The sequence below is a fragment of the Oncorhynchus gorbuscha genome, linkage group LG06, assembly GCF_021184085.1.
Source record: "Oncorhynchus gorbuscha isolate QuinsamMale2020 ecotype Even-year linkage group LG06, OgorEven_v1.0, whole genome shotgun sequence".
NCBI lineage: Eukaryota > Metazoa > Chordata > Actinopteri > Salmoniformes > Salmonidae > Oncorhynchus > Oncorhynchus gorbuscha.
Genome location: NC_060178.1, coordinates 25,865,422 through 26,153,779, shown reverse-complemented (window position 1 = coordinate 26,153,779; position 288,358 = coordinate 25,865,422). Strand labels below are relative to the sequence as shown.

At 43.7% G+C, this 288,358-nt stretch overlaps 6 protein-coding genes and 2 long non-coding RNA genes across 14 annotated transcripts; 2 read left to right on the top strand and 6 right to left on the bottom strand.

The window, feature by feature from the left end:
• Nucleotides 1-14,732: 14,732 nt before the first annotated feature.
• dnttip2 (deoxynucleotidyltransferase, terminal, interacting protein 2) lies at nucleotides 14,733-23,150 on the bottom strand. Its single transcript, XM_046352784.1, has 7 exons — nucleotides 22,993-23,150; nucleotides 17,035-19,253; nucleotides 16,606-16,744; nucleotides 16,326-16,421; nucleotides 15,983-16,147; nucleotides 15,706-15,815; nucleotides 14,733-15,530 (listed from the first exon to the last, which is right to left on the bottom strand). The coding sequence occupies exons 1-7, from the start codon at nucleotides 23,065-23,067 to the stop codon at nucleotides 15,437-15,439; spliced, it is 2,898 nt and encodes a 965-aa protein (XP_046208740.1). The 5' UTR covers nucleotides 23,068-23,150; the 3' UTR covers nucleotides 14,733-15,436.
• A 2,859-nt stretch (nucleotides 23,151-26,009) lies between these two features.
• LOC124037761 (glutamate--cysteine ligase regulatory subunit-like) lies at nucleotides 26,010-40,677 on the bottom strand. The gene is made up of 7 exons (XM_046352782.1): nucleotides 40,409-40,677; nucleotides 39,465-39,533; nucleotides 28,856-28,940; nucleotides 28,087-28,143; nucleotides 27,412-27,614; nucleotides 27,205-27,319; nucleotides 26,010-27,083 (listed from the first exon to the last, which is right to left on the bottom strand). Exons 1-7 carry the CDS (start codon nucleotides 40,532-40,534, stop codon nucleotides 26,914-26,916), a joined length of 825 nt encoding a protein of 274 aa, XP_046208738.1. The 5' UTR covers nucleotides 40,535-40,677; the 3' UTR covers nucleotides 26,010-26,913.
• Nucleotides 40,678-42,294: 1,617 nt separating this feature from the next.
• Nucleotides 42,295-45,912, bottom strand: mrpl55 (mitochondrial ribosomal protein L55). The gene is made up of 3 exons (XM_046352783.1): nucleotides 45,730-45,912; nucleotides 42,846-43,047; nucleotides 42,295-42,711 (listed from the first exon to the last, which is right to left on the bottom strand). Exons 1-3 carry the CDS (start codon nucleotides 45,771-45,773, stop codon nucleotides 42,562-42,564), a joined length of 396 nt encoding a protein of 131 aa, XP_046208739.1. The 5' UTR covers nucleotides 45,774-45,912; the 3' UTR covers nucleotides 42,295-42,561.
• Nucleotides 45,913-64,504: 18,592 nt separating this feature from the next.
• LOC124037072 lies at nucleotides 64,505-106,415 on the top strand. The gene is made up of 3 exons (XR_006839107.1): nucleotides 64,505-64,881; nucleotides 88,327-88,468; nucleotides 106,301-106,415. It is a non-coding gene; the product is annotated as an uncharacterized LOC124037072 (long non-coding RNA).
• Nucleotides 106,416-122,420: 16,005 nt separating this feature from the next.
• Nucleotides 122,421-179,929, top strand: LOC124037759 (breast cancer anti-estrogen resistance protein 3-like). Its single transcript, XM_046352777.1, is given in 13 exon segments — nucleotides 122,421-122,552; nucleotides 133,135-133,492; nucleotides 146,400-146,442; nucleotides 169,122-169,250; nucleotides 174,204-174,649; nucleotides 175,284-175,384; nucleotides 175,866-176,035; nucleotides 176,037-176,630; nucleotides 177,877-177,992; nucleotides 178,107-178,278; nucleotides 178,823-178,934; nucleotides 179,019-179,225; nucleotides 179,460-179,929. Coding segments are annotated over 12 exon segments (2,616 nt in total). The 5' UTR covers nucleotides 122,421-122,552; nucleotides 133,135-133,142; the 3' UTR covers nucleotides 179,636-179,929.
• Nucleotides 179,930-180,969: 1,040 nt separating this feature from the next.
• Nucleotides 180,970-257,386, bottom strand: LOC124037760 (formin-binding protein 1-like). 4 transcript variants are annotated; one of them, XM_046352781.1, is made up of 16 exons: nucleotides 257,225-257,386; nucleotides 201,538-201,653; nucleotides 198,210-198,260; nucleotides 191,868-192,015; nucleotides 191,320-191,382; nucleotides 190,468-190,572; nucleotides 190,221-190,349; nucleotides 189,921-190,067; nucleotides 188,751-188,960; nucleotides 187,869-188,024; nucleotides 186,931-186,942; nucleotides 186,588-186,697; nucleotides 186,305-186,437; nucleotides 185,762-185,856; nucleotides 185,199-185,386; nucleotides 180,970-184,957 (listed from the first exon to the last, which is right to left on the bottom strand). In XM_046352781.1, the coding sequence occupies exons 1-16, from the start codon at nucleotides 257,246-257,248 to the stop codon at nucleotides 184,779-184,781; spliced, it is 1,866 nt and encodes a 621-aa protein (XP_046208737.1). In that variant the 5' UTR covers nucleotides 257,249-257,386; the 3' UTR covers nucleotides 180,970-184,778. The 4 variants fall into 4 exon arrangements, with proteins under 4 accessions (XP_046208737.1, XP_046208736.1, XP_046208734.1 ...); XM_046352780.1 differs by lacking the exons at nucleotides 186,931-186,942; nucleotides 187,869-188,024 and adding an exon at nucleotides 188,475-188,483 and having other exon boundaries at nucleotides 180,970-184,011; nucleotides 184,799-184,957; nucleotides 257,225-257,383; XM_046352778.1 differs by lacking the exons at nucleotides 186,931-186,942; nucleotides 187,869-188,024 and adding an exon at nucleotides 188,475-188,483 and having other exon boundaries at nucleotides 257,225-257,383.
• An 8,324-nt stretch (nucleotides 257,387-265,710) lies between these two features.
• Nucleotides 265,711-274,125, bottom strand: LOC124037071 (retinal Mueller cells isomerohydrolase). 4 transcript variants are annotated; one of them, XM_046351707.1, is made up of 14 exons: nucleotides 272,747-274,125; nucleotides 272,269-272,351; nucleotides 271,991-272,141; nucleotides 270,461-270,568; nucleotides 270,199-270,340; nucleotides 269,957-270,104; nucleotides 269,777-269,858; nucleotides 269,552-269,684; nucleotides 269,271-269,410; nucleotides 269,054-269,183; nucleotides 268,817-268,931; nucleotides 268,581-268,675; nucleotides 268,350-268,461; nucleotides 265,711-266,061 (listed from the first exon to the last, which is right to left on the bottom strand). In XM_046351707.1, exons 1-14 carry the CDS (start codon nucleotides 272,755-272,757, stop codon nucleotides 265,913-265,915), a joined length of 1,599 nt encoding a protein of 532 aa, XP_046207663.1. In that variant the 5' UTR covers nucleotides 272,758-274,125; the 3' UTR covers nucleotides 265,711-265,912. The 4 variants fall into 4 exon arrangements, with proteins under 4 accessions (XP_046207663.1, XP_046207664.1, XP_046207665.1 ...); XM_046351708.1 differs by having other exon boundaries at nucleotides 272,265-272,351; nucleotides 272,747-274,124; XM_046351709.1 differs by lacking the exon at nucleotides 271,991-272,141 and having other exon boundaries at nucleotides 272,747-274,124.
• Nucleotides 274,126-276,861: 2,736 nt separating this feature from the next.
• On the bottom strand, nucleotides 276,862-287,024 carry LOC124037070. Its single transcript, XR_006839106.1, has 6 exons — nucleotides 286,818-287,024; nucleotides 279,023-279,141; nucleotides 278,816-278,946; nucleotides 278,457-278,504; nucleotides 278,202-278,339; nucleotides 276,862-277,133 (listed from the first exon to the last, which is right to left on the bottom strand). It is a non-coding gene; the product is annotated as an uncharacterized LOC124037070 (long non-coding RNA).
• Between the last annotated feature and the right edge of the window lie 1,334 nt (nucleotides 287,025-288,358).

The window sequence follows — 288,358 nt, the reverse complement described above, 5'->3', positions numbered from 1 at the left end:
GGTCTCAAGTACTCTGAGGGCCTCCATGATTGAGACTCCATCTTCTCATCTCCCATCCACCAAAAGAAGCCTTCCCCACAGCAAGTCCACCAGCATTGCTGCAGACGGGAGATGAGATTATATGTAATAATATCTGTGTAGGTGGATTTAAACACGTTCTATTTTCTGAAATACTTGACTAACTTACAGGTTATCGCTTTTGCACTTTATGGTACAGTACTGTCATTCTTATTTTTCTCTCCATAGATTCCTCCATGTCATGATGATTTTTCAACTTGGATCTTTACTGTCATTCAATCAATTACAAGTAAGATATGGATTATCCAAGGCCGATTTCTTAAGTTCTTATAACTCAGAAATCATGTTCAATCACTTCAACAGAATCTGGATGAACCTAAGGCATTTAGCATAGACAAAATACTGAAAGAAGCTGCTTCGCCAAATAAGTTAATTGCCAAGTTATATAAAGGGTTGATTGAAACTCTACCTGATGGTTCAGAACCTATAAGGAAAAAATGGGGAACAGATCTAAAGGAAGAAATTGAAGAGAACCATTGGTCACAGATATGATCGTGGACTTCAGGAAACAGCAGAGGGAGCACCCCCAGATCCACATCGATGGGACACCAGTGGAGAAGGTGGAAAGTTTTAAGTTCCTCGGCATACATACTGTATCACCGACAAACTGAAATGGTCCACGCACACAAACAGTGTGGTGAAGAAGGTGCAACAGCACCTCTTTAACCTCTGGAGGCTGAAGAAATTCGTCTTGTCACCTAAAACCCACACAAACTTATATATATGCACAATTGAGAACATCCTGTCGGGCTCTATCACCGCCTGATACGGCAACTGCACCGCCCACAACCGCGGGTCTCTCCAGAGGGTGGAGTGGTCTGCACAACGCATCACTGGGGGCAAACTACCTGCCCTCCGTTACACCTACAGCACCCGATGTCACAGGAAGGCCAAAAAGATCATCAATGACAACAAACACCCGAGCCACTGCCTGTTCACACCGAGGTCAGTACAGGTGCATCAAAGCTGAGACAGAGAGACTGAAAAACAGCTTATACCTCAAGGCCATCACACTGTTAAATAGCCATCACTAGCACCGAGAGGATGCAGCCTACATACACAGACTTGAAATCATTGGCCACTTTAATAAATGGAACACTAGTCACTTTAATAATGTAACTTTAATAATGTTTACATATCGTGCATTACTCATCTCATATGTATATACTGTATTCTATACTAGCTACGGTATCTTAGTCTATGCCACTCTGACGTTGCTCGTCCATATACAGTGGGGAGAACAAGTATTTGATACACTGCAGATTTAGCCGCTTTTCTTACTTACAAAGCATGTAGAGGTCTGTTATTTTTATCATAGGTACACTTCAACTGTGAGAGACGGAATCTAAAACAAAAATCCAGAAAATCACATTGTATGATTTTTAAGTAATTTATTTGCATTTTATTGCATGACATAAGTATTTGATACATCAGAAAAGCAGAACTTTGTTTGCAATTACAGAGATTATACATTTCCTGTAGTTCTTGACCAGGTTTGCACACACTGCAGCAGGGATTTTGGCCCACTCCTCCATACAGACCTTCTCCAGATCCTTCAGGTTTCGGGGCTGTCGCTGGGCAATATGGACTTTCAGCTCCCTCCAAAGATTTTCTATTGGGTTCAGATCTGGAGACTGACTAGGCCACTCCAGGACCTTGAGATGCTTCTTACGGAGCCACTCCTTAGTTGCCCTGGCTGTGTGTTTCAGGTCGTTGTCATGCTGGAAGACCCAGCCACGTTCCATCTTCAATGCTCTTACTGAGGGAAGGAGATTGTTGGCCAAGATCTCGCGATACATGGCCCCATCCATCCTCCCCTCAATACAGTCGTCCTGTCCCCTTTGCAGAAAAGCATCCCCAAAGAATGATGTTTCCACCTCCATGCTTCACGGTTGGGATGGTGTCCTTGGGGTTGTACTCATCCTTCTTCTTCCTCCAAACACGGCGAGTGGAGTTTAGACCAAAAAGCTCTATTTTTGTCTCATCAGACCACATGACCTTCTCCCATTCCTCCTCTGGATCATCCAGATGATCATTGGCAAACTTCAGACCGGCCTGGACATGCGCTGGCTTGAGCAGGGGGACCTTGCATGCGCTGCAGGATTTTAATCCATGACGGCCTAGTGTGTTACTAATGGTTTTCTTTGAGACTGTGGTCCCAGCTCTCTTCAGGTCATTGACCAGGTCCTTCCGTGTAGTTCTGGGCTGATCCCTCACCTTCCTCATGATCATTGATGCCCCACGAGGTGAGATCTTGCATGGAGCACCAGACCGAGAGTGATTGACCGTCATCTTGAACTTCTTCCATTTTCTAATAATTGCGCCAACAGCTGTTGCCTTCTCACCAAGCTGCTTGCCTATTGTCCTGTAGCCCATCCCAGCCTTGTGCAGGTCTACAATTTTATCCCTGATGTCCTTACACAGCTCTCTGGTCTTGGCCATTGTGGAGAGGTTGGAGTATGTTTGATTGAGTGTGTGGACAGGTGTCTTTTATACAGGTAACGAGTTCAAACAGGTGCAGTTAATACAGGTAATGAGTGGAGAACAGGAGGGCTTCTTAAAGAAAAACTAACAGTTTTGTGAGAGCTGGAATTATTACTGGTTGGTAGGTGATCAAATACTTATGTCATGCAATAAAATGCAAATTAATTACATTAAAATCATACAATGTGATTTTCTGGATTTTTGTTTAAGATTCCATCTCTCACAGTGGAAGTGTACCTATGATGAAAATTACAGACCTCTACATGCTTTGTAAGTCGGAAAACCTGCAAAATCGGCAGTGTATCAAATACTTGTTCTCCCCACTGTATTTATATATTCTTAATTCCATTCCTTGACTTATATTTGTGTGTATTAGGTACAGTATTTGTTGTGAAATGGTTAGATATTTCTTGTTAGATATTGCTGCATTTACGGGAACTAGAAGCACAAGCATTTCACAACACCCGTACTAACATCTGCTAAACACGTGTATGTGACAAATACGATTTGATTTGATTGGATATGTGAAAATGTTCATACCTGCTCCTATAACTAAGTCATATAGTAAAAGATAATGTATGTGCTATCATTTCATTGTGTCTAGGAATTTATATCCATCTCCACGATTATGTCTGTTGGAAAATGTAAATATTGGTGATCAATATCAGAGAAGGTTTTGTAATCTATGTCTAATTGCTGCAAAAACATTCATAGCCATCAATTGGGAAGCCTCATATTCACCCTCAATAATAAACTGGAGGACTGAACTATCTAGCTACATACCGATTTTGTATATTATAAAATTAAACAAAACCGGAAGTGGAAACCGTGATCACCAGAAGTGGAAACCGTGATCACCAGAAGTGGAAACCGTGATCACCAGAAGTGGAAACCGTGATCACCAGAAGTGGAAACCGTGATCACCAGAAGTGGAAACCGTGATCACCAGAAGTGGAAACCGTGATCACCAGAAGTGGAAACCGTGATCACCAGAAGTGGAAACCATGATCACCAGAAGTGGAAACCAATGATCACCAGAAGTGGAAACCATGATCAGCTTGGGGAATGTGTTGTCTAGTTGGCGTTTTGCTTTTGTGTTGTTAGTTGGTTGTTGCGAAAAAGGGACAAAAAAGAAACATTCCTCCCTCCTTGGCACCTGCTACAGACCAAAGCCTGTTAAAGTAGTGTAGGTCCTTATATTGAAAATATGTAACACATGAAAAACAGCCCATTCATTATCTGTTGCTTGTAAAGAATGGAAAAACTACATTTATTAATGTGATTTAGATAACTAATGCAGTGCATTCAATAGTCCGGACCATAGGGCTTCTGGTCTCTCTCAAGGTAGGGACTGGCTGTCTGTCTGAAATCCCTAGGGAAGTCTTCTAGACAGGACTGTTCCAGAAACCTTGTCAGGGTGGCCTGGTCAACCCTGGCTGCCTAGTCCTCCGCCCCAGTATTTGGTCAGAGAAGTCTACTGCTCAGTCCCCTGCTCAGTCGCTCCTCCCTGAGAAAGGTAACAACACACACACCCGTACTGGAACACATTTCAAAATTCACATATTTTTCTGTCCTGGCCTCCTGTGGGTTTTCTGCTATGTTAGTTTCCCACACAGCCGTCCCCCTGAGATAAAGTCTGATAATAAGGAGCATAATTAAAGTCCCTGCTAATGACTTGGTGTTTTGGCCCTAAGCAGTTTGTGCAGATGTTCACCAATGACAAGATCTAAAGTTGTGTGTCATTAGTTAGTTTGAAAACTGTTTTTCTTCCAGTTGAGTAAAAAGGGGAATAAAAAAAGTTTGGGATATAATTTGCCTAGACTTTGTCATGCTCTGAGCTAAACCGTTTGTTTGCTCAAAAGCTGTTGAAAGGATTGCGGGCAAACCACCTCTCCCATATGAATTTCCAATGATGTGGTATTGACAGAATGTGGACCTCATGAGAGCTTGGTCAGATACAACAGGCTGTGTACGTCTAAGCTTTCTTTTGATCACACTCGACAGCCAAGATGAATATCCCCCTCTCTCAAATTACAGGATCTGATGTCTTGTCATGTTTGTTCATTACTTAAAAGAAAAAAAGGATCCCTGAGAAAATAAGGGAAAAGGGTATTGAGTGTGGTTCAACGAGACCGAATGCATTTGACCAGACGCACACTTTAATAAATTCTGAGAGACCCTGTCATTGATCTGGACAAGTGGAAACTAAACCAACAAATGTTTGTTTGTTTGTTCCCCCCACCTCCCTGCTTCAGTTCTTAAGTAAACATTAAAATCAATATACAATTTTAAACTGGAAAGTAAATTGTAGGAAATTAATGATACTTCTCTCAATTGAAAACGCGACAGAAGTCACAGAGCTGGAGATTAAGCTGGGCTTTGTAGATTCCAACAAAGGGAGAAGGAGCACGTCTTCTGGAAGTCTTTAATGGAAAAGCCAATGATAGATGCTCACATCAACTCTGCCATCCACCCTCAGTCTATTCATGTTCTAATGATTTATCCTTTATGAGTATCTATCTGAAGCAGTGACTACATTTAGCAACACCAAACGGCAAGACTAACCAATCAGATGTGGATAGGAAGTAATACAGGACTTAGAAGTATTTACTTTGTATGTCTTTGTAAGCTTCCTTTTATTCTATTCTATATGGCCATCCTGGCCATTAACGGACAGCAGAACTTTGATGTTGTACTTAAAAATAATAAAACAAGTCTGTGTCCCTAGACTAATACAGTATTTTCTATTGAAATTACACTGCTTAGGATCAGAACGGAGATCCAAATCACATTTCTAGAAGAGTTTAAACAGTCAAAGCCTCAATAATATAGAGCAGTTAGCTACATGCTACAGTGGGTACATTTTGTATTTTTTCATGTGGTATATCTTTTGTTGACATGTTTAATGCCTGTGTTATATCCGCTCATATTTGTATCCCAGGTCTTACCTTGGGATATAGCACAGTTTAGTGGAGAAAAGGAGTAATGTCAGAATACAAAATTATTGGCACCCATGATAAAGATGAGCAAAAAAGACTGTATAAAATAAATTATACAAATATTGGCCTATATTGTATGCTAAAATAAAGAACATTTGATTATTTTATACTAATACAGTTGCTCAGAGAAATATATTTTGTTTAACAAGTAATACTTTTTTTTCTAAGAAAGATAAGGGTCAAAATGATTGGCACCCCTGTAATTCATTAACTTTCAATAACTCACCTTGCGAGAATAACAGCACAGAGCCTTTTTCTAAAATGTTTTATGAGATTGGAGAACATATTGGGAGGGATCTCAGAGCATTCCTCCATACAGAATCTTTCCAGGTCCTTCATATCCGTTGTCTGCGCTCATGGACTGCCCTCTTCAACTCAAACCGCAGGTTTTTAATTGGGTTGAAAATAGAGCTCTTCGGCCACCCACACAAGTGGTGTGTTTTGCATCAAAAGAAATATGCAAATGCAGAAAATAACCCCATACCTACTGTAAAATATGGTGGTGGATCTACATTTTTTGGGCTATTTTGCTACCACTGGTCCTAGGGCCCTTGCTAAGATCAATGGCGTCATAAACTTTACCCAGTACCAGGATATTTTAGCATAGGTTCCTCTGCTAGGAGGCTGAAACTTGGCCGCAAGTGGATTTTCCAGCAAGACAATAACCTCAAGCACACATCACAATCAGCAAAGAAATGGTTAATTGACCGCAAAATCAACATTTTTCAATGTCCATCTCAGTCTCCGGACTTGACCAGCATTGAAAACCTGTGGTTTGAATTGAAGAGGGCAGTCCATGAGCATATACAAAGGATATCAAGGACCTGGAAAGATTCTGTATGGAGGAATGGTCTAAGATCGGTCCTAATATGTTCTCCAATCTCATAAAACATTTTAGAAAACTACTCCGTGCCAAATGTTGTATTACTTGTTAAACAAGATCTCTTTCTCTGAGCAATTGTATTAGTACAAAATAATATACATTTCACAAAAAAATACATACAATATAGCTGTTTTTGTATTCTTTATTTTATACCGTCTTTTTTGCTCATCTTTATCAAGGGTGCCAGTCATTTTGGACCTGACTGTACATAGAATAGTTTATTTTCTGAGTGAATAGATAGATTTGGATTGTTTTTCTCTTGTTTACAATCAATCAATCAATCAATCAATCAATCAAATATATTTATGAAGCCCTTCTTACATCAGCTGATGTTACAAAGTGCTGTACAGAAACCCAGCCTAAAACCCCAAAAAGCAAGCAATGCAGGTGTAGAAGCACAGTGGCTAGGAAAAACTCCCTAGAAAGGCCAGAACCTAGGAAGAAACATAGAGAGGAACCAGGCTATGAGGGGTGGCCTGTCCTCTTCTGTCTGTGCCGGGTGGAGATTATAACAGAACATAGCCAAGATGTTCATAGATGACCAGCATGGTCAAATAATAATAATCAAGGTGGATGTCGATGGTGCAACAGGTCAACACCTCAGAAGTAAATGTCAGTTGGCTTTTCATTCACAGTATCTCTACCGCTCCTGCTGTCTCTAGAGAGTTGAAAACAGCAGGTCTGGGACCTGGTTGGGCAGAACAGTTGAAACTGGAGCAGTAGCACGGCCAGGTGGACTGGGGACAGCAAGGAGTCATCAGGCCAGGTAGTGCTGAGGCATGGTCCTGGGGCTCTCAGGTCCTATGAGAGAGAGAAAGAAAGAAAGAAAGAAAGAAAGAAAGAAAGAAAGAAAGAAAGAAAGAGAATTAGAGAGAGCACACTTAAATTCAGACAGGACACCAGATAAGACAAGAGAAATACTCCATATATAACAGACTGACCCTAGCCCCCTGACACATAAACAATACCCCCGGACAGGGCGAAACAGGTAGGATATAACCCCACCCACTTTGCCAAGCACAGTTCCCACACCACTTGAGGGATATCTTCAACCACCAACTTACCATCCCGAGACAAGGCTGATTGTTGCCCACAAAGATCTCTGCCACGACACAACCCACAATAATGTTACATACTTTTTGTATGAAGCTAATGTGATGTGACTCACTGATGTCATTATTCTAGGTTCCATAGTAGTACGTTGAGTCCAGACAATTCTCGACACCCATGCTACTGACAGGAAACTACATTTTGTGAGTAACTTATGACCTTTTAGGATAGACAAAGCATAGGCCCCCACTGATATTGACTGATAATGATCAATGTATAAGACACATGTATAATATGGAGCTAGGCACTCTTCTTGGCTATGAAGCTTAATATGCATGTTCTGGGACATTAGTTCTGCACTACATCTTTTTCTAGTCACACTTTTATTTGACTTATTTAGTGAGCTGAACTTCCTCTCACCTCTGTGTTAATTTTGTTGCACATTTCATTTTCATTTTAAGCCCCGAAATACATGCTCGGATTGGTTTGCCTCAAATGGAAAAAGCTGTCAGGTTGGCAGGTGTGTTAAAAAAAACTTTTCACCTCCCACCTTTTGCTGTTTGAAATGTATTGATGGCAAAACCAAAGTGAAATATGTTTAATGTCTCTAAAGCGATCTGAAATCCGCTCTGAAATAAAAGGGAGACAGGGTTTTGTGGGGGGGAGATCTTCAGGCAGTAAGCTGCTGTTAAGGGCTCATCTTCCCCAGCATAAAAAGAGAGACGGTACCAAGGAGCCTCAACATGGAGCCAACAGCACCAAGACGAAGAATGGCTTAATCCACACATAATTAAAAGGAAAGACAGAGGGGGATTTGATTAAAGACAATTCAATCCAACAACTGAAAGAGCTTGATTTTAAAGCTGGAATCCTTAATGGTGAAACAGCCTCGTCCGTTTGCAATATTTTTGCTAGCGCTGTCTTTAAAAAAATTACAATAATAAAATGGTCCAATTAATTAATTTCCTAATATTCAATCCGTATCACAGAAATTCAGTGTTAGAGTGATTTAAATTTAAAGGCAATGTTCCTCTGTTAGCGGAGACTGAATTCCCTGTAAACACTGCAGATTTCATTTCAATAGGACAATTCGACGATACAGATTTAAATGTGCCTTTGGTGTGTATAATCTGTTCATCTTTTCAGTTATGCTCAATAATATAGTAACATTGAACAACATGTTTGCATGCTTTCAGGACGAGGATGGGTGTTTGTCCTAGTACATTTAAACACTTCGTCACTGACATCTTCATTTGATAACAACCAGAAAGACAATGGGCTCTATTCAATCAGATCCACTTCAGTCAAAATCATAGCAGTTGTTTTGGTGGTGTCAGAGGTGGAACTATATTAGAGTTATCAAATCCACAAGTGGCTTCTGACATTATACCTAAAGCAGACATTGCCATTGGTCGCATTAATAGAAATTCCACACAGCCTAGTATACAAGTTTGAACACTGGAATCAGAGATGTAATCTACACCTCAATTGAGATGCTAGAAATTATAATTTCATTTTTCAATTTGAAACCTCCTCCTTTCTCCTCCAAACATAACAATGGTCATTATGGCCAAAAAGTTATATTTTTGTTTCATCAGACCAGAGGACATTTCTCCAAAACGTATCATCTTTGTCCCCATGTGAAGTTGCAAACCAGTCTGGCTTTTTTATGGCAGTTTTGAGGCAGTGGCGTCTTCCTTGCTGAGCGGCCTTTCAGGTTATGTCAATATAAGACTCAATTTACTGTGGATATTGATACTTTTGTACCTGTTTCCTCCAGCATCTTCACAGGGTCCTTAGCTGTTGTTCTGTGATTGATTTGCACATTTCACACCAAAGTACATTCATCTCTAGGAGACAGAACGCGTCTCCTTCCTGAGCGGTATGACGGCTGTGTCGTCCCATGGTGTTTATACTTTCGTACTATTGTTTGTACAGATGAATGTGGTACCTTCAGGCGTTAGGAAATTGCTCCCAAGGTTGAACCAGACTTGTGGAGGTCTACACATTTTTTTCTGAGGTCTTGGCTCAGGCTAAGGCTGAGGCCTTGAAATACATCCACAGGTGCACCTCCTATTGACTCAAATGATGTCAATTAGCCTAACAGAAGCTTCTAATGCCATGATGTCATTTTCTGGAATTTTCCAAGCTGTTTAGATGCACAGTCAACTTAGTGGATGTAAACTTCTGACCCACAGGAATAGGGATATAGTGAATTATAAGTGAAAAGTGACTGTAAACAATTGTTGGAAAAATTACTTGTGTCATGGACAAAGTAGATGTCCTAACCGACTTGCCAAAACTATAGTTTGTTAACAAGAAATTTGTGGAATGGTTGAAAAACAAGTTTTAATGACTCCAACCTAAGTGTATGTGAACTTCCGACTTCAACTGTATATACACAGTATATATACACACAGTGTATATAAACTCAGCAAAAAAAGAAACATCCTCTCACTGTCAACTACATTTGTTTTCAGCAAACTTAAAGTGTAAATATTTGTATGAACATAACAAGATTGAACAACTGATACATAAACTGAACAAGTTCCACAGACATGTGACTAACAGAAATGGTGTAATGTGTCCCTGAACAAAGGCTTGGCCACCAGGTGCATGAAGTACTGCAGTGCATCTCCTAGTCATAGACCATCAGTATCTGGTGTGGCCACCAGCTGCATTAAGTACTGCAGTGCATCTCCTAGTCATAGACCGCACCAGATTTGCCAGTTCTTTCTGTAAGATATTACCCCACTCTTCCACACAGGCACCTGCAAGTTCCCAGATATTTCTGGAGGGAATGGCCCTAGCCCTCACCCTTCGATCCAAAAGGTCCCAGACGTGCTCAATGGGATTGAGATCCGGGCTCTTCGCTGGCCATGGCAGAACACTGACATTCCTGTCTTGCAGGAAATCACACAAAGAATGGCCAGTATGGCTGGTGGCATTGTCATGCTGGAGGGTCATGTCAAGACGAGCTTGCAGGAAGGGTACCACATGAGTGAGGAGGATGTCTTCCCTGTAACGCACAGTGTTGAGATGGTCTGCAATGACAACAAGCTCAGTCCGATGATGCTGTGACACACCGCCCCAGACCATGACGGACCCTCCACCTCCAAATCGATCCCGCTCCAGAGTACAGGCCTCGGTGTAATGCTCATTCCTTCGGCGATAAATGAGAATCTGACCATCACCCCTGGTGAGACAAAACCGCAATTTGTCAGTGAAGAGCACTTTTTTCCAGTCCTGTCTGGTCCAGCGACTGTGGGTTTGTGCCCATAGGCGGCGCTGTTGCCGGTGATGTCTGGTGAGGACCTACCTTACAACAGGCCTACAAGCCCTCAGTCCAGCCTCTCTCAGACAGTCTGAGCACTGATGGAGGGATTGTGCGTTCCTGGTGTAACTTGGGTAGTTGTTGTTGCCATCGTGTACCTGTCCCAGGTGTGATGTTCAGATGTGCCCATCCTGTGCAGGTGTTGTTACACGTGGTCTGCCACTGCGAGGCCGATCAGCTGTCCATCCTGTAGCACTGTCATAGGCATCTAACAGTACGGACATTGTAATTTATTGCCCTGGCCACATCTGCAATCCTCATGCCTCCTTGCAGCATGCCTAAGGCACGTTCACACAGATGAGCAGGGACCCCGGGCATCTTTCTTTTGGTGTTTTTCAGTCAGTAGAAAGGCCTCTTTAGTGTCCTAAGTTTTCATAACTGTGACCTTAATTGCCTACCGTCTGTAAGATGTTAGTGTCTTAATGACCGTTCCACAGGTGCATGTTCATTAATTGTTTATGGTTCATTGAACAAGCATGGCAAACAGTGTTGAAGCCCTTTACAATGAAGATCTGTAAAGTTATTTGGATTTTTACAAATTATCTTTGAAAGACAGGGTCGTGAAAAAGGAACGTTTATTTTTTTGCTGAGTTTATATAGATACACACACACACTCAACCGGTCACAAGTTTCTGAACACCTATTAATTCAAGGGGTTTTCATTATTTATACTATTTTATACATTGTAGAATAACAGTGACGACCAGCAGCATACCACCCTGCTTACTACTGCTGGCTTGCATTTCTGAAGCTAAGCAGGGTTGGTCCTGGTCAGTTCCTGGATGGGAGACCAGATGCTGCTGGAAGTGTTGTTGGAGGGCCAGTAGGAGGCACTCTTTCCTCTGGTCTAAAACTAAATGTATCCCAATGCCCCAGGACACTGCCCTGTGTAGGGTGCCGTCTTTCGGATGGAACGTTAAACGGGTGTCCTGATTCTCTGAGGTCATTAAAGATCCCATGGCACTTATTGTAAGTGTAGGGGTGTTAATCCTGGTGTCCTGGCTAAATTCCCAATCTAGCCATCACAGTCACCTAATAATCCCCAGTTTACAATTGGCTCATTCATCCCCCTCCTGTAATCAGTCCCCAGGTCATTGCTGGAACTGAGAATGTGTTCTCAAGTCAATTTACCTGGTAAAATCAAAATATGGAATCATGAGGTAACCACAAAAGTTTTTTAAAAAAATCAAAATATATTGGACTCTTCAAATAGCCACCCTTCGACTTGATGACAGCTTTGCACAATCTTTAACACTTTTTAAAATATATATATTTTTAAACATACCATAACCACACCACCACCCTGTTCATATTAGCAAACTGCTCGCCAACATGACGCCATCACGTGGTCTGCGGTTGTGAGGCAGGTTGGACGTTCTGCCAAATTCTCAAATATGACTTATGGTAGATAAATGAACGTTCAATTCTCTGGCACGAGCTCTGGTGGACATTCCTGCAGTAAGCATGCCAGCTACATGCTTGTCCCCAGCACAAGGTGCACCTGTGTAATTATCATGAGGTTTAATTAGCTTCTTGATATGCCACACCTGTCAAGTGGATGGATTATCTTGGCAAAGGAGAAATGCTCATGAGCAGGGATATAAAGCTTTCTGTGCAAATGGAACATCTCTGGGATCTTTTATTTCCATAACCCTAACACTTTATGTGTCTATATATACACACACAATCTGTGTGCCCAAACAATTACAGTATATAAAACAAACTAGACAGGCATTATGTATTACTCTGTAAACTGATAATAATAACTGTACTTTGAAGGACACTGATTAAATATTTGTCTTGTATTAGAACTGCCTTTCCGGTCTTATTTGTGGATTCGGTTAACCCCAGCTATCTTCAATTACTGATACCTTGTTGGATATATACTGCTAAAAAAATAAAGGGAACACTTAAACAACGCAATGTAACTCCAAGTCAATCATACTTCTGTGAAATTAAACTGTCCACTTAGGAAGCAACACTGATTAACAATAAATTTCACATGCTGTTGTGCAAATGGAATAGACAACAGGTTGAAATTATAGGCAATTAGCAAGACATCCCCAAAAAGGAGTGGTTTTGCAGGTGGGGACCAGAGACCACTTCTCAGTTCCTATGCTTCCTGGCTGATGTTTTGGTCACTTTTGAATGCTGGCGGTGCTTTCACTCTAGTGGTGGCATGAGACGGAGTCTACAACCCACACAAGTGGCTCAGGTAGTGCAGCTCATTCAGGATGGCAAGAAGCTGCGGCAAGAAGGTTTGCTGTGTCTGTCAGCGTAGTGTCCAGAGCATGGAGGCGCTACCAGGTGACAGGCCAGTACATCAGGAGATGTGGAGGAGGCCGTAGGAGGGCAACAACCCAGCAGCAGGACCGCTACCTCCGCCTTTGTGCAAGGAGGAGCACTGCCAGAGCCCTGCAAAATGACCTCCAGCAGGCCACAAATGTGCATGTGTCTGCTCAAACGGTCAGAAACAGACTCCATGAGGGTGGTATGAGGGCCCGACGTCCACAGGTGGGGGTTGTGCTTACAGCCCAACACCGTGCAGGACGTTTGGCATTTGCCAGAGAACACCAAGATTGGCAAATTCGCCACTGGCGCCCTGTGCTCTTCACAGATGAAAGCAGGTTCACCCTGAGCACGTGACAGTCTGGAGACACCGTGGAGAACGTTCTGCTGCCTGCAACATCCTCCAGCATGACCGGTTTGGCGGTGGGTCAGTCATGGTGTGGTATTTCTTTGGGGTCCGCACAGCCCTCCATGTGCTCGCCAGACTGCCATTAGGTACCGAGATGAGATCCTCAGACCCCTTGTGAGACCATATGCTGGTGCAGTTGGCCCTGGGTTCCCCCTAATGCAAGACAATGACCTCATGTGGCTGGAGTGTGTCAGCAGTTCCTGCAAGAGGAAGGCATTGATGCTATGGACTGGCCCGTCCGTTCCCCAGACCTGAATTCAATTGAGCACATCTGGGACATGTCTCGCTCCATCCACCAACGCCACGTTGCACCACAGACTGTCCAGGAGTTGGCGGATGCTTTAGTCCAGGAGGAGATCCCTCAGGAGACCATCCGCCACATTACATTACACTCATCAGGAGCATGCCCAGGCGTTGTAGGGAGGTCATACAGGCACGTGGAGGCCACACACACTACTGAGCCTCATTTTGACTTGTTTTAATGACATTACATCAAAGTTGGATCAGCCTGTGTGGTTTTCCACTTTAATTTTGAGTGGGACTCCAAATCCAGACCTCCATGCGTTGACAAATTTGATCTCCATTTATAATTTGTGTGATTTTGTTGTCAGCACATTCAACTATGTAAAGAAACAAGTATTTAATAAGAATATTTCATCCATTCAGATCTAGGATGTGTTAAGAGTTCCCTTTATTTTTTGAGCAGGTCTTGAAGTTCACCCTTATGTTACTGATGGCAGCAGCATGGTTCCTGACTGTTCTTTTGGGTAGTCTGTTGATGGGGATTCGCTCCAGTGAGTCCACCACCTGTGGTTTAGCCAGAGAATGGGCCACCTGGACAGAAGACTTGACAGTGCAGTTCTCAAGTGTCTTTATTTTTTTCTCTCCGTGATCCGTCAGGCGTCCAATAGCGCTCTGGAGCTGCTAGCCACAAACACACTGAGCCAACAGGAGGCTGGCAAGCAGGGGCATGATTTTTCTGGGTAGAAACTGGGTGAGCAGATGTTTATTCATTTGATCTCTTTGTATGTGGATTTGCATCGGCAGAGACAAGAAAATCTGTTTGATGCTCCAGCAAATATACAGATAATGGGAAGGGTTACAGACAACACAGCTATTGTAAAACAGTCCCTTTAGGCACAATGCAGCCAGTTCAGCCAACTCAATTGGCTTCTCAGGATAGCGCCAAAGAATGTCGACCAACGGTTCAAACTGGTTTTGATTTATTAAAACAATGAAAGTTGAGCTAGCAGACATGTTCTCAACAATATTAGTGCTTGGGCTGCCGAGTGGCGCGGCCGTCTAAGGCACTGCATCTCAGTGCAAGAGGCGTCACTACAGTCCCTGGTTTGATTCCAGGCTGTATCACATACAGCCGTGATTGGGATTCCCATAGGATGGTGCACAATTGGCCCAGCTTTTTCTGGGTTTGGCCACCATTGTAAATAATTTATTCTTAACTCACTCGCCTAGTTTAAAAAAAAGGTTACATTAACTTTTCTTTAAAAACAGACGTGTCCTGTTTATTTTATCCTGTAGTATTTTAGTAATTTGACTTCGTAAACAATAAATCTTAATCCATATCAGATATTTGTCAGGGAAAATAGGTTTGAAAAATGTATCTCGTCGGCTTAGCCAGTATAGCATAGGCTTATTGTGGCTATGCATACATACTGTATAAATCTAGATGTTTTTTATTAATAGCTACTAATGTGAACCTCTAAATTACAAAGTAAAAATATGTTGATACAGATTGTTCATGTTACGTGACAAATTTATAAAGAGCTTTAGCTCCATGCAGCCACTAAATTATATGTTTAATTAATAGGCTTTGATTAAGACATTAACATATTATGGGTCTCAATACAGTCATATGATTGCATTGTGTATTAAATCACTCAAAGTCACTGTTACTTTCTGAACTTATTACTCTTCCTATTCTTCTTGCCAGCACCAATGGCTGCTTTTTCTGTCATGATCTGTTGGTATTTCTTCTTGTTGTTGCTGTTGAAGTTAAAGGGAAAGTATTAGCGCTTGACAATTCAAGTAGTTCATATAAGGTATTTGATGTCAATTCAATTGTTCTGCATACCCATGAACTGTCTGCCAAAAGCATATTTTCAGGAACACACAAGCTATGAAATTCAATACCGTACATGACACAGAAACCGAAACTTACTGTCTGAACTCTGCATCAGCAAGCAACTCCTCCACCATGGTTCTCTTCCGGTCTTTCTTCGGGACACGGGAATGGTAGAAGTCCACAGGGCTATCTACTACTGTAGCAACCTGCGACAGAAAATTGGTTTTGGGAATTGGTTTTTATGGAATTTCTTGTGGGGAAATGGTGTCGCATCCCTCAAACAGTTCCAGACACTTGTAGAATCTAGCATTTACCTGAATAACATGAACCACTGAGAAAACCGAGCACAGTTGAGGGTTAGATGCTTACTGACCTGGAAGTACTTGGGGAATCCATCTCTATCATTCTTCTTATAAAAGCGCTTGGGGTCCATTGCTCCACGCATTTTCAGTGCTTTGAGGTCACCCTTTATTTCCTCTGTCATTTCAGGAGCCCTCATGTTAAACCAGCCGGCTCCAGTGGTCTTGTCCCTCTCCTCCTGAGCATGGCAAGACAAGGAAACACATCAGTAAGGATAGTCGATGAGTGAACAAACTGAACAAAAATAGCTCAAATGTAGTCAAACTATAACGACTACTTGTCCTTGCATCACACTGTTGGTGTTTGCTACTTTCTCCTCTAAATTAATAAACAAGGGTATATGGACTCGTACTCACTTTGCGCTTCAGTTTCGCAGCCTGTTTGGACTCCCTGTATGGAGGCACAGAATCTCTCTTCTCAAACTCTGGGCCAATAACACTCTTCTTCATCAACTGCCAACAGAGAAAATAAATCACAATGTAGGAGAATATTTAAAAAAAACACAGATCCATTAAAGTCGAAAGGTTTGAAATGAAATACTTCCTCATTGAATTACCCAGCCTTGCATAACTACATGATTTATTACCAATTATACATCATATATCACCTTCAAAACAAAATCAATTAGTCATTTACCTCATCTTGGCTCTTCTGTTCTTTCAGTTTTTTCAGGGAGTTAGAGACTGTCTTTGATTTGCTGCCATCGAAATTGATGTATAATCCCCCAAGCTCCTTCACTTTCAGGCCCGGGTCAATACGGCTGGACAACTCTTTCCTATAACAGATTGTAACAAATAATTACCCAGGAGGCACAGCATTGTCCATTCTCCAACTGGTTCAATCTTGATACGTTAATTAAAGAAAATGAATGTGAAAATTCTTTATACGTGCTTGGCATTGCAATTCAATAAAATAGCTCCACTGCATTAGATTAAAAAAACTAATCCTGCTTTCCATTCAGAATAAGATGGCATTGTGGTGCTGGAGCCACAACTGTCAAATGAAATTGACATTTTTAAAGCACAGATGACAACTGACATTTACATGACCAAAACAGATACTTACAATTGTGGATTTCTGCTTGTGAAGAGGACTTGTTCATCTTCGTCGTCATCATCTCCCTCTTCATCAACAAATTCTTCCTCATCTTGCGCTTCTTCAATGGCCTCAGTGTCTCCCTCTTCCTTCTCATCCACATAGTAATGTTCATCTGACTGAAGGCCAGGCCGGGTGTCTATGACAAACAGGCCATCAGCTGAAGACTGAGCAGCAGCTTGGGGTCTGGATGGGCCTGCCGCCTCTTCTATACAGACAGCTTCCTCGTCACCATCAGAACCCTGTCTTTCCCTCTCATCCCCTTCCCCAGAATGCCGACTGTTGCCGTCGTCATCCTCTTCATCGTCACTGCTCTCCAGCAGACTGATCATGCCAGATTTCTGTATGATGACACAGTCTCTGGACTCCTCTAGCTTGTCAGCATCAGATACACTGACCTTCAGGCTCAGGCTGGAGGTCACCTTAATGGGCTCTGTGGTGTGAGGGGCTTCATCTTGGTCAGCCGTTTTATTCTCAGTTACTAGTGTGCTGCTGACATCCATAGCCTCCTCACTAGGCACTGCCTTACATCCTTGGTTCTTTACCTCCAACGGAGGATCTGTGTGGGTGTTTACATCCACAGTCTTTTCCTCCGCTTCCTCAGACACCACTATAACAGGGGACATTAGATTTTCACACGCTGCTACTTTTACGGTTTGCTTAAGAGAGACTTGTGAATCAGCTGGCATCATCATCTCCTGTTCAATTATCACTGGGGCGTCCGCATCGGCTGCATCCTCAGTGGACAGCTCCCTCTGCTGGTCTTCGGCTTCCACTGCAGGCTCACAGACTGCCTCAGCCCTCTCACTGATGGTCACCTTCTCCTGTATGTTTTCCTGAACAGGGACATCCACCATAGAGGTATTCTTCTTTGGGTCTTCCCTGGCGGTTGTCTCAGCTGAATCCTGCTGTACACTAGTGACCTTTGGCATCTCTGCATCCTCAGAGACTGTTACACTCCCTGTATGCTCCCGAGCAGGTGCTGAATTTTGGATGGGCGCTGCTGGTTCACCAATCACTACATCCTCAACGGTTAGAGTCTTATCTTCTTCCCCCACTTCTCCTATCATGGAGCAGTCTGGATCAGCGTCAACGGTGTCCTCCAACACTACACTTTCTTCAGCAACCCCGGATGCTCTCACCTTATCTGACTGGCATAGGGCTTTCTCAAATAGTATATCCAGGGCCTTGGCTGTCAGCCGGGTAACTGGTGCTGCCCTGGAACTGCTGTTGGATCCAGTGCGACTACTGCAGGGAGTGCCCCTACCTCTGACCGACCTAGGGCTCCCCAGAGGGGTATACACATCAGTCAGGTCAGACTCAGAGTCTGAAACAGTGGTGCCTGTTTGTTTCAGCTCAGACAGCCTGCGAGTGGACCTCCTGGGAGTCATGCTTGGCCCAGACTCAAAGCTCTCTGAGTCCTGGGGACTCCGGGGGTCACAGGGACATTCTTTATACACACCTCTGCTTCTCCTGCGGGGTAGAGGAGAGTTGGAGCCATCGGTGGTCTCCTCCAAATGCATGGGGATAGCTTCAACAAACCTTCCTCTCCTGCTTCTGGTGACTCTGCGCACTGTGGAGGTCTGATCACCAGAGACACAGGACTCAGGATCAGAAAGCTCTGTGTCCTCGGTGTGACACTTTGAAGAAGCACGGCTGCTGGACATGGCAGTCCTCCTGGTCACTCTGGTCTGCGAGCCAGGCACCTTGGACTCAGACGCCACAGAGCTGCAGGACTCTGCCTCTGAAACATAATTGTCCTTCTTGGCAGAGTCCGTGAGAAGAGCCTTCCTCAGACTCCTGGTGACTCTGCGAGTGTTTGGTCTTCTGGAGACAGACAATGAACAAGAGTCTACCTCAGACACGTCCTCCTCCTTCGTAGAGTCAAGCTTGTCCCCACTTGCAGCTCTCCTTTGGCCCCTGCGAGCTGGCTGTGTGTCGGGGATAGCCTCCATATCTGATATAGCAGAACAGCAGGAATCTGACTCGGACACGTCAGCTTCATGGGTGGAGTCTACCTGGTTAGCAGAGACAGTTTCGCGTTTAGACACCCTGGTCTTCCTCTTCCCGGTGGTGCTCTGGGCTTTGGAGGGAACATCTTGCTGGGAGTCACTGGTCACCTCAGACTGGGATGCAGTCTCCCCTTTATCAGCTGTCCTCCTGGTTCTCCGAGTGGACGCTGGAGTGGCCTGTGGAGAAATATTATTTGTCAATACCGGTACTTCTGAACTTAAGGTGACAGATATATAGATATATAGATATATATATATATAATTAAATCAAATCAATCTCTGGTATGATGAATCAATTGAAAAGCGTTGGGTGTTTCGAATCGACAACCATCAAATACACAGGTTTGTTTGACAGCGGAGCAGCGCTAAAACAACGAATGAACTCACCAAGACATTGACCACGTTTACATGCACACAATATATCCTGCGTACGGTCTTATTCTGGGTAAGCTATATGCACCTTTGATATCCCGCTCACAAGGATCCCTGTATCCATAAATAAACAGAATATTCCTCATTGAAGTTCATATGGGTTAAATGGAATAGTAACAAATATGGATACTGACTGTAGACCTGTAACGTCTCACGTGCCAACTGCTCAGCATATGTGAGAACTCCTACAAGACTGTTGGAAAAGCATTCCAGGGGACCACCTCATGGAGCTGGTTGAGAGAATGCCAAGACTGTGCAAAGCTGTCATCAAAGCAAAGGGTGGCTACTTTGAAGAATTTCAAATATATTTTTTATTTGTTTAACACTTTTTTGGGTACTACATGATTCCATGTGTGTTATTTCATAGTTGATGTCTTCACTGTTATTGTACAATGTAAAAAATAGTCAAAATAAAGAAAAACACTGTAGTAGGTGTCCAAACCTTTAATCGGTACTGTAGGAATTTTTTTAACTGATCAAAATCAATCAATCCAAACTGTGCAGCAGCCATTTGATGAATGGAAAGAGACGCGTGACAAAACACCTAAAAGTTGAATGACCTTGGGAAATTGCCACGCCTTCGATACTGGGTAAGGCTACAAGGTAGGGAGGGAGTAGGAATGTCCCCAACTAAAACAAACCTTGGGCGACCAAGAGGTCTCTTCTTCCGACCAATCACATTTTTTTAACGTTTATTTTTCCATATATAAAAACACCCTGTATGTTTTCATAAAGTCAACTATATGCACACTGTTTGATGAAATGAGACACACAAATGACTCCAGAGGGAGCCCGACGGCAGTTGATTTGGGCCGGACTTGCCTCGCTGTGTTAAAAAAGACAGCTAGTGGCTGTGTGACAGGCGCACGCTGTCGCTTTTTCATCTCCCTGCTGCAGCAACCATACATAGAACAGTAAGTGTTCATCATGCTGTCGCTTTTTCATCTCCCTGCTGCAGCAACCATACATAGAACAGTAAGTGTTCATCATGCTGTCATAGAACAGTAAGTGTTCATCATGCTGTCGCTTTTTCATCTCCCTGCTGCAGCAACCATACATAGAACAGTAAGTGTTCATCATGCTGTCGCTTTTTCATCTCCCTGCTGCAGCAACCATACATAGAACAGTAAGTGTTCATCATGCTGTCGCTTTTTCATCTCCCTGCTGCAGCAACCATACATAGAACAGTAAGTGTTCATCATGCTGTCGGTGGGACTGAAGCTGCAACATAAGACATTTCTAGTTTCTTACTTGAAAAGTTGTTACCAAAATCCCTCTTTTGTTTAGGAAAAACATTCCCTATTCCCTCAACCCTTGCTCTCTTTACGTGACATGTACACATCACATGCACATAACCAATAGAGCCTGACCTATAGCACATCATAATGACATCAATAAATTGGTTATAACAAACTCCAACACAGCAGCATAATGGATGCAGAGGACGTGACAAACAAACTTGAAAAGGGGGTATGTTTACAGATTGCTCAGGAGGGAAAGTCCAATGTGTGGAAGACATTTGAGAGTTCTTTCAGCTCATCACTTACACCTAAATCGAATAGCAAGCTAACATTTATCAATGACCAAGTTTACATAAAATCACATTTTGTCACATGTGAGGAATACAACAGGTATTACACCTTACCGTAATCAAAAATTCAGTTAAGAAAATATTTACTAAATATACTAAAAATATATATATATTATTTCCCCCTTGCTTTTATTTATATTTACATATATATATAAAACATTTCCTTTCTTTTAGGGCCAATAATGTGATTCTTAAGAAAATGGGCGTGGCTTCACAATTTTAGATTAGAAGAAAATGGTGGGAATGTGCAGCCGAAGTCTGACGAGAGTGGATACAAATTCATAGCTTTAACAAATTATGACAAATTTAAGGAAATGTTGAGCAATGTAACAAAGTAATGCCTTTTCAACAAGTTCCGTTACACATTGTTGGCTAACAATTTGTTAGAATGAATGGTCAAGTCCCACCTACTCCCCCTGCTTTCTGTCTCCCATGTCCCAACCTGAAGAATCGCATATCATTACAGCAGTTGTGTGTACCAATATATTAGCTAGCTACATAATGTTACTTGACTGCTAATACATCGAACATGGCAGTATGTTAACTATATGCTGTCGAACTAACTACCCAACATGTATTGACTTGATTATTCAACTCATTCTTAGCTAAGTGCTATAGTTATTGTGCGTTCTCAGTGGACATTGTTAATGGAGTCGTACGATGTCTAGTTAGTAATTTTTTTATGCTACCTAGCAAGAAATTGTATAGCAACAGCATCAACTTCCAGTAGACAGGCAAAGCGCTTGTACGCTCAACTGAAAGGATACAGTTAATTTACAGTATAGTAAAATGAACTATTAGTATGTAGTGCGTGTATATACTCATTATGTGTAGTACATAGTATGTTAGTATGGGTATTTGAACACAGCTCAAGAAATGGCCTACATAAATTGTATATGATTGTATTATAAGAACAATGGTGCAACTAGGGTTGCAAAATTACTGGAACTTTAAATAAATTCAACCGGGATTATGGGAAAACCAGGGGATGTGTGCCAGAATCAGGATGGAATAAACAGGAAATCCAGATTCCTCCAACCACGAGTTATGGGTAAACTAGTGAATTAATTGAAAATTCCTGGAATTTTGCAACACTATTAAAAATAATATTATTTTGTGACAAATGGGCTTTCACCAGCATTGCTGTCTGCGGTTCTGAAACACAGCCTCATCTTCCGTGCGCAGTTGAATTGGTGCCTTCCCTGACGCGAACCCTGATGCAGTGAAAATAATTAAAAACATTAAGTACGCTTTATGTGGCTGCATTACACCTTTGTTAGCCTTGAACAACTAGCCTAAACAATAAATGAACTGCAACATGTCTGCAATTGCATTCATGAATGCAACTTTAGTCTTTGCAGTAAAAAGGCCTTTACACATTTGTTAGAAGAAACTCTTGTACACTTATTTCGTGTCGTTTGTAAACTTCCACACACAGTATGTTAGTATGGGTATATATTTATATATATATTTTTTAAATACGTTCGTGTATTTAGTAAATATTTTCTTAACTAAATGTTTGGTTGCGGTAAGGTATTCCGCACATGTGACAAAATGTGATTTGATGAAAACGTGGTAATTGACTAACGTTAGCCAACTGTTAACTCTAACTAGTTAACAGCAGCAAGTTCTCCAGGACTAATTTGAGTGTTTAACTTCAGTGTAAATGGCAATATTGTACTTTTTGTATACAACGGATTGCCTCCTAAAAACAATAGTGAACTAAATATTTGTATGCTAGCAAAACAAAAATGAGGGACTCAAGCTAGGCTAGCTAGCTTGTTGCCACGTGAATATGAACGACCAAGTATTACACACTGAAAACGACCTGTATGTACGAAATGCGCTGAACTGTATCTAAATCATACACATAACCACGCAATTAAAACCCACCGTAACTCCAGAAGATTCATCGGAGTTTGTTTTAGTTGGAGAGCATACGCGTACTCCTCTTCTGGTGGCCACCATCTTCCTCGCGCTGTTCTTTCTCACTTCTGCCACATGTGTTCCCAACGTCAGCCAGACTCCACCAATCTTCTTCGATGAAGTTTAACCGCGGTTGGCATCCAATAAATGTAGCATTACCGCCCCCTACTAGACTGGAGTACAACCCCCTCATACTTTGATTGAAAAATAAAATCAACACATATCACTACTTTCCCCCAACGCTACACATTCCTTTGTCTCGTGCCCTTCTGCATACGTCTTACATCTAGGAACCTCCCTCCTACACACTGTTGCCACATGTCCATAAGCTTGACACCTGTAACAAGGTAACATATTTGGCACAAAAGCTCACACAGGAAAACTTACAGTGCCTTGCGAAAGTATTCGGCCCCCTTGAACTTTGCAACCTTTTGCCACATTTCAGGCTTCAAACATAAAGATATAAAACTGTATTTTTTGTGAAGAATGAACAACAAGTGGGACACAATCGTGAAGTGGAACGACATTTATTGGATATTTAAAACTTTTTTAACAAATCAAAAACTGAAAAATTGGCCGTGCAAAATTATTCAGCCACTTTACTTTCAGTGCAGAAAACTCTCTCCAGAAGTTCAGTGAGGATCTCTGAATGATCCATTGTTGACCTAAATGACTAATGATGATAAATACAATCCACCTGTGTGTAATCAAGTGTCCGTATAAATGCACCTGCACTGGGATAGTCTCAGAGGTCCGTTAAAAGCGCAGAGAGCATCATGAAGAACAAGGAACACACCAGGCAGGTCCGAGATACTGTTGTGAAGAAGTTTAAAGCCGGATTTGGATACAAAAAGATTTCCCAAGCTTTAAACATCCCAAGGATCACTGTGCAAGCGATAATATTGAAATGGAAGGAGTATCAGACCACTGCAAATCTACCAAGACCTGGCCGTCCCTCTAAACTTTCAGCTCATACAAGAAGACTGATCAGAGATGCAGCCAAGAGGCCCATGATCACTCTGGATGAACTGCAGAGATCTACAGCTGAGGTGGGAGACTCTGTCCATAGGACAACAATCAGTCGTATATTGCACAAATCTGGCCTTTATGGAAGAGTGGCAAGAAGAAAGCCATTTCTTAAAGATATCCATAAAAAGTGTCATTTAAAGTTTGCCACAAGCCACCTGGGAGACACACCAAACTTTTTGGCAACAATGCAAAATGTTATGTTTGGCGTAAAAGCAACACAGCTAATCACCCTGAACACACCATCCCCCCCTGTCAAACATGGTGGTGACAGCATCATGGTTTGGGCCTGCTTTTCTTCAGCAGGGACAGGGAAGATGGTTAAAATTGATGGGAAGATGGATGGAGCCAAATACAGGACCATTCTGGAAGAAAACCTGATGGAGTCTGCAAAAGACCTGAGACTGGGACAGATATTTGTCTTCCAACAAGACAATGATCCAAAACATAAAGCAAAATCTACAATGGAATGGTTCAAAAATAAACATATCCAGGTGTTAGAATGGCCAAGTCAAAGTCCAGACCTGAATCCAATCGAGAATCTGTGGAAAGAACTGAAAACTGCTGTTCACAAATGCTCTCCATCCAACCTCACTGAGCTCGAGCTGTTTTGCAAGGAGGAATGGGAAAAAATGTCAGTCTCTCGATGTGCAAAACTGAGAGACATACCCCAAGCGACTTACAGCTGTAATCGCAGCAAAAGGTGGCGCTACAAAGTATTAATTTAAGGGGGCTGAATAATTTTGCACGCCCAATTTTTCAGTTTTTGATTTGTTAAAGTCGTTCCACTTCATGATTGTGTCCCACTTGTTGATTCTTCACAAAAAAAATAGTTTTATATCTTTTGTTTGAAGCCTGAAATGTGGCAAACGGTCGCAAAGTTCAAGGGGGCCGAATACTTTTGCAAGGTACTGTATATTCTCACATCACTTTGTCTGGAAAAGACTCAACATCAAGACTCAAAAGAACAGGCAAAGATTCTCATTTCACCACTCACGCCACCCTGACTGCGTGGCAACAAACAAGCATCATAAACACCAGGAATCTTCCCCTTCACTTGGTCAACTTTTACATGTACTGCTACCCAAGTAATCACTCCTTTCAATGGCACCCTTTTCTCATTGGCACCCCCCCCCCCATTTAATGCAGATTCTCCCTCTGACCAGCAGAAGCACACAATTATCACAAGACCACTTCTGGTTACCTTCACCGATTCAACAGCACCCAGCAGTTTTCACCACAAATGGATCAGCCAAAAGGTCCACTGTTTCCAAAAACTTCACTCCTGTCAGACTCATCTTTATCCTGACCCCCGGTGCTCTGAGACCTTCACCACACCTACCGCCTCCGATTCTTCGACCACATTCACTTCCAGCTTGCCTCCTGTCTTCAGCTCACTTTTCTTACACTTTCTACCATCTTTAAAAAAAAATTTTTTTAACCAACTCAATCTCATCCTCTCTCCCTGACCTCTGCCTCTTTTTTCCTCCATTCCTCCTCCCCTGTATTTCAAGTATTTTGCTCCTTATAATACTGCACTTCTCCTGACGTACATCTTATTGCCTTCTCAAGTGCCACCATTTAAGCGGCTATCAATCTCTGCACAACCAGCACAAACCCCTCGGGCTGTAGTGCTCAACAGTACATCCCACCTAGAAAGCAGCTACTTCATCTTGATGTTGATCTTTATCAAATGCTACCGCAAAGCGGTTCCATTTCATACAAGCAAGCTCTTCCAACCACCATCTAGCTTCTTCGATCAAAACCCGACCACTCGACTTGCGATGCATGCTAAGGAACAAACACATTTACAGTACTCCAATGAGACTATAGTCTAGTAAAGTTTATCATTCGAGGAGGATCTAGTTTATAGATACTACCCCTGTTTTTATGTGATCTGAAAGAAATGGATAGTGATCATGTGCACCCATCTCTTCCAATGAACACAAAACACTTAAAGTGTTTAATCATTTAATAAACCCAATAGAACAAGACAGAAAATGGTAACATTAAATATATTAATTATTACAGTACAATATAGAGAACTCAAACTTCTTAGGATTGTGCACCCTGCCTGGAAGAAATGCCATGATTAATAAATAAGACATCCACCCAGACACTTCAGAGCTTAGAATTAATTTCCCATGCCAATCTGGAATACTCCAGTACTATCACGTACACGATAAAGGTGTCAAGCCTACTATGAATGTAAACCTCATTTGCGGATATTTCTCATATTACCACTTAGATGGGGACACATTTTCTAATAAGTATGAGCAGTTAGGGGTATAGGACAAATCATATCCTGGTATACCCGGTCAGTAGCACTGGGCTTTAAAAAAAAAATATATATATACAAAGACAACACTAACATCCATAAAGTTTTGTTTGTTTTTTTATCATTCACTACCGTACACTAAATCAAGAGAAGTTCATGAACTAACCATACATTTTTCACTCATCAGAAATCTATTGGAATTAGGCTCTTGTCCCCACTATACAGGGTGCCAGTATTATACAGTAGAAAACAGAAGGAGCTGTTCATACACATCAGAGCGCACTAGGACTTTACATCTCTCGCTCTGTGGCTTTTACAACCGATCCAAAGTACTCACCTCTACAGAATGTAAAAATATCATGGGACATTTCCGTAGTGGGTTAGAGACTGTTTAACCTTTAAACTGCTTTGCAATCATTCTAACATTGTACTAAAACAAGGTGATCCATCTAAACAATTGAATTATTTCTGTGGTTCCAATTCAGTTTTGTAGCCGTGTTTGTTAAAGATTTAGCTACCCATGTACCCGTCTTAAATGCATTGGACATGAGTAACATCTGAATAACAGATATTCAGAGGACATGCTACAGGTTGTTTCTCTTTGAGTGAACAAGGTAGCCTTTTGCTTTGATGATCCCCCTGCTTTTGACAATGATGGAGTAGCGCAAAACCCACTCCAACCTCCAGTCTGCTACGGTCAGGTCCTGAGTGCTCTCCTGCACTGCCTCCTGGAAGCTGGCAGCAGTAATCAGTTCTACAGGAAAATACAATGTGTTAACTCAGTGCCCCTCAAGAGCACACACAGCCTTTCCTTAACATGTATCATCTGATTATACAGTGAAAAGATTACAAATTGAAATTATCACAATCTTCACCTTTTGGGTCATTATGAGTCAGTAGCTGAATGTCAAACTCCTTTGCAAAAGCAGTCAGGTCAGGGGGCATCACACAGCAGGAGGCCAGATTCACCTGGTTACTGCTGGGTTTCACCTAGACCAGGAGAAAATAAAACAATTCAAAACCCCAAATACACCAACGCCAACCTACAACAATCTGATGGTCTCGTCACCATCACCACTCACCTGGGCCCAGTTGTAGAGCTGCTCCAGGAGCTCCTTGTCCAGGTCGGAGGTTCCGATGGCAGCGATCTTGTGGCTCTGCACCAAGCCCTCCAGCTCCGTCCAGGCAGGCTGCAGGTTCTCCAGGGTCTGGCTCTCCCCCTCAGGCAGAACAGGGGGTGCAATGATCACAGAGTCCAGCTGGGACACAGCCAAGGCCTGACAAGCTGTCACAAACAGTCTTATGAGCATGAAACTAGTATACAGTCAGTGCGTACTTCTTAAAGCTGAAATCTGTAAAAGGGGAAACAGTGCCTTTGTTTTACTTAGATGAAACAGAGAAGAGGAGCGTGGTAAAAAAAAAAATACACAGCTCAGTACATATTCTGGTGTTCTACCGCACATTCAATAATGTCGGGGGGAAAAAAAAAGTTTGTTTTTTGAAGTGATCAACATCGTTGTTGTAATATCCCAAACAGACGTGATAGCTTCTGCCTGTACGGATTTCATCTTTCTAATACGTCAAATTGAGGTAAGGAAAGGAGTTGGCATGCCAACAAAAGCAGTTCACCGATACTAAAGTCTGTTGCATTTTTATTTGACATGGTCAGGTCTACAGACAACCGCCTGTGCCAAATGACTTTTCCGTACAGTCACCGAGTCAGTGGTCCTTTGCCGTTTTGTAAATGTAATACTCACACTTATCGACTGCATCTTTGATTGAAGAGAGGTCTGCCTCGCAAATAAATAGTTTCACTGTAAAGGAAGAATATGGACATGTTAATAAAAACAAACAATCAGTAAGGCACCATGAATGGTATTTTTGTCATGAAATTCACACACTGGACTCATAATTCCTTATGCCAATGCCACACCAAACTATGGTATCAAAGCAGGGGTTCCCAAACTTTCAGGCCAGGGACCCCTTTCTGATAGCAAATTCATCAGGGACCCCCCTCATAATCAGAACAACTCGAGTGAGATAAATATAGCATACAAAGAGTTCTGTGACAACACATGGCCCAACGAAACAAGTCTCCATCCCTGGGAAGGAACATTTTAAAAACCCATTTCTTGGCACGGCGAGAACATTTGGGAGTGTTCAAGCACATTTCCTTCAATTCCACAGATATTGTCAAGGGGAAGAGAGATTTTCTGGTTGTTGAAGCTAATATCCTGCAATTCTTCACATTTTGCTATGCGGCAGAGAGAAAATATTGCAGTTATGAAAAAAATGATAAAAGAAAAGAATTGTGGAGTACTGTAGATACCAATATTCCTGTATGTCTCCCAGGCCCATGCTGCCCAGGGTTAAGAATATAACATTTCAGACTAATAATTGCATTGTATTACACCCTCTAAACTTACTCCAGGGATATCTTGGCCATTATTTTTTTTTAAGAATTATGTAAAAAAGTGGGGTCCATGTGCCACTGAGAACCCCCTGTCATAGAATACCAGAACTCACCAGAGACCTTCAGCTCCTCCCTTTCTTCAGGTGTGATTGCTTCTGTAGCTTGAGGGATGGAGCAGTCAATTGTGTCTGGTAGGTCCTAAATTTACAACAAACGTGTTAGTCAAAGAAAAAGAGTAGCTTAAAAATACAAAGAAAAAAAGCAACATCAATATTGTCTTAACTTTGTCCAAATACAAACACATGCTTTTGATTTCACAAACTTGTGGAATTTCATTGCAGGGAACATAAGCTTTGACTTTGTGCATGTAAGACCCCCCGCTGTACTCACTGAGCGTGTGGAAGCAGATTAGCTGACCCCAGCCGAAAAGCAACAGGGCAAAGCCACTCAAACTTCACAACAGAAGCACATGTAGAACCTTTCACAGCCAACTTTGCATGAAGGATTACTATGACAGTTCCCTTTCATCAGTCTGATAAATTCATTGCGGTCAATCAACGTGCAGCTATTTTGTTTTCCCAGTAGAAGAACGCAATTGCAGTAGTATCGTAACATTGGGACTACTGTGAGGTCCAAAAGTATTGGGACAGTGACTTTTTTCCTGTTGTTTTGGATGTTTACGCCACATATCGGGTAAACTGTTTGGAAATTACAGCAACTTCTGCACATAGTCCCCACATTTTATCAAAAGTATTGAAACATATTCACTTATGCGCATTAAAAGTATTCAAAAGTTTAGTATTTGGTCTAATTTCTAGCACACAATGACATCAAGCTTGTGATCTACAATCACGCCTCGCAGGGCCAATGAAATCTATGCCTCGCTGGAAGCCCCGCCTTCCACATCTGAAAAGCGCGAGGTTCGGATTCATTCCTTCAATTTAATACCACTCTTCACGAGCCCAGGGACGGGTGGCCAAACAGGTGTTGTGCCTTGTTTCCCCTCCTTCAGGGATCAGTTGTTATAGTCATAACGTTACGCTCCCTTTCAGTCAGTCAACTTTGGTACAACAAACTACGGTCACTGCCCAAGCTGAATGAAGTGGCCCATGGCAGAGCACCCAGACCTGACCCAGCCAGATGCGTCAGTCTGGGTATTGCAAACACCTAGTGACTTTCCCCTGTCCATAAGCACACTGTGGGATACACTGAGAGCAGTGACTAACAATAAAACCTCAAGATTTTTTTTTTTTTTTTTTAAAGTGTGGGGATGCCCAACTGTCCACAGCACAAATATCTCCTACAGTCAATCCTTTAAACAGCCAAGACATTGCCAGACCCCTGGTGGGGTAACAAGTACACCGCTAGGGAACACTTGCGGCAATGTGCCAGGGAGATATCCTCTACAATCCAGTGGGAGATGCACTCCTTAAAAGAGTGTCCTGACATGAGCTAGATTAGCAAAACAGACAAAAAGCTGGTCACATAACCAACCATAACCATTCAGTGCATGTACATAAAGCTCACACCAGACACAGGGCATATAACCTTTGTTGCTCTTCAGAGCAAAAGGAAGAGATGAAAGGGAACTCACTCAAAGCTAAGGACCTGTAGGACATTGCCATGACTTCCGGGGCTACGGCTGCATTTGGAAAAACAATGTCACCTTAGTCGCCCGGGGCAAACAAAGTACAGGAAGGGTGTACGGATAACACGTGGAGGTCTCCAACATATTTAGCTGAGGCCAAAGTCATGAGTAGGGAGGTTTGTAGAAGGATCTTCAGCGCCACCAACTCCAGAGACTCAAAAGGGGACACACAGTGCCCCAAAAAGAAAGCCTGTCCCTGCTCGAATAGCTCCTTTAAGAACATATGGATGTACCTCAGAGCACTGAAAAGGAACCAGCACGCCATCTTATCAACAGAGCTCAAACACTTGCGATAAATGCATAAGGTCCTCACGTGGAAGCGCACTTGTGGACTGAATGGTAAGCAATAACATTCGGGAGGTAAACCTCTAGCCATCAGATTAGCCCATTCAGGGGCCAGGCAGAAAATAATAAGCTCTCCTGGCGCACCCTCTCCAACATGGATTGAATCAGAACCACTGGTGGAAACGCTTAGAGGGTCCGAAGCCACTGGTGCGCCAGAGCATCAGTTGCCAATGGTGCACTGTTCTCTCATCAAGAAAAATAAACGACAATGCGCGTTTGAGTTAGGCATAAAGACATTTACATTTACATTTAAGTCATTTAGCAGACGCTCTTATCTAGAGCGACTTACAAATTGGTGCATTCACCTTATGACATCCAGTGGAACAGCCACTTTACAATAGTGCATCTAAATATTTTAAGGGGGGAGGGGGTGAGAAGGATTACTTTATCCTATCCTAAGTATTCCTTAAAGAGGTGGGGTTTCAGGTGTCTCCGGAAGGTGGTGATTGACTCCGCTGTCCTGGCGTCGTGAGGGAGTTTGTTCCACCATTGGGGAGCCAGAGCAGCGAACAGTTTTGACTGGGCTGAGTGGGAACTGTACTTCCTCAGTGGTAGGGAGGCGAGCAGGCCAGAGGTGGATGAACGCAGTGCCCTTATTTGGGTGTAGGGCCTGATCAGAGCCTGGAGGTACTGAGGTGCCGTTCCCCTCACAGCTCCGTAGGCAAGCACCATGGTCTTGTAGCGGATGCGAGCTTCAACTGGAAGCCAGTGGAGAGAGCGGAGGAGCGGGGTGACGTGAGAGAACTTGGGAAGGTTGAACACTAGACGGGCTGCGGCGTTCTGGATGAGTTGTAGGGGTTTAATGGCACAGGCAGGGAGCCCAGCCAACAGCGAGTTGCAGTAATCCAGACGGGAGATGACAAGTGCCTGGATTAGGACCTGCGCTGCTTCCTGTGTGAGGCAGGGTCGTACTCTGCGGATGTTGTAGAGCATGAACCTACAGGAACGGGCCACCGCCTTGATGTTAGTTGAGAACGACAGGGTGTTGTCCAGGATCACACCAAGGTTCTTAGCGCTCTGGGAGGAGGACACAATGGAGTTGTCAACCGTGAAGGCGAGATCATGGAACGGGCAGTCCTTCCCCGGGAGGAAGAGCAGCTCCGTCTTGCCGAAGTTCAGCTTGAGGTGGTGATCCGTCATCCACACTGATATGTCTGCCAGACATGCAGAGATGCGATTCGCCACCTGGTCATCAGAAGGGGGAAAGGAGAAGATTAATTGTGTGTCGTCTGCATAGCAATGATAGGAGAGACCATGTGAGGTTATGACAGAGCCAAGTGACTTGGTGTATAGCGAGAATAGGAGAGGGCCTAGAACAGAGCCCTGGGGGACACCAGTGGTGAGAGCGCGTGGTGAGGAGACAGATTCTCGCCACGCCACCTGGTAGGAGCGACCTGTCAGGTAGGACGCAATCCAAGCGTGGGCCGCGCCGGAGATGCCCAACTTGGAGAGGGTGGAGAGGAGGATCAGATGGTTCACAGTATCGAAGGCTGCCGATAGGTCTAGAAGGATGAGAGCAGAGGAGAGAGAGTTAGCTTTAGCGGTGCGGAGCGCCTCCGTGATACAGAGAAGAGCAGTCTCAGTTGAATGACTAGTCTTAAAACCTGACTGATTTGGATCAAGAAGGTCATTCTGAGAGAGATAGCGGGAGAGCTGACCAAGGAAGGCACGTTCAAGAGTTTGAGAGAAAAGAAAGAAGGGATACTGGTCTGTAGTTGTTAACATCGGAGGGATCGAGTGTAGGTTTTTTCAGAAGGGGTGCAACTCTCGCTCTCATGAAGACAGAAGGGACGTAGCCAGCGGTCAGGGATAAGTTGATGAGCGAGGTGAGGTAAGGGAGAAGGTCTCCGGAAATGGTCTGGAGAAGAGAGGAGGGGATAGGGTCGAGCGGGCAGGTTGTTGGGCGGCCGGCCGTCACAAGACGCGAGATTTCATCTGGAGAGAGGGGAGAAAGAGGTCAGAGCACAGGGTAGGGCAGTGTGAGCAGAACCAGCGGTGTCGTTTGACTTAGCAAACGAGGATCGGATGTCGTCGACCTTCTTTTCAAAATGGTTGATAAAGTCATCTGCAGAGAGGGAGGAGGGGGGGGGGATTCAGGAGTGAGGAGAAGGTGGCAAAGAGCTTCCTAGGGTTAGAGGCAGATGCTTGGAATTTAGAGTGGTAGAAAGTGGCTTTAGCAGCAGAGACAGAGGAGGAAAATGTAGAGAGGAGGGAGAGAAAGGATGCCAGGTCCGCAGGGAGGCGAGTTTTCCTCCATTTCCGCTCGGCTGCCCGGAGCCTTGTTCTGTGAGCTCGCAATGAGTCGTCAAGCCACGGAGCGGGAGGGGAGGACCGAGCCGGCCTGGAAGATAGGGGACATAGAGAGTCAAAGGATGCAGAAAGGGAGGAGAGGAGGCAGAATCAGGAGATAGGTTGGAGAAGGTTTGAGCAGAGGGAAGAGATGATAGGATGGAAGAGGAGAGAGTAGCGGGGGAGAGAGAGCGAAGGTTGGGACGGCGCGATACCATCCGAGTAGGGGCAGTGTGGGAAGTGTTGGATGAGAGCGAGAGGGAAAAGGATACAAGGTAGTGGTCGGAGACTTGGAGGGGAGTTGCAATGAGGTTAGTGGAAGAACAGCATCTAGTAAAGATGAGGTTGAGCGTATTGCCTGCCTTGTGAGTAGGGGGGGAAGGTGAGAGGGTGAGGTCAAAAGAGGAGAGGAGTGGAAAGAAGGAAGCAGAGAGGAATGAGTCAAAGGTACACGTGGGGAGGTTAAAGTCGCCCAGAACTGTGAGAGGTGAGCCGTCCTCAGGAAAGGAGCTTATCAATGCATCAAGCTCATTGATGAACTCTCCGAGGGGACCTGGAGGACGATAAATGATAAGGATGTTAAGCTTGAAAGGGCTGGTAACTGTGACAGCATGAAATTCAAAGGAGGTGATAGACAGATGGGTAAGGGGAGAAAGAGAGAATGACCACTTGGGAGAGATAAGGATCCCGATGCCACCACCCCGCTGACCAGAAGCTCTCTGGGTGTGCGAGAACACGTGGGCGGACGAAGAGAGAGCAGTAGGAGTAGCAGTGTTATCTGTGGTGATCCATGTTTCTGTCAGTGCCAAGAAGTCGAGGGACTGGAGGGAGGCATAGGCTGAGATGAACTCTGCCTTGTTGGCCGCAGATCGGCAGTTCCAGAGGCTACCGGAGACCTGGAACTCCACGTGGGTCGTGCGCGCTGGGACCACCAGATTAGGGTGGCAGCGGCCACGCGGTGTGGAGCGTTTGTATGGTCTGTGCAGAGAGGAGAGAACAGGGATAGACAGACACATAGTTGACAGGCTACAGAAGAGGCTACGCTAATGCAAGGAGATTGGAATGACAAGTGGACTACACGTCTCGAATGTTCAGAAAGTTAAGCTTACGTAGCAAGAATCTTATTGACTAAAATGATTAAAATGATACAGTACTGCTGAAGTAGGCTAGCTGGCAGTGGCTGCGTTGTGTCGGCATTGCATAATCTCCCATATCTGGCAGTCTCCACTTCTGCTATCCAGGGGGGCACCCCCCAGAGTTGAGGCAACCGGGAACATGAATCACTCGAAGATCAAATGCAAACTGCTCCACATGTTCTGTTTCAGTCATTTATCCAGAGAAACTTACAGTAGCACGTGCATACATTTTCATACTGGTCTCCAATGGGAATAGAACCGACCACCCTGGTGTTTGATGCGCCATGCTCTACCAATTGAGCCACACAGGACCCCCACAGCAACAGGGTGTGAGCCTAGGTGAGGCGGGGAGGGACCGTGTGTCCCACCCACGCCTTCTGATGGATGCAACCATCATGATGGCTCTGACCAGCACATGCCGGCCTGACAAACGAGGGAAGCAGCGCCAGAGCGCTACGTACAGTGTCAGAAGTTCCAGGTAACTAATATGCCAGGCACTCCAACACCGTCCATAAATCAAATCAAATTTATTTATATAGCCCTTCGTACATCAGCTGATATCTCAAAGTGCTGTACAGAAACCCAGCCTAAAACCCCAAACAGCAAACAATGCAGGTGTAAAAGCACGGTGGCTAGGAAAAACTCCCTAGAAAGGCCAAAACCTAGGAAGAAACCTAGAGAGGAACCGGGCTATGTGGGGTGGCCAGTCCTCTTCTGGCTGTGCCGGGTAGAGATTATAACAGAACATGACCAAGATGTTCAAATGTCAAATGTCAAATAATAATAAGGCAGAACAGTTGAAACTGGAGCAGCAGCACAGTCAGGTGGACTGGGGACAGCATACTCCCTGAATTGAGTAACCCTCGCACAGCTCGCCCCACCCTTGGGGTGGGGGGGACACGTCTGTCGTGACCATATTGCAGAACACACGGACCATGAGAAACCCTTGTGACAGTAGCCAGCGATCCCTCCACTGGGCTAGTGCCCTGAAGGCAAGTCAAGGATACATTAATCGAGAGGTTTAGGTGGCAATATGTATCCAAGCTCATGGCTAGCAACCAGCACTGGAACAGTCACAACAATAGTCCCAGGGGAATGACCACTATCATAGAAGCGATCAACTTCAGTAGGCTCAGAAATTTGTGAAAAACTACTGTGCGCCTCAACCTAAACTGGGCCAAGCAGAGCTGAAACCCGGACAACCTCCCCGGGTGTAGAAAAGCGCTATTAAGAATTCTCCAGCCCCCTTGTGGACAAAGCCAACTTATTACTCTCACTATGAGGAGAAATGGTATACCCCTTGAGCCCTGTGAACACCATGGAACGTGGGGTAACAGAGGAGCTTTAAACACAGACAAAATTCCAAACTAAAATTCCAAACTAAATTGTGCTTCCGTGAGACTATAGCCTGGACGAAGCCCGGTGCCCCAACGTTTGGCCGTAACCAAACGTGGGGGCACTGACATCACCGTAAAGTTTTTGTTTAGGGTCTCACCGGTTGTGCAGACCCGTGAGAAGGCCCCTCACTCCAGGGGTTACCCATGCCCGGTGCTCGGAGGCAACTTCATCATTGAAGGTGCCCGCAAACCCCGCTTCCTTCACTCTAGGAATGTGATTGCCTTAACGCCGGAGGAAAGCTAGTAAGCTTAATTTGCCGGAAATTATGCATGCTATAGCCGACGTAAACCATGAGGCTTTTAGTCTAAACTAGCTTGCTTCAGATCGCAGCACGGTCCATTTAGACTAACCAAGCGACGTAATGCTAGACCGGAGCTACCCAAGCAATTCTACCCAAACACCGCTAGGAAGGCGGAATAGCTAGCAGTTACTAGCTTAACTGGCTAGCACGCTATGCATCGCTTTAGGGAAACACCAAGCTCTAAAGAATGCTCCACGATTGTCAAGAGAACCTGCGCCACAAACGAGTAAGGGAACAGTGACAGCGGTCTTCTTATCTCACACATGAACTGATTTGAGTGAGGGCAGCCTAAGCATGCACCGAGCAAAGTCATACAAGACAACTAACTTGAAGAACTAATTGTATGGGATTAGGTCATTTATGAGAACCATACAAACCTCAGCACACAATGTCCAGGGGGTGAGCACGTTTTGTTAGCGCAATGTTAGAGTCTCATGTTCTAATTGTCTGTTTTAGTAGCGCAAATCATTCCTGTTGACAGAGGTGAAGAGCAGAATAATTTAAGGAATGAATCTGAGCCTCATCACCCAGTGATGTGACTAACGTACGGAAGCCATCGCGAGTCCATCTTGGTACTCCTCCCAATTGTCATTTTAAGAAAGCTGTAAAAATGCTTTTATTAAATGTCTATTTTTTTTAAACATGTTTATTCTATTAGACAACTTAATTCCAATATACTTTTAAATTACATGATCTAAACAAAAAAAGTATACACAAAGAACAAAACGTAAGACAACGACCAACAATTTTACAGTTCATAGGGAAATCAGTCAATAAATTCATTAAGCCCTTATCTATGGATTTCACACAACTGGGCTGGAGTGCAGCCATGGTTGGGCCTTGTAGGGCATAGGCCCACCCACTCCGGAGCCAGGCCCAGCCAATCAGAATGAGTTTTTCCCCACAAAAGGAGCTTTATTACTAACCGAAATACTCAGTTTCATCAGCTGTCCAGGTGGCTGTCTCAGACGATCCCGCAGTTAAAGAAGCCAGATTTGGAGATCCTGGGCTGACGTGGTTACACGTGGTCTGCGGTTCTGAGGCAGGTTGGATGTATTGCCAGAGAATTGCCAAACATTCAATTCTCTGGCAATAGTTATGGTGGACATTCCTGTAGTCCGCATGCCAATTGCACACTCCCTCTACTTGAGACATCTGTGGCATTGTGTTGTGTGACAAAACTGCACATTTTAGAGAGTAGCCTTTTATTGTCGCTAGCACAAGGTACACCTGTTTAATTCACTTCTTGATATGCCACACCTGTCAGGTGGATGGATTATCTTGGCAAAGGAGAAATGGTCACTAACAGGGATGTAAACAAATTTGGGCACAACATTTGAGAAATAAGATTTTTTTGCCTATGGAACATTCATGGGATCTTTTATTTCAGCTCATGAAACATGGGACCAACACTTCACATGTTGCGTTTATATTTTTGTTCAGTGTGTGTGTGTGTATATACACTGCTCAAAAAAATCAAGGGAACACTAAAATAACACATCCTAGATCTGAATGAGTGAAATATTCTTATTAAATACTTGTTTCTTTACATAGTTGAATGTGCTGACAACAAAAATCACAGAAATGATCAATGGAAATCAAATGTATCAACCCATGGAGCTCTGGATTTGGAGTCACACTCAAAATTAAAGTGGAAAACCACCCTACAGGCTGATCCAACTTTGATGTAATGTCCTTAAAAAAAGTCAAAATTAGGCTAGTAGTGTGTGTGGCTTCCGCGTGCCTGTATGACCTCCCTACAACGTCTGGGCATGCTCCTGATGAGGTGGCGGATGGTCTCCTGAGGGATCTCCTCCCAGACCTGGACTAAAGCATCCGCCAACTCCTGGACAGTCTGTGGTGTAACGTGGCGTTAGTGGATGGAGCGAGACATGATGTCCCAGATGTGCTCAATTGGATTCAGGTCTGGGGAACGGGCAGGCCAGTCCATAGCATCAATGCCTTCCTCTTGCAGGAACTGCTGACACTCCAGCCACATGAGGTCTAGCATCGTCTTGCATTAGGAGGACCACAGGGCTAACCGCACCAGCATATGGTCTCACAAGGGGTGTGAGGATCTCACCTCTGTACCTAATGGCAGTCAGGCTACCTCTGGCGAGCACATGGAGGGCTGTGCAGCCTCCCAAAGAAATGCCACCCCACACCATGACTGACCCACCGCCAAACCGGTCATGCTGGAGGATGTTCCAGGCAGCAGAACGTTCTCTATGGAGTCTCCAGACTGTCACATGTGCTCAGTGTGAACCTGCTTTCATCTGTGAAGAGCACAGGGCGCCAGTGGAGAATTTGCCAATCTTGGTGTTCTCTGGCAAATGAAAAACGTCCTGCACGGTGTTGGGCTGTAAGCACAACCCCCACCTGTGGACGTCGGGCCCTCATACCACCCTCATGGAGTCTGTTTCTGACCGTTTGAGCAGACACATGCACATGTGGCCTGCTGGAGGTCATTTTGCAGGGCTCTGGCAGTGCTCCTCCTTGCACAAAGGCGGAGGTAGCGGTCCTGCTGCTGGGTTGTTGCCCTCCTACGGCCTCCTCCACGTCTCCTGATGTACGGGCCTGTCTCCTGGTAGCGCCTCCATGCTCTGGACACTACGCTGACAGACAGAGCAAACCTTGCCACAGCTCACATTGATGTTCCATCCTGGATGAGCTGCACTACATGAGCCACTTGTGTGGGTTGTAGACTCAGTCTCATACTACCACTAGAGTGAAAGCACTGCCAGCATTCAAAAGTGACCAAAACATCAGCCAGGAAGCAAAGGAACTGAGAAGTGGTCTGTGGTCCCCACCTGCAGAACCACGCCTTTATTGGGGGATGTCTAGTTAATTGCCTATAATTTCCACCTGTTGTCTATCCCGTTTGTACAACAGCATGTGAAATGTATTGTCAATCAGTGTTGCTTCCTACATGGGACAGTTTGATTTCACAGAAGTGTGATTGACTTAGAGTTACATTGTGTTGTTTAAGTGTTGACTTAATTTTTTTGAACAGTGTATATAAAAGAGTACTAATGTTACTGGGCCCACTACAACAAAAATGCATGTTATTTGGTCCTTGAAACATTTAATTGAAATACTATAGAATTCTGTTCATTCCTATGGAGGACTATTCCAACTGGGGAGTGCCAATATGGCCAACCAGTGCTTCAAAGCCAATGGCCAATACATAACATCAGCAATCCAGGATTTATATACATTACTGTTATCACCTGTGGAAGGCAGTGCTTCCAGCGAGACAGGATTTCATTGACCTTGTCACGTGTGATTGTAGATCCTTTAACTCTAGTCGCAAGAGTGTGACTCCCCATAGCATGTTGTACCAAACTTGACTGACTGAAAGGGAACCAATGGTTACACAGTTGTTTTTCATTATGGGTCCATCCCTGCTAGATGATGTAAAATGTTAGCAGGTACTGTAGACACTTGGTCACTATGGGAACTTGGTAAACAGGGATTATGGACACTTGATACTGTTTGGATGTTGGTGAAAAGCTGTTATGTAGCCATGTGTGTAATAAAAGATGCATGGGAAATACAACTATGTGGTATTGAGTAGTGAGTGTGTGGACGGAGTGATGTCTCACCGTTGGTGAAGTTGCTGGTGGTATGGTGGCACACCACTCATTAAGAGTGGCTCGAACACAGTCTTGAATCTGTAATACAAAAAAAATGCTTGAGGGGACTAAATTAATAGCAGTGCTAACAGGGTTGCTATAAACACTTGTGGTAACTGGGTAGGGCTTTCATGGACACCTACAGATCATGCAAAGATGCTAAATTATCTAACATTACTTTGAAAGATGTCATATGGAAAGTATATGATTATTTTGTACACTGCTGGGCACAATGGGTGATTTGAACAGCATGAAAATGTGTGGCCAGAGGTATAGCACGTTATACAATAACTATGAAATGCTGCAGGGAGAGTCTTAGTTGCACTTATGAGAGTCAGGTGGTGCGCACAGCTTCAATGACAGTTATTCATGCTAAATAAAGGCTGGCCTTTTAGAACCTACACATGACAAGTCATTGTCCTCAAATGTATCATGCTTTCTTGAATCTCATTATCAGGTGAATCCTGGCCCAGATACATTTAAAATTGAAAGTCGGGGCCTGGATCAGAAAAGTATCTGTGACCAACAGATATCTGGATTCCCAGTCATGTTAAATCCATAAATTAGGGCCTAATTTATTTACTTCAAATGGACTGATTTCCTTATATGAAATATAACTTTAAAATATTTGAAGTTTAATTTTGTTCAATATAGTTAGCTGTTGAACGTCGAGGCTATGGTTTTTCCAAGATACCTAGTTAACATCATCTAGCCAGGGGTGTATTCATTCTGCCAATTCTGTTGAAAAACGTTTCTTAAGCGGGAGGGAAAGGGACCTACCTGAACTTGTCCGTTTTTGGACCATGGCGATAAATGACTACACTCCAGCTAACTGACCAATGTTGTACTATTTTCTTAAACATCTTACTTCAGCTAGCCAGTCAGTTATGACAGAGTCCAATGGTCAGTCTTACCTCTTCGCTAGGTGAAGAAGGACATTTTTTCTTGAGACGGCTTCGGTTTACTAAATTCCCCGTGTGAAGATACAAAATCGTAGCATGGTTGAGGAGCACCTTAGCACTGGTGGTGTGTTTTTCCATGTGGTGTCCTTGGTAAGTCGATAAATGTATCGTGGTAGAAAGCCTTTATGAACTATTCAGCAACTTCAGTTACTTTATTCTAACAGGAGTGACCTCGTTTCCAAACGGTACCGCTGAATTAGAATGACTTGCATTTGTAGATTATTTAAGACGCCCACATTGTAACCGGGTGTTGTGTGCAAAATCTGGCATGGAGTTCTGGACTCTTTTTAACCAAGAGATTGTTACAGCTCAGCAATGGTGTTATGACTCACTGTACATTGGAATGTACACTGTAATCATGACAAAGCATGTTTCAAGAGACCAGATGTTCCATTTTTTAATTCAACATTCATCCCTTGACCCGAATCAGAGGGCAAACACACCCACACAGAAGACAGTTTGGGCAATAAAAAGTTTAAAGACACAATCAATTTAGTGTATGTACACTTCTGACTCACTGGAATTGTGATACAGTGAAATAATCTGTCTGTAAAAAATTGTTGGAAAAACTACTTGTGTCATGCACAAAGTAGATGTCCTAACCGACTTGCCAAAACTATAGTTTATTAACAAATTTGTGGAGTGGTTGAAAAACGAGTTTTAATGACTCCAACCTAAGTGTATGTAAAAGTGTATGGGGCAGAGAGTGTGGAAATAGGCCTGGCTGATTATTGACTTGAGGCGGTCAGTGAAAAGCATCTAAAATATGCTACATGACCAAAAGTATGTGGACACCTGCTGCTTGGATATCTCAATACAAAATCATTAATATGGTGTTGTTCCCCCTTTTGCTGCTATATCAGCCTCCACTCTTCTGGGAAGGCTTCCATTTCTGTATGGACCTTGCTTTGTGCACACGGATATTGTCATGCTGAAGCAGGAAAGGGCCTTCCCCAAACTGTTGCCACAAAGTTGGAAGCACAGAATCATCTAGAATGTCATTGTATGCTGTTGTTTTAAGATTTCCTTTCACTGGAACTAAGGGGCCTAGCCCGAACCATGAAAAACAGCCCCAGACCATTATTCCTCCTCCACCACACTTCACTGACACTATGCTTCGGGGTAGGTAGCGTTCTACTGGCATCCGCCAAACCCAGATTCGACCGGCGGACTGCCTGATGGTGAAGCATGATTCATCACTGCTCAAGAGTCCAATGGCGACAAGCTTTACACAACTCCAGCCGACACTTGGCATTACACATGGTGATCTTAGGCTTGTGTGGCTGCTCGGCCATGGAAACACATTTCATGAAGCTCCCGACGAACAGTTCTTATGCAGACAGATCGGTTGAAATGGTAGTATAAATTGTAAGCTTGCCCAAACTTGAAACTCACGCGCCACCTATGAAGTCGTTTCCATGGTCGAATTTTGCCTATGGGCTACTTTGAAGTAAAGTAAGACATGCCTCATAATATGAAGTAAAACATTCAGATTTCAAACAATGAATTTCAAAATGCATCCTGCCTCCAGCTCACATTGTAGCGTGGTGGTGACACGCTGATAGCCTTTTGCCTGCACTTGAATGTTGAATGGAAGGTGAGCTTCAATTAGGCTACGAGTTGAGAAATAAAAATAGTAGGCCTAGCTCTTTTTAATTGTACACCAAAACTATTTAACATGCAATTGCATTTACAATTGTTGTGCAATGGGCTTATAAAAGCACATTTTACTCTTGCAGTAAGCAACTGAGGAGCTGCAGGAGGAATCCCACTCAAAATAAGCTCTGTATGCTGTGTGAGTGATAGTTATGTTGGATAAATCAGATAGGCTACATGACTAACGCAAATACACACGGCAATTTTATTCCACTATATTATGCAAATTAACCTATAGACCGATAAGAATGATGGTCAAATGTATTTCCATCAATGAATCAATAACATTTTGCAATGGGAGTTTTTTTTCCTACCAGTCATTTTGGACTGCAAGTTTTATTTAACAGCTTTTCATTGATTCATTTGTTTGCCAAAAGCTGACAATTGTTGGCTAACCGAAAACCCTGATTGGCAGAATAGTCAAAGTTAAATAGCTACAACAGGCTCTATCACTTCTTCCAAAACTTGCTGTAATCATCCACTTTGAAATCATCTTCGAATTCCACTGTCCTCTGCTTAACAGCTCCCTTCCTGGGATCCCGCTTCCGCATTCTCATTTTCCTTTCTTCCTCTGAGAGTGTACTGATGTCCACAGGCATCTGAAGAAGGGATACAATACCAAATCCTCACAATCAGTCTCACAATCTGATTAGCATTCAAATGTAGTATTCCTGAATAGCCAAACACTGCAAAAAGAGATAATAAAAAAAAAAATCAGTTCAAGGATGCTTACCATGAGTATCCTCTTGGGCTCTTTGTACCTAATGTTAATTGTGGAACCATCGGGTTGTACGAGCAACAGTGGATACAACCGTTCATACTTCTGTCGACTGCTTCGTACAATTGATGTCTTGTTGGAGTTGTGCTGAGTGGTTGTTGTGTGTAAACTTGATACACGAAGGAAATGACTCTGAGCAACCATCTCTTGTAGACATCTAAATGACAAAACATTCACAATGTTGAAACAATTAGGATCTAGAAAGGACAAACTAATATAAAGGCTTCGTGCAAATGTACTCAGAAGCTTGCCGCGAGCTGCCCAGTGATGCGAGCCTACCAGATGAGCTAAATGCCTTTTATGCTCACTTCGAGGCAAGCATGAGAGCAGTATATCGGGGATAGTATATCCAGAGAGAGACATGATTCCGTGAAACAAAGTATGTTACAGTCCCTGATGTCTATCTGGTAGGAGATCCTCACCCTGAGCTCATCTACTTTATTGTCCAGGGACTGAACATTAACCAGTAATATACTCTGAAGCAGTGGATGGCGAGCATGCCTCGTGAGTCGGACTAAAAGTCCGCTCCGAATACCTCTTCTTCACCGGCAGCGTCTTGGAGCAGCTTCTGGGATATTCACTCTGATATCCAAAAGTTATTTCCGGCTGTATGGAATAACAAAACAAAAAAAAACCGTTCCAGGCTAACAACGTAAGAAAAAATAAATTACAAATAAATACTGCAAAGTTGCTTAGGAGCTAGAAACAGAGCTTGCTGTTGCTAGCACATTTTTCCTAGGATATAAATATTTGGTTGTTATTTTACCTGAAATACATATGGTCCTTTTTTGGCTGGATATTTGTAGAATTTTGACCTATTTTGAGTCATACAAAATCATGTGTTATCTACTCCAACAATTAATCCACAGATAAGAGGAAAGCTAGTTAGTTCTCTTTGATTAATATCTAAAAATTAAATTTAAAAACTCTCCTCATTCATCTTTCCGTTTCTTCTGGATTTGATATGGTGGTTGGCAACCAACTTTAAGGTGCATACTACCACCAACTGGACTGGAGTGTGGACCTCTTATCTTTCAATCATGTGGGTTAGTATGCTCATAAAAACCAATGAGTAGTTGGGAAAGGCGGGACATGTAGCACGTCAAGCATCTATTTTAGCTCCTGGCTACACAGGCCTGCATGACTTCTATTGACCCTGTTGACTTATCAGTAGGAAAGATTTGTTTCGCTTTTGGTCCATTCAACAACAGAGCGATACGATCCTTGTTTCAGCAGGTTGCATCTATACCTTATGTCATGCCTTATTGGAATGGATTTATTGATAATATCTGTTGGAAAAAAGTTTGGATGTTGCCACAAACATACCTACTTGTTAACAAAATTAAGTAAGTTTCCTTTAAAATTATTCATAAATATTATCCTGCCAACCACTATATGAAGAAGTTTAAGGAAAACAACAACTCAAATTGCTCCTTTTGTAATGACCACCCAGAAACAGTTGTGCATCTTTTTTGGCATTGTATGCATGTAAGAAAACTGTGGCAAGACATCAGTAGGTTTATAATTGAACACATTTATGAAGATTTTACACTATTGTGGAGAGATGTACCGTTTGGATTCTTTACATACAATAGAAATAAGCGGAATCATTTTTATGTAATTAATTTCATTATTCTTTTGGCCAAATTTCATATACACAAATGTAAATTTACAAACAGAAAACCACATTTTCGTATCCTACAAAAAGAAATTGAACTGTATTTTAAGACAGTTAAATGCTCTACTAACAAAAAAGCTGTTAGAATTGTAAGTATATGCATGTCCCTTAAGGTCCTTGTGTAATTGTAATGTGATATTATACCCCCTAGCTCGATTGTCCATTGTTTGTAATCTATGTATGCTTGTGTTCCCTCATGTGCTTTATGTATTGATTTGTTGTTAATAAAATAAAATAAATTTAAAACAAAAAATTAAAATAAAATAAAAATTATTTCCGTAAAAAAAAAAAAAAATAAAAATAAAAAACAGGCCTGCATGAGCAGTTTGGATGAAATTATCTGTCGTTCTGCCCCAGGAACAAGGCAGTTAACCCACTGTTCTTAGGCCGCCATTGAGCATGCTTTTGCGGCACAGTCGATAGCGTGCCGGACCTCTGGCTCGAAGGTTCGAGACCTGCTCCCTGCCTGTTTCATTACATTGGTGTCGGAAGTGATCGGACCTTGCATCCACGACAGTGCGTGAGCTTGGCCGGTGAGCGCGTTCATGTAAGACGTAGAGGACGCGCTCTTTGAAAGGAGGGAGTAGTGTAACGACCCTGGGTTTATAAGCGCGGAAATCGACTCTGCCGCACAGTCGATATCGCGCCGGACCTCGGGCTTGAAGGTCGAGGGTTCGAGACCTGCTCCCTGCTGTTTCATTACAGTATTGTTACACGGGTTACATGCAAAATCGCCACTCACTTTACTTTGAGTAACGAAAGTATATTGAAGCCAATTACTAAAATAACTGGTTACATGTAGGGATGAATGGCAAGATAGACCGCAACGCCACTCGGGAGCCCAAGGCACTGTATCTCAGCGCAAGAGGCGTCACTACAGTCCCTGATTCAAATCCAGGCTGTATCACATCTGGCCGTGTGAATCCCCTATTGCGGCGCACAATTGGCCCAGCGTCGTCCGGGGTAGGCCGTCATTGTAAATAAGAATTTGTTCTTAACTGACTTGCCTAGTTAAATAAAGGTAAAAACATGTTTTGTTTGTTTTAAATTACAGGGCGTTGAATGCAGCTCAAGCCGCAAGTAACGCCCTGGACCAGAGCTACTTGTTATCTAACGTGTGTCCCAATGAATGTCTTCAAAACCAACATTTAGTTTATTTACCTGTTTAAAACACTCTTCGACGTCCATACTTTCTGTAGTGTCATGTCGGATTTTAGCTAGCGTTTTTCTCAACGGAACATGGAATTGTTTGGTATTCTAGCTAGTTATCTCGCTAAACGTTATGTTTTAGATTTCTAAAAGAGAGAACAGGAAGTGGAAGGTCGTGCGCAGTTGTCACGGTAAATAAACGACGTCAGGAAACAATTACCATCCAAATGGTTCCTACATGTGATAAACCACGTCCTGCGTGATAAAAACACATGCAGCGTGAATACAGTCATTGGTTTGAATCAAATAAAATGTCAACATTTAACAATAATGTAATACAGTTGAGTTTATTAAAGAAGAAATTGTCAACTTCATGCGTAAATGTATACATGATATACTTTATTCCTAGTTATATTAATATGCTCTGTCTGTGTAGTTCAGTCTTCCTGGGATGTTTGTGGGCAGGGAACCACAGGCTGAAAAGCCGGCTGGTAATGCTGTAGTATAATACTAATTTCTCCGTAGCCAGAAACAAGGCTTCCTTAACTGTCTCCTCAGTCTTGTTTGTTAATAAATTGCGGATGGTTGAAATATTTTTCTTTACTAATTAATAATACATAGAGTTAATATATGTAAGAATTTCTCACTAATGTTCTTAGATGTTCGGTGATTGCTAAACAGTGTCATCTGTCGTGTTTTTTATCAGCCTTCTGTCAGCTTGGACACTTCAATAGGCCACATGTGCAAAGTCATTCACTTTAATTTAGGTTAACTTTTTTGTATTGTAGCTGAGAAGGAAGGTAGAATTGTAATATTTGGTTTCTATATATAAATTCGCATTATTGTCATTAACCACTAGAGAGCGCACAACCATAGGATAGTATTGAGTTTTCAATATGTCAACCAAAGCGCTCTATCACATCAACTTGAGAAGTGTTACACCGGCAACTCTATTAGGGCTTATTTGATTCAGCTGTTGTATTTCATTTATTTGCTGATCAGATCTGTTTGTTGCTATATTTGAGTGTAAGGCCTGCCCATTGGCTTTAAAGTAATTCAACCGTAAAATACAATTTCTTTATGACACAATAATAAAGACAAATAAACGCATGGCAGGGCATATTTTAGTTTCCCAGTAGATGCTGAAACCACGTTTTCTACTGCCAAGGGTATGAGCAGATGCTGGTTGGAATAAGTAACAATCCCTCTACTTTCCTTCACAAACAACGGCTGAAAGTGAACTGTTAGAGGTGTGTGTGCAGTTGGTGGCTGTGCATGTGGCTTCTTTATATCCCTGGAGGCCAGTTGAACTGTATTATGATGAATACTATCTTCCTCTTCAATTCCAGAACCAATTATTCACTTGAACAAAAGAAGATGAATTGTGTGGCAGGTATAAGTTAGTGTTGATAATGGTGGAGGCTGATTCTCAGGGGGTGCAGTTTCCATCCACAGTGGATCACCATCACCTGTTGCTATTAATACTGTAGTTGCCTTACCTGCGGCATTAGCAGGATTGTCAGATTTGATATGACAGGGTTACCTAACTGGCGCGGGTGGTTTTATTTGGCCCCCAAAATTTAGGGACATAAAAGACTATAAATGCAACAGAAATTTGTCTCCACGTGATTTAGATTTTGTTAATATGTTCCCAATTATTTCCACGCATAATAAAGAGATTGTAAATACATTTAAGCAAGGTTTGAATTATTATGTTTTAGTCAAATATATCTGTTTGTGCTTCTTTCAGTCAATTTGCGGTCTACAAATTATTTGTAATTATGTTTCGGTCTCCAGACCATCCACTCAAGAAAAAAATTGGCCTGTGGCTGAATCAGGTTGATGATCTCTGTGATATGATGGTATTACGTAGCTCTAGTGCCTGACTTTTTTAATTTGTATGATTAATGAACTGTGAAATGTCTGAAAAACATTCAAATATGTATTTTTTTTCAAAAGTTGATGTCAAAAAGATTTATTCACAGTCATCAAGTTTGTGTTTATTTCCTAGCCAAGAATAAACCATACTGTAAATGCATGACAGTGAAATTAGATTCAACAGTAGGAGAGGGCAACCTCCCCCTCTTTTATCAAGCCCTCTAAGGAAAGGAAATATTGTACCGCGCTGTCAGTCTGCACCCAATCGCTGTGTATAGCACTGGCCTTTCAACACATAAATAGAGCCAGGGCACTGCAGAGGCAAGCCATTCGCTTTCCTCACAATGAGAGTTTGCCTTTTGTTCTGCTAGCCTAGATGAATGAATGACCTTATTGTAAAATTAACTTATCATCAGTCTAATTTATAATCTTTCTGTGTTATTGTGCACACGTCTCAGTTTTCAGTATTCCAGGGTTCTCCCCTTCAAAGCCAGGGCTCAGATTGGTGCTGCGGCTGTGGGCAGGTGGGTGTGGGGGACAAAATGATGTCTGATGAGAGTTTTTGAGAGTGGTTACATTTCTCCAGCCACACCCCTTGTATTTTTAGCAAAACAGTGGCAGCTGGCAGGGAAAACATACAAAAAATAATAATAATAATAATTTGTTTAGACAATAACTGAGAATTTGCATTAAATACTTTCTTATGAAACCATAGCTTTGATATCAGACTTGCATATGTAATAACAAATCCCATTGACTGACTGTTTAAAGGTGTGTTTAAGGTCTCAATTGAATTACCAGATGTCTCATAATGGTTTAATTTAGTCTTGAGTGAGCGCAGAAAAACTGGAGGAACAGGGAATGTTTGGTTGAAGGGGGAGAACACTAACATTGTAGTTTTTCTTATATTTTATATTTTCCCCTTCCTACAGATGTGACTTGTCAGGACAGGACTGTCCAGGGGCAATAGTACAACTCATTTCAGTTTGTCCCTGTATACACAATCTGGACTGACTGCCTCCCCCATGGAGTCCCCATGTCCTTCTCAAAGGAATTTCAGAACGGGCCCCAGGCACCCTGAGTGGCTTGTTTGACTTAAGATAGTTGAGCGGGATACACTGTGGGGGAAACCATATTTTTCTTTCACCTTATGCCACCAGTACACCATTGCAGTTCCCTTCAACAAATTGTTGTTGCTCAAGACAATACACGGACTGTTGAGAAGCCTTCTAATAACACGTGTGAAACACAAAGCATCTGAAAAATACTGGTTTGAGGAATATTGTTTGAATGAAAGGCCTTCAAGTGTTACAGTATGTAATACAGCTGTAGTGGTAAGCGATAGGGATCATAGAATACAAAACATCTAGACGCTTGTGTTCTGTATAACTGATCTCTGTGGGTGCTTTCTCTCCTACACAGGCAAATGAAAATGGGTCCCAGACAATGTAACAGTTGTTGGGTGTTTCAGAGGGCTTATTGTGTTGTTTTGTGTGTCTCGTTCTTGGCTCTGCAGACGAGCAGTCTTGCCTGCCTCCTGCCATTACAACTCCACTAGATGCCCATGCCAAGCATGTCATCTGCTATGGTTACCAACAACTGACATGTAAATATTTGTAGTCCCAATTACTGTATCACACAGAGAAAGGGCTGCCTGTTGACTCGCTCCCAGACTAATTACATATCGATGTTGGGTTCGTTCTGGCGCCGCAGCAGAAATCAAAGGGGATCCTGAGACACCATGCCAAATAGTCTCATCTTCACAAAGGGGAAAGGGTATTAAACTATGATAACAGAGTTCTTCTCTCACCAGTCTCTTGGAACATTCAGTTGAATCAGAGAACATAGCCCCATGTGAAAAATGAATTTAATTCAAATGCATTACTGCAAATAATGCATTTGTAAATATATTACTATAAATATGAGATACATTGTCAATGTATTATTTATTTGGTTTTCTCTCCAAATGTATGCTTATACTGTATATCCTGTATTATTGTACACTTTTGTTCCCTTTAGTGAAAATAAAAAATCATTAGGAACTCTGGAATTAGTTTGCAAGTTTACATCAGTTTGTACAGTTTACACTTGTAAATGTGTAACTGTATAGTTATACAGTAGCCTATCTTAAAGATGTCTTCAGAAGTTCCTGGTTAAAATATATAGAGGTCCAGTTTGAATATGACCCACATCCTGATGAAACAAGAGGTAAATGATAAACCAAGGTCATATTTTAGCAAGAACAATGGTCAGACTCAGACAGCTGAATGGGTTCTGGCTGCCAGCCCTTTATTGGGAAAGTTTAATTAACTAAGTGCTAGTGGTCTTGTCCACAGAGCATTTCATGCAAAGAATAAGGGTCAAGAGGTAAAGGTAGAATTCAGCTTAGGTGAGGATATTTAAATCCTCCACCTACCATTGTTCTTTAGCTGTGGCAGAGTGCGTCCTAAAGTTATATAGCAGACCTCATGTGGTGAGTCAGAGGGAGTGACCATTGTTATGCTGATTACAGAAACAATGACTGAGCCCTAATGAAGCATTGATGACTACACCCCATATAGCTCAATATTTATACTTTGTCCTAATCAATTGGACCATAGTCTACACTGTTAAAAAAAAAACTATTTCGATCAGTCAAAAAATAAAACTACTTCAACTTGTTACAAGTGTCGTGTCTTTACTATCATTAATCACGTAACTAATTAACTAGGAAGTTGGTGCACCAGGGAAAACTATTCACATTACAAAGTTATCATTTCCTAAAATAACTTTTCAGATATTTTATCTGATCAATTAGTCTTCGTATTAATGAATTATTTACTGTACCTCACGTTAGTCTAATTCCAAACGTTGTAAATGGTTGTTTATCTGCACGAAAACCAGTCTTCACTATGAGTCATCCATACATCATTTGTCTTACATCATTTATCTATTACTAACAAAGTAATTCACAGATGCATGCATAAACAAACAAACATGGTAAATGTGGTTACATGAAATGATAGGAGAATGTGCCCCAGTGAGGTGAACCGGCATGGCGGCTTGTTAGACAAAAGGGGAAGTGGGAATCGACTAAGAAGTCACTACAGAGTGATAATTATAACAATTGAAATGCTAATCCTTTACACATGAACGCTCACTCATTCGAGAACAATTGCAATCAATATATATATATTTACGCTCAGTGTGTCATCTTGATTGCTGGTGAAAAGTTTGTCTTTTGTAGAATTGTCTGTCTCTCTCCCTCTCTCTCTCTCTGTCTTGGTTAGAGGGGATAGTTCAGTGACATTCGTTATATAATGGATGTTTCGGTGGTTGTCGTTCTTCGCGTTCAATGATACCGAATTCCTAGCTGCAGACTAGTAATTAGTATCAAAGACTTGTTCTTACTATGTCGGTATCGATAGTCTAAGAGGTTAACCACATGGTATGGTTAAAAGATTCAGCAATGGTCTACAACCTTTGTCCTCCTAATGGAGAAAAACATGGTCTGCAACCTCTAGCCATCTCGTAATTGAGGTAAGCTTGGTCTGCTGATAATTTCTCAAAGTTGGGTTTTATTCGCAATGGCAGAAAAGGGGCTGTCCCAGGAGGCCTGACCCTAACTGGGCTCAAGGGCGGTCCTCTGATTTAGTTCAAATCAAAAGGGAATTGTATTTTTCTTCATTAAACAGTCCACAATCATATTACACAATTTATACAAACAGTATCATACTCACTCATTCATCGTATACAACAATTAGATGTAAACCTCATATCTGAGGCTATTATATAAACAGCGTTATGGGAATGTGGCCACACCGTCTCCCATGAGCTTTCCAAGTTGTAACAAACGGACCAGTTCGTAGCTGGATTCTTCACCGATCTTTTATACTTTCTCTGGAACATGACATTTGTTCGTACCTCAAGTTCTGTGAGGTGGAAGGATTTCCTTTGTCCTCTATGAAAGTTTACCCTCTCTCTACTATGTGGCCATGTGGCAGCATCTTTTCAGGAATTTATGACCTCTGACCACAGCAGCCTAGTTGAAGGAGGCAAGGGGGAGGCAGGGAGAGGGGGACGGGGTTGAGGTTGTTATACCCAAAGAGGCCAACATCATGACAAGTAAATGAGTTAGTTTTCTTAATTGAAAAATATAACATTTGTTGAAACCAAATATGATTCAATGCCAACTGTTTTACTTTTAAGTGCTTTGACATTCTATAGAAATGTAATAAATGATTACATTTAGTTGTCACAATATCCTAACCAAGCATTGGCTAATTTAAAGGGATTCTCCAGTACTTTTGTAAACCTTTTGCCAGTATTTCTGAAAGTAGAACTCACAAGCCAAAAGTGGTCCCCAAAAATGGCATACTACGTCACATATGTGCATAACGTCATTGCTCTCGCTCTCTCGCTCTGCTGTGGGTGCATCTGGTGTCTCTGGGGGGTCTTTGGCCTGGTTTGCTAACTACCTCTCTCAAAGAGTGCAGTGTATAAAGTCAGAACATCTGCTGTCTCAGCCACTGCCTGTCACCAAGGTAGTACCCCAAGGCTCGATCCTAGGCCCCACACTCTTCTCAATTTACATCAACAACATAGCTAAGGCAATACGAAGCTCTTTCCTCCATTTACATGCAGATGATACAGTCTTATACTCAATGTCCAAAAAGCTTTCTCTGCCCTTAACCTTGTTCTGAACACCCCCAACACCAATGTCATGTGGTCTGGTAAGAAGAATACCCCTCTACCCACTGGTGTGATTACTACCTCTGAGGGTTTAGAGCCTGACCTCATACATGTACTTTGGAGTATGGTACACTGTCCTTCTCTCAGCACATATCAAAGCTGCAGTCTAAGGTTAAATCTAGACTTGGTTTCCTCTATCGTATTCGCTCCTCTTTCACCCCAGCTGCCAAACTAACCCTGATTCAGATGACCATCCTACCCATGCTAGATTATGGAGATCAGCCGGTAACGGTGCTCTCGAGCGGCTAGATGTTCTTTACGATTCGGCCATCAGATCTGCCTCCAATGCTCCTTATAGGACACATCACTGCACTCTATACTCCTCTGTAAACTGGTCATCTCTGTATACCTGTCGCAAGACCCACTGGTTGATGCTTATTTATAAAACCCTGCCATGTTTTGATGCTACCATGTTGTGTTGCTACCATGCTATGTTGTTGACTTAGGTCTCTCTTTATGTAGTGTTGTGGTGTGTGTTTTGTCCTATATTTATCTGTTACTCATGGTGAGGGGCTAAAGGCTCATTGGTGGAACTTGAATTGCTAGGGGGCTGGCCCATGTGGGGGAAATGGTGCAGCTCAGTTTCCAAAAACCTTTGCTTTCAAACTAGGGATTTTGTGTTTAATTAAGATAAGACAGTAATTCTGCTCATAGATGATGCATGTATGATCTCAATACGGAAAGTAGTTCAATGAAGTGGAAGCTAGCACAGAATGGAATATGTTCCGGGATTCATCTGACGGCATTGAGGAGTATAGCACATCATTCATCGGCTTCATTTTTTAAGCGGAGTGACACCGGGGAACCCAAGAGCAAACTCGGATGAGGAAACGGGGATGAATGAACCAAAATATTTATTGTTACACAGAGATATGGAGTGCAGATCCAGGGTAGCTTGGATGAGTTGCATAAAAAACAGATGTGGAGACTGAGTGGAGTTGGCTGAATAGAACAGGGTGAACAGGTCCTGAGGGGAATCCAAGGTAGTGGTGGTGAGTAAAATCCAGAGCAAGGTAGTTGGGTGGTGAGATGTGGAGCAGGACCCAGAGACAGAGCGGTAAGTGCAATGAGAGGATAAACGGTGTCAGGCAGGGAAACAGGCACAGCAGAGTAACAGGATCTTGCATAATCATAAATGGCTAGAATCATAACTGACTGAGCAGAGATTACGATCTGGCAAAGTGGAAGTGGCAGGACTGAGTATTTGTAGAGGTCTTGATTATGGAACGGGTTGCAGCTTGTAGGGATCTGCTCTGCCTCCAGCACATCTGTCTCCAACCACACAATCACACAGCGAGAGAGTACAGGGGGAGTAACTGCAGGTCAAGAAGACACCGGATGAAAACCATAGGGCGTAGCAGGAGCAGATGTGGCATCATTAATAAGTGCATCGACGACGTCGTCCCCACAGTGACTGTACACACACATTCCAACCCAAAGTAATGGATTACAGGCAACATATGCTCTGAGCTAAAGGCTAGAGCTGCCGCTTTCAAAGAGCGGGACACTAATCCGGACGCTAATAAGAAATCCCATTATGACCTCCAACGAACCATCAAACAGGCAAATCGTCAGTACTGGACTAAGAACAAATCCTACAATACCTGTTCTGATGCTCGTCGGATGTGAGAGGGCTGGCATATTATCACAGATTACAAAGAGAAACTCCGCTGTGAGTTTTCCATTGACAGAAGCCTACCAGATGAGTTAATGCCTTCTATGCTCGCTTCGAGGTGAGCAACACTGAACCATTTTTTAAATTTATACCTTTATTTAACTAGGCAAGTCAGTTAAGAACACATTCTTATTTTCAATCACGGCCTAGGAACGGTGGGTTAACTACCTTGTTCAGGGGCAGAACAACAGAGTTTTATCTTGTCAGATCGGGGGAGTCGATCTTGCAACCTTTCGTTTACTAGTACAACGCTCTAACCACTAGGCTACCTGCCGCCCCATGTATGAGAGCACCAGCTGTTTCAGACGTAGCCAATGTAACATCCACAAGGCCGCAGGGCCAGATGGATTTCCAGGACGTTTATGCAGAGCATGTGCTGACCAGCTGGCAAGTGTCTTCACAGGCATTTTCAACCTCTCCCTGAACCAGTCTGTAATACATGTTTCAAGCAGACCACAATAGTCCCTGTGCCCATGAACGCCAAGGTAACCTTCCTACCGCACCGTAGCACTCACATCTGTAGCCATGAAATGCTTTGAAAGGCTGGTCATAGCTCACATCAACACCATCGTCCAATTTGTGTAATGCCCAAACAGATTCACAGATGACGCAATCTCTATTGCACTCCACACTGCCCTTTCTCAGCTGGACAAGAAGAACACCCATGTTAGAATGCTGTTAATTTACTACAGCTCAGTGTTCAACTAAGCTATGGACCCTGGGACTGGATTCTGGACTCCTTGACAGGCCGCCCTAGGTGGTGAGGGTAGACAACACATCCGCCACGCTAACCCTCAACACAGGGGGCCCCTCAGGGGTGCATGCTTTGTCTCCTCCTGTACTCCCTGTTCACCCACGACTGTGTGGACACACACGACTCCAACACCATCAATTTGCATCCTGTAGCACTAATTCCAAAAAGTTTTGGGACACTAAAGTCCTTGGAGAATAAGAGCCCATCCTCTCAGCTGCCCACTGCACTGCGGCTAGGAAACACTGTTACCACCGATAAATCTACGATAATAGATCATTTCAATAAGCATTTTTCTACGGCTGGCCATGCTTTCCACCTGGATACTTCAACCCCGGCCAAAAACTCAGCACCCCCTGCAGCAACTTGCCCATGCCCCTGCCCGCTTCTCCTTCACCCAGATCCAGATAGCTGATGTTCTGAAAGAGCTGCAAAATCTGGATCCCTACAAATCAGCTGGGCTAGACAATCTGGACCCTCTCTCTCTAAAATTATCTGTTGAAATTGTTGCAACCCCTGTTACTAGCCTGTTCAACCTCTCTTTTGTATCGTCTGAGATCCCCAACGATTGGAAAGCTGCCGCGGTCATCCCCCTCTTCAAAGGGAGAGACTCTCTAGACCCAAACTGATATAGACCTATATCCATCCTGCCATGCCTTTCTAAAATCTTTGAAAGGCAAGTTAACAAACAGATCTCCAAACATTTCGAATCCCACCGTACCTTCTCCACTATGTAATCTGGTTTCCGAGCTGGTCATGGGTGTACCTTAGCCACGCTCAAGGTCCTAAACGATATCATAACCACCATCGATAAAAGACAGTACTGTGCAGCCGTCTTCATCGACCTGGCCAAGGCTTTCGACTATGTCAATCACCGCATTCTTATCGGCAGACTCAATAGCCTTGGTTTCTCAAATCACTGCCTCGCCTGGTTCACCAACTACTTCTCAGATAGAGTTCAGTGTGTCAAATCAGAGGGCATGTTGTCCGGACCGCTGGCAGTCTCTATGGGGGTGAAACAGGGTTCAATTCTCGGGCCGACTCTTTTCCCTCTCTAACTTTTAAGCATCAGCTGTCAGAACAGCTTACCGATCACTGCACCTGAACATAGCCAATTTTTAAGTAGCACACCCAACTACCTCATCCCCATATTGTTATTTATCCTATTGCTCTTTTGCACCCCGGTATCTCTACTTGCGCATCATCTGCACATCTGTCACTTCAGTGTCAATGCTAAATTGTAATTATTTTGCCACTATAGCCTATTTATTGCCTTACCTCCCTACTCTTATTGACTGTACGTTTGTTTATGTGTAACTCTGTGTTGTTTTTGTCGCACTGCTTTGCTTTATCTTGGCCAGGTCACAGTTGTAAATGAGAACTTGTTCTCAACTGGCCTACCTGGTTAAATAAATAAAACAATTATTTTGCCGAGGACGGTGGTAGGCCTGATCACCGTGCCAGGACAACAACGTCTCTCACAATGTGAGCAAGACAAAGGAGCTGATCATGGACTACAGGAAAATGAGGGCCGAGCACGCCCCCATTCACATCTGTAGTGGATCGGGTCAAGAGCTTCAAGTTCCTTGGTGTCCACATCACTAAGGACCTATCATTGTCCAAACACACCAAGAGAGTCGTGAAGAGGGCACAGCAATGCCTATTCCCCACAGGGGAGGAAAAGATTTGTCATGGGATCTCAGATTCTCAAAAAGTTCTACAGCAGTGGTCTAAGGCACTGCATCGCAGTGCTAGCTGTGAAACTAGAGATTCTGGGTTTGAGTCCAGGCTCTGTCACAGCCGGCCGCGACCGGGAGGCCCATGGGGCGGCGCACAATTGTCTCAGCGTCGTCCGGGATAGGGAGGGTTTGGCGTGCAGAGATATACTTGTCTCATCGCGCACTAGCGACTCCTGTGGCGGGCCGGGCACAGTGCAAGCTGACACGGTCGCCAGGTGTACGGTGTTTCCTCCGACACATTGGCTGGCTTCCAGGTTGGTTGGGTATTGTGTCAAGAAGCAGTGCAGCTTGGTTGGGTTGTGTTTCGGAGTACGCATGGCTCTCGACCTTCGCCTCTCCCAAGTCCGTACAGGAGTTGCATCGATGAGACAAGACTGTAACTACTACCAATTGGATACCACAAAATTGGGGAGAAAAAAGGAGTGATAAATAAAAAGTTATACAGCTGCACCATCGAGATCATCCTGACTGTTTGCATCATCACCTGGTATGGCAACTGCTTGGCATTTGACTGCAAGGTGCTACAGAAGGTAGTGCGTACAGCCCAGTAATTCACTGGGGCCGAGCTTCCTGCCATCCAGGTCCTTTATACCAGGTGGTGTGAGAGAAAGACCCTAAAAATAGTCAAAGACTCCAGCCACCCAAGCCATGGTCTGCTCTCTCTGCAACTGCACGGCAAGCGGTGCTGGAGCTTGATATCTGGGACCGAAAGGCTCCTTAACAGCTTCTGCCCCCAGGCCATAAGACTGCTGAATAGTTAATCAAATGGCTATCTGGACTATTTACATTGACCTCCTTATTTTATTATTATTTTTTGCACAGACTTGATGTACACTGGACTAACCACACACTCACACATACTACACTGACAATCCAACACACACACACACACACACACACACACACACACACACACACACACACACACACACACACACACACACACACACACACACACACACACACACACACACACACACACACACACACACACACACATTCCTTCACACTCTTCACATACATTGCTGCTACTCTCTGTTTATTATCTATGCATAGCCACTTTACCCCTACCTACAGTTGAAGTCAGAAGTTTACATACACTTAGTTTGGAGTCATTAAAACGTGTTTTTCAACCGCTCCACAAATTTCTTGTAAACAAACATTCGTTTTGGCAAGTAGGTTGAAACATCTACTTTGTGCAGTAGTAATTTTAAAAAAAAATCTGTTTACAGACAGATTATTTCACTTATAATTAACTGTATCCCTATTCCAGTGGGTCAGAAGTTTACATACACTAAGTTGACTGTGCCTTTAAACAGCTTGGAAAATTTCAGAAAATTATGTCATGGCTTCAGAAGCTTCTGATAGGCTAATTGACATCATTTGAGTCAATTGAAGGTGTACCTGTGAGTGTATTTCAAGGCCTACCTTCCAACTCAGTGCTTCTTTGCTTGACATCATGGGAAAATCAAAACAAATCAGCCAAGACATCAGAAAAAAAATTGTAGACCGCCACAAGTCCGGTTCATACTTCAACATCTCAAGGTACCACGTTCATCTGTACAAACAATAGTACGCAAGTATAAACACCATGGGACCATGAAGCCGTCATACCGCTCAGGAAGGAGACATGTTTTGTCTCCTAGAGACGAACATACTTTGGTGAGAAAAGTGCAAATCAATCCCAGAACAACCGCAAAGAACCTTGTGAAGATGCTGGAGGAAACGGGTACAAAATTATCTATATCCACATTAAAACGAGTCCTATATCAAAAACCTGAAAGGCCGCTCAGCAAGGAAGAAACCACTGCTCCAAAACTGACATAAAAAAGCAAGACTTCAGTTTGCAACTGCACATGGGGACAAAGATTGTACTTTTTGGAGAAATGTCCTCTGATGAAACATATGAAACAAAAATAGAACTGTTTGGCCATAATGACCATTGTTATGTTTGGTGGAAAAAGGGGGAGTCTTGCAAGCAGAAGAACACTATCCCAACAGTGAAGCACAGGGGTGGCAGCATCATGTTGTGGGGGTGCTTTGCTGCAGGATGGACTGGTGCACTTCAAAAAATAGATGGCATCATGAGGTAGGAAAAGTATGTGGATATATTGAAGCAACATCTCAAGACATCAGTCAGGAAGTTAAAGCTTGGTCGCAAATTGGTCTTCCAAATGGACAATGACTCCAAGCATACTTCCAAAGTTGTGGCAAAATGGCTTAAGGACAACAAAGTCAAGGTATTGGAGTGGCCATTACAAAGCCCTGACCTCAATCCTATAGAACATTTGTGGGCAGAACTGAAAAAGCATGTGCGAGCAAGGAGGCCTACAAACCTGACTCAGTTACACTAGCTCTGTCAGGAGGATTAGGCCAAAATTCACCCAATTTATTGTGGGAAGCATGTGGAAGGCTACCCAAAAGTTTGACCCAAGTTAAATAATTTAAAGGCAATGCTACCGAATACTAATTGAGTGATTACTTCCGGGTTGGAGCGAGTGGTCGCATCGGCACTTCGCTCCCGCAGGTAATATAACTTTTTCATTACATTTCATTACATTTCATTATAGCACAACGGTTTGATTTGTCTATAATAATATAATAATATATGCCATTTAGCAGACGCTTTTATCCAAAGCGACTTACAGTCATGTGTGCATACATTCTACGTATGGGTGGTCCCGGGGATCGAACCCACTATCCTGGCGTTACAAACACCATGCTCTACCAACTGAGCTACAGAAGGACCTAATCTTAGCAATTTCTTCTCAGCTAGCTACATAGCCGTCTTTGTATCAAAGATAATTGCGTAATTATCGTATTTCGCCGTCCTAACGTAGTCTTCACTAGCCAGCTAGCTAACGTCCACTGATTAGCTGCACTGGAGAAACTATTACACTCAACTGAACGACTTGATTAGTGTAGTGTTAGCTAGCTACATAGCTGTCTTTGCTGTCTTCGTATCTTCGTATCCAAGATAATTGTGTTGTTTAGGTTTAGAGTGTGTAGTCTTAGAGTGATTATCTTAATTTACCGAGGTTAGCTAGCCAGCTATTTGTCGTCCTTAACGTAGGAGACTCTGCTAGCTAGCCAACAGCTAGCCAACGTCTACCGAATAGACTCACAACCCGGTCGCATTCACAGGTAGTATCACATTTTCATTTCATTTCATTACAGTACAACGGTTTGATTTGTTTGATCGTAGCTAGCTACATAGCCGTCTTGTATCAAAGATAACTGTGTAGTCTAGAGCGATTTTCTAGGTTAGCTAGCCAGCTATTGTCGTTCTTTTAACGCAACGTAACATAAACAACACTACTAGCTAGCCAGCTAGCCCCCGAATAGCAGCACTGCAGAAACTATTACACTCAACGGAACGACTTGATTAGTGTAGTGTCAACAACGCACCCACTGCCAGCTAGCCTACTTCAACAGTACTGTATCATTTTAATCATTTTAGTCAATAAGATTCTTGCTACGTAGCTTAACTTTCTGAACATTCGAGACGTGTAGTCCACTTGTCATTCCAATCTCCTTTGCATTAGCGTAGCCTCTTCTGTAGCCTGTCAACTATGTGTCTGTTTATCCCTGTTCTCTCCTCTCTGCACAGACCATACAAACGCTCCACACCGCGTGGCCGCGGCCACCCTAATCTGGTGGTCCCAGCACGCACGACCCACGTGGAGTTCCAGGTCTCCGGTAGCCTCTGGAACTGCCAATCTGCGGTCAACAAGGCAGAGTTCATCTCAGCCTATGCCTCCCTCCAGTCCCTCGACTTCATGGCACTGACAGAAACATGGATCACCACAGACAACACTGCTACTCCTACTGCTCTCTCTTCGTCCGCCCACGTGTTCTCGCACACCCCGAGAGCTTCTGGTCAGCGGGGTGGTGGCACCAGGATCCTCATCTCTCCCAAGTGGTCATTCTCTCTTTCTCCCCTTACCCATCTGTCTATCGCCTCCTTTGAATTCCATGCTGTCACAGTTACCAGCCCTTTCAAGCCCTCCAGGTTATATATGCCATTTAGCAGACGCTTTTATCCAAAGCGACTTACAGTCATGTGTGCATACATTCTACGTATGGGTGGTCCCGGGGATCGAACCCACTACCCTGGCGTTACAAGCGCCATGCTCTACCAACTGAGCTACAGAAGGACCACACAGCTTGATGCCTTGATAAGCTCCTTTCCTGAGGACGGCTTACCTCTCACAGTTCTGGGCGACTTTAACCTCCCCACTTCTACCTTTGACTCATTCCTCTCTGCCTCCTTCTTTCCACTCCTCTCCTCTTTTGATCTCACCCTCTCACCTTCCCCCCCTACTCACAAGGCAGGCAATACGCTCGACCTCATCTTTACTAGATGCTGTTCTTCCACTAACCTCATTGCAACTCCCCTCCAAGTCTCCGACCACTACCTTGTATCCTTTTCCCTCTCGCTCTCATCCAACACCTCCCACACTGCCCCTACTCGGATGGTATCGCGCCGTCCCAACCTTCGCTCTCTCTCCCCCGCTACTCTCTCCTCTTCCATCCTATCATCTCTTCCCTCCGCTCAAACCTTCTCCAACCTATCTCCTGATTCTGCATCCTCAACCCTCCTCTCCTCCCTCTCTGCATCCTTTGACTCTCTATGTCCCCTATCCTCCAGGCCGGCTCGGTCCTCCCCTCCCGCTCCGTGGCTCGATGACTCATTGCGAGCTCTCAGAACAGGGCTCCGGGCAGCCGAGCGGAAATGGAGGAAAACTCGCCTCCCTGCGGACCTGGCATCCTTTCACTCCCTCCTCTCTACATTTTCCTCCTCTGTCTCTGCTGCTAAAGCCACTTTCTACCACGCTAAATTCCAAGCATCTGCCTCTAACCCTAGGAAGCTCTTTGCCACCTTCTCCTCCCTCCTGAATCCTCCTCCCCCTCCCCCTCCTCCCTCTCTGCAGATGACTTCGTCAACCATTTTGAAAAGAAGGTTGACGACATCCGATCCTCGTTTGCTAAGTCAAACGACACCGCTGGTTCTGCTCACACTGCCCTACCCTGTGCTCTGACCTCTTTCTCCCCTCTCTCTCCAGATGAAATCTTGCGTCTTGTGACGGCCGGCCGCCCAACAACCTGCCCGCTTGACCCTATCCCCTCCTCTCTTCTCCAGACCATTTCCGGAGACCTTCTCCCTTACCTCACCTCGCTCATCAACTCATCCCTGACCGCTGGCTACGTCCCTTCCGTCTTCAAGAGAGCGAGAGTTGCACCCCTTCTGAAAAAACCTACACTCGATCCCTCCGATGTCAACAATTACAGACCAGTGTCCCTTCCTTCTTTCTTTTCTCAAAACTCTTGAACATGCCGTCCTTGGCCAGCTCTCCCGCTATCTCTCTCTGAATGACCTTCTTGATCCAAATCAGTCAGGTTTCAAGACTAGTCATTCAACTGAGACTGCTCTCCTCTGTATCACGGAGGCGCTCTGCACTGCTAAAGCTAACTCTCTCTCCTCTGCTCTCATCCTTCTAGATCTATCGGCTGCCTTCGATACTGTGAACCATCAGATCCTCCTCTCCACCCTCTCCGAGTTGGGCATCTCCTGCGCGGCCCACGCTTGGATTGCGTCCTACCTGACAGGTCGCTCCTACCAGGTGGCGTGGCGAGAATCTGTCTCCTCACCACGAGCTCTCACCACTGGTGTCCCCCAGGGCTCTGTTCTAGGCCCTCTCCTATTCTCGCTATACACCAAGTCACTTGGCTCTGTCATAACCTCACATGGTCTCTCCTATCATTGCTATGCAGACGACACACAACTAATCTTCTCCTTTCCCCCTTCTGATGACCAGGTGGCGAATCGCATCTCTGCATGTCTGGCAGACATATCAGTGTGGATGACGGATCACCACCTCAAGCTGAACCTCGGCAAGACGGCGCTGCTCTTCCTCCCGGGGAAGGACTGCCCGTTCCATGATCTCGCCATCACGGTTGACAACTCCATTGTGTCCTCCTCCCAGAGCGCTAAGAACCTTGGCGTGATCCTGGACAACACCCTGTCGTTCTCAACCAACATCAAGGCGGTGGCCCGTTCCTGTAGGTTCATGCTCTACAACATCCGCAGAGTACGACCCTGCCTCACACAGGAAGCGGTGCAGGTCCTAATCCAGGCACTTGTCATCTCCCGTCTGGATTACTGCAACTCGCTGTTGGCTGGGCTCCCTGCCTGTGCCATTAAACCCCTTCAACTCATCCAGAACGCCGCAGCCCGTCTGGTGTTCAACCTTCCCAAGTTCTCTCACGTCACCCCGCTCCTCCGTTCTCTCCACTGGCTTCCAGTTGAAGCTCGCATCCGCTACAAGACCATGGTGCTTGCCTACGGAGCTGTGAGGGGAACGGCACCTCAGTACCTCCAGGCTCTGATCAGGCCCTACACCCAAACAAGGGCACTGCGTTCATCCACCTCTGGCCTGCTCGCCTCCCTACCACTGAGGAAGTACAGCTCCCGCTCAGCCCAGTCAAAACTGTTCGCTGCTCTGGCCCCCCAATGGTGGAACAAACTCCCTCACGACGCCAGGACAGCGGAGTCAATCACCACCTTCCGGAGACACCTGAAACCCCACCTCTTTAAGGAATACCTAGGATAGGATAAGTAATCCCTCTCACCCCCCCCTTTAAGATTTAGATGCACTATTGTAAAGTGACTGTTCCACTGGATGTCATAAGGTGAATGCACCAATTTGTAAGTCGCTCTGGATAAGAGCGTCTGCTAAATGACTTAAATGTAATGTAAATGTAAACTTCTGACCCACTGGGAATGTGATGAAAGAAATCAAAGCTGAAATAAATAATTCTCTCTACTATTATTCTGACATTTCACATTCTTAAAATAAAGTGGTGATCCTAACAGACCTAAGACTGGGTATTTTTACTAGGATTAAATGTCAGGAATTGTGAAATTTAAAAAAAAAATGTATTTGGCTAAGGTGTCTGTAAACTTCCGAATTCAACTGTACATGTTCATATTACCTCAATTACCTCTATTAACCCAAATCCCTGCACATTGACTCAGCATGGGTAGCCCTTGTATACAACCTCCTTATTGTTATTTTATTGTGTATTTGTCCTTTAGTTTAGCAAATTTTTCATACTTACATTTTTTAAAACTCTGCATTGGTTAAGTGCTCGTAAGTAAGGATTTGACAGTAAGGTTGTATTTGCCTATTGTAACCCAAAGCAGGAGGTTTTTAAAAATACTTCATAAATGCCACGTTTCAGGCCGATGTCAGACCCTTTAGTATCACATGCACTTTTGCAAGTATCATTACATATTCTGGCAGTGTACAAAAATATGTTTAAATGATGAAAATAATAGACACGTTAACTGATTCTGACTAAAGGGAGTACAGCTACGACTGTAAGTGACTTTTTCTTAACAGGTTATGAGAATTTAAGATGGAGTTAAGATCATTAACATGGCAGGTTAGGAAAATGTATATTGTAAGGGTTATCTTAAAAACCCCTACTCAACGAAAAGTCACCTCCTTTCATAACTGTACTCCCTCTAGTCACTACCACATTACCTTGACTGACGTTCACTTGTATGGGTTGGCAAAAAATATAAACGGATAGCGGATAGCTACACCCCCAATAAACCCCCAAATATTATTTCTGTCTGCCGATTTTTCATTACCCCACCGCTATTCAATGCGCATGCGCAAAATGTTGAAAGCAGTTTAGAAGCTTTCATTTCAATTTTAAAAATCACATTGATCTTGTAATTTGATTTCAGACAAATTTAATAGAATAGGTTGAAAGAACCAAAGTGTAATTTTAAATGATTCCAATCAGTAAAAGCACGTTAGATTAACAACAGCATTTTCCCACTTTCTACTGTGTAGTTTCTGCATTTCTGGCAAGTGACAATGGATTTAGTTTTACTGAGAGGGGCGGTTAGATGTGATGATGGCATGTCATTGATGTTATTTTGTCATCTGTAAAAGGTGGCCATTGTAAACACATAGCCTAAACTGATTCAGAGAGGTAGAACACTGGCAGGTTAGCGGCCGTATGAAAGGAATGTGGATGAAGGGCAATCGACAGCACAGCGCATGAAGAGCTCCCAGCGCGGCGCGAAAGTGAGATCAAGCGAGATGCAGTTGCAACCTGAAGCCCAGTCAGTGTAGATTGGAGTTGGCATTTGCTGTTGTTATCTCGGTAGCATCAAACCTGACCTTTTATCCAATGGCGTGCATCTTTGAAGTATGTGCTCTCCACAGGTTTTCTGTCTTCCAAAGGGCGATATGGTTATCCTCTTGGTAAAGAAAGAGACACTTTTCTCATAAAATTCAACTACTCTTCAACTACTCTTTTCGGACTGCTCTTGTGTTTTGGATTGCCTTAAATTGCTCGAGTATTTCAAGGTACGTTGTGTGTTTATTTCTAAGGCTGTCCTTCAAGTGTGCATGATGAACGTGTGTTAATCAAATTAAATAGAATGCTTGTTGATTTTATTTTAGCATTTTTGATGCTGAAATGTACATGTAATATACTTTCAGAAAATATTCATTGAAAATGTGTTTTGTGGGGAAATATTCATTCCACAGGCACCTGCTCATGTTGTAGCATGGCATGAGGTTAGAAGCCACACATGTAAGGTCCTGACTCCTGTGATTTATTGCAAGGTGATGTGTGCTCACTTGCATCCCACAAGAATGTTAGACAAATTATGTAAATGATCGGGTGCAACACATCACCATTTCATAAGGATTTTCTGTAACCCTTATGATATAAACAAACTGGGGTACGGAGAGCCAGAGGGGCAAGTTGAGCCACCCTTGTTTCTAGGAAACCATACACAAAATTAGTAATTTGACCAAGTATTTAGTAGGTAATCATTTCATTGAGTCCCCGAAGGAAGAAACCACATGGGAAAAGTTGTAAGCAAGTTATGTCCAAAAAACACATTTATTGTGTTAAGAGTTTTCCTGATACTTGTATTTCAACCAAAGTAGATTATTTTAAGATTGTTCTATACATCAGTTGGGGTCTCTATAAGCTTCAATATGAGGTTCTAAATATAGCATGAAAATGTATCCTTGTAGCTGTGTGGGCTAATATAGTCAAGATGTTTGCCTTGGGGTAAGTTGAGCCAATGGCCATGGGGTAAGTTGAGCCAATGGCCTTGGGGTAAGTTGAGCCAATGGCCATGGGGTAAGTTGAACCAATGGCCATGGGGTAAATTGAGCCAATGGTTGAGCCAATGGCAAGTTGAGCAAACTGAAGTGCTTTCTTCCCAGGAGTTAGGCCAGGCCCTGTTGTTACCTTGCATATATTAAAATTGTTTAAAAGTACAAAGTGTTTGTCAGGTGTATATATTTAAAATGATTAAAAGACAAAAAAGTGATTGTAATTGTGTTGAGGGAAGTGGTAATATTGAATTCAGTACAGACATTTTGAGGCAACTTCATTTAGGGCTCAATTTACTCCAAGTTATTTTCTTCGACAAGCAACGTTATCAAAACTTTAATGTTTACATGACTTCATGTTATTTTCCAGTGATACGCAACATCCTGAAACATATGTAGATATCATCTTTGTTAGAACAAATACTATATTTCCCTTGATGGAGTGATGTTGAATGTAAAAAAATGCATATTTTTCCCTAAATCTCTCCCCTAAAATCTGTTTTTCAAGATGCCTTAACAAAAAAACATTAGGGAGACCTTACAAGAGAATTTCAATTTTCCATGGATAATACATATGGTGTTTTTATGCTTGGCTGTTTTTATTCTTATCCCTAGGGGGCATCACTGTGGAGAGTGAAAATCACCTGCTGCATTAACATTAGTACCATGTCTTCTTCATAAGCCCAGTTATGCAGTTAACATAGAAAGATCTCTGCCACAGTACCAATAAGCCACCTCTGATCCCAGGGTCTCCTGTCATCCTCATGATCATATGTTTGGTACAGAGACCTTGTATCAGTCCAGACATGTGAGCCAGAAGTGCTAATCTCTCCAAATTAAAGAAATGTGATATTTCTCACTGGAAGGCACGTGGATGCCAGGGGGACTGAGGAATGGGTTATTACCACTATGGATGTAATTTCAGGAGACAGACCTGAGCCCCTTCTGGCAGTGTTTAGGAGCTAACCACACCACAGCGCTGCAGAATGTTGAGGGCTTTACATGTGGCACACTGCTTCATGCCTTAGCACGATGGGGAGGCTGGCGGGCAGGCGACTGAAGACATTTTGCTCTTCCACTCTGCTCCCACAGCTTTCACACTCACAGCTCCCCAGGATGCTGTCAACAGAACTATCTCAATTATTCCCCCCCCCCAACGTGGTGAGGATTTGAAGTTATGCAGTAGTCAAGAGATGTGTAATGATAACTGTTGAGGAACATGTTCCCTCGGAACTTCTGAACTGAATCATTTGAGGCATGCTCAGGGAGAAGACAAATCAAGAAACATGGCATTTGACTTTAAAAAACAACACATTACATAAAAAGCTAAACTGAATTGTGTCTTATTGGTCCTTTCACTTTATTTCAGATGACTGTAATAGTGACTTTGGCTTGTCATTCACCCACAACTACTGCCAGTGTTAACACAAACATTGCTATGTTTTTATTTTTATTGAACCTTCATTTAACTAGTCAAGTCAGTTAAGAACAAATTCTTATTTAAAATGGCGGCCTACCCCAGCCATGTTTAGTGTGCATCATTCTAATTTTACTCTAACTTAATTCAATCAAACAATTGTAGACCTTGCAGAGGCAGTCATATGCAGTGGTGGAAAAAGTACCCAATTGTCATATTTGAGTAAAAGTAAAGATGCCTTAATAGAAAATGACTCAAGTGAAAGTCACCCAGTAAAATACTACTTAAAGTAAAAGTCTTAAAGTATTTGGTTTTGAATATACTTACGTATATCAAAAGTAAATGCAATTGCTAAAATATACTTAAGTATCAAAAGTAAAAGTATAAATCATTTAAAAGTCCTTATATTAAGCAAATCAGACGGCACCATTTAAAAAGTATTTATTTATTTATTTTACGGATAGCCAGGGGCACACTACAACACTCAGACATCATTTACAAACGAAGCATTTGTGTTTAGTGAGTCTGCAAGATCAGAAGCAGGAAGGATGATGTTCTCTTGATAAGTGTGTGAATTGGGCCATTTTTCTGTCCTGCTAAGTATTCAAAATGTAACTAGTACTTTTGGGTATCAGGGAAAATGTATGGAGTAAAAAGTACATTTTCTTTAGGAATGTAGTGAATTAAAAGTGAAAGTTGTCCAAAACAGAAAAGTAAAGTACAGATACCCAGAAATTCTACTTAAGTAGTACTTTAAAGTACTTTACACCACCGACCAAAGTCAGGGTCACATTGTGAATTCTCTAATGCTTCTCCATTGCTGCCAAGTGCATTCAGCATTTTTCTACCCTCTGCTGTCTGAGACTGTCAATCTGTCTGGGCCTGAGTCCAGCCTTCTAATGGAGGGTTGGTTGTTTAGCAACAAAATTGACACGTTCGCAACTATGGGGCAAAATAGTCGAGGTTGGCTTAGATTGACAACATGTAAACTATATTTTGTCTCCATATTTATTGAACAAATTAATACATTTGCACAATGTGCACTTGTTGTCTCTCAAGTACATTGTTACAGTTGTTGGTTAGCTAGCTAGTACATTTTTTTGTTGCCATATTAGCATTGACATCAATCAAAACACCTCCAAACAAGACACCCCACTGGGCGCACACAGGTTGAATCTATGTTGTTTCCACATCATTTCAACGAAATTACACGGAACCAACGTGGAATAGACATTGAATTAACATCTGTACCCAGTGGGATGGTATCAAGAACAAGATAAAACTAGCTAAAACGAGCCACCAATGTTTTCCCACATGGCAGCTTCTTGTCATTGTCAGCCAACCCATCTATAGATGTACTGTTTTTGTGAGAAACTTAACAATCTCATAAGGATACCCAACAATTTAGACATTTGAAACCCAGAAGACTTTAAGAAAATTATATACGGACAAAAGTAAATCTTTCTGAATAGCCAGGTTCTTGACATGGAGCCCTTTTCGTTGACTTTAGCTGATATTGGCAGCTCATAAAGGGATTTCATGGACCCACAGTAAAATAGGACATGGGAAACAGGGCTAAATGGCTCTGTTTTTATCATTATCTTTGACCTTTGGTAATCCCTTAGAACCTCTATGGCCTTCAGCCTCAGTATTGACATAGAGTTGCAGAGTTTTCCTGTGTGGAGTTGAGGACAGACCCGTTACCAAACTGAAAAGGAAAATAACATGTGAGTGTTTGGACTTTCACAGCACAACTTGACCCAGGTTACTCCGGTGTACAGTCTGGGTTTGTGTACTAGCATTGGTGCTATACTGGAAAATATGCATCATATTTGTGTTTGAATGGTTAACTGTGTGATACATGGGACCATGTTAATGGCTGGGGTTAGGAATCCAAAGCCAGTGTGCTGGGAGTGTTCCAGGCCTAACTCACCAGCACAGTCATATGTACTGCCGGGTGCAAACCCTCCCCTTCAGTCAGGACTAAGAGTCTTCCAATAGTGTTTATAGTACACTACAAACCTGACATACCAGCGCTATCTAACAGCATGTCAGAGACGATGAGTCAAGTCAGAGAATGTGGTGAGCTGTCTTGGCCTCAACGCCACGACTCAGGCATGGCAGGCACACAGTGATTCAGCATGGCACTCGCACCAGGGAGAAACCCCACCTCCGCTTGGCTCTGCTTCCTTGTGAAATGTACCTCTATTACACAAGCCTCTACCATAGAGCTATGAACTGGCAGATTACGGGTAATGGCCAGTTCTGGGTACTTCATGTCCAGAACTCCAGATCAAGTGCACTGATTTCAGGAGACTTGGACCAGAACGCTCAACTGCATAATGCTGATAGTAAATCTTCTGCAGTGCACTGCACATGGATGACATCTCTCTGACAGGTTCAGTGTCAGTACTGAATGGGTCATGCTAAATGACTGCCAAAATCTAAATCAAGTCCCTCCATCTCTCCAGCCTTGATTGATATCAGGTTACTGTTGGAGATAACAGCTGACCTGGCTGGTACAGTCCCTGACTAAAGGCTTGACAAGTGGCTCTTGGTCAATACTGTCTATTCAAAGATATGACATCACCCCTTATATAATGGGCTCAGTTTAGTAGAGCTTTGTACAGTCAATTATTTGTAACAAGAAACTTAAGAACTGTGCTTGGGGCTACAGTACCAGTCAAATTTCTACATTTAACCCCAAAAAGTGTTAAACAAAACAAAATATATTTTAGATTCTTCAAAGTAGCCACCCCTTGTTGACAGCTTTTGCACACTCTTGGCATTGCCTCAACCAGCTTCACCTGGAATGCTTTTCCAACAGTCTTGAGTTCCTACATATGCTGAGCACTTGTTGGCTGCTTTTCCTTCACTCTGCGGTCCAACTCATTCGAAACCATCTCAATTGGGTTCAGGTCGGGTGATTGTGGAGGTCAGGTCATCTGATGCAGCACTCCATCACTCTCCTTCTTGGTCAAATAGCCCTTAGACAGCCTGGAGGTGTGTTGGTTCATTGTCCTGTTGAAAAACAAATGATATTCCCACTTAGCGTAAACCAGATGAGAGGGCGTATTGCTGCGAAATGCTGTGGTAACCATGCTGGTTAAGTGTGCCTTGAATTATAAATAAATGACTGACAGTGTCACCAGCAAAGCACCCCCACACCATCACACCTCCTCCTCCATGTTTCACAGTTGGAACCACACATGTGGAGATCAGTTGTTCACCTACTCTGCGTCTCACAAAGACATGGTGGTTGGAACCAAAAATCTCAAATTTGGACTCATCATGTCATGTTTTGTCATTTATTATCTTGTCTTGTCCCTGTGCTTCCCATTCTATTCGTTTCCCTCTGCTGGTCTTATTAGGTTCTTTCCCTCTTTCTATCCCTCTCTCTCCCCCTCCCTCTCTCACTCTCTCGCTCTCTCTTCTCTCTATCGTTCCGTTCCTGCTCCCAGCTGTTCCTATTCCCCTAATCAATCATTTAGTCTTCCCACACCTGTTCCCGATCCTTTCCCCTGATTAGAGTCCCTATTTCTTCCTTTGTGTTCCGTTCCTGTCCTGTCGGTTCCTTGTCTAGAATTCACCGTGCTGTGTTTGTGTATCGCCCTGTCGTGTCGTGTTTTCCTCAGATGCTGCGTGGTGAGCAGGTGTCTGAGTCTGTCTGGTTCAAGTGCCTTCCCGAGGCAACCTGCTGTTCACCTGCTGTTCAAGATCGAGTCTCCAGTTTGTCCTCGTCATTTCGAGTGAAAGTTGTGTTTTTTGTTTGTATTTACTTTACTGGATTAAAGACTCTGTTTTCGCCAAGTCGCTTTTGGGTCCTCTTTCACCTGCATGACAGAAGGAACCGACCAAGGAATGGACCCAGCGACTTCAGACGCTCGTTACACTGCCGTCGAGATCCAAGGAGCCATGCTCGGCAGACACGAGCAGGAATTGTCTGCTGCTCGCCATGCCGTGGAGAACCTGGCCGCTCAGGTTTCCGACCTCTCTGGACAGTTCCAGAGTCTACGTCTCGTGCCACCTGTTACTTCCTGGCCTGCCGAGCCTCCAGAACCTAGGGTTAATAACCCACCTTGCTACTCCGGGCAGCCCACTGAGTGCCGCTCCTTTCTCACGCAGTGTGAGATTGTGTTCTCTCTCCAACCCAACACATACTCTAGAGAGAGAGCTCGGGTTGCTTACGTCATTTCACTCCTTACTGGCCGGGCTCGAGAATGGGGCACAGCTATCTGGGAGGCAAGGGCTGATTGCTCTAACAAGTTCCAGAACTTTAAAGAGGAGATGATTCGGGTTTTTGACCGTTCAGTTTTTGGTAGGGAGGCTTCTAGGGCCCTGGCTTCCTTATGCCAAGGTGAACGGTCCATAACGGATTATTCTATTGAGTTTCGCACTCTTGCTGCCTCTAGTGAGTGGAACGAGCCGGCGCTGCTCGCTCGTTTTCTGGAGGGACTCCACGCAGTGGTTAAGGATGAGATTCTCTCCCGGGAGGTTCCTTCAGATGTGGACTCTTTGATTGCTCTCGCCATCCGCATAGAACGACGGGTAGATCTTCGTCACCGGGCTCGTGGAAGAGAGCTCGCATCAACGGTGTTTCCCTGCTCCGCATCGCAACCATCTCCCTCCTCTGGCTCAGAGTCTGAGCCCATGCAGCTGGGAGGGATTCGCATCTCGACTAAGGAGAGGGAACGGAGGATCACCAACCGCCTGTGCCTCTATTGCGGAGTTGCTGGACATTTTGTTAATTCATGTCCAGTAAAGCCAGAGCTCATCTGTAAGCGGAGGGCTACAGGTGAGCGCAACTACTCAAGTCACTCCATCAAAATCCTGTACTACTTTGTCGGTCCATCTACGCTGGACCGGTTCGGTGCTACATGTAGTGCCTTGATAGACTCTGGGGCTGAGGGTTGTTTCATGGACGAAGCATGGGTTCGGAAACATGACATTCCTTTCAGAGAGTTAGAGAAGCCTACGCCCATGTTCGCCTTAGATGGTAGTCATCTTCCCAGTATCAGATTTGAGACACTACCTTTAACCCTCACAGTATCTGGTAACCACAGTGAGACTATTTCTTTTTTGATTTTTCGTTCACCGTTTACACCGGTTGTTTTGGGTCATCCCTGGCTAGTATGTCATAATCCTTCTATTAATTGGTCTAGTAATTCTATCCTATCCTGGAACGTTTCTTGTCATGTGAAGTGTTTAATGTCTGCCATCCCTCCCGTTTCTTCTGTCCCTACTTCTCAGGAGGAACCTGGCGATTTGACAGGAGTGCCGGAGGAATATCATGATCTGCGCACGGTCTTCAGTCGGTCCCGAGCCAACTCCCTTCCTCCTCACCGGTCGTATGATTGTAGTATTGATCTCCTTCCGGGGACCACTCCTCCTCGGGGTAGACTATACTCTCTGTCGGCTCCCGAACGTAAGGCTCTCGGGGATTATTTGTCTGTGTCTCTTGACGCCGGTACCATAGTGCCTTCTTCCTCTCCGGCCGGGGCGGGGTTCTTTTTGTTAAGAAGAAGGACGGTACTCTGCGCCCCTGCGTGGATTATCGAGGGCTGAATGACATAACGGTTAAGAATCGTTATCCGCTTCCCCTTATGTCATCAGCCTTCGAGATTCTGCAGGGAGCCAGGTGCTTTACTAAGTTGGACCTTCGTAACGCTTACCATCTCGTGCGCATCAGAGAGGGGGACGAGTGGAAAACGGCGTTTAACACTCCGTTAGGGCATTTTGAGTACCGGGTTCTGCCGTTTGGTCTCGCCAATGCGCCAGCTGTTTTTCAGGCATTAGTTAATGATGTTCTGAGAGACATGCTGAACATCTTTGTTTTTGTCTATCTTGACGATATCCTGATTTTTCTCCGTCACTCGAGATTCATGTTCAGCACGTTCGACGTGTTCTACAGCGCCTTTTAGAGAATTGTCTCTACGTAAAGTCTGAGAAGTGCTCTTTTCATGTCTCCTCCGTTACTTTTCTCGGTTCCGTTATTTCCGCTGAAGGCATTCAGATGGATTCCGCTAAGGTCCAAGCTGTCAGTGATTGGCCCGTTCCAAGGTCACGTGTCGAGTTGCAGCGCTTTTTAGGTTTCGCTAATTTCTATCGGCGTTTCATTCGTAATTTCGGTCAAGTTGCTGCCCCTCTCACAGCTCTTACTTCTGTCAAGACGTGTTTTAAGTGGTCCGGTTCCGCCCAGGGAGCTTTTGATCTTCTAAAAGAACGTTTTACGTCCGCTCCTATCCTCGTTACTCCTGACGTCACTAGACAATTCATTGTCGAGGTTGACGCTTCAGAGGTAGGCGTGGGAGCCATTCTATCCCAGCGCTTCCAGTCTGACGATAAGGTTCATCCTTGCGCTTATTTTTCTCATCGCCTGTCGCCATCTGAGCGCAACTATGATGTGGGTAACCGTGAACTGCTCGCCATCCGCTTAGCCCTAGGCGAATGGCGACAGTGGTTGGAGGGGGCGACCGTTCCTTTTGTCGTTTGGACAGACCATAAGAACCTTGAGTACATCCGTTCTGCCAAACGACTTAATGCCCGTCAAGCTCGTTGGGCGTTGTTTTTCGCTCGTTTCGAGTTTGTGATTTCTTACCGTCCGGGTAGCAAGAACACCAAGCCTGATGCCTTATCCCGTCTGTTTAGTTCTTCTGTGGCTTCTACTGATCCCGAGGGGATTCTTCCTTATGGGCGTGTTGTCGGGTTAACAGTCTGGGGAATTGAAAGACAGGTTAAGCAAGCACTCACGCACACTGCGTCGCCGCGCGCTTGTCCTAGTAACCTCCTTTTCGTTCCTGTTTCCACTCGTCTGGCTGTTCTTCAGTGGGCTCACTCTGCCAAGTTAGCTGGTCATCCCGGTGTTCGAGGCACTCTTGCGTCTATTCGCCAGCGCTTTTGGTGGCCGACTCAGGAGCGTGACACGCGCCGTTTCGTGGCTGCTTGTTCGGTCTGCACTTTGCCGTTACAGGGCACAGACTGTGAGAGCCGCCAATAAACGCAGGATTAAGAGTCCAAGGTATTGTTGCGGCCAGAGAGTGTGGCTTTCCACTCGCAACCTTCCTCTTACGACAGCTTCTCGTAAGTTGACTCCGCGGTTCATTGGTCTGTTCCGTGTCTCCCAGGTCGTCAATCCTGTCGCTGTGCGACTGCTTCTTCCGCGACATCTTCTTCCGCGTCCATCCTGTCTTCCATGTCTCCTGTGTCAAGCCCTTTCTTCGCACCCCGTTCGTCTTCCCTCCCCCTCCCGTCCTTGTCGAGAGCGCACCTATTTACAAGGTACATAAGATCATGGACATGCGTTCTCGGGGACGGGGTCACCAATACTTAGTGGATTGGGAGGGTTACGGTCCTGAGGAGAGGAGTTGGGTTCCGTCTCGGGACGTGCTGGACCGTTCACTCATTGATGATTTCCTCCGTTGCCGCCAGGATTCCTCCTCGAGTGCGCCAGGAGGCGCTCGGTGAGTGGGGGGTACTGTCATGTTTTGTCATTTATTATCTTGTCTTGTCCCTGTGCTTCCCATTCTATTCGTTTCCCTCTGCTGGTCTTATTAGGTTCTTTCCCTCTTTCTATCCCTCTCTCTCCCCCTCCCTCTCTCACTCTCTCGCTCTCTCTTCTCTCTATCGTTCCGTTCCTGCTCCCAGCTGTTCCTATTCCCCTAATCAATCATTTAGTCTTCCCACACCTGTTCCCGATCCTTTCCCCTGATTAGAGTCCCTATTTCTTCCTTTGTGTTCCGTTCCTGTCCTGTCGGTTCCTTGTCTAGAATTCACCGTGCTGTGTTTGTGTATCGCCCTGTCATGTCGTGTTTTCCTCAGATGCTGCGTGGTGAGCAGGTGTCTGAGTCTGTCTGGTTCAAGTGCCTTCCCGAGGCAACCTGCTGTTCACCTGCTGTTCAAGATCGAGTCTCCAGTTTGTCCTCGTCATTTCGAGTGAAAGTTGTGTTTTTTGTTTGTATTTACTTTACTGGATTAAAGACTCTGTTTTCGCCAAGTCGCTTTTGGGTCCTCTTTCACCTGCATGACACATCAGACCAAAGGACAGATTTCCACCGGTCTAATGTCCATTGCTCGTGTTTCTTGGCCCAAGCAAGTCTCTTCTTCTTATTGGTGTCCTTTAGTAGTGGTTTCTGTATACCACCCCTACCTTATCACAACACAACTGATTGGCTCAAACGCATTAAGAAGGAAACAAATTCCACAAATTAACTGTCATCAAGGCAAATTGTGACAACTTTGAAGAATCTCAAATATAAAATATATTTTGATTTGTTTAGCACTTTTTTTGCTTACTACATGATTCCATGTGTGTTATTTCATAGTTTTGATGTCTTAACTGTTATTCTACAATATAGAAATAGTAAAAAATAAAGAAAAACCCTTGAATGAGTAGGTGTCCAAACTTTTGACTGGTACTGTATATCTATATATATGTTTTTTTAATATTATTTTTTGCTAATAGGCAAACTTTAAAACAGGCTACTGTGGAGTTTGGAGGATTATTGAGTTCACATTCTCCTAGCACTTTAAAAACTATACCCGTTCCGACAACATGCTTTGTCCAGTGTCCCTCCATTCCCTCCCTTCATGTCTTCAATGACTCACACCTGATGATGCAGTGTATTGCGTCATGTACTGCTATATACTGTAGATGGGCAAGTGGCCACTATTTGATAGCTCCTCATTGTTTGGTATTATTACCATGCAAGCATGTTGCCGGCCCCTGCTCTACATCATCTGTTGTTGGGTGGAAACACCAGTCGGGGTGGATTTTCTATGGCCCTCATTTCCTGAACTCCTTCCCTAGACCTAAACATACACTGAGGCCCCAATCCTAGTGCCTCAGTGCAGGCCATTCATGTCCCTCCAGATGGTTCTATTCAGAGCTGGCCTAAATATCCCTCCCAAAGCCTGTGTGGGGATGTGCTGGAACACCTTACCATAGAAGCTACAAGCCTGACTCTGGACACCTATTGTTCTCAGCAGAAATGAAACAGACAATTCTACTATGAGTCTTCTCTTCTAAGAGCTGGGGCCAAATCACACACAGACAAACACACATATCCCTCCAGTAAAATACTACAATTATTTTGGATAAACTCCGGTTTGATAATAAGGACAACAACAGCATGTCTTGACAGTATCATTGGATATGAACATAATTTCTTATCCAGCCATAACTCTATACAGACTAAATAACTATACCAGGTTAAGATTGGCATTTCTGTTGATCTGGAGAGAATATGAATCTGGAGAGAATCTGGAGAGATCTGGAGGGAATAAGAAAATAGTAAAATAATGAATCACTTCTGAAATAATGGGTCTGTTCTGTTCAGTGGTCACATCTCCAGATTCCTCAGGGCCAGATGTCTACAGTACTGTACTAGTGGAAGCCCGCGAGGCCTCTATGAATGGAACAATGCAGAGAAACAGCACCAGAGCACTGTTGATTAACGTAAACATCCTGCTTGCGTGTGTGTGTGTGTGTGTGTGTGTGTGTGTGTGTGTGTGTGTGTGTGTGTGTGTGTGTGTGTGTGTGTGTGTGTGTGTGTGTGTGTGTGTGTGTGTGTGTGTGTGTGTGTGTGCGCGCACATGTGGATGGTGATTACCATGACAGCATCGAGTGTGTTAGATCAGAGTGTGCGGTCCACCACCGTACATCACCAGTGCCGAGCTCCCTGCCATACACGACTCTATACCAGGCGGTATCAGAACAAGGCCCTAAAAATGATCAAAGACTCCAGCCACACAAGTCATAGACTGTTCTTTTTGCTACCACACAGCAAGAGCTCACGGTGCACCAAGCCTGGAACCAACAGCACCCTGAACAGCTTCTATCCCCAAGCTATAAGACTGCTACATAGTTAACCAAATAGCTACCCGGACTATCTGCATTGACGCTGTTCAGGGTGCTGAACACGGCTACTGCTTATTATCTATCCTCTTGCCTCGTCATTACTCATAGTGTATTTATTCCTCGTGTTATTATTTTTCTCTCTGCATTGTTGGGAAGGGACCATCAGTTAGCATTTTACTGTTAGTCTACACCTGTTGTTCACGAAGCATGTGACAAATAAAATTGGATTTGATTTGACTGCTGAGATACAAACATTGTCGAAGGCAACGTGTTGACAGAGTTGGGATCAGATAAGGAATTCAATCAACTGTCACGCCCTGACCATAGAGAGCCCTTGGAGTCTCTATAGTGGTTTAGGTCAGGGTGTGACTAGGGGGGTGTTCTAGAATGTGTATTTCTATGTTGGTGGTTTTGTATGATTCCCAATTAGAGGCAGCTGGTAACCGTTGCCTCTAATTGGGGATCATATTTAGGAAGCCCTATCTCCCACCTGCTTTGTGGGATATTGTTTGTGTTAATGTGTTTGGGCACTAAGTCTTCACGTTCTTTAAGTTTTGTTTCTAGTTTCACTTTGTATTAAAAAGATGTGTAACTCAATGCACGCTGCGCCTTGGTCCGCTCATTTTGAAGTTTGTGACACTTGTGTGTGTTCTACAGCTGTTCTTCGTCTCTAATTGAGAGGCATGCTAATCGTCATTGGTGGTTCAAAGGAACCTCTCTAGGGAAATATATTCTAATACGAGATAAAAAACATATTCCCACACAGGATTCTTGCAGTCAGCTTTATAGTCACATACATAGTGTAACCTGGCACATTCTACAGTATAGAGAATGCTTATGTTTCAACTCTCAGCAACTGATGATTTTGTTTGTACTTAAAAACCAGTTGGAAGTCATTATCTTTCACCAGAAAGACTGCATTCATCTGTGGACAAGTCAATACTAAATAGTTTCATGACTTAGGCGCAACCAGTTTAGCTTCCTTCCCTCTCCTCTTCCTTACCTGGGCTCGAACCAGGGACCCTCTGCACACATCGACAAGCTAGTTTGACTTGCAATTAGAGAAACAAGTTTTGGAAAAAGTAACAAAACAAAACATGTTTTATTATTACCCGAAACAATATATTTATCCTGTCTTGAATTAAAAGTCCAAAATAAATGCAATCTCTGATGAGAGACAGGCTCTCCTCCATCATGTGTTACAAACACTACACTTGTTTGTTCAGTAGCGGGGCAAGACTCCATTAAGATGACTTACTCAGTAATGAAATGAAATACGCTTCGATGTGATCGGGACATGAGAGGAAATAGATAGAACAATGAGAGTTTAGTTAGATTCTTTTTGTTGATAACACAGTGGGTTATGGCATGGATTTTGACAGCGGAAGCGCAGCCTATCCAGCCGTGACACACATTGCCCATATGCACATAGAATAAGAGATGTGGTTTTTGTGCCCATAAATCTCATATTTAGAAACATAAAAAGTGTAATGTTTTTTTCCATTTGTTTCATTTGATTAAATAAACAAGCGTAGCCTCCCATCCTCTTACTGAAAGGCAGTTGTTTTTTGTCATACCCAATGCATTCGCCAAGTAGTCAAGACTATCAGTAAAGGGTTTAGCTCGTGAGACTGATTTAAAAAGCAGTCTCAAGCTTTAAGCTTTATTCAAAGATTTGGCAGCAGCAAACAGTGACATCCCCTTTTTATCTATGTAGGCTACTACATTATTTTAGCCAGCTTCTGTTATAATTTTGTATGTGCATAAAAAACCCTCCATATAGGCTATATGCCATGAAATGAGAGATTAAAAAATCCATTGACATTCAATTAAAAACATTCAAGTTATTTTCCTGTAATATTTGCGTGTTTTCCGTTTCGTTTGATTAAAAAACAAGGCCACACTTACCCTACTATAAAGAAAGCTTGTTCAACAACAATGCATCTGGTGTCTTTCTTATCCTGGCTTTTCATTAGCCAAGGAGCCTATCCATAAAATATTTCTAATGTTCTACTTGTGAGGCTTTTGCCGAATTGCATTATTCACAATTCACATAGGCCTACCTGCAGTGCATACTCCATTCACAATTCATATAGGCCTACCTGCAGTGCATACTCCATTCACAATACACATAGGCCTACCTGCAGTGCATACTCCATTCACAATTCATATAGGCCTACCTGCAGTGCATACTCCATTCACAATTCATATAGGCCTACCTGCAGTGCATACTCCATTCACAATACACATAGGACTACCTGCAGTGCATACTCCATTCACAATTCACATAGGCCTACCTGCAGTGCATACTCCATTCACAATTCACATAGGCCTACCTGCAGTGCATACTCCATTCACAATTCATATAGGCCTACCTGCAGTGCATACTCCATTCACAATACACATAGGCCTACCTGCAGTGCATACTCCATTCACAATACACATAGGCCTACCTGCAGTGCATACTCCATTCACAATACACATAGGCCTACCTGCAGTGCATACTCCATTCACAATTCATATAGGCCTACCTGCAGTGCATACTCCATTCACAATTCATATAGGCCTACCTGCAGTGCATACTCCATTCACAATACACATAGGCCTACCTGCAGTGCATACTCCATTCACAATTCATATAGGCCTACCTGCAGTGCATACTCCATTCACAATTCACATAGGCCTACCTGCAGTGCATACTCCATTCACAATTCATATAGGCCTACCTGCAGTGCATACTCCATTCACAATTCACATAGGCCTACCTGCAGTCCATACTCCATTCACAATTCACATAGGCCTACCTGCAGTGCATATTCCATTCACAATTCATATAGGCCTACCTGCAGTGCATATTCCATTCACAATTCATATAGGCCTACCTTTACATTTACATTTACATTTAAGTCATTTAGCAGACGCTCTTATCCAGAGCGACTTACAAATTGGTGCATTCACCTTATGACATCCAGTGGGACAGTCACTTAACAATAGTGCATCTAAAACTTAGGGGGGGTAGGGTGAGAGGGATTACTTAACCTATCCTAGGTATTCCTTAAAGAGGTGGGGTTTCAGGTGTCTCCGGAAGGTGGTGATTGACTCCGCTGTCCTGGCGTCGTGAGGGAGTTTGTTCCACCATTGGGGGGCCAGGGCAGCGAACAGTTTTGACTGGGCTGAGCGGGAGCTGTACTTCCTCAGTGGTAGGGAGGCGAGCAGGCCAGAGGTGGATGAACGCAGTGCCCTTGTTTGGGTGTAGGGCCTGATCAGAGCCTGGAGGTACTGAGGTGCCGTTCCCCTCACAGCTCCGTAGGCAAGCACCATGGTCTTGTAGCGGATGCGAGCTTCAACTGGAAGCCAGTGGAGAGAACGGAGGAGCGGGGTGACGTGAGAGAACTTGGGAAGGTTGAACACCAGACGGGCTGCGGCGTTCTGGATGAGTTGAAGGGGTTTAATGGCACAGGCAGGGAGCCCAGCCAACAGCGAGTTGCAGTAATCCAGACGGGAGATGACAAGTGCCTGGATTAGGACCTGCGCCGCTTCCTGTGTGAGGCAGGGTCGTACTCTGCGGATGTTGTAGAGCATGAACCTACAGGAACGGGCCACCGCCTTGATGTTAGTAGAGAACGACAGGGTGTTGTCCAGGATCACGCCAAGGTTCTTGGCGCTCTGGGAGGAGGACACAATGGAGTTGTCGACCGTGATGGCGAGATCATGGAACGGGCAGTCCTTCCCCGGGAGGAAGAGCAGCTCCGTCTTGCCGAGGTTCAGCTTGAGGTGGTGATCCGTCATCCACACTGATATGTCTGCCAGACATGCAGAGATGCGATTCGCCACCTGGTCATCAGAAGGGGGAAAGGAGAAGATTAATTGTGTGTCGTCTGCATAGCAATGATAAGAGAGACCATGTGAGGTTATGACAGAGCCAAGTGACTTGGTGTATAGCGAGAATAGGAGAGGGCCAAGAACAGAGCCCTGGGGGACACCAGTGGTGAGAGCGCGTGGTGAGGAGACAGATTCTCGCCACGCCACCTGGTAGGAGCGACCTGTCAGGTAGGACGCAATCCAAGCGTGGGCCGCGCCGGAGATGCCCAACTCGGAGAGGGTGGAGAGGAGGATCTGATGGTTCACAGTATCGAAGGCAGCCGATAGATCTAGAAGGATGAGAGCAGAGGAGAGAGAGTTAGCTTTAGCAGTGCGGAGCGCCTCCGTGATACAGAGGAGAGCAGTCTCAGTTGAATGACTAGTCTTGAAACCTGACTGATTTGGATCAAGAAGGTCATTCAGAGAGAGATAGCGGGAGAGCTGGCCAAGGACGGCACGTTCAAGAGTTTTGGAGAGAAAAGAAAGAAGGGATACTGGTCTGTAATTGTTGACATCGGAGGGATCGAGTGTAGGTTTTTTCAGAAGGGGTGCAACTCTCGCTCTCTTGAAGACGGAAGGGACGTAGCCAACGGTCAGGGATGAGTTGATGAGCGAGGTGAGGTAAGGGAGAAGGTCTCCGGAAATGGTCTGGAGAAGAGAGGAGGGGATAGGGTCAAGCGGGCAGGTTGTTGGGCGGCCGGCCGTCACAAGACGCGAGATTTCATCTGGAGAGAGAGGGGAGAAAGAGGTCAGAGCACAGGGTAGGGCAGTGTGAGCAGAACCAGCGGTGTCGTTTGACTTAGCAAACGAGGATCGGATGTCGTCGACCTTCTTTTCAAAATGGTTGACGAAGTCATCTGCAGAGAGGGAGGAGGGGGGGAGGGGGCGGAGGATTCAGGAGGGAGGAGAAGGTGGCAAAGAGCTTCCTAGGGTTAGAGGCAGATGCTTGGAATTTAGCGTGGTAGAAAGTGGCTTTAGCAGCAGAGACAGAGGAGGAAAATGTAGAGAGGAGGGAGTGAAAGGATGCCAGGTCCGCAGGGAGGCGAGTTTTCCTCCATTTCCGCTCGGCTGCCCGGAGCCCTGTTCTGTGAGCTCGCAATGAGTCATCGAGCCACGGAGCGGGAGGGGAGGACCGAGCCGGCCTGGAGGATAGGGGACATAGAGAGTCAAGGGATGCAGAGAGGGAGGAGAGGAGGGTTGAGGAGGCAGAATCAGGAGATAGGTGGGAGAAGGTTTGAGCGGAGGGAAGAGATGATAGGATGGAAGAGGAGAGAGTAGCGGGGGAGTCCATACTCCATTCACAATTCACATAGGCCTACCTACAGTGCATATTCCATTCACAATTCATATAGGCCTACCTGCAGTTCATACTACATTCACAATTCACATAGGCCTACCTGCAGTGCATACTCCATTCACAATTCATATAGGCCTACCTGCAGTGCATACTCCATTCACAATTCATATAGGCCTACCTGCAGTGGATATTCCATTCACAATTCATATAGGCCTACCTGCAGTGGATACGCCATTCACAATTCATATAGGCCTACCTGCAGTGGATACTCCATTCACAATTCACATAGGTCCTACCTGCAGTGGATATTCCATTCACAATTCATATAGGCCTACCTGCAGTGCATACTCCATTCACAATTCACATAGGCCTACATTCAGTGCATACTCCATTCACAATTCATATAGGCCTACCTGCAGTGGATACTCCATTCACAATTCATATAGGCCTACCTGCAGTTCATACTCCATTCACAATTCATATAGGCCTACCTGCAGTGGATACTCCATTCACAATTCATATAGGCCTACCTGCAGTCCATACTCCATTCACAATTCATATATGCCTATCTGAAGTGGATACTCCATTCACAATTCATATAGGCCTACCTGCAGTCCATACTCCATTCATAATTCACATAGGCCTACCTGCAGTGCATACTCCATTCACAATTCACATAGGCCTACCTGCAGTGCATACTTCATTCACAATTCACATAGGCCTACCTGCAGTGCATACTCCATTCACAATTCACATAGGCCTATCTGCAGTGCATACTCCATTCACAATTCACATAGGCCTACCTGCAGTCCATACTCCATTCGGCTTGTATCCATCTGCATTTCCAAAGAGCGCCTTTTTGCCCGATTACCAAAGACACTCTCCTCCAAACATCGGCTATTAAAATGATTCAGTCCTATAATGGCATGTCAGTGGTAGGCCTGCAGGCTATATCTTGCTTATTGAGAACGTGCCACACACATACAGTACAATTTAAAGGAGTCTAAGTATTTTTTTATTTGAGGAGAAGTGCAGCGCCTAAAGGCCAATAGGCCTACTCTTTGAAGCCAATTACAACAATGTTGACTGTCAACACTGCAAAGATATTTTACTGTTGCTATCACGTTATTGAAGAAAATGCTATTTAAACTGTTGTATCAATCCACAATGGTCTAGGAGAATATTCTGAGCCACTAGCCGAATTGTGTTAGGTTTGTTAAAATAGAGCCCCTAGTGTAATACAGCAGTGACACAACATAAACTCATCAAAAAAAGAAACATCCTCTCACTGTCAACTGCGTTAATTTTCAGAAAACTTAACATGTGTAAATATTTGTATGAACATAACAAGACTCAACAACAGACATAAACTGAACAAGTTCCACAGACATGTGACTAACAGAAATTGAATAATGTGTCCCTGAACAAAGGGAGGGTCAAAATCAAAAGTAACAGTCAGTATTTGTTGTGGCCACCAGCTGCATTAAAGTACTGCAGTGCATCTCCTCCTCGTAGACTGCACCAGATTTGCCAGTTCTTGCTGTGAGATGTGACCCCACTCTTACACCAAGGCACCTGCAAGTTCCCGGACACTTCTGGGGGGGAATGGCCCTAGCCCTCACCCTCTGATCCAACAGGTTCCAGACGTGCTCAATGGGATTGTGATCCGGGCTCTTCGCTGGCCGTGGCAGAACACTGACATTCCTGTCTTGCAGGAAATCACGCACAGAACGAGCAATATGGCTGGTGGCATTGTCAGGCTGTAGGGTCATGTCAGGATGAGCCTGCAGGAAGGGTACCACATGAGGGAGGAGGATGTCTTCCCTGTAACGCACAGCGTTGAGATTGCCTGCAATGACAACAAGCTCAGTCAGATGATGCTGTGACACACCATCCCAGACCATGATGGACCCTCCACCTCCAAATCAATCCCGCTCTAGAGTTTAAGCCTCGGTGTTACGCTCATTCCTTCGACGATAAACGCGAATCCGACCATCACCCCAGGTGAGACCCAGACACATCAGAGAAGAGCAGTTTTGCCAATCCTGTCTGGTCCAGCGACGGTGGGTTTGTGCCCATAGACAACGTTGTTGCCGGTGATGTCTGGTGAGGACCTGCCTTACAACAGGCCTACAAGCCCTCAGTCCAGCCTCTCTCAGCCTATTGCGGACAGTCTGAGCACTTATGGAGCGATTGTGCATTCCTGGTGTAACTTGGTTAGTTGTTGTTGCCATCCTGTATCTGTCCTGCAGGTGTGATGTTCGGATGTACCGATCCTGTGCAGTTGTTGTTACACGTTGTCTGCCACTGCGAGAACGATCAGCTGTCCGTCCTGTCTCCCTGTAGCACTGTCTTAGACGTCTCACAGTACAGACCTTGCAATTTATTGCCCTGACGACATCTGCAGTCCTCATGCCTCCTTGCAGCCATACCTAAGGCACGTTCACGCAGATTAGCAGGGACCCTGGGCATCTTTCTTTTGGTGTTTTTCAGAGTCAGTAGAAAGGCCTCTTTAGTGTCCTAAGTTTTCATAACTGTGACCTTAATTGCCTACTGTCTGTAAGCTGTTATTGTCTTAACAACCATTCCACAGGTGCATGTTCATTAATTGTTTTTGGTTCATTAATTGTATATTAATTGTTTACGAATTATCTTTTTTGAAAGACAGGGTCCTGAAAAGGGCTGTTTCTTTTTTTGCTGAGTTGATATATTTTTAACTATCTTCTCTGTGTCATATGTTTTTAATTTTCTGATCTACTGAAATGAGGATTTTAATCACCAATATTGGGGGGAAACAAAAATATATTTTTTATGCATCTTGTAGAATTTTGACATAATACATTTTTTTAAACAGATCAAGTATCTGTTGTGAGGGTTCGAGCTGTTGCTCTGAAAGCCTCTCTGATGATGGATATCATGACGGAAAATACAGTACCAGTAAAGTTTGGACACAGCTACTCATTCAATATTTTGTATTTTATTTTGATTCATTTCTACATTGTTGAATAATAGTGAAGATATCAACACTATGAAATAATACATATGGAATCATGTAGTAACCAAAAAAGTGTTAAATAAATTAAATGTTATACTTCATAGTAGTCACCCTTTGCCTTGATCATAGCTTTGCACACTTTTGGCATTCTCTCAACCAGCTTACTGGAGTAGTCACCTGGAATGCATTTCAATTAAAAGGTGTGCCTTGTTAAAAGTTAATTTGTTGAATTTCCTTCCTTCTTAATGCATTTGAGCCAATCAGTTAGGGGTGGTGAAATACCAAGTCCATATTATGGAAAGAACAGCTCAAATAAGGAAAGATAAACGGCAGTCCATCATTACTTTAAGACATGAAGGTCAGTCAATACAGAATGTTTCAAGAACTTCGAAAGATTCTTCAAATGGAGTCTCAAAAACCATCAAGTGCTATGATAAAACTGGCTCTCATGATGACCGGCACAGGAAAGGAAGATCCAGAGTCACCTCTGCTGCAGAGGATAAGTTCATTAGACTTACCAGACTCAGAAATTGCAGCCAAATAAATGCTAAGTAACGGACACATCGCAACATCATTAGACCGGTTAAAATCTGTCCTTTGGTCTGATGAGTCCAAATTTGAGATTTTTGGTTCCAACCGCCGTGTCTTTGTGAGACGCAGAGTAGATGAACGAATGATCTCCGCATGTGTGGTTCCCACCGTGAAGCATGAAGGAGGAGGTGTGATGGTGTGGGGGTGCTTTGAATTCAAGGCACACTTATGCTGCATGGCTACCTCAGCATTCTGCAGCGATACACCATTCCATCTGGTCCCATCTTAGTGGCACCATCATTTGTTTTTCAACAGGACAATGACCCAACACACTTCCAGGCTGTGTCAGGGCCATTTGACCAAGAAGGAGAGTGATGGAGTGCTGAATCAGATGACCTGGCCTCCATAATCACCCGACCTCAACCCAATTGAGATGGTTTGGGATGAGTTGAACCGCAGAGTGAAGGAAAGGCAGCCAACAAGTGCTCAGCATACTTGGGAACTCCTTCAAGTCTGTTGGAATAGCATTCCAGGTGAAGCTGGTTGAGGGAATGCCAAGAGTGTGCAAAGCTGTCATCAAGGCAAAGGGTGGCTTCCTGCTTTTACCTCCACACTATCATAGTCCTTCATTTGTTTAACACTTTTTTTTGTTTGTGTGTTATTTCATAGTTTTGATGTCTTCACTATTATTCTACAATATAGAACATAGTAAAAATAAAGAAGAACCCTTGAATGAGTAGGTGTGTCCAAATGTTTGACTGGTTCTGTATATAGACACAAAAACAAAAAAATCACAACATTTGTGAACTAGGCTTTTATTACTCCTGTATGAGCTGAGAAAGTGAATCCTCAGCAAGCCAATCAGGTGGGGACCCTCAGGACACATGACTTCACATATGTACGTACCCAACATCGAAAACATTTGAAAATGTATTCACTCTACTGTAAATCGCTTTGGATAAGGGCGTCTGCTCAATTACTCAAATGTACATGTAAATGTAAAAATCACTTAGCGTGATTGAGGAGGCAGAGAGGACCTGGTGACACCTACTGCACCAACCACTCAGTGGCTCTTAAGGGAATTGGATCATTCTGATGTGGATGTCATGTCTAGGGCAACAGCGCTAATACCTTTGTCAATCATATGGTGGTTCCTCATTAGTTATGGTTGAGTGTCGATGGGTGTCAGTGGTAGGGTGTAACTTTGCCATAGTATATGAATAAGAAATGTCATTACTAATTATATTACTGGCCATCAATTTATTTATTCTTGACCGAGCTTTGTTTTTTATTTTACTCCTCTGTTTAGCCACTGATTCAAAAAGTCTGCTTTCCATGTGTTATGCAACTGCAAACAAATGACATGTTGAACAGGCATTTCCTAATGGCTTGGCATGGTTCATTGTACCAACAGACGTTGTGTATTACACTCCAACTCCATTTTCTGTGTGTTTCTGTAAAACAGCATGACCATAATGATGGTAATGAGAGAGTGTGTGGCACCATTGAATGCTTCCCCAGTGTCAACAATTCCAGGGAAGAGCCTCTACTCAGCTATTCCATCCCAGGGTTGTGAAGACGCAATGCGTCTCACTGTGTGTTCTGTCTGACATTGACATACATGATTGAGATGAATGGGGGATGAACCTGCCCCCTGTTTTACTCTGCTGATTGCTTCACCCCAGGAGCACCATCCCGGTCAGTGGGCTCAGCTGGGGGAACACACTGCAGGTTGGATTAACTAACTACAACTTTACCACCTCATTGTCGCCTTCAGGGTTTATGACCCATGCTATGAGCCTCCATCTCCACTTTATAGAGCATTGTTTGAGTATGTAGAGAGAGGCCCTATTATAGTCTGGAGAGGGCTGCACTCTGCAGGAGTTTGGCACAAGTTTCCCATTGGTTGGAGTGGAGAGAGCAAAGGAATATTTCAATACGATGCCTCCTGTAACAGCAAGAATTCTCGTCAAGCAATGATACAGCTACAATATGATTAATATACAGTAAAGACTGGCAGTGCTTTAAGCTAAAGTTGTCTGTTGTCCAACTTGATATACACGCCACCTCTCATTTAGTGTTGCTGTGATGCTGCTGGTCAGTCAGAGTGAGCCTGGTTGTGATGGAGTGTGTCTGGCTGAGCTGAGCGGTGGGAAGAGGACACTTCAGCTGGCATAGAGAACACTTGACAAAGCACTTCTCTGCCTGAGAGTTGACCAGACTGGCCTTTACCTGGCTGGCAAGCCCAAGTAATAACTATAATAGCATCTCTCCAATGGCCATCTCTCGTTCTTTGCCAAGTTATTAAAGTTGTATTGTTTAACACGTAATCCCTATATTACAGAATTTTTTTTTTGAAACTGATGACAATGTTTTAGATAATGTTTGATAAGTATCTTATTAAACCCTTATTTCTGTTTTCACACATTTCTAACCATTCTGAACATTGAGGAAAGCTTTTTTCTCATATGAGAAAAGTGTGTGAACTGACAGCTCAATTATTCGTTCATGGCAGGGTCTTCAGGCTGTGAGTCGGCCAATAGTGCTGCACTGTATATTCCCCATTATGCAGAGTAAAATGAAAGCGGATGACATCATCTGCTGTTGGTTCCTTTAATGTGGTTTTGATGACTGGTTTGCCTCTCTGTTCTTCACTACAAACAGATGTAGCAGCCATCCTGAGTGGGTAATAATGGTGATGCTGTTCCTGGTCCTCTCCTCAGGTGACAGAGGCCCCAGGAGAGGGAGAGGCTGGCCTGGCGGTAGGCTGGCAGCATGAAGCACCTAGCCATCTCCAAGTGGCTCAGTCAGCTGGGTCTGCCGCAGTACTGCACTCTGTTTGACGACGACTATGATGGGGTGGAGGTAAAAGCAGATGTCAGCCTGATTCACTATGTAGACACTGCACACTCAGGCACGTACATACACACACAAACACAGACACACACATAAAAGCATGCACAGTAAAGGACACATACGTAGACTCCGCTGCCTATGCAGGTCAGTGGAAAAGACTGCTAAAGCACAGCAGTGGGTCTCAAATGAACTACTTAGTTTACCAAAAGCAGTTAAAGTATACTGAACAAAAATATAAACGCAACATGCAAAGTGTTTCATGAGCTGGAACAAAAGTTCTCAGACATTTTCAATATTCCCAAAATATTACTTCTCTCAAATTTTGTGCACAAATTTAGTTTACATCCCTGTTAGTGAGCATTTCTCCTTTTCCATCCCAATCCATCCACCTGACAGGTTTGGCATATCAAAGATCTGATCAACACAGGTGCACGTTGTGCTGGAGACAATAAAAGTCCACTCTAAAATGTGCATTTTTGTCACACAACACAATGCCACTGATGTCTCAAGTTTTGATGGAGCGTGTAATTGGCATGCTGACTGCAGGAATGTCCACCAGAGTTGTTGCCAGAGTTGTCTACCATAAGCCGCCTCCAACGTCGTTTTAGAGAGTTTGGCAGTACGTCCAACTGACCTCACAACCGCAGACCACGTGTATGATGTTGTGTGTGCGAGCGGTTTGCTGATGTCAATGTTGTGAACAAAGTGCCCCCATGGTGGTGGTGGTGGGGTTACGGTATGGGCAGGCATAAGCTATGGACAATGAACACAATTGCATTTAATTGATGGCAATTTCAAATATACAGAGATACAGTGGCGAGATCCTGATGCCCATTGTCGTGCCATTCATCCGTCGCCATCACCTAATGTTTCAGCATGATAATGCACAGCCTCATGCTGCAAGGATCTGTACACAATTCCTGGAAGCTGAAAATGACCTGCATACTCACCAGACATGTCACCCATTGACCATGTTTGTGATGCGACACGGAAGCCCAGCTAGCCTAGCTAGCCTGGCAGTCTCAAATGGAGGTCGCTATTGAACATTTTCAACGCTGCAGGAGCTGTGTCTATTTTGTTTTATTTCGGGAAAATGTGGACCGCCTGGACTTTCAATGTAGCAACTGTTAGCTTGCAGTGGACAACTTAGCAAACAAGTAGTGAACCTACACATGCTACTGGGAAATCCACGCCCGCCTACTTTTTATTTTTCTTCTACCCCAGTAGCCGGACGCCGCTTTGATCTGGTGGGTAGGCTCTCCACAGCCGACTGGCCTCCACTCTGCAGGGATCCCTCCCCTTTCCTGGAGAACGGAGCTAGTAGGATGCTACTGGATGACTTGGTGGATGTTCCTGTTCTCGGTCAAACCAACCAGCCATGGAGATATTTCATTTTCCATGGAGATGTTAACGGACACGGATCCAGAGGTTCCGGCATTTTCTTCCTTAGGGACTTCCGATTCACCATCGGATCTGGAGTTACCTGCATCTTTGTCCTCTGTTCTTTCTCCCTCTCCGATGGCTCCCACCCTCATCAGACCTTGAGACTGCCTGAGAGATCAGCCCATCCACGATGGATACTACAGCCGGCTCGATTCCATTGGGCTCCAACGCCCTTCGGGCCTCGAAGGGTCTTCTAAACCACTTGAGGTGAAAGAACGGCCGGTCCTCCCCGGTTTCACCAGCTGTCATCATCGGCAGCTCTATGGTGAGAAACAAATTGGTTTCCAGTGCAAAAACCCTGTGCTACCCAGGAGCACAAGTACAGGACATTACAAGGTTGCTTCCGACTGTTCTACGACAGATGCCGGGAGCCGACGCCGTCATAGTCCATTTGGGGTCAAACAACATCAGGAGGGCAAGCTCGGAAATGGACTTCTAAACATTGATTTTAAAGAACTGATTCTAGCATTGAAAGATTCCAAAAAGCAGACAAACATTTCAGGTCCGGTACCATTTTTGGGCTGTGGGTGTGAAAGATTCAGCAGGCTACTGGAATTATACATCTGGCTAAAAGATTACTGTAGCTCTGTTGGAATCACTTTTATAGATAACTTTGACACCTTCTGGAAACGAAAGATACTCTACAGTCCATCCAAATCATTTTGTCTCCTCACAGTTCAAGGCTCCACTCAGGCAATGACTTATCAATGAGCCAACACCAGCTCAGTTAATACCTACCATTGTGACAATGAGTCGTCATAATGCTGCATGTAATGTACATCATCCCAGTGGCTTTTGCAGACCCAATGTAAGTAACTTAATTAATGTCCCACTAACTGCTCTGAATACCTCCGTTGATCCTACAGCTATTGTATGCAGTGTGCCTATGAACCAGAGTTACACTGTTAGCACTGAGGTGTGCCCTAGTAGGAAGTCCACTGTGTGCAGCTCCAATATAAATAACATTAGAAAGTCTACTTCTGATAAGCTTCCCAGTAAAGCATTAAAAGCAATCAAGCAACCCAGAAAAGTGCTAAAAATAGCCCATATTAACATATGTAGCCTAAGAAACAAGGTTCATGAAGTCAATAACTTGCTTGTAGCAGATAACATTCATATTCTGACTGACTATCTCTGAAACTCACTTAGATAATACCTTTGATAATAGTGGAAGTCCAAATCCATAGGATGTAATGATCACAATCGTTTTTGTTTTTATTGTACATTGTGTATTGTAGATATGTAGTGGTGTAGTACTGTTTTGTCTCTTGCTTTATTTGTAATGTAAGTGCTTTAATGTGGTTGGACCTCAGGAAGAGTAGCTGTTCCTATGGCAGCAGCTAATGGGGATCCCTAATAACTACAAATACAAATATCCATCAACGTTGTACTGCCATTGAAGGGGAGTGGGACATTCCACAGGCCACAATCAACAGCCTGATCAACTCTATGCCAAGGAGATGTTGTTCTGCATGAGCCTTACCTTTTTTTAAAGGTATACATGACCAACAGATGCATATCTGTATTCCCAGTCATGTGAAATCCATAGATTAGGGCCTAATTTGTGTATTTTAATTGACTGCTTTTCTTATATGAATTGTAACTCAGTAAAATCGTATAAATTGTTGCATGTTGCGTTTATATTTATAAAATATAACTAAAGTCAACGGAAGTCCATTTAATAGAAATGTGATTCATTAACTTTTTCCCAATGCCATACTGTAGATATGTTTTGATTTATAGATTCAATCTCCTCAGAGAATGCAGTCTGCAATCCTCAAATTTTCCCACAAGTCAATCCAGGGAATACAAAAACAGATAGCAATATCACTGCCCTGGGAAATCCATCACTTCTCTGAGAAGAACTACATTTACATTTAAGTCATTTAGCAGACGCTCTTATCCAGAGCGACTTACAAATTAGACTACATCTTACCCTGGATCCCTAAACTGCAGGCCTAAAATACAATTCTTGGTATACATTTAAAGCTGTGGCTGCCCAGGCCCAGGTGAACATGTGAGGAATGTGTGTTTGCGAGGCAGGAGTGTTTGATGGTGTGTGAGCCCTGGGCTGTCGTGGTGATGGACCTGTTTGGAGCCTGTAAACAGTAGCTGTCCCCCCTCTGACCTCCAAACCAGGCTGCCGTGGACATTCCCTCTCCCTCTGCCTCTCATAACCGCCCACCCACCCACTGTCTCCCTCCCACTGGCTCCCGCCTGTCTTCTCCCACCCCAATCTCTCTCAACCTCTGTCTTCCTTCCCTTGTCTTCCTCTCACTCTCCCTGACCATTTCCCCTGGTCTCCTCCCCCCTTTCTCTTTCCTCTCGTCTCCTTCCCTCGTTTATCTTATCCATACATCCTCTCTCATTCCCTGTGTCTCTCTCCATCTCCCTCTCACTCTCCCTTCCTCTGTCTCCCCTCCACCCAATATCTCGGGCTTCCCCTCCCTCATCCCCAGGAGGCAGCAGCAGCACTGCAGTCATCTCAGAGACCCTTATTACTGGGGATTTATGACACCCACTTAACTATTCGTTTTTGGACCCAGCTGTCTGCTGGCTGTCACAGAGGCGAAAGATTTTTATAGTGACCAGACTTAACCCAGAGCTAACCCTCTCTCTCCAAGATTAATCCTCAGTGGTGGAAAAAGTACCCCATTTCTCATACTTGAGAAAAAGTAAAGATACCTTAATTCAAAATGACTCATACTTGAGTAAAAGTAAAGATACCTTAAAAGAAAATTACTCATACTTGAGTAAAAGTAAAGATACCTTAATAGAAAATGACTCAAAGTAAAAGTGAAAGTCACCCAGTAAAATACTACTTGTCGAAAAGTCTTTGGTTCTAAATGTACTTAAGTATCAAAAGTAAATGGAATTGCTAAAATATACTTAAGTATCAAAACTAAAAGTAAAAGTATAAATAATTTCAAATTCTTTACATTAAAGCAAGCCAGACGGCACCATCTTCTTATTTGTTTTCTTCATATTTACAGACAGCCAGGGGCACAGTCCAACAGTCAGACATCATTTACAAACAAACAAACCATGTGTGTTTAGTGAGTCCGCCAGATCAGAGGCAGTAGGGATGACCAGGGAGGTTCTCTTGATAAGTGTGTGACTTGGACCATTCTCCTGTCCTGTTGAGCATTCCAAATGTAACACGTACTTTTGGGTGTCAGGGAAAATGTATGGCGTAAAAAGTACATCATTTTCTTTAGGTATGTCGTGAAGTAAAAGTAAAAGTTGTCCAAAATATAAATAGTAAAGTAAAGTACAGATACCCCCCAAAAACGACTTAAGTAGTACATTAAAGTATCTTTACTTAATTACTTTACACCACTGCTGATCCTGTCCTGCTACAACTGTAAGTAATTTCCTCTGCGGTGATGTGACTCTATGGTGAAGGGTTAACGGACATAGGCTTGAATCAGATCTCATTAAAGGGTGAAAGTTCTCATTCTTGATCCCAGTGAAAAGTGTGGCAGGTAGCCTAACAGTTAAGAGCATTGGGCCAGTTACCGAAAGGGTTCTGGTTTGATCCCTGAGCTGACTAGCACAAAAATCTGTCGATGTGTCCTAAATGCTCCTGTAAGTCACTCTGGATAAGAGTATCTGCTACATGAGTAAAACATATGAAAAGGAGATCAAATCAGAATGAGCTTGTCAAGCATCTCGTAAGGGACCATATCAATGGGATGTCCTAGCACTCTGACTCATGTCAAGTGAAGGAGCTACTTGCCAAGGCCTCCATATTGCTTCAACTTGTACTTAACCATGACTCACACTGCTTGTTTTTGTAGTCTGAGGATGATATGTTGCCTGTGGTTACCGTTACCCCATCCCTTTGTTTCACTTCTGTTTTGGCAATATGTTATGAGATGATTAACCTACAGTATATGATGACTTACCAGCTTACAGTAGATATACTCAGCTTGTTCAAAACATGTTTTGAACAATTCCTATGATGAAGGATTAAATACAGTAAATATTGTTTGGAATCTGTATTAAAGTCCATGCCTAACAGAACAGCAGTAAGAGGCCTAAGAATTCCACCTGTCCCCACATTATAACACCTACCATCCTATGTATGAGGATTTAAACTGGCTTCATAAAGCTTCCCAGTTGTCCTCTAAAAGCGTTTTATAATCAAATCCAAAAAACAAAACAAAAAATGATGTAGCCCTTCGTACATCAGCTGATATCTCAAAGTGCTGTACAGAAACCCAGCCTAAAACCCCAAACAGCAAGCAATGCAGGTGTAGAAGCACGGTGGCTAGGAAAAACTCCCTAGGAAGAAACCTAGAGAGGAACCAGGCTATGAGGGGTGGCCAGTCCTCTTCTGGCTGTGCCGGGTGGAGGTTATAACAGAACATGGCCAAGATGTTCAAATGTTCATAAATGACCGGCATGGTCAAATAATAATAATTACAGTAGTTGTCGAGGGTGCAGCAAGTCAGCACCTCAGGAGTAAATGTCAGTTGGCTTTTCATAGCCGATCATTAAGGGTATCTCTACCACTCCTGCTGTCTCTAGAGAGTTGAAAACAGCATGTCTGGGACAGATAGCACGTCCGGTGAACAGGTCAGGATTCCATAGCCGCAGGCAGAACAGTTGAAACTGGAGCAGCAGCACGGCCAGGTGGACTGGGGACAGCAAGGAGTCCTCATGCCAGGTAGTCCTCATGCCAGGTAATCCTGTTGGCCTTTAATGGTCCTAGGGCTCAGGTCCTCCGAGAGAGAGAAAGAAAGATAGAATTAGAGAGAGTATACTTAAATTCACACAGGACACCGGATAAGACAGGAGAAGTACTCCAGATATAACAAACTGACTCTAGCCTCCCGACACATAAACTACTGCAGCATAAATAATGGAGGCTGAGACAGGAGGGGTTCAGGAGACACTGTGGCCCCATCTGATGATACCCCCGGACAGGGCTAAACAGGAAGGATATAATCCCACCCACTTTGTAAAGCACAGCCCCCACACCACTAGAGGGATATCTTCAACCACCAACTTACCATCCTGAGACAAGTCAGAGTGTAGCCCACAAAGATCTCCGCCACGGCACAACCCAAGGGGGGGCACCAACCCAGACAGGAAGATCACATCAGTGACTCAACCCACTCAAGTGACGCACCCCTCCTAGGGACGGCATGAAAGAGCACCAGTAAGCCAGTGACTCAGCCCCTGTAATAGGGTTAGAGGCAGAGCATCCCAGTGGAAAGAGGGGAACCAGCCAGGCAGAGACAGCAAGGGCGGTTCGTTGCTCCAGAGCCTTTCTGTTCACCTTCACACTCATTTACATTACATTTAAGTCATTTAGCAGACGCTCTTATCCAGAGCGACTTACAAATTGGTGCATTCACCTTATGACATCCAGTGGAACAGCCACTTTACAATAGTGCATCTAAATCTTTTAAGGGGGGGGTGAGAAGGATTACTTTATCCTATCCTAGGTATTCCTTAAAGTGGTGGGGTTTCAGGTGTCTCCAGAAGGTGGTGATTGACTCCGCTGTCCTGGCGTCGTGAGGGAGTTTGTTCCACCATTGGGGGGCCAGAGCAGCGAACAGTTTTGACTGGGCTGAGCGGGAACTGTACTTCCTCAGTGGTAGGGAGGCGAGCAGGCCAGAGGTGGATGAACGCAGTGCCCTTGTTTGGGTGTAGGGCCTGATCAGAGCCTGGAGGTACTGAGGTGCCGTTCCCCTCACAGCTCCGTAGGCAAGCACCATGGTCTTGTAGCGGATGCGAGCTTCAACTGGAAGCCAGTGAGAGAGCGGAGAAGCGGGGTGACGTGAGAGAACTTGGGAAGGTTGAACACCAGACGGGCTGTGGCGTTCTGGATGAGTTGTAGGGGTTTAATGGCACAGGCAGGGAGCCCAGCCAACAGCGAGTTGCAGTAATCCAGACGGGAGATGACAAGTGCCTGGATTAGGACCTGCGCCGCTTCCTGTGTGAGGCAGGGTCGTACTCTGTGGATGTTGTAGAGCATGAACCTACAGGAACGGGCCCCCGCCATGATGTTAGTTGAGAACAACAGGGTGTTGTCCAGGATCACGCCAAGGTTCTTAGCGCTCTGGGAGGAGGACACAATGGAGTTGTCAACCGTGATGGCGAGATCATGGAACGGGCAGTCCTTCTCCAGGAGGAAGAGCAGCTCCGTCTTGCCGAGGTTCAGCTTGAGGTGGTGATCCGTCATCCACACTGATATGTCTGCCAGACATGCAGAGATGCGATTCGCCACCTGGTCATCAGAAGGGGGAAAGGAGAAGATTAATTGTGTGTCGTCTGCATAGCAATGATAGGAGAGACCATGTGAGGTTATGACAGAGCGAAGTGACTTGGTGTATAGCGAGAATAGGAGAGGGCCTAGAACAGAGCCCTGGGGGACACCAGTGGTGAGAGCGTGTGGTGAGGAGACAGATTCTCGCCACGCCACCTGGTAGGAGCGACCTGTCAGGTAGGACGCAATCCAAGCGTGGGCCGCGCCGGAGATGCCCAACTCTGAGAGGGTGGAGAGGAGGATCTGATGGTTCACAGTATTGAAGGCAGCCGATAGGTCTAGAAGGATGACACTCCTGGGCCAGACTACACTCAATCATAGGACCTACTGAAGAGATGAGTCTTCAGTAAAGACTTAGAGGTTGAGACCGAGTCTGCGTCTCTCACATGGGTAGGCAGACCATTCCATAAAAATGGAGCTCTATAGGAGAAAGCCCTGCCTCCAGGTGTTTGCTTAGAAATTCTAGGGACAATTAGGAGGCCTGCGTCTTGTGACCGTAGCGTATGTGTAGGTATGTACGGCAGGACCAAATCAGAGAGATGGGTAGGAGCAAGCCCATGTAATGCTTTGTAGGTTAGCAGTAAAACCTTGAAATCACCCCTTGCCTTAACAGGAAGCCAGTGTAAGGAGGCTACCACTGGAGTAATATGATCAAATCTTTTGGTTCTAGTCAGGATTCTAGCAGCCGTATTTAGCACTAACTGAAGTATATTTAGTGCTTTATCCGGGTAGCCAGAAAGTAGAGCATTGCAGTAGTCTGACTTAGAAGTAACAAAAGCATGGATACATTTTTCTGCATCCATTTTTGGACAGAAATGTTCTGATCTTTGCAATGTTACGTAGATGGAAAAACGCTGTCCTTGAAACAGTCTTGATATGTTTGTCAAAAGAGAGATCAGGGTCCAGAGTAACACCAAGGTCCTTCACAGTTTTATTTGAGACGACTGTACAACCATTAAGATTAATTGTCAGATTCAACAGAAGATCTCTTTGTTTCTTGGGACCTAGAACAAGCATCTCTGTTTTGTCCGAGTTTAAAAGTAGAATGTTTGCAGCCATCCACTTCCTTATGTCTGAAACACAAACTTCTAGCGAGGGCAATTTTGGGGCTTCACCATGTTTCATTGAAATGTACAGCTGTGTGTCATCCACATTGCAGTGAAAGTTAACATTATGTTTTCGAATGACATCCCCAAGAGGTAAAATATATAGTGAAAACAATAGTGGTCCTAAAACGGAACCTTGAGGAACACCGAAATTTACAGTTGATTTGTCAGAGGACAAACCATTCACAAGAGACAAACTGATATCTTTCCGACAGATAAGATCTAAACCAGGCCAGAACTTGTCCGTGTAGACCAATTTGGGTTTCCAATCTCTCCAAAAGAATGTGGTGATCGATGGTATCAAAAGCAACACTAAGGTCTAGGAGCACGAGGACAGATGCATATTTTCTGGGTCAAGGTTTGGCTTTTTCAAGAGAAGCTTTATTACTGCCCCTTTTAGTGAGTTTGGTACACATCTGGTGGATAGAGAGCCATGTATTATGTTCAACATAGGAGGGCCAAGCATAGGAAGCACCTCTTTCAGTAGTTTAGTTGGAATAGGGTCCAGTATGCAGCTTGAAGGTTTAGAGGCCATTATTATTTTCATCATTGTGTCACGAGATTTAGGACTAAAACACTTGAGTGTCTCTCTTGATCCTAGGTCCTGGCAGAGTTGTGCAGACTCAGGACAACTGAGCTTTGAAGGAATACACAGATTTAAAGAGGAGTCTGTAATTTGCTTTCTAATAATCATGATCTTTTCCTCAAAGAAGTTAATGAATTTATTACTGGTGGAGTGAAAGCCATCCTCACTTGGTGAATGCTGCTATTTAGTTAGCTTTGCGACAGTATTAAAAATAAATGTAGGATTGTTCTTATTTTCCTCAATTAAGTTGGAAAAATAGGATGATCGAGCAGCAGTGAGGCCTCTTCGATACTGCACGGTACTGTCTTTCCAAGCTAGTTGGAAGACTTCCAGTTTCGTGTGGCGCCATTTCCATTCCAATTTTCTGAAAGATTGCTTCAGAGCTCAGGTATTTTCTGTATACCAGGGAGCTAGTTTCTTTTGAGAAATGTTATTAGTTTTTAGGGGTGCAACTGCATCTAGTGTCATGCAGGTGAAAGAGGACCCAAAAGCGACTTGGCGAAAACAGAGTCTTTAATCCAGTAAAGTAAATACAAACAAAAAACACAACTTTCACTCGAAATGACGAGGACAAACTGGAGACTCGATCTTGAACAGCAGGTGAACAGCAGGTTGCCTCGGGAAGGCACTAGAACCAGACAGACTCAGACACCTGCTCACCACGCAGCATCTGAGGAAAACACGACACGACAGGGCGATACACAAACACAGCACGGTGAATTCTAGACAAGGAACCGACAGGACAGGAACGGAACACAAAGGAAGAAATAGGGACTCTAATCAGGGGAAAGGATCGGGAACAGGTGTGGGAAGACTAAATGATTGATTAGGGGAATAGGAACAGCTGGGAGCAGGAACGGAACGATAGAGAGAAGAGAGAGCGAGAGAGTGAGAGAGGGAGGGGGAGAGAGAGGGATAGAAAGAGGGAAAGAACCTAATAAGACCAGCAGAGGGAAACGAATAGAATGGGAAGCACAGGGACAAGACAAGATAATAAATGACAAAACATGACAGTACCCCCCACTCACCGAGCGCCTCCTGGCGCACTCGAGGAGGAATCCTGGCGGCAACGGAGGAAATCATCAATGAGTGAACGGTCCAGCACGTCCCGAGACGGAACCCAACTCCTCTCCTCAGGACCGTAACCCTCCCAATCCACTAAGTATTGGTGACCCCGTCCCCGAGAACGCATGTCCATGATCTTATGTACCTTGTAAATAGGTGCGCTCTCGACAAGGACGGGAGGGGGGAGGGAAGACGAACGGGGTGCGAAGAAAGGGCTTAACACAGGAGACATGGAAGACAGGATGGACGCGACGAAGATGTCGCGGAAGAAGCAGTCGCACAGCGACAGGATTGACGACCTGGGAGACACGGAACGGACCAATGAACCGCGGAGTCAACTTACGAGAAGCTGTCGTAAGAGGAAGGTTGCGAGTGGAAAGCCACACTCTCTGGCCGCAACAATACCTAGGACTCTTAATCCTGCGTTTATTGGCGGCTCTCACAGTCTGTGCCCTGTAGCGGCAAAGTGCAGACCTCACCCTCCTCCAGGTGCGCTCACAACGTTGGACAAACGCTTGAGCGGAGGGAACGCTGGACTCGGCAAGCTGGGAAGAGAATAGAGGAGGCTGGTAACCCAGACTACTCTGAAACGGAGATAACCCGGTAGCAGACGAAGGAAGCGAGTTGTGAGCGTATTCTGCCCAGGGGAGCTGTTCTGCCCAAGACGCAGGGTTTCTGAAAGAAAGGCTGCGTAGTATGCGACCAATCGTCTGATTGGCCCTCTCTGCTTGACCGTTAGACTGGGGATGAAACCCGGAAGAGAGACTGACGGACGCACCAATCAAACGACAGAACTCCCTCCAAAACTGTGACGTGAATTGCGGGCCTCTGTCTGAAACGGCGTCTAACGGGAGGCCATGAATTCTGAACACATTCTCGATAATGATTTGTGCCGTCTCCTTAGCGGAAGGAAGTTTAGCGAGGGGAATGAAATGTGCCGCCTTAGAGAACCTATCGACAACCGTAAGAATCACAGTCTTCCCCGCAGACAAAGGCAGACCGGTAATGAAGTCTAGGGTGATGTGAGACCATGGTCGAGAAGGAATGGGGAGCGGTCTGAGACGACCGGCAGGAGGAGAGTTACCCGACTTAGTCTGCGCGCAGTCCGAACAAGCAGCCACGAAACGGCGCGTGTCACGCTCCTGAGTCGGCCACCAAAATCGCTGGCGAATAGACGCAAGAGTGCCTCGAACACCGGGATGACCAGCTAACTTGGCAGAGTGAGCCCACTGAAGAACAGCCAGACGAGTGGAAACAGGAACGAAAAGGAGGTTACTAGGACAAGCGCGCGGCGACGCAGTGTGCGTGAGTGCTTGCTTAACCTGTCTTTCAATTCCCCAGACTGTCAACCCGACAACACGCCCATAAGGAAGAATCCCCTCGGGATCAGTAGAAGCCACAGAAGAACTAAACAGACGGGATAAGGCATCAGGCTTGGTGTTCTTGCTACCCGGACGGTAAGAAATCACAAACTCGAAACGAGCGAAAAACAACGCCCAACGAGCTTGACGGGCATTAAGTCGTTTGGCAGAACGGATGTACTCAAGGTTCTTATGGTCTGTCCAAACGACAAAAGGAACGGTCGCCCCCTCCAACCACTGTCGCCATTCGCCTAGGGCTAAGCGGATGGCGAGCAGTTCACGGTTACCCACATCATAGTTGCGCTCAGATGGCGACAGGCGATGAGAAAAATAAGCGCAAGGATGAACCTTATCGTCAGACTGGAAGCGCTGGGATAGAATGGCTCCCACGCCTACCTCTGAAGCGTCAACCTCGACAATGAATTGTCTAGTGACGTCAGGAGTAACGAGGATAGGAGCGGACGTAAAACGTTCTTTTAGAAGATCAAAAGCTCCCTGGGCGGAACCGGACCACTTAAAACACGTCTTAACAGAAGTAAGAGCTGTGAGAGGGGCAGCAACTTGACCGAAATTACGAATGAAACGCCGATAGAAATTAGCGAAACCTAAAAAAGCGCTGCAACTCGACACGTGACCTTGGAACGGGCCAATCACTGACAGCTTGGACCTTAGCGGAATCCATCTGAATGCCTTCAGCGGAAATAACGGAACCGAGAAAAGTAACGGAGGAGACATGAAAAGAGCACTTCTCAGCCTTTACGTAGAGACAATTCTCTAAAAGGCGCTGTAGAACACGTCGAACGTGCTGAACATGAATCTCGAGTGACGGTGAAAAAATCAGGATATCGTCAAGATAGACAAAAACAAAGATGTTCAGCATGTCTCTCAGAACATCATTAACTAATGCCTGAAAAACAGCTGGCGCATTGGCGAGACCAAACGGCAGAACCCGGTACTCAAAATGCCCTAACGGAGTGTTAAACGCCGTTTTCCACTCGTCCCCCTCTCTGATGCGCACGAGATGGTAAGCGTTACGAAGGTCCAACTTAGTAAAGCACCTGGCTCCCTGCAGAATCTCGAAGGCTGATGACATAAGGGGAAGCGGATAACGATTCTTAACCGTTATGTCATTCAGCCCTCGATAATCCACGCAGGGGCGCAGAGTACCGTCCTTCTTCTTAACAAAAAAGAACCCCGCCCTGGCCGGAGAGGAAGAAGGCACTATGGTACCGGCGTCAAGAGACACAGATAAATAATCCTCGAGAGCCTTACGTTCGGGAGCCGACAGAGAGTATAGTCTACCCCGAGGAGGAGTGGTCCCCGGAAGGAGATCAATACTACAATCATACGACCGGTGAGGAGGAAGGGAGTTGGCTCGGGACCGACTGAAGACCGTGCGCAGATCATGATATTCCTCCGGCACTCCTGTCAAATCGCCAGGTTCCTCCTGAGAAGTGGGGACAGAAGAAATGGGAGGGATGGCAGACATTAAGCACTTCACATGACAAGATACGTTCCAGGATAGGATAGAATTACAAGACCAATTAATAGAAGGATTATGACATACTAGCCAGGGATGACCCAAAACAACAGGTGTGAAAGGTGAATGAAAAATCAAAAAAGAAATAGTCTCACTGTGGTTACCAGATACTGTGAGAGTTAAAGGTAGTGTCTCAAATTTGATACTGGGAAGATGACTACCATCTAAGGCAAACATGGGCGTAGGCTTGTCTAACTGTCTGAAAGGAATGTTATGTTTCCTGAACCCATGCTTCGTCCATGAAACAACCCTCAGCCCCAGAGTCAATCAAGGCACTGCATGTAGCACCCGAACCGGTCCAGCGTAGATGGACCGACATAGTAGTACAAGATCTAGATGAAGAGACCTGAGTAGTAGCGCTCACCAGTAGCCCTCCGCTTACTGATGGGCTCTGGCCTCTTACTGGACATGAATTAACAAAATGTCCATCAAATCCGCAATAGAGGCACAGGCGGTTGGTGATCCTCCGTTCCCTCTCCTTAGTCGAGATGCGAATCCCTCCCAGCTGCATGGGCTCAGTCTCAGAGCCAGAGGAGGGAGATGGTTGCGATGCGGAGCAGGGAAACACCGTTGATGCGAGCTCTCTTCCACGAGCCTGGTGACGAAGATCTACCCGTCGTTCTATGCGGATGGCGAGAGCAATCAAAGAGTCCACACAGGAAGGAACCTCCCGAGAGAGAATCTCATCTTTGACCACTGTGTGGAGTCCCTCCAGAAAACGAGCGAGCAGCGCCGGCTCGTTCCAGTCACTAGAGGCAGCAAGAGTACGAAACTCTATAGAGTAATCCGTTATGGATCGATCACCTTGGCATAGGGAAGCCAGGACCCTAGAAGCCTCCCCACCAAAAACGGAACGGTCAAAAACCCGAATCATCTCCTCTTTAAAGTTCTGGTAATTGTTAGAACAATCAGCCCTTGCCTCCCAGATAGCTGTGCCCCACTCTCGGGCCCGGCCAGTAAGGAGTGAAATGACGTAAGCAACCCGAGCTCTCTCTCTAGAGTATGTGTTGGGTTGAGAGAGAACACAATCTCACACTGGGTGAGAAAGGAGCGGCACTCAGTGGGCTGCCCGGAGTAGCAAGGTGGGTTATTAACCCTAGGTTCTGGAGGCTCGGCAGGCCAGGAAGTAACAGGTGGCACGAGACGAAGACTCTGGAACTGTCCAGAGAGGTCGGAAACCTGAGCGGCCAGGTTCTCCACGGCATGGCGAGCAGCAGACAATTCCTGCTCGTGTCTGCCGAGCATGGCTCCTTGGATCTCGACGGCAGTGTTACGGCGTCTGTAGTCGCTGGGTCCATTCCTCGGTCGGATCCTTCTGTCATGCAGGTGAATGAGGACCCAAAAGCGACTTGGCGAAAACAGAGTATTTAATCCAGAATAAACTTTACAAAACAAAAAGCATAATACTACACGTAAAGACAAGAACAGACTGGAGACTTGATCGAGAACAGCAGGTTGCCTCGGGAAGGCACTTGAACCTAGCAGACTCAGACACCTGCTCACCACGCAGCATCTGAGGGAAACACGACACGACAGGGCAAAACATTGACACAGCACGGTGAATTATAAATGAGGATCCGACAGGGCAGGTACGGGAAACAAGGAGTGAAATAGGGACTCTAATCAGGGAAAAGGATCGGGAACAGGTGTGGGAAGGCTAAATGATGATTAGGGGAATAGGAACAGCTGGGAGCAGGAACGGAACGATAGAGAGAAGAGAGAGCGAGAGAGTGAGAGAGGGAGGGGGAGAGAGAGGGATAGAAAGAGGGAAAGAACCTAATAAGACCAGCAGAGGGAAACGAATAGAATGGGAAGCACAGGGACAAGACATGATAATAAATGACAAAACATGACAGAAAAGGTCTTTTTTTTTTGTAAATTGAAATTTGCTATCGTAAATGTTAGCAACACCTCCGCCTTTGCGGGATGCATGGGGGATATGGTCACTAGTCTAGCCAGGAGGTGAGGCCTCATTTAACACAGTAAATTCATCAGGCTTAAGCCATGTTTCAGTCAGGCCAATCACATCAAGATTATGATCAGTGATTAGTTCATTGACTATAACAGCCTTTGAAGTGAGGGATCTAACATTAAGTAGCCCTATTTTGAAATGTGAGGTATCACAATCTCTTTCAATAATGGCAGGAATGGAGGTCTTCATCCTAGTGAGATTGTTTAGTTTTGCCCATCCTAGGTCGAGGCACAGACACGGTCTCAATGGGGATAGCTGAGCTGACTACACTGACTGTGCTAGTGGCAGACTCCACTAAGCTGGCAGGCTTGCTAACAGCCTGCTGCATGGCCTGCACCCTATTTCATTGTGGAGCTAGAGGAGTTAGAGCCCTGTCTATGTTGGTAGATAAGATGAGAGCACCCCTCCAGCTAGGATGGAGTCCGTCACTCCTCAGCAGGCCAGGCTTGGTCCCAGAAAGAGGGCCAATTATCTACAAATTCTATCTTTTGAGAGGGGCAGAAAACAGTTTTCAACCAGCGATTGAGTTGTGATAATAAGCAACACAAATAACCTTGGTAGGGTCACATGCTGTGGTCATGGATAGACAGTGTTCCCTATGTTAATCAGGCTGCAGGACAAGAACAGAGGCTATTAGTGAGGGTATCTTTATACCACCAGCCTGTAAACCTTCTATCCCACCGTTACAGAATAGAGAGACTACAGAGTGAACTCTTCAGATCTCAACATAAATGAGTGTAGCTGATTTTGTTATATGCTCGGATCAATAGTTGTTAGTTATTCCAACCATGTCTTGCTTCTACTAGTGAAGGCCCACAATGCCTCAGTAATGTGAAACAGAGATAATGGAGAACGATAATGGAATCTCCATTACTGCTCCATTAGTGGTGGAATTAAGGGAGAAAAGAGAGGGAGGGGTACAAGTTCTAAAACATTTTTTAGAATGGACCTTCTATTTTAATGGTTGAATATGATACAATTCTAACACAAACGTGCTTTTTTTTAATGCCTTTCTATCAACCATTGGAGAGCATCAATCAGCCAGGAGATTGTGTGTCACGTCTCTCTGCTCCACTGCTGCTCAGACAGGTGATGGAGATGAGGGGAAACGCATGGCTGCATGGCTGCCTTCCTCTCTGCGTTCTGCCTTTCGGGCTCTGCAGCCTGATAACCCGCCCTGTAATGAGAGTAATGGGGAGATATCCGCAGTTGCTCCTCAGCCCCTGGGGACGAGTTCTGCTACACCGCATTTTAACGCTGGTGAGCGGCAGAGTTACATTAACTGCCAGTCAGTCAGACCCGCCGGTGCTCCTCTCTCTGCAACATCGTCGTCTCAAGTAACCAGACAAGAAAACAACGACCCAGACCAAACCACAATCCCGCAGACAAAGACAACTATTCAAATATCTACATGAGGAATTGATTGAAATGCCTGCCAGTTCTAAAGGTACTTATGTGACTACATATGGCACGGTCGGATAATGCATAGGAGAGTCTTCAGGACAGACCAAGGGCTGTTTTTGCCTATTGATGTCAGGAAGTGGGCAAGAGGGTGTGGAACTACTAGGGGCCTCTTTGGGTAAGCAGTGTACACCTAAGAGCCATCAGGGGATAATGGACCCTTACCAGCATAGGGCACCCAGACAGACACACACGGGCTCCCCCCCCCCCCCGACATAACAGAGGCAGGACAATGCAGAAGAATGCCTGGTGATCACAAAGATCCTGGCTGAGATTCCACCGGGATAGAGCACAGATAACAGGGACAAAGACTCTAATGCACTGTGGTGGAAAACTAACTCTCTGACGATAAAGGCAAAGCAAACAGCCTAGCTGAGAATTTGAACTTTGCACGGTGTCGTTATGAATGATGTTATTATCATGTGACTAAAGTGAACTTGGGTCACTTCACTTGCATCAATAATATACGTTATCAATGATTTGTAATTGTTTGTAAGCTAACCCTGATCTCATTAAGTACATGAACGCAGAATAATTTCCTCTGTTTGGATATTTCAGTATTGTTAACACAAGCTGAAAGGCATGTTCCAAACAGCAAAAAATATCTTCTAACCAAACCTATCATTTAACTTGTCTGTTTTGTCTTGCTGGGGAACAATACACGCTGGAACGCTGAGAGAAACAGGGTCGTGTTTGTGAAGACACCACCCAGAATGTATGGTTTTGAAACCAAAGCAAGCCCCCCACCGTTGGCAGCAGAGTGGCAGCCCAGTAATGACAGGCAGTGTGGGGTGCTGGCCTGACTAGATTAGGGGGAGGAGAGGACACACTCAATTTGGAGGGAGGGGAAAGGTGTCCTTGGTGTCTGCCTGGCTAAAAACATTCCTGTCTAGCCCCCGAAGAAGGCTGTTGTAGTTGAAATGTTGTCTGCATTGTGGTAGAGTTTGGTATACTTCGCGGGCTTGTAATTTGCAAGCTTTCTTTCCTTCTTCATATTGCCTAACCCTTCACCCATCCCTCTCTGCAGGACCTGTTGCATCTGAATGAGCTGGATCTGCTGGAGCTGGGCGTCCGTAACCACCTCCACCGCATCCACCTCCTCACGAGCATCCAGATACTGCAGGAGAGCGAGAGGAGGAGAGGTCAGTGGCTCAACATCTCACTGGTAGTTATCTTCCTATACCAAACCTGTTCATGAAAAAATATACTTTGTTGGTCTGTTCACATTATGAGTCACTGTTGTTGTGACTCAAATCCTGAAAAGTAATTCCCACTGAAATATTCCCAGTTATTCCTTTTGAAAGCCACAAGATTACAGCATACATTTTGAGCTGTAGTTTGCTAAATGCAATATGCCGTGTGCATATGCCACATACTGTAACACACTGCACTTACACTCGTTTGGATGTGAAAGTAGGGAAAGTGGCAGTGCTTTAACAAGACAAGTGTCTTTCTCTTCCAACACTCACACGGCTGACCTAACAGGAGCAGGCCTTATCATGGCTGTTTTCACAGACTGGCTCAGGCCCTGTTTGTCTGGTTCCCAGCCCTCCCTCCCGCTGTCTCCCCCTGTCCGGTCCTCTGTTTGTGTTGGGAAGCGCAGGCCCCATAATGTGTTTGGAAGTATAGAGAGAATAGAGAGGATAGGCCTAGTGAGGAACAAGACCCCCGGCACTCTCCCACCAGCCACTGCCACCCCACGGGCCCACCTTTCTGGTCCAGGGGTCAGAGGAGAGGCCCCTCCAGAGAAACAGTGATGTGCTGAATAGTAGCTGACACTTTCCTTATAGTCACCAGGGAAAACAATGTGCCCTAGTTAAAGGCTAGAGACTTTTTCCTGGCCATCTGAGTGAATAAAGTCACCAGTGACATGATTATCCTCATCAAGTCACTGATGAGTCAACAGTTGATGTTTTTTAAAATTTATTCTTCTATTCTTATCCCTTGACGCCACCTATAAAGACAAGAGAATCTAATGAGGTGTTCAGCTATAAGTCATGAAAGCACCAGGAGGCTGATGGCAACACGCAGGGATTACTGAGATAAGACAGACAGGCATCATGCTCCTAGGAACAGAGGAGGAAATCAAAACAGTCTCATTTACTGTAAACACAGGTATTGTGTCACTCAAAGGCATGCTTTTGCACATATCACAGCAACCACAGTGGAACACACAAACACCTCAGGTGGCCGGTAGCACCATAATTGGGAGGACGGGCTCATAGTAATGGCTGGAACAGAATAAATGGAATGGTATGTGTTTGAACCCATTCTATTCACTCTATTCCAGCTATTATTATTATGAGCCATCCTTCCCTCAGCAGTGACACACATTCATATATGACACACACACACACACACACACACACACACACACACACACACACACACACACACACACACACACACACACACACACACACACACACACACACACACACACACACACACACACACACACACACACACACACACACACACACACACACAGGGTCTATCCAGGCAGCTGTAAGAGTTGGAGCAGTGGTGACTGCCCTGAGGCAGGTGCCCTGCTGTGTATAATTAACTCTAGAGAAGTGGGGATGAGGACTCATACATTATACGCCAACTCCCTACTGTTGCTATGGCTACTGCCAAGAGAAAGACATTTGGTTTAGAACATTCTAGTAAGGCCGTTTTGTCAATATTCCATTCCTAATAAAAGACACTTCTTGTTTTTATGTGTCTGCAATAAGTGGCTTTGGGCTGCTGGTAAATCCTGTTGTAGCACCTGAGAGGGTTTGTGGTAAAAGGGTCATCCATTCTCCTGTTGCACCATCCATCCACACCACAAGTTTAAATGCATCTCTCACTAACGATCAGAAAAGCAAACTTGCAGTGAGTGTTAGTCCATGGTGTGTGGATTCAGGGATAGTGCTAAATAGACTGAGTGTGGCTGACGTGACTCACGTGACTCACAGCGAGGGGGAGCTGTGACACACTGGTCTGGACAGGAGACTGTTGCTTGAACAGCTTGAATGTTTTCTTTGAAAAAAAAAATGTGTTAGTACCTAACGCTGTTTGGATTTGAAAATCCAACAGTTGTATTGGAAGGGGTGGTGCTCAGAGGCTGTGTGTGGCTGTCCATGTGGGTGTTTCAGTGAGAAAGAGACAAGGAGAACCAATCAGAAAAAAAGCACATCCCCTTCATTATCGACCATCGTGCCCGACAACATCAAAATAGCCTTTCCAGACTCTGAAGTCAGGAGGACTTTGTTAGGTGTTAGCCAGACTAAAATAGATTAGCCTTCTGTTATTCTGACTGTTATCGTTTCTCTTTGAGGAGTCTGAGCCCTATGAGACAAATATGACACATTTGACATTGTGATTCAGTAATGTAAAGCAGATGGATTAGTTGCCTCAAAACGATTAGAATGGAATTGTCACTATTGAAACGTATTGCATTTCTACTGAACATATTTCCCATGCAGTACTGTGTGTTCCACAGAAGTAGATGAAATGTTTCAGTCATGCTGGGTGTTTTTTTCATATGATAAATTTAAAGACAAGCTCCGGAACTTTGGCGGCTTGCTGGTTGTGACAATGTGTAGTTCATACATGCTTAATCTATGAGCAGGATTACTGTTTTACCCCAATTAGCCACGCAATTCCTCATTTGAAAGTGACTGTTTTTCTGGAAGCTGTGCTGCGCCATTTCTCCCAAATTTTCCCCCACATGGGCCAGCCCCTTAACAATTTGAGTTCAACCAATGAGCTTCAGCCCCTCGCCATATGAGTGACAGCAAGCAAGATGCACTTGATAAACCCACAGCAGTGCGAAAGACAGAGCAATGACATGGTGCACATATATGATGTTGTACACCATTTTCAGGGACCACTTTTGACTCATGAGTGCTACTTTCAGAACTTCTGGTTAAAAAGTACACAAAAGTACCGGAGAATATTTAATCAAATGATCATCATTTTAAACATTCAAGCACATTGTCATTTCATGCTTTATGACTTTTGTGAAATGCCCTCTCATAACCCACTGTTTCCAAGCCAAATATATGTTATTAGGATCAGGCTAAAATTCAAATGACTTGTATTTAGAGTCGTAAACAAATCCTCTTTTCGATTAGGGATACTTTTAAAATAGGTTTTCATAATATTTGTTATAATTAATTTATTCCTTTAGTATTCTACAGACTTCTAAACATACATAACATTGCTTTTCTTGGGAAAAAAAACATTATAATGCATCCCGTTTCTTGTTCCTAATGCTCCTATAAGATTCCTTACTGAGCATTTAAGTCACCACACAGCATCGACATAGATGACAGGCCAGAGTATCGCCGAGAGCAGGTAGTATAAGCCTACCATTAAATGGAGAGTTGGCATGCTGCCTTCCCTTCTATTAGGGTAGATTGTCTATGTACAGTATTTGTTCAAGTTAATGGCATCCTTTGGAAATTGCAAACTCATCTTGTGACCCAGATAAGAGCATTTGAAAGACATAGCACTTTCATCTCTGAGAATTAGAAACACTGCAAAAAAAAAGTTAGCTGCAATAAATAAAGGTATAAGATCAATGTTATACTAGACTTTGCCCAGTGAGTACCACTCTATGATCATTTAATCTCATCATTGACATACAGCAATCCTCTCTGCATTGCCCCTCAGGTCCTGAAGATGACGTGATGTCACAAACTTGGCCATGATTGATGGGATGGTTCTGGAAACTATTGTGAGATCCAGATTATGACCGCATGGGGATGAAATGCTTGTGGGTTGGATAGAAAGAGATTGACGTGTCCGATGTGAAACTTTTGAAACTTCATGGGATCAATGTGTTGTGATTGAGGAGGGCGTTCTCAGAGTGGTCCCAGTTCCCGTGTCTCCTCTGTCACATGGGGCGGGACAGTGGAAGGTTTGACGGTTAGTGGTGAGAGAGTTCAGTCTGTCCAGACCAGACTAGCTATGATCGTCACCAACATAAACACAGTCCTCCATTGTCAACAGCTGGGCATGCTGCATAAAGAGAGAGAGAGAGAGAGAGCTAGCTCCGTTTGAAATAACACATCCTAATTATCTCTTTCTTAATGCTGTTTGTAAAACAGTCACAAGCCACTCCAACTAGAAATTACTGGTCAGGTATATTATCAACCAGGCTTGTGTGACAAATGTCACCATGCAATGTGAGCGCAAACCAAGTTTAAGCAGCGTGTCCAATCCAAGGCCATCCACCAGCCTGCTGCATTAGCCACCATGCTACCCAGCATTGTCACTGACACAGGGCCATCCATTATTTTTACAACACTCACTGCTGACTGACAGCCATAGGTTTTGTTGTGCTGTTGGGTCTCAGCGCATTCCTCTTCACACTGTGTGTGGACTTCCCCTTGGTGACAGGCTAAAAGACACTCTTACTGACAGTTGCTCTTGTGCTGCTGTCTGTGCCCAATAATGTTCATACCCTGTTTTGTGCTGCTACCATGTTGTGCTGCTGCCATGTTTTGTTGCAACCATGTTGTTGTCATGTTTTGTTGCTACCATGCTATGTTGTTGTCTTAGGCCTGTCTTTATGTAGCATTGTGTCTCTTGTCGTGACGTGTGTTTTGTCGTATATTTGTATTCGATTTATTTAGATTTTTAATCCCAGCCCCCTTCTCCGCAGGAGGCCTTTTGCCTTTTGGTAGGCCGTCACTGTAATAAAGAATTTGTTTCTTAACTGACTTGCCTAGTTAAATAAAGGTTCAATAAAATGTAAAAAATGAAAACAGGCCGTCAGTAGTGTGAGAAGATAGATGGACAGAAATTCAGCAGCATGCCGATGAGCTGTTATTTGTCCCTGACGGAAAATACGAGTTACCATGGTGAGAGAATTCCACCATGGAGACCGTGGACCAAACATTGGTCATAATACGAGTTGGTGTTGTAGTTGAGTCATATTCAGCTTAACCTGGTCCCACTAACGTTGTTCTATTATCAGAAGAGTGTTCACCAACAGAGTTAGGATGATCTGTTTGATCACAGGTTAAATATCCACTCTTCCAAAGAAATGGATTCCAGGCCAACTGAAGTACAACACATCCTTGAATTTATACGCCGTTAAAAGTTATGGAATGAGGCGTTCTTTAAAACAAGGATAGCTTACATGTGCTGATAAACTGTTCTTCTTCTCAGCCTTGGGTACTGGGCAGAGAGGAACATCTTCAGGTTTACATACTGTTCTCTACTCAGATCAAAACTACAGCATAGGGAAAAGACTGTTAGAGAAACAGTCTTCGTCGACATCCAGTACAAAAACATTTCCCTTTACAGAAAAAATCACTGTATTTTTCCCAGAGGGAACTTGGTTATGATTGACAGCTCATGGGCATGGGATGGCTGGCTCCTGAGTCATGGTAGCTGTCAATGGGCATCAACAGGCAGTGCTGTGAGTAACCACCAGCAGATTACAGATCAGGGTCTTGACTCAGAGCAAATAATGGGCGGAGGAGTGATCAGAGGAGTGATTTCCTGGAAATGCCCTCCTTTGTTTACAACCATGTGAGAAATGGGATGGATCATGACTTTTGGATCTTTTCAGAGGGGAAAAAAGCATAGCACCTGGCATCCAAACGTTCCCTTGGTGAGTGCATGTGCACTGGAGAGAGTTTGTGTGTGTGTGTGTGTGTGTGTGTGTGTGTGTGTGTGTGTGTGTGTGTGTGTGTGTGTGTGTGTGTGTGTGTGTGTGTGTGTGTGTGTGTGTGTGTGTGTGTGTGTGTGTGTGTGTGTGTGTGTGTGTGTGTGTCCCTTGCGTGCATGTGTGTGTGTGTATGTAGTTGAGGTGCCAGAGGACACCCAGGTCAAAAGATGGCACCAGGTCTGTACAGTGTCACTCAATAACAAGCTGTGCCAAGCCAGACTTCACCAATACATAAAGGAGAACAAACAGACACTGTCTACATGATCAACAGTTCTCTAATTGGTTAATGTCAAAGAACATGACTTTGACTGATTGAAGTTACATCACATAGTATGCCATTCTGTTTACGTAACATTTCTACACTAAACACATTTCATATTTGTAATGTGTTTCTTTAGATACCTGACATCTTAATAAATGAGGGGTGTTATGGGGTATACTCATCTAGAGTATAGTCCTGGCAGGTGCAGTGAAACTGGAGATTGTCTGTTTACAGATATCTTTCCAGTGTAGGCCTGGTGTGTGTCTCTGTGTGTGTGTGTCCTCCTGACCAATGCCTGACTTTGACTGAAACAGTTGACGTTACTCATGTTGGATGCCATTACTGTTTATATTTAGGTGCAGGAGCTCCACAATACTTTTTAGCTAAAATTCTATAAGAGGAAATGCAGTAGAACATTTGAGGTGCCGCTACTCAGCTCTGGTGAGCTCCTGCCCAAATCAAACACTGCTCCTGACAAAAGACCCAGCTGGGTCTCATGTGCTGAAGGCTTCTGTGGAGGACACACACACACACACACACACACACACACACACACACACACACACACACACACACACACACACACACACACACACACACACACACACACACACACACACACACACACACACACACACACACACACACACACACACACACACACAGAGCCCTGACCCTGAGTCACCGTGGCAGATTTAGCATAACGTTACACAAAACAAACATCACCTGACTTAAGATGACGCCGAAGAGGATGGCTGATGTTTTACATGCCCGTAACCAATTGTGCTCTTTTGTTCAGTTTTTTTACAACTTATTTTGTACATAATGTTGCTGCTACTGTCTCTTATGAACAAAAATAACTTCTGGACATCAGAACTGGGATTACTCACCACGAACTGGAAGAAGCTTTTTCCTTTAACGAGTCCGACGAGAAAGATATACTTCTCTCCTGGGAACAGGCCCAGATCCCTGTCATTTGCATGAATAAAATATGGAGGAAAGAGGATGCCGATCGAGCTGCCTTTTGAGAATCCGTAAGCAAGCGAGTGAACTCCCACTGCCATCAATTCTATTTGCTAACATGCAATCATTGGAAAATAAATTTGATGACCTACGATTACCCTACTTACCAATATCTTATGTTTCACCGAGTCGTGGCTGAACGACGACACGGATAATATAGAGCTGGAGTGTAACAATGTACGTACGCTGAGAGTCGGGAAGTAAGTTTAGGGAGTGAGTACATTTAATAAATAAACATGAACAAATCAAGAAACAGGAACAGCGCACTGACATGAAACAGATACAGAAACAATAACACCTGAGGAAGAAACCAAAGGGAGTAACATAAATAGGGCAGGTAATCAAGGAGGTGATGTGTCAATAAGCGCTGGTGCCCATGATTTTGGTGACAGGTTGTTGAAGGAATTCTAAATTCCTCTGTTTTAATTCCCAATCAAATTAAACACTCTGTCAATGCATTCGAAGGGTTTGTAAGACCCTATATTTTATAAGAATGGACAGAGCCCCGGTCTTAAAAGTCAGGTAACAGCCTTTAATTCAAGAGAGTACTCAGTTCATACACATTTTGCCACAGGTTATAAACTGAAAATGACGTCAGCGTTTTCTAAATGTTCCATCTCTTCTTGACACTGGTAGAAAGACTCTATAGATCTCAAGCCTTCCCTCCTTGCCTAGAGCCAAGGTCAGTCAGTGTAGATTAGCATTTTAGACAGTCTGGAGATAGTCCGTCCCTGCCATCTGGAGATAGTTCATTCATTTGTACAAAGGAACAGACCGTCATTGTACTAAACTCCTGACTACATTATATTCAATACTGAGAGCAACAGAGAAAATTCATACATGTACAGTAATATAAGTCTTTTAATTCATCCTGATTGAAATGTATACATAATTTGTCATTATAGATAAAAATTCCCTTAACACAGGTGTGCGTCATAATCAGCTGTCTGGTGACCTAGAGGCCAGAGAGGGAGGTGACGTGACCGTACCCCCTCCCTGACGCGCAGCTTCAGCCGCAGGACGCCGACAACAGGGACGATCCCAGGGATCAGGAGCAGACCGGCCACCTCTGCCAAAGTGCGAGAACCTGTAGAGCCGGCTGGGACGCGGGAGCCCAGCGACTTAGAGCGCCGAAAAAGGAAACAGAACAGCACCCCCTCTCCGAAGCGTGGCTCCGACCGCAGGACACCGACCACAGGGACGTTCCCGGGGATCAGGAGCAGACCAGTTGACTCCGGAAAGGCACAGGAACCTTACGAGCAGCCTGAAGCACCGGAGCCTGGCGAGCCAGCTGTGGCATGGGAGCCTGCCGAGCCTACCAAGTCTTGAAAACCTTACGAGTTAGCTAAGGCATGGAAGCCTGAAGAGCTAGCTGAGGCATCCTCGTAGACTCGGCAACAGACGCTTGACCCGACAGACGAGTCTTGATACCCTGTTGTATCAACTGAGGTATGAATCCCTGAAAAGCCGGCAGAACCCAGACCCGACTACACCTCCAACACAAAAACAAGAAACACGCCTTGATGCTTCTCTTTGGTGAGGCATTATTCTGTAACGATGTACGCTGAGAGTCGGGAAGTTCAGGGAGTGAATACATTTAATAAATAAACGAACATGAACAAGAAACACGAACAGCGCACCGACATGAAACAGATACAGAAACAATAATACCTGGGGAAGGAACCAAAGGGAGTAACATAAATAGGACAGGTAATCAAGGAGCTGATGGAGTCCAGGTGAGTGTCAATAAGCGCTGGTGCGTGTGACGATGGTGACAGGTGTGCGTAATAATCAGCATTCTGGTGAACTAGAGGGCAGAGAGGTAGTATACATGACATGTGGGGATTTTCAATGCACAGCCAGTACAGAGAAGCCCATTGTCTGGTAAGACGAGAGGTGGGGTGTGTGTCTTTTTGTCAATAACAGCTGGTGTGCAATGTCTAATATTAATTACAATTCCTCAAACATACAAGTATTTTACACCATTGTAAAGATAAACTTCTTGTAAATCCAGCCACAGTGTCCGATTTCAAATAGGCTTTACGATGAAAGCACACCAAACGATTATGTTAGGTCAGCACCTTGTCACAGAAAACCATACAGCCATTTTCCGCACAAAAATCAGAAATAGCGATTACATTCATCACTAACCTTTGATGATCTTCATCGGATGGCACTCACAGGACTTCATGTTACACAATAAATGTGTTTTGTTCAATAAAGTTAATCTTTATGTCTTTATGTCCAAAAACCTCATTTGAAATTGGTGTGTTATGATCAGAAATGCATTGTCTCAAACAAACATCCGGTGAAAGTGCAGAGAGCCATATCAAATTACAGAAATACTCATCATAAACATTGATAAAAGATATACGTGTTATACATGGAAATATAGATAAACTTCTCCTTAATGCAACCGCTGTGTCAGCTTTCAAAACGGCTTTATGGCGAAAGCACACCTTGCGATTATGTTAGGTCAGCGCTAGTCACAGAAAAACATCCAGCCATTTTGCAAAGAAGGAGAGGTGTCAGAAATGTCAAAAATAGCGTTATAAATATTTTCTTACCCTTGATGATCTTGATCGGAATGCACTCCCAGGAATCCCAGTTCCACAATAAATGTTTGTTTTGTTCGATAAAGTCCATCATTTATGTCCAAATACCTCCTTTTTGTTTGCGCGTTTAGCCAGTAATCCAAATGCATAATGCGCGATCACTTGTTCAGACGAAATGTCAAAACATTTCTATTACAGTTCTTAGAAACATGTCAAACGATGTATAGAATCAATCTTTAGGATGTTTTTAACATAAATCTTCAATAATGTTCCAACTGGAGAATTCCTTTGTCTTTAGAAATGCAATGGAATGCAGCTATCTCTCACGGGAATGTGCGTGATAAGGTCATGGCACTCTGCCAGACACCTGGTTGAAACAGCTCTCTTTATCTCCCCCTTCACAGTAGAAGCCTCAAACAAGGTTCTAAAGACTTTTGACATCTAGTGGAAGCCTTAGGAAGAGCAATATGACCCCATAGACACTGTATATTCGATAGGCAATGACTTGAAAAACTACAAACCTCAGATTTCCCACTTCCTGTTTGGATTTTTCTCAGGTTTTTGCCTGCCATATGAGTTCTGCAATACTCACAGACATCATTCAAACAGTTTTAGAAACGTATGAGTATTTTTGCCTGCCATATGAGTTCTGTTATACTCACAGACATCATTCAAACAGTTTTAGAAACATATGAGTGTTTTCTATCCAAATCTACTAATTACATGCATATTCTAGCTTTTGGGCCTGAGTAGCAGGCAGTTTACTCTGGGCACCTTGTTATCCAAGCTACTCAATACTGCTCCTCAGTCCCAAAGAAGTTAAGAGCCTGTAGTAAGCATGTCACGGTAAGGTCTACACTTGTTGTATTCGGTGCATGTGACAAAGTTTGATTTGATTTGACCTGTGCTCTCAATCATGGGGCCACGGTACTGGTATCCTCTGCAAGGGTGAGCCAGGAAGGAACACACACAAAAACACACACACTGGGGTGTGTGTTATATTTAGAAGACAATGTGGAATATTTAGAGGACAAAGACAGGGGAAAGTGTATTCAGTACCACAGTCAAGACAAACACGACTTCCTCTGTTACAAGACACGATACTAGCTACCTTAAAATTGTATACAAATTATTTTAATGTTTTCAGAGATGTGACCAGATTGCACATCATAGGCCCACTGTTGCACTGTCTGTATAATGACAAGTGACAGTAACGTCTTTTTCAAAGAACATTAAAAGATATTTATCACTACTTAGACCTTTTTGTTTCTAGCTGCCATGACATAATGTGGAGTGAAACTGGGCAGTAACAAAGGCTGTTGTTGGGAGGGTTAGGCTGCTCTGTCCTCTATCCTGGGCTTTGCTGAAAGAGGAGAGTAGGGAAAGAGGGGGGAAGAGGAGAGGGAAATTTTCAGTGCTGTGGGGCAGTGGGAGGATAGGGGGTGAGGGGGGGTGAGAAGGAGGATGGTGGGAGGTCAGGGGCAGAGGCCGGGGCCGGTCAGGAGACAACTCTGCTTTCTCCACCCAACCCAGAGGGTGTGGCTGGGAAGTCATAAATCACTCCCCTATGGGGCGGTGTGTGTGATGAGGTGCAGGGGCATGTGTGTGTGTTTCAGAGAGAAAGAGGAATGATCACCCCAATCCACAAAAGTGGAGAGAAATTTGACCCAAATAACTACTGTGGGATATGCATCAACAGCAACCTTGGAAAATTCGCTGCATTATCATTAACAGCAGACCCGTACATTTCCTCAGTGAAAACAATGTACTGAGCAAATGTCAAATGGGCTTTTTACCAAATTATCGTACGACAGACGACGTATTCACCCTGCACACCCTAATTGACAAACAAACAAACCAAACCAAAACAAAGGCAAAGTCTTCACATGCATTGTTGATTTTAAAAAAAAGCCTTCGACTCAATTTGGCATGAGGGTCTGCTATACAAATTGATGTAAAATGGTGTTGGGGTGGGAGACATACGACATTATAAAATCCATGTACACAAACAACATTTCTTCCCATGGGGCTGTGGGTTGAGACAGGGATGTAGCTTAAGCCCGACCCTCTTCAACACATATATCAATGAATTGACGAGGGCAATAGAACAGCACCCAGCCTCACCCTACTAGAATATGAAGTCAAATGTCTACTGTTTGCTGATGATCTGGTGCTTCTGTCACCAACCAAGGAGGGCCTACAGCAGCACCTAGATCTTCGGTACAGATTCTGCTAGACCTGGGCCCTGACAGTAAATATCAGTATGACCAAAATAATGGTGTTCCAAAAAAGGTCCAGTTGCCAGGAACACAAATACAAATTCCATCTAGACACCATTGCCCTAGAGTACACAAACACTATACATACCTTGGCCTAAACATCAGCGCCACAGGTATCTTCCACAAAGCTGTGAATGATCTGAGAGACAAGGCAAGAATGGCATTCTATGCCATCAAAAGGAATATCAAATTTGACATACCAATTAGGATCTGGCAAAAAATACTTGAATCAGTTATAGAACCCATTGCCCTTTATGGTTGTGAGGTCTTGGGTCATCTCACCAACCAAGATTTCACAAAATGGGACAGACACTAAATTGCGACTCTGCATGTAGCATTCCACAAAATATTCTCTGTGTACAACGTAAAACACCAAATAATGCATGCAGAGCAGAATTAGGCAGATACCTGCTAATTATCAAAATCCCGAAAAGAGCAATTAAACTCTACAACCACCTAAAAGGAAGCAATTCCCAAACCTTCCATAAAAAAGCCATCAACTACAGAGAGATGACCTGGAGAGGAGTCCCCTAAGCAAGCTGGTCCTGGGGCTCTGTTCACAAACAGACCCCACAGAGTACCAGGACAGCAACACAATTAGACCCAACCAAATCATGAGAAAACAAAAAGATAATTACTTGACACATTGGAACGAATTAACAGAAAAACAGAATGCTATTTGGCATAGTGGCTGTACACAGTGGCTGAATACCTGACCATCATGACTGACCCAAACTTAACCTCTCTAGGGTACGCTAGTGTCCCACCTCGTCAACAGCCAGTGAAACTGCAGGGCGCCAAATTCAAAACAACAGAAATCCCACAATTAAAATTCCTCAAACATACAAGTATTTTACACCATTTTAAAGATACACTTGTTGTAAATCCAGCCAGTGTCCGATTTCAAAAAGGCTTTATGAAAGCACACGAAATGAATATGTTAGGTCAGAGCCAAGTCACAGAAAAACACAGCCCTTTTTCCAGCCAAAGAGAGGAGTCACAAAAAGCAGAAATAGAGATAAAATGAATCACTAACCTTTGTGGATCTTCATCAGATGACACTCATAGGACTTCATGTTACACAATACATATATGTGTCGCGCCCTGACCTTAGTATTCTTTGTTTTCTTTATTATTTTGGTTAGGTCAGGGTGTGACATGGGTGATATGTGTGTTTTTGTCACTTTCTAGGGTATTTGTACTGTCTAGGGGTTTTTGTAGATTTATGGGGTTGATTTCATCTAGGTGTTTATGTTGGTCTATGGTTGCCTAGATTGGTTCTCAATTAGAGGCAGGTGTTTATCGTTGTCTCTGATTGGGAACCATATTTAGGCAGCCATCTTCTTTGGGTATTTTGTGGGTTATTGTCTATGTTATGTTGCACGTTTGCACATTGTTTATATAGCGGTCACGTTCGTCTTAATCGTTTTGTTGTTTTTTGTTTAAGTGTTCTTCTTGTTCTTCATTTCAATAAAGAAGAATGTATTCACACCACGCTGCGCTTTGGTCCCCTCCATACGACGATCGTGACAGTATGTTTTGTTCGGTAAAGTTCATATTTATATTCAAAAATCTGAGTTTACATTGGCGCGTTATGTTCAGTAGTTCCAAAACATCCGGTGATTTTGCAGAGAGCCACATCAATTTACAGAAATACTCATAATAAACATTGATAAAAGTTACAACTATTATGCACGGAATTATAGATACACTTCTCCTTAATGCAACCGCTGTGTCAGATTTCGGAAGAACTTTACGGAAAAAGCAAACCATGGATTAATCTGAGTACAGCGCTCAGACAACAAATCAAGCCAAACAGATATCCGCCATTTTGGAGTCAACAGAAGTCAGAAATAGCATTATAAATATTCACTTACCTTTGTTCGATAATGTCCATCATTTATGTCAAAACACCTCCTATTTGTTCGCTCGTTTAGCCCAGTGTTCCAAATTCATGACGCGCGATCACTAGGAGCAGACCGAAAAGGGAAGTGCAATAGGAAGTGCAATATGACCCCATAGACACTGTGTATTCGATAGGCCAAGAGTTGAAAAACTACAAACCTCAGATTTCCCACTTCCTATTTGTTTTTTTTCTCAGGTTTTTGCCTGCCATATGAGATCTGTTACACTCACAGACATCATTCAAACAGTTTTAGAAACTGTTTTCTATCCAAATCTAAGCTTTAATGGCTGAGGAGCAGGAAGTTTAATTTGGGCATGCTTTTCATCCATAATTCCCAATGCTGCCCCCTACCCTAGAGAAGTTAAGGAAAGCTTTGACTATGTACAGACTCAGTGAGCATAGCCTTGCTATTGAGAAAGGTTGCCGTATGCGGACCTGGATCTCAAGAGAAGACAGGCTATGTTCACACTGCCCACAAAATGAGGTGGAAACTGAGCTGCACTTCCTAACCTCCTGCCATATGTATGACCATATTAGAGACACATATTTCCCTCAGATGACACAGATCCACAAAGAATTCGAGAACAAACACAATTTTGATAAACTCCCATATCTACTGGGTGAAATACCAGTGTGCCATCACAGCAGCAAGATGTGTGACCTGTTACCACAAGAAAAGGGCAACCAGTGAAGAACAAACACCATTGTAAATACAACCCATATTTATGTTTATTTATTTTCCCTTTTGTACTTTAACCATTTGCACATTGTTACAACACTATATATACATAATATGACATTTGTAATATCTTTATTCTTTTGGAACTTCTGTGAGTGTGATGTTTACTGTTCATTTTTATAGTTTTTTTTCCACATTTGTATATTATCTACTTTGGCAATGTTAACATAAAAAAAGAAATGTCCCTTTTTCAGGATCTTGTCTTTCAAAGATAATATGCACAAATCAAAATAACTTCACACTTTCTACTGACTCTGAAAAACACCAAAAGAAAGATGCCCAGGGTCTCTGCTTATCTGCGTTAACATGCCTTGTGCATGCTTTAAGGAGGCATGAAGACTGTAGATGTGGCCAGGCCAATAAATTGCAATGTCCGTACTGTGAGACGCCTAAGACAGTGCTACAGGGAGACAGGATGGACAGCTGATCATCCTCGCAGTGGCAGACCACTTGTAACAACACCTCCACAGGATGGCAACAAAAACTGCCCGAGTTACACCAGGAACGCACAATCCCTCCATAAGTGCTCAGACTGTCCGCAATAGGCAAGAGAGGCTGGACTGAGGGCTTGTAGGCCTGTTGTAAGGCAGGTCCTCAACAGACATCACCGGCAACAACGTCGCCTGTGGGCACAAACCCACCGTCGCTGGACCAGACAGGACTGCAAAAAGTGCTCTTCACTGATGAGTTGCGGTTTTGTCTCACCAGGGGTGATGGTCGGATTCGTTTATCGCTTGTCATCAAAGGAATGAGCGTTACATCAAGGCCTGTACTCTGGAGCGGGATCGATTTGGAGGTGGAGGGTCCGTCATGGTCTGGGGCGGTGTGTCACAGCATCATCGGACTGAGATTGTTGTCATTGCAGCCATCTCAATACTGTGCGTTACAGGGAAGACATCCTCCTCCCTCATGTGGTTACCCTTCCTGCAGGTTCATCCTGACATGACCCTCCAGCATGACAATGCAACCAGCCATACTGCTCGTTCTGTGCGTGATTTCCTGCAAGACAGGAATGTCAGTGTTCTGACATAGCCAGCGAAGAGCCCAGATCTCAATCCCATTGAGCAAGTCTGGAACCTGCTGGATCGGAGGGTAAGGGCTAGGGTCATTCCCCACAGAAATGTCCGGGAACTTGCAGGTGCCTTGGTGGAAGAGTGGGGTAACATCTCACAGCAAGAACTGGCAAATCTGGTGCAGTCCATGAGGAGGAGATGCAGTGCAGTACTTAATGCAGCTGGTGGCCACACCAGATACTGACTGTTACTTTTGATTTTGAACCCCCCCCTCCTTTGTTCAGGGACACACATTTCCATTTATTTTAGTCACATGTCTGTGGAACTTGTTCAGTGTACGTCTCAGTTGTTGAACCTTGTTGTATTCATACAAATATTTACACTTTATGTTTGCTGAAAATAAACGCAGTTGATAGTGAGAGGACGTTTATTTTTGTTGTTGATTTTGTGTCCCATGCCACTGAAGCCCCTTGAATTGAATTGAGAGATAGATGTCATACTACTGAGGGGAATAGGAGGGAAACACAGCGACTGTGGGAGGCCCAGGGACACAAAGCAAGAGCGAGAGAGAGAGAGAGAGAGAGAGAGAGAGAGAGAGAGAGAGAGAGAGAGAGAGAGAGAGAGAGAGAGAGAGAGAGAGATGAGGAAGGAATTTGTTTCTGCACGCTGGTCTTGTTGTTGCCTGTCTGTGTGAGTCTTTGTGCTGGTCAGTCAGTCTACTATGCCTTGGACTCTGTAGTGCTACAGCTCAGGAGGAACTCTACTCAAGTAAAGTGAGGAGAAAATCTCTGGCTGTGCTCTTTTTCAAAACAAGTGCAACTTTAATAGACAGGTAAGGAATTCTGGAAATGATACTGAATGGAAGTCACAGGGAGTGTTGGAGTGTGGTGTTGTATCTATCTCTTTAGTATGTTTACGACTTCAAAGAACGTTGATTTATTCAGACTTTACACGTCTTCACAACAACAGGAAACTCTCAGTATTGTTTTTAATCAAGTTACTTCAGTCAATTCAGTTTTTGCAGCCTTTTCTCACTAACAAGGTCAAACATTTACAAATATTTCCTAAAACGTTTTTTTTTTCTTTATTTTACACAATATCATAAGATAAGCATTTCGACTACTGAATTGATGTCTTTCAAGAACTTTGCTTTCTGAGACTTTTCCCTTGGGAAATAGGCCACCTAAGATGCTGTGTGTGTAGGAGAGAGATGACAGTAGCTGGTCTTGTTGGTGAGGAATGGAGTGGCAGCCACCGCTGTGGGCTTTAATAACTAGCGATTAATATGTCACACACAGACCAGCCATGCAGCCCATAAACTAAGACTCAGCGGGTTTCTCTCTCTCTCTCTCTCTCTCTCTTGCTTCTTCGCTCTCTGTAGCTGTCTTTCTCTCTGAGGAGGAGGAGAGGAAGATCTGAGTTAATTTCAAACACCCCCCTTTCTCAACAAAAGAAGGGCCCAAACAAGTGTCATGTGACAGTTGGGCTCATTGTTCATTTCAGAGATCTGGAGAGAAAGACTGGCCAGGGGATGCTTCAGTAATGCACTGGTGTGTGTGTGTGTGTATGTTTATGCTAATGTCTGTGTGCAAGCATGTTTGTCCTCAGTTTTCCGCCCATCCACTCTCTCCAGTTTGCGGTGAGAGAGGAAGGGCAACCTCACTCAATCAGTTTCCTCTGGTTAATTTTACCCCTCTTCATTTCCCTGCATGATTTTTATTTGTGGCGTTGTTTTCCTGTGCCACTCATTATCTTTCCCTGTGTGTCTGCTTTGCTGTCTGGGTAATGAGGGGCCAGGCCTGCAGCATGTGACAGAGCTGGAGCTGTAGGGCCTCGTAAAATCTGCGTCGCAGAGAATGTGTACAGAATCCAGACATTACAACTGAATACAACAATATTTAAACATGTATTGGATTTAGTAGTAGGAAATCAACTAAATCTATTGAACTTATTAGAAAATGCATGAATTGGCCCAAGTTAATCATAGGTCACGAACATAATGTATCAGTGATTCATATTTTCCTGCAACATTGTGAAACAGCACAGGAATGCCCCTGTTTATGTGTGTGTGCGTTGCACGTGAATGTCTACACTTTGTGTAACCGCTAGCGATGATGCTAATGATTCCATCTCAACCAGAAGAAGGTTTTCCCAAAAATCTTCTCAATGACATGTTAACTTTGCATTAATCCCAGTGGCCATTTGTTTTGCAAACTCTGCAACGAGATGAGTGCTACAGAAACACTGCTAACCAAACAATGGTCTATTGCTGGTGCTCACAACATCCATTAGATTCTTCCCAGACGTCAAAAATGGTCCCCTGATGTGGTTGAAACATTGTGGACTTTGAACATCCAATTGTGTTGTTTTTCTATATAAAAAAAATAAGTATGATTATAAGAGGGAAAAATGAAATCAGGCAAAAATTAAACAGATATTATAGGGTTCCTAGAGCTGTGAAGTGTCTGCTGGCTGCTGCGTTTAGAGCCCCAGCTGAAAGACATCCGGATCTCCCTGCCTTGCCTGTTGCCTCCACACCTCAGCTGATTGGGCATGTGAGCTATTCACAAGTCAGATCCTTTCTCCACGGCTTCCTGTTCCTTCCTGTAAACTAGATAAGATGCAAGCTGGACACCCTGCTATAGAAACCCTGAAAGCCGGCTCAGAGCCTGTATCCAGCCTGATTCACTGTGATTTGTGTACTGAGGGGAGGACCAGCGTAAATGCGGGGAGAGAGAACTCCCAAAGCCCTGGGTGTGATGGGTCTGATGGGGGGAGAGAGAACTCCCAAAGCCCTGGGTGTGATGGGTCTGATGGGGGAGAGAGAACTCCCAAAGCCCTGGGTGTGATGGGTCTGATGGGGGGAGAGAGAACTCCCAAAGCCCTGGGTGTGATGGTCTGATGGGGGGAGAGAGAACTCCCAAAGCCCTGGGTGTGATGGGTCTGATGGGGGGAGAGAGAACTCCCAAAGCCCTGGGTGTGATGGGTCTGATGGGGGGAGAGAGAACTCCCAAAGCCCTGGGTGTGATGGGTCTGATGGGGGGAGAGATGTATGGTCAGCCCAAATGTTCACGGAGTACAACAGGCTGATATTCTAAACTAGACTAGACCAAACTGTTTTGTCTCCCTCAGAACTGCCTGTTTCCATTGTCAGATATGGGATGGATGGGAGAAGCGGGATGGGCATAGCAGTCAGCCCTATAGTGCCAAATGTTTTAGAGGTTTTATTTTGCAGAGTACTCTCGTGGCCCACAGCCTCTCTCTGGCCTTTTGTCCACTCAACGCAGGTTTGAATTCATTAAAGGGGACTTGCATTATTCACTAGATTCACATGGAGGAGTGAGTGTGGGGGAAGGCTGGAGAAAACAACATAACTCTGATTATACTGGCCAGTTTGCACTGGAATATTCTCTTCCTCCACTTTTTAGTAACTTCTCTAATAAGCTTTAGTTTTGATGTTTATAGTTTCATTTCCTTTATATTTTGACTCACATATCTTTCTGATCAAGGCCAATTTTGTCATTGCTCACTTTTAGGTAACATATTTGTAGATGCTGTGTGACTAGTGCAGGACACAATGCTCCTACTATAAGTACAGTAAAAAAAAATCTTTGTGTTTGTTGACATGAGCTAATGACAAGTGCCATGAGCCAGAACTTTAAGGTGTGTGTGTGTGTGTGTGTGTGTGTGTGTGTGTGTGTGTGTGTGTGTGTGTGTGTGTGTGTGTGTGTGTGTGTGTGTGTGTGTGTGTGTGTGTGTGTGTGTGTGTGTGTGTGTGTGTGTGTGTGTGTGTGTGTGTGTGTGTGTGTGTGTGTGTGTGTAATATGCATAGGATGATGTCAGCAGTGGGCAGCAGTTAAAGTGATGAGAGGACAGAGACAGAGATGGAGAGAGCCAGAGAAAGACCATTGTGCTTGTGAGAGGTAGACAGACAAAAGAGAGAAAGGAAGTGAAACAGTGTGAGGTAAAGCGGAGTGACATCATGAGGCAGAGAGGAGATAGACAAAAGAAGACGGACGGTGGCGATTTTCTACACTCACACCTCAGTTCAAATAACAGTGATTACCTTGTCACCTCTTCTATAATTTCACATTAATAATTTATTTTATCAGAATATTGAATATTCATGTTGTCATAATGAGCCCAGACAGAGTTAACCCTTTGTCTTCCAGCACGTGCAACAGACTCACCACAGGGAAGTAATTATCAAACAGCATTCCTTGAGTGGGAACAGATGTGCCTGGTTTTGGCCACACTGACTCACTGCTGGTTTCTCATTCTGCTTTTTCTGAGGTCAACAGCAAGCCTCCACACACTGACCAGCCCTAAGCCCTCAGGCACCAGCCAATTAACCCCTTGCCCCAGCCCCACCAGTTTCACTGGCTTCTATAGGAATCCTCACCTGGCCACTGAAGAGTGGTCTGGCACAAAATGGCTGCTTAGCACTAGGTGGGTGCTGTTGGTTAAGGTCGGGTGTTTGATTGAGTCAAAAATAGTTTATTATATTGACAAGATAGTCAAGTGACCGCTCTAACAAAAGAAATACAGTGCATTCGGGAAAGTATTCTGACTTATTTTTTTTATTTTTAGCAAATTCAACTGAAATACCTTAATTACATACGTATTCAGACCCTTTGCTATGAGACTCGAAATAGAGCTCAGGTGCATCCTGTTTCCATTGGTCATAATTGAGATGTTTCTACAACTTGATTGGAGTCCACCTGTGGTAAATTCAATTGATTGGACATGATTTGGAAAGGGACACACCTGTCGATATAAGGTCCCACAGTTGACAGTGCCTGTCAGAGCCGTAACCAAGTCATGAAGTCGTAGGAATTGTCAGTAGAGCTCTGATTTATGGATTGTGTCAAGGCACTGATCTGGGGAAGGTTACAAAACATTTCTGCATTATTGAAGGTCCCCAGGAACACAGTGGCCACCATCATTCTTAAATGGAAGAAGTTTGGAACCACCAAGACTCTTCCTAGAGCTGGCCGCCTGGCAAAACTGAGCAATCAGGGGAGAAGGGCCTTGGTCAGGAAGGTGACCGAGAACCCGATGGTCACTCTGACAGAGCTCCAGAGTTCCTTTATGGAGGTGGGGGAACCTTTCAGAAGGACAACCATCTCTGCAGCACTCCACCAATCAGGCCTTTATGGTAGGGTGTCCAGACGGAAGCCACTCCTCAGAAAAAGGCACCTGACAGCCCGCTTGGAGTTTCACAAAAGGCACCTAAGGGACTCTCAGACCAAGAGAAACTAGTTGCTCTGGTTTGATGAAACCAGCATCATCTTTGGCCTGAATGCCAAACGTCACATCTGAAGGAAACCTGGCACCATCCCACGGTTTTGCTAAAATTTCTCAGAACCTGATTTTGCTTTGTAGTTAGGGGTTAAATTATTTATTATTTTTAAACAAATTCCACACTCCCTCATTGACTGCCATACAAAAATTCCTCATTCCGTGGGGTTATTTTCGTGGACAGATTTTGGGCAGAGTAAAACCTCTCGCTTCGCCTCTTCCTCTTTGGGTGAGTTGTGTGATTTGTCACACCCCCATAGACTGTAATTTGTGTTTGTTCTGTGGTATGATGTTGATGATGATGATGAGTAAGTGGAACGTGCTCAGTGACTGAGCCCACATGATGAGTCTGGACACAGAGCAGGGGAATAAACATCTGTGGTGATTTGAGATCCACGTCAGGACATGTGATCGACATGATATTGGAGGTGTTAAGCAATTTCTGGGAGACTTAAAAAAATATATAGTGGAGTTTTTGATTCTGGATAGCTAACCGTACCAAATCACTCTGTGAAAGCCGGTACTCTGATCTGATCTTTAGTCTCACAATACACCTGGAACACAGTAGGTGGATTAAAAGTGTTTCTGATCCAATTTCACCCTGAAATGCCCTAAATTCGCTTGAGATTCAAACCTGTTGTTAACCATGGTTATTTCCCAGTATAAGTAGCTGCATTTTTGTCTACACTACTGGCATTCTATCATCTCCTTGATGCTGCTATGCTGAGTAAGGAGACATAGAACAGAGAGAAGGGAGATCTTCGCATACGTCAATTGCAGGACTATGTTGTACTACTATTTTAATTGCATTTGCATGATAGGAATGAGTGTGTCTGTGTATTTGGAAGTGTGCTGTCATCACAGGGCAGATTATGGTACTCTCCCGTCAGTCAGTCAGTCAGTCAGTCAGTCAGTCAGTCAGTCAGTCAGTCAGTCAGTCAGTCAGTCAGTCAGTCAGTCAGTCAGTCAGTCAGTCAGTCAGTCAGTCAGTCAGTCAGTCAGTCAGTCAGTCAGTCAGTCAGTCAGTCAGTCAGTCAGTCAGTCAGTCAGTCAGTCAGTCAGTCAGTCAGTCAGTCAGTCAGTCAGTCAGTCAGTCAGTCAGTCAGTCAGTCAGTCAGTCAGTCAGTCAGTCAGTCAGTCAGTCAGTCAGTCAGTCAGTCAGTCAGTCAGTCAGTCAGTCAGTCAGTCAGTCAGTCAGTCAGTCAGTCAGTCAGTCAGTCAGTCAGTCAGTCAGTCAGTCAGTCAGTCAGTCAGTCAGTCAGTCAGTCAGTCAGTCAGTCAGTCAGTCAGTCAGTCAGTCAGTCAGTCAGTCAGTCAGTCAGTCAGTCAGTCAGTCAGTCAGTCAGTCAGTCAGTCAGTCAGTCAGTCAGTCAGTCAGTCAGTCAGTCAGTCAGTCAGTCAGTCAGTCAGTCAGTCAGTCAGTCAGTCAGTCAGTCAGTCAGTCAGTCAGTCAGTCAGTCAGTCAGTCAGTCAGTCAGTCAGTCAGTCAGTCAGTCAGTCAGTCAGTCAGTCAGTCAGTCAGTCAGTCAGTCAGTCAGTCAGTCAGTCAGTCAGTCAGTCAGTCAGTCAGTCAGTCAGTCAGTCAGTCAGTCAGTCAGTCAGTCAGTCAGTCAGTCAGTCAGTCAGTCAGTCAGTCAGTCAGTCAGTCAGTCAGTCAGTCAGTCAGCAGTACCCGTGATGGTGGGGAATTCCTCCCATGCTACAGAGTAGTCCTCCCTTCTGCTGCCCTCCTGGCACTCAGCCAGTGGGTTAAACAGCGAAGCATCTCCCCATAGAAGAACATATCTAGTTGCACTGCAATCCCTGTGGGGAGGATGAACCGTTTTAGGGATGTGAAGCAGGGCCTTAATCTCCCCCTCTCAGTTAGAGACAGGTCACAGAGTTAATACCAGACCTAAACACTGACACCAGCACTGGCTCAGATTACATTTCACACAGCAGAGAGAGGACAAAGGCTCTGAAAGCAGCACCAGGCCTTGTGTGTGTGTGTGCGTGTGCGTGTGCGTGTGTGTGTGTGTGTGTGTGTGTGTGTGTGTGTTGGGGTCACGGTGACCGTGTGTGTATGTGTGTTGAATAGCGCTAGTTAATAGGGTCAGTGCGTGGTCACATTCAGCTGTTGTCTGGGTCAGTGGATTCTCCACCTCTCCTTGTCCCCATCCTCCCCAAGGGGGTGTTTCTGTAGGACTGCTGCTCCATCAACCCACCGCCCATTGTTTTACACGCATTCTGCACTACTCTGCTTTTTTAATCACACAAAGGTTCACATCCATACATGAATGTGTAAAGCAAATCCTGATTAAAAAACCAGTAACATTTCAAGCTGGTCAAGCTGGTGATGCTGGTGACCATGCCGATCTATGCTGGTCCACAATAGTCTAACTGGTCAAGCTGGCCTGGCAAAACCATGCCCATCATTATCATATTTCCCAGAATTCTCTACTGCAGTTAGATTTTTTTGAATGGTTTGTTTCAATTTTTTTGTGTTTTTGCATGTACATTGATTGATTAATAAATCTTATGCTACACAACGATAAATAACATACATGTTTATAAACTAATCCAATCTGTTAGTTGGACTTATTGTACCTGTTACTGAAATGGTTGTTCCAGTTTAGATGGTCTAATTATTAATCTTTCTAACCCAGGCAGTAATTATGAATACAGATTGTGGGTGAATAAAAGTTACAATTGTTATATATCCCCCATTCTGTCTGGATTCCAACAGGAATTAAAAATCCATTTGCAAGCCAGCCTGATGTGACTTGCAGGCCTGATGTGGCTACTGCATTAGGGGGAAACTAGAACCTGAAAAGTAAGGCCTTATCGTACATGTAATGTTCTGTCTTAAATAATGAAGCACTTTGATGCTGGTTTTGCTGTTGACCAGCATACCAGAATAGACTGGTCACCAGCATACCATGCCGGTCACTGGTTACCAGCAAAAACACAGTGAAGGCGCCAGCAAAAACACAGTGAAGGCACCAGCAAAAACACAGTGAAGGCACCAGCAAAAACACAGTGAAGGCACCAGCAAAAACACAGTGAAGGCACCAGCAAAAACACAGTGAAGGCACCAGCAAAAACACAGTGAAGGCACCAGCAAAAACACAGTGAAGGCACCAGCAAAAACACAGTGAAGGCACCAGCAAAAACACCAGCAAAAACACAACAAAAAACACCAGCAAAACACAGTGAAGGCTGGTCACCAGCAATAACACAGTGAAGGCTGGTCACCAGCAAAAACACAGTGAAGGCAAAATCAAATCAATCAAATTTTATTTGTCACATACACATGGTTAGCAGATGTTAATGCGAGTGTAGCGAAATGCTTGTGCTTCTAGTTCCGACAATGCAGTGATAACCAACAAGTAATCTAACTAACAATTCCAAAACTACAGTCTTATACACAGTGTAAGGGGATAAGGAATATGTACATAAGGATATATGAATGAGTGATGGTACAGAGCAGCATACAGTAGATGGTATCGAGTACAGTATATACATATGAGATGAGTGTGTAGACAAAGTAAACAAAGTGGCATAGTTAAAGTGGCTAGTGATACATGTGTTACATAAGGATGCAGTCGATGTTGTAGAGTACAGTATATACATATGTATATGAGATGAATAATGTAGGGTAAGTAACATTATATAAGGTAGCATTGTTTAAAGTGGCTAGTGATATATTTACATCATTTCCCATCAATTCCCATTATTAAAATGGCTGGAGTTGGGTCAGTGTCAATGACAGTGTGTTGGCAGCAGCCACTCAATGTTTGTGGTGGCTATTTAACAGTCTGATGGCCTTGAGATAGAAGCTGTTTTTCAGTCTCTCGGTCCCAGCTTTGATGCACCTGTACTGACCTCGCCTTCTGGATGATAGCGGGGTGAACAGGCAGTGGTTCGGGTGGTTGATGTCCTTGATGATCTTTATGGCCTTCCTGTAACAACGGGTGGTGTAGGTGTCCTGGAGGGCAGGTAGTTTGCCCCCGGTGATGCGTTGTGCAGTCCTCACTACCCTCTGGAGAGCCTTACGGTTGAGGGCGGAGCAATTGCCGTACCAGGCGGTGATACAGCCCGCCAGGATGCTCTCGATTGTGCATCTGTAGAAGTTTGTGAGTGCTTTTGGTGACAAGCCGAATTTCTTCAGCCTCCTGAGGTTGAATAGGCGCTGCTGCGCCTTCTTCACGACGCTGTCAGTGTGAGTGGACCAATTCAGTTTGTCTGTGATGTGTATGCCGAGGAACTTAAAACTAGCTACCCTCTCCACTACTGTTCCATCGATGTGGATAGGGGGTGTTCCCTCTGCTGTTTCCTGAAGTCCACAATCATCTCCTTAGTTTTGTTGACGTTGAGTGTGAGGTTATTTTCCTGACACCACACTCCAAGGGCCCTCACCTCCTCCCTGTAGGCCGTCTCGTCGTTGTTGGTAATCAAGCCTACCACTGTTGTGTCGTCCGCAAACTTGATGATTGAGTTGGAGGCGTGCGTGGCCACGCAGTCGTGGGTGAACAGGGAGTACAGGAGAGGGCTCAGAACGCACCCTTGTGGGGCCCCCGTGTTGAGGATCAGCGGGGAGGAGATGTTGTTGCCTACCCTCACCACCTGGGGGCGGCCCGTCAGGAAGTCCAGTACCCAGTTGCACAGGGCGGGGTCGAGACCCAGGGTCTCGAGCTTGATGACGAGCTTGGAGGGTACTATGGTGTTGAATGCCGAGCTGTAGTCAGGCACCAGCAAAAACACAGTGAAGACACCAGCAAAAACACAGTGAAGGCTGGTCACCAGCAAAAACACAGTGAAGGCACCAGCAAAAACACAGTGAAGACACCAGCAAAAACACAGTGAAGGCTGGTCACCAGCAAAAACACAGTGAAGGCACCAGCAAAAACACAACAAAAACACCAGCAAAAACACAACAAAGACCCCAGCAAAACACAGTGAAGTCTGGTCACCAGCAAAAACACAGTGAAGGCGCCAGCAAAAACACAGCGAAGACAGCAGCAAAAACACAGCGAAGACCGCAGCAAAAACACAGCGAAGACAGCAGCAAAAACACAGTGAAGGATGGTCACCAGCAAAAATACAGTGAAGGATGGTAACCAGTCTTGTCTAGGTTGTTTTTAAAGAAACGATCAAAGTGCCAGGCGATCTTAACCAAAGCTTTTCTTTATCTTCCTCACCACACAATTGCATTTGAATGAAGAGCGCAGGCGTTTATCCTCAGTTGACCCCTTACAGTATGATAATCAAACAACCTAAATTACAGCTAAACCCTGAGATGATTGACATACCATTTTGTTTTACACTCACTCAACCTTCACATGCCACGTCAAGTTTAGGAAATGAAACGGGTTATGAATAATCCTGTGCTGCTGCTCTTTGAGGAGCAGGTGAGGAAACAGCGGCCGCAACAACAAGTGACGTCATCCCCTCTCTGCTGAGGAGGGCATTTGGTTTCTCTGCTTGTTAAGCATGTTAAGGAGTTGGCTGGAGGCAACGGATAAAAGCAGAAAGCTGAGCAGAAAAGCTTCTCGGCTTAGAAAGAAGTCTTTATTTCATTGTCCAATTAGAGGCGTAGTGGTCCAAACTGAGGTAAACATGTTTTTGGAGAAGACCGAGAACAAGAGATCCCTATCTGCTGTTGTGTTGTCAGAGTCAGACTGGCTGGTGGTTCACTGATAGCCTGGAGTTGTGTCTCCATGCTCCTTGCTGTTCCTCTCTCTCTGGGTGGTTGTATGGAGAGGGAGGGATCATCAGTTGAACTATGACTTGGATAAATGAAGGATGGTGGTCTCTGTGCCATTGGCATCATTTCAATGTACTTACGTACATAACATGATCTTAACATAACCAGTAGCAAAGCCATTGTCACTGTGCTGTACTATACTGACAGCTTAAGAGGAAAGGCACGCACGTAAATGTTGCCACCCATCTTGTGCATCAGCAGCACCTGTTTACTGTCCCAGACACCATGTCTCTGTGATATTGTCACAACAAGGAGAAAACACAGTCATCTGGGATAACCAGCCTTATATAATCTCTAGGTGGAAGTAGGTCCTCAGTCCACTCTTCCTGCCATCTGTTCTGATGTGTGTCTCTTTCTTTCCTCTCAGAGCTGAGGATGATGGCGGAGGGGAAGTTTGCCAGTCTGCCCAGGAATATGCACATGGGCGTGGGCAGCAGGCAGTGTCCCCTGGCCTCCTCCATGGACCTGCTGACCTCCAGGCCTGCAGTACCAGAGCTGCCCCCAGCCGGATACCACAGTGTCTCCATCCATGGCACTCTGCCTAGGAGGAAGAAAGGGTCCCCAGCCCCTGCCCAGGGCCCTGCCCGCTCCTGGGACATGTACAGCCACATGGGAACCCTTCCCCACCCGGCCCGCACCCGCCTGCCCTCCTCGCCACTCATTCACAACATCATAGAGGAACACCAGCCTTACCATACAGGGAGGGAAGGCCACTCTGCATACAGGTACAGCCACACATCCTTTAATGCTCCAGTGCTGTGCTTTATATTTAGGACTAGTTTACCTTGGCAGCAGCTAATAGGAGTCCTAATAAATACTAAATACTACATTTCCCTTTGTTCATATCACGCAATCTAAAAGAAAGAGTTGTTTTGTAAAATAAGACACTTAGGGGTCGCTCTTCAAAGCTACTTGAGTACTGTGCTGCTATCACCCCCCTGACTGACTGAGACTACTTCACTCTGAAATAGTGCCCCAGCTCAAGCGTCTGTCATGGTAAGCAGGTCAGCTGAGATCTAATCCGTGAGCAGCACATGTTAGCTTCTCTGCTACTGTCTGTCATATCCCTCAGGCACTGTTGAGTCACTGCATTGCAGCTTCACTCTGGCCCCCTCTAGATGTTATCCGGGGCTTGGGCCTTCCTTCTCCCCACAGCACCTTGCACTCACTACTGAAACACAACAGTGTCAGACTGCTGATAGGGCTAGCTTGATCTCAGATAACACAGAAAGTGAAGGTAGAAGTTCCACAGCATCAATTCATGTGATTAGCCCAGAAAGCTGTGGGCAGAGACATAATAAAACATACACACATCTCACAGAGATGGAGTGACGAGAAGGCTTCTGTTTAGGGTGATATAAACCACCCAACACAACAACAAAGCTTGTCTCTAGTTGAGAGATATAGGCCCAGACAGCCCTGGCTGTGAGTTAGATCCTGTGTGGCAGAGTCTCAAAGTGGCACTCCAGTCTCCTTTTCACCTCATTTAACACCTGATTTACTTAACAAAAGGCACATCTCAATAGGTTGTCCAGGCAAATCATTACATAGCACAAGTGGGGGGGGGGGGGGCTTTCATCTTTTGTTCTCTATTGCTCCTTTAATGTTCCTTAAGCAACAGGGAGTCCAATGACATCATGGATTCCCATCAGACCAACTCATTGAATGCCCTACTCCTTGAAGTATGCAGTTGTGTAAAAAAAATATATATACATATTTTGCTCAAACATTGTTTTTAACCCTTTAGTGTGTGAAAGTAACTGTATTTACACTTGAGATGTCGCTTTTTAACAGTAAAACTTTTTTTTGAAACCACTGAAGGATGTCTTTATGTGACACTGTAGACCAGAGCAACCCAGCAGCGCGGGACAGAATGAAACACAGCCCCCCTCTTTAGACACACTCTGAGCAGGCAGATAGAATATGTCTGGGCCTGGGGGGACGAAGTGGGTCGGGGTGCGAGGGGGGTGTTAATTACAACTGAAAAGGCTGCGTCCATCCCTTGACATTTGAAGGTTATCTAATATTGGTCTAGTATTTCATCCCCATAAAGCTGGTGAGGTTAGTGAAGGTAAAATCTAGACAAAAGGGAAAGAGAATACATTAGCCACTGGTTTCCATAACAACCTCCATTCTGGCACTATGGGATACACAGTGGAGGTGAAGAGGAGCAACAAGGGTAGAGGACTGTCTGGCGCAGAAAAGCGAGGGAAGGAGGGAGAGAGAGAAGGAGGGAGAGATGGTGAGAGAGGGAGGCAGAGGAGGGTTAGAGAGGTACTGAAGAGAGCCCTGAGGTGTAGTGTCTTCTTCAGAACATTGCACGTCCTAATATTTATATATTTATTTTACGTTTAGGTTTGTCTGTATTGTTGTGAATTGTTAGACACTACTGCACTGTTGGAGTTAGGGACACAAGCATTTCTCTACACTCACAATAACATCTGCCTAATATGTGTATGTGACCAATAACATTTGATTTGAACAGGGGATCCTGTGGCATTAAGTACACACACTACAGCTGGACTCTGGGCTATCCGATTGTGGCTGCTGCTGTAACTCTAGACACTGATGTGGGGACATGGATGAAGGCTAACAGAACACTAGAAAAGCTTTAGTTCTTAGGGACCCATTCTGCCTGCACTGTGCTGCCTGCTACAGGACAGGACTGCAGCCCCATTGTGTCTATCTTAAGGCCACTGGTTGACTGGTTGTGGCTGGCTAGAGGGGGAGATTTCAGGATTACTCAAAGGTCTTTGTCCTGTTTTGTTCTGAAAAGATAGGTCCGTCCTTAACTTCAGATGGGAGGTTATGCCACTCTATCATCTCTTTTCATGGAGATTACATGAGTGGATGACTTCATTTCTGCTCACTGACTGAACTACTTGGCTAATTGTTGTTCCATGGATATTGTACATGTTTTAAATAAACCTATGTTTCTCTGTGCTGACCTGTTAGTCTCCCTGACTGTCTGTTGACCCTTGCCCCAGACAGTGCTCCATCCTTCAGTGACACGCTACTTAATCAGTGTTTATTCTGTATCGATGACACTATCTGGATTGATCCACAAAGGGAGACATTTTTCAGGTGACCCCTGACCTCAGTCTGTCGGTGTGCGTATGTATAAGCCAGATAGCCCCTATAACCCAGGGCTCACTCACTCTGCTCCAGGGAGAGATAGACAGTTCTGGCTGCGGTGTGCCTGCAAATCCTTTACGAGTTGGTCTCAGGTTGAGCTGGAGAGGAGATTTACAGCCTCGTAGAGGAGATGAAAGGGCTGATTAAAGTTGGAGCTGGCCGTGAGCTCAGAATCTAGACTGACCTGAGCTTCTCTGTTTGTTCCGTTGAGAAATGGGCTGCTGCTGAGTTTGGGCCAGACCCCTGTATGGTAACAGGCAAGGCTGGAGAATGGGGAACAGTGGTGACGGTTGAAAGAGTGTTTTTTCCAGATATCTGACTGCCAGGGTCAGTTCGGAATAAACCACTCTGATCCAAAACAAGAACACGGAGCTGCAGCTGCAGTATGTACAGTACATTGATAGGACCATGTGGGTAGGCGAATAGACATCACACACACCACATTCTTTCAAGGAACGTATTGTTGTTTTTCCGGCCATGCCAAGGCTATCCTCGGGATCACAACAGAGATATATCATGATGCCAGGCCCAGATGTTTCCAAGGACGCTGTGCGCTAACCCGAATCCGGGAAAAATATGCTATTGTTATGATCAAATCTGGCTGTGGTTGGTTAGGCACAGTGAACCTTCAATTCCAGTATCAAACACAGCCACAGAACAAACATTTACTGTACACCATCATTTGTATTGATTGGCTGTCAGTGTGTTTGTACTTCTGTTTATAATGTTCACCCAGCCCAGACCATCAGGTGCTGGTTCTGCTTTTGGAAGGCTGCTGCTACTTGTCATTCTCCCCAGCTGAACCAGCCAGCAGGAGGCTGAGGGACAGAACATGTTCTATCTGAGGGGACGCAAACCTGCTGCTACTTGTCCTTCTCCCCAGCTGAACCAGCCAGCAGGAGGCTGAGGGACAGAACATGTTCTATCTGAGGGGACACAAACCTGCTGCTACTTGTCCTTCTCCCCAGCTGAACCAGCCAGCAGGAGGCTGAGGGACAGAACATGTTCTATCTGGGGGGACACAAACCTGCTGCTACTTGTCCTTCTCCCCAGCTGAACCAGCCAGCAGGAGGCTGAGGGACAGAACATGTTCTATCTGGGGGACACAAACCTGCTGCTACTTGTCCTTCTCCCCAGCTGAACCAGCCAGCAGGAGGCTGAGGGACAGAACATGTTCTATCTGAGGGGACACAAACCTGCTGCTACTTGTCCTTCTCCCCAGCTGAACCAGCCAGCAGGAGGCTGAGGGACAGAACATGTTCTATCTGAGGGGACACAAACCTGCTGCTACTTGTCCTTCTCCCCAGCTGAACCAGCCAGCAGGAGGCTGAGGGACAGAACATGTTCTATCTGGGGGGACACACACCTGCTGCTACCCTGTAAAATAAAGAGATTTATCCGACTCACCCTGGGCCAATCATTCACACCCCTTCACCTCCCCCAGTTTCTCCTGTATTAACTATTCCATGGCCAGATGGTCACTCAGTGTGAGTAGTATATGTATGCATTTATTCATGAAAATGACTTCAATAAGATGACTTGATTGAAGTTATTTTGTGCCCCGTAGAGTGCTGATTCACTGTACTATACGTGTAAAAGTTGAGGGATTTGCCAATAGAGTCACACTGCCCCTTGAGTCAGTAATGTGCATGTGCCTTAGGCGTCCAGAACAACCTTTGACTCCTCTGTAGGGCTGAGGGAGTGTTGCATGTCAAGTGCCCCTCTCTCTGTCAGTCAGTCAGAGAAGGGGAGGTTGTGTGCGGGAAATCCAATTATAGCCAGGTCGTCTGTGTGTGACCTGGCCTGTCCTTGTCTTGACTGAGATCCATTTGAACTAGAGGTTTGAGGAAAGTCCGTGGTTTTGTAGGGTACACATTTTCTCTCTGCGAAACGATGCAGCGGTGGTTTGGCTGACACTCAACCGCTCAGAGGGAGAGGCTCTTTGGCTGGCCTGCGGCCTCGCTCATCCTCTTTCTGTGAAAAATAATAAAATCTCCACTATGCCTCCCAACATCTCTGTTCTCTAGCCTCTCAGACCCAAGAGGTTGGGGATATACTGTATGTCCTGAAAGATACCAACGCGCAGTGAACAGTATGATATCACCGTACTGTGAACTGTATGATACCACCTCACTGTGAACTGTATGATATCACCACACTGTAAACTGTATGATACCACCTCACTGTGAACTGTATGATACCACCACACTGTGAACTGTATGATACCACCTCACTGTGAACTGTATGATACCACCACACTGTGAACTGTATGATACCACCACACTGTGAACTGTATGATATCACCACACTGTGAACTGTATGATGCCACCACACTGTGAACTGTATGATACCAACTCACTGTGAACTGTATGATACCACCACACTGTGAACTGTATGATATCACCACACTGTGAACAGTATGATATCACCGTACTGTGAACTGTATGATACCACCACACTGTGAACTGTATGATATCACCACACTGTGAACTGTATGATATCACCTCACTGTGAACTGTATGATATCACCACACTGTGAACTGTATGATACCACCTCACTGTGAACTGTATGATATCACCATACTGTGAACTGTATGATATCACCACACTGTGAACTGTATGATATCACCACACTGTTAACTGTATGATATCACCGTACTGTGAACTGTATGATACCACCACACTGTAAACTGTATGATACCACCTCACTGTGAACTGTATGATACCACCTCACTGTGAACTGTATGATACCACCACACTGTGAACTGTATGATATCACCACACTGTGAACAGTATGATACCACCTCACTGTGAACTGTATGATATCACCACACTGTTAACTGATTGGGATGTTACCTAACACTGTAGCTGTAGTTGTTGAGTAACAAGGCCAGCTCTTTATTCGGAGGGAGTGACTTCAGAGCTGAACCAGCCAGCGCAGCAGCCTGCCTGTGTTGTGTTGTGTTCCTCTGAGGTGGTGTGACATACAACCACCCACTCACCCTGCTGAAAGAAAAGCCAGGTTATTGTGTGGGATGACATGAAAGAATATGCAGAGGAGAGAAAGTTCAGTTCTCCAAGTTCAGTGAGTAGATGAGACGCGGTCGTACAGAAGCTAAATGGAGAAAGAGCTGAGAGGAGCTGTTTAAGAGCTAGTGGCCGACGCTGAACTCCTCAGGATGCAGCAAACATCCTCTTTCCAGTTGACTTTATTCGCCACCGTATTTCCTGCTGCATTCACGCCCTGTTCAGGACATTAGGGAGAAAAGGAAAGACCAAGGGCCATCAAAGTAGTTTGGTGAGTTACTTTTAGATTGTAATCTTACTGTAAATTCTTTGGTTCGGATACCTGTTCGCTTAGCCAACATTTTGTATGGAATAAGGGGCAGCATTCCACTGTTTTCTATTCCACAGAGGCTCTTCTTAAAACACTTTTTTGAACACGTATTTATTAGTTCCAAATCATCAATTACAGAAATACATGGATTTCTTTATTTCCACACATACCCCACCAACCCAAAGAGACAAAAGCATAACAACCAAACATTCACAGACACATTTCTACTAATAAAAATACATAAAAAGTATTATATTCAGTCGTAGATAATGCAGATTACGCTTCGACTATAGCCAATATTCACCTAATATTCACCTTCCAATTCTTCTAAAATATCACTGGTTTGCAAAAAGTCACAAAACAGATCCCAAATATCATGAAACTCTGGGGCTTTCTTTTTCACTATATAACTACATTTTTCAAGAGCCAGGATTGGCATGAATTATTTTAACCAATGACCAAGTGAGGGTGAACTGACATACTTTCAGTGCAGAGCAATTGAAAGTCTAGCTTGTAATAGACAGAGATCAACCATTTTCTTCTCTTTCCTATGTAAAGAGAAATTCCCTGGGTAAAGATTTAGGATGCAAAGTTTAGGGATTAATGGTATTGGGGTAGAGGTAATCTCAGAGATATAGTGCAGTACTGAGCTCCAAAACTTTTGTATTTCAGCACATTCCCACAGGCAACGATACAAGGTGCCTACTAAATGCATGTCACATTTAACACAGGTCTGGGATATTAGGGTCAAATATGTGGAGCTTAACAGGTGATATATGTTCTCATTATCAAATTGTATTGCAACAATCTGAGGCAGGTGTTTATTGTCTGTATCTGAACTCTAGAGCATATCCTACCCCTGTCCTCTGCTGAAATATCTTCCTGCATATCTTGTATCCACTGAAGTCTCTTACTATCAGAGTTTATGAGTATCTACCATTTTCCCATATAATGACTCTCCCATAACACACTAACAGAGAGAGTTTCTAAAGTGGTCAAAGGACGTTGTAGGGAAGATTGTTTTAGACTGGAAAAAATACATCTTCTCAATTGTAAGTATTTGGAAAAAGGCTTTTGTGGTAAGCTAAATCTTTCATTTATTTCTTCAAACAACATGAGCCCTTTTTAATTGAATAAATCCATTACTTTAACAATACCATTTCTTGGCCATTCTTTAAACCCCAAGTCATTTTTATTAGGTGTGAAATTGTCATTGCCCCAAATTGGTGTAAAACTGGATAATACAGGGGATTCGCCCAGATATTGCTGTACTTCAGGCCACATAGTTAGGATGTTTTTAACAAAGGGATTAGTAGTATTCTTCTTTAGCTTCTTAAAGGGAGCAGAGTACAAATATCCATACAGAGTTAAGCCTTTTGTGGACAGCATTTCAGTCTGCAGCCTGGGTAAGTATGGTTTCTTGGAGAACCAAAACATTGCAGCCCTAAGTTGTGCAGACCAGTAATACCACTGTAGGTGTGGAAGTTGCAACCCCCCTCTGTCATAGGGCAAATAAAGAAGAGGAAGTCTAAGCCTTGGTTTTCTGTTGCTTCAGATCAAATTTGAGATTATCTTTCTGATCTTTGTGAAAAAATAAAGGTGGTGGAGCCAGAGGAATTGATTGAAATAAAGAAAGACATTTGGACAGAATATTTATCTTAAATATTTAGTTGACCAATAATAGATATAGGCAATGTTGTCAATCAGTTGATGGATTCTGTTACACTCGTTACCATGGGTTCATAATTTGTTGAAGTCAAGGAGCCAATTTCTGGTGTGATTTTAATGCCAATATATGTGAACCCTTGTTCTGTATTCACAAATGGATGCTGTACAACTGGATCCAGTCTCTCTTGCTTGTTGAGGAAAAGGATAGAAGAGGTTTAAAGTTGTATTAACTTTAAATCCAGAAACCTGACCAAAGTTATGAATTATATTGGAGAGTGAAGAGACAGATTTCTTTAGATCTGTTAAGAATAAGAGGGTATCATTGGCATACATGTTCAGAATCCAATGTTTTAATTCCACTAATTGACGGGTGGGACCTTACTGCAATGACAAAGGGTTCTATAGCTAAAATAAAGAGTATTGGACTGGCCGGACATCCTTGTCTCGAAACCCAAAAAGGCATAAAAGGTTGTGAAATCAAGTTGTTAGTGGCAACTTCTGCAGTGGGGTCGGTATATAATATCTGAATCCATTTACGGAAGTAGTTCCCAAACCCAACTCTCTTAATTAAGCACTTCAAATAAACAAGACCACTCAACTCTATCGAATTCCTTCTCTGCATCATGTGAGAGTGTGACGGTATCAGGGGACCCTTCGCATGTGCACTATGTTTAGTACTCTCCTCACATTGTGAAAACCTTGACGGTTTTTCACAAAGTCATTTTGGTCTTTGTGTGTTCGAAATGGGAGCACTCTATCCAATCTCCTGGCTAAAGCTTTAGCAATCATTTTTGAGTCAGAGTTTCTCAGTTTCACATTTTTGTTGGGGATTTATCAGGCTTCTGTATGAGAGTGATTAAAGCACTCCTTAGAGAGAGGTGGAAACAACCTTGCTGAGAGGATTCAGCATGCATATCCAAAAGTGGATCTGGATGTTTGTCCTTAAATATCTACTAGGAGAATCATCTGGAGCTGCCACTTTACCTCCCTTCATATTAGAAATAGCATCAGATATTTCGACACCATTCAATTCCTTTCCAGATCCAATTTTGTGTCTTCTGAAATAGAGGGAAAATCAAGACCATGCAAAAATGATGTCTGATTAGTTAAGTTAAGATTCAGAGTTGTAACGTGTGTTGTAGTAGGAAGCAAATGTTTGGTTTATTTCTACAGGATCCATTGATAATTGTCCTTGGAAATTAGGAATTCAATTAATGGCTTAATGCACCAGGCCAGCAATTCGCCACGTTTTTCACCTTGATCATAGAAGGACTGTTTCAGCTTCGTTAGGCTGTTTGCAGCCTTTGAGTTGGAAAGTTCTTCATACTGAGCTTTAAGAGTAAATAATTATTTGTTTACTTCTAGTGAGGTATCCAAAAAAGCTTCCCTCTCCAATTCTCTGATTTTGCTGTCCATCGCTATCATTTTCAGATGTAATTTATTTGATTTGAAACTGGTAAAACTTATCATTTGCCCCCTAATATAGGCTTTGAAAGCCTCCCGTCTGGTACTCACTGACGTTTGGTCAGTGTTCAATGTAAAATGTACATCTATATGGACTCCAACATAATGTAAGAAGTCTTGGTCCTGTAAACATCTGGGATGCAAACGCCATCGAGAGGATCCTTTTACTAGTTTTGTATCCCTATAGAATAATGACACAGGAGAATGGTCACTCAAAACAATACTATTATATCCACGTCCTGTTACATTGGGAAGCAATGAGCAATAAACTAAAACGTAGTCTATACTACTTTTAACATGAAGACTCCCTTTTACTCAGGTTCTGAGTCCTCCAAGGTTAATTAAAATAGATTTCAGTCCGTAATGAAATGCTGTAATGTCTTTCGACTCTGCGAGTGGGAAGTGTCTAAACCAGAGGAGCAAGAGTGCAATTAAAACCCCCTGCTATTATGACTTTATCAGGAAGGGAGGCTATCAATAGAAATACATTCCTAACGAATTTGGGAATAGCATCATTAGGACCATCAACATTAACCAGATTAATATGCCCATTCAAAAGAGTTCCCTGTTCAAAATCTATCTAACTGCTGTATCAGTTATAATATTCTCCACTAGAAACAGAACGACTTTGTGAATTAAAACCATAACACCACGAGAATGAGAGGAGAAACAGGATGCTTTTACTTGCCCTCGCCATCTCCTGCGTACTTTTAAGTAGCTCGTCCTTCAACACGTGAGTTTCTTGTAGGAACATAATAGATGAATGAAGTTGTTTAAGCCCAGTAATAACCTGTTTAAAGCTTGGATAGTTTACAAACTCTACAGACATTCCCCAATGTAAAATTAAGGTTGACATTTGAAGTAATTTAACCGAAGATGTAAACATGGAATAAGCTATAGCATAAAGGCATATCTAAAATATGTTTAGTAACTACACGGACTGCATGAATATTTTACAGTGAGAAAAATATGGAAAGATCTGTTGGAACAAACAAACATGAATCTATCCTAACAGTAAAACACTGAACACCATTGCCTTGTCTCCCTAACCGAGACACCCATCGCTTCCTCTCCAACCTCCCCCTAACCGTAGAGTGTAGCCTGGAGGACGACTGATCCATTAAAGGGAGCAGTCCAACCTAAGCGACCCTAAATAAAACAGTGTCTCCTACCGTCTCTCTGCCATTACTTCTCACGAACGAAACAAAAGGCCCATCTTGCAAGATGTTATGTGAAATATCACAACAAAACACATATCTAGCAAGATGATATGTGAAATACTGTATCACAGTATTTAACTGTATCACTGTATCACATAGTATTCGTTTGAAAAGTAGCAAACAATAGCTCCACCTAAAACAGTGATGTTAGTCAGTGAAGCCTGGCTAACGCTAACGTTAAAGTATGTACAGTCCAAAATAGCTAGTAGCTACCATGTAACAAAATGGCCCATACATATAGCATTAACGTAGTATACCATGATACATTTATAAACCAAAAAAAGTAGCAAAGATCAGAACAGGCTATGTGAGAAACAAATATACCCTTGAATATGTGCTACATTACCCAAAGGCCCTAGCACATGATGTAGAAGTCAGGCTTGCACATGAGTGTCAATCATTTTAGTCCAAGGAAATGATTGAAACTTAAGTCTTCATATAATGTAGTCCCGATGCTTCTCGGTAATGCAGGATGAATGAATAAGGTCCCGATGTGTCCATTGACATGGAGCTAAAGATCTTCATCAGCATTTTGGGGCAGCAGGTAGCCTAGTAGTTAGAGTGTTGGGCCAGTAACCAAAAGGTTGCTAGATTGAATCCCCAAGCTGACAAGGTAAAAACCTGTCGTTCTGCCCCTGAATGAGGCTGTTAACCCACTGTTCCTAGGCCGTCACTGTAAATAAGAATTTGTTCTTAACTGACAAGCCTAGTTAAATAAAGGTTAAAGAAATCATTTGACAGTGTTTTATGTAATCCAATGGAAGAGAATTATCAACATAACATAAATAAACTTAAGCATGACGTCCAATGTTCAATGGACAGCTATCTCGCCTGTTATATTGAAGAAAATGAGCTAAGTGATGAGCACATACAGGCTACAAATAATATAAGAAAACTGAGTGAGCTAGCTCACCATATTATTCACTTAACTGGTATGCTAGCTACAGTACTACAGTAGCAGTTAATAAATGATTTATTGTTAGTTAGCTTGCCAACAGTCACATAATCCAAGCGGGTTTAATTCTCCATAGTCCAGAGTGGTGGTAAACGTCACAGCTACAACATGACTTGGAAGAAGATTTATGTTATATGCCATGGATGAACGCCTCGGTTTGAGAGGGAGATTCAAACTCGTGTGACCAGCCATTGTCGGTCAGATATTCCATTGACAATGTTGAGGGACCTGAGCTGGTCGTTTGACCCTGTCGTAGCCTTTTCCTTTTCGGCGGAGAACCGCAGATAGGTCAGGAAAGAACAAGATCTCTTTGTCCCGTAGATCACCTTGCCCATAGCCCTGGCTTTCCGCATCACTCGGACTTTGTCTTGAAAGTTGAGAAACTTAATGTTAAGGACTCAAGGAGAGGGATGGTTTCTCTGGCCTGTAGGAGCAGGAAGCAGATGGGCTCTTTCAACTCATTGAGGCCGGACAACTTTCCGTACCCTTTGCGCATTGAAAGAGCACATCAGCTTCCAAGGGAGAGAGAGAGAGAAATGCAAGAGAGAGAGCGAGAAATGCCACTGCGTCACCATTTGCCACTTTTTCAAGTAGATTAACAAGTCTCAAATTAGACCTCCTGTGGTGGTTCTCGAGTTTAGTTTTGAAGTAAGGTCCGCCACCTGTTCATCCAACTTTTCGGTCGTTGTTTTGACAGTGACGACAGTATCTTCTACCATGCTAATGTGTTCCTCTGCTTCGTCCAAGTGCGTGAAGTAGGCTTGAAGGTCACGTTTAACCTCACTAATCCCCGTTAGGACACCTTTGTGTTTTGCGGCGAAGTCCGCCCTCATGGCAGAGATTGCTTCCAAAAGCCCTTAGTTCTGGTTCTGGTTGTCTACTTTGCTGGTTGTCATGTCGGACTTGTGGTGTGAGGAGCTTGTAGGGCTGGCTGGGTTAGTAGAGCTGGCTGAATTAGCAGGGCTAACTGGCCTACCCTGGACCACGTTGTCGATGCGAGATGTTCTTCTTGTTTTAGGAGGACTATGTTTTAAGTCGATTCATAATGGATGTAGATACGCCTGAAATTGCCCAAGAAAATTGGTGTTCATGTTACCAGGATTAAAAATAAGAGATCAAAATAAGTTTAGCCGAAATTGGCAGGAGGCTAAAACACATCCTCCCAGTTCAATGCCATAATATGATGTTTGTGTGTTTTCCCTTCACAATCTCTATGGGAAAAGTGGTGAAAGGCTCAAGGAATTCATTCCACCCCTGTAAGGCCTCTGCATCAAGGGTTTGGGTTAAACTACTCTTTAATCACACAAAAAACTGAATATTGGAGAAAAAAGTAGAGTAGAGAGGCAGAACTCAAATAAACAGAATGTTTAGCAGAACCCTGAGGAGGCATCGTCTCATCCTCAGGGATTTGAAATTAACTCCTCTCAGCCTTTTGAACTGATTTCTTCTCAAAATCCATTATGGACGTCTCGAGTTGGTTCTGAGAATTTAGGGAGGACTAGCCCTGCTAATGACAGGGAAAGTTTAAACCCCTTTTTCTCATCTAATGTAACAGAGAAAGGACTCATGCGGGAGTTTCTTACCCCTCTGTGAATTTGCCACTGAGGTCAGAAGAAGGGGACATGTGGCTGTGACTTGTGTGGGGGCTGGTTGGGTAGACAAGTGGGTGGGGGCAGGTGGTGTCTGAGCTTGCCACTCCTGTCAGAGAGGAGGTAGAATCCCAGTCAGCAGCCAGGGTAGTAGCAGCAGCTCTGCAGACACAACACAGCACAGGGAGGGAGTGGATGGGACCAGCAGCAGCCAGTAGAAATGTGTTCACTCAACAGAACCCTGTCTCTGTCTCTGTTCCCCAGGGACCTCAGCAGCAGCATGGATCCCACCATGGAGTATGTCAAGGTAGGAGCCCACTCAACCATTACACATATGGCTGAGACACAGGGCTGAACAGGTGTCACTATTGTTTTGTTATCTCACTTTGTTTTTAAACTGATTCAGAAGCGGTCAGAAATGTTGAGGTTTGATTCATCACTTATCTGAATGGTGTTTTAGTCAGGACTGACAAGACCAGTCATACTGGTTTATGTTTTCTACCAGACAACAAATACTGTAAGGATATAGTTCAGCTTTTTGAAGTTGATATGACACTAATTCCTACAAAACAGTTGAGACTAGTTTTGTTCACGAGGTCAGTGAAATAGGGCAAGAATGCTAGTAGCGCTCAAGGACCTCTGACACAAGATGTTGATCTGACATCAAGGATATGAAGTGTCTTGGTTTATTTTTCCAGTATTTTAAAGAGATACAAATAAAGATTAAGACAGTAAATAGGTACAGTATATATGGAGAAGACATGATGTGTGTACAGTATGTGTGTGTGTGTGTGTGTACATGTGTGTGTTCATGTGTTTGAGTTATAAGGCCTGATGATGTCATGTTTTGTAACACACTATTCTTTTGACAAGAGGTTGAACTTTTTGTTCTCCAGACAGGTTGAGCATTCAGTTCAGAACGTTTCACTGTGTAAAAGTGTCCTCTTCAAGCTTTGTTTCCTGTGTAGACATCATCTAGTATACCCATTGGTTAGAGAGAGAAAGGGGCATTTGTTTGAAAAGGAGTGAAGATCCAGACGTAGCCCTCATAAGCTCTCAAATGTTACCGCAATGCCACAGGAAAACAGTAGGCAGACAGGAGACTGTAATCACTAGTTTTGTTGTGTTTTGTCTCAGAAGGAGCCACGCTGTACTCATCTGTAGCTAAGGAGCTGAGTAACATCTTCAGTGGAGTAACGTCTCTTTGATTAAAAAGTAGCAGAGACCACTTGGGTAGAAAGGAGTGTCTCTTAGATGGAAACAATGTGGAACACACAATGTTGCATTTCCACCAAGAAGAGAGACATTTCTCTTTAGACTTTTTTAAAAATCTAGTGCTCTAAAAGTTTTGTATAGTACATGTTTAAGTAGCTAAGTAACTGATGTTGGCTCTAGCTATAATTCCTCTTTATGTAAGGTTGCTGTGAGCATAAATGATTCTACTCCCTAAGGGGGGAGGCTGTCAAGAAGTCTCAAAAGGAAAAGGACATGGAAATGTGCTCTGTCTAGTACACTAATCTAATTTCTCTCCAGGCTACGAGGCACTTTGTCTCAGAAATAGGTCAACGTATCGACCAAATCATATTCCCCATTACCTTCACCTCTGTCCCTGCTCACTGTGATTGGGCTTGAGTGGTGACTGAGGTTTGTGTGTTCTGATACCACACGCCTGACAACTCTCTCACTCTCTTTCACACACATGCTCGTTCACCCAGTCCTTCCCTTTTTCCCCCTCACCCACTGTCACTAATACCCTGGGCTGCTTGCCTCATACGATAGGATGCTCTCAGGTCAGTGTGAAAAGCAAACATAGTGCTTCTTCACATGCAGGTCAGGAGAGCAAACAGCTCTCATATCAGGTGCCATGGCAGCCTTTCATGAACACACACACAGCTCTGCTACCTGACTAGAGTAGTAGGCAATGTTCCCTATAAGCTGCGCCAGCTCCCCTTGGACAGATGAAATATCAGCCCGAGCAGAGATGCACGAGATTGAACTTCCCTTCACGTTCTAGAGTTTTCCTCTTTAGTTTACACTATCAACGTTTCACGCTACTGTGGGAATTGTGCTTGAATCAATGCAATGTTAGCCACTTTCAATGTAGCATTCGGAAAATAAAACTAACTATGCAAGAGATTTTCTTGTAGGCAGAGCGCAATGGGGTAGGATTCTATTGCATTGACAGGCATGACTCAGGACCGTACTCTACACAGACCAGTGCGCCATAGCCAATCAGTGGTGCAGTAGACCTATATGCAAATAGCCATTGCCATATATGGATCTGTGCCGTTCACTTTGAACTCAATGCGCTTGTTTTGAGATCAAACCAGGGGCTGCATGCAGCCAGCTGTGCACTTTTGTTCATATTCTTTGCTAGTTAGTGAGTTATTAGCCCGGTTATAGATCATTTCTGGTTGCTTCCTACAACAGCAAAACGTTTGTGCATTTCTAGCCGTCTTTAGAAGCAAGTCAGGTAAATAGCTTTTTTTGAATAAGCTAAGTAGCCAATAGGCAGAGGGTAGCATCATTTGTCTGATTCTCCGTAATAATGGTGGAAATAATAATAATGACTTTTATTTTGTAAAGTGGTTTCTTGCATCAAACAACATAACATTTTCAGTCACCACCTCGTCTGAAGGACAAGTGGATAAACAGGGTAATGTCAAGCCCTGCATGTTTCTTTCCAAAGTCTCATGGAATGTTGGCCTTCGTTGAACACCACACATTTGCTGCTACTGTAGTCTGAATGATAGAACAGCTGTTCAAATATTATGGGATGCATTTTCTCCATTTTTTGATGGTAGGCCACTCTGATAGGCCTACATTATGATCAAATAGCCACAGTAGCCTACTTGGCCCCTGTTAAAACTGTAACTTAAAGTGGGTACAGCCTCAGTGTTTACTGTAAACGTATGCCGGAAGTTGCACATTTTCATGTTCAAGTTAGCGTTCAGCAGATCTGAAATTTGCTCAGATGTCAAAACATCGGTAGTAAATCGTCCTAACCGCTACTCAGGGCGCTGGCTCAATATGCCTTAGAAAAGAGAAATTGGCCCAAATCAGAAACTCAGTTCTTCAGTCCATTGTTATCTACCCTTTATGTCAAATATGAATTCTGTCACTACCATCTCCATTCATTCATGCTCATTCAGTCACCTCAACATGTTGGAACAGGCAACCACATGGACCACCTCTTCCCTCATTACTAAAAGTGATGATGGAGAGAGCTGCCAGCCTCGTCTGACTAAGGTTGATGACAGAAAGTGTTATACGAGGATGAAACATCCCAAACGCTGAGCCCTGTCCTCATCTCAGCTCACCTCGGAGAGATTACACAGGTGAGGGTGCAACTGAGACCATGCAGGGCCTCATTCTTAGACAAGAGTCATCTATGCCAAGCGCGTACACGTACAGTACCAGTCAAAAGTTTGGACACACCTACTAATTCCAGGGTTTTTATGTGTTATTTCATAGTTTTGACATCTTTACTATTATTCTACAATGTAGAAAATAGTAAAAATAAAGAAAAACCCTTGAATGAATAGTTGTGTCCAAACTTTGGACTGGTACTGTACACACATCTACACGCACGTACACTAACGCACACACACTAACATAAACATCAGGCCATCTGTAAATAGCCCATCCAATCTACATACCTCATCCCCATATTGTTTTTATTTACTTTTCTGCACTTTTGCACACCAGTATTTCTACTTGCACATCATCATCTGCTCATCTATCACTCCAGTGTTAATTTGCTAAACTGTAATTACTTCACAAATTACTTATTGCCTTACCTCCTCACGCCATTTGCACACACTGTATATAGAGTCTTTTTTTCTATTGTGTTATTGACTGTACGCTTGTTTTTTCCATGTGTAACTCTGTTGTTGTTTGTGTCACGCTGCTTTGCTTTATCTTGGCCAGCTCACAGTTGTTAATGAGAACTTGTTCTCAACTGGCCTACCTGGTTAAATAAAGGTGAAATAAACAAATAAACACACACAGGTACACACACACACACACACAGGTACACACACACACACACAGGTACACACACACACACACACAGGTACACACACACACACACACACACAGGTACACACACACACACACACACACACACACACACACACACACACACACACACACACACACACACACACACACACACACACACACACACACACACACACACACACACACACACACACACACACACACACACACACACACACACACACACACACACTCTCTGTGGTGAGTATCACTATATTCAGGGTAGTAAGTGTGGAGTTTCTCCTGTGGTGTTTAACCAACGCTAGAGAGGCCCGACGATGCACAGCCCGCCTCCAACAGACTCATCCAACTGTGTTATTCTGGGCAGCCACAGTGCAGAGGACAGCAGGAGCACAGCAGACTAGAGCACCTCCTGTTAATATCTCCCCCATTGTTTTGGTTGGAGATCCAGCTGCTGTGTGTGGGGCCTTCCTGCTGAACTGCACTGTCTGGCCCATGATACTTTATCCACTGTTACTGTGAGCTCCACACCTCAACACAGCCCATCCAGGTGTGTTTGTTTTTCCACCCAGCTGGGCCTTAAATGAACAAGCGATTTAAACAACAATAAATGTTTGCCACACATGAACAGGAAACATCAAAGGCTAATGTGCCAAAGTCATTTCCTGTGGGTAGGTGACCCGTATTGCAACACGGAGCTGGTCAGGGTAATACCCACAATCCTACTGCAACCAACCACTGGGATAGTGGTTTAGGTGGGTGGACTAGAGAGACAGAATGACTGAATGCTGCACCAGTGTAGCTTCAAACTGTTCTTTGTGAAAGTCTTGTTGTTTTGCCTCCAATTTCACATGGCTACTATCTTCAAAGCCAATCTGGAAGGCGGGAGAGTGGAAATTGTTCAAGAAAGACTCAATGCCTAAAAATACAACTTTTCTGCTGGATGGAGCCCAACTTCTCCCTCTGGGAGTGTGTGGTGTTTATGAGAAACAGGTTTTATATCATGGTCATGTGTCTCTACATGGATTAGATTGAGATTAACTGTCAGAGTGACTCAGAGACACAGTCACAAAGAGAAAAGGGTGTCAGATGAGGACAAAGGGCCAGGACCTGCTACTCCAGTAGACTCTTCAGTTCAACGTCTAGTTTTGATTCACATTTGGTTGAGTTGTCAACTAATGTGAGTTCACCGTGAAATCAACCAAAAAAGTCACCATGTCATTTTGGATTTAGGTTCAAAGTTGGGTGAAAAAAATTCTAGATGACTTACGTTGATGACTTTTTGCAAATCCAATTAGATTTCCACATTGATTCAAAGTTATTTTCGTTAAAATGACTTAGAAACAACGTTGATTGAACCAGTTTTTGCCCAGTGGCTGGAGTGTAGAAGAGAAGAGGGGTATAGCGTGAAAGACTGATTGAGAGTGACCTAGTGAGAAGAATGGAAAGAGAGAGCATGAGAGTGAAAGAGAAGAACCGGAGGACAAGAAAAGACAGGATGGAGAACATCAGGCCTAGTGGATTGTTTGACCTGTTGGTCTCCCCGGGCCCCCGGTGAAGGGATTTCTTTACTTCTTTTCACACGAGGCATTAACACAGCCTCTCTCTCTCTCCTCCTCTTAGAACCGGCTGAACAGTAAGCAGCTAACTGCTTATGAAAGAGCTTTAAAGGGAACAATGGTTCTCTGTGCCTCCTGTGAGATCTCCAGCCCTTGCTAAACACCAGATGAAGACCCTTTGGCCCTCCGTGTGGCCTGTACAGCACAGAACAGCACGCGCAGCCTACAGAAATACACACTATTTGTGACAGGCAGGGTGAGATCTGACCAGACTAGACAGCCTGTATGTAGGATTGCAGTCCTATCATCTTCATCAATACCAAGTAAATGAATTTGCCCAGCACGTAAAACGTTTTCTACTGCAAGGTCAAAGGCTGTGGAGTTTAAGTGATCTTGCTGTAGATAAGGAGAATTGTGTTGCGTTCAGGGAAATAGCCAGAAGTGTCAATATCCCGGGGGTTAGAGAGATTGACTTACCAATTTGAAGAAAGAAACTGCCAGAACTGCAAAGACATACGTTTAGATATCTCACAATACTTCTAAATAGGAACATTCATACATAATGTGCATATGGTGTGGCTAGGATATGCAGCACAGGTGTGATTGAGACGGACACAGACAGTTAGCTGCTCCCAGTTAGAGGCAGATGCCAGCAGGATTATGAGGATGGGATCCATCCTTCATCTCTCCCTGTTGCTCCTACCTACTGTACCTGGCTGTATCTTAGACTCGTTAGAACTAAGTTCTGCCCTTCAGCAGGGTCTGTGTAAACGCAGCCCATTTCTGATATTTTTTACACTAATTGCATCTCTTGGAAAATGAGGTCAGCTCTTTTGACAATAATTGGGCATAAGATCCGAATTGGGCTGTCTGTGTAAATGCAGCCACAGAGTCCACAGTTCATACCACAATGTAAGAGAAATGGCAATCTCTAGTGGTTTGATTGAAGTACTACAGTATAATTACACAGCAGAACAGCTGGACAGACAGTATTGAAGTGCACCCATAATTCCAGTCAATCTCTTGATAGTCTGTTCTTCTCTTTTTATTTTCTGGAGTTGAATTAAAAGATGTGCCAATATGCTTTCCAGGGAAATGGTATTTGTGTTTTCCATTGTAATTTCCAAAAGTCTAAAGGACAGATAGACATTACACACAGTTTCTAGATCTTTTAGACATGACCAAGAGACAAATGTGGATGTTGTATGTGATGTGCTGTAATGGCACACTTGGCACTGGTCAATACTGCTCTTTGGTTCTGTGCCAGCGTTAGTGTTGTGTGTCTCAGCTTTCATCACAGTGTTGTCATCATCAGTGTCACTGACATGCTAAAGGCATTCTGATAAATTCATCACTTACTGATGCTTGGTTGCACACTTCTATCTGGCTCTATATCCATCTGCCTCTATGCTTGTGTCCAAGAATGGTAAAGTAACTGAAATGAATGACTACCGACCCGCAGCACTCACTTCCGTCATAATGAAGTGCTTAGAGAGGCTAGTCAAAGACCACATCACCTCCTCCCCCCCGAGACACTCGACTCTCTCCACTTCACCTACCGCCCTGACAGATCCACGGATGACACAAACCCCATTGCACTGCACACTGCCCTCAACCACCTGGACAAGAGAAATACATATGTGAGGTTGCTGTTCATTGCCTACAGCTCAGCCTTCAGTACCATAGTGCCCTCTAAACTCACCACAAATCTCACAGCCCTGGGACTGAACTCTTCCCTATGCAACTGACAAATGACAGTCCATCATGAGCCCCACAAGGGTGCGTCCTCAGTCCCCTCCTGTACTTCCTGTATACCCACGACTGTGTAGCCTCACAGTTCCAACTCCATCATCAGTTTGCTGAGACGGGACAGTAGTAGGCCTGTTTACCAACAACGACGAGATGGCATACATGGTGGAGGTAGGTACTCTGATGGTGTGGTGCCAAGTAAAAAACCTCTCCCTCCATGTCAGCAAAACAAAGGAGCTGATTGTGAACTTCAGGAGGAACCAGGTGGGGCACGCCCCCATCCTCATCAACGGGGCCGCCGTGGAGACGGGAAAAAAAACTCACATACACATCTCAGAGGAGATGAAATGGTCAAACCACACAGACACCTCAGCCACGGGCTGTTCTCCCCGCTTCAATCACTCAGACGTGGGCAGAACAGGAGCATCATGGCTAAAACTAGCAGACTGGCCAATAGCTTCTACCCCCAGACCATCAGGTTGCTGAGCAGCCACCACTAGTCAGCTACCTGCTTCCCCCGGCCTCCCCAGACTTCCTCGAGTTGAGTTCCTCATCCTACACATACACTGTTTGTTTGCGGTTGTATTTGCTCTGTTTCCAGTATCTTCTGTCTGTTTTGTCTTACATAGTTTTTTTGTTGTTAAATAACAATTTGTTCTTAGTTGACTTGTCTGGTTAAATAAAGGTGTAATAGAATTCAAATGATCATACAGGTCAACTGGATGTCAGTCAAAAGTAAAGAATTCTGAGTTGGCTGTTCCTCCATTCCACTTGTCTAGAGAAATAAATGTTTGTATTTTGGGGGGTACTTTACTTAAAGCTGGTCATTTGAAGCTTGTGAAAACTCTCTAACAGGTTCCTCTCTTTCCCAGGCAGTCTTCTGGGGTTTTAATGAAAGCAATGAACTTGTTTGATGTGTTTCCCGCAGGAAAGCATTTCTGCACTGTGTAGAGACGAGGGAGTGCCAGCCTGCTTTCCCTAATGTCTTTGTTTACACTTTATGAGCGTTTCGGAGGCAGGGAACCCAGCCCATAGATACTGTTTGCATTTCTTAATGGCTCTTGGGTAATTCCACTCCCGCACTCATTGGGTCTCCTGACCCTTTCCCAGTGCGGTTACGACGGGAGTTTTTTGTTCTTACAACAGATTTATGAATGGCGCAAGACAGAGAGGACCACTTAAAACTATTATACAACATGACAACAAAGCACACGGATGACTGATTTGTCCTGTAGAGGCCCAGATGTGCTCCAGATGCATATTGGAGATAGATGGAGTAGAATAACATACTCAATAGAGTATTCACTTTACATAGATTTCCTTTTTGTTGTTGTTGACATTGTGTAAATGGATGAGCAGCGGTATGCATTGCAGTCATTCACTGTCACACATCGGCATCATTAGGTCAGTCGGTTCTCACTCCCCCTCACCTGTAGTTGGACCGTATCTCTGATTCATAGGGATGAAGCAAGCCAGTCCTGTGAGGCTGTATCTATTGATTGCTATAGTATATTTTCATCCGTCTAGCGATCTGTCGTTTTCCCCACATGCCGGTAATAGGCTGTAAGTTTCCCCTAAACCTTTTTCAACGGACAACTGAATAAAGCTGGATTTGACCGCTCACACATTAGGATGTCAGCTGATGTCATGGTATTGGAGGTCCAACCAAACATTCCCTGGACAGCTTGAGAGCCCAATGCTAATGAAATGCGGTTGGTCAATTCCTGTAGTTGTTGGAGTGGTTGGCATTCCACTCTGTCGGGATTACTTGGGCAGTTGACAAAAAGTGGTTCTGTGTCAAATCAAATCAAATGTTATTTGTCACACGCGCCGAACACAACAGATGGAGACTTGACTGTGAAATGCTTAATTACGAGCCTTTTCCAAACAATGCAGAGCTAAAAAAGTATGAAAATGAGCTAATAACAATAGAAAATAGAAACAATAAATAACAATAACAAAGCTACTGTATATACTGTACCAGGAGTACCGGTACTGAGTCAATGTACAGGGTTACGAGGTCATTGAGGTAATATGTACATGTAGGTAGGGGTAAATGTAATTAGGCAACAGGATAGATAACAACCAGAGTAGCTGCAGCATATGTGAAGAGTGTGAAAATGTGTTTGTGTGTATGTGTGGCGTCAATATGCGTGTGTGTGTGTGTGTGAGCATATGTATATATAGTGTGTGTGTGTGTGTGTCAGCCATTTGATGAACCGTTCAGCAGTCTTTGGGGTAGAAGCGGTTCAGGTGTGAACAAGGTGAACAGTCTATGACTTGGGTGGCTGGGGTCTTTGACAATTTTCCAGACCTTCTTCTCACACCGCCTGGTATAGTGGTCCTAGGTGGCAGGGAGCTCTGCCCCAGTGATGTACTGGGCCGTCCACACCACCCTCTGTTGCGCCAGTGTGACTCAGTCGGTAACAGTGTTCACAACATCAAGGTCTTGGGTTCAAGTCCCTGCAGGATCCACCGACATAATATGTATGCAGTCATTGCCCTGTAAGTCATTTGGGTAAAAGCACCTGCTAAGTGCCATTTGCTTTCTAATTAAGAACACAGTCTTCTGGACATGCTCAGTTATAGTCCAACCATCTCTCTGACTGAAGTTAAGTGGCCTTAGCATTGAAGGACACAGAGACATTGCTCTGACCCCAGTGAATATGTATCTGGTCACTCATCACTACTCCTGCTTCCCATCTGTGTACTACTACATTCTGCTCAATGGTTGTTCAGAGAGACAAATTAAATATAGACTGAGAAACCAGATCATTTGCCTATTTCTCTGTTCAACAACTATGTCTGACCGACTTAGTATTAGATCAAGTATGAAAAAAAAGACCTTCACAGTTCAAAACAGCAGTGTGTTAAAAGAACAGAAGAATCACACAGCATGTTTATGGTGGCGGTGTTAATCAGAGCAGCACTGTTGGTAGGGTACCGGGCTTCAGAAGAACACACAGGAGCTTCTCCCCTCCCTCTAAACTCAGCCAGTGGTAAGAGGGGGCGGCAGGGGTTAGTCCTGGTAGAGGCAGTAGAGGCAGTGCCCTCCAAGCTGGCTCTGACTTTATTAGTGGGAGAGCAAGATCACACGGAGTTTCCACCGCTCCATACATGGAGCTCCGGGACTGCGTGAAGCAGCATGGATTAGTGTGTTCACCGTGTAGAGCACAGACAGCAGGGCTGCTTAGACTGAAAAGGAGACGAGAGAGAGCCACAGAGTAAGGTGCTGCAATGCTCACCGCCTCGGTGTGACAGAGGCGAAGGCTAATTGAGAATCTCTGTGCTTTTTTCATGCCAAGATTTGTTTGTGAGGCCGTTTTTGCGAGTTAACCCGAAAGGTGCGAAGGATGTCAGAGAGATGCAACGTTCTGAGTACCTTGACTGCAGCCCTGTGCTGCTTCTACCAGAAGAGCTCCGTCATCAGGGCCAAGGTGAGTGACGTCATGCCACTGTTCGTGTCACACGGTCATCTGTCAGCATTCACATCATAGCCTACTGTGTGTTCTCATAGTCAGTGTCTTGCATTTTCTTAAACCACGTCATCTTAACTGCCTGCCCCGAATTTCCTGGAATTACTTCTGTACTTTAGTGAAAAGGAAACATGAATCAAACCTGGAAAAGGGCTTTGATTCATTCTCTGTAATCTTATTCTAAGCTTTCTTTGGGCAAACAGGCTTAGCCAATGGTAATGTAGATGAATCATCAGTTGCTCCTTTAAAAAGAGGCTTTTATCCTTGATCCCTTACTGTAGCCTGAATGTTTGGGTGTGATGAATGTGCCCTCTGGGCTGTGTGAGTGCTGAATGTCGTTTTTGGGGGAGCTTTCTCCTCTGTATTGACTAGTTAATGTGGGTTAGAGTCTGTCACTGTTGTGGGAGGAGAGAACTTTTAATTGCTCTGTGTTGTTATATGCTCTGTGCTGCCTGGCACATGTGTCTGAGTGAAAGCTTTAAATAGCCCTGTTAGTCAGTGCTGGTTGTTTTTTTCCTCCCAGATCAGACCTGCTGTTTAGATATTTTCATTATAGTAAGTGAAGAGGTCAGCCAGATATCCCATTCCATGTGACCACTTATGGGAGTTGGAAAGTGATGCTAAGTGTGTTCGTGATGGTGTGTGTGTGTGTGTGTGTGTGTGTGTGTGTGTGTGTGTGTGTGTGTGTGTGTGTGTGTGTGTGTGTGTGTGTGTGTGTGTGTGTGTGTGTGTGTGTGTGTGTGACTATGCTCTTGGACTATAAATGTGTGAGAGCTCATCTGTATAATCTGTGTATTTGATTTAGAATGTATCTCACAATCCACTTAAGTTAATGATATTCTTTACTTTTCTTTGTTTGAAGTATGGCTTTGATATTCCTTTGTAATATGTCCCATTGAAAGTGGTCTGTCCTTTATGACATCAGGGGGAATTGTTACAGTGGCATTAAGTGAATTGGATGGTGAGGCTGGAAAGAGAGAGACACTACAGTATATCTGTCCCAACAGTGTTATAGAAAGGCCCTATATCTGTCCCAAGAGTGTTATAGAGAGGCCCTATATCTGTCCCAACAGCGTTTATGGAAGTGACACAGGCCTGTAACTTCAGAAGGGGCAAGGGGGTCATGAGATGGACCAAAATACTGACATTATTAATAGCCATTATCAGTTATGCCAATTATTTGTGGCTGGCTGAAGAATTACATATACTGTAGGCCTATTCTGTACAGTACAGTACTTGCAGAGACACCTTGTACACAGTGTGTAATACAAGTGGGTTGTAAAAATAGCTGCAAATGAGTTGAAAGGCTTATAGGAAGTGACTTTTCCCTGGAGGTCTACTGCCCCAAAGCTCATCAGTTTTAACCACAGTGAGCTCAGCCCCTCACCCCTAGTCCTCCTCCTCATCAGAATTATCATCTACGTCTATGCTGGCTCTCACACTCGTCCATCACGTAGGGCTAGTGATCCCTCCATCCCCATTTCTTTCTGGATTCTCTCAGTTCTTTGGTGACCCTCTCTCATCATCGCCCACAGTGGAGAACGGCACGTTTAGTACAAGTCTATGATTAATCTGATTCTATTATTTTAAGGAGAGATATTTGCCCCAAAATAGCCCACAGTTTGTTGCTCCTGGAGTCTGGCTGTTTGGGCCCAGCGGACCCTAGAGAGTCCAGATAGTCTGTTAGCTTAGACGTTGGCTCTGTTTTGTTTGGCCCAGGCTTAAAATAGTTCCATGTAAATACCTGGTTTGGACACGTTAGTCTGTGTGTCGGGGTCACAGGGGGTAACGCAGTGGGCAGTGTTGGGCCTTGGGGCTCTGGGCTCTGGTGCATGGGGCCATTAAAGAGGGAGAATTATTGCTGGACGGACTCACTCTGAATTTAATTCCGCTGCTCTGTCAATCGCTACGTACATTCAGTCTGAATCTCCCATCCTAGAAGTTGATAATGTCATCAGGCTGGCTCTGGGACCAATCCGAATGGTCACAATGTGTTCCCGTTCTAGAAATTGTATGTGGGTGAGGAAAATCCAGACTCATCGTGGAGAAGAAACATCAGTTTGGCCGGAACGATGTGGATGGGTAGCCAAGTAAGGAGAATTACTCTGGGGCCTGTGCTATGTGCTAGCTACTGAAAGACGTCTCACTCATTTCCTCTCCATTAAAACAACAGCCAGCAGTGGCTTAAGCACTAATAAAGGACCCAGGCAGCTCAGCAGCACAGCTGGGAGTGGACGACAGCCATGTAGCTCCAAGGAGCTGTACTGTATGCGGAGTGTGCAAACACCACACACACTCTGCAAGGTCAGAGTCGTAGTGTTAAGCAATTAACCAAAATGATAGTTATTTTTCAGTTTTTAAACAATTCAATTATTTGAATTCCATTTCATTCAGTTTTTTTTCTGTGAGCTCGATGTGCAGTTTCTGTAGAGGTGAATTAGATCAAGCCTGAATTGGCGATGTAGTAGGGAGTTGTATTTTCCAACAGGCCAATATTCTACATAGTTTAGCGCAGAAAACATGGTAATTAACTACAATGACCATAATCCATTGCGCCGCTTAAACTTGTCCGGTCTGTGTATAGCAGATAGGGAGACCGAGAAGCGAGAACGAGCGATCGAGAGGGATAGAAAGCGGTTGCTTCAGGACTCTGAAAATACATGATCTAAGTGATTGATAGTTACTATTCAGCAGTCACAAAGCCTTATTTACTTTGAAGAACTACTAAGATAGTGATTTTGTCAGACAGCATAGGCAGCAGCTCTACAGAGATGAGATGATGACTTTATGATGGTTAATACATGTGAAGTAATAATGGGTAGTCACTACCATCATGGGACTTTTATTCATTGTTTTATTCTGTGTTGTTACAGCATTCAACCCACATAATGTATAGTGCTTTTAATGTGATGGGCTGAGTGGATTGCTGTGGGGGAGCACAGCAATCCTATATTTATATTTGTATTCTTTTTAGTTTTAATCCCAGCCTCTATCCCCGCAGGAGGCCTTTTGCCTTTTGGTAGGCCGTCATTGTAAATAATAATTTCTTCTTAACTGACTTGCCTAGTTATATAAAGGTTAAATGAATAAGTGCAAATAAGAGAAAAGCCTCTGGAAGGTGCCGATTTAACACAGCCAAGGTGGACACAAAACCCCCGCATTCTTCTACTCCATCTAAACAATGAGGTTTTACAAATCCTTCCAAATGGCAAACAAAACAAAACTCTGAAGGAAGGCTTTCATCTTTTAGACAAAGTGACGAAGTAGAAGAAGTACAACCGATCAGAACAGCGCCGCTTCAGAGAAATGTGGACTTTAAAGCAGCAATCAGCAGTTGAAACAATAACAAATTGTTGTTCCCGCCCCTGTTTTGAGATAAAGGTGAGGGATGAGGCTGGAGAAATGTAACCACTGTCGAATTCAGACAGAGCTATGGATGCAAGGACTGACCATCCGTGAAATCAAAATGATAGTTTTAACCATGTTTTGAGGCTAAATAGTGTAGTGTGTGTTTACATTTACTTTGTTTACAAACATTGGAGTAAAATAAGCTTATATGGTGGGATCTGATGGGGTACGACAGTTGAACTAGCACATGAGGCATTGATAAGTTTTTTTCTTGAAGGATCAATGGGTACATATAATTCCAGAGGGATGTAGAAGCTACGGATTGCCCCTTTAAGGCTCATGTCCTCTCCTCCATATCCATCACGTCGCATGCTTTCCTGTACGGATGTGTCCTGTTTCTGGACATTATATTACCAGTGTATTGTTGTGGATAGACATGGCCATGGAGCCCAGTTGTCGTAAACAGGTCAAGAGATAATGGAGGGTGAGTGGACTGCAGCAGGTCTCCTGAGGGGCCTCAGACAGAGATAGGATGCCCTGATGGTCCTATCAGTTTACCCCTACACAGGAAGGGTGAGCCCACATAGCAAATCACAGATGAGAATGATAGAAAGGCCATGAAAGACCACTAAATATTCCCCCCTTTTCCTTAACCTCTGTAGCGCAGTGTCCTTCTCCCCCCATGTCCACAGGAAACTCAGTAATCACCCACAGGGTTGATGTTCTGAGGGAACATTCTGGCTATCACATTTCTGTGACAAATGTTGGATGTATACTAGGCCATTGGTATTATAGGTCCCCCTGGGTTCAGCTCCACATGTAATCCTAAATCTGCACTGCCAAGTGACTAGAGTTTCAACCATTTAGGCCAGTGTTTCCAAACTCCAGTGCCTCCAACAGCACACATGTTTGTTGTAGCCCTGGGCAAACATACACAATTTAATTAATGGAGGGCTTGATGATTAGTTGACAAGTTAAATCAGGTGTGCTTGTCCAGGGCTTCAATAAAAATGCGTAGTGTTGGGGGTACTTGAGCACTGGAGATGGGAAACACGGATGTTTACTGATGTATACTACAGGGTTAGCAATGTAAGGACCGGGATTAGGAATAAGAAATCGTTATCTCCAAGCGGTCATTATCTCCAAGCGGCTTATGATGGTTCTGTTAACTAGAGGGACTGGAGACTGACTGAATGAATGGGCCGTCAGCTTAAACGGGACATTTAAAAATGTTCTACTTCATATTCATCATCGTCTATGGGCTCCCGAGTGGCACAGCAGTCTAAGACACTGCATCTCAGTGCTAGAGGCGTCACTACAGACCCGAGTTCGATTTCAGGCTGTATCACAACCGGCCGTAATTGAGAGTCCCATTGGGCAGGGCACAATTGGCCCAGCGTCGTCCGGGTTCGGGTTTGGCCGGGGTAGGCCATCATTGTTACAGAATTTGTTCATTAACTGACTTGTCTATATAGAGGAAGATAAGTGTTTCCAATGACATAAACCAATTAGCAGGCAATGCCTACTCACAATTGGTTAAAAATCACATGATACACATTGATGTCATTGGAAACACTAATCTTCCTCTTTCCTTTTATACTACAAAACATAGAAATGCGCCATTTTCACATGTTGATGTTGGGATGCTGCTGGAGATGATGAATATGAAGTTGAAAATTTGTGAAGTTTCCCTTTAATAGCAGCCTGACCATAGGGTCCACTGAGCCCTGTGTTGCCATCTCTGTGTGTACAAAACATTATGAACACCTTCCTGATATTGAGTTGCGCTGATCCCTTCAGTAAGGCCATTCAACTGCCAATGTTTGTCTGTGGAGATTGCATGGCTGTGTGTTTGATTTTATGGACCTGTCGGCAAAGGACGTGGCTGAAATTTGAAGGGGTATTTATATCAGTATATAAAATACACTATATATATACAAATTAGTTGATTAGTTGATTTGGTTTCCCCATCTGGCATTCCAATGGACGAGCCCTGACCTCAACCCCTTCAAACTCCTTTGGGATGAATTTAAAGACTGATTGCGAGCCAGGTCTAATCGCCAAACATCAGTGCCAAACCTCACTAACGCTCTTGTTTCTGAATGGAAGCAAGTACCCGCAGCAATGTTAAATCTAGTGAAAAACATCTGAGAAGTGTGGAGACTGTTACAGCAGCAAAGGGGGGACCAACTCCACATTTGACGAGCAGGTGTCCACATACTTTTGGTCATGTCGTGTATGTACAGTATATATATATAATATTCTGAGAAATCAATGATACTTACGAGATGATTATGGGGCAAGGTCCTGGCTGTTCACAATCACAACCAGCGGTCCCTAGTAAGCTAGATCCCGGTTAAAACCCAGAGAGATTACTAATAACAAACCGCTACAGAAACCATCATCTGGAGCAGGGGGTGAAGGGGCCAGCTCTCTGAGGAGAACCCACTAAACTCATCACTACTTCCTCAAGTCAATAAATCAGACAATGAACCTCAAGCATTTCCAGTAACTCACAGCCCTCAGAACAAACAAACAATTATCGCCCGTGTTCATCTGGAAGGATGAAACTTCTGTCACTGTCCTGCTGTTTTTGCCTCTGTATCATTCTGGGGGTTGTGCTATTTAGCTAGTAATCTGGGTGAAGATGAAGGTGACACCACTTAACTGTTTTAGGGAATGGTAGTCAGGGTAATGTGACTGAGCCCAGCCAGAGATATGCACTTGACACACTCATGATTGTCAGCCTAATATGGATGGGTGCTTTCCAAGGTGATGACATGGACTGTAAAGGGAAGGCCTTTAAAAAGCAACCACATGATCAGTCAAACAAATGTGTGAACATGCCGGCATAATGTGTGCAGCGCTGAACAATATAAATGAGCAGTTTATTAAAAGAAAATGACATTTAGTTGACTGAATGCATGGCCATCGTATCATCAGGCTCCTCAGAAGTAATTATACCGGAGCTATTTTAAAACTCAGGTTAAGAGTTGATTGCCTCCAGCTAAGTGGACCAGGGCATGCTGTAATTCCCCAGCATCGTAAAGTGGTGCCTCAGTGCTGTTGAAAAGCCAGGAAATGCCAAGAAAATCGACTTCAGTTGGCGTCAAGATCCCCATACCGCTATAAAACACCCTTAAATCAACAGGGCTAAGTGTCAAGGAGAGGGAGAGGAGGAACTCTGTGAGTTTGGATGGAGGTTGAAGGTCTTCGGTAGTATTATGTAATGAATTGAAAAAAGTAAAGACTGAAGTAAAGACAAACAGCTCCTTGATAGATGCTTTTCTTAGGCTGCTGTGTGAATATGGAGCGCCTGGTCATTTTAAGGTTGAGCGGTGCTGGCTGGGCCTGAAGGCCTCTAAAGACTGTTGACAACATAGAGAGAGAATGCCTGCCTACCCTGCCACGGCATGGCCGCCCATCCTTCAGTACAATGCCAGAGCCATCAGTGGTTATTTCAGTCTGTGCTCGCCTGCCCAGGCCTGCGATTGTAAGCCTCTATGGCTGACGTGTATATACACTCAGAGGAGATAGTGATATTTACATTACATCATTGACATACAGTAGTGGCCATGCTATGTTTGCTTACTTTTCTGTGGTTGTATGTAATATTACATTGCACACTATTCAGGCCTAGCCAGGGGTGCATTTTTTTTATTGCAGGTTGACATTTATTGTAATGAATCTTGCCCTGGAGGCAGAACTTAACGATTTCAGCCAGGTGGGCCAGCTGCAAAGTCAAAATTGGATTTATCGTACAAAAATCATGAAAACTCAAATTTGCTTTTGGGTCAGGTTTTCGAGTTAGAAGTGTGGTTAGGGTCAAAATGAGATTGTATGGCTTTGTGGCTGTGCCAGCTAGTGACCATTCTGCAGAGATGCCTCCAGGGCAAGATTCATGACAATTAATGCCAACCTGCTTTTTTATTTCACTCGTCATAACTCTGTTCAATGAAGGACCCCTGGGGGCACACACCAGAGTCATGCAACGACACGGTACAGCTCTGACACATACCACACATACCCTTCTGCAACGGTTTCACCCTGTCAGCGTATCCATGGAAATAGCATGATGCCTGTAAGCCTGTGACAGAGGCTAATGCCAGAGCCAGAAATAGGACTTTGGTTGATATTTCAGGACAGTGAAACACTACACTGAACTACATGCTTGTCCTATAATATTCTCTATTCTCACTGGATGGCTGAACTTCCTCTGACAGAGCCACACAGGGAGGTCCCTCAGCTGTGATGCACAGCAGGGCATATCCAAGAATTGATTGATTTGATTGACACACGGGCATTCATGTTATACAAGTACGTTATAGTTAAGCGATAAGGCCCAAGCGGCTGTGGTATATATGCCATTATAAACTGAGTGGGTCGAGCTCTGAATGCTGATTAGCTGACAGCCATGGCTTATCAGACCGTATACCTTGGGTATGACGAAACATTTATTTTTACTGCTCTAATTACGTTGGTAACCAGTTTAGAATGGCAATAAGGCACCTCGGGGGTTTGTGGTATTTGGCCAATATACCTCCGTGTTGTGTCGTGCATAAGAACAGCCCTTTAGCCGTTTATAATTGATCAGCTCTCATTGAGTACACACAAGTGATCAGAACAGAATGATTTTCAGCCCCCATGAGCAGATTTATCTCCATGTAACACTCTCTCAGACCATCAAAGGGCCTGGTATAGGATAGATACCATACTCAAGACTGGAGTTACAGTATATAACATCCACCAGGACTGTGTTACCATATGGACCAAAATCTTGTCTCTGACCATTCGGAATAATCTTACCATAACCTTACCATTAGCTGTGACTTCTAGACTTGTAGCTGTCGAGGACACAGGCCACCAATAGTATCTAGGATCTCATGCTCGGTCCGGCCGTGTTAGTGAGATGCAGGCGCTCTCTCCTCAGCTGCCCCAGGGTAGTGGGCCGTTTCTAGGGGAGTGTTAGGCCGTGCGGGCATCACACCTGGCTGACAGGCTGCGGCCAGCCCCTTCTCCCCCAGGGTGTTTGTGTGTGTGCAGGCACACTCGTGCGTGTTTTTGTGTGTATGTGCGTATCCACAGTAAAGCAGAGTGAAGGCCTGCCAGCTCAAAGGATGCAGTGTAGGAAGAATATTTAACTACTTCTGTCATGACACGGACAGATCTTGTGTGCTTCACATACAGTGCCTTGCGAAAGTATTCGGCCCCCTTGAACTTTGACCTTTTGCTACATTTCAGGCTTCAAACAAAGTTATAAAACTGTATTTTTTGGTGAAAAATCAACAACAAGTGGGACACAATCATGAAGTGGAACGACATTTATTGGATATTTAAAACTTTTTTAACATCAAAAACTGAAAAATTGGGCGTGCAAAATTATTCAGCCCCCTTAAGTTAATACTTTGTAGCGCCACCTTTTGCTGCGATTACAGCTGTAAGTCGCTTGGGGTATGTCTCTATCAGTTTTGCACATCGAGAGACTGAATTTTTTTCCCATTCCTCCTTGCAAAACAGCTCGAGCTCAGTGAGGTTGGATGGAGAGCATTTGTGAACAGCAGTTTTCAGTTCTTTCCACAGATTCTCAATTGGATTCAGGACTGGACTTTGACTTGGCCATTCTAACACCTGGATATGTTCATTTTTGAACCATTCCATTGTAGATTTTGCTTTATGTTTTGGATCATTGTCTTGTTGGAAGACAAATCTCCGTCCCAGTCTCAGGTCTTTTGCAGACTCCATCAGGTTTTCTTCCAGAATGGTCCTGTATTTGGCTCCATCCATCTTCCCATCAATTTTAACCATCTTCACTGTCCCTGCTGAAGAAAAGCAGGCCCAAACCATGACGCTGCCACCACCATGTTTGACAGTGGGGATGGTGTGTTCAGGGTGATGAGCTGTGTTGCTTTTATGCCAAACATAACGTTTTGCATTGTTGCCAAAAAAGTTCAATTTTGGTTTCATCTGACCAGAGCACCTTCTTCCACATGTTTGGTGTGTCTCCCAGGTGGCTTGTGGCAAACTTTAAACAACAATTTTTATGGATATCTTTAAGAAATGGCTTTCTTCTTGCCACTCTTCCATAAAGGCCAGATTTGTGCAATATACGACTGATTGTTGTCCTATGGACAGAGTCTCCCACCTCAGCTGTAGATCTCTGCAGTTCATCCAGAGTGATCATGGGCCTCTTGGCTGCATCTCTGATCAGTATTCTCCTTGTATGAGCTGAAAGTTTAGAGGGACGGCCAGGTCTTGGTATATTTGCAGTGATCTGATACTCCTTCCATTTAAATATTATCGCTTGCACAGTGCTCCTTGGGATGTTTAAAGCTTGGGAAATCTTTTGTATCCAAATCCGGCTTTAAACTTCTTCACAACAGTATCTCGGACCTGCCTGGTGTGTTCCTTGTTCTTCATGATGCTCTCTGCACTTTTAACGGACCTCTGAGACTATCATAGTGCAGGTGCATTTATACGGAGACTTGATTACACACAGGTGGATTGTATTTATCATCATTAGTCATTTAGGTCAACATAGGATCATTCAGAGATCCTCACTGAACTTCTGGAGAGAGTTTGCTGCACTGAAAGTAAAGGGGCTGAATAATTTTGCACGCCCAATTTTTCAGTTTTCGATTTGTTAAAAAAGTTTGAAATATCCAATAAATGTCGTTCCACTTCATGATTGTGTCCCACTTGTTGTTGATTCTTCACAATAATATACAGTTTTATATCTTTATGTTTGAAGCCTGAAATGTGGCAAAAGGTCGCAAAGTTCAAGGGGGCTGAATACTTTCGCAAGGCACTGTACATTGCTCACCACTCTAAGTTCAGCATGCATGTCTGTAAGGGGGGAGGGATTTGGGATGCTTTCTCATGTTGTACGGGTTCAGTCTCAGTCATCTGTATCCTCACTTGAGGAAGTCTCTCTCCCGCTCTCTCTCATAATTAAGTTTGAGACTTGCCTTTGAAACACATGAAACCTATTTTAATCTGATGAGCAGCAGGACCACTGTCTCCCCAACAGGTCTAATAAGATGTATACAGATATATAAAGCAGCAACCCGTAGCTAAATTAGCTCTCTGGTAAAACAAATAGCGCCATATTAACTCATGCTAGAGTTTCCCATGCTTACCCCCTCCTCCCCCTCATGCCAATATAAAACCATTTCCTGGAGCCTTAATTCAGTTTTAGTTGGCATATAATTCAGTCGACCACAACATAAAAAACTGAAATTTACAGTCCTTCAAATGTTCTCTCTGGGGACAAGGGTGAGCGCAGCCTAACAGATTTAGCCCTAGGTTAAGCAGTAGTAGCAAATTGCCTGTTAGGAGCAGCACAATACAGTGTCTGCTTCTGTAAGTGGTCAGTGAAGCCAAACACTGCATTCTGAACATTCCGAACAGTTAGCCAATGACAAGAAGGCCTCATGCTATTTTAGTTGGGGACAAATGGGTGTGTTCCTGTCCCATTCCTTTAAAGGGAAAAACAGAGCTTTATGAAGAGTTTCTGTACTCAAGGCTATTGTTGGTGATGTCAATATCCGCCATAAATACCATTGTTTTAGTGTGCAGGGACAAAGACAGCACTAGGTAAGTACGGTTAATGCATTAGAAAACCAAGTATAATATTGGTTACTGCAGGAAGGTATTGAGTTGATGGAACACAATAACCCTTCAGGTCATTGCTCACCCTTAGGGCTGACGCTGAATTGCCAGTCAACCCCCCCCAACAACATTTCTTTATGATCCAGGTCTTGGCAGCCCCTTGTAATGCTCAAATTGTGTTTTGGAAAGATGCAGATTGGGTGCCAACATCCCAGAAGAACACAATGGCTACAGTACTTTCCCCCAGTCTAATGCTGCCTGCCATCTCCAGGGGGTTGGTTTAAAAAGCAGCAGAGTTTTAAAACATTGTTGTTGTTCAGGGTCTAACGGACCTCTAGCTAAAAAAGTGGAAAACTGATGCTCGGTTCAACCCCACAAGTGGCGCCACTGGAGTGAATTGTCATTATGTCTCCAGAAGTATTACGTCTAACTCAGTACGACATATATTACGGGCAGACAGACAAGTTGTGCAACAGACCAACCCTTTTATAATGCGTTTAGAAAATATAAGCCAAAGCAGGAAGACAGTGTGGAGGGGAAGTCTATTGATTGTGAAAGAGGATTTCCTCAAAGCAGGACTGAGAAGAGTCTCTGTATTATCAACCTGAGGGGTATTTCCTGGCAGGAACCTGCTATGATAGATGAGGTCATCCCATGTCCCCTTTTTGCTACATGACTGACACAATGTGTGTTTTGAACTATGCAAGTAGACTGTAAATCCTAGTGTGAATCACAGCAGCCTGGCATAGTGGACTGTGTGTGTATGAGTGTGTGTGTCACTGTATTCAGGTGAGTGTGTTGTTGCTCCACCCGGAGGCCTCTTGCTGGGGCAGAACAGGGCAGAGGGGCATGGCAACAAGGCCAGGATATGACACAGCAGTCAAAGCAGAGGCAGGTAGAGCCCTCGGCCAATTGGAGTCTTCGGCATAGTGTATCTCTGGGAAGTTACAGCCCAGGAAACAAAGAGGGGAGGAGAGCTCTGTATGACACATGCTTACACAGAAAAAAAGACGAAGAGGGAGAGAGAAAAATAAAGTGTGTGTGAGAGGTAGCTAGAAACAGTAGAGGGAGAGTTATATTACAAAGGTTTACCGGTACATAGACAGACCGACAGATAGATGCAGACAGCCAGTGCAGTGCACACAGTGTGCACCCTCAGTACAGCAACCATGTCTGAGAGGATACCAGTACTGAAAGAGCCTGTTCTTCCTGTCTATGTGCAGTTCTCCAGGGACAAGTACATCATGGAGGGCCCACCGGAGAAACTACGCAAGGAGCTGGAAGACGAGCTGAAGCTGGGCAGTGAGGAACCACGCAGCCACGCCTGGTACCATGGTGCCATCCCCAGACAGGTAATAAAAAAAACCCACAAAACACACTCTCTTTCTCTGGAGGGACAACTCAGCTGCCTGTTTGCCATGCCTGTTTTAGAGTCCAATGATTTAGCTTGAGTCAAAGGATTCTTGATAAAGTGTATTTTTTGTGGCCGGCGGCACATGCTGGCTCTTTGTGAAAGAGGATATTGAAATAAAGAGATGGAGCTAAGAGAGGCTTAATGTGAAACACGACCAGCCCAATGAAAGCATGCAGAGGGGAGGCGTTCCTCTGTTGCCAACAGCTACGGCCGGGTGTCCAGTTGCACACTGATTTCATTCAGGGGCCTGTCACTCCCACCCTGTGGAGGAATCACAGCACTGGCACTCTGAAAACATGGCAACCATGCAAAACCTTGCATACCCACGCAGAGCAGGACAGCTGGCCAGACAGACACGTTTCCAAGCTCAACCAAAAATCTCTGTAATGACATCCAACACAATGCCTTGTCTGGTCACACTGGGGTATTATGTGAATGGAGTCAGGGAGCTCAGACACTTTGGCAGGCAGCTCTTGTCATAAATATGTGAAAACTCCCAGTGACTAGAGGTTTCTCGAGGGGATCTGTGTCTCTTTCATGTGGACTGAAGAGTAAAAGCTACATGGCCGAGGGTCTGGCACTGCGTTCATCCACCTCTGGCCTGCTCGCCTCCCTACCACTGAGGAAGTACAGCTCCCGCTCAGCCCAGTCAAAACTGTTTGCTGCCCTGGCCCCCCCAATGGTGGAACAAACTCCCTCACGACGCCAGGACAGCGGAGTCAATCACCACCTTCCGGAGACACCTGAAACCCCACCTCTTTAAGGAATACCTAGGATAGGATAAGTAATCCCTCTCACCCCCCCCCCCCCTTAAGTTTTAGATGCACTATTGTAAAGTGACTGTTCCACTGGATGTCATAAGGTGAATGCACCAATTTGTAAGTCGCTCTGGATAAGAGCGTCTGCTAAATGACTTAAATGTAAATGTAAATGTAGGAGGGGACTGTGACAGTGTGACAGATCCCTGCCCTCTGACAACTAGCGCAGCAGTGTTCAACTATTACCCTCGGAGGTCAGGAGCCTGTTGGTTTTCTGTTCTACCTGATCATTAATTGCACCAACCTGGTGTCCCAGGTCTAAAATCAGCCCCTGATTAGAGGGGACTCACCCACCTGGTGTCCCAGGTCTAAATCAGCCCCTGATTAGAGAAGAACAGCAGGAGACAAAAACACAGTGGAAACTGGCTTTGAGGTCCAGAGTTGAGTTTAAGGGCTCTAGGGGCTGAGCCTTGATTTGAACACGGGGATGTAAAGTCTGAGGAGTGTTAGTGATGAAGACCCACCTCAACACCCAGAGCTCAGCTCAAATAAGTGCTTGTACACAGGGTAGTCAAATCAGAGACTGTGTTTTTTCCTATGATTCACTCTCAGGTAACAACTTGTCTGAAACTGGTTGAGCCAGATCAGAATCAGACAAATAAGGACAAGTCAACAACGGAAATAAGTATTTATCTTGACAGGTCTGTTCTACAGCACTGGCTGTATTAAGTCCATTAGGCTGTGTGAGGCTCAGTGACAAAAGGGAAGACTCACTGTCAGTTTGACATACTGTGGCTGAATGGTTAATTGAAATGGGCTTCATTTCAACCTTGTGCTTTCATCAGTATCTCACTAAGAGCTCGTCACTGAGAACTTGTCAGTGTGAACAGAGCGGCGCTGACACACACTTAGTAGTGAAAGCTCAGGCCACAGAGCTCGGTCCATGAACCCCAGCCTCAGCACGCACACACATAGAGCTCGGTCCATGAACCCCAGCCTCAGCACGCACACACATAGAGCTCGGTCCATGAACCCCAGCCTCAGCACACACACACATAGAGCTCGGTCCATGAACCCCAGCCTCAGCACACACACACATAGAGCTCGGTCCATGAACCCCAGCCTCATCACACACACACACAGAGCGACAGGTCTTAATTGGATGGTAACAACACATGGGTGCAATCAAATGACATGATGCTATTTATTAACCTCTTTTATTATAGCCGTCCACTGATCTGCCAGGGACCACACCTCTATAAGTCGTCTAATCATCATCCCTAAGATAACAGCTCATCTGTGCTCACTGTGCCACCCATCCCATTTCCCAGTACACCTGTCCCCTTCTGGTTCCATCCTACTGTATCTCTCAGTGGAGTGTATGTAGGCCAGGGAGCCCTGCAGCCTTGTTCCATGTCTTACGTTGTGACCTTGTAAGGGGTGTGAGCCAGCATTTACATTTACATTTAAGTCATTTAGCAGACGCTCTTATCCAGAGCGACTTACAAATTGGTGCATTCACCTTATGACATCCAGTGGAACAGCCACTTTACAATAGTGCATCTAAATATTTTAAGGGGGGTGAGAAGGATTACTTTATCCTATCCTAGGTATTCCTTAAAGAGGTGGGGTTTCAGGTGTCTCCGGAAGGTGGTGATAGACTCCGCTGTCCTGGCGTCGTGAGGAAGTTTGTTCCACCATTGGGGAGCCAGAGCAGCGAACAGTTTTGACTGGGCTGAGCGGGAACTGTACTTCCTCAGTGGTAGGGAGGCGAGCAGGCCAGAGGTGGATGAACGCAGTGCCCTTATTTGGGTGTAGGGCCTGATCAGAGCCTGGAGGTACAGAGGTGCCGTTCCCCTCACAGCTCCGTAGGCAAGCACCATGGTCTTGTAGCGGATGCGAGCTTCAACTGGAAGCCAGTGGAGAGAGCGGAGGAGCGGGGTGACGTGAGAGAACTTGGGAAGGTTGAACACTAGATGGGCTGCGGCGTTCTGGATGAGTTGTAGGGGTTTAATGGCACAGGCAGGGAGCCCAGCCAACAGCGAGTTGCAGTAATCCAGACGGGAGATGACAAGTGCCTGGATTAGGACCTGCCCCGCTTCCTGTGTGAGGCAGGGTCATACTCTGCGGATGTTGTAGAGCATGAACCTACAGGAACGGGCCACCGCCTTGATGTTAGTTGAGAACGACAGGGTGTTGTCCAGGATCACGCCAAGGTTCTTAGCGCTCTGGGAGGAGGACACAATGGAGTTGTCAACCGTGATGGCGAGATCATGGAACGGGCAGTCCTTCCCCGGGAGGAAGAGCAGCTCCGTCTTGCCAAAGTTCAGCTTGAGGTGGTGATCCGTCATCCACACTGATATGTCTGCCAGACATGCAGAGATGCGATTCGCCACCTGGTCATCAGAAGGGGGAAAGGAGAAGATTAATTGTGTGTCGTCTGCATAGCAATGATAGGAGAGACCATGTGAGGTTATGACAGAGCCAAGTGACTTGGTGTATAGCGAGAATAGGAGAGGGCCTAGAACAGAGCCCTGGGGGACACCAGTGGTGAGAGCGCGTGGTGAGGAGACAGATTCTCGCCACGCCACCTGGTAGGAGCGACCTGTCAGGTAGGACGCAATCCAAGCGTGGGCCGCGCCAGAGATGCCCAACTCGGAGAGGGTGGAGAGGAGGATCTGATGATTCACAGTATCGAAGGCAGCCGATAGGTCTAGAAGGATGAGAGCAGAGGAGAGAGAGTTAGCTTTAGCGGTGCGGAGCGCCTCCGTGATACAGAGAAGAGCAGTCTCAGTTGAATGACTAGTCTTGAAATCTGACTGATTTGGATCAAGAAGGTCATTCTGACAGCCCTCCATTAGGCATTGTGAGAGTCACAATGGCTCTGTCAGTCCCTGGTTACAGTAGCTGCACACGCTGTCCTGTTTACCCACAGGACTGGGCGTCTCTGAACTAGAGCTACTAGAACTAGTAAGACCAGCTCAGTCAACTCCCATTCTACCATTAGAGAACACATCAGCAGCTTCAGGTGATGGAGGAGTCCCCCCACCCCCCCCCCCATGCCAGTGCATCAGGGATAGTGAATGTTGTCACGGTGCATGTATGTCACACGGAAAAACACTGGCCACTCAAGTTGCTCAACGAGTTGTGCTGGCAATGGGATTGTGTTACCATTTTCCCTGCTGTAAAAATAATACTCATAGCTGTTTGAAAACACTTTCAATTTCCATATAATTTCACAACAAAACATTTTACAACGGTTATCTGTCAGAAATGTATAAATAACTTTGCATAGCTAATGGATGTAATATGGAACACAATTTCAATGAGCTATTTCATGAGGTATAAATCATATTACTTTCAATGCGTCAGACTGGGTTTAAAATCTTAAAGCATCGCCTCGTGTGTAAAATCACAGATGGGACCTGAATAAGAAATGGAGCCCTTTTGAGCTTGTCCTTGCGGGCATGTGACAGGATGGCATAAGACTAGTAAACACACATATGCTCAGCTTTGCATGCTGCACCTCCTCAGCAGAACAGGGACTTGACTTTACGTAAGGACAAGGTAAAACAGCATTCACGCTGCCTAGTGATCCTAGTAAGGTTTAATAAGCTCCTTCCTGGTGCTACTGCGGCCAGATTGTGAAAAGAGGGCTTTTAAACTTTTCATTAAAAACCCTCCACCTCCCGACTCCAAAACATGATCACTAAGTTAAATACTATCTCAATTAAAAAGGTAATTAAATGTTTGGAAGAACAACATGAGTGAAGTGGAGTGTGTAGACCAATGTGTGACAGGACTTAGTTTCTACGCAACACTGGGGCTTTTGGTCATTTGACACCAACAGTTTGGCTGTGTGGCCCGCACTCAGAGAGCATTTTGGGAGGTACCATGACATTACAGTAACAGTAGTGCTAGTGAAAACATTCAGTGAGCCAAGCATGTTACTGAGAAGGCCATTCAGTGAGGGAGTAGAGCGCCTGTCGCCACAAATCCAACAGTGGGACAAGTGTGACAAACTGAAAACACGCTAGTCACAGTTCTAACTGTGCGATATTGAAAATACAACCAAGTGTGTGAGCTACATGTCTGTGTGCATGTGTGCTCAACATGTGTCCTCTGGTGTCCAGGTGGCAGAGAACCTGATCCAGAGAGATGGGGACTTCCTGATCCGGGACTCTCTGTCCAGCCCTGGGAACTACGTCCTGACCTGCCAGTGGAAGAACAGCCCGCAACACTTCAAGATCAACAAGAAGGTGGTGGCCATGAACGAGGCTTACTCCCGGGTGCAGTACCTGTTCGAGAAGGAGGGCTTCGACAGCGTGCCTGCCCTGGTGCGTTACTACGTTGGCAACAGGAAGCCAGTGACGGAGGCGGTGGGGGCCATCATCTTCCAGCCCATCAATAGGGCCTTGCCCCTGCGCTGCCTAGAGGAGAAGTATGGCGTGGCCTGTGTCCGTGTGGAGGCTGGCCTGACCCTGCCCGAGAGGAAGAGCCAGACATCTAAACGCCTGAGCCTCAACATCATGAACGGACACACCCAGGACCACAGCCTCGGACGGGGGAACCTGCTTAAGTTAGTAGGCTATCTACAGAGGCTCAGGCCTGTACATAGTGTATGTGGCTGGAAATTGTCTGTGAGCCGTAGGCTACAATGGAGATGCTTGCTTGCAGGCGCAAGATCCATTTAGATCCAATACAGCAATAAAGTGCGCTTTATTTTCCTCTGCAGGCAGGAGTTTATATAGACACGGTACATTATGCCATACATTTATATGCCGGGAACTTATAAGTAGCTATAAAATATCATTTTGTAGGGGGTTTGTCCAAATGGAATTGGCTCCGTATAATTTAATGTATAGCCTAACATGCAAACACGTGCACTCCAAATTTGTAAGACTAATGTGGGAGTCACAGAGATAAGTACACGTCTACAATAAAGCATTCCTGAGGTAAAATAAGGAGTGGTGTTTAGCCTGGATGCAGAATACCAACCTCTGAGCACAATACCAAGGCAAACGAGGACAAAAAATACCCCATCAAATTACACTGTACCATTTTACATAACAAACAGTGCACACAATGTATCAGGTTTCTCTAGGGGTTAGTGGTGTGGTGTGCCCGGTAGCCATGTCTCAGTTGGTAGCTAGAGGGATCAGTCCAACTGAACACTCCTTTTCTCCTTCTCTTCCTCACTCTCTGTCTATCAGGAACAAAGACAAGTGTGGAAGTCAGCCGGCGTGTCTGAACCACGTTCAGGAGAGACGACGGCCCCTCAAAACCCACCAGTCAGAGAGCTTCCTCCCGCTAGGTATGTACCATCCCCTCTCTCTTACTCATTATGCTGCAGTCAGAGGATGTACAGCTCTGACGAGCCTGCAAAAGCCTTGTTTCCGTGAACATGTGGTGGGAATATTTCAAAGGCAAATGTAAACATTTTCTTCTTCAAAACGTTGCTTTGTACACTTTCAACTCAGAAGTGGAAAGTGTGACATGAGCTGGAGATGAAGATAAATGTATTTCTGAAAGGATTACAGATAAAAGTTGAAATGGGAATCGATAGATGCGCTTGAAGTCTGAGTCTTTGGAATAAAAGAGACGAGAGATCAGAGAGATTCAAAAAGCTGCATTCCATTCTGTGACTGACAATGTAATTAAGCTTTCTCTGCAGTCAGACTTCAAATAGACAGCAGGACTCCCAGTCAGCAGCTACAGAACACAGCATGGTGGTGTTGCTAGGCTGCAGTGTGCAGGTTTAAATAATGATGTTTACTCGCTCACCCTCTCCCCAGGCTCTAGGCCCCAGCCCCAGCTCATGGAGCACCAGCCAAGCCCCAAGTCTCCAGTATTCAGGACGGGTAGTGAGCCGGCACTCAGCCCCACCGTGCCAAGGAGGATGGACTTTGAGACCCAGGCTGGGGAGGCAATACGGGGCTCAGACAGCCAGCTCTGCCCCAAGCCGCCCCCCTAAGCCCAGCAAGGTGCCGTCCATCAGGATGCCCCACTCCCCACGTCTGCAGCCCCTGGCTGCCCCAGCCCCGGGTCCCCCTGTACCCCCACTGAAACCCAAGAAGCAGCATGTGATCCAGGCTCTCCAGCCTCCGCAGCCCCCCAGCCCAGAAGTGAATTACTGTGAACTCAGCCCCTGCAGCCCAGCAGAGTTGGACAGGCTCCAGGCCCCAGCCCCAGGGCCCCAGCCCAACAACAACAGCTACGTAGAGAGGCTGAGGACGGAGGAGAGCCAGAGGAGCAGATTGGACCGCAGCTCCTACCACCACGCCATCGAAGCCCTGGAGAATGGCAGCAAAGAGGAGGTGGAAGGAGGTGGAAAAGGAGGGATGGAAGAGATAGAGGAGACTGTGGAGGAGAAGGAGAGAAGCTTCCGGCGGCCGGTGTTTGAGACTGCGTCTGCGTTCCGGCCGGGGGAGTTTGAGTCGAGGCTGCTGCCTGCAGAGAACAAACCCCTCGAGATGAGTGTACTGAAGAGAGCCAAAGAGCTGCTGGTCCATAAAGACCATCACATCATCGCCAAACACATTCTCATGGCAGACTGCCAGGTACTGCATTGTACTGTCCCACTACACACCGTACCCACATTATGTTCACCACACCACTAGTCCTACCAGATGTCTGAACACTCTGGGCTGAATCCCAAACAGAGATCATAACTCAAATTTCAGTGTACATCATGAATTGATTATATACACTGAGAATTCCAAACATTAGCAACACCTTCCTAATATTGAGTTGCACCACGCCCCTTTTTGCCTCAATTCATCGGGGCTCTACAAGGTGTTGAAAGCGTTCCACACGGATGCTGGCCCATGTTGACTCCACTGCTTCCCACAGTTGTGTCAAGTTGGCTGGATGTCCTTTGGGTGGTGGACAATTCTTGATACACATGGGAAAGTGTTGAGTGTGAAAAACCCAGCAGTTTTGCAGTTCTTGACACAAACCGGTGCGCCTGTAACCTACCGCCATACAATACCTCATTCAAAGGCACTTAAATATTTTGTCTTTCCCATTCACCTTCTGAATGGCACATATCCTCAATCCATGTTTCACTGGTCTCGAGGCTTAAAAATCCTACTTTAACCCGTCTCCTCACCTTCATCTACACTGATTGAAGTGGATTTAACAAGTGACGTATAAATAAGGGATCATAGCTTTCATTTGGTCTCATGCAAAGAGCTGGTATTCTTAATGTTTTGTGCACTCAGTGTAAATTTGCAGGACAGTGTGATGAGTTTGGATTCAGGCCTCATTCAGCAACATCTAATTTAGGGGCTAAAAACATTCATTAATTTCCTCTCGTTGGTATTTGGACTTTTACTGTCAGGTGTCTTATGTCTGTCTGCTACACCACATAAAGTGCAAAACCAAACCAGTGAATTTAACTTTAGTAAGACGCACCAAAAATGATCTGCAGCCAAATCCCTGACTGGGTTGTCTAGTCTGAGGGAAACATGTTCCCAGCACTGTTAAAGACAGCTAGAGTACACAGTTATGTAGATGTGGCTTTGAGGTGTCTAGACTGAGGGAAACATGTTCCCAGCGCTGTTAAAGACAGCTAGAGTACACAGTTATGTAGATGTGGCTTTGAGGTGTCTAGTTTGAGGGAAACATGTTCCCAGTGCTGTTAAAGACAGCTAGACACACAGTTATGTAGATGTGGCTTTGAGGTGTCCTCTTGTTTAATTCAGTCAGAAGGAGCTAATGATCAACGATTTCCCCAAGCATGACCATACTAAAAACACTTCTAAAACCACATTAATGCAACAACAAAAATGGTGTACCCGACAGGTTGCTAGGGTACATGGCATCTCTGAGGAGGCGAAAGGTCAAATGGGTGTGTCCTCTGGTCTGGAGCTGGTGACCTTACCTCACGGCAGGCAGCTGCGGCAAGACCTGATGGAAAGGTAAGCACACACCCCCAAATCCACCTGACACTCCCCCTCGGGTACTAGGGACTCCTCATGTAGACGCAAAAGGTTCGAGGGACTTATGACTGAACTTTCTGCCGTGTAACCCAGGCACCACACCATGGCCATCGGGGTTGCCGTGGACATCCTGGGCTGCACAGGAAGTCTGGAGGAGCGGAGCGCCACACTGAACCGTATCATCATGGTGGCTCTAGAACTGAAGGACTCCATGGGGGACCTGTACGCCTTCTCCTCCATCATGAAAGCACTGGACATGCCTCAGGTACTCCACTCAATACAACTGTGGACACATAAGAGACGGTCCACCACATGGTCCGAGTTGAGTCTTTAACCCTTCACCCTCGTGGGAGTTGGCTAAATTGAAATGTTTCTTACAGAAGAAATATGGAAAGCATATGCGTAACCATGGTAGCAATTGAAAAGGGAACAGGTTACAGTTCACCTGACCAGACTGAGTGATAACATCACACTGTTGGTTTTATGTGGATTTTACATTTACTGTACCTTTCGCTGTATTTGTTGATCACGAAATCTGAAAATACTCTGGATACATTCAGTAACATAAGAATATTCCTGGAAAATGTGCGGTAGGTGCAACATAAGACAAAAATATGACAAGGGGTTTGAGTGAGAGGTTTCACTGGCGTTACTGTACAGCCACTGCGTTCCAATTTAGGCATCTATCAAGTGTCCAAATCTGCCCTTTTCAACATGTATACAGGTACGAGTGTAAAGGGCTGCAGGCATAAGCGGAGATTCCTGGAGATATTGTGGTGTTTGTTTCCTAACACTGCGCTTGACCACAGATCACACGGTTAGACCAGACCTGGACCATGCTGAGGAGGAAGTACACTCAGACTGCCATCATATACGAGAAGTCTCTCAAGCCATTTTACAAGGGACTGTATGAAGGAACAGGTAAATGCACATGATTGAAGCCTTCAGTTGTAGTTGTGTGTTAGTGGCTGCAGTCTCTGACCGTGTCCCTGTGTGTGTGTTTAGTGGACATGCCCCTGACTGGCACCACAGTGCCTCTACTGATGCCACTGCTGATGCTGATGGAGCGCCCGGCGGTGGCGTTCGAGGGCATGGAGCTGTGGGAGAGCAACGACCAGGGCTGTGAAATCCTGCTACGCCACCTGGAGGAGGCTCGCAGCGTGGCACACAATGCTGACTCATACACCGCCAACACTGAACGAGTCCTGCAAGGTAATGCACTCCAACGGCCACCGCTAGATACACGCCCACCGCTAGATACACGCCCACCGCTAGATACACACCCACATCCAAATGAATTGCTATGCAAATACTCTTGTCCAAAACGACCAGTATTCACATTTGCACTTAGCGTTTCTCACACTATAACAAATGCCATTCTGCATGTCTCGGCCGGTATGATGAGTTACAAGGCCAATGATAATGTGCTCTTCTTTCTGGCTACAGATTTCCAGGTTGATGAGGATCTGTTGGAGATCTGTAAAACAGACTTCCAGCTGCGTCTGCTGTGGGGCAGCAGAGGGGCATCTGTCAACCAGACGGAGAGATACGACAAGTTCACACTCATCCTGACTGCTCTGTCCAGGAAGCTAGAGCCAGCGGTCAAACACACAGAACTCTGAACAGGACAGTCAGGCTGGTTAACAGAGGATGAGGAAGATTGTTACAGAGCGAGACCGCTGTCCTTTCCCAACCTGTCCACTGGAGTGAGTCAGATCCATCTGGAACTCTTCCTTGGCAGGACACCGATCTGAGTGTGCTGATATGAAGGGGAAAAATGTCCCTCCTTGACGCAGGAGGGGAAGGGGGGGGGGGTTGCCTGGTCCCAGATCTGTTTGTGCTCTTGCCCACTATTTGGGGTCGGCAGGTAGCCTAGTGGTTAGAGCTTTGGGCCAGGAACCGAAAGGTTGCTGGATCGAATCCCCAAGCTGACCAGGTAATCTGTCATTCTGCCCCTGAACAAGGTAGGCTGTCATTGTAACTAAGAATTTGTTCTTAACCGTCTTGCCTAGTTAAATAAAGGTAATTTTTTAATTAAAAAAAAAAAACTCTGTTGCCAATGGCGTGTCAGGGAGATGGCACAATAGCACAAACAGACTGTCACCCAGGTTAGGAGGGGGGCATTTACACCATATGGTAGTGTAGCCCTTTGACCCTGGTATGTTACAGACTGGAACACACACTGACCACAGAGGGGACTCAAGAAGTGTGTTTGTCAGATGGAAAATGTATGTATGAATGTGTCACTAAAGTAGTGATTGTACACTCGTTATAACGGTACAACAATGACTTTGAAAGGAGAACATAGAATGACGAGACAGAAGTGGAAGGAGGAAAACGATTGGTCGCTATACAATAGAGGCAGTTTAACCGTATAGCTTCAATACTATATACTGTATGTACATTAACTAGATCTTTGACTGTGTTCCATGTTCCTCAGATGGTATTCATCTGGATAATCCTGAATGGTGTACATAATACATAATCATGTGAATGCTAGACTGTAATATATTTCCCTCTTAAATATTGACTTGTAAATAGAGTCGAGTATAATTGCAATATCTTTATATGAATTATTGTGTCAAGAAATGAATAAATAGATGAAGAAATTACATGCAGGTGGTGTCTGAGTAACAACAACCGTGGAACATTTCACAGTAAGTATTATGATGCAAAAAAAATGGTCTGGATTCAATGTATATCACATAAGTATTGTGAAAGATCAGAGTTCTTGCTCGATTGAAATTTAAAAAAAGGTAGAGACTGTATTGACGGGAAACTGCAATGTCGTCTCGGTTGGAAATTACCTTTATATTTAAACATGGATCTTATGCGATATAGATTGAATCAAGCCCTGTGTAAATTAGGAGGGAATAAACAGAAAAATCCAACCAGGATTTTTGGAAAACCAGGGACTTTTACAACCCTAATGAAGGCTTCAATAAGATGCTAAATGTTCTTTGGTATGTTCATGTTTGTTTTATTAGAACAATGAGAAAAAACAGATTTTTTTACCCCCACAAAGTGTCTTGACAACATGAAAAAGTAAAGAGATGTGCACAACAACATGAAGAAATAGAAGTACTGCCATTGATTATTACAACGTGTTAAAATAAGAGTCAGTGAGATTATCATATCTACTTTTTGAAATTAAACGAATTTGCTACCATGCCAACTCAGCTAGGTTGGTAGATAACACAATTTGCTCCTTGCCGTGATATCTTAAAGCATATTGTTGAGTTTTTTTTTGCATAATAATCAGAATTACAGCATAATGGATATGATTTAGCTCACAGTTTTAATCCAAAGTGAAAATCACGTAACTTTTGCTTAAGATTGCTAGTGAAAAACCTACAGCATTACCCATCGTCATACTTTGTCACCACTGAAGGCCACTTGCACAAAGGTGCCAAGAATACGGTCAGCACTGTTTTAGGCCATTAGCGAAAAGTGTGTCAAAATCCTACTAATGAAGGATAGCCAGACACACACACTGCTGAAATTAACAGGTTAAGGTGCTTCATATTCAAATCAACTACTTACACCATGACAGCTTCTCCTGATTCAGAGATCTACAATGCCATGTTCTAGATATTGGATGATATTGGATGATATTGTAGGGTCAATACATATTTGCTGTAAGCTCCAGAAATGTCGAGTCAAGCACCTTCATGCTCTGAAAGCCACAATTTCACTGAAACGAAAGGGAGGATTCCAACCCCCACTTTCTGATAACACACCTATTAACCAGTTCAACAAGAGAGGAGTGATGATTCAAATGAGAGCATTCATGCAGGCAATGGAATTGACATGATCAACTAAAAATCACAGGACTCATAGAACGTGCACTGTTCCATTTGATCTGCATGAGCTTTGTTAGTGCACATTAATCAACGAAGCAGATCGGTCTTAATCAAGACATCCAATGGAAGTACGAACAAGGGGTTTCTTTAGGAAGTTCAGAGGTACAGTTCAAGTAAGATGAGCATATCATGATATGATAACAATGTCACTTTCACAGCTTTAAGTATTTATTAAGAACTGAAGCACTGCTCCTATAAGCATTTCAAAGTGGGACCATCAAATTTACCGCAGAAAAAGTTGTTTTTAATAGCTAATATTATACCCTGCCAAGGGTAAAACGCTGTGTCAGTCTCATAAAAGCTACTTAACTTCTCTGATTAAAGTCCAATCACTCACCATGTCAATTATGCTCATATGCAAATTCAATTCACTTTCAAATTCATTCAATTCAAGAGGGTTAGGATCAAAAGCATTTACATGGCTAGATACAGTAAATGCCTTTATTTTGTGGTATTTCTGAACTCTACACCTCCTATAATAACAGTGGTCACCTTACATTTGTACAAAAGGTAGCATACAGAGTCCATTTCATTCATTCATTTATTCATTGATATTCGATTCAAATGCTATAGGGCAAAAGTGCATCAGTGAAGACCATGTCCCTATTCAGAAGGATGTTCTGACAACAATGCATGGTTACTTTGAGCTAACGGCACGATTCTGAGAAGGGAGTCATTCATCTGATTAAAATCCCTATAAAAAGTCACAATAAAAACACATTCAGCGTGAAATAAAAGAGATGTTAATACATACAATTGAGTAATAAAACAAACTACGTATATGCATACACACATTAGTACGCATACATATGTATAACCACATTCACAATTATAATATGCGCTTGAAACAGGAACGGTATGGGAATGCAACACTCTTTCACGTGGAGACTGCACGCAGCAAAGCCCCAGGATGCTCCGGTGAGACCGAGGAGAAGAGACGCGGCAGGAGTCTGGGTGGGGCCCAGAGGAGCACCACACAGCAAGCCACCGTAGACTGTCGGTTGGAGCCCTTGTGTGCGGCAGAGAGTGATGGAAGAGTAATCGGCAGGTCCATCCCCACTCCCAGAGTTAGTATTAAGGCAGAGACTGCAAGGAGATTTGGAGTGTTGTTGTTGAATTGCGGGTGGATGCCCTGTCATTTGTCTCAGCTCAGCCTCCAGGTTTCCTAGCCTGAGCTGCTGTGTGATGACTGGCTGGTGAGGGAGGAGGGCCCTCTGCTGGCATGCTGCCTTTCTCCGGTCTGCGGTGCTGTTGCAGGGTTGAGGAGGAGGGGATGAAGTGGTAGTGTAAGGGCAGGCATGCTGTTTCTAAAGAAGTACTGCTCCTACGCTGATCTGAGTGGCCGTGCCACATGAGATCCTGAACAAGAGCACGACAGAGGTGACGCTCAACACACACACACACACACACACACACACACACACAGCATGATGGGAATGTTTCGATTAACACAGAAAGAAAAGAAACGGAGAGACAAAAGAAACAAAAATCATGGATGAATGAAGGAGACAGACAGGAAGATTAGAAGTGAAGCAACGGGCGGTGGGGGCAACTACAGAGTTACATACAAGACAACGCTGCATTCCTTCCTGTATGACGTAATAACAGTTCATATTACAGACATGCTGAAGCACGTTAAGGTAAGGCGACTGCAGGCGAGTAGCACAGTCAGGCAGACATTCCCAAACAACGGAATGAGAATGTAACAATGCAACAACAAGGCAGGCTGTTAGTGCTGGATGTTGCCTGAAGAGCAGAAATACAACATTAAGAGATGCGTAATAGTGGAGTAGTAGTGTATTCATTGCTTATCTCTCATTATAAAAGATGTGGTGAGTCGCTAACTATAAGCCCCCTCCCTGGTCCCTGATCTTGCTGGTATGCTGCAGTGGATTGGTTACTCTGTGTTGTGTATAGACAGTTTAGAAGAACACTCCCCTCCTATAGAGGCATAGCTACCACCTCAGGAATCTCCACTGCTATGGAATGATGTTAATGGCCATGGATGTGTGCATGCAAACATGTGACCTGCCAACCCCCTCCTCTCCCAAGTCAAGCCCTGTCTGCCACTAGCTCCACCAGCCTCAGCATGTACCCTCCACCAAAGACCTCGCCACACTGCTCCACTCAGGAACCTGCAGTCCAACAGGAGAGAGAGAGAGAAAGGAGAGGAGTTACTGTACCGACCCCCACCCCTAGGACAGAGACAGATAGCGAACAGTAAGTAGTACACACTGAAAAACCACACCCCTGGGTGTAATATAACCTTGGCCACCAGAGGGCAGCATTGTTGTGACACACACGCATACAAATCAAAGGAAGAGAGAAGAAGTGTACAATTATCTTAAAGGGTAGTATGGTGGTGGGAAATATGAGTCATATAGGCACAAACTAGGCCACTCCTTACCGGGGACGTATTACTGCATTCCTGTCTTAATAGGTGGAGCAGAGTACTTAACATACCAGGCTCACAACAGCTGAGTGATAACATATAGACAATACAATGGGTCAAATCTGTATAAGTCACTTTTCCTATTTTCCAAATCACTTTGATCCAAAGTAGAACGATCTTAAAACCAGAAGAGCATTTTATCATCTACCTCAAAAAAAAATACATGAACTAAAAACAACAAATCACTTTTGAAATATTAAATAAAATAATCAGGCCTAAGGGGTTACGAGTCCCCTTGCCATAGAGCATGATGGCTATGGATATGTCGTCCTACAGACACACATGGCTTAATTCATTGATACTGAGCTCCTAGAGGGTCACGACAATAGCAGGACTGTAGAGTGTTTGTTTGTCCGTGAGCTCACACAGTGAACAAAGAGGACTTGCTGGTCGGACCAGCACTCCCCAGAGGAAGAGGGCTTATAATATGAGTCCGTGCAGGTGGTCAGATCAGATGTAGGTGACTGCACCTTTGCTGTTCTTCTCCATGGCGATCTCCACGTAGGACGTGGGCACATAGCCCTCCTCTCCGCTCTGCTTCCTGGCTCGCGTCCAGCCGTCGCCCTTGTCCTCCTCGATGATGTACAGCACGTCGTCCTCCTTCATCAACAGTGTTCCCTCATTCTGACCTGGGGGGTCAACAGCACAACACAGACCCGAGACATTCTGTTAGCGCACAGATAACCACCTTACGGGAATACCACATTACATCATTAACATGCCATATTCACATTCATGCAAATGCTAAAAACTGCTCCAGTGTTTGAGTCAATATCGCTAGTTGAAATGCCCAACCCACCACACACAGTGTCACCACACAGTAAGACAGTGAAATGCATAAAGCGCACCACTGGCTCGGCTGTACTATACCATCAAAGGAGTAGAGCGCTTTGCAGTGGCCAAGGACTGGGAGGGGGTCGTCATTGTCAAATTCATCATCAAACTCGTCTGGTTGGTGGGCCTGTCGGGGGTCTGGCTGGTGGGCCTGTCGGGGGTCTGGCTGGTGAGGGGGGCTGCGGTGCTCCTGGCTGGGGTCATCTGTGTAACTGCCCTCAGGGCTGAGGAGAGGAGGAAGAGAAGAAGAGGGTGGGGAGAAGAGATGGATGAGGGAGTCAGTGCCATCTCAGCCACTCAAGCTGTCGGATTCTGCTCCAGACAGACTGTGACCGAGCGTTCCGAGTCATTTTCCTTTAGAAAAACTATTACGACTCCACCTATGTTCATCTTTCAAAGACGCAAAGAACAAGGTGTGTCATTCTATTTATATACAGACATCTGGTGAACCTGTTAGATTGGATTTGTTCAATTTACGCTATGGCCCAGGGGAACGTTACTTTCACCACAATAACTCTACTATGTTACTACGATTAATACTTATTCTAGTCTACAATCTATTACTACCACATAAACAACGTGTTTCTGTGCCCTCTGACCTCTCTCTGCCATGGGGTGTGTGATGGTTGACGTCGGCACTGGGTCTTCGATCTCCTCTGGTGCTCACCTTACCCTCCACCTCTGACAGCCAGCTCTGTGTGTGTGAGGGAGACACAGAGAGAGACACAGAGAGACAAAGAGAGAGACAAAGAGAGAGACAAAGAGAGAGACAAAGAGAGAGACAAAGAGAGAGACAAAGAGAGAGAGAGAAAAGGACATTAATAGGTAGACAGACATAACATTCATATTGCTGTTAATACCCCCACGATGGATACACTCATTCTTATCCTGGATATGCCATTGTTCAACCAGTCTTTCAATATAGTGTGGTAGATGTAACCCTCGGACTCTCAAAGAACTCCTATCCTGTTCTACTCAGTGTTCTGTTGACAAAGGGAAGCCGTGCATATAGTCATCCCCCAGAGGGGGCTAACTCGGCACAGGAAACCGTCGCCCAGTCACTATTTCTCCAGATGTACTGTGATGCCTTTCTTCCGCTCTCCTTCACCCATCCTTCAGGGCTCTTGGCTGGGGAGGCTTACCTCATTCTTGTGGATCTCGGAGCGTAGTTTCTCCATGTTGCACATGGTCTCAGAGATCTTGGGCTGGAGGCTCTGTGGGTCGCCCATCTGAGGGTTCTTCTCATACACGTCCTTCATCTTGTTCAGTGCATCTCTTCACAAACATACACGCAGTCACAATGTGAACACATAGTAACAATGAATTTAACAAAATGACACTGACATGCCAATGAAATTCTAATGAAACGTGGACAGTATAAGAGAGACACAGATCAGTGTTAAAGTAAGTCTTCCCATGGCCTACCTTTGGTCCACCTCTTTCTGTAGTTCTTTGCTGAGCTCATCGATCCGAGCCTGCAGCCTCTTGCGTCTCTGTTCGGGAGGCAGATGGCTGAAGTCCTCCAGTGACGGAGCCTGAAATTGCATCAGGACACTATCCAGTTACAATGACACAGTCACTCGTGGTCTCTAGAGACCTTCTCACAGCAAGAACCTACGAGAACTATACTAGCAGAGGCCAGAGAACGAATAGGTTGGAGAGCCTCACTCTAGAACGGCTCGTGACACTAGACCTGTGCTATAGAACTCCACAAGGTGAGACACGTACAGCTAACTACGGCAGACCGGACCTCACATCACTGACTCACCTTCACTGACCACTGGGCAGGTTTGGGTTACAATAGAAGAAAAAGCAAAAGATGGAACGGTTATCAAAACGTACGTGGCTCATGTAGGTTGTCACGGTAACTACGAGCACAGCATCACAAGGGTGTGACTATGGAAGGAGAGTCAAGAGGTTGTCGGGGTTTACCCACAGCTGTCAAGAACAAAGATGGACAGAATCTGATGAGCCCTATTAGTGTGTCAATCTGGGTGAAGTTATACTTATGTAATCTGTTATTATATATCAATAATTTAACTTATTGAATCTTAACACTACATAGAATGTGGCGTATCATGTATTGGAAAGGCTATCCTCCAAGGAGAATACACTGTTCTCAAGATATCCTTTTAATTCCACTAAAAACAAGTTGACATCTTAAAAGCCCTCTTTAGATGATGCGATGCCATTTGAAGCAGGAAGAAGGTTGTTTCCAGGAAGTCTGTCTCCATACTGCAGACAACCATGAGTCACCTCATACATTAAGGAAATCAAACTAGGTCCTTCAGCCAGAGACCAAATGGGACACACAGGGGTGACACACAATCAATGGTCTGGCACAGTAATACCACTGCGTGACGTTCATTAGACTGTTTAGCCGTCATACAGTATACTGGCTGGCTCATGATGAGGTCCAGTTGATCTTCATGTCATTTCGACATACCACCGTAACCTCTCCTTATCCAAATACCACCTACAGCTACAGTATCACTTCCTGCACGTCACACGGCACTCTCTACAATGGCCCTCCTATGATTTCGACACCCCTCCCCTGTTCCTAACTAGAGAATAACTAACTGGATCAAAACCAGAGAGACAGAAGAGAGGGAGGTGAGAAGGGGAGAGAGAGAGAGAGAGAGAGAGAGAGAAAAAGAGACTTAAATCACTGCAAACCCAAACACACTGACATGCTCTTCATCTTACCCCTCGTTTAAGACCCCTGAAAGAGGCTATCCTGGGTTTGACCGTTCTCAGTTCAGACAGACAGAAAGCTATGGGGTCAGTAGCAAATTTAGGAGCCTGACAGTGGCTGGCGGTAGCCAGGTCGGGGCGGTGGGGAGCAGGGGGAGGAGAGGAGGGGGAGACTGGGACGACAAAAAAGGAGTGATCAACCTGAAAACGTTTAGAACTAGTAACATAATTGTAACGATGGAACATAAAGTCACGGTGTTGTGAGACAGAGGTAAAACAAATAAAAAAGTGGTTATCCAACGTATTGTCCCACAAAACAAATCTCAACAGGAGAAACACCAGTTAAGGAAGATCATGCAATATGAGAGACCTTCGGGTGAGAAACCAGAATGGACATAAGACAAGAGCAGGCAAATCAAAGTCAATATGAGCACCAACACCCCTTGTAAGTCATTTGAAAATGGTTAGCTACTCTCACACAAACCTACAAAAAGTTATAGATTAACAGACGGTATTGCCTTTGGTAGGTCAAAGTGTAGTGATTTATGTAATGAGATAGAAAATGCTAGATTCAGGTGACTGTTATAAAAAGACAGCTACCGTAAGGTATAAACCTACCAGCGGACTCTGTTACAAGAAAAAAACAGACAAAAATCAGTGAGTGGGCATACATGCATACATGCATACATACATACATACATGCATACATGCATACATGCATACATACATACATACATGCATACATGCATACATGCATACATGCATACATGCATACATACATGCATACATGCATGCATACATACATGCATACATGCATACATGCATACATACAAGTTGTTCACTATTGAAACAGCGAGCAAAGGTTTTGATAGCAGGTGATGATGAATCTCTCACCTTGGGCTTTTTCCCAAAGAGCCACAGTTTGTTCTTGGCCACCTTGCTAATCGAGTGTTTGGGGTCTGGCTTGACCACCCCCTCGTTCTTGGGGGTGCTGATGGTGTTGTCTGAGCCCGTCCGGGAAAGGTTCTGACTGTAGTCCTCAAATGGGAAGTCCCCCGGAGGCTCAAAGCCTGACTTAAATGACTCCACTACAATCGCTGAGTCCTGACAGAGAGACAAACAAAAAAAGGCCATGTGAGACTAAGATATAGTGAAGAACAAACATTACAGACTGACATTTCTTTAAAATGATGTTTTCTGGGACACCATGACCTGAGTGCAGAGTACAGCTCAGCCCCTGGTGGAAACCACTGTGCAACATGCGCTGTGTGCATAAAGAACAATAAAAGGAAAACATGGCCCACTGAGTGGGAGCAGCTCTGCTCAGCTGGCTGGATGTAGAACCAGCCAGGCTGTATGTAGGCCCGTGGGTGGGAAGGAGAGAGGAGGCTCTGTCTGCCGGGGCCAGCCAGCAACACAAACACTGGAGGAGACAGAGGCTGGAGACTAGGCAGAGGCTGACTGATACACCACAGCTAGCATGCTAGCAGATGCCCATAGACTTCTAGTCATTGCGCTAGTTGGCATTGGCTCGCGAAACTACCTCTAACCTCCTTTATACTGGACACAGAGATATAAAAATGGTATCTACGAGTTCATCTGACTCTGGGGAAGTAGACAAAGGGCCTCATTGGAAAAATCAAAAAGTATCCATATAACACTAGAACCGCATGGCCTTTCAGCATCCGCTAGAGAACGTTGCCGGGCGTTCCTATAGCATACGCATCAGATGCATATGCGCAAACACAAGCTTCAAAGTTTCGAAGAAATATTAGTGGAAATATATCCATGTAAAAACATGACAATAGTTATTATTGGGCTCCTGAGTGGCGCAGCAGTCTAAAACGGCAGAGGCTTCCCTACAGACCCTGGTTCAATTCCAGGCTGTATCATTCAGTTAGGCCTCCGCTCCGTGCTAGAGAGTCACCATGCTAAAGCAAAGTCTTGTGTACACCCTGCTTCAAACTATAGAGCACCGTCACATATGCTCATGCTATAAGGGAATCATGCTACTGTGTAGGCCACCATAACATCATAACATAGGGCACCATGCTCCAGACCCACCTTGCGTTGGTCCACAGCCTTGGCAGCAGTCACCATTCCCTCCAGACACTTGGAGATGATGGGGACGACTCTGCGCTCCACTTCGGCAAAGCTCCGGTACGTCTCTCCCAGCTTCACTGTCCGCCTCTCGTCCATGTCCTGCAGGTTCTGGAGAGGTCGGGAACACACACACACACACCCCCCGTGACCTCTGACCTTTTGGTGTCCTGTGAGACAATCACAGCTCAGATTTCCATCTCCGGCCAATGCGGGATGAGACAGAAGATGGAGCCTGGAGGAGAATGGCTGGCCGTGGCTTACCTTGAATATCTGTGGAATGGCCACATTGAAATGTTTCCACTGTTCCCCGTTAAAGTTCTGCAGCTGAGCGGCGTACTCGTTCTTACTCTCGTCTGCCGAGTGTGTGCGCAGGTACAACTGGTACTTTGCCTGCAGTGGACAAGATGGAACATTCAGGACCACTCAATACACACAGCAAATGACAACCTCCCATGTGTATGGTTGGAGGTAGTTCACATGTCAAGGCTCAAGCCAGGTCAGGACTCACCTTTTCTACCTCCGACTTGGTGGCGTTGATGTCGTTGTCCAACCGGTCGTAGCTGATCTGTGATTTCTCTGCCTCCTTGCACTCCCGCTCAAACTTCTTCTTGCTCTAAGAAAGTCAAATGGGAGACAGATTATTAGTCAAGACATATATTGACCTCTTCTCTAAACCAGGAGTCAATCCTGCCCTGTAATGAATGCAAGCCTCTACCATTTCTACAGGACATAGATAGGAGAGCAAAACAGAGCAGAAACACTTTATTGTGGTTAAACAGGCAGCAGAGCAAACGAAAAACCTCTAAATAAATGTATGCTTTCCTCCTGCTAGAAAATCTGTGCTGCATTACGTGACCGTGCAACAAAGAGGAATACCTAAGGCATTACAACACTGACATTTGCAATATGAGATTCAACTGTTGCTGGCTGCAATCACACAAGCCCTAAAAGCAGCAAAAATAATTCAGCCTTTGACAATGTGACACACAGGCAAACTGGAAAGGCATGAAATGCAGGAATACTTCTCTCATCAGTGTGTGTATGTTTGTGTGTGTGTGCCGATATGTTCTTTTATGTATGCATCTTCCAGTGTGTGTGTATGCACTCCTTTAAGTGTGTATGTGTGTGTGTGCGTGCGCAGAGGTAAGTGGAGATCCTCTTGGCCCTCTCACAGGCAGCCCAGCAGCACTGGGCGTCTGGCTGTCGGCAGAGAGGAGCAGGTCCCTGCTGGAGGTCCACGTGTCACACAGGCCTCCTTCCCTGCGAGGGGTCTTCCCTGTCCTCTCCGTGCCCTGTGCCACGTGGCCCTCCCTCCCTCCATCCATCCATCTCTTCCCTGCCTCCTCTCACACACACTCACATTGTCCATATGTTTCCAACACTGGTCCAGATACTGCTGGGCCTTCCTGCCCTCCTGAAGGTGCTGTGGAGTCAAAACACACAACTCAACACACAGATGTACCATCTTAATTTGACTAGTTTCTCACAGCGGGAAAATAATCCTGCAGCAACAGGAAATGTTCATTATTATGTGGATTTTAATTAAATGGACATTTTTGTGTAGGGTTTGATACATTTAGCTAGGATAAATCAAGGTTGACATTTTAAAGTGGAAATAAACAGAAGCCCTTTTAAAACCTTGAATACACTACAATTTGCATTTGTGATGGAACAGAGTAAATAGGCATTTTAACGTCAGATTCAGCCGGTGGTGACTTGTGGAATAGACACCGGCTGGAATGCATTTTTATCCAATCAGCATTCAGGATTAGACCCACCCGTTATATAAATTAAGATAGTGCACCTGTCTGAACAAGAGTATCTACTATACACAACATAACACTGTACATAATGAAGCCTGCAATACGTACATCCAGGGATTATTGTCCTACTGGTAAAGCCACTCACGTGTTTCCTCTCTGACTTGAGGTCCTGTGAATACCTCATCAGCTCTCCGTACACATTGTGTCCCATCTCCTCGGCCACTACCTCCCTCTGCCCCGCGTAGTCATTCAGCTCATTCAGGATGGAGTAGAAGGACATGCACGACGAGAACCTGAACACACAGGACAGGTTACTCAGCACAACAAACAAGGATATTAGCAAGTAAACTTTTAGAAATGAATTTGTGAGAGATAGCGAGAAAAACCGATCAGATGGCAGTGGTTATGGACAGATCTATAATATGGTTGGTCCTATGCTGGACCTAGGCTCTGATTAAAAAGAGAGACCGGCTCCCCCTCTGTATCACACAAAGAGTATGAGGCCTAGTGGGAACTACAAGGCCAATAACATGTTGGACTCTGTGATAATATTGATAACAGACCACCTCCCCTTAGTGACATCACCAGCTCCCTTTATTAGAATTCTCCTACCCCCCCCCCACACTTAAGTACTTGTTGGGGGTATCTGTACTTAACTATTCATATTTCTGACTACTTTTACTTCACAACATTCCTTAAAAGATTGTAGGGAGTAAAAAGTACATTTTCCCTGACACCCAAAAGTACTCGTTACATTTTGAATGCATAGCAGGACTGGAAAATTGACAAATTCACTCACTTATCAAGACAAAATCCCTGGTTCGTCCCTACTTCCTCTGATCTAGCGGACTCACGACACACACATGATTTGTGTGTAAATTACATCTGAATGTGGTAGTGCCCCCTGGTTATGCGTAAATATAATAAAAAAGAAAATGGTGACATCTGGTTTGCTTAATATAAGGAATTGGAAATGCTTTATACTTTTACATTCTATATTTTAGCAATAACATTTACTTTTGACAGACTTTTACTCAAGTAGAATTTTACTGGGTGACTTTTAATTAGTAATTTTTCATTACGGTATTTTACTTTTACTCAAGTATTAAAATTGTGGACTATTTCCAACACTGCACACACGCATCCACTGAGGAAGGACCAAGGAAGGAGGGATAGGGACATAATATAATAATAATATATGCCATTTAGCAGACGCTTTTATCCAAAGCGACTTACAGTCATGTGTGCATACATTCTACGTATGGGTGGTCCCGGGGATCGAACCCACTACCCTGGCGTTACAAGCGCCATGCTCTACCAACTGAGCTACAGAAGAACCACCATGAGCTCAGCAAAAAAAAGAAAACGTCCTCTCACTGTCAACTGCGTTTATTTTCAGCAAACTTAACATGTGTAAATAGTTGTCTGAACATAAGATTCAACAACTGAGACATAAACTGAACAAGTTCCACAGACATGTGACTAACAGAAATTGAATAATGTGTCCATGAACAAAGGGGGGGATAAAAATCAAATGTAAGCCAGTATCTGGTGTGGCCACCAGCTGCATTAAGTACTGCAGTGCATCTCCTCCACGTGGACTGCACCATTTTCTGGGGGGGAATGGCCCTAGCCCTCACCCTCCGATCCAACAGGTCCCAGAGGTGCTCAATGGTATTGAGATCTGGGCTCTTCGCTGGCCATGGCAGAAGACTGACATTCCTGCAGGATATCACGCACAGAGTGAGCAGTATGGCTGTTGGCATTGTCATGCTAGAGGGTCATGTCAGGATGAGCCTACAGGAAGGGTAACCACATGAGGGAGGAGGAAGTCTTCCCAGTAATGCACAGCGTTGAGATTGCCTGCAATGACAACAAGCTCAGTCAGATGATGCTATGACACACCGCCCCAGACCATGACGGACCCCCCACCTCCAAATCGATCCCGCTCCAGAGTACATGCCTCTGTGTAACGCTTATTCCTTTGACGATAAATACGAATCTGACCATCCCCCCGTGATGGTGGGTTTGTGCCCATGGGAAACGTTGTTACCAATGATGTAAGGCAGGTCCTCACCAGACAATAGATCTACAAGACCCCAGTCCAGCCTCTCTCAGCCTATTGCGGACAGTCTGAGCACTGATGGAGGGATTGTGCATTCCTGGTGTAATTCCGGCAGTTGTTGTTGCCATCCTGTACCTGTCCCGCAGATGTGATGTTCGGATGTACCGATCCTGTGCAGGTGTTGTTACACATGGTCTGCCACTGCGAGGATGATCAGCTGTCAGTCCTCAATTTCAGTCCTCAATTTGGCGTCTCACAATTTATTGCCCTGGCCACATCTGCAGTCCTCATGCCTCCTTGCAGCATGCCTAAGGCACGTTCACGCAGATGAGCAGGGACCCTAGGCATCTTCCTTTTGGTGTTTTTTAGAGTCAGTTGAAAGGCCTGTTTTAGTGTCCTAAGTTTTCATAACTGTTAGCTGTTAGTGTCTTATCGACCGTTCCACAGGTGGATGTTCATTAATTGTTTATGGTTCATTGAACAAGCATGGGAAACAGTGTTAAAACCCTTTACAATGAAGATCTGTGAAGTTATTTGGATTTTTACGAATTATCTTTGAAATACATGGTCCTGAAAAAGGGACGTTTATGTTATGCATCCTTTAGAGGGCCTCCTTCACTCCCTCGTCCTCTCCCTGTCCTGTTACAGCACCAGTGTTAGCACACAGGGCCAAATGATGTAGGGATAATTTAATTAATTAGGGGAAGAGTTTCAGAGAATTCAGAGGGTGGTGTCCCAAATATCAGTGCTGTGAGGCTGAGGCTAACGGGAGCCCTCTCTCCCTCCCTCAGTCTCTCCCTTCCCTCAGTCTCTCCCTCCCTCCCTCCTTCCTTCCCTCAGTCTCTCCCTCCCTCCCTCCCTCCTTCCCTCAGTCTCTCCCTCCCTCCCTCAGTCTCTCCCTCCCTCCCTCAGTCTCTCCCTCCCTCCCTCCCTCAGTCTCTCCCTCCCTCCCTCCCTCCCTCCCTCCCTCCCTCCCTCCCTCAGTCTCTCCCTCCCTCCCTCCCTCCCTCCCTCCCTCCCTCCCTCCCTCCCTCCCTCCCTCCCTCCCTCCCTCAGTCTCTCAGTCTCTCCCTCCCTCCCTCAGTCTCTCCGTCTCTCCCTCAGTCTCTCCCTCTCTCCCTCAGTCTCTCCCTCAGTCTCTCCCTCCCTCCCTCAGTCCCTCCCTCAGTCTCTCCCTCAGTCTCTCCCTCAGTCTCTCCCTCAGTCTCTCCCTCAGTCTCTCCCTCACTCTCCCTCAGTCTCTCCCTCAGTCTCTCCCTCCCTCCCTCAGTCTCCCCCTCCCTCCCTCAGTCTCTCCCTCCTTCCCTCAGTCTCTCCCTCCCTCCCTCCTTCCCTCCCTCCTTCCCTCAGTCTCTCCCTCCCTCCCTCCTTCCCTCAGTCTCTCCCTCCCTCCCTCCTTCCCTCAGTCTCTCCCTCCCTCCCTCCTTCCCTCCCTCAGTCTCTCCCTCCCTCCCTCAGTCTCTCCCTCCTTCCCTCAGTCTCTCCCTCCCTCCCTCCTTCCCTCCCTCCTTCCCTCAGTCTCTCCCTCCCTCCCTCCTTCCCTCAGTCTCTCCCTCCCTCCCTCCTTCCCTCAGTCTCTCCCTCCCTCCCTCCTTCCCTCAGTCTCTCCCTCCCTCCCTCCTTCCCTCAGTCTCTCCCTCAGTCTCTCCCTCCTTCCCTCAGTCTCTCCCTCCTTCCCTCAGTCTCTCCCTCCTTCCCTCAGTCTCTCCCTCCTTCCCTCAGTCTCTCCCTCAGTCTCTCCCTCCTTCCCTCAGTCTCTCCCTCAGTCTCTCCCTCCTTCCCTCAGTCTCTCCCTCAGTCTCTCCCTCCTTCCCTCAGTCTCTCCCTCAGTCTCTCCCTCCCTCCCTCAGTCTCTCCCTCAGTCTCTCCCTCCCTCCCTCAGTCTCTCCCTCAGTCTCTCCTCCCTCCCTACTTCCCTCAGTCTCTCCCTCCCTCCCTACTTCCCTCAGTCTCTCCCTCCCTCCCTACTTCCCTCAGTCTCTCCCTCCCTCCCTACTTCCCTCAGTCTCTCCCTCCCTCAGTCTCTCCCTCCCTCAGTCTCTCCCTCCCTCAGTCTCTCCCTCCCTCAGTCTCTCCCTCCCTCCCCTCCCTCCCTCAGTCTCTCCCTCCCTCAGTCTCTCCCTCCCTCAGTCTCTCCCTCCCTCAGTCTCTCCCTCCCTCCCTCCCTCCCTCCCTCCCTCCCTCCCTCTCTCCCTCCCTCTCTCCCTCCCTCCCTCCCTCAGTCTCTCCCTCCCTCCCTCAGTCTCTCCCTCCCTCCCTCAGTCTCTCCCTCCCTCCCTCAGTCTCTCCCTCCTTCCCTCAGTCTCTCCCTCCCTCCCTCAGTCTCTCCCTCCCTCCCTCAGTCTCTCCCTCCCTCCCTCCTTCCCTCAGTCTCTCCCTCCTTCCCTCAGTCTCTCCCTCCTTCCCTCAGTCTCTCCCTCAGTCTCTCCCTCCTTCCCTCAGTCTCTCCCTCAGTCTCTCCCTCCTTCCCTCAGTCTCTCCCTCAGTCTCTCCCTCCTTCCCTCAGTCTCTCCCTCCCTCCCTACTTCCCTCAGTCTCTCCCTCCCTCCCTACTTCCCTCAGTCTCTCCCTCCCTCCCTACTTCCCTCAGTCTCTCCCTACTTCCCTCAGTCTCTCCCTACTTCCCTCAGTCTCTCCCTCCCTCAGTCTCTCCCTCCCTCCCTCTCTCCCTCCCTCCCTCTCTCCCTCCCTCAGTCTCTCCCTCCCTCAGTCTCTCCCTCCCTCAGTCTCTCCCTCCCTCCCTCCCTCCCTCAGTCTCTCCCTCCCTCCCTCCCTCCCTCAGTCTCTCCCTCCCTCCCTCCCTCCCTCAGTCTCTCCCTCCCTCCCTCCCTCCCTCCCTCAGTCTCTCCCTCCCTCCCTCCCTCCCTCCCTCAGTCTCTCCCTCCCTCCCTCCCTCCCTCAGTCTCTCCCTCCCTCCCTCCCTCAGTCTCTCCCTCCCTCCCTCCCTCAGTCTCTCCCTCCCTCCCTCCCTCAGTCTCTCCCTCCCTCCCTCCCTCAGTCTCTCCCTCCCTCCCTCCCTCAGTCTCTCCCTCCCTCCCTCCCTCAGTCTCTCCCTCCCTCCCTCCCTCAGTCTCTCCCTCCCTCCCTCCCTCAGTCTCTCCCTCCCTCCCTCCCTCAGTCTCTCCCTCCCCCTCCCTCCCTCAGTCTCTCCCTCCCTCCCTCCCTCAGTCTCTCCCTCCCTCCCTCAGTCTCTCCCTCCCTCCCTCAGTCTCTCCCTCCCTCCGTCCCTCCCTCCCTCCCTCCCTCCCTCCCTCCCTCAGTCTCTCCCTCCCTCTCAATTCAATTCAATTCAAGGGCTTTATTGGCATGGGAAACATGTGTTAACATTGCCAAAGCAAGTGAGGTAGACAACATACAAAGTGAATATATAAAGTGAAAAACAACAAAAATTAACAGTAAACATTACACATACAGAAGTTTAAAAACAGTAAAGACATTACAAATGTCATATTATATATATATATATATATATACAATGTACAAATAGTTAAATGACACAAGATAAAATGAATAAGCATAAATATGGGTTGTATTTACAATGGTGTTTGTTCTTCACTGGTTGCCCTTTTCTCGTGGCAACAGGTCACAAATCTTGCTGCTGTGATGGCACACTGTGGAATTTCACCCAAAAGATATGGGAGTTTTTCAAAATTGGATTTGTTTTCGAATTCTTTGTGGATCTGTGTAATCTGGGGGAAATATGTCTCTCCTTCCCTCAGTCTCTCCCTCCTTCCCTCAGTCTCTCCCTCCTTCCCTCAGTCTCTCCCTCCTTCCCTCAGTCTCTCCCTCCTTCCCTCAGTCTCTCCCTCCTTCCCTCAGTCTCTCCCTCCCTCCCTCAGTCTCTCCCTCCCTCCCTCAGTCTCTCCCTCCTTCCCTCCCTCCCTCAGTCTCTCCCTCCTTCCCTCCCTCCCTCAGTCTCTCCCTCCCTCAGTCTCTCCCTCCCTCAGTCTCTCCCTCCCTCAGTCTCTCCCTCCCTCAGTCTCTCCCTCCCTCAGTCTCTCCCTCCCTCAGTCTCTCCCTCCCTCAGTCTCTCCCTCCCTCAGTCTCTCCCTCCCTCAGTCTCTCCCTCCCTCAGTCTCTCCCTCCCTCAGTCTCTCCCTCCCTCAGTCTCTCCCTCCCTCAGTCTCTCCCTCCCTCAGTCTCTCCCTCCCTCACAGACCTTTGATATCATTCCTGTGCGATAGCAGCCAATAATGTCTACGTCAGAGTCAGATATCCTACACAGCTTTAGGACTTGCTAACTCTTGCTGACTTGTTACTCTATTCTATGGAAGAAATTAAACATGTAAAAAGTGCTGTGTTGCCATGGCAGTCTGTGTTTGTGGCGACCGATCTAGTGGAAAGGCCCAGTGTGTGTGGCATAATGCTGATACCGTTCACAGGTTGTCAACCATTTAATACAAATGGGTCTAATCTACTCACCTAGGTTCATCATCTTTGGAGCGCTTGGGACAGTACTTCTTAACCAGGTTCCTGTGAGGAGGATACATATGGTCAGAGACAGAGAAGAGTGAGACAGACAGAACAGACCGCTTGCCTTTTTTACTCCCCAAGACAGGAGCACATTAACCAAAATTACAGCTCTTTCTTTATTTCCTTCTGTATGTGAATAAGATAAATGATTGGCTGAGATAGCTCAGTTTCTCGCATTCAGACGCTCCTCAGAGAGAGACTAGATAAAAGTAGGTCAGACCGACACAGATAACCTGGTACTGTGTGATATCCCTGCACTCTCCTCGGTTGTTCCCTACAGAACACATGCAGGAGGAGCAACACAAAAGACATGGTTGTCTTTGATAAAGTAGTCCCTCTGGAGAGGGGCTTCTGTAGTGTGGGGCTGTGCGGTGGTGCTCTTCAGGCATGCAGTGCTCAGGTTCCACTCGCTCTTTAGGGATGAATAGAGGAGGAATACAGAGAGGTTTTCAGAACTTGCCGCCGCCCTGCCCCCTCCTCCAATCAGTCCCCACTGAGACCAACTAATGAAGGAGCTTACACCAAACAGCACTCGGTTTCCCAGTCCTGGGAGGCAGGGGAGTGGCTACACACACACACACACAGTCCAGGGAGTCAGAGACTGGGGAGAAATACGTCGACAGAAACGGTAGAGAGAGGAGTGCTGAAAATGGTAGCAGCGTGACGCCGATCAGCATGTAATGCACATGTTTTAAGAATGCATGATGGCGAAATCACAAAGCTCTTCTTCAGCCCATGATTCATAGCTGGATATTCACTGGGTTACACACGCCGTGACTAAACATTCCCAGTTTAGTCGTCATTCAGACGCATCTCTTTAAAATAAAATAATCCCCAGCATATTGGTGCTGTAACTAGGCAACACCCAAAGGAGGAGGGGGGGTGGAGCCTGGTGGGGGTGCAGAGGCCACAGCTGGAGTTTCTACGTTACAACCACAGCTCCAGGGATGACCACCGCTCCATGGGGACTGCACAGTTTCTAAATCATACTAACAGAGATACTTACGGCAGGTTGCATTTTATGTGGGCTAGAATGTACCTATATGCATCTGATCAGTGCGGGATCACCTATGGTTTACCAACCTAGCCTACATCTTCCTCATCTTGTCAAACCAGTGGTCTCACTCTAACTCAATAACTCGTCGTTTTAGAACTCTGTTGTTTTTTTCTCCGTGGTAGATTTGCTCCAAAGGTGATAACATGGTTGTCAGGGAGGATACAATCCAACAGCGTATAAATGGGTTTACATCTGTAACAAACTCCAGCGTTCCCATTGGAGGGGCGTTGGCATCTGCCTACTCCTCTACTGTCTCGAGACTGGCCAGTAGCCACCTCCTAGATATCTATTATATTGATTTGTGTCCCTCCAAAAATCTATTAATGGCAGCACAACCATGTCAGATTGGGCTGAGCTGGCCCCATTGTTCAGGTTGAGTGGACACTTAGATACTCATCAAATCACATCATTTGATAATTATCCTAGTCATTTTTTCAGTACCGGTAATTCTACATTGATATTAGATGATTAGCATATTGAAGGTTAATATACAGTACTAATGCATCCATGTCTAATATACAGTGGGGCAAAAAAGTATTTAGTCAGCCACCAATTGTGCAAGTTCTCCCACTTAAAAAGATGAGGCCTGTAATTTTCATCATAGGTACACTTCAACTATGACAGACAAAATGAGAAGAAAAAAATGCAGAAAATCATATTGTAGGAATTTTTATTAATTCATTTGCAAATTATGTTGGAAAATAAGTATTTGGTCAATAACAAAAGTTTCAATACTTTGTTATATTACCCTTTGTTGGCAATGACAGAGGTCAAAAGTTCTCTAAGTCTTCACAAGGTTTTCACACACTGTTGCTGGTATTTTGGCCCATTCCTCCATGCAGATCTCCTCTAGAGCAGTGATGTTTTGGGGCTGTTGCTGGGCAACACAGACTTACAACTCCCTCCAAAGATTTTCTATGGGGTTGAGATCTGGAGACTGGCTAGGCCACTCCAGGACCTTGAAATGCTTCTTACGAAGCCACTTCTTCGTTGCCCAGGCGGTGTGTTTGGGATCATTGTCATGCTGAAAGACCCAGCCACGTTTCATCTTCAATGCCCTTGCTGATGGAAGGAGGTTTTCACTCAAAATCTCACGATACATGGCCTCATTCATTCTTTCCTTTACACGGATCAGTTGTCCTGGTCCCTTTGCAGAAAAACAGCGCCAAAGCATGATGTTCCCACCCCCATGCTTCACAGTAGGTATGGTGTTCTTTGGATGCAACTCAGCATTCTTTGTCCTCCAAACACGACGAGTTGAGTTTTTACCAAAAAGTTATATTTTGGTTTCATCTGACGCTCTCCCAATCTTCTTCTGGATCATCCAAATGCTCTCTAGCAAACTTCAGACGGGCCTGGACATGTACTGGCTTAAGCAGGGGGACAAGTCTGGCACTACAGGATTTAAGTCCCTGGCGGCGTAGTGTGTTACTGATGGCTTTGTTACTTTGGTCCCAGCTCTCTGCAGGTCATTCACTAGGTCACCCGTGTGGTTCTGGGATTTTTGCTCACTGTTGATCATTTTGTGATCATTTTGACCCCACGGGGTGAGATCTTGCGTGGAGCCCCAGATCGAGAGAGATTATCAGTGGTCTTGTATGTCTTCCATTTCCTAATAATTGCTCCCACACTTGATTTCTTCAAACCAAGCTGCTTACCCATTGCAGATGCAGTCTTCCCTGCCTGGTGCAGGTCTACAATTTTGTTTCTGGTGTCTTTGACTGCTCTTTGGTCTTGGCCATAGTGGAGTTTGGAGTGTGACTGTTTGAGGTTGTGGACAGGTGTCTTTTACACTGATAACAAGTTCAAACAGGTGCCATTAATACAGGTAACGAGTAGAGAACAGAGGAGCCTCTTAAAGATAAAGTTACAGGTCTGTGAGAGCCAGAAATCTTGCTTGTTTGTAGGTGACCAAATACTTATTTTCCACCATAATTTGCAAATAAATTCATTTAAAAAATCCTACAATGTGATTTTCTGGATTTGTTTTCTCATTTTGTCTGTCATAGTTGAAGTGTACCTATGATTAAAATTACAGGCCTCTCTCATCTTTTTTAAGTGGGAGAACTTGCACAATTTGTGGCTGACTAAATACTTTTTTGCCCCACTGTATGTCTACATCTATAACACAGAATACGCATTCAATTAATGATGTAAAGTATAGGCAAATAACCTCAAAAACAGTTCTATGGAACTGAACGATAAAAGCCACATTCTTACCTTAACTGTTTTGCATAGGTCTGTTCAATCTCCAGCCTTTCCTTGACAAACTTTGCATACCTCTCTAGGAAGTCGATCCCCCACTGAGTATGCTTGTCAAGGTTTTCAAACTGGTCCTGAGAGAGAGGGATGGAGAGAAGAGGGAGAAAGAGAGACGTTAGGGTTGGAGAGAGATGACTATATGAGTGCTTACAGTGGCATGCATATGATGGATTAAATTAAACGAGGCATGAATGAGAACCCAGGCGTCTGACATTGAATAACAAGCACATGTTGAGTCACTATTCCTGTGCTAGGCTGTACTTCCTCAATGATCACACTGGGTACTATCAAGAGTATGTCAAATGATAGGAAAGCTACAGACACACAGCACAGGCATACAGACACACAGCACAGGCATACAGACACACAGCACAGGCATACAGACACACAGCACAGGCATACAGACTAGACACTCCATACTTCTACAGATGAGAATTCCAAGGTGTCTAAGAGAAGAACCGGTAACCTATCGTTTCGAGAGTTAAACGGAAACTTAAACCATTTTTCAACTTCATATTCATCATCTCCAGCAGCACCCCAACATCAACATATATGAACCTGGTGCGTTTCTATATTTTGTAGTAAAAAAAATATATAGGTAGATAAGTGTTTCCAATGACATCAGTGCGCATCGTGTGATTTTGACCAATTGTGAGTACGCATTGCATATGAATTGCCTACAAATATGTTGTCATTGGAAAGTCATCTTTCTCTATATTTGACTACAAAACATAGAACTGCGCCATTCTCACATATGTTGATTTTGGGGTGCTGCTAGAGATGATGAATATGAAGTGGATTTATTTTTATTTTTAAATGTCCCTTTAAGGCAGAACAGGCTTTACAGTATATTTTTAGATGCTTTAAGCAGCCTGAGATGAAAATCCATACAAGGTCAACGTTGTATCGTTTCGAGAGATGCCTTATAACAGTGTTGGGCTGAGAGGAAAATGTTGAAACCACACCACAGTCAACACAGCTGACAACCTCTCCTCATGTGACCCTCTGGGCTGAATTTTTTTAAAGTGTATTTTTCCATATATAGACACATTGTGTGTTTTAAGTCAAATCAACTATATGCACTAAGCTTGTCTGATGCTTTAAGCACACTGTTTTATGAAATAATTAAGACAAATAACTAGAGGGAGTACGACCGCAATTGATTTCACTGTGCAGCGCTGGGCTCAGACTCGCTGTGCTAAAAAAGGACAGCCACTGACTGTGACTCGCCCCCATTGTCTCTCCTTCCTGCTGCAGTGACCACCACAGAACATCAAGTGTTTATCGCGTGGTTGAAGCTGCAACATAATTATAGCCATTACTGACTGAACATTTCTGCTACCAAAATCATTAATTTGTTTAGGAAAAAAAATCCCTATTCCCTCAACCCTTGCTCTCTTTACGTGACACATGTATGCATCACATGCTGACCTATAGCATGATCACATCAATAAATTGGTTATAACAAACTCTGAATGCCGTACCACGTGACAGCAAAATGGATGCAGAGAACATGACAAAAAAACGGGGGAATGTTTACTGGTTGCTCAGGAGGTAAAGGGGAAGTCAGATGTGTGGAATAAATTTGACTAGGTGTGAAAACACTGGAAGATCAAGAAAAGGCAAGGAGCAAGTGCTGCGTGCATATTATGTGTACCAAACTGGTGCTGTTGGATTACAATATAATTTTCCTGAACGATTGGTACGTAAACAATAATAAATAAATTAAGCATACAAGAGAGTTTTAAAAAATAAAAACGCTAAAGCCTTTATTACAGTAAAGACTAAAAACAGTCGCATACATTCGTGAATGCAATTTCTGAAACGGAATGATGTATTCTTTACACTAATTATTCAAGGGTCGCTTTATTGTATTTTAAAACTAAAATGATTGATTGCATTTCAAATCATGAATGACTCGTATGCTATGTGATGTCAAAAATGAATGATTGATACAGTAGCCTCTATAAATATTGAAATATAGGCATTAAAACTAAACAGGACACGCTCTTAGGCCTACAGCTCAATGGTGGTTATACTTATTATTATAATGATCATAATAATAATGAGAAAAGGGGGGTTATCATTATTATAAATATAATTTGACAATTTGGAACAATGTAAACACTAAATCAATTATAAATAATACCAGAGACTGTAAAGCCTTCATTACAGAATGGCAAAGATTAAAAACAGCCAAATTTGTGAAATTGTTTACCCGATATTGTGGTTGTGTGAGGCTTGGTGCTCACGGAATCCTGTAGGGTGTTAAATACTCAAAACAGGCAACAGAAGCAGGATCTGTCTTATTTCTGTAGGTAAATATGGATGATTTATAAAGCCAGGCACATTTAACAGTTAGGGTTTCCTCCTCACTTTATTTTTCTTTACAATTAAGACAAGGCCTTTTTCTCATCTCCGAACACCGCTGCTGCCTCCACTCACTGTTTTCAACATCAATATGGTGGTTAACTTTGTTATTATTCACATAGCAACATGGTCTATGAAAAGAAAAGGTCGACCGATTATGATTTTTCAACGCCGATACCGATTATTGGACGACCGAAAAAGCCGATACCGATTAAAAATCGGCCATTTTTTTAAACATTTATTTATTTGTAATAATGACAATTACAACAATACTGAATGAACACTTATTTTAACTTAATATAATACATTAGTAGAATCAATTTAGCCTCAAATAAACAATGAAACATGTTCAATTTGGTTTAAATAAGGCAAAAACAAAGTGTTGGAGAAGAAAGTAAAAGTGCAATATGTGCTATGTAAGAAAGCTAACGTTTTAGTTCCTTGCTCAGAATAGGAGAACATGTGAAAGCTGGTGGTTCCTTTTAACATGAGTCTTCAATATTCCCAGGTAAGAAGTTTTAGGTTGTAGTTATTATAGGAATTATAGGACTATTTCCCTCTATATCATTTGTGTTTCATTAACCTTTGACTATTGGATGTTCTTATAGGCACTCTTATAGGCACTTTAGTATTGCCAGTGTAACAGTATAGCTTCCGTCCCTCTTCTCTCCCCTCCTCGGGCTCAAACCAGGAACACAACGACAACAGCCACCCTCGAAGCAGCAGCGATACCCATGCAGAGCAAGGGAAACAACCACTTATTTATATATATTTTTAAAATATATATATTTTTAAACACTCCTAGGCTCAGAGTGAGTGACGTTTGAAACGCTATTAGCGCACACTAACTAGCCAGCCATTTCACATCGGTTACACCAGCCTCATCTCGAGAGTTGATAGGCTTGAAGTCGTAAACAGCGCAATGCTTAACGCACAACGAAGAGCTGCTGGCAAAACGCACGAAAGTGCTGTTTGAATGAATGTTTACGCATCTGCTTCTGCCTACCACCGCTCAGTCAGATACTTAGATACTTGTATGCTCAGTCAGATTATATGCAACGCAGGACACACAAGATAATATCTAGTAATATCATCAACCATATTTGTAAGTCGCTCTGGATAAGAGCGTCTGCTAAATGACTTAAATGTAAATGTAAATGTAGTTAACTAGTGATTATAATTGATTTTTATAAGATAAGTTTAATGCTAGCTAGCAACTTTGCTTGGCTTACTGCATTCGCGTAACAGGCAGTCTCCTTGTGGAGTGCAACGAGAGAGAGGCAGGTCGTTATTGCGTTGGACTAGTTAACTGTAAGGTTGCAAGATTGGATCCCCCGAGCTGAACGAGGCAGTTAACCCACCGTTCCGAGGCCGTCATTGAAAATAAGAATGTGTTCTTAACCGACTTACCTAGTTAAATAATTTAAAATCGGCAAAATCGGTGTCCAAAAATCACCGGTTGTTATGAAAACCTGAAATCGGCCCCAATTAAAATCGGCCATTCCGATTAAATCGGTCGACCTCTAATGAAAAGTTGCCAATTCAACAGCGCACTGATGCGTTTCAGAACTGCGAAGAGCGTTCAATATCCAACGCAGGAGAAAGTACATTTGTTATATAAATAATAACAATTCTTCTTACGTAATACAACCATATACATTTTCAATATCACGTCTTAAGAGTGATGGACTGTGCCATCCCCACGTCTTCCACAATGAATCAGTCCACTCAGACAGGTGTCTTGTACACCATGATTTTATATTTAAATGTTTAGCTACTGCCCGACTAATGAAATCTCGGTCGACTAACAAACAATCCACCAAACAATCCACCAGTTGACTAAATGGGGTCAGCCCTACACGTCACATTATTATTTTACATTATGAAGGTTACCATAGTACCCCAGAACAGTTGCGCCAGTCATGTGTTTGTTTGTAAATAGCAGAACGGGAGAAAGCAGGAGCAGGTTAGTTCAGCTGTGCATTGACAGGGGTCGCGTTTTAAACTAAACTAAAAGGCATGTTGGTTTTTTTGCTTCATTAGCGTGATCAGGGATATGCAACTATAGTTTTCCTTCACAGAAAATACATCAGTGCAACACATTTAGGCAGAAAATGTTATCTGATGACAATGAAGCTAACAGAAGAGTTTTTCCTTCAGCCAAGCATGTGTCAAAACCTTGTTCATTTGCGCAATATCTCTCGTTCACATTCGCTTGGAAAATGTCCAACTCACCAAAAATGACTTTTGGTACCTACCTACCTACATGTAACTCCATGGAAATTCATTCATACTTGTGCTAATTTTCTTTGCATTCTGGTAATAGACAACCAATGGGATTTCATGCGTGGTTTTTAGGCACTCCCTTAAGGACGGTAAGAACATCTGGATACTGTACAGTACAGCTAGGTAGGTCTAGGAGGGAACAGTGGAGCCATACCAAAGTCAGTCAGACTCTGCATACTGATAGCCTTTGATTTCACCTGAGGGCTAACCTTCCTACTTCAGAGCTTGTTTGGAGGCTGAGAATAGGTGGTGAGAAACTGTCAGTATCATCCCCACCAAAGATATATACACAGCCCAGACCTGAGTCAGGTGAGGTGAGTAACTCCCATGCTGTGTTCTGGGATACCGAGGGAAAGAGAGGGGGATAATATAGAGTGAAAGAGAGGGGGAATAATATAGAGGGAAAGAGAGGGGGATAATAGAGGGAAAGAGAGGGGGATAATATAGAGGGAAAGAGAACGAGGGATGGATTCCAGTTTCACCCTGAAGTGGACTGTCTGAAGAGAGCTCCGGTGTCGTCTCCTCTCCGCATGTCTGAGCTGTGCTGGAGGAGAAGGGGAGAAAGGGAGAGAAGAAGAAAAGTAGAGAGAGAGGGGAAGGGGTGTCTCAATCTCTCCCATGGCTTGTTCCCTGCCTGGGAGCGAGGCTGTGTTCAGGATTGGCTTAGGACCTAGACAGACCCACAGAGACTGACTGGTGGACTCCAGCCAACACACTTCCCCTGTGAGAGAACAATAAGCAGGCCGTCCCAACGGATCCCTCCTCACTGACGCTTCACAGACTCAGTCCATATGCACACAGGGAGGGAGGAGAAAAAGAATGTGCAAGCTACAGTCAATTCCATGGGCCTGTTAAACCAGACATGAAACCCATTCTCAGAAAATGTGAGCACAGATCATGGTCTAATACTATGACTAACACCATAACTTTACCTTCCTCTGGCTCAGGGACAAAGATGTGTTGCTCATGTAAAAAATAATCATGAGCATGTAAGTATCCGTACACCCTGTAGGATCTATAAAATCAACAACAGATACGGAATTGACAACCATTCCAGAAGTACATCCTGTAACGAGGCAAAGCATGCCAAATGAGATGTTCGCAACCGTTTCACACCAACACACAGACACAGAGAAAGAGCGAAAGAGGACAGAGGGAGAAGAAAAAACAAGGGGCTAAAAAGTATTTTCTGGCGCATTGACTGTGACCAGGTCTGCCTGAGCGGCCAGGCCCCTGCTGCTGCTATATTCTCATTCACACAGCTCACTCAGCTGCCTGGATGGAAATCATCTCCTCCAATAAAATGGCTTCTTTTGCCATTTCAGGCTCTCCAGAGCTTAAATGCAGGGGACATGTCAGGGTCCTGTACTCATGACAACCTATGGGGGGGAATGGAGAAAAGAGAAGGAGGCCTTGTGCCTCCAATAACAACAAGAACCAATTATTCTCACTTCTGCTTAATTGTCCGCGGTCTTTTCACACAGTAAACCAACAGAGAAACTCCTTTGGTTGAGTTCACGATGGTTGACAGAGAAAAATCACATTTTTTGGGCCGATGCCAATACCGATTTGAGGGTCAAGGAGGCCGACATTTTAGACCAATATTCAATATCAATATATTTGAAAATGTATCACCTTTTTTTTTTACTCAGCTGCCAGGACAAAAAAAGTGAAAACCACTCCATTGGCTAGTTCAGCTATGTGTCAAGAAATGATCCTACTGCTACGATAGGATAGAGCGAGGCTGTAACTCCATTCCCTTTCACATCTCTCTCCATTGCTCATATCACTTGCTGGCTGCTGTTTATTGCTACTTTGTTAACTAGCTCAATGGCGATGTCTTCTGCTACCAAACCTAAAATGTGCACATCTCACAAGGAGAGTGAGGGTAGGAAAACGATTTAACGTCAATGCACGTTCTGTCCATAGTTTGAGAAGTGAGAACGTGCACGCTGATCTACCGGTTTCTTTGTCCATAAACATGCAGGAAGATCCTTAGGTACCTAAACCTATTGCCAACTTCCTTCTTTCCCTTTTACGACATATCATCTAATCTGACTATCAAGTGTCAATTTACGGACACGATTGCGGATGGTCAGATCATTACACCAGTAAATAGCTAACGTTACACCAAAATAGGTTTAGAAACTCTGGTTACACCTCAAGTCAGATGGCTTGTTGCCGGAAATGGTGCATGTTCAAAATTATATCCAGCTATATCCACCAACTCTTTCACATAATATTTCTATGATAGCTTCTCTCCTCCTGACTGCATAGCAAGTTCAGATGAGGACCCTATCAACCATCACATCGGGGAAGCTGTGCACAGAGCGGACACAGCTGTGTACAACGGCTAAGCCTGTGTTTTGTCCCTCAACAACACCGCTCGACACTCTAACCTCCAGGGATGGCCTGTTCAGAGTTATGGGTGAAATGGTTGTAAAGCACCCGACTCATCCAGCAGGTGACGACATGTATAGCAGCCACACTTCCTCAACTAAGCAAGTTCAACTCAGTCCCTGGTACAGGTGTGGTCTACCGGAATTCATACCGACAGCAGCAGCTTGCATACAAAACAATGCTAAAAAAGGAAAATGAGGGCATCATACGCACGCAAAGAATCGGACAGACCGCGATCACATGGTTTGTGCCATGACAGTAACATGAGGGATAAGCAACAATAAGGGGATAGGAAGAAAACCACAAGAACCTCAAGTCCCCAAAATAATATTTCAAATGGACTGAGCTCAGCAACCCAGTGACTACTATGACGACGCCAGGTAACAACCTTGCAATAAAGTCGGTGGGGGCCTTGATGAAAAAAAGAATAAACAGGTCGCAAAAAATAGAAATTATATATGTTGTTACCGCAGCAAGGTTTGTTTCACAGATTGATTGAACTAAGACACCCTGTGAATGGAACTTCAGTTGTTGGTGCTGTGCCATTTCCCCTCCGAGACAAGCCTGTTTACTAACACTAGCCCATTCCCATATGGGTCCCCTGGCATAGCTGCACTGCTGGGCCTAACTGATGTTTTATATAACTCAAGGCAGTTTGAACTCAACATTGTGGGCCTGGGAGCAAAGCCTCCTCTCCTCCCAGGACAGCCTGTGTACTACGAGGACAGCCTGTGTACTACGAGGACAGCCTGTGTACTACGAGGACAGCCTGTGTACTACGAGGACAGCCTGTGTACTACGAGGACAGCCTGTGTACTACGAGGACAGCCTGTGTACTACGAGGACAGCCTGTGTACTACGAGGACAGCCTGTGTACTACGAGGACAGCCTGTGTACTACGAGGACAGCCTGTGTACTACGAGGACAGCTTGTGTTTTCATTCTCCGCTCACTGCTTAATCTCAAAGTGATAGTATTCTCTCTCTGCGGCAGAGATATCACAATATGCTGAATGTGGTCCAGAGCCAAAGAAGAGCTTGATTCTGGCCCAATATATAGTGGTGTTTAGCGCCAGCAATACGCCGGTTGGGAAACCGCTTGCGCGTGCAACACAGCCAGTCCTTACAACACAGAACACAGCCAGAGCCTCTTCAGTCGGAGAAAAAGAGGTTTCAATCGACCAATGACAAAATCAAGGCAAAATGCTATGGAAAGTAACTTTCTATGAGACAACGTGCAGGCTATGAGCTGCATTAAGAAACAAGTAGAATTCATCTGAATAATCTGAGCATTAAAATAAAAAAGGCCTCAGTCTCCTATAAGCCACTGTGTTGACTTCATGAAGAGAGGAGACAACTGAGGACTTATGTCTAGGCCCAGGACAGACTGGCTCCCGTCTTATAGCAGAAACACAGCTTTGACCAATACTCCAAAGGCTCCTGTTGACTCATGAACTTCTGTTAATCTTTGCGCCTCGCTTTTGAGTGTTGTGATGATATAGGTTACTGGTGCTATCAAAGTGCAGAATACTATTACTAATTAACACAACTACCAGCCATAGCTGACAGAGCAGGAGAAAATGTTCATGTTCCCGAGAGCGTCTGTCCCACGTCAGCTTTCCTCCATCGCTCAATAGTCATGAATAAGTAACTCCCTGAGCTCATCATCCCATCGTCTGCCTGCCCGCTCCTCTCTGGCTCACCACATCCACGTCTGTACTGTGACGCACCATACAGTAACAACATACAGAACAAAGCTTCACAGTGCAATGCAGCACAATATAGCGCAGTGCAGAATGGACTGGCCAGTGATCCGGGCCCAGAGCTCACCTTTCAGTAACTTGACCTCCACACAGAAGCCTGTCACCACTAGGATCTCGCTATGGATAAGCCTCAGGGGGAACAGCAGTATGGAGGCCAGAGCACAAGCCAAGAGACCGTTGGATCTGTCTGGGAGAGAGACTTCAAGCCAAGTTTCTCACTCTCAGGGGCTGGACTGACTGAAAGGAATGTATTTTTTGGTGTGAAGAGGGGAAAAACGTCCTTGGATTCCTGGATTCCCAGGAATTTGGTTGGAGATTCCCAAAATGCCAGTTCAGCAGATCGGCTTTCTCTTTTGAGTGTTCAGGTTTCATTCTCCAATGTTTCTCTTTGCAATGTCTGGGGATGATGTGTTGAGACACACAGGGCAGTGCCAACATCACTACTATGCCATTTAGCCAGCCCAGTTTTCCCATTCACTCACTCTCTATCTCAACCAGAGTCAGTTTTAGCAGAGGTCCGATGGTTGGGTTTCAATATAATTTCTCGGTCTTGTAAAGTTATCCCTCTTCCCAGAGTGGGAGCCCAGTTAGCACAATGGCAGTGCACAGGAGAAAACAGATGACCGTCTTACATTTCCTCTCATGATGAAAGATACAGAGCAAACATGATTTGATGAAATTCAGTACCCATACCGCTAACATTTCAGTAAAGACTTTACTGACCATAAGACCACATTACTGACCACACAATAACTTTCACTGAATAAAAACAAAGGGATCATGTAAGGCAGCCGCCCAAAACTGCAGACGAGCAGCAACTAGCCACAACCCCAGAGGAACACAAGCATATCTGGAAAGGAATCTCCCTAGGCCAGAGGAAAACAGCCCAACTAAGAATGTCAGGAAGTGATGTCATCACTGGAACAATCTCAGGACTACCAAGGTCTCTCTCTTCTAGAAATGCTCGGCTCCATGTAGATAATAAAGGGGTCCGATTTGCATACACGCACAGTGCCTTCATAAAGTATTTACACATTGTTACATTACAGCCTTATTCTAAAATAGATTCAATAGTTTTCCCCCCTTCATCGATCTACACAAAATGACATTGCAAAAACAGTTTTTTTGGCAGCAATTATTATTTATTTTTTAACTGACATCAAATTTACATAACTATTCAGACCCTTTACTGAGTATTGTTGAAGAACCTTTGGCAGCGATTACAGCCTTGAATCTTCTAGGGTATGACGCTACAAGCGTTGCACAGATGTTTTTGGGGAGTTTCTCCTATTCTTCTCTGCAGAAGAATGCTGCACAGCTATTTTCAGTTCTCTTCATAGATGTTCGATTGGGTTAAAGTCCAGGCTCTGCCTGAGCCACTGCGGCAGGGTAGCCTAGTGGTTAGTGTTGGACTAATAACCGAAAGGTTGCAAGTTCAAATCCCCGAGCTGACGAGGTACAAATCTGTCGTTCTGCCCCTGAACAGGCAGTTAACCCACTGTTCCTAGGCAGTTATTGAAAATAAGAAATGTTTCTTAACTGACTTGCCTGGTTAAATAAAAGGTCAAATAAAAAAATAAAACTTGGCTTGTGTGCTTAGGTTTGTTGTCCTGTTGGAAGCTGAACCTTCGCCTTGGTCTGAGGTCCTGAGTGCTGTGGGAGCAGGTTTTCATCAAGGATCTCTCTGTACTTTGCTCCGTTCATCTTTCCCTCGATCCTGTCTAGTCTCCCAGTCTCTGCTGATGAAAAACATCCCAGTAGCACAAAATGGTGTTACCATGGCTCACCGTAGGGATGGTGCCAGGTTTCCTCCAGACGTGACACTTGGCATTCAGGTCAAATCGTTCAATTTGTGTTTCATCAGACCAGAGAATGTTGTTTCTCATGGTTCGAGAGTCCTTTAGGTGCCTTATGGTAAACTCCATGTGGGCTGTCATGTGCCTTTTACTGAGGAGTGGTTTCCGTTTGGCCACTCTACCATAAAGGCCTGGTTGGTGGAGTGCTGCAGAGATGGTTGTCCCATCTAAACATAGGAACTCTCGAGCTCTGTCAGAGTGACCATCAGGTTATTTGTAACATCCCTGACCAAGGCCCTTTCCCACCGATTGCTCACTTTGGCCGGGTGGCCAGCTCTAGGAGTCTTTATGGTTCCAAACTTCTTCCATTTAAGAATGATTGAGGCCACTGTGGTCTTGGTGATCTTCAATGCTGCTGCTGCAAAAGAAATCTGGTACTCTTCCACAGATCTTTGCCTCGAGAAAATCCTGTCGTCTCGGAGCTCTACTGACTATTCCTTTGACCGAATGGCTTGGTTTTTGCTCTGACACACTGTCAACAGTGGGACCCTATATAGACAGGTGTGTGCCTTTCCAAATCATGTCCAATCAATTGAATTTGCCACAGGTAGACTCCAATCAAGTTGTAGAAACATCAAGGATGATCAATGGAACAGGATGCACCGGAGCTCAACATCAAGCCTAATAGCAAAGGGTCCGAATACTCATGTAAATAAGGTATTTGTTTTAATTTGCAAAAAAAAAGAAAAAAAAAGGGTTTTGCTTTGTCATTATGGGTTATTCTGTGTAGATTGATAATGATTTTTAAATTCATTTTAGAATGAGGCTGTAACGTAATAAAATGAGGAAAAAGTCAAAGGGTTTGAATACTTTTTGAATGCACTGTAGCCGCAGGGACAATACCCTCATTACGCTCTGGTGTTCTGGGGCAGTGTCAAAAGCAGGCAGCCAGTTGCTGGGGGAGCGGGGCAGGGAGCAGGGTGGAAAATGTCACCCCGTCTAAAACACTGGCATCAAGCCCTGCCTGTAGTGAGTTTGAGTGTGTGAATGTGTGCGCACAGACATTACAGGTGCATCAAAGCTTGGACCGAGAGACTGAGAAACACTTATCTCCTGGCAATCAGACTGTTAAACAGGCACCACTAGCTGGCCTCCGCCTAGTACACGGTCCTGAACTTTAGTCACCGTTACTAATCGGCTACCACCAGTTACCCAACCCTGCAATTTAGAGACTGCATCCCAACATAGTCATTGAACACAGGTCACTTCAGTAATGTTTGCAAACTGTTTTACCCACTTTATATGTATATAGGTGTATTCTAGTCATGGCTCACCCTATATAACTACAATTGTACACACATTTCTATTCACATACTGTCCATACTCACCATTCACATATATACAGTGCCTTTGGAAATTCAGACCACGTTCCTTTTTCATCATTGTTAGATTACAGCCTCATTCTAAAAATGGATGAAATAAAACCAATTCCTAATCAATCTACACACAATGCCCAATAATGACAAAGCAAAAAGTTTAACATTTCTTGCAAATGTTTTTTTTTAAACAACGAAATACCTTATTCACCTAAGTATTCAGACCCTTTGCTACTAGACTAGAAATTGAGCTCAGGTGCATCCTGTTTCCATTGATCATCTTTAAGATATATATATATATATAAGAAAGTTGAGTGTACCGGTTGTAAATGCAATTGATTGGACATGATTTAGAAAGGCACACACATGTCTCTATAAAGGTCCCACAGTTGACAGTGCATGCCAGAGCAAAAACAAAGGAGGATGAAGGAATTGTCCGTAGAGATCCAAGTCAGGATTGTGTCGAGGAACATATCTGAGAAAGGGTACCAATAAAATGTTGCAGCATTGAAAGTCCAAGAATAGAGTGGCCTCCATCATTCTTAAATGGAAGAAGTTTGGAAGCACCAAAACCCTCCTTGGAGCTGGCGGCCCACCCAAACTGAGCAATCAGGGGAGACGGGCCTTGGTCAGGGATGTGACCAAGAACTCAAATGGTCTCACTGACAGAGCTCTAGAGTTCCTCTGTGGAAAAGGGAGAACCTTCCAGAAGGACAACCATCTCTGCAGCACTCCACCAATCTGGCCTTTATGGTAGAGTGGCCAGACGGAAGCAACTCTTCAGTAAAAGACATGACAGCCCGCATGGATTTTGCCAAAAGGCACCTAAAGACTCTCAGACCATGAGAAACAAGATAATCTGGTCTGATGAAACCAAGATTGAACTTGTTGAATTGACTGAATGCCAAGTGTCACGTCTGGAAGAAACCTTTCACCATCCCTACGGTGAAGCATTGTGGTGTCTACATCATGCCGTGCAGATGTTATTCAGCAGCAGGGACTGGGAGACTAGTCAGGATCGGGGCAAAGACGAATGGAGTAAAGTACAGAAAGACCCATGATGAAAACCTGCTCCAGAGCGCTCAGGACCTCAGACTGTGCTGAAGGTTCACCTTCCAACAGGACAACGACCCTACGCACACAGCCAAGACAACGCAGAAGTGGCTTCAGGACAAGTCTCTGAATGTCCTTGAGTGGCCCAGCCAGAGCCCGGATTTGAACCCAATCAAACATCTCTGGAGAAACCTGAAAACAGCTGTGCAGTGACACTCCTCATCCAACATGACAAAGCTTGAGAGGAACTGCAGAGAATAGGATAAAATCTCCAAATACAGGTGTACCAAGCTCATAGCATCATACCCAAGAAGAACCGAGGCTGTAATCGCTGCCAAAGGTGCTTGAACAAAGGACTGAGTAAAGGGTATGAAAACACATGTAAACATTGTTAACACATTTGCAGAAATGTAGGTTTTTTGTGGGGGGGCTTTGTCATTGTGTCATTGTGGGGTATTGTGTGTACATTGGGGGGGGGGGGGGGGACAAATGTAAAACATTTTAGAATAAGGCTAACTTAACAAAATGAGAAAAAAGTCAAGGGTCTGAATACTTTCCGAATGCACTGTATATACAGTATTCCAGACTCTGGTCAGGAAGCTAATTTCCAACAATTCTATCAATTTTGCTATGAAGTTTTGTACTGTGCATTTATATACACAGTATTCTCGACATACAGTACCAGTCAAAGGTTTGGACACACCTACTCATTCAAGGGGTTCTCTTTATTGTACTATTTTCTACATTGTAGAATAATAGTTAAGACAACAAAACTATGAAATGACACATATGGAATCATGTAGTAACCAAAAAAAGTGTTAAATCAAAATATACTTTATATTTGAGATTCTTCAAAGTAGCCACCCTTTGCCTTGATGACGGATTTGCGCACTATTGGCAATCTCTCAACCAGCACACTCTGGCGCATAAAAATTGCCTGTCCTTGGCTGCAACACTCACTACAGAGTTCCGAACAGCCTCTGGAAGCAACGTCAGCACAAGAACTGTTCGTTGGGAGCTTCATGAAATGGGTTTCAATGGCCAAACACAAGCCTAAGATCACCATGCGCAATGCCAAGCGTCAGCTGGAGTGATGTAAAGCTCACCGCCATTGGACTCTGGAGAAGTAGAAACGTTTTCTCTGGAGTAATGAATCACACTTCACCATCTGGCAATACGACGGACAAATCTGGGTTTGGTGGATGCCAGGAGAACGCTACTTGCCCCAATGCATAGCGCCAACTGTAAATTTGGTGGAAGAGGAATAATGTCATTCTATATGGTTTACATTCTATGTGATTCTGCGCTTCCAACTTTGTGGCAACAGCTTGGGGAAGGCTATTTCCTGTTTCAGCATGACAATACCCCCATGCACAAAGCGAGGTCTATACAGAAATTGTTTGTCGAGATCGCTGTGGAAGAACTTCACTGGCCTGCACAGAGCCCTGACCTCAACCTCATCGAACACCTTTGGGATGAATTGGAATGCTGACTGCGAGCCAGGCCTAATCGTCCAACATCGATCACTGATTCCAACATCTAGTGCCTTCTCAGAAGAATGAAGGCTGTTAAACGTAGTAAAAGGGGGACCAACTCCATATTAATGCCCATGATTTTGGAATGAGATGTTCGACAAGTAGGTGTCCACATACACAACATGACAAAAAGTATCTACTGCTGTACATGTCATTAATATATCTTGTGTATATATGTATAGATTGCATTTGGAATACTGTTACAGTTCTATTCGGGTTAATTGGATTTGTTCTTGATTCCTTGTTAATATCTTTTTTTTATTCATGTACTTGTTTGACATTTTACTGCATTGTTAGGCACTAGTAACATAAGCATTTCTCTGCCCCCCCCCCTGTAACATCTGCTGAACTGTGTACGTGACCAATAAACTTTGATATGATTTGGCTTTGACAACATCCAGAAAAGAGAGGCTCAGGCTCTGGGTTGAATGTAGCAGGGGGAGGTAAAACTATGCAGCCTCCAGTCTTCATTTCCTTGTATTAAGTTGCCTGGCTGCCTGCAACATTTATGACTCTGGTTAGTCGATCCCTAGTTGTTCTGCCGGCAGGCAGGTAAGCCGGAAAAGTTAGTCGGCCTGGAGGCTGACCATGCAGAGTGCAGACAGAGGCTGCAGCAGCACCAGCACCGTGGAGGTGGTAATCCAACTCCCATGCAGAGCAGAGCACTGACTGGATCATTCATCCCCCTTAAGGTCGTTGCTCTAAATGAGAATGTGTTTGCAGCCAACTTACAGTGGCTTGCGAAGGTATTCACACTCCTGGCATTTTTCCTATTTTGTTGCCTTACAACCTGGAATAAAAAAATGATTTTTTTGTATCATTTGATTTACACAACATGCCTACCACTTTAAAGATGCAAAATATGTTTTATTGTGAAAAACAAGAAATAAGACAAACACAGAAAACTTGAGTGTACATAACTATTCACCCGCCCAAAGTCAATACTTTGTCGAGCCACCCTTTGCAGCAATTACAGCTGCAAGTCTCTTGGGGTGTCTCTATAAGCTTGGCACATCTAGCCACTGGGATTTTTGCCCTCTCTTCAAGGCAAAACTACTCCAGCTCCTTCAAGTTGGATGGGTTCCGCTGATGTAAAGCAATCTTTAAGTCATACCACAGATTCTCAATTGGATTGATGTCTGGGCTTTGACTAGGTCATTCCAATACATTTAAATGCTTCCCCTTAAACCACTTGAGTGTTGCTTTAGCAGTATGCTTAGGGTCATTGTCCTGCTGGAAGGTGAACCTCTGTCCCAGTCTAAAATCTCTGGAAAACTGAAACAGGTTTCCCTCAAGAATTTCCCTGTATTTAGCCCCATCCATCATTCCTTCAATTCTGACCAGCTTCCCAGTCCCTGCCGATGAAAAACATCCCCATAGCATGATGCTGCCACCACCATGCTTCACTATGGGGATGGTGTTCTCGGGTGATGAGGTGTTGGGTTTGCACCAGACATCGCGTTTTCATTGATGGCCAAAAGCTACATTTTTGTCTCATCTAACAAGAGTACCTTCTTTCATGCCTTTTGGCGAACACCAAACATGTTTGCTTATTTTTCTCTTTAAGAAATTGATTTTTTTCTGGCCACTCCTCTGTAAGGCCCACTCTGTGGAGTGTACTGTTTAAATTGGTCCTATGGTCAGATACTCCAACCTCCGCTGTGGAGCTTTGCAGCTCCTTCAGGGTTATCTTTGGTGTCTTTGTTGCCTCTGATTAATTCCCTCCTTGCCTGGTCTGAGTTTAGGTGGACGGCACCCTCTTGGCAGGTTTGTTGTGGTGCCATATCATTTCCATTTTTTAAGAATCGATTTTAAAAATGGTGCTCCGTGGGATGTTCAAAGTTTCTGATGGAGAGCTCCTTGGTCTTCATGGTTCCGCTTGCTTGGTTGTGCCCCTTGCTTAGTGGTGTTGCAGACTCTGGAGCCTTTCAGAACAGGTATATTCACACACACACACACACACACACACACACACACACACACACACACACACACACACACACACACACACACACACACACACACACACACACACACACACACACACACACACACACACACACACACACACACACACACACACACACACACACACACACACACACACACACACACAAACTAATTATGCAACTTCTGAAGGTAATTGGTTGCACCAGATCTTATTTAGGGGCTTCATAGCAAAGGGGGTGAGAATACATATGCACACACAACTTTCCCATTAAAAAAAATAATAAAAAAATTATTTATTTTTGATTTCACTTCACCAATTTGGATGTCCATTACATGAAATCCAAATAAAAAGCCATTTAAATTACAGGTTGTAATGCAACAAAATAGGAAAAACGCCAAGGGGGATGTATACTTTGCAAGGCACTGTATGTGGTAAAATAAGAGTAAAAAAAAACTGGTTGTACACAGCAGGGGTCAAGGGAGGGATGAGGGGTCATTTAAAGCGCACACTTTCAACATACAGCGAGCAGGCTAAGAGACGTCATGTCTCGGCCATACCACATTGTCTTTATGCCTGCAGTTGGCTCCCTGGCTTCAAACATGGCAATTTATTTTCAAAAGCGTTCTAGAAGCAGAATCCCTGTGGGCCTTGGATGAGTCTCTTGCTTGGATGAGTATGCCTTGCTGATACATGGAACATCTGGAAGACGCTAGTGAGAAGGAGAGGATTCTGCTGTTTGGATGGAGAGACAGTGGGGCTGTTGATCAAACGAGACCCTGGAGATGAATGTTATCATGCGTAGGAGGACTTGGGACAGGAAGAGGCTGCAGGGCCCAGGGACTAATGTTACACAATGACTATAGTACTGGCAGAAGTTTCCCACTGGTGCTGCAGGCCGCAGCCCCATGCACTCAGCCTTGAAGACTCACGGGCTCCTCTGACAGTAAGTTTCAGGCGGATGGCAGTCAGGCAGTCACATGGAGCAAGATGGTAATTCACCCCCCTTTACTCCACTCGCTGAAGTGGCATCGGTCTACAACTCTGCCTCTGTTCGTGCTGTGTTTGTCATGATCTCTCATCGACACTCCTGGGGCCGAAGAGTAGCGGATGTGGCAGACAGAACCTCTGGCTTGTCCAGGACATGATCAGGTGGATCAGATTAACAACCTCAGGAGTCTTCAGGAGCATCAGGGTTTGCATTCAACTGCCTGAGAACTGGCCCTTTAGAGGGGTTACAGTAGTTTGAGATGCAGGGAATAGTGAAACAAGATAGGCCCATCGTATGCTTTCCAGACGATACGCCTACGATTCAGAAGCACTACAGTTGCATATTTGTCTAGATTTTGGTTACCAATGAATATACTTGGTGAAATGTGAGCTCATTCATGGGCCATTTGGGACAAACTGATGAGTTAAATTTGATAGGAAGGAACACAAGGGCTATTTTGTGCATGACCCAGTATTTCAGCAATATTTATGCAATGACTTTAGTAAAATATACACAAGTTCACAAGTAAGGAACATTGTGCTTCACTGCATGGCACAGAGGCTAAATGTTTAGTGTGCAGAAAGACAACATTGATGGAGAGGAAGTAGCCAATGTCTTTAGTGAGTCATTGAGGGAGGGGGAGGGATGTCAGTGGAATTTCAACCGAGACACTGACATTATGAGTCCTACTACCACCACAGGCTCGCAGAAACAATGGCTTCTTGTCATACTAGTAGTGCCTTGGCTAGTTCATATATACTCATACCCCAGCCTTGGAACAAAAGACATACTGTGGTGTATGACTAACCAACCCTTATGAGAAGGATGGGGGCCTGAGGGACATAAACTAGGCCCTGTTTTCTCAGAGCACAGGCCCTTCAGCATGTGAGAGTGGTATTCACCCAGTAGCACTCTAGTCATGCATAATGAGCAAGACAGATTGGCCTAATAAAGTTAATGACACAGCATTTAAGTGACCTGGCTACACACCACAATAGTAATTTATTAAACACTAATACTAATTCCTTTAACATGACACAGAGCCCTAGAGGGTCTCAGCCAGATATGACTTTATATAGAGAGGAAGAAAGACCGTTTTTAAAGACTATGTCTGTAAAACATTTAGCTCAGATATTTGTTTATTGCACACGACATAAAATCAGTGGTACTTCCAAGGGTTGAACACATGTTGTGAAAAATATATACCTTAAATATACATGTCAATAAAAATGCATCCATCTTGTGCCCGAGGTCAGACGAATAGGGAAAATCTAGGCTAAAAATGTACTATTTTCAGAGAGAGATTTTAAGCAGACATCTCATTTCCCTGTTATGTGATTCCCTCTTGCCTTGTTTGGCTGTTGGCTGTAGAACAGCAGTCTAAATACAGGGCTTACCCTAGCCTGCCTGACACCATCTGGGCCTGAGCTGGTGAGCTCATCATTGCTCCTAGACCAGGGAATGAATTCTGACAGTGTGGACCCAGCACTGCAGCCAGGCTCCCTTAAAAAAAGTCCACTAGGGTTGAATAGCGGGACCAGGGTTACTGACATATCCCAACCAAACCCACTCCCTTTTCCTGGGATTAATAATTGCGAGCAACCGGTAAATGATATACGGTATACCGGGGTATTTTGAAAAAAACACAGGAAGTTGTTTTTTGATACAGTAATTACGTTAAAACTATTTACGTTTTTTTATACATTGGAATATTTGTAGCTACTTTAAGTATATACCTGTAGTAAACTTGTGCAATTACGTTAGGAGATAAAGAACATTGTGTTCTTCATTTCACCGGTCACATTATGAATCTTACGGTAGTCCCCAGTCACATGTTCTAAACACACAACGAGAGACGAGAGACCGGAAGTGGTTAGCATCTTCCAAAATCAAGTATTTGCTTGGTAACAGCAGAGAATCCCCTCCTGGATCAAGCTAATATTTTGTTTTGTGCATGCGGCAAACCTTGAGTAGCATTTTTGAGTAACTTGTATAATTTAGTTCAGAAACCATACAAAATGTTCGCACTTGTAATAAGTTTAGTTAGCATTCTCTATGGGATTAAACATTTACTTGTCCGCATTGCTAACCTTGGGATTAGAGAGTATCAGTGGGGTTTGAAAACAGCACCCCTTGTGTTCAGTGCCGGTACTACAGAATATCCCAGTATGAAGGTATTTAAATAATAATAATAATAATAATAATAATAATTTCACCTTTATTTAACCAGGTAGGCTCAATTTACAACTGTGACCTGGCCAAGATAAAGCAAAGCAGTGTGACAAACAGAGTTACACATTGTTTGTTTATCCTCAGTCAGGATAACAATCTGGACACCGCCCAAGCCTATTCAAGACAGATTTATAAACTGAATGGTTCGAGCCCTGAATGCTGATTGGCTGAAAGACGTGGTATATCAGCCAGTAATCACGGGTATGACCGAACATTAATTTTAATTAATGTGGCAGTCCTCATGAAAAACTAGCTTAAAGGATTTTTTTTCTTCTACTTTTCTAATAGACTATTCGAAGAGTAATGCAGGCTCGTATTTGCTGAATGTTACAGAGCAGCCAATAGAACTCATGGGGAGTTTGAAAGAAGTGAGAGCGCACGATGGCAGTATGCTATAGCAGTCATTTATTCAGGCGCATAACCATTTAAATCTTCATGAAGACAAGTGCTAGCCGTCTGCATCCTATTCAAGTCCTATATTATCTAATGTATGGCTCATCAGCCCCATGCTTACATTTTCATGCCAATCAAAGCTCTAATCAAATCCAGACATATTTATATGCTTTCGAAGGACACGTCTGGTTTGAGTGTGAAATACAATGTTTTGGTACCTACTGGAGAGCTCTTCTTTGTCTACACCCATTCAGTGTAGTATACTTACAGACACAAATGAGAGAACAGCTCACTGACCATTTTACTCGCTCTAGCAGAGCTGGTTAGGCTTATTTTATGTTATCCAGAGCGTTGGTGACTGCAACTGTGTTGCTGCCAACAATTTAATTACGCTTTTTTTGCCAACGTTTACTGACACTGGCCATATTCAACAGGTGTTGAGCATTTGTAAACGTCAGTTATTCTGCGCTCTGGCACACTCAGAAGAGGGTACTCTGAAATCAGAGTAAATGGAGGAACCTGGTAAATTTGCTCTGTTGCCGCAGTGACAAACATTATATTGAAATAGTTACTTGCATTGTGGAGTATTTTGTTAGACATGTAGCTAGCAAAACAATGAACCATAATCCCAACTCCTAACTTTACTACCCTGCATGTATCTGCAGGTAGTTAACCAACCAGTTTCAATGTTAGCTAGGTAACATTAGGCTATAACTAGCAATGCAAATGGCTCAGATACAAATAATATTACTACACAGGTCATACACGTAACATTAGTGTACTGTTAGCTAGCTAGCTAGCTTGAAATGAAAACGACTGACAAAATTAGGAATGTGTAATATCTGAAAATGTAGCTAGCTAGACTCTTACCCGTATACATGGATGGACGCTTCTCCCTCTCTGTCACAGATACCATGGTTGCCCTTAGTTGGAGGATGTAATCCGGACACAAGTGTTTTATACAACAGCCTTCTGTGTTGTCTTTTCAACTCCATCTGCATATTTGCAATCAAATGCCAGAATTTTCTCCATCTTCTTAGCTATCATACTCCAATTCCACTGATTTCAAAACTCGGTCCTCCACAAAGTGGAGAGCAACACTCATGCAGTTCTACTGTATCATAGCTTTCAAAAAAGGTGTGTTAGAAAGGATTACCTACACATATTGACCAGCTCATATTATAGACAGAAACGTGCTACATGGCAGACCAATCCGAATGCATCTCTCGGCATGTTCAGCCCACTCATTATCTCAGCCAATCATGGCTAGCGGGAAGGTTGCTGACTTTCAGTGGTTAAACCAAATTAGGCTCGTAATTTCAATTGTCTTTGTATTTAAATAATGGCATACACATATGTTGTTAAGGCACATGAAAGTTCACATGCTCCAGAAGGCATTTCTGCCCCACAAAAAACATTATGTTTTTTCAAAAAAGTTTACGTTCAAATGGTGCTCCTGTGAAGAAGTGACACACACTTAGTTTCCCAAAAAATTAGTCACGATTGTGCATCCACACACACACCTCAACAATACCATCCTTTCCCACTTCTATACAGTACAATTTAAATATGTCCGTTCCATGACCTTGCAACCTGCCATGTTATGTGCCCTGGACGTGTAGTCCCTGTTCTAATAACGAGCTTGGGAATGTTGTTCTGTCCCAACTGCTCAGCGTGATGGCCCAGGACAGCACACACATCTACTGTGGGAGAGAAACTTGAATCAAAGCTCAGAGAGACCTGTTCATTAACAGTCAACCCAACTAACAATTACTTTTAGTACCAGAACACATCAACACGGAGCCAGTCATCCTGAGGCCATGTAGTGTGGTTTAGTAACCTTGTGACAGGTGTGCGGTTTATATGTCCACATCCAGAGGTCTCTTGGCTGTCGTTAGATAGAGCCAGACTGAATTCAATTGTGGGTGTTTTTTTTGTCATATCACAGATATTTGATTACTCTAGAGTTGCCATAGCTACACTACATGCCTCTATATTTAATCCATATAAAAAACCTGGACGAGTTTCATAGCAACCCAATATGCCCATTGTCTGCTCTGCTCCTTCTGCACCCCCCCCCCCAAAAAAAAACAACAACACTGTTGTGCAAGTCAAATGTTTTTTCTGCAGCTTCCAGTAAGGAAGCAGGCATGGCTGGGTGAGGGTGAGGGGGAGGGGGACATTTCTGTCACGAGCAATCAAGGCCTGTGGAGTTACATGGAAGCTAGTGAAAAATCAGAATATCAGAGCAATATTAGCACACAAATGCTAATGGTGGTTGTTGATGTTACAGGCTCTTCCTGTAAACTAATGAAAATAGATACAGATAAACAAGTTCAATACTTGATCATGTTTATAAGAGACAGCTGGTCACCGTTTGTCACTAAAAATGATTAGCCCATTTCTTTCTTGTTCATCAATTAAACATGAGGGCTTGATTATAATGTTGTCCTGGCAGTAAATATAAGACATGTCTCATCTTGCACCTGTTATTGTGCTCCCAGGTTCCTTTGAGTTAGCATGTATCATGTAGGGTGGCAGAAGGCGCTGTGAGGAGTGGATAGGGAGGCCAGACAGGCAGCCTGAGTGCTAGGTCAGCACATGCCATTTATCAGCCTCTGGGCCTAATGACACACACACACACACACACACACACACACACACACACACACACACACACACACACACACACACACACACACACACACACACACACACACACACACACACACACACACACACACACACACACACACACACACACACACACACACACACACACACACATGGCAGAGAGAGGACTAAAACAGGACTAGTGATTGACCCATTCACCTCGCCTGGATGTAACAGAGTTCAGTCAAAGAGAAATGCCTGTCGTCATATAGAATCACCCTACAAATTGAAAGGATGTGCCCGTCTATGACATTCCTTGTCATACAGCAAAACTGCTTTGATGACACATTGTTCCATGACTCCCTGTTGATATGATCAGTGCAGTGTCCGAAGTAAGAGGCCAACCCATGTTGCTGCATGTAGGGCTATCAAAAAGGCACATCTGCTCTTGTGTATCTTTCTTATTTTGTGTGTGTGATATATATAAAAAATAGAAAGAGGTTGACCAATTAATTTACCATCGAATCCCAGCCTACTTTGCCAAACAGGTGATGATTTAACAAGAGCATTCGTGGGGAAAAAAGCACTGTTGTTGCACCAATATGTACCTAACCATAAACGTCAATGCCTTTCTTAAAATCAATACACAAGTATATATTTTTAAACCTGCATATTTAGTCAATATTGCCAGCTAACATTAATTTGTTTTAACGAGGGAAATTGTGTCATTTCTCTTGCGTTCTGTGCAAGCAGAGTCAGGGTGAAAACCATTTCTTCCTAACAAAGACCATAATTAATTTGCCAGAACTGTGCATAATTATGACATAACATTAAAAGGTTGTGCAATGTAACATCAATATTTAGACTTAGGGATGCCACCCGTTAAAATAAAATAAAATATAGAATGGTTCCTTATTTCACTGAAAGGATAAACGTTTTGTTTTCAAAATTATAGTTTGCGGATTTGACCATATTAATGACCTAAGGCACGCATTTCTGTGTGTTATTATATTATAATTAAGTCTATGATTTGATGTCTGAGCAGTGGTAAACAGCAGCAGGCTCATAAGCATTCATTCAAACAACACTTTCCTGCATTTGCCAGCAGCTCTTTGTTGTGCTACAAGCATTGCGCGGTTTATGACTTCAAGCCTATCAACTCCCAAGATTAGGCTGGCAATACTATAGTGCCTATAAGAACATCCAATAGTCAAAGGTATATGAAATACAAACGGTAGAGAAAGAAATAGTCCTATAATTCCGATAACTACAACCTAAAACTTCTTACCTGGGAATATTGAAGACTCATGTTAAAAGGAACCACTAGCTTTCACATGTTCTCCTGTTCTGAGCAAGGAACTTAAAATGTTAGCTTTCTTACATAGCACATATTGCACTTTTACTTTCTTCTCCAACACTTTGTTTTTGCATGATTTAAATCAAATTGAACATGTTTCATTATTTATTTGTGGCTAAATTAATTTTGATGTATTATATTAAAGTTAAAATAAGTGTTCATTCAGTACTGTTGTAATATTCACTACAAATACCCATCTATCTATCTATGAACACTGGTCGAACTACTTCCATACAGTTATGTGGCCCCTGGCCTGACATAGCCTCTCGGTTAGTCGAATGGTGGCACAATGATTGTTTGGCTAAGAGGGCAAGGCATGGCCAGAGAGTAAACACCTTTTGGGAGACAAAGTCCCCTGCTTCGAATCAGAACCTAAGCTACGGCTGCTGCACGAACGCACACACGTCACATGCACAACACAGTTAAAACACACACGTGACGTCATGGTCCAGCCTCAGGGCCTAAGTCTGTGTAGAAAGGGCACCTCCACAGCTGGCTGCTAACCTAACAGCTTTCATATATCAGTAAGCAGAGAATAGCCCTGCCTGCATGACATGGAATACCCAACACCTCCAAGCCTGTCAACACCCTGGCCTGTTAGGAGTGATAAGAGAACTGTGCTAATGCCCAGACACACAGGATACAAATAGAAAGGCCTGCCATGCTTTAAAGTCAAATCAGAGTTCCAATGTTAGGAGTTATCAAGAAACCACAGAAGTTGGATGTGACTATGGTGTTGGGTTGTTGAAGTATCTGTACTATTGCTGGGCCATGGTGACTTACTGACTTAATCCACACAACAGGGATTCCGTTAGCCAGTAATAGCCAATAAATAAAAAATATTTAAAAAAAATAGCCAATAAAAAGCAAAAAATAAAAATAAAAAATAGCATTGCGAAATAATACTTTATAGCCTATTCATTGGCGGATATACCAGTTGACATAAATACATTTGACCGGTCATGCTTATAGGTCAATATGCATCATTTTGTGGAATTAAATTACCACATTTATATTTGTTAAACATCTTATTTATCAAATGCGCACAGCATACAGATACTTTGAGCAGAAACTCTGCCAGACAACGCTTTTATAAACAATATCATTGAGCAACGATTCTATATGCAATCGTGTGTTCAAAATAGTGTTTGGTGCCACAATCAAAATAGCTACTATTTTTAATCTCACCTGGTAATTGCATAGGCAACCGACGGGAGGCTTCATCAGTGCGTCACACCACTTTGCAATGAGCTGGAGGCAGTACGCATTTTGAAAACATATAGCTACTTAACTTGTTTGAAACCTGAACATTTTACTACATGAGGCATGTTTTACCTTGCTTCAAAGTAGCCTAGGCAGAATCCAGCCATATCCATGGAGGCAATTATTTTATAAACACTTCTATACGCCATTGAAACCAGTAGCCTATTTCTCTCATGTTCTATTGGTTTTCAACTTTCATTGTCCAGTAGCCAAATGCACATTAGCTCCGAGCCTACTGCCTTGTGCGTATTACTGCGCTAATAATGTTCCGGAATAATAGTTGAGCAAATTTTAAGCTAAACGTTCAGATCTGCTGCATCAGACTCATTGCTTTTTAACGTTTTTGTTTGTAGTCTAGGCCTACTTGTTGTATTTTGTTGGTATCTAAAGTCCCATAAGTGTCCCAGAGTCTGTTTGGGCCATTTCTTTTTCAACAACCTGATCAATAGAATAGGTCAAATTTTCTACTATGGGGGATAGTAGATTGACATAGGCTTATAGGCAGCACATCCAAAGGGCTAGGTAAACCATTCCCTAAATTTATTGAATTAAATTGCCAAAATTATATAGCCTACTCCTGTCTATACATAAATAAATAAAGAAATAAAATTGGGCTACTAAAGCATGATTTGGCCACAGAGGATCATTAGCTTCCCCTAGCTTTAAAATAAAGTAAGTTGTGGATTGTTTTAAAAATCGCAATACCTACAGTCGGAAGAAAAGGCAGCGTGCGCAGCAAAAACCAAATACAAGATGAGAGTTGCAACTTGTCAGTGAAAAGAGGCCCAAGCTAGGCATATAACAATATTTCAAAATTCAATTGGCTGTTTAACAGTCTGGAAAACATTTCTGGATGATAGCGGGGTGAACAGGCAGTGGTTCGGGTGGTTGAAAGCAAATGGCTATTGTGGCCAATATTTCAAAATTCAATTGCGGGAAAACATTTCGGAAAGCAAATGGCTATTGTGGAATAGAGAAGACAATGAAAATACTCTAACCTGTCTTTTAGTAAACACAATTCTGAACTTAATTGAGCGAACATCGGCCACGTCACCAGTGAGTGCGCACTGTGCATATTCACTACCGTCGGAAAATATTCAGGCCCCTTGACTTTTGCGACGTTACAGCCTTATTCTAAAATTGAATAAAACATTCTCATCAATCTACACACAATACCTCATAATGACAAAGCAAAAACAGGTTTGTTAATTTATCAATATTTTAAATAAAAAAAGGAAATATTACATTTACATAAGTAATCAGACCCTTTACTCAGTACTTTGTTGAACCACTTTTGGTAGCGATTACAGCTTTGAGTCTTCTTGGGTTTGATGATGCAAGTTTGGCACACCTGTATTTGGAGAGTTTCTCCCATAGTTCTCTACAGATCCTCTCAAGCCTTGTCAGGTTGGATGGGAAGCGTTGCTGAATAGCTATTTTCAGGTTTCTTCAAGACCAGGCTCTGGCTGGGCCACACAAGGACATTGAGAAATTTTTACTGCACTGTCTTTGCTGCATACTTAAGGTCATTGTCTTGTTGGAAGGTTCTCCCATCTCCACAGAGATACTCTGGAGCTCTGTCAGCGTGAACATTGGATTATTGGTCACCTCCCTGACCAAGGCCCTTCTCACATGATTGCTCAGTTTGGTGGTTCCAAACTTCTTCCATTTAAGAATGATGGAGGCCACTGTGTTCTTGGGGACCTTCAATGCTGCAGAAATGTTTTGGATCCCTTACACAGATCTGTGCCTCGACAAAATCCTCTCAGAGATCTACGGACAATTCCGACCTCATGGTTTGGTTTTTGCTCTGAAATGCACTGTCAACTGTGAGACCTTATATAGACAAGTGTGTGCCTTTCCAAATCATATCCAATCAAGTTGTAGAAACATCAAGGATGATCAATGAAAACAAAGGGTCTGAATACTTATTTACTTAAAACTTATTGCGGATCAGAGGGACGCTAGCGTAAATATAAAATATAAATATTAGACTTATGAAATCACAAGTGCAATACATCAAAATAAAAGCTCAACTTGTTGTTAATCCAGACGCCGTGTAAGATTTCAAAAAGGCTTTACGGCGAAAGCAAACCGTGCAATTATCTGAGGACAGCGCCCAGCACACAAATGCATAACAAATCATTTTCAACCAGGGAGTTGGGACACGAAAGTCAGAAATAGCGATATAATATATGCCTTACATTTGAAGATCTTCTGTTGTAACTAGGACCTTTTGGAGTGCCCTTACAAATGGTCCTCTTGTTCGATAATGTCCTTTGTTATATCCATAAAAACTCAGTTTAGCTGGCGCGCTTCAGTTAATAATAGACTCAGTTTCCTCAATCACAATGCATACAAAATTAATCCCAAACGTTACTAATAAACTTTTCCAAACAAGTCAAACAATGTTTATAATCAAGCCTTAGGTATCCTAATACGCCAATAAACTATAGAATTTAAGACTGAGAATAGTATGTTCATTACCAGAAATAATAAACTATAGAAACACTACAGTCAAAATGGGAGCCTCCTAGAAAAACTACAATTTCTGAGTCATCTTTCCAGAAACCAGCCTGAAGCTCTTTCTAAAGACTGTTGACATCTAGTGGAAGAATCCCTGACCGGTCCCTTCCGTCTTCAAGAGAGCGAGAGTTGCACCCTTCTTACACTCGATCCCTCCTTCCAGACCATCCGAATCAGTCAGGTTTCAAGACTAGTCATTCAACTGAAACTGGCGAGAATCTGTCTCCTCACAACGCGCTCTCACCACTGGTGTCCCCAGGGCTCTGTTCTAGGCCCTCTTCTATTCTCGCTATACACCAAGTCAAAACTATGCAGACGACACACAATTTCTGAGTCATCTTTCCAGAAACCAGCCTGAAGCTCTTTCTAAAGACTGTTGACATCTAGTGGAAGCCCAAGGATTTGCAATTTGGGAGGACTTATAATTATAGTACTAGCCATTAAAAATAGTGGTAAGGTGAATATTATTTTTGGGGATGTTTGTCCTCGGGGTTTCGCTTGCCATATCAGTTCTGTTACACTCACAGACATAATTTTAACAGATTTAGAAACTTTAGAGGGTTTTCTAACAAAATCGACCAATTATATGCATATCCTAGCTTCTGGGCCTGAGTGACAGGCAGTTTACTTTGGGAACACTTTTCATCCGGACGTGAAAATACCACCCCCGATCCAAAAGACTTACATTTTTTAAATTTGTTCTTGCAAAAGTCTAAAAATCTGTTTTCGCTTTGTCATTATGGAGTATTGTGAGTAGATTGAGTATTATTATCATTTTTATTATTATTTCATCCATTTTAGAGTATGACTGTAAAGTAACAAAATGTGGGAAAGGGAAAGGTCTGAATACACACATATATATTTTTAGAAGAAGTCGCCCGATTAAAATGGAATGGCCGATTTCAAGTTTTCATAACAATCGGAAATCAGTATTTTTGGACAGCGATTTTTTTTAACACCTTTATTTAACTAGTCAAGTCAGTTAAGAACACATTCTTATTTTCAATGCTGAGTTGCATTCAAAGAACACCATACCTACTGTGACGCATGGAGTGGAAACATTATGTTTGGGGCTGTTTTTCTGCAAAGGGACCAGGACGACTGATCCGTGTAAAGGAAAGAATGAATGGGACCATGTATCGTGAGATTTTGAGTGAAAACCTCCTTCCATCAGCAAGGGCATTGAAGATGAAACGTGGTTGGGTCTTTCAGCATGACAATGACCCCAAACACACCGCCCGGGCAACGAAGGAGTGGCTTCGTAAGAAGCATTTCAAGATCCTGGAGTGGCCTAGCCAGTCTCCAGATCTTGACCCCATAGAAAATCTTTGGAAGGAGTTGAAAGTCTGTGTTGCCCAACAGTCCCAAAACGTCACTGCTCTAGAGGAGATCTGCATGGAGGAATGGGCCAAAATACCAGCAACAGTGTGTGAAAACCGTGTGAAGACTTACAGAAAAGGTTTGACCTCTGTCATTGCCAACAAAGGGTATATAACAAAGTATTGAGATAAGTATTTGATCAATAAAAGTTTATTTTCCACCATAATTTGCAAATCGATTAATTAAAAATCCTACAATGTGATTTTCTGGATTTTGTTTCTCATTTTGTCTAGTCATTGTTGAAGCGTACCTATGATAAAAGATGAGGCCTCATCTTTTAAGTGGGAGAACTTGCACAATTGGTGGCTGACGAAATACTTTTTTGCCCCACTGTACATACACACATACATACGTACACGGTAGAAGTCTAATTTTTGGACACACCTACATATTCCAGGGTTATTTTTTATATTTTCTACATTGTAGAATAAGTGAAGCCATCAAAACTATGAAATAACACATGGAATTATGTAGTAAACAAAAGTGTTAAATAAATCCAAATATACTATGAGATTCTTCAAAGTAGCCACCCGATACTTTGACAACAGCTTTGCTCACTCTTGGCAATCTCTCAACCAGCTTCATGAGATAGTCACCTGGAATGCATTTCAATTACCAGGTGCGCCTTGTAACGAGTTAAGGAAAGAAATTCCACAAATGAATGCGTTTGAGCCAATCAGATGTGTTGTGACAAGGTAGGGGTGGTATACAGAAAACGGTCTTTTACCAAATAGGTCTAAGTCCATATTATGGCAAGAACAGCTCAAATAAGCAAAGAGAAACGACAGCCCATAATTACATTGAGACATGAAGGTCAGTAAATCTGGAAAATTTCAATCATTTTTAAAGATTCTTCAAGTGCAGTCGCAACAACTATCAAGCACTATGATGAAACTGGCTCTCATAAGGACAGCCACAAGAAAGGCAGACCCTCTGCTGCAGAAGATAAATTCAATAGAGTTACCAGGCTCAGAAATTGCAGCCAAAATAAATGCTTCAGAGTTCAAGTAACAGACACATCTCAACATCAACTGAACAGAAGAGATTGCGTGAACCAAGCCTTCCTGGTCAAATTACACCAAAAAGAGAATTGCTTGAGGCAAGTAACATGAGCAATGGACATCATACCAGAGGAAATGTTATTTGGTCTGACGACTACAAATTTGAGATTTTTGGTTCCAACCGCCATGTCTTTGTGAGATGCAGAGTATGTGAACAGATGATCTCCACATGTGTGGTTCCCACCAGTGAAGCAGGGAGGTGGTGGTGTGATGGTGTGGGGCTGCTTTGCTGGTGATCCTGTCAGTGATTTATTTAGAATTAAATTATCCCAAATTAATCTGCCTGTTACACAGGCCCAGAAGCTAGGATATGCATATAAATGGTAGATTTGGATAGAAAACACTAAAATTTCCAAAACTGTTAAAATATTGTCTGCGAGTATAACAGAACTGATATGGCAGGCGAAAATCTGAGAAAATCCATCCAGGAAGTACTATTATTTTGAAAGGCTGTTTTTCCATTGAAAGCCTATCCACCATACAAAGACTTAGGACCCAGTTCACGATCTCTATGGCTTCTTGTACATGTGGCCAGTCTTTAGGCCTTGTTTCAGGCTTTTACTCTGAAAAATGAGGGAGATACAGCACTTTCAATGAGTGGACAGTGGAGTCCTGGGAGTGCCACCAGATGAAGAGCAAAGGTTAGTGATTCATTTAAAAAGGCTATTTCTGACTTTAGTTAGTCCTCTCCTTGGCTGGAAAATGTCTATGGTTTCTTGTGGCTAGGCGCTGTCCTAAAATAATCTCATGGTGTGCTTTCGCCGTAAAACCTTTTTGAAATCGGACACTTTGGTTGGATTAACAAGATGTTCATCTTTAAAATGGTGTATAATACTTGTATGTTTGTTGTTTGAATTTGGCGCCCTGCACTTTCACTGGTTGTTGAAGAGGTGGGACGCTAGCATCCCAATGATACCAGAGAGGTAAAGATGCATTACCATAATCTAAAATGGGATTTCTATCTTTGAGTACCGTGGGTGGACGCCCTAATGCATAGGCCTATGCTGCCCTACCAAGCAAAAAGGCAGTAACAGCTCATTTGGTCATATTTTCTACATTAAATACATGCGGACAAGTATCCTGCCTCTAATGTATTGCGTTTTGGAGAAAATGTGGGTGATATTAGCAGTAACTGTATAAAGTTACTGTGAAACCAAAGTAAATAAAAGCAATTTCTCAGTTCCACGCTATGAGCAGTTACTGCCTTTTTGCTTGATGGGGCAGTATGGATTGGTAAATTTCTCAAATGTCCTGCAAATTCAAATGCTGCCGGTCAAACGTTCAGCGCAACATTTTCATAAAGGAAACGCTGACACACACCAACTGAAGGAAACTACAACGTACAATCAAGGAGAAGCTCCACTGATTATCCCTCTCTCTCATTCACTCTCCGTCTAACAGCCACCTAATTTCCTGACTGTGAAGTATGGTTAAAGTGCCCCTTGAACAAGACAGTCAGTCATCACATCCTCCTCCTTTCTCGGCCTGCTGGGCAATACACAGAGAAATGCCACGGCTGACATGACTAATAGCACACAGTGCAGTGGATCTCAGTGTGTTCATAATACTACTAAAGCCATTGGCTACCTTTAAGGAGCCCCACCCGTTTAAAAAAAAAAAAAAAAGAGGCCCCAATCATCCACTAACATTTCAGCTCCAGCAGGAAGCAGTATCCTTCCTGACATCCACTTGAGACAGATGAAAGAAAGAAAGACTGTATAGAAATGAAAGAAAAGAGGAGACAGAGGACAGAGCTGTAGAGAGAGAATAGAGAAATAAGATAGGTAGAGAGAATAGGGAAATACAGGAACAGAGAGAGGGTTAGACAGAAATAGAGAATGGGGGGGGGAGGACACAGTCCACATGACACTGCCATAATGCGGCACAGCAGGGCCACATCACAAGTTCACAACTGACTGGCCTCAGAGTTTTGTTTATTGAGGAGTAGTATCTCCATGTAGCAGGAGCCACAGCTTTAGCCCAGCCGGGTTGTTACCAACTACTGTACCGAGGAAGCAGCAGCAGCACTGACCTCAACCAGGTGACCTGCCCAAGCCACAAACATGAACCACTGACAACCACAGCTATTCTTATCTGCACCAAACGGAAACTCTTCTTCTCCCTCTACGAGTGTATTATGACAGCACATCCATTCTCACTCAGTCTCCCTGCTGAGTGAGTAGCCAGAGAGGAGAGAATGTTTTCAATAGTCAGGATGAGAATGTATGTTCTGCCGTCCCAGTAAATCATCTTCAGGACATTTTAATCAGAGGACGATCCTGGCACAGCTGGTGTAGAGGTTGAGGGGGCAGCCAGGACTGAAAGGGGGGTAAGCAAATCTGTTGTGCCCTTGTGTCACTTGGCTGTCTTCCTAGCTCACTCCAGAGCCTGCTTCCGAAACATAATATATGGCATAGAAAAAGTCAACAGTAATGTGAACGTAAGAAGTCCTCCGGTTCAGTCCAGCGCAGCAGGCGGAGTCAGCCGAATGTACCGTAAATTAAAATCTTCCCTACACAATCTGACAATGTAATTTCAGTGCGCTGCAGTCCCATAGAGTCCTTTAGGTGCCTTATGGCAAACTCCAAGTGGGCTGGTGTATGCCTTTTACTGAGGAGTGGCATCCATCTGACCATAAAGGCCTGATTGGTGGAGTGCTGCAGAGATGGGAGAACCTTCCAGAAGGACAACCATCTTCACAGAGGAACTTTGGAGCTCTGTCAGAGTGAACATCAGGTTCTTGGTCACTGACCATGAGAAACAAGATTCTCTGGTCTGATGAAACCAAAATTGAACTCTTTGGCCTGAATGCCAAAGAGAATGGTTGATTGTCAAGGGCAATGAATTCTATTATCTTGGCGTCAATGATTTTGCATTTGAGTTGTCTCGCTGAAATTCTCTTACTCTTTCAAAATGACTGCTCGACTTGTTGACTACTCGATCCACGGAGCTGACATTGTGGGCTAGGTTAGGAATGCTGTGTTGCACATGTAGCGGAACATTTTACGTGGCGTCATTACGTCATGTACCAATGTTATATAGGCACGCCCGGTATTTTTGACATCACATTGGCGTTAAACTAGACATTGGGCCAATGCTGGCATTCTTAGCTAATGTCGGTCAATTCCAATATGTTCACAGATATACCATGCATCCCTAGTCTGAATACTTCCCGAATGCACTGTAGATCCTCTTGAATGGATGCCAGTTCAGTGATGACGCGTCAGATTCCGCTTTCTATTGCTGAGTTTGAAAAGACATCAAAGCATTTGGAATTATATTTGGAAAGAGTGGTAATTGTTGCAAAAACTCCAACTCCAAAAACCAAGCAATATTCTTAAAACATTCATTATTACTCTCATGTCAGCTTTTTTTTGTTGCCAAATGTAAGTTTGGAACATAGGCTCTAAAATTCTTGTTGTAGCTTCTGTGAACACAGCTAATGCCTCTAAGGTGAATGAAAACCCCTTTGACCATCCTCTAATTTACACACTCATAAAGTGGTAGACTACCGTTCATACTGGTAGAAGACCTTCTGACTCTTCCACACAACACAGTAAGAGGATCCTGCAGGTATAAAGAAAGAATATTGCTCTGGAGCACTGAAGGCTTTTGACACTGCTGGTATTGACGTCCGTCTAATGCCTTTCCTCAATGTGTACAAAACAGCATGCAAACTCCGCCAGGTGATTTGTTGTGATCCTTATCTGTGCTGTGGACATCCTCACTACAAACATGCATACAGTTGAAGTTGGCAGATTACATACACTTAGGTTGGAGTCATTAAAACTCGTTTTTCAACCACTCCACACATTTCTTGTTAACAAACTATAGTTCTGGCAAGTCGGTTAGAACATCTACCTTGTGCATGACAGAAGTAATTATTCCAACAATTGTTTACAGACAGATTATTTCACTGTATCCCAATTCCAGTGGTCAGAAGTTTACATACACCATGTTGACTGTGCATCTAAACCGCTTGGTAAATTCCAAAATATGTCATGGCTTTAGAAGCTTCTGATAGGCTAATTGACAATGAGTCAATTGGAGGTGTACCTGTGGATGTATTTCAAGGCCTACCTTCAAACTCAGTGCTTCTTTGCTTGACATCATGGGAAAATCAAAAGACCTCAGAAAGACAATTTGTAGACCTCCACAAGTCTGCTCCCAAGAATGAACCAATTTCCAAACCCCTGAAGGTACCACCTTCATCTGTACAAACAATAGTACGCAAGTATGAACACCACGGGACAACGCAGCCTTCACACCACTCAGGAAGGAGATGCGTTTTGTCTCCTAGAGATGAATGTACTTTGGTAAGAAAAGTGCAAATCAATCCCAGAACAACAGCAAAGGACCTTGGGAAGATGCTGGAGGAAACAGGTACAAAAGTATCTATAGCCACAGTAAAAACAAGTCCTATATCGACATAACCTGAAAGGCCGCTCAGCAAGAAGCCACTGCTCCAAACACTCCATAAAAAAGCCAGACTACGTTTTGCAACTGCACATGGGGACAAATATCATACTTTTTGGAGAAATGTCCTCTGGTCTTAATGAAACAAAAATAGAACTGTTTGGCCATAATGACCATGGTTATGTTTGGAGGAAAGCTTGCAAGCTGAAAAACACCACCCCAACCGTGAAGCACGGGAGTGGCAGCGTCATGTTGTGGGGGTGCTTTGCTGCAGGAGGGACTGGTGCACTTCACAAAATAGATGGTATCATGACAAAGGAAAGTTATGTGGATATATTGAAGCAACATCTCAAGACATCAGTCAAGAAGTTAAAGCTTGGTCGCAAATGGGTCTTCCAAGTGGACAATGACCCCAAGCATACTTCCAAAGTTATGGCAAAATGGCTTAAGGACAACAAAGTCAAGGTATTGGAGTGGCCATCACAAAGCCCTGACCTCAATCCTATAGAACATGTGTGGGCAGAAAATAAAAAGCATGTGCGAGCAAGGAGGCCTACAAACCTGACTCAGTTACACCAGCTCTGTCAGGAGGAATGGGCCAAAATTCACCCAACTTATTGTGGGAAGCTTGTGGAAGACTACCCAAAACGTTTGACCCAAGTTAAACAATTTAAAGGCAATGCTACCAAATACTAATTGAGTGCATGTAAACTTCTGACCCACTGGGAATGTGATGAAAGAAAGAAATCATTCTCTCTAGTATTATTCTGACATTTCACATTCTTAAAATAATGTGGTGATCATAACTGACCTAAAACAGGGAATTTTTACTCGGATTAAATGTCAGGAATTGTGAAAAACTGAGATTAAATGTATTTGGTCAGGGTGTATGTAAACTTCCGACTTCAACTGTATCACCTGAACTCCTGTGCTGCATCATATTCAGTAACTCTTTAAACCGGGCATCGTTTGATGTTGTAATTAACACAAAAAAAACAAGGCATGACCATGCATTTGAAACATTGAATGCAGATTGAGTAGTTTCAGCACAAGTTATTGTGTGCCAAACTAACTCTGTCCTGGTGTCCCACTTCTGTTTTATTAATTTATGCTTTTGTTCCAAGAACTATGAGCATTTGGCAGCCATTGTTCTGCGAGCATGGAAAATGAATTTAGCTTTAGCATGGGCTCTCTGGGCTTGACTTGTACAAGAGGGTAACTGAGTTTATTGTTCTCTTACTCCCCATTCGTTTTTATACTGGGCCTCTTGCAGCTTGACTAATAGTTTGGGTCTGTTTACATGAAGTGGGGGAAAAAAACATGAGAAAGTGGATAGCACTGTTTCACCTTTTTGTTGACATGACAAAGCAATGTATTGCTTATTGACCAGATAAATACAGACTGAACAACGTAATCTAGGGGGGATTGAGTTGTGTGTGTGTGTGTGTGTGTCAAGATTCCAGGAAAGTTGTCGTTTTCAGACATTTTTTCTTACCTACCTATTGATTCACAGGCTGCTGTTTTTCTTCCCAGACAGACAATGACCCAAGTAGGAAGAAGGCACGTGTAAGAAAGGAGAATTATCAGGCTGTGTTTTAGTGACCTGCATACTAACGTGTTGACTGGGAGTTGTTGCTGCTGTGGAAACATAGGACAGACAGGGGGTTGTTTGTATCCCAGGCAAAATGTCACTAAGCTGACACTTTAGTACACAATGTGCTAGGTTACCCTCCTCTGAAAGAAGACTGACTTATATATTTTTTTTAAAGTCAGGTAGTGGACTTTCTCATGTACAATTTTATTTTTTTACAAATGGCCCAGACCAGACAAGTCCTGAGTATCAGGATCAGCCCATATCCTGCAGGCCAGGGTAGGCAACTAGATTCAGCTGCAGGACCATTTTTGTCAGAGCGAATGATCAGGGTACCAGAACATGATTATAATCATAATCATTGAACACAACTAAGACCAAGTGGAGTTTGTCATTTTCAAATATAAATCATTTCATACCTTGATCAAATTGAGGAACAATCATGCCACTTTTTTAAAATTCACAGGAATACATGGGAACAGATTTCCTTAAACTCATTTAGCTAAACTATTCCTTTTTTTTACTGAAAACTTTGGCCCGCAGTCTGCATGTTGCAGGCTCTGTTTTACAAGACAATACTTTAGCAGTACTAGAAATGTATGCCTCATCTCCAGAAGTTAAATAATTAACAGAGAAGTAGATTAGCCAAGCATGCCAAGCAGGGTTTTACTAACTAACCTACACTCTAGTTGACACAGTGACTAAGACTACACTTTTTTTTTTTTTAAATTAATTAAAAATATATATTTTAGTCTTTTAGCACAGAAACAATTCGGCTTAAGTGCCTTGCTCAAGGGCATACTCAACAGACATGATTTTACCTAGGTCGGCTCAGGGATTCGAACCGGCAACCTTTCGGTTATTGGCCCAACACTTTTAACCGCTGGGCTACATGCCGCCCGCAGACTTGAATAAGATGTGCCAAATATTTATAGCATGCATGTCATGTTTTGTACTGTTGTGTAAAGTCAACATATGGTACATTTGGAAAGTATTTAGACTAGAGGTCGACTTCAAGTTTTCATAACAATATTTTTGGGCGCCGATTTTATTTATTTAACTAGGCAAGTCCGTTAAGAACACATTCTTATTTTCAATGACGGCCTAGGAACAGTGGGTTAACTGCCTCGTTCAGGGTCAGAACTACAGATTTTCACCTTGTCAGCTCGGGGGATCCAATCTTGCAACCTTAAGTTACCTAGTCCAACGCAATAACGACCTGCCCCTCTCTCGTTGCACTCCACAAGGAGACTGCCTGTTATGCGAATGCAGTAAGCAGCTAGCTAGCATTAAACTTATCTTATAAAAAACACTCAATCATAATCACTAGTTAACTACACATGGTTGATGATATTACTAGATATTATCTAGCGTGTCCTGCGTTGCATATAATCTACAAGTATCTAAGTATCTGACTGAGCGGTGGTAGGCAGAAGCAGGCGCGTAAACATTCATTCAAACAGCATTTTGCCAGCAGCTCTTCGCTGTGCGTCAATCGTTGCGCTGTTCATGACTTCAAGCCTATCAACTCCCGAGATGAGGCTGGTGTAATCGAAGTGAAATGGCTAGCTAGTTAGCGCGTGCTAATAGAGTTTCAAACATCACTCGCTCTGAGGCTTCTAATACTTGTTCCCCTTGCTCTGCTTGGGTAACGCTGCTTCGATGGTGGCCGTTGTCGTTGTGTTGCTGGTTCGAGCGAGGAGAGGGACGGAAGCTATACTGTTACACTGGCAATACTAAAGTGCCTATAAGAACATGAAATACAAATGGTATAGAGGGAAATAGTCCTATAATAACTACAACCTAAAACTTCTTATCTTGGAATATTGAAGACTCGTGTTAACAGGAACCACCACCTTTCATCAAATCAAATTGTATTTGTCACATACACATGGTTAGCAGATGTTAATGCGAGTGTAGCGAAATGCTTGTGCTTCTAGTTCCGACAATGCAGTAATAACCAACAAGTAATCTAGCTAACAATTCCAAAACTACTAACTTATAGACACAAGTGTAAGGGGATAAAGAATATGTACATAAAGATGTATGAATGAGTGATGGTACAGAGCAGCATAGGCAAGATACATGTACATGTTCTGTTCTGATAAAGGAACTGAAACGTTAGCTGTCTTACATAGCACATATTGCACTTTTACTTTCTTCTCCAACACTTTGTTTTTGCATTATTTAAACCAAATTGAACATGTTTCACTATTTACTTGAGGCTAAATTGATTTTATTGATGTATTAAGTTAAAATAAGTGTTCATTCAGTATTGTTGTAATTGCCATTATTACAAATAAATAAAAATTGTCCGATTAGATCGGTATCAGCTTTTTTCGTCCTTCAATAAATCGGTATCGGCGTTGAAAAATTATAATCGGTCGACCTCTAATTCAGACCCCTCGACTTTTCCACTTTGTTTCATTACAGCCTTATTTCTAAAATGGATATATATATATAAAGAATATCCTCATTTTACAAACAATATCCCATAATGACAAAACAAAAAACAGAAATACCTTATTTACATAGTATTCAGACCCATTGCTATGGGACTCGAAATTGAGCTCAGGTACATCTTGTTTCCATTAATCATCCCTGAGATGTTTCTACAACTTGGAGTCCACCTGTGGTAAATTCAATTGATTGGACATGATTTGGAAAGGCACACACCAGTCTGTATAAAAAAGGTCCCACAGTTGAAAGTGCATGTCAGAGCAAAAATCAAGCCATGAGGTTATAGGAATTTTCCGTAGAGATCCGAGACGGGATTGAATCGAAGCACAGATCTGAGGGAAGGGTACTTTAAAAAAAATGTCTGCAGCATTGAAGGTCCACAAGAACACACTGGCCTCCATCATTCTTAAATTAAAGAAGTTTGGAACCACCAAGACTCTTCCTAGAGCTGGCCGCCTGGCCTAACTGAGCAATCAGGGGAGAAGGGCCTTGGTCAGAGAGGTGACCAAGAACCTGATGGTCACTCTGACAGCGTTCTAGAGTTCCTCTATGTAGATGGTTGTCCTTCTGGAAGGTTCTCCCATCTCTGCAGCACTCCACCAATCAGGCCTTTGTGGTAGTGTCCAGATGGAAGCCACTCCTCAGTAAAAGGCACACGATAGCCCGCTTGGAGTTTGCCAAAAGGCACTTAAATACTCTCAGACCATGAAAAACAAGAGTCTATGGTCTTATGAAACCTAGACTGAACTCTTTGGCCTGAATGCCAAGCGTCACTTCTGGAGGAAAACTGGCACCATCCCTACGGTAAAGCATGGTAGTAGCAGCATCATGCTGTGGGGATGTTTTTCAGCGCCATGGACTGGGAGACTAGTCAGGTGAACGGAGCAACTCGTCAGGTGAAAGATTAATGGAGCAAAGTAGAGAGAGATTCTTGATGAAGTCCTGAGTGCTCTGGAGCAGGTTCTCAGACCGGGGTGATGATTCACCTTCCAACAGGACAACAAACCTAAGCACACAGCCAAGACAATGCAGGATTGGCTTTGGGATAAGATTCTGAATGTCCTTGAGTGGCCCAGCCAGAGCCCGGACTTGAATCAATCGAACAGCTCTGGAGAGACCTGAAAATAGCTGTGCAGCAACGTTCCCCATCCAACCTGACAGAGCTTGAGAGGAATATATATATAAATAGCGATTTTGTGTATGACTGCGGAAGACAAACCATCAAATCACATAGACCATGTATTTTCAAGAAGAAACTGTTCCTAAGAAACTGCTCTCTAATTAGTGATGCACTGACGAGACATTTTATCCAATACCAATATTTCCTTGCCAAAAAAAACCCAGATAGCGATATAATTTTTTTTTTTAAAGAGTCCTTTTAAGCAGTCTAGTACAGTAAAATAGTTAAACACCCATGGACGCAGCGGTCTAAAGCACTGAATCTCAGTGCAAGAGGCATCACAACAGTCCCTGGTTTGAATCCAGGCTGTATCACATCCGGCCGTGATTGGGAGTCCCATAGGGCGGCGCATAATTCTTCCGGGTTTGATTGGGGTAGGCAGTCATTGTAAGTAAGAATTTGTTCTCAACTGACTTGCCTCGATAAATAAAAGGTTACACACACACACACACACAAATGCCAACAACTTTTTTGTATGTTTTACTGGTAATGGGAACAATCAAAACCTATTTCTTTCACTTACTTGCAGTGCTGTTTCATTGTTGATTTGTTCAGTCGTTTCATTCTCAACCAGGATTTCTATGGAACGCCATGTGGGTCTTTGCTATGGAACGCCATTTGGGTCTTTGCGTGTCAAAAAAATACCATTTAACACTATTTGACAAGTCAAATAAGCTTGCTGACCAATCAGGACCTGAATATGACTGCGCATCACATAATAATTTAATGAATTGATTCATTTTAACGTAGCTATTACACTATCACTCGTATTTCATATGTCACAACGATTCATCTGCTATGATTCTGGTAAAGTTGTCTTGCGCACCTACTGTGCTGTTCATTACAAATGGATGCAAACAATGTTCTTCAACAAAAACATAGCAAAACGACAAACTGTTAAAGTAGCGATAGTTAGCTAGCTAACTGTATAGCTAGGTGTCATCATCTAAAATAAACCTAATTTATTAGACAGTTCTTATTTATTTTATTAATGGTGGTTGGGCCCATCTATGTGAAGCTAGTCACAATAAGGATTAGACATAAAAGCAGAATTTGCGGTTAGCCTTCAAAATAAAAGTATGGCATAATTCTACTATTTATATTCATTTGCACCACTGTCAAACTTTTATTTTGAAGGCTAACTGCAAATTCCACTTTTGTGCCTAATCCTTATTGTGGCAAGCTTCACAACACATAACCTGGTGCGTTCGAGCCTCACTAGCCAGATGAAGCTAGCTTGCTGCTTATAACGTTAGCTTTGGGTAACAGGTTTAAGTAGCTGGATAGCTATTTATTTTCATGAACTGAAGTTTAATTTCAATAGGTGAACAACAAGTGGCAACCTAGCTAATACTTACCCACAAGGATTCTTAAATCATTGCTAACAATAATGAAAATGACTGCAGTTTCTACTGGTCATTGTTTTCAGGCTGGTTGTATTGGTGCTAGCTAGGTACCAAGCTAAAGCTAGCTACCCCAGAAGTTGTGGTGGAACAAATTATGTCTTACCAACGCGTTATTGTAAACACATCTTTCGTGGCCGGGGTTTGCTTGTTTGCAGATTTTTTTGTACAGCATTAACAGTGCTACTGTATCTTTGACACACAAAGACCCAAATGGGAGTATGCATGTTGTGTAGCTAATAGCAGTGATGCTATTACTGTGTAACTCCGGAGAACAGTTGATTGTCTAGGGCAATGAATTCACTTATCTTGGCTTTAATGGATTTCGCCTTTGAGATGTCTCACTGAAATTTTCAAATGACTGCTCGATCCACACAGCAAATATTGTGGGCTAGTTTAGGAATGCTGTGTTACACATACAGCGCAAAGTTTTACGTGGTGTCATTATGTCACCTGCATACCTATATAACGTATTCACATCAGCCTTGACATCGGTTTTGCACATCAGCGTTAAACTAGACATCGGGCCGATACCAATGTTGGCATTTTTAGCTGCTATCGGACGATTTCAATATGTTCACCGATATATCGTACATCCATTTTACATTTACATTTAAGTCATTTAGCAGACGCTCTTATCCAGAGCGACTTACAAAATCCCTACATCCCTACTCTCTATGTATCCCCTCTTGATTGCGCATTCTTCTGTTTCTTACATAGCAGGTTTAAAATAAACACATGCCGGATAAGTTTAGCAACGCAATGGATTATGGTGATTGTAGTTAATTACCAAGTTTTCTATGCTAAACTATGTAGAACATTGGCCTGAAACTACAACTCCCTAATACAATCACACTGTTCGGGCATATGATCAGATTTGTCTCTAGAGAAACTGCAGTGCAATGAGAGCATTGAGCTCAGGAAAACCAAAAACCAAAATGGAATTCAAATAATTGAACCAACATCTGTCAATTAGTTGTTTAAAAAGCAAAAAAAACTGACCGACATTCCGGTTAAACCGCTCAGCAGTGCCAGAGGCATATGGGGCCCAAGTCTCACACACTCATAATCTGAGACAGTTTCACACACACCACTGGCGTCTCCTCTACTCGGTTTACCCAGCAGAGAGATGGTTTAAAGCTCTGCTTACCGGTCAAAGTCACCTTGAAATTGTGTCAGGGTGATGAGCCCCTTGTATTGAATGGGACAGGAAGAGAAGGGGGAGATGCAGGCCTCATGGTCTGCCCTCCCCAACCCCATCGTCCTGGGCAGACCCCCAGCCACACACAGCTGTAGTGCTGAACTAACACCACTCAATTAAATGATGATAACAGAGCACACAGGGCTATGTCCCTCTTAAGGCCAGATGTCAGAAAGTCATGATGCTATTATTCACCAAATGAATCCCTCTCCCACATGATTGCATAAGAGTTGTGTTAAAGCCAAATGCATTTTTTCCTCAGATGTATCATACTATCATTTTAGCACTGTACTAATGTGGCTTATGACATGCGCTTTCTCACTCGAAATCAAAGTGTGAAAATTACACAGAACTAGATAGCGAATATAATGAGCTCAGTGTGTCAGACCCCAATATCACAACAGCACATGAATACAACACTATAAATGACTAATTGATTCGATAACGAAGAGTAGGGGAGAGCAGGTACAATCGTAACACCTTCAATTTATCCAAACAGAAGGTGTCTCAGTACAAGTCCATTTCGGTTCTCTCCCTGCTTGAAGTCTTGCAATTTGCATGTTCGATGGGCAAATATTTTTTCAAACCAGCTGAACTTTTCATATAATGCCCTGAGCATCAAGTCCCAATAATTCAAACATGCATAATCGTCATCACTACATGTTGGCTAAACATTGACATGATTTGACAATTTACACTATTGTTGTCTCTTGTTAGAGGCAAGTGAGGTTGTCATGGCTGCTGAGTTAGGGGCAATTGTAAGCAGTGTTAAAATGAACCGGAGCCAAATGATAAAATATATATTTAAGTTTAGGATTGTATGAATTATACAATGCCTTCAGAAAGTAGTCAGACCCCTTGACTTTTCCCACCTTTTGTTACGCTACAGCCTTATTCTAAAATGGGAAGATTTAAAAAAATACAAAAATTTAATCGAACTACACACTACCCCATCATGACAAAGCGAAAACATTTCTAAAACCCTGTTTTTGCTTAGTCATTATTGGGTAGTGTGTGTAGTTTAAAAAATATATAATAATTTGAATAAGGCTGTAATGTAACAAAATGTGGACAAAGTCAAGAGGTCTGAATACTTTCCAAATGCACTGTACGTGTAATGTAATAATGATTTGTAAGTCGCTCTGGATAAGAGCGTCTGCTAAATGACTTAAATGTAAATGTAAATTAAATGCATTTAGGTTTCTACTAACAAAGCACATAGCCTATCGGCTAGCTAGTGAACTCTGGCAGTTAATCAATAAAGACAATTAAGTTCAGCAATATGCTTAGTTACAGCCTCAGTACAGTTGAAGTCAGAAGTTTAAATACATTTAAACTTAGTTAGACAATTCCTGACACTTAATCCTAGTAAAAGTTCCCTGTCTTAGGTCAGTTAGGATCACCAATTTATTTTAGAATGTGAAATGTCAGACTAATAGGAGGGAGAATTATTTATTTCAGCTTTTATTTCTTTCATCACATTCCCAGTTGGTAAGAAGTTTACATGCACTCAATTAGTATTTGGTAGCATTGCCATTACATTTTTTAACTTGGGTCAAATGTTTTGAGTAGCCTTCCACAAGCTTCCCACAATAAATTGGGTGAATTTTGGCCCATTCCTCCTGACAGAGCTGGTGTAACTGAGTCAGGTTTGTAGGCCTCCTTGCAAATATTGTACATTTCTCCAAAAAGTACAATATTTGTCCCCATGTGCAGTTGCAAACCATAGTCTGGCTTTTTTATGGCAGTTTTGGAGCAGTGACTTCTTCCTTGCTGAGCAGCCTTTCAGGTTGTCGATATAGGACTTGTTTTACTGTGGATATAGATACTTTTGTACCCGTTTCCTCCAGCATCTTCCCAAGGTCCTTTGCTGTTGTTCTGGGATTGATTTGCACTTTTCTCTCCAAAGTATATTCATCTCTATGAGACAGAACACGTCTCCTTCCTGAGCAGTATGACGGCTGCGTGGTCCCATTGGGTTTATACTTGCATACTACTGTTTGTACAGATGAACATGGTACCTTCAGGCGTTTGGAATTGCTACCAAATATGAACCAGACTTGTGGACAATTTTATTCAGAGGTCTTGGCTGATTTCTTTAGATTTTCCCATGATGTCAAGCAAAGAGTTTGAAGGTAGGCCTTGAAATCCAGCCACAGCTACACCTCCAATTGACTCAAATTAGGTCAATTAGCCCATCAGAAGCTTCTAGAGCCATGACATCATTTTCTGGAATTTTCCAAGCTGTTTAAAGGCACAGTCAACTTCTGACCCACTGGAATTGTGATACAGTGAATTATACGTGAAATAATCTGTCTGTAAACAATTGTTGAAAACATTTCTTGTCAGGCACATAGATATCCTAACCGACTTGCCAAAACTATAGTTTGTTAACAAGAAATTTGTGGAGTGGTTGAAAAACGAGTTTCAATGACCTAAGTGTATGTAAACTTCCGACTTCAACTGTCTGGCTAAGTTACATGTTGCTGATAAGCTTAAAAATGGAATGTATGAAAGAGCATAGAAATTGAGGTTACATGACATATAAAATCAATTTAGGGATGAGAAGAGTTGCAGGGACAAGAGTGGAGTCACATATACAGAGCGCATCAGCACAACAGGAAGAACCCAGCAGGTGTGTTTTCAATGTGATTGTCAGAGGACGTAGACAGTGCCAGCAGAGAGTATTAAAAGGTACAACGCTATAATTGTGTGTAAATCTCTATTGGATTGCACTCATTACCCTGGGGTTGTACTGTGCAGGAAAGGTGTAAAGTTCCATTTTTCAAAAATTAAAAAGAAGCTTGGCTGAAAACAAAAATGTAACAATATTAACATGATTCTACAAATTTGTTTTAAATCCGTTTTTTTATCCGAACTGTGCCAAGACATCTTAAGAGAACACAAGCTCTCCACCTTTATCCACATTCAGCGCATGATCCCAAAAACCACAGATTGGAGGGGGAAATCACAGACAGGAGATTGCCATGGCATGTAGACAAACACTAGTATATTCACAATGCAAAATAAAATAATTTCAGCTGAGATTTTAAGTTTGGTCAATGCCCCATTGTTTTAACCCTATGAGCAATGGATTTGAAATGTGTGCTCATGTAAAACCATTAACTTTGCTCCTGACTGGAAATAGATCAGAGATAAAAATAAATACGCCGGATCATGGTGAACCATGGCCACAGTCAGCCTTCAATTGATGTGACCAGATCTCAAAAACTTGATAGAATTAAGTACCAAATACAGACCAACTACAGCCTACTCATTAGTCATTACCCAGTCTTCATTCACCATGGTTGTTATTGGAAGGAAGCATTGAAAGCCCCTCTGAGGCAGGCTGGCAGCACCACCAGACAGACTGGCAGGGAGAGAGTTTAGCTCTAATCTTGGCCAGTTGGCTTCACCTGATTTAACCCCATGTTGTCCAGATTAACACTAAGAAGGAAGCCTGGACAAAGGAGGTTCACCAGCCAACCCACAAACCATAGGAGGAACTGAGCAACCCAGAATGTGAATCATCTTTTTAACAAGCTATTACAGGTAGGCACAGTCTACATTATTCAGAGGACATGGGATTGCCCTGTCATAGAGAGAGAAATATATAAAGACATGTTGTATGGCTGTAAACCAGCTAAATACCACAAATTGATGCTCTGAAAATCTGCATTAGGGCGTGAAACATCTGCCAAAAAGTTCCTACTAAATCCTATAATGGAGAAGGAGTTCACGTTGTCAAAAACATGACAGAATCACAAGGCCAGGACGATGATTCAGCCCAGTCTGGAGGAATAGCACTAATTGAACTGTCTTCGACTGTGCTCTGCTGTTTCTGTGACTCCGTTCTTAAAGCTCTGACCGCCAGTGAGGCGTTACAATGCACCGTCTGGGTAGGAGACGCACGCTGCGTCTGGATAGCATGCGCAGCAACCCCCCCCCATAGTAAGAACCCATCTTAGACCTCCCTAATAATAACAAAAGAAAAATGGTCTGTCTGATCATTATGACAGATTATGGTTTATTTACCTTGTAAAAGGCAGTCCAGGGCAGCTTTGACAAGATGCAAATTATAGGGCCTAGGGGATGGAGCCCAAGTAGCGACGCTAAATAACTTCATACTGTCTGAAAATCAAAAGGTACGAGGACACCACTTCTGAGTGTTTGACATGGCAACTAGAGGTCGACCGATTAATTAGGGCCGATTTCAATTTTTCATAACAATCGGAAATCAGTAATTATGGCGCCGATTCGCCGATTTTATTTTATTTTATTTTATACCTTTATTTAACTACTACAGACCAGTATCCCTTCTTTCTTTTCTCTCCAAAACTCTTGAACGTGCCGTCCTTGGTCAGCTCTCCCGCTATCTCTCTCAGAATGACCTTCTTGATCCAAATCAGTCAGGTTTCAAGACTAGTCATTCAACTGAGACTGCTCTTCTCTGTATCACGGAGGCGCTCCGCACCGCTAAAGCTAACTCTCTCTCCTCTGCTCTCATCCTTCTAGACCTATCGGCTGCCTTCGATACTGTGAACCATCAGATCCTCCTCTCCACCCTCTCCGAGTTGGGCATCTCCGGCGCGGCCCACGCTTGGATTGCGTCCTACCTGACAGGTCGCTCCTACCAGGTGGCGTGGCGAGAATCTGTCTCCTCACCACGCGCTCTCACCACTGGTGTCCCCCAGGGCTCTGTTCTAGGCCCTCTCCTATTCTCGCTATACACCAAGTCACTTGGCTCTGTCATAACCTCACATGGTCTCTCCTATCATTGCTATGCAGACGACACACAATTAATCTTCTCCTTTCCCCCTTCTGATGACCAGGTGGCGAATCGCATCTCTGCATGTCTGGCAGACATATCAGTGTGGATGACGGATCACCACCTCAAGCTGAACTTCGGCAAGACGGAGCTGCTCTTCCTCCCGGGGAAGGACTGCCCGTTCCATGATCTCGCCATCACGGTTGACAACTCCATTGTGTCCTCCTCCCAGAGCGCTAAGAACCTTGGCGTGATCCTGGACAACAAACTGTCGTTCTCAACTAACATCAAGGCGGTGGCCCGTTCCTGTAGGTTCATGCTCTACAACATCCGCAGAGTACGACCCTGCCTCACACAGGAAGCGGCGCAGGTCCTAATCCAGGCACTTGTCATCTCCCGTCTGGATTACTGCAACTCGCTGTTGGCTGGGCTCCCTGCCTGTGCCATTAAACCCCTACAACTCATCCAGAACGCCGCAGCCCGTCTAGTGTTCAACCTTCCCAAGTTCTCTCACGTCACCCCGCTCCTCCGCTCTCTCCACTGGCTTCCAGTTGAAGCTCGCATCCGCTACAAGACCATGGTGCTTGCCTACGGAGCTGTGAGGGGAACGGCACCTCAGTACCTCCAGGCTCTGATCAGGCCCTACACCCAAATAAGGGCACTGCGTTCATCCACCTCTGGCCTGCTCGCCTCCCTACCACTGAGGAAGTACAGTTCCCGCTCAGCTCAGTCAAAACTGTTCGCTGCTCTGGCTCCCCAATGGTGGAACAAACTCCCTCACGACGCCAGGACAGCGGAGTCAATCACCACCTTCCGGAGACACCTGAAACCCCACCTCTTTAAGGAATACCTAGGATAGGATAAAGTAATCCTTCTCACCCCCCTTAAAATATTTAGATGCACTATTGTAAAGTGGTTGTTCCACTGGATGTCATAAGGTGAATGCACCAATTTGTAAGTCGCTCTGGATAAGAGCGTCTGCTAAATGACTTAAATGTAAATGTAAACTAGGCAAGTCAGTTAAGAACACATTCTTATTTTCAATGACAGCCTAGGAACGGTGGGTAAACTGCCTTGTTCAGGGACAGAACGACATATTTTCACCTTGTCAGCTCGGGGGAACCAATCTTGCAACCTTACAGTTAACTAGTCCAACGCAATAACGACCTGCCTCTCTATCATTGCACTCCACAAGGAGACTGCCTGTTACGCGAATGCAGTAAGCCAAAGTAAGTTGCTAGCTAGCATTAAACTTATCTTATAAAAAACAATCAATCATAGTCACTAGTTAACTACACATGGTTGATGATATTACTAATCTAGCGTGCCCTGCGTTGCATATAATCTGACTGAGTATACAAGCATATAATCTGACTGAGCATACACGTATCTGACTGAGCGGTGAAGCAGGTGCGTAAACATTCATTCAAACAACACTTCCGTGCGTTTTGCCAGCAGCTCTTCGTTGTGCGTCAAGCATTGCGCTGTTCATGTCTTCAAAGCCTATCAACTCCCGAGATGAGGCTGGTGTAACCGAAGTGAAATGGCTAGCTAGTGAGCACGCGCTAATAGCATTTCAAACGTCCTTCGCTCTGAGCCTTTTAGTAGTTGTTCCCCTTGCTCTGCATGGGTAACGCTGCTTCGATGGTGGCTGTTGTCGTTGTGTTGCTGGTTCGAGCCCAGGGAGGAGCAAGGAGAGGGACGGAAGCTATACTGTTACACTGGCAATACTAAAGTGCCTATAAGAATATCCAATAGTCAAAGGTTAATGAAATACAAATGGTAGAGGGAAATAGTCCTATAATTCCTATAATAACTACAACCTAAAACTTCTTACCTGGGAATATTGAAAACTCATGTTAAAAGGAACCACCAGCTTTCATATGTTCTCATGTTCTGAGCAAGGAACTGAAACGTTAGCTGTCTTCCATAGCACATATTGCACTTTTACTTTCTTCTCCAACACTTTGTTTTCATTATTTAAACCAAATTGAACATGTTTCATGATTTACTTGAGGCTAAATTGATTGTATTGATGTATTATATTAAGTTAAAATAAGTGTTCATTCAGTATTGTTGTAATTGTCATTATTACAAATAAATAAATGTTTAAAAAATGGCCGATTTTTAATCGGTATCGGCTTTTTTGGTCCTCCGGTAAATTGGTATCCGAGGTTAAGCCATCATAAACCACAACAAACTCTTTCCTTCAATATTAGGTCCAATGGCCTGACATGCCTCAGCCAATGACCTATACTATTTACCATAAAACTGCACAACTAAAAGCTCAAACATGACCAATGGATTTACACGGTAAATCTGTGCAGATGAAGCAAAAATAAACAAATGCATGCAATCCAACGCTGCAGGCACTCTGGAAATGTAGTAGTGCCTCCACCTATCAAATCCCTGTTCACTTGTGATTCCTCCTGATATACCTCTCATTGATTGTTTTACCATATTTCCTTTGTTTTGTCCTGTGTAATTTACTTGGGCAGGGCAGCATTTCCCCTCAATGTTCCCAGTCTTCCCCTGGGAATGCATGGGAACACACGTTACGCACCAAACCCTCTTGTCTCCACGACCCCGTCTACCTCCCTCCACTCTCTCCCTGCTCAAGACCTCCCTGTGCCATACCTGCTAGCACAACTTCCCTTTATTAAAGACGACATCCACCCACACAATCCTGTGATATCACACCCCTCTACTCACTGCGGAGAAGGATTTCATGTTGGGTGCTGTGAACTGAATGCAATGGCAGGTCTCAGCTGTGATTCAACATCTGTGTCCTTAATTGAACTCTCTCAAACTCTGTCACTCTTCATTGCACAAAACGACAAGCCAGACTTTAACCATGGATCATATCCCTCCCTGTTAACAGCTGTTGCAGTCAACAGAACATAACCTAGCCTAGAAGACATCTGTTATGAAAAAGAATGCTAGAATAACTGTTGATAGCCTGTGTGCTCAGCATGGTAACATTTTGTAGACACACTGCTTCCATTCACAAACCATCTCCAGTGTATCAGTCTCAGTCAGTTAGCTGCTGGGGAAATGCCAACCATATGTAATAAGATGTGTTAGTCTCAGGCTTTTAGGTCTCAAAGCCATGGATGAATGCCAACATGCCAGGCAGACAGATAGTACTTTGACATGTGAACAGATAAATGTGTAATGCTCACATATGGCCTACAGTAACAGCCCATCAGAGCCATGTCAATATCACACCTGTCATTCCTTCACTACAGACAGGCCCAGATGTGTTTTTTTGCATCATTGCAATGTGGTTAGTTTCCTTTCTGAATACTCTTTGGAGTACGCTTACATGCACACTAATAACTCGATATTAAACTGATTATGGCAGTAGGCCGAGTATGGCATTAGTCATGCAAACACCTTATCTTCATCAGCTTAAGGTCATAATCTAAGTAAGCACATGGCGATTAAAATACCTGCTTTCCTGAATAATCATTCTAATTATTAGGACATGTAAACATCTTAAAAATCAGTGTTTCAGCTGTGTATTTGATCTGCCGCATGTGCCAACACTAATCAAACTATTATATTAATCTGAATCAATGTCTAGGTAGGAACCAGAAGGTATCAGGGCTAAATGAATTTCATTCATAAAAAGAGACAAGACAGACATCAGTGTTACTGTGCTACAGATGCAAATTCAATCTACTGTATGTTACTAGAGAAGCCTTTCAGTGAACCAGAGAATCCGGGGAATAAATAATCCCATCAGGTCTTGAAGGGATTCCTGATAGAGATTTAAGAGTAAAACCATATGGAATGAGCAATTTGAATCAAGTTGGTGGCCGTAGCACACAGTTCAAATATTAGGGATAAGGGCCTAACACATGCAGCCAGACAATCAGACTATGCCCGCATGGCCGATTAATTAGGGCCGATTTCAAGTTTTCATAACGATCGGTAATCTGCCTTTTTGGACGCCGATTGTGGCCGATTACATTGCAACCCATGAGGAGAGTGCGTAGCAGGCTGACCACCTGTTGCGCGAGTACAGCATCAAAAGGACCTTTTGGCTGCAAGGAGCCAGGGAAAGTTGCTAGCTAGCATTAAACGTATCTTGTAAAAAAAACAATCACATAATCACTAGTTAACCTAGTAATATCAATCATGTGTAGTTAACTACCTTGTCCTGCGTTGCATATAATCAACGCGGTGCCTGTTAATTTATCATCGAATTACAGCCTACGTCAACTTCACCAAATAGGTGATGATTTAACAAAAGCACATTTGCAAAGAAAAGCACTACAAATGTTTTTTTTTGTTTTTTTTGCACAAATGTATCTAACCATAATTTAATGCCTTTCTTAAAATCAATACACAGAAGTATATATTTTTTGAACCTGCAAAATCATGTTAGCAGGTAATATTAACTAGGGAAACTGTCACTTCTCTTGCATTCAGTGCAAGGAGAGTCAGGGTATATGCAGCAGTTTGGGCCACCTGGCTCGTTGCGAACTGCGTGAAGACAATTTATTCCTAACAAAGACCGTAATTAATTTGCCAGAATTGTACATAATTATGACATAACATTGAAGGTTGTTCAATGTTACAGCAATATTTAGATTTAGGGATGCCACCCGTTCAAAAAAAAACAGAACGGTTCCATATTTCACTGAAAGAATAAAGGTTTTGTTTTCAAAATTATATTTTCCAGATTTGACCATATTAATGACCAAAGGCATGTATTTCTGTGTGTTTATTATATTATAATTCAGTCTATGATTTCATATTTGAGAGAGCAGTCTGACTGAACGGTGGTAGGCAGCAGCAGGCTGGTAAGCATCCATTCAAACAGCAGTTTACTGCGTTTGCCAGCAGCTCTGAGCAATGCTTGAATTACAGCGCTGTTCATGACTTCAAGCCTATCAACTCCCGAGATTAGGCTGGCAATACTAAAGTGCCTATAAGAACATCTAATAGTCAAAGGTATGTGAAATACAAATGGTATAGAGAGAAATAGTCAACGCATTATAATTCCTATAATTACTTCAACCTAAAACTTCATAACTGGGAATATTGAAGACTCATGCTTTCATATGTGTTCATGTTGTGAGCAAGGAATTTAAACATTAGCTTTTTTACATTACTTTCTTCTCCAACACCATGTTTTTGCATTTAAACCAAATTGAACACGTTTCATTATTTATGTGTTATATTAAGTTAAAATAAGTGTACATTGTTCAATCAGTATTGTTGTTATTGTCATTATTACAAATAAATCTGAAAATTATTTTTTTTATTAACAAAATAAAAAAGATTAGGCCGATTAATCGGTATCGGCATTGAAAAATCATAAAATCGGTCAACCTCTAAAAGCAGACAGCATAGGCTAATGTCTTTACAGCACAACTCAAAATATTTGAATTGCAGAAGGTTGGCCAAACTAGGAATTTTACAGCATGGTGCAGTAGGTTAGGTTCATGAACCTTCATTATACATACAGCTCTTGCAATCAAGCAATAAGAGCCTTAAACTGATCTGTAAGCTATTGCCCGAATATACACTGCTCAAAAAAATTAAGGGAACACAATGTAACTCCAAGTCAATCACACTTCTGTGAAATCAAACTGTCCGCTTAGGAAGCAACACTGATTGACAATAAATTTCACATGCTGTTGTGCAAATGGAATAGACAACAGATGGAAATTATAGGCAATAAGCAAGACATCCCCAAAAAAGATGTGGTTCTGCAGGTGGTGACCACAGACCACTTCTCAGTTCCTATGCTTCCTGGCCGATTGTTTGGTCACTTTTGAATGCTGGCGGTGCTTTCACTCCAGTGGTAGCTTGAGACGGGGTCTACAACCCACACAAGTGGCTCAGGTAGTGCAGCTCATCCAGGATGGAACATCAATGCGATTTGTGGCAAGAAGGTTTGCTGTGTCTGTCAGCGTAGTGTCCAGAGCATGGAGGCGCTACCAGGAGACAGGCCAGTACATCAGGAGACGGGAGGAGGAAGCCGTAGGAACAACAACCCAGCAGCAGGACCGCTACCTCCGCCTTTGTGCAAAGAGGAGCAGGAGGAGCACTGTCAGAGCCCTGCAAAATGACCTCCAGCAGGCCACAAATGTGCATGCGTCTGCTCAAACGGTCAGAAACAGACTCCATGAGGGTGGTATGAGGGCCCGACGTCCACAGGTGGGTGTTGTGCTTACAGCCCAACACCGTGCAGGATGTTTGGCATTTGGCAGAGAACACAAAGATTGGCAAATTCCCCACTGGTGCCCTGTGCTCTTCACAGATGAAAGCAGGTTCACACTGAGCACATGTGACAGAGTCTGGAGACGCCGTGGAGAACGTTGTGCTGCCTGAAACATCATACAGCATGACCAGTTTGGCGGTGGGTCAGTCATGGTGTGGGGTGGCATTTCTTTGGGAGGCTGCACAGCCCTCCATGTGCTCGCCAGAGGTAGCCTGACTGCCATTAGGTACCGAGATGAGATCCTCAGACCCCTTGTGAGACCATATGCTGGTGCGGTTGGCCCTGGGTTCCTCCTAATGCAAGACAATGCTAGACATGTGGCTGGAGTGTGTTAGCAGTTCCTGCAAGAGGAAGGCATTGATGCTATGGACTGGCCCGCCCGTTCCCCAGACCTGAATCCAATTGAGCACATCTGGGACATCATGTCTCGCTCCATCCACAGACTGTCCAGGAGCTGGCGGATGCTTTAGGTCAGGTCTGGGAGGAGATTCCTCAGGAGACCATCCGCCACCTCCATGGGTTGATAAATTTGATTTCCAATGATAATTTGTGTGTGATTTTGTTGTCAGCACATTCAACTATGTAAAGAAAAAAGTATTTAATAAGAATATTTCATTCATTCAGATCTAGGATGTGTTATTTTAGTGTTCCCTTTTTTTGAGCAGTGTACATACTTCAGTCTTTTCAGGACACCGACATGCTTTTGAGAGAGTTAATTTAGCAGTAACTGAATCGTTCAAGGAAAAACCGTAGTAAATGTACATTTTATCAACAAAACAGGGTCAAAGGTTAATCATACTGAAGTGAACCCATATAAGCCACATCAGTCACATGTTGAATAAATCTTCAATATAATGTTCTCTTCCCTCAAACTACATAACAGTGCAGTTCTCTCTATCAATGTTAGAGATCAATGTAATTGGTATGAAACAGGCTCATCACTTATTTGACTAGCTATCATGTTGGCAGCAACACTGCAGTCTTCGCAACTATACATTTTAGAATGATTAGGGGGAGAAGCTGTCCCATTGGTAGGATACTGGGGGTGACCAAATGTTTTATGGGCAACACCCATGTAACTGGAATACATGTCAAAGGAGTTCAATGTCCCTGGTGAGGAATATTTCGAGAGGTGCAGATTATTTTCTCACTAACCAAATAACGTGGAACAGATTTTTTATAGTCACAAAAAATAATTTGGACGATAAACCGCTTGGGCAAGCCGGGTGATGTAGCCAGGGGCCTGGCTGTCAGAGGGCAAGTCAGACCAGACAGAACATGACAAAGACCGTTCCTGGAATAAGACCGTACCTGGAATAAGACCATACCTGGAATAAGACCGTACCTGGAATAAGCCCCCCCCCCCCGTCTGTTCAATGGGTGGGTAGTTTTTTGTTATATTTGGGAGAAGAAATGCTTGATTTCCTCAAGTCTACCATTGTTTAACTATTTGACTTGCGCAATCTCATTGCAAACTGGGAACAATGCTGGCCAAGCAGCTTGAGGAGTCACTCAGACCCAGCCGTATATAAATACAACACTTGAGCTTTAAAACCAAGTTAAAGGAAATGTGTACGTGCATGGTTTCATGCTGGTAGCCATCAGATCCATAAAAGCATCGAGAGTAAAATAGTACAGGTGATTACTTGCGTTATACCCTGCTGTCTCCACCTTTTGGGGGGGATAGCTAACGTTAGCTAGCTTGCTAGTCTATGTGTGAACTAAGAGGGGTGTGATAAGACTCCCTTTTCTAACATAAAACGATAACTGATCAATCAAGCCCCTGTTAGAGACAGTGTTATGATAACAAGTACTAGACAAAGATACGCAAATTATCCCCTATGCCTGGCGGACATTTCTACACGTCTTGCCTATTGTTTACCGTCTGTAGTACTATGGTAAAGGTGCAGGCTTAGCTGGCTAGCAGCTTACACAATGCTAAGGTAACCGAGCACCTTCATCGAATTCGTGCTAAATTTTGGCAAGCGTGTTATCAACACAAGAACAAAGAAGAGAGCAACATGGTTTATACCAATAGCAAACTTACCCAAAGCTCCGTTCCCCAAGTCATTGTGGACTCCCCTGGTTGCTAAACCCCCAGATTGTCAGTGTATTCCCCGCTCGAAAACTCGCCAATGTTGCGTTTCCAATCGTCTGCTGTCGTCTGTGGTATACACTCCTTGCTCACATCCTGAGGAGCTGTCTAAATTCAGCTCGAGCGAAGGAAGTTGGGATCTAGGATTCAGAGAACCGGGAGGTTCAGGTTCGCCAATAAAATGTTAAATGCATGCATGGTATTCCTTATTATTTAGTCATCAACAAATATATAATATAATAATATTATATAACTTTAATTCAACACATAAAATAATTACATTTGCTATTCTAGAACTATGCTGATGACATGATCCTCTGCACAGTATTTTTTTAATTCCCAAAATTTGGTGGGAAGAGAAGACTTTCTGAATAAATTGCATCATCAATTCATTAATTTTGTTGAAATATTCATATTAGCTGCTATCGACCACAATCACTGATGATTTTGTTAGAATAATTTGGCCTCAAGTTATCCACAATAAGTCATTAACCTTTCATTTATTTAACTCTTACTGTTGAATATAATTAATTTATAAATATACATTTAGTGGGAAATGTCAGGGGACTAATGTCACCTTTTTTATGATTTGCACCGACGCCTATAAACTCTGCGATTGATAAACAAGCTTAATCTGTTTTATTGATTAGTAAATGGCGCCATTTAGTGGTATGTATGGAGTATAGGCCAATCAGATAGGCGCATTAAGGGATCCTTTTTGTTTCTGTCAAGACGTTAATCGTGTAACACCTATACGCGGAGTTATTTTGAAACACGTCTAATATATTTTACGCAACTAAATAGTCATGTAAAGTTGCCTATCAATGTAAGTAACTACTTTGCTGCACACAATCCAAATGTTTTGATATTGCTGATATTATGTCTGTCTACTGTAAACATCAGTAGTTGTTTTTATATTCACACTTTCGGACATTCAACAGACATTCACAGAACAGCGCAAACTGGCGCTAACCAGAATAGAAAGAAGAGTGGGAGGCCCCGGTGCACAACTGAGCAAGAGGACAAGTACATTAGAGTGTCTAGTTTGAGAAACAGAGGCCTCACAAGTCCTCAACTGGCAGCTTCATTGAATAGTACCCGCAAAATAACAGTCTCAATGTCAACAGTGAAGAGTCGACTCCAGGATGCTGGCCTTCTAGGCAGAGTTCCTCTGTCCAGTGTCTGTGTTCCATTGCACCTCTAAATCTTTTATTTTTATTGGCCAGTCTGAGATATGGCTTTTTCTTTGCAACTATGCCTAGAAGGCAAGCATCTCGGAGTCGCCTCTTCACTGTTGACGTTGAGACTGGTGTTTTGCGGGTAATATTTAATAATGCATAAAACGCATTAATATAAGAAGTAGACGGTACATGTTTGGTTTTTGGGCTAATGCATACATTATGATTTGCCTCTGAACTGTATATGAACCCCTCTGTATTCTACTGGCACTAACCATTAAAAACTTGGATTTGAACCAGGCTGTCCCTATGCTATTTGCTCTCTTTCTCTTTTAAACTGCTAGCACAAAGTCTACGTGAAAATTTGTTTTTTCACAAAAGATCATGAAAAAATATATAAACTGGCCCAAATCAGCTCTACATAATTCAGCAGGGAGGTGTGCAACAACCACACATTATACCCATTATTTATTATTATTTGCTGTTATTTAACTAGGCAAATTCTTATTTTCAATGACAGCCTAGGAACAGTGGGTTAACTGCCTGTTCAGGGGCAGAATGACAGATTTGTACCTTGTCAGCTCGGGGATTTGAACTTGCAACCTTCCGGTTACTAGTCCAACGCTCTAACCAAAGGCTACCTGCTGCCCATATTTACAATGACGGCCTAGGAACAGTGTCTTGTTCAGAACCACAGATTTTTACCTTGTCAGCTCAGGGATTCAATCTAGCAACCTTTCAGTTACTGGCCCAACTATCTAACCATTAGGCTACCTGCTGCCCAAAGTTTAACCCTGTTAATTTGCAAATCAGTTTGGTGTGTTCTGACCAATCATATCTTTCCCTAACAAAACAAGAACCAGATTAAGATGAGCAATCTTTTTGAATGAGAATGGAGAACACAAGGAAAATAAGTCTCTTCAGCCAGCTTTCATCTGCTTTTACAAAGAGCTTCTCTGAGAGCGGCACATTGCCATGGCAGTGGAATATTCTAGATGCAGAGGGTATTGCAATCTTGATCAGGTGATGGTGCTCAAACAGTCGGTCAGGATAACAGAAATGACTTGTTGGAAACCTCAATAAATCTCGACAGAAAGTTTACTTTAGTTTTTCATTCTTAAAAACTCCACTTAAAGTACCAAAAAAATGTATAAAGGCAATACGTTTTATTCAAGTGTAATTGCCTGATTTGAATGTTTTTCTTCAGGCATCAGGTTGGCAATGTGGCGAGTAATGGGGAGCTAACGCAGAATGCATCATTGAAAGGCAGCCACTCTGTCTAGCTGTGTGACCAGCGAGACATCCCCCTGATATTTCTACAGAATACCGTTCCAACGCCAGAGTGGACCCTTTTCTAAACCCAGGTGTGGCACTGCAGGCCACCCTGAGCACTCACCACAGAATAAAACACGTTGTTATGAAGCACAACAACTGGGGAGCACAGTGAGGCATCTCAACATGCCTTTGTAAACACACAGACATTCCTGTGGAACTCAGGCAGCTCTGTTATATAACACTATGATTAGAATCAGGTCTTGAATTCAAAAACGCCATGTCATCAGAATGTTTCATTAGCTGTTATTTTACATGTGTCATTTAGCAGGCACTTATGCGCTCAGTTCTCACACTCATTCTTAGACATGGCTGTGGAATTTCATGTCAGTGTCTTAAAAAGGTTGGCTGGTGTTAGTCATGGAACAGATCTGTGAGTATTTATCCTCTCTCCTGTAGGCAGAGACCAACAGACTAAAGGCTCAGGGTTCCATGACGTCTGCTGTGGCATGTCTCTGTTCCAAAAATCACTGTCGCCATGGCCCTGACAGTTAGTTATGCTATGGTTTGTCCAATATTGCCAGTAGTAGTCACTATGAAAATCTGCCTTGTGCCTACACATCAGTTCCTTTATATATTGAAAATACTAACTAAACTGGTCCCTGTCTTTTGTGTGTGGTTTTCTTTATCTTGAGTGTTTCAGGAAGAATATGGAAAGCAAAAATACAGAAAGAAATATGGAAAGCATACACATAACCATGGTAGCAATTAAACGAGAACAGTTTGGAGATTACGGGGAAATTATTAGAGGAAAGGTGAGGACACAACAGATCACCTGACATAATCCAAACATCACACTGTTGAATTTATGTGCATTTTACATTTACTGTACTTTTCACATTTGTTGATAACAAAATCTAAAAATACTCTGGATACATTCGGTAACATAAAAAAACCCAAATTACAAGGGTTTGAGTGAGAGGCTAACTGGTGTTTCCAAGTGGCCACACACCTCCCCAATATGTGCACCGTTCCTAAGTAATTTCAAGGCACTTTTATGGCTCAAAAGAAGTCTTCAACTTTGTTTTTTTTAGCTCTCCTAGCTGTGCCATTGGGGAATTAGAGCAAAAACACTTGTAGTTGTTTTGTTTGGAACGCAACCCTGCATCTCCATCTTTACACAATTACTGTTGTTTACGCAATCCAAAAACAGTCCATTATAAATTGCAATCTGATTCATGTGGGCATAAAGCCCACATGAAAGCTTGTACTATTAAAGCTTGTACTATTGCCAACATGACTAGCTAAATTATAAAATATATCTTACAGTGTTAGGCTTTCACAAAGAAATTCAGAGAAACAGATAATTTTGGTGCGCATATAATGGAGTCGTGTGCATTCAGATGATTGGTCCACAGCAAATTTTCTTCACAATGCAACAAATATAGGCCTATTCTGTTGAGGACAACCCAATGCTATGTCATATTGTAACTGTGCATCAAACATAGTGATCATAAACGTTGACATTGTATATAGCATTGGTTTTATATGGAAATGTGAAGTGCGCGTTCGGATTCACAGGGGTTTGGCTTGTTTGTATGACAAAGCAGTATTTATTATACTCCTCATCCTTTCAAAATACATAGTCCTCGTAATTTACAGCAATTCCCACAGGAAACCAAAAACTTGCAAACTTCTTGTCGCATGCAGTGTTCAAGTTTAGAACAGCGGTCAGTCAAGACCCATACAGCGCTGGAAAGCTCAGAGCCGGAACTCTGAAGTCATGTGTAGTATGTTACTTTGCAGCCATTGCGTTCCAATTTAGGCGCTTATCAGTGTCCAAATCTGCCATTTTCAACCCGTATAATGTTACGAGTGTAAAGGGCTACCAGGAGTGTTTATCCTTTTAGGTTAAAGGAGAGCTCTGCCCCCTGTTCGTCTGGCAGACTCTGGGATAGAGTGATTCTTCCCCAGGACATGGGGAAGGTAAATATTTGAGAATCATACCTGACACATATAGGTTCACAGAGTATTGGCTGGTCCTCACTGACTGGAAGCAGCTGTTGTTTTCTTTGGAAAAAACAAAACTATTACATAATGGCATAGTTTATTTGGCGCTGGCCATCACAAGTCATTATTTTCGGGTTTGCGTTTAAAATGCAGGATTATTGAATGCCACTTGGTAGGTTAACGAAAAAATAGTTTTGCAAATCCTTTGAGTGGAAATCCTGATCAGTTTGCAGATATCCATTCCATGTTTTTCTTCATGCTCATCAGGTTGAGTAATTGCCTGAAAATCAAACAGGAATACCAGCTCTCCAAAGACAAATTAAGTACGCCATTACTCCGTGTGAAGCTGACTCACTGGTTTTTATTTTAAACAATTACCTTTAGCAGAAGTATAATGTTAAATCTCTATTTGACAAAACACCTTTACAGAGGAACTAATTAGCTAAACAATGTGTACCATCACACAAATGTTTTTGTTGAGATTTGTAATATAATAACACTATCAATGCAATTTTGTTTATTTGTATAAAAGTAGCTGAATACATTTGTAAATACAAGTTGAAACATGTACCATAGAAATCTCAAATAGGTCTGGTGTAAATTCTCATTATGCGGTTCAGACATAACATGGTTCCATTATAGCTAATGAGCACTAGGCCTCATTATGCAACACAGTTACTGGGTCAAGGTTAAGACAAACTCGGCAAAAAAAAGAAACGTCCTCTCACTGTCAACTGCGTTTATTTTCAGCAAACTTATGTGTAAATATTTATATGAACATAAGATTAAACAACTGACAAATTTAACAAGTTCCATAGACATGTGACTAACAGAAATGTAATAATGTGTCCATGAACAAAGGGGATGTCAAAATCAAAAGTCCGTCAGTATCTTGTGTGGCCACCAGCTGCATTAAGTACTGCAGTGCATCTCCTCATGGACTGCACCATATTTGCCAGTTCTTGCTGTGAGATGTTACCCCACTCTTCCACTGAGGCACCTGCAAGTTCCCGGACATTTCTGGGGGGGAATGGCCCTAGCCCTCACCCTCCGATCCAACAAGTCCCAGACATGCTCAATGGGATTGAGATCCGGGCTCTTGGCAGAACACTGACATTCCTGTCTTGCAGGAAATCACACACCGAATGAGCAGTATGGCTGTTGGCATTGTCATGCTAGAGGGTCATGTCAGGATGAGCCTGCAGGAAGGGTACCACATGAGGGAGGAGGATGTCTTCCCTGTAACGCACAGCGTTGAGATTGCCTGCAATTGTAAAAAGCTCAGTTCGATGATGCTGTGACACCGCCCCAGACCATGATTTACCCTCCACCTCCATCCCGCTCCAGAGTACAGGCCTCGGTGAAACGCTTATTCCTTCGACGATTAACGCGAATCCGACCATCACCCCTGGTGAGACAAAACTGTGACTCATCAGTGAAGAACACTTTTTTGCCAGTCCTGTCTGGTCCAGCGACGGTGGGTTTGTGCCCATAGGCAACGTTGTTGCCGGTGATGAGGACCTGCCTTACAACAGGCCTACAAGCCCAGTCCAGCCTCTCACAGCCTATTGAGGACAGTCTGAGCACTGATGGAGGGATTGTGCATTCCTGGTTTAATTCGGGCAGTTGTTGTTGCCATCCTGTACCTGTCCCGCAGGTCTGATGTTCGGATGTACCAATCCTGTGCAGGTGTTGTTACACGTAGTCTGCCACTGCGAGGACGATTAGCTGTCTGTCCCGTCTCCCTGTAGTACTGTCTTAGGTGTTTCACAGTACGGACATTGCAATTTATTGCCCTGGCTACATCTGCAGTCCTCATGCCTCCTTGCAGCATGCCTAAGGCACATTCACGCAGATGAGTAGGGACCCTGGGAATCTTTCTTTTGGTGTTTTTACAGAGTCCGTAGAAAGGCCTCTTTAGTGTCCTAAGTTTTCATAACTGACCTTAATTGCCTACCGTCTGTAAGCTGTTAGTGTCTTAACGACCGTTCCACAAGTGCATGTTCACTAATTGTTTATGGTTCATTGAACAAGCATGGGAAACAGTGTTTAAACCCTTTACAATGAAGATATGTGAAGTTATTTGGATTTTAATGAATTCTCTTTGAAAGACAGGGTCCTGAAAAAGGAACGTTTCTTTTTTTTCTGAGTTTACATTACTAAGTGGACTAAGCAAATGAACAGGCTACATGATCAAACAGTACATTCCATAGGCAACACCAGCGATGCCTCAACAAATAGATACTCAAATGATAGTGCATTTGAAAAGTATTCAGACCCCTTGACTTTTTACACAATGTTAAGTTACAACCTTATTCTAAAGTGGATTAATTGTTTTTTTCCACCTCAATCTACGCTCAATACCCCTTTTGGATTCAGGGCTAAACTTGGAACATTGTTATACTCAGAAGTATAGGAACATTAGCTACGAAAGAGAAATGAGGGGTGCCATGATGAAGCTTGGGAGGGACTGAGTGCAGGGAAAACAATCGCATGTGACAGTACTGATAAGGGGAGAAACCGTTGAAGGCTCATATCACTTAGTTCCCTGCTTAGCAAGAATGATGCAACCCTCCCTTGGAAGCCATGTCTGAATTACAGCTGTATCGACCCTTTGGGAAGAATTCAACTTGGCTAAGCTTCTCTAGTGTCCTTGAGTTATTTACTCTGAGAATTAGAACCTAACACCCCATAATGACAAAGCAAAAACCGGTTTGTAGACAATGTTGCAATTTTTTAAAACTGAAATATCACATTTACCTAAATAGTCAGACCCTTTACTCTGTACTTTGTTGAAGCACATTTGGCAGCGATTACAGCCTTGAGTCTTCTTGGCATGACGCTACAAGCTTGGCACACCTGTATTTGGGGAGTTTCTCCCAATCTTCTCTGCCGATCCTCTCAAGCTCTGTCAGATTGGATGGGGAGCGTTGCTGCATAGCTATTATCAGGTCTCCAAAGATGTTTGATATGATAACTCCGGGCACAGGTTGGGCCACTCAAGGACATTCAGAGACACCCCGAAGCCACTCCTGTGTTGTCTTGACTGTGTGCTTAGGGTTGTTAACCTGCTCCAGAGTGCAACAGGACTTCATCAAGGATCTCTGTACTTTGCCTCGATCCCGACTAGTCTCCCAGTCCCTACTGCTGAAAAACATACCCACATCATGCTGCTATCCTGCTTCATCGTAGGGATGGTGTCCGGTTTACTCCAGATGTGATGCTTGGCATTCAAGCCTAAGAGTTCAATCTTGGTTTCATCAGACCATAGAATGTTGTTTCTCATGGTCAGAGTACTTTAAGTACCTTTTGGCAAACTCCAAGTGGGCTGTCATGTGCCTTTTACTGAGGAGTGGCTTCCTTCTGGCCACTCTACCATAAAGGCCTGATTGGTGGTGTGATGCAGATATGTTTGTCCTTCTGGAAGGTTCTCCCATCACCACAGAGGAACTTTAGAGCTCTGTCCAAGTGACCATCGGGTTCTTGGTCACCTTCCTGACCAAGGCCCTTCTCCCCCGATTAATCAGTTTGGCCGTGCAGCCAGTTCTAGGAAGAGTCTTGGTGGTTCCAAACTTCTTCCATTAAAGAATGATGGAGGCCACTGTGTTCTTGGTGACCTTCAATGCTGCAGACAGTTTTTGGTACCCTTCCCCAGATCTGTGCCTCAACATTCCTGTCTCGGAGCTCTCCGAACAATTCCTTCGATCTCATGGCTTAGTTTTTGCTCTGACAAGCACCGTCAACTGTGGAAACTTATGTAGACAGGTGTGTGCCTTTCCAAATCATGGCCAATCAATTGAATTTACCACAGGTGGACTCCAATCAAGTTGCAGAAACATCTAAAGGATGATAAATGGAAACAGGATGCACCGGAGCTCAATTTCAAATCTCATAGCAAAATGTCTAAATATTTATGTAAATAAGGTATTTGTATTTTGATAAATACATTTGCAATAATGTCTAAAATATGTCACTTGGTCATTATGGGGTATTGTGTGTAGATTGCTGAACTATTTTTATTTAATCAATTTTAGAATAAGGCTGTAACGTTAACAAAATGTGGAAAAAGGGAAGATGTCTGAATAATTTCCAAATGCACTGTAACTAGATGTCTTGTGTAAAGTATAATCCAACAGTTTTAGTATTATGATTGTTCTGTAGATGTGTTGAGAAAGTGTTCCTAAGGCTTGTACATTCCATGGAAGGTGACAGGGATGATAACCTCCACCTCAGCCCGTGCAATCTCTGTCAGATCTCTGGCATTGAGGATGAGGAGGTACCCTGGCCTCTGGTCTGCTCCAGGGTTCACCACGATGCTCAACAACACCCCTAGAAGGAGGAAAAGAGAGCAGTATCACAACCACAAAACCAGAAGTGTGCGAGAGAGGCATACCTACATTTGTATTTCAAGTTGTATACTGCCGGTGTGTCAGCATTTTACGTCTCACGAAGGTGAATCCCACTGATGGGTTCTGACTTATAAACTTGAAATACGGTTAAATCATCAGGTATCCTATGGAAAGGGCCACAGTCTGGTTTCTAGAACAGAAGTGAATGGTTATCTGTAGGAGGAACGTATATGGTTGCGGTCACTGATAAGGGTGGAGAGCTGTGGATTAGTGAGGAATGGGGCCGAGTTCAGTTCAGATCCCATTAAGCGAGAAGGAACAGTTTATTACCCACATCACTTAACTTCCTGCCTAGCAATAAATGTGTAATATTTAGAGGGAAGGAGGAGACTTCCCCCATATTGTGGGCTGGAGATAGATACACATGTACAGTTGAAGTCGGAAGTTTACATACACTTAGGTTGGCGTCATTAAAACTTGTTTTTCAACCACGCCACATATTTCTTGTTAACAAACTATAGTTTTGACAAGTCGGTTAGGACATCTACTTTGTGCCTGACAAGTAATTTTTCCAACAATTGTTTACAGACAGATTATTTCACTGCATCACAATTCCAGTGGGTCAGAAGTTTACATACACTAAGTTGACTGTGCCTTTCAACAGCTTGGAAAATTCCAGAAAATGATGTCATGGCTTTAGAAGCTTCTGATAGGCTAATTGACATCATTTGAGTCAATTGGAGGTGTACCTGTGGATGTATTTCAAGGCCTACCTTCAAACTCGGTGCCTCTTCGCTTGACATCATAGGAAAATCAAAAGAAATCAGCCAAGACCTTAGAAAAACCATTGTAGACCTTCACAAGTCTGATTCATCCTTGAGATCAATTTCCAAACACCTGAAGGTACCATATGTTCATCTGTACAAACAAAAGTACGCAAGTATAAACACCATTGGACCACGCAGCCATCATACCCTCAGGAAGGAGACGCGTTCTGTCTCCTAGAGATGAACGTACTTTGGTGCGAAATGTGCAAATCAATCACAACAGCTAAGGACTGTGTGAAGATGCTGGAGGAAACAGGTACAAAAGTATCTATATCCACAGTAAAACAAGTCCTATATCGACATAACATGAAAGGCCGCTCAGCAAGGAAGAAGACACTGCTCCAAAACCGCCATAGAAAAGCCAGACTACGGTTTGCAACTGCACATGGGGACAAAGATTGTACTTTTTGGAGAAATGTCCTCTGGTCTGATGAAACAAAAATAGAACTGTTTGACCATCGTTATGTTTGGAGGAAAAAGGGGGAGGCTTGCAAGCCGAAGAACACCATGCCAACCGTGAAGCACAGCGGTGGCAGCATCATGTTGTGGGGGTGCTGTGCTGCAGGAGGGACTGGTGCACATCACAAAATAGATGGCATTATGAGGAAGTAAAATTGTGGATATATTGAAGCAACATCTCAAGACATCAGTCAGGAAGTTGAAGCTTGGTCGCAAATGGGTCTTCCAAATGGACAATGACCCCAAGCATACTTCCAAGGTTGTGGCAAAATGGCTTAAGGACAACAAAGTCAAGGTATTGGAGTGGCCATCAGAAAGCCCTGACCTCAATCCCATAGAACATTGGTGGGCAGAACTGAAAAAGCGTGTGCGAGCAAGGAGACCTAGAAAAGCTGACTCAGTTACACCAGCTCTGTCAGGGGGAATGGGCCAAAATTCACCCAACTTATTGTTGGAAGCTTGTGGAAGGCTACCCAAAACATTTGACCCAAGTTTAAATTGTTTAAGGCAATGCTACCAAATACTAATTGAGTGCATATGTAAACTTCTGACCCACTGGGAATGTGATGAAAGAAATAAAAGCTGAAATAATTCTCGCTCCTATTATTCTGACATTTCACATTCTTAAAATAAAGTGATGATCCTAACTGATCTAAGATGACATTTTTACTAGGATTAAATGCCAGGAATTGTGAAAACTGAGTTTAAATGTAGTTGGCTAAGATGTATGTAAACTTCCGACTTCAACTGTATATACACACACACACACACTTGTTCTGGTGGGAACATGTCTGTCTGTTCAGCTGCCTGACACATTGGGTGAATAAACTTGGTTTGAGCTTTTATAGATGTCCGGCAGTTTTTATCCTGTTATTTAGAACCGAACACTGCTTAGGTATGGTAATTCATGCCACCTGATCCAGTTGAAATGTTAGACAACAGATTGTGATATTATAGAGTCGCCTAAAACCCTTCTGTTTACCGTCATCTTCCTCCACAGAGTCTGGGGTCTGCACAAAGATAGGTTCTGAGGGGTACGAGTCTGGCTCCTGCCACACCCACGTCTCCTTGGTCTTCACGTTCAGTTTGCAAATCTGGAGCAGGACACAATCAAACTCACTCCCTGAATGACTATCAGCAGGTTAGTTTTAATCATAAACCTAATCAGAGTTGGATAATGTACTACTAGTTCTCGCCTGCGTGCTATACTTACCCTGTCAGGGATGAAGTGGTTCAGACCCAGTCCATAGGCATAGCTGTAGTTCTTCCCAGAGAACTTACTGTAGTTGATTTGAGGGAACTCGAATGCTGCAGTGATAAAGGATTTTCAATGACTGATTCTACCGAATAAGGAAAATCTTACGACTGATGATATGAAAGAACAGATCGTTAGTGGCATCAGATGGTATAAGAATAGGGGAACATCAAAACACGCTGTGTGTGGGTTACCTTGTCGTGGTCCAGAAAACAGAACCTCAGGCTCCAGCCAGATGGTTCCATCACTGCGCATCACTGCAGTGGCTGTGGTGTACGGAAGGGATATCAGATTCTTCCCCTGTTTCTCCTGCAAGTACAAAAGAGAAAGACTGATATTCACTGATATAGTCCTCTATCCTGAGATGATAACATCAAAGCAGTGATTACTACTTATTTCAGAAATGACAAGAATAAGGGCACAAAGCTTACTCTGTGGACGTCTATGGGCAGAACGTATCGCCGGACCTCCGGTTGAGGTGCCCTCATAGCAGCTTTCTTCACTTCCTCCCAGTTCTCCCGCAGGTTGGCCAGATATAGGTAGTTGTAGACAAACTCATGACTGAAACCAAACAAAAGAAAGGGGCACTGGATAAGTGTCTGGTACATGTTATTCTCAAGTCATTACAACAACTGGTCAATTACCTACCCTTTCCAAGTGCACAGGTCAACAACGATGAAGCCATCGTCCTCATAGCTGTTGATGTGATGGAAGAGATTGAAGGCAGAGGTCCTGAATTTATGCTCTATGTATTTAGCTGGGTCCTTCATAGCCAGATGGAACCATGTCTATAAAAGAAAAATACTATTATCTGGTGATGAAGACATTTGTAATAGTGAGATTGATATATTGGCACTATATTAATCAAAAGTGAAACGCTAACAGGCTTTGTATACAGTTAGAGAATAGTGGTCTACAAGTTTACTTACACCCATGGTTTCGTTTGACTCAAAGCAATCCATGTAATTTGTGCCCCAGATGCTCCAAGCAGTCAAGAACTTTAGAAGGTTGATCTTTATTGGAGTCTCAACAAAGACAAAGTAGTTTTCTGTCATTCCAAAGCTGATGGACGACACAGAAAAAGCATTGAAATAAATGTAATAAGCACAAATGTTCCAATATAGAATGTGAACTCAATCAACGATGTCACTAACCTATGAACATACGAGGGCTTGAATCTCTCACTGCTGGGTATCTGCACAAGAACCTTGGACTTTGCAATGGGATCTGACTTGTCTGAAAACAAGCATCAGAAAAAGACAAGACCCAATGCACTTAATTTAGGGACATCTCACTTCAAGAAAAATAGTCTCAATGCTGTATGCAGAACTAACCTTTCTGTGTGGGAGGAATTTTGACAATGTTGTAGGCCAATGACATGTTCTTCCCAAAACAGTTCCCAAGGTTGTACACCGTTCCATCACTTTCAATGTGTGGATGAGCCGTCACCCCATTGACCGAGAGGTAATCACACAGGTCCACCTGGAGAAACAAGTTTGTGAGACTTCTCCTTTGTGACGTACGACAGTTCTTATGTTCAATCTATCTGATGTTCGCCAGGGTGAGCAGCACATACCTTTTTCAGAGTCTCCAGTGTGTCTGGGTCCACTTTGGTGATGTAGTTGGTTTCTGTGCAGGCATAGAAATCCTCACCAACAGGGTACACATTCACTAAGCAATTATCGGTCACCTCAATCCCTTTGAAGTAGGTGAAAAACCTACAAAGACAAAGAAAAGGGTTCATGAAATGAGGAAAGCGTGGTTAATTTATGTAATGCCTAATAACTGAATTGTGAGGACATTGTTTTACTTTATCATAAAATTAGAGCAAATCAGACCGTGAGAATATATTTTTGCAGGGGTCTGGGTAGGCTGCTGTTCCAAACTCAGTGATGACCACTCTTTTCTCTGTCATGGCTCGCACATAGGCATCTGTTTTGACAAATCTACAGAGGAAGATAAGGGTTAACTTAACAGTCTAAGCCCTGTAATTTTTGGCCTTACTGCCTTATTAGCCCATCCAAACACATTGAATAACAGTTTCACTACATGGAACAACAGTCCCCCCAGAAAATCCAAAGAAAGTTGGTTCTGAAGTGTCTGTTCTTGATCAGCGATATAAGATCAGGACTTTTTAATTTTAATTTTATTTTTTACATTTAGTGCCTTATTTTTGGCACTAAACAGTGTCCATATATACACTGTACTTCCATTAATATTTTCCCCACAACTGGTGCCGGGGGACCTTCAGACGAGTCTTGTGAGCGTCCTAGAGCAAAACAACATGTATGACACGTAGCCTAAACTGTTCGGACACTCCAGAAAGAAGTTGTCAGATCAGCTGTACCCACTTCAGACAATTCCCAAGATGGTTGTGGGGGTCATAAAGCAAAACACCATTGTTTGTGAGAGTCCCATTTGCGTACACTACAGACAATTTTGTAAGACGACTAATTTTCGGGATGTCTTATGGTCTGACAAACTCCGCTCTAGCTCGGTCACCTTTCACCGCAGATGCGGAAGTGCGACTGGAGGATGCAGTGGATTGAGACTCGTCCAATGCAAAAAAATATATAGCTCTAGCTAAAACTGACTTGTGGGTATTTTTTATTATGCCAATTAGATTTGCACGGGTGCGTGGACATCGACTCTGAAGTTGAAATAATACTGTGAAAATGATAATCCCTGTTAGTGTAAGAGTAGGTGGTGGGGAAGAAGGAAAATAAAATAATAAAAACTTGGAATTTCAGCCTGTTTTAGAGGGATGGAGTTTTGGCCTGCCTGGCGACATCACCAGGTGGTAGAAGTTAATTGACCAAGAAAGACTTAAACCTCTGCCAATAACCGTTAGTTTTCAGGATAGATACGGTCTCTCCCTCATTAGGCTGATCCAATTAGGTCCCGCACGCAGACCACTCCCAGACAGTCATAACAAAATTCTTGCATGAGAAATTACTTTTTCAATTTAAACAGTAAAAAAAACAAGGTACTGAATTGTTAACTAGAAATTATTTGATAGAGATAAAAAAAACAGCTGCATTGGACATTAAAAACAATTAACATGTAGCTTGGAACATACAGATTGGGAATTGATAGGCCCACTTCTGTTTTAGCTTTCAGAAGCCTTTGAGAGCAGAAGGTCTCTGTGCTTTAGTCACTGTTTTAATTAGAAACAGCCCACGCTGAGGTTGCCCAAAACATTCCAGTCACATTTATTGGCCGAGGGGAACATTTCACAAAACTCCACAATTACTACCAGTGTGTTACTGTAAAATGATTGCATGGCCCCCTCCTCATAATATAGATTTCACCACCGCCAGTGTACACGTGTTATGCATCATCACTGAAGTCAACACGCAGGGGCTTACTTCCGATAGTAGGTCACATGGCCATTCTTTAGGTCAAACTTGTGCATGAGGGCCTGGCCATCAAAAAGGTGGTAGAAAGGTTCAGCCCCCACCTCAAACAGGCCGGGTCCCAGACGCAATAGACTGCCACTCAGCCATTCTGGAATCACACCTGAACACAGCATGAAATTATCCATGTTACCCTGTCGTGTTCAATCCTCACTCAGCCATGATATAACACCAACCTTCTTGCTTGTAAACCAAAAGGGAGTGGAGTCTAAGACCTGTTCCTCACCTACCTACAACGATAGCAGGAATAGGTTCATTCAATTCTCCACACGTCTCAAATATTTTCTTGTACCCACCAGCCGGATGCTGAATTCTGAAAATGAAACAAAAGTGAAAATAAACATCCATTCACAAAAGCATAGGCTGGTGATCTGACTTTTCTGGCCCAACCTAAAAATCAAAATGAGGTACCTCATTCTGCCCTAAATGTGAAGTTTAACTTCATCAAAACCAAAAACTACAATCTCAGACCAGAAAAAGAAATGTTCAACTGCTTGACAGTAGCATGCAGTAGAATAGTAATGAGAAGGTATAAATACTTTTTTTTATATAACTTAGCACCACACAGTTAATCAACAATTTACATACTCCTGTCAGTTACGCAATGCGGAAAGTCTGCAAAAAGTTTGCTTCCTCACCAACTTACTATATTCTTGTATTGGAAAGTTATGCGAAGCGAAGAAAAATGTACAAAAAGGAGTTACTCACCGACTAACCATTTTCCTTCAGAGAATAAACAGCTTGTGTGCAGGAAGCCCAGTCTGAAATGCGGAGTGAGCAGCAGCCTTTATAGACAGTTCCATTCCCATGCAGAGCGCCGGGAGTCTGAGAATCTACCCCCAAACCAGAGGTCTCTGAAACAAAAGTTCCTTTGTGTCCAGACCATTCAGTTTCCAGTGAAGTTTAGCCCACCACCACCACACAATTCTACCCCTTCAAGGAATTTCTCAGCCTAATTAAGACCAGAACCACATTTGCTCACCTGAAAGCCCCAAAAGGTTACAAAAGGGGCTAGACAACAAACACTTCATTGAAGTGAACAGGAAAGTAATGCAGTTCATTATGCAATATCTTTGGTTTCAAATATGTGTCCTACACGTTTTGTCAGAGAAAGACGTTCCTACTCTACGTTCCTAACTAATTTGATGGATTCCAGATGAAAACAAGTTTATATTTAATCAATATTCTCTGTAGGCACCCACACGGAGGGTGTTATGGATGAGTATGATTAAAGCCGTCTTCCTTTTCTTCATCCTGATCTAGATGAATGAAGCGGTCAGTTGGTCAGACTTGGGTTGCAATGCACTTGGAATTCTAAGAAATTTCTCTGCCACATCCTTCCAGGGATAGTGCAATGATACTGTGGAATTTGTGCATTTTAAAAAGTAAATAGTGATGCAAGGCAGTATTTCTGTCTGAGTAGCAACCATTGCTCTCCCTTCTTGTGCCAGACAGTACAAGGACACTAAGGTAAACAGATATGAAATAAACCACATCCATCAAAACATTAAGCCAATATATTTGCATGATTAGTAAGGAGAAAACATTTTGTTTTACAGTTGGACATTCTCCTAAGAATGTAGCATAACAGATTCTTGGCAAGGAAATAATACACAAAAGTTCATAACTGTTGTAATTGGCTCTTCCTTTGAGGTAAGTATACAGCCATAGAGGTATTCGGAAAATGCATCAAACGGATTCCAAAAGGTTTATTAAGACTTCATCGATGGCAAAAAAAATACATAATATGGCAGATATATATATATATATATATATATTAACAATTGTATTGATTGGTCAAAGCTACCATTCATTTAAAATGACAGAAAATAGTGCAAAACTTTTCTGTATCCGAAATGGCTGAACATAACTTGCCAGGTAAGAAAATAGAGACAAATCCCAAGCCCAAAATATATAATAAAGCAGTTTGAGCTGAACTTTAAGAGAATGTTATGGAATTTTAAAAAATACATTAGATGAAAGAACTACAGAAAAGTGCAATGCCAGAAAAAATAAAAAAAGTGAAACAGACACAAAATGTTATGAGCACTTCATACAAACCTAATGAACTAGGTAGACAAATCACACTTAGTAAATGTAAATGTAATCCCTAAAACAGCTCAACCGTTTTAAAGTTTGAATACTGTATACTCTGTCAATGGTAGTGTATGAATGTAGATCAATTGCAACATTGACAGAAAAACACCAAATCTAATCTTGGTTTGCTTTAGTCTCTTATTATACTCCATAAGAAATCAAAGTAACTTAATTGGCTCTTATCCAGACTAAAGATAACTACTGCAGTAGTTTCAAAATAACATACACAAAAACACATTACTCAACATAAATATGCATAATTCAACCCTAAAGATATTTTTTACATACTTGCAGTCTAAATTGGGAGGTGATCTCACCTGTATATTCCTCCCACCTTTCATTTAGCTGCAAGAACAAAATGTACCTTCAGTTTCTAATACAAAAAGCTTGTGGTCTCTTCATACTTATCAGCAATGGTGGCTTGCTCTTCTGGGACAAACTCAGCTTCTACTCATCAAACTCTTCATCAAACTCAGTGGTGGTGTCTGTCAATAACAGCTGGTGTGCGATATCTAATAAAGAAGTCTCAAAGTATTGCACCTTATGATAAGCTGTAGACCACACTGTCTACCAAGAGAGTTCTATATCTATATTATTGATAGCAATATATTTACCACTACAGACTGATGCTGGCATTAAGACAGCACTCAGCCAACTCAATAAGGCCATAAGCAAACAAGAAAATGCTCACCCAGAAGCGGCACTCCTAGTAACATGGGACTTCAATGCTAGCAAATGTAAATCAGTTTTACCAAATTTTTACCAGCATATGCAACCAGAGGGAAAAATACATAAAAATAATAATAACTAGACCACCTTTACACAGATGCATACAAAGCTCTCCATTTGGCAAATCTGACCATAATTATATCATGCTGATTCCTACTAAAGCAAGAAGTACCAGTGACATGCTCAATACGGAAGTGGTCAGATGACACGGATGCTACAGGACTGGTTTGCTAAGACTGGAATATGTTCTGGGATTCATCCAATGGCATTGAGGAGTATACGACCTCAGGTCATCGGCTTCATCAATAAGTGCATTGACAACATCATCCCCAGTGACCATACGTACATACCCCAACCAGAAGTCATGCATTACAAGCAACATCCGCATCGAGCTGAAGACTAGAGCTACCGCTTTCAAGGAGCGGGACACTAATCTGGACGCCTATAAGAAATCCCGCTATTCCATCAAACAAGCAAAGTGTCAATACAGGATTAAGATTGAAACCTATTACACCGGCTCTGACACTCGGATGTGGCAGGGCTTGAAAACTATTACGGACTACAAAGTCCAACTGGCAAGTATCTTCATTGGTATTTTCAACCTCTTCCTGTAATACCTACATGTTTCAAGAAGACCACCATAGTCCCTGTGCCCAAGGAAGCGAAGGTAACCTGCCTAAATGATTTCTGCCTCGTAGAGCGCACGTCAGTAGCCATGAAGTGCTTTGAAAGGCTGGTCATGGCTCACAACAGCATCCTCCCAGACCCACTCTTATTTGCATACCACCCCAACTGATCCACAGATGACGCAATCTCAAATCGCACGCCACACTGCCCTTTCCCACCTGGACAAAAGGAACACCTATGTGAGAATGCTGTTCATGGACTACAGCTCAGCGTTCAACACCATAATGCCCACGAAGCGCATCACTAAGCTAAGGACCCTGGGACTAAACACCTCGCTCTGCAACTGGACCCTGGGACTTCATGTGCCGCCCCCAGGTGGTACGGGTAGGCAACAGCACGTCTGCTAAGCTGATTCCCCCCAGGGGTGTGTACTTGCTCCCCTCCTGTACTCCCTGTTCACCCACAACAGCGTGGCCAAACACAATGCCAACACCATCCTTAAGTTTGCTGACAACATTGGTAGGCCTGATCACCAACAACGATTAGACAGCCTATAGGGAGGTGGTCAGAGAACTGGCAGTGTGGTGCCAGGAAAACAACCTCTCCTTCAATATGAGCAAGACAAAAGGAGCTGATCATGGTCTACAGGAAAAGGCGGGCTGAACAGGCCCCCATTAACATGAACAGGACTGTAGTGGAGCGGGTGGAGAGTTAAGTTCCTTGGTGTCGACATCATCAACGAGCTATCATGGTCCAAGCACACCATGAGTCGTGAAGAGGGCACAAAAAAATACTTTTCCCCCTCAGGAGACACAGAAGATCTGGCATGGGTCCCCAGATCCTCAAAAAGTTCTACAGCTGCACCAGACAGCATCCTGACCGGTTGCATCACCGCCTGGTATGTCAACTGCTCAGCATCTGACCATAAGGTGCTACAGAGGGTAGTGCGTACGGCCCAGTACATCACTGGGGCCAAGCTTCCTGACATCCAGGACCTATATAATAGGTGGTGTTAGAGGAAAATCCATAAAATTGTCAGAGACTTCAGTCACAAGTTATAGACTGTTTTCTCTGCTACCGCACCGTAAGCGGTACCAGAGCACCAAGTCTAGGATCAAAAGGCTCCGCAACAGTGTCTACCCCCAAGCCATAAGACTACTGAACAATTAATCAAATTGCCACCTGACTATTACATTGACACTCCCCCGCCATTTGTTTTGTACACTGCTGCTACTCGCTGTTTATCATCTATGCATAGTCACTTCATCCCTACCTACATGTACAAATGAACTCAACCTGTACCCACACACACTGACGCGGTACCGGTACCCCCTGTAAATAGCCCCGTTATTGTCACTTATTATTTTTTACTTTAGTTTATTTGGTAAATATTTTCTTCTTCCTGAACTACACTGTTGGTTAAGGGCTGGTAAGTAAGCATTTCACAGGAAAGTCTACACTTGTATTCGGCACGAGACAAAGTTTGATTTGCAGACGCAGGCTTACTTTGCTTAGGACTCCGGTACTGTGCATAAGTGGACACCGAAGGCAGAGGAAGGGTCGGCCTAGACAGGTCCAGAGAGCTCTGACAGCGCCTTTTCGCTTTCCTCAGTTTTAGGAGCCAAAACGTAGCCACATAAAACTAGCAAGGGACCAGACAAAAACAAAACTTGTGAAGCCAGCAGGACAAACAAGAGTGGGCACATTTCTTGGGGGGGAAGGGGGCTAAATTGGACACAAGAGTTAGTAATAACACAAGTCACAGCGCAGTCGAGACATCCTCTATTATGAGGCAAATAAACCAGTTGCAGTTTCATGCTGCTTGTATTAGATATGGTCAATCGTATTGTTCAACTGGAGAGTAAAGATATGTCTCAAACAATATCTCATCCAAAATAAGTTGTTTTCCCATTTACAGAGGCGTTTCATAGAGATGGATGAAAATGTAAAACACCATTCACATTACTCATATTAACTAATGTAAACCTGAGATGTGTACTCTAATTTACAAATAACTGCAAATGTTGCTAAAGATGGAGTGCAAATGACATTACGGGTGAATTGACCCTTTGCTAAGTCCCACACTGGACATTGGGGCAACCAATGGCAGCACTCAAATGGGGGGGGGGGGGGGGGGGGCACTTACTACTATTTATTCCTGAAATGCAGTCTGTTGGAGTATTCTTCCAATCTGAAATTATACTTTTGTAACATGTTTGCTAGCTCTGCTGGTTAGCTAGCCAATGCTAATGCTAGTCAGCCACTCAATATAACTTGTTTTCTCTAAATGCATGTTAACCAGTCAAGTTATGAATACAATTCCCATCTGCTGTCAACATCAGGGTATGATTTGAGAGCTCTAGCTACTTAGCGCCATGCTGAGTGAATTCAGAGCCATTCAATGGCTAGCCACACTACAAACATAATATTAGGTTATGGTTCATGTGAAGCAATTGTAATGACAGTCCACCACAACATATCCAATTTCCTGATTAGCAAGGGGTAGTCTGTCTTTTAATACACAATGACATTGAACAGTTTGAGTTCAACAGTAACCAAAGGGGGCAGGGCTTAGAGAAGGGTCAATTTAATCCAGATTTTAGGAACTTAGGTTAGGGAGGAACAGAGAAACCATTGAAATTGAGTGTCATACAATTTCACCTTTGACAATAATGCATTCAATTCAAAAGTTTGTCAAATGTATACATACCCAAGATGTTGACAAACAACTTGTAGTAGTCAGATGTGAGAATAGGCCGAGGGAGGCTATAGAAGTAGTCAGAGACCGTTTTAAACACATCCCTCTCAAACCCAGGATAGGATGGCTGGCTGGCATCATACTTCGACCCTAGAATGGTATGGGTGATATTTGACATGTCGGTCTGAAACAAAAGCTCTCATATTGAGTCTGGTTTCATATGAGGGGAAATATTCATACAACACACACACAAAAAAAGTAACTTACAGTTTGCAAGACCTTTCATTGCAGACAAAACCCAGTGTGGGAGGTCATCTGTGGGGAAAAAGTTTCAATGAGGTCCGGCGGGCCGAACTGAAATTGGTTACTTTTCCTCGCCGTCGAAATTTGCAAATGAAGTCCCATTTATTGTTTTTGGAATTTAATGCTCTTTGACTGTCTAGCTTTCATTATTATTAGCGAGCTGGACACAGTCAAGAAACTATGAATGTACGTCCTTTATCATTTCTACACATCCGCGGGTCGGATTGGACCCCCTAGCGGGCTGGATCTGGCCTGCGGGCTATATGTTTGATACCCCTGGTCTACACTGTGTAGACAGAGTGCAGATATAAAATCAGACCTACCCGTCTTATCCTAAAGTGTAACAACCCCATGCTTGTTCACAATGGTCACGTTGTACACAATGTTTTGAGGATTGACGTGTCTTGGATCCAAAACATCCTCAAGTGAGATCAATCCCAATGTTCTCTGCAGGCTGAAAACATGAAAGGGCAATAGATTAAGGATCTAATCATTCAAACTTTTGAGAAGAATTTAAGAGTGGATCTTACTGTGTGAGAGTGATGCCTCTCCAAACATCCTGGATTTCTTCCTCTGTTAGTACTCTGGGCTGTACCACTTTGCTCACAGGCTCAGTCTCCATATCTTGTTTTGAGCTAACCACATTTTCCTGTGAAAAATAATAATGCATCTGTCAATTATGTAGACAAGTGAGGAAGTCATACCAGAGACACTGCGGTTGCCCGGCTACCCATCCACAGCGCTCCGGCCAAACGAATGATAGAGGAATCGTGCTCAAAAGCTTGTTTAAGCAGAAGCTCCATTGAGGACTTCCACAATTTTAAAGTATTCAACTGGGTGAGACTTCCTATGGATCTGATAATTCCTACCAGGTCATCATGGAGGGATCAGCCAATGAATTACACTCGTGAGCAAACATTTGATATCTGCAGGTGGCGGTAAATCATCAACCTTGGCTTTATACCTGTTCAAAACACACTCTAGGTGGCAGTATGCACCATTTCAGTTTGTTTACCAACTCAGAAGTAGAAGAAAATTGACTACTTCAAAAATGGAGATGGCCTCAATGGCGCTGCCCGTGTGCTCACAGACACCATAATGGGACAGATGCAGAGTCATCGATCATTCAACAGTCTGGATTTGCCTCCCTCGCCGACAACTTCTGGAATGCGAAACACTGACCGTTCTGATTGGTCCCGGAAACCAATGGTCTGGGCCATAACTGGCCTACATGATGTTGTTATCAACTTTGGTACTCATTCTCAGATGTTAGAGACGATCCAATCGCTGATGAATTTGTTTTGTACAATACAATTTTCTACAATTCAAAAGAAACACACCAAATAGATAAATTTACATGTAGAGATGGCAGTTGTCCTCGAAATCTTCGGAACCCCATCTGCCCTTTACATCCTCGATCACATGATTCTTGAGGAACTTCTTCAGCAGCTGGACAGTCTGTTGCCTGGTGACATCTGGTCCGAAGTTACTATTGTTCCTGAGCAGTTCATGCAACCAGTCAACAGTTGCCACAGCTGTAAAACAGTCCGCATACACTGAAGTGCTTCCGATATTTTCGCAGAGGCATTCCCGCTCGGAAAAGCTTTGCAACTTAATTCCACTGCAAATGGAAAATGTAAATAGCTGTATGCATGCATGCCTACAGTACTTTCTAAAAGATTAGCTAATTATCTGTAACATTGCATTTGGGTTGAAGTCCCAGTGCAGTCAAAAAGGTGATTTGTGTGATATTACTTTAGCACACTAGGAGGTTGGAATACTACTGTGAAAAAGATTACGTTTTAGTGTAAGAGCTGTTTGAAAAGACTGAGTTTTGGCCTGCCTGGGGACATAAATTAGTTAATAGACCAATAAGAAAAACAGTTCCAAAACTGCCTATAGGGCTCCGAAAGGACACGCCCCTCTTTCCACACTTTCGGTTCTGAAACTGACACTCACTCATTTGTAGCATACTAATTTCAACATGTGGTCGCGTGTTTCCAAACATTGAATGGGTACAAAAATAATAGATATATTAAAAAACATTTTTTACTGAGAAGAAAAGTCAAGGCTATGTAGATACCAGAGTTAGTTGTCGTACAAACTACTCATCCTGCGAACACATGACGGCACTCAATAGCTGCTGTATCGTCCAATCACAGCAGCTACAAGTCACTTAAACTGTTAGCGAACAGGTCATGTCACATCATGTGTTCAATAACAGATCGTTGGACAATAGAGACTGCAAAGCTCATGCTAGTATAGGTTTTGGTGTTCTTTCAAACAGAAACTGACAGTAAAAACATCATTTCTCAACACAGGTTGGAACTCTCATAACCGATGGGCACACTACATCAACGTACAAATTGTTTAGCAAAAGTCTACATTACAGAGTAATATCGCCAATATTTGATATTACTACGGGTTTCGTGGATTGAGAATCCATGTCCGGAATCGCTCGTTGCAGCTCTAACAGCTAGTTTTCCCCTCCCCACTCAGACCACTCCCAGACAGTAATAGTACATTTTTAACATAACCTTTATTTAACTAGGCAAGTCAGTTAAGAACAAATTCTTATTCACAATGACAGCCTATCCTGGCTGCACTGGGCCAATAATGCACCGCCCTTTGGGACTCCCAATCACAGCCAGATGTGATACAGCCTGGAATCAAACCAGGGACTGTAGTGACTCCTCTTGCACTGAGATGCAGTGCCTTAGACCATTTTTCTTTCTTGTTTACCATTTTAATTGAAAACAATCACAGTAGGGTACTTAATTGTTACGCAGAAATAACTTGATATTGAGATAAAAACAGCTACATTGGAACTTTAAACTATGTAGTTAAGCTGATTAAGGCACATCCTAAAACATTGGCAAGCAAGCAAACTATCGGGACAGAGGCATATACACAGAGTATACAAAACACCTTCCTAATATTGAGTATATTTGCCCTCAGAACTGCCTCAATTCATCAGGGCATGGGCTTTACAAGGTGTTGAAAGAGTTCCCAATTAGCATTAAATTATTCCCTATGTAATGTTATGTACCTGAATGTCTAGAATGAGCATTATGATGCATTTATGTTACACTTCAACATTCTATGGCAGCCATGTTAGCTCCCCATTAACATTACATGGGGAATATTTAAACACAATAATCTGAGTGGTTCGAGCCCTGAATGCTGATTTGCTGACAGCCTTGGTTTATCAGACCGTATAAACTCACCCCATTCCGTTAAAAATGTGCGCAATCGCAACATTCAAACGAGGCTACACAGAAAACTAATGGGACTGTAGCGACTGTGTTGACTTCAAAATCGGGGGTGTGAACTAGGTTTCTATTCAAGCGCTGATCGACATGGTAATGGTTCTATTAGTATTGGAGAAAAGTTGAAAAAGACGGACCCTCCGTTACATCGTGGCGTGTCATGTCGTAATTTACAGCACGAATAAAGCAACTATTTCTGTCTTAAAATCTCTCTCCACCAGGTGTAACACTTCTCTCATCCTTTAAAAACAAGAAATGGACAGTGACGGGGTAGTCATTTTTTGCATCATCATTGCATGCGATCATCATGCTCAAAGCCGCTGTTTACTTCTAAGATCACTTTAGCACCACCCTAAAAACCCGATTCAAATTCGACACAAACCTTCAAATAGGTATGTAATGACACATTATATAAACTCTTTATAGAGTTTTATTTACATTTCAGAGGTGATATGTTGGACAGAGTGAAAAAAAGCTATTTTCCCACACAACATCTCTCCTTCTCACTATCACACATTAGTTTCGCTTCCCCATCCGCCATTTTTAAAAAGACCCAACGGGGCTCATTGCCCTGCTTGAATTATGCAGAAACGGGCAGTGTTTAGGTCATGTAATTGATTCTGTTGGAAAGGAAAGAAATTGTGCTTTACAATGGTATTGACATTACAGTTGATCTGAAGTATTACGTTTTTGGGGCGCTGAAATAAAGGAAATTGTACGGGTTACCACGGGTATGACAAAACATTTGTTGTAGTGTTCTAATTATATTAGTTTATAATAGCAATAAAGGCGCCCTCGTGTTTCCCAGAAGAAACAGGAAGTTAGAGTGCATATACTAAGACACCTTTGTGACATTTTTGTTGGATTTGGGCTTTGTTGTGACTTTCGGCTGTTCGGCTGGCCTCAAGAAAATTGTGTGCCCAAAATTCGGGAGCCGAAGTCAACGCCCCATCGTCCATGATTGGTCAACTATAGGGATTATTCAACAAAGTAGTCATTCAACGAGAGACAATACTGTGCCAACCATCTTAGTTAGATGTAACATTTCGCAACTAAGATTTACGACAAAAACATGACAATTAATGACCGAATTCTTGAGTTTACCTTAGATTGACTATTTTGAGGAAGTGGATACTGCCTACGATGTCTCAAAATGGACAAATAATACTGTTCGTGTTTTCTTCTATTTTTCAAGCGTTATTTTAAGGGAGTATGCAAACACTAGGTTCGCATAGCCAACGTCAGCCGAACTGAAACATGCTGATATCTTCAGGCACCTCGGGGTTCGTGGTATTTGACCAATATTCCATGGCTAAGGTATCCAGGCACTCAGCGTTGCGAAAGAGCAACCCGTACGCCTCGAACACATCGACCGCTCTTTGCATTTTGGGACAAATTGAAACGCTGCGTTTGCATTGTGTTCGGTGTGGAGCATACGGAACGTGTGAGTCAAACTGTATGTTTAGACGGCTTTGACAGAAATGGTAGCAGAAAGTCAATGTCGAACTTTTGTAGCATACATATCCGGTTGATGCTGGTACTATTTGCGCAATGATTAATGTCGGTGTGTTCGAAGCGTCAGCCATGGTATATTGGCCACATACTACTACCCCCTCGCCCCCTTTCTACATGTTTAGAAATAAAACAATATTCAACATTCTAAAAGAAGGCCTAATTATTCGTAAGGCTCTGTATCGAGAGCTTTACTGCTAATCCTAACATATTGTTGGCTCGGGGTTGTCTGTCTGGCTAAAAATTAAACATAAAAGACAGTGTTATTTTGCATTTTGAGTGATCTGCACAGATCTTAGTTAACTACTTCCCAGTCAACTTGCAGCATTATTTATTTCACCACATTGTACTGGCTAGCAAGCTAATTTAACGGGCAACTTCGTAACAAGAAAAGATTACCAGTTTTCTCGCCCTGTAAGGACCGGGAGTGACAAGCGAACTCATAATTTTATTGAAGCTAGAAACGGAAGACAATCATCATTCAAAAACACACATTGTCTTAGTTTGTTGCTAGCAGGGGCCAACTTGCCACATTCTCAACGGCGCCGAAGACACAGATCGAATAAAGAGTTCACTGGCGTTACACACTATTTTAATGATGTGCCTTGTTCTGGGGGCAGCTGATTGAACATTTGTCACGTGACTATTCATAGGCGGAACAATTCAATAAAAGAGTACTGTACACATTGGTGAGACCTTTGACAAGACTCATGAGTGATTATGCCAACACGGGCAACAATGTATCAAATCTCCTCAGAGATTATCAAAATGATATATCATGTAGCAGTAAATTCTGAGAACCAGAATTTATAGTGAAACATTGAATGTAGACTGCCACCTGGTGCATGCACTATGACCCTACAACCAACAAAGCAGTACATACAGTAAGCCACTACAAGCTGTTGTTTTGGCTTAGTTTAGTTAATATAGCCTAAACCTACCTACAGTGAGCCAGTACTGTAAACATTAGCATATATAAACTATATGCCTGCAGGAATAACTTATTGAATGACATGTTACCATTCATGACACATTCAGTAACTGATCACAAACAGTCTGGTAGTTACTGTTCTTTGATGTTTTATTTATTTAGCTAGGCAAGTCAGTTAAGAACAAATTCTTATTTCCCCCAGCCAAACCCAGACAACACTGGGCATCCCAATCACAGTCAGATGTGATGCTGCCTGGATTTCAACCAGGTACTGCAGTGACACTGGAATGCAGTGGCGTAGACCACTGCGCCACTCGGGAGCCCAAGTTGGATGCGATTGGCATCCAACTTTGGTACTGAGTTTTTTGTTGTTGTCTAAACTGCCTACAATAAAGCTGCTCAATAAAAGCTGCAGGCTAAATTGTGCAGATGGTCATACATATTGCATTGGAAATTAAACTCCACTATTGAAAGAAGAAAATGAGGTGTTATAGGCCCTGTACAGTCAAATGTGATTTTCCTGTGTTTTATATATATTTCCACACTATGAAGTTGGCATAAGACCTGATTTCAAATGCATGTGTATTTGATTATCTGTTATTAAAAATATTTTTTCTGTCTATTTGAGTATTTTCAATTACACAACCCAAAATCAGTACAGTTATGAGTATTTTATTTATTTTTATTAAACCTTAATTTAACTAGGCAAGTCAGTTAAGAACAAATTCTTATTGACAATGACGGCCTACATTTTAATGGTTATTTGTAGAAACCAAATAGTTGATGGAATTGTATTTAATATGATTTTCAAATACCTGGGTTAAATGCATGGGAATGTATTGGAGTCAGTGTATTACAATTTTTCAAATACTTTCCAAGTGTATTTCCAAATACATGAACATTTTCACCTACTTGTCTTTTCAAATAAAATATATATGAATACTTTCTTCGAAACGTATGTGAAGCTAATTGGGATATAGTATTTGGACCCAGGTCTGGTTGGAATAATTCCTGTGAAATTGTGAAAATGATGATAATGCCCTTTTAGTGTAAAAGCTGTTGGAAAAGACCACCTGAAATTTCAGTTTTAGCCTACTTGGTGACATCACCAGGCAATATAAGTTAATAGACCAATAACAAAGGGAGTTTCAAACCTCTATGCCAATAACAGTTCATTTTCAGGTTACATATCCCTCCCATTAGGCTTGACCAATTAGTCCCCTCACTCAGACCACTCCCAGACAGTGCTAGCAAAATTATTGCTTGAGAAATTGCTATTTGCTAAGAAGTTATTTTTATTAATTTTGAAAATGTAAATTGAAAACAATCCCAGTAAGGTACTTCATTGTTACCCAGAAATGTTTTGACATTGAGATAAAAATGGCTGTATTGGAACTTTAAGAAATGGGCTTTGGGGAACAGATCTGCTGAGCTGAAAGTGTACTAGTGTGGTTCTCTCTGATCAGATCTTCAGAGGAGGCAGCTTCAGAACTACATACAAGTCCCTCCTGCTGAGTTGTGCAGGACAGGAACCTCTAATACTATCATCTCATCACCGAGGGCCTCCACTATCCAGGGTAACTACCTGGTTCCCGTAGACAAGTCCTCCCTTGTCTAATAGTAATATTATTCTACAACTTAACTCTAGATTCTAATCATATGTTGCAATATTGAATTATGGATGCACCTTTCCTCAGGACATGGGAAAGGTAGTAACACAGCAGGCAACTGTTGTGTGGGAATAACAACTGTAATCGTGTGTATAAAGCCATAGAATGTCTTTACCCCTGTGCAATATCAGGATAACAATAACAATATGTTATTTGGGTATTATGGTAATCATTTGTTGTTGCATAGATCTTCGTGAAACCTTTGAAAAACAATATGTTGAGGGTGGGGAGAGTTTGACAGATGGGTGGGAAAATAAAGAAAGTCACTCTACTTTGTATAACAAAAGGCCTGGGTGTGTTAAATTACAGTGGGACACAGCTGGATAGCAACACGATGTGTAAATCATCTAATGAGGCCCTCTCCTTTTGTCTCTTTAAAAATGTTTCTGAACTATGCTTATAACATTTTCTAATGAACTAATAAACCAATGTGTATAGCAATTTTGACTTGTTTTTCTTTTCCTTCTTTTTTGCAGAATAGCACAAAGAAAACAGTGATATTATATAAATGGTTTTCTATAGGCTCATAACAACCACCTCCTGCAGTACGTTATCCAGTTAGGCATTGCTGTGACACAAAATATGAAAGTAAATAAAAGGAGGTTAGATACACATGGTCAAAAAAGGATAGGGTAGTGCTTTAGATTTGCTAATGTCAGTACTGATTGTACGATATTCTACTCACTACAACCATCTCCACCAGCCACCAAACTCTCTTTAGCAGTGATTTAGATCTGCAGCAGAGCACAGTCTACTGCAGTAAGAGAGGTATATGACATATATGGACATAAGCGAAGGCAGGGGCGAAATTAAGGCGTCCCCATGCTTCCCAGCTAAAACAGTTCCTCCATATATTACGACATTTTGTGACGTTTTTGTTAATATTGAACACAAAAAATAAATTCTGGAGGCAACCCGAAGTTCGGAGCCGAAGTCTACGCACCTTCCTCGTTGATTGGTCAACAGCTGGGATTCTTCAATAAAGTCTTTATTGTCATTCAACGAGAGACGACTCGTTTTCCTGCAAATGAAAAATACTGCACCAAGCATCTTAGTTAGATGTAAAAGATCTCCTCGGCAAAAATGTCAAAATTAATGACAGATTTCTTGAGTTATCTTAGATTCATTCAGACTATTTTGAGGGTGCGCATACTGGCTACGGCGTCTCAAAATGGACAAACAGTACTATTGCCGCTTTTTCTATTTTTTTAAAACTAAGATCTTTTAAGGGAGTATGGAGCACACTTGTTCGACTCGGCCAGCCACTTGGCTAGGCGCCAGCCGTACTGAGTCATGCAGACGCCTTTAGTGATTTGGAGGACTCAGGCAGAGGCCAGTCTGAGACCCCCCACCCATGTTTAACACATTCATGGCTACTGAATGAAGGGCTGTTCTGAGTCATCTCTTTTAGGTGAACTATCCAGAATGAAAAGGCTAACTGAAAATACTTCAAATGCTCTTTACTAGTAACAACCTTTTCATTACCACATCACTTTTCATAGCTCAGGCAGTAGGAAGCTCTCTTCTCCATTTATATGCAGATTTTATTTATTTTATTTATTTCACCTTTATTTAACCAGGTAGGCAAGTTGAGAACAAGTTCTCATTTACAATTGCGACCTGGCCAAGATAAAGCAAAGCAGTTCGACAGATACAACGACACAGAGTTACACATGGAGTAAAACAAACATACAGTCAATAATACAGTATAAACAAGTCTATATACAATGTGAGCAAATCAGGTGAGAAGGGAGGTAAAGGCAAAAAAGGCCATGGTGGCAAAGTAAATACAATATAGCAAGTAAAACACTGGAATGGTAGTTTTGCAATGGAAGAATGTGCAAAGTAGAAATAAAAATAATGGGGTGCAAAGGAGCAAAATAAATAAATAAATTAAATACAGTTGGGAAAGAGGTAGTTGTTTGGGCTAAATTATAGGTGGGCTATGTACAGGTGCAGTAATCTGTAAGATGCTCTGACAGTTGGTGCTTAAAGCTAGTGAGGGAGATAAGTGTTTCCAGTTTCAGAGATTTTTGCAGTTCATTCCAGTCACTGGCAGCAGAGAACTGGAAGGAGAGGCGGCCAAAGAAAGAATTGGTTTTGGGGGTGACCAGAGAGATATACCTGCTGGAGCGTGTGCTACAGGTGGGAGATGCTATGGTGACTAGCGAGCTGAGATAAGGGGGGACTTTACCTAGCAGGGTCTTGTAGATGACATGGAGCCAGTGGGTTTGGCGACGAGTATGAAGCGAGGGCCAGAGTGTACAGGTCGCAATGGTGGGTAGTATATGGGGCTTTGGTGACAAAACGGATTGCACTATGATAGACTGCATCCAATTTGTTGAGTAGGGTATTGGAGGCTATTTTGTAAATGACATCGCCAAAGTCGAGGATTGGTAGGATGGTCAGTTTTACAAGGGTATGTTTGGCAGCATGAGTGAAGGATGCTTTGTTGCGAAATCGGAAGCCAATTCTAGATTTAAC

Bases quoted from the DNA above. Each gene is read 5' to 3' on its own strand.
- dnttip2 (XM_046352784.1), bottom strand. From the start codon at position 23,067: ATGGTGGCCACCAGAAGAGGAGTACGCGTATGCTCTCCAACTAAAACA. The intron at 16,745-17,034 runs GTAAGTATCTGT...AATCTGTTATAG, and splicing joins ACAAGCAGAAATCCACAATT to GAAAGAGTTGTCCAGCCGTA. The intron at 15,531-15,705 runs GTAAGTTTCGGT...TAACTTCAACAG, and splicing joins GCTGATGCAGAGTTCAGACA to CAACAACAAGAAGAAATACC.
- LOC124037761 (XM_046352782.1), bottom strand. From the start codon at position 40,534: ATGGAAAAACACACCACCAGTGCTAAGGTGCTCCTCAACCATGCTACG. The intron at 28,941-39,464 runs GTGAGACATCAC...TTGTAAATTTAG, and splicing joins CACCAGCAACTTCACCAACG to GACCTACCAGACACAATTGA. The intron at 27,320-27,411 runs GTGAGTGGTGAT...CTCCTGGTCTAG, and splicing joins AGCTCTACAACTGGGCCCAG to GTGAAACCCAGCAGTAACCA.
- mrpl55 (XM_046352783.1), bottom strand. From the start codon at position 45,773: ATGACACTACAGAAAGTATGGACGTCGAAGAGTGTTTTAAACAG. The intron at 43,048-45,729 runs GTAAATAAACTA...TTTGTCATTTAG, and splicing joins TCGAAGAGTGTTTTAAACAG to ATGTCTACAAGAGATGGTTG. The intron at 42,712-42,845 runs GTAAGCATCCTT...TCCCTTCTTCAG, and splicing joins AGCCCAAGAGGATACTCATG to ATGCCTGTGGACATCAGTAC.
- LOC124037760 (XM_046352781.1), bottom strand. From the start codon at position 257,248: ATGACTTGGGGAACGGAGCTTTGG. The intron at 198,261-201,537 runs GTAAGAATGTGG...TCCTCCTCACAG, and splicing joins ACCTATGCAAAACAGTTAAG to GAACCTGGTTAAGAAGTACT. The intron at 190,350-190,467 runs GTGAGTCCTGAC...TGTCCACTGCAG, and splicing joins CCAAGTCGGAGGTAGAAAAG to GCAAAGTACCAGTTGTACCT.
- LOC124037071 (XM_046351707.1), bottom strand. The intron at 270,105-270,198 runs GTATGTGCTGCT...TTGTTTCTCCAG, and splicing joins CACTGGAGACTCTGAAAAAG to GTGGACCTGTGTGATTACCT. The intron at 269,685-269,776 runs GTTAGTGACATC...GTCGTCCATCAG, and splicing joins AAGCCCTCGTATGTTCATAG to CTTTGGAATGACAGAAAACT.